Consider the following 277,993-nt stretch of genomic DNA (forward strand, 5'->3'; position numbering starts at 1 on the left):
ACGAATTTGTTGCCAAAGAAATTGTTGATGGCTGAAACAATATACAACTTTTTGCGTTGTTGTTGTCGTTACTATTTTTTGTTGTTTTGTTTTTTATTGTTGTTATGTTACGAAATTTAATAAATTTAAGATAATATATATGCTTTCATAAATGTAAAATCACAATTGGTTAGCTTTTGAACCATTTCGTATATCTTTCAAAAATCGTTTCCTTTTTAAACACCAATACTTTAAGATGACGTTGGCTAACATCGAAATGGCAGTTTACTGCTTCGACGTCATCAACACCCAATTGAATCGGCAGAAGGAGCCAGCAGTTCCCAGAGAGATACCCAATGTGAAATTGTAGGTTCAAAACTATCTAATGAGGTTATTCACCTCCGGAAAAAAAATTTTTCCCTCGATTTCAGACCACTATTCGTCACTTGGAAGAAAGGAGTTCATCATGATTTGAGAGGATGCATTGGCACTTTCTCCGATTTAAAGTGAGTAAACATGTGTGTGGATAAAATATGAATAGCTGAATCATTTTCCGATTGGGCGATGGGTTAAATGAGTACGCGAAAACCAGCGCATTCCACGACTCGAGATTCAAGCCGATAGGTAAAGAAGAAGTTCCAAGTTTGCAATGTGGTGTAAGTTACTTTTTCCTAATTAATGTCATCTCATACAATTTACAGGTTTCTCTGCTTGTTAACTTCGAAAAAATCCACGACTTCCGAGATTGGACAATAGGTCGTCATGGGGTACGAATGAATTTTGACGATGGACATCGCACTCGAAGCGCAGTTTTCCTACCAGAAGTTGCATCAGAACAAGGGTGGAACCATGTGGAAACAATAGACAGTTTGATTCGAAAGAGTGGTTACGGAGATCGCATTGATGATTCTCTTCGTGCAAGTCTACGCATCGTTCGTTTTCAGAGCTCTAAAATTGTGTTAGACTACAAGGTAAGCGTTTCTTCGTACTAAAATATTCCAAATATACTTTCAGGACTATGTCAACTACAAGCAATCTCACGGACTGCCTATTCCTCATTGAACAAAACAAAATCATGTACAATCCCTACTCGTGAATTCCATTTGCTATTTGATCTGTATAATTTGTACTATATAATAATAACAATATAAATAAAATGTATACTAACTTATACATCATTTGCTTCTAGTTTCTTTCATCGAATCTAAGTGTTGCTAACCGCACTAACCCTACCTTCCGTGTTGCACTTGCACTTTTACAAAATCATTTTGCATTTTCATCACCTTTTCAGAATGGCCGACGCAGTTGCACCCGCAGCTGGACCGGAGGCGGTTCCGGAAGCACAAGCTGGTGGAGTTTGGCAGCTTATAAAGCAAGCAGTCACAATCTATTTCTTTGTTTCAATGGTTACGGTATGCAGACGCATACGTTTTTCACAGCGCAACTAACAACTTCAGAGCTACTTTCGTCCATCCACTCCAGGTGCGAATACCAATGTAACCTCATCAGCACCAGGAAACAAGGCAGCGAACTTGTTCCACAATAATCAATTATTCGATTTATATGTTTACTTGGATGAAAATGTATTGTTATTCGAGGATACAGTAAAAAATCTCAATTTTTAGGACCTCCCATTCAAACAGTTCGATTCAGCACCAGAAAAACTCATTTGGATGAGAAACGCAATGAAATACGATGACTGGACAAGCGGTGATAACGAAGATGGAAGTTTCACTATTCATAAGACATTCCCAACTCCAGAAGCATTGCTTCGAAACGAATCAATGTATCTGCATACATTCATCGTTAAAACCGGACAATCGCCGAACCCGAGAGATAGGAATTATTTCAAAAACCAAGTTGGAATTTCACCTGAATAATAATTTCAGAAATCCTTTTTTTTCAGGTGATTTACAAAATGCATCAACTGAATAAGTATAAGAAGAAATACTATAAAAAGACTGCAAACCTTCTAACTGGAGAAAGTGATCAGAGTGAAGAAGATTTGGCAAAGGCTCACATCATGAAATATGAGGTAGTCCGAGGTATTTTAAAACTATGAATTAGTTCATTTCTAGGTGCTCAATCACTGGCATCCGAATATTTCAATCTCCCTTATTGTCGATCAAACACCATGGGTTCGAGGATCGATTCCTCCACCTCTGAATGAAGATATCGAGTTTAATGAAGATGGAAGTGTCTACAAACCAATTCTATTCTACAATAATTGGTGGAATCTTGGAGCTGACTATCAGCCAATCAATGAGACAGTCAAAGAACTCAATTTAACAATCACTTATTACCCAATGTCAGTGTTCAAATATCAAATGTACGCAAGCCAGAAAATGCAATCAAAATGGCAATCTATGCTGTCCATGGAAGGCGTTGATTCGGACGGTGAAGAGCATGACTCTATGAAACAAGCTCTTCTGGAGACAAATCCTATCCTGCTGGCTGTTACAATGATTGTATCACTTCTTCACACTGTTTTTGAATTCCTTGCTTTCAAGAACGATATTCAGTTTTGGAATAATCGAAAAGATCTCGTCGGTTTGTCCGTTCGATCTGTTTTGTTCAACATCTTCCAATCGCTCATTGTCTTTTTGTACATTTGTGATAACGAGACGAACACAATGGTGAAATTCACTGTTGGAATTGGATTGCTCATCGAGTGTTGGAAAATTCCAAAAGTTATGAATGTATCCCTCGACAGACAATACAAATGGTTTGGAATCATTCCGCGTATCACAATCGCCGATAAAGGATCATATGTGGAAAGTGAAACTAAAGTGTATGATCAAATGGCATTCAAGTATCTCGGATGTGCTCTTTTCCCACTGCTCGTTGGATACGCTATCTATTCAGTCATCTATGTAGAACAGAAAGGATGGTACTCGTGGATTCTCAATATGCTTTATGGGTTCCTTCTTACATTTGGTTTCATTGCTATGACACCTCAATTGTTCATCAACTACAAATTGAAATCCGTTGCTCATTTGCCATGGCGTATGCTTACATACAAGTTCATCAATACTTTCATTGATGACTTATTTGCTTTTGTCATCCGAATGCCGTTGCTGTACCGTATCGGATGCTTCCGTGATGATATCATCTTCTTGGTTTGTTAAATTCATTTGTTTCAAACGACATGTTCCAAGAATTACAGATCTATCTCTACCAACGTTGGGCGTATCGTGTTGACCCCAGCCGTCTCAATGAATTCGGAACGAGTCTTGAAAAAGAAACCGGTGCTGCTCCAGTTGAAGGATCTCAACCAGATAGTATTCAAGGACAAGAACAGAACAGTGGAGGAGATAATGACGTTGAAGACAAGAAAACCAAGTAGACTTCATCCCACGACTTCTAACTTTCACGGTTCTAGATCTCTATCCCGTTTGTTCACTTGTTTCTGGACTACTTTTTTGCTGATATCTAGTTAATATCTACAGTTATTCAAATTTTCAAAATAAACTTAAAACACAATTTTTTTTTAAAGTCACATTAGTATTTATAATAATAATTAATAAGACAAACTTTCAGTTTAAGCAGCACCATAAACAAACGCGTTTCAATAAGAAATAGTTTGTTACATTATGAAAATCATTGAATATTATGGAAATTATTTCCTGCGAACTGTGCATCGTCAATGCAAAGTTGATTTCCGAAGTTACGAGCCAGCTGCTCATCATCTTGATTGAGTTCATTCAAACATCTCACATCCCTTTGATAGAGTTGTTGCTCCTGTAGATTATTTTGTGTGGAATGATAATGTTGTTGATATGATTCATTGGCATCCAATTGATAATTCTCTTTGAAATCTTCTTTCACTTCAGGTTCTTGATAATGCAACAAACTCTGAATCCACGCGTCCTTCTCTGCGATTTCTCTATGGAAACGTTCGTTTGATTCGACTTCCCTGTTGCGAACTTTATTCATTTTTTCATTTAAATTCTTGATTTCTTCTTTATCCTTCTCATGTTCAGTTCTCAACTCATTGATTATCTGTAGTTCTTGAAGAACTGGGTTATGCTTGCGCATTTCCTCAATCGTATTCTCCAATTCACAAATTTCAGCGTCCTTTTGTGCATTGAGTTCAAGAAGTGGAGCTCGTGCATCTTTATCCACATCTAGTAGTTTCTCTCTCAAACTATTAATAGTCCTATTATATTCAATAGCATTCACTCGATTACGATCCTTAATAGCAGCGATATTTCTGAACATCATCTGACGATCATATTGGAGTGTTCTATTTTCCTCTGTAGCAATTCTTGCAAATTCAGTGGCTGCGTTGAGCTCTACATCTTTGTCAACCAATTTGTTTTTGCTGAAAATTTAATTGGAAATTAAATGTTTAATTGGTTGATGACAACTAACGTTTCTTCGTGTTCCTGTTGCTCCTTTTCGACCAGCAAACATAGTTTCGTGTATTTGATCTCTATATCGACAGGATCAGCTGTTTTCGGGATGCATTGACCGAACATATTGATAGCTCTGAAATAAAATCTGGATGAGAGAAAGAGAAAGAGAAAAGAAAAGAAAACACGGAGAAATATTTAGGTAGAAGAATGAAAATATGTTTTTGGAACAATTGGCCCGTTCCATTTATTGCATTTGCGATACGCGTCTGTTTTTAAAATTTATTTCCCGGCAACTGTAAAGAAATAAACGGACGTTGGTCGCATGTTTTTCATTACCCAGTATTTAGAAAAAAAACAAAAAATTAATGGAAACAAATAGCGGGTCTATTGGAAAGGAAAGCGGGTCTAAAATAGTAAAAGGCGACAAATGGAAGTTTCGGTTATGAATTTGCAATTCCTGGGAAACGAACGCTTGTCAAAAATTGCCGCAATTACCATCCTTGGTTGTAGATAGCTCTGAAAGATCTATTATAAATTCACGACACTGCGCCGCATGGCTTTTGGCGCCTCTAATTTGTTCAAAATGGTCTCGAAGCGAAAAACATTATTTGCATTTATTTTTAGACCTGCAAAGCTCGAAAATAGGGTATTTGATCTTTTTCAACTACGAGACCATTCCGCGAAATTTCTAATAAATGGGGTGCACCTTTAAAGCCATGCGGCGCAGTGTTGTGAATTTATAATAGACAGCTCTGAAAATGAATAGTTTGGAAACTACAGTAGTACCGTGTAAGAGACTTCTTTAGAGACTTTTTATTTAAAGATTGAACAAAAAACTTTAAAGGAGGACTGAAGTCATATTTTTTTATTTCAGATTCTGATACTTCAGAAAATTCTGAGCAACTTTCATCATTGGAGCATGTGCTAAAAATCGCTCTAAATGCCCTAAATTCACGTTTTCCCGGCTCTAAAGGAGCCTAGGTGGAAGAGTTTTCCCACGCGAATTTTTGCCCTCGTGTAGTCCTCTCGGACAAAATTATTTCATTTTAATTTCTCGATGTTTCGTTTTCTTGCTTTTTTCAACAAATTTTCGTGTTTTTTTCAATTTATATCGTAAAAAAAGAAGAAAAACACGAAATTTTGTTGAAGAAAGCAAGAAAACGAAAAATCGAGAAATTAAAATAAATAATTTTGTCCGAGAGGACTACACGGGGGCACAAATTCGCGTGTGAAAACTCTTCCACCTAGGCTCCTTTTGAGCCGGGAAAACGTGAATTTAGGGCATTTAGAGCGATTTTTAGCACATGCGCCAATGATAAAAGTTGTTCAGAATTTTCTGAAGTATCATAATCTGAAATAAAAAAATATGACTTCAGTCCTCCTTTAACTTGATTTTGAAAATAGGAAGGGCATCTGAAAGAATACAAAAAGAACAGAGGCATATCAAAGCGAAAGCTTCATTTCAAAAAAGAAAAGAGAATGAATATTGTCTCCCCACCGTTTCTTCATTCGCATTGTAAGTTACTTAACCATCCAACTTGTATCCTGGCTTAGCCTTGCGACAAAGGACAATTGTATTGTCAGCACAGGCCTTGGCACTTGCAGAATGCTCCTTTCCTTGGTAACCATATCCGTATTTCTCATTGCGGACATCTACCTTGGCAAGGATTTGCTTTCCAGAGACATTGACGACTCCAACGGAAATATCTCCCTTATGATTGTTCACATGCACTGGATGCCACTCCTTATCTCCGAACTTGGCAGCTTCTGGGAATGGAATCCATCCGTAATCAAAACCACGAACAGAATCCGGAAGATGGACAAGAAGTTGAATGGAACCAACATTCTTGCAGTACTCGTTATTGAACCACGAGAAGTTGGCAGCAATCTGGAACAGGATCTCATATATCATCTTCATTCATCTTCATTCTTACCTTTCCTCCCTCATTCCAGACACGTCCCATAACTGGCTCTCCTTGCATATACCAAAGAGCAACGTATTGATCCGGATTGACTCCTGGCAAAGTATCCAATGTCTTGTCCAAAGCCTTGACAAGAGTACGAGTTGGCCACGGATCTCCCTCACGAATATCCATCCATTCATCTCTTTCGACACGTGGAACCGACTTCGGTGGTCCTTGTCCGCATTCAGCACATGGACAATGTGGTGGTCCGCCAACACAATTACGAGTGATAATGTACATGTCATTGAGTTGAGGTCCCACTTGTTTCAGAACTTTTCCATTGAATGAGAACCACGCTTCCTCGGTTTTGTTGTCAACATAACCGAGAAGATTTCCTTCGGCACGTTTCCAGAAAATCGGGAAAGAATCTCCACAGCGGACGAGCTGATGCTTGTCATCAAGTTTCTCAATACGATCCTTATACTTAATCCATTCGTACCAGAAACCTATAAATCTGGAGATCAGTTAAACAGAATCCTGGAATCTTCTATACCTTGATTGTTGTGGTCTCCAAGATATTGAAGAACCTGAATCTGTCCCTCTAGCTGTTGTTTGGTAGTCAATTCAGCCTCTTTATACGGAAAAGAGCACTCAACAACTCCTCCATTGTTCCACGAACGTCCATGAATCGGCTTTCCATGCTTATACCAAAGAGCCACATACATGTTCTGCTCCCCCATACATTTGACAGGACTCGGCGGGAATGGTGCTCCGATTGGCTGGAATGCCCACGTATCTTCTTTTGGCGGTGGATTCGGCATTTCTCGACGTTTTCTGTCGCTTTTTTGAGCAACTAAACTGATTGGATTAAGTGTTTCACCGTCTCTTTATACACACCTCTAATCTGTTGTCCCCATCTTTGACGTGGTTATTTTTTGCATGACACGTCAGATATTGGAGCATGACGTAACGGTAAAAAGGCATTATTTATTGAAATGAAGGACAAAACAACGAATTGATTCAAATATCTTCAATGAGTACCATGTAAAAACGGAGAGAAAAGGCGCAAACTGGGTGTTGAAAGTGGAAATGGGAGACTAGTTGACTGGGTATTTACTCTTTGAGAAAATTAAAATGTTTTACAGAGTGGATGGAGGTGGCAAAAATGGAGGCAATTTGAAATAGAAACAATCTTTGACGGATGAAAAAATGACGGGAATAAAAACATTTGTGAGTTGATCATTCAGAATGACTTGAAATTTTGAATTTTAAAAAGAAAGATGTTAGAAGTGTGCTCTGTTGAGAGACAATGAATCTTTGAATTTAACTAGACTTTCTCAATGCATTGAATGCAAAATTTGAAACAGTTACTGGGAAAACTCAAAGAAAGACCGAATCCCAAGTTTTCAGCTTCAAGAGTCGAGAAATTTTCTGCGCATTTGATGCAAACATGAAAATCAAACGACTCAAAAACTTGAGATCCAACTTTCTTTTAACAGATAGCACTTCTAAAAATCTAAAAAGAGCAAAAATAATTGTTTTCTAGGAAAAAGGGTGAGGGCCGTGGGCGTTGGTTTTGGAACCGAACATTGAATTTAGACTCCCATTTGATGAGAGTTTGGCAAAGTTTTTGGAAAACTGCCAGAAAAATGGGGGCGTTTTTTGAAAACTAGAAAAAGTGATAAAAAAAGGAATCAGCAAAAATTGTGCATAGAAAAAAGGGTAAGGGAGGAGGAGAGAGAGATAAATGGAGGAGAACATCGGGAAAATGAGAATCAAAATCACAGAACCGACCAGCGGAAAGAACGAAGATCACTTGGAATATAGGGAGAAGATGAATCCGAAAATAGGTTGAAGAATCCGAAGATGTTATCAGGATTCTGGGATTTCATCTTTCATCTTTTCGATGAGTGCTGCCCATGCTTCAGGAGGAATCGCCTGCAAATTTAGAACATAATGGAAGTGATTTCGAAAATGAACAATACCTTATCGTCTTCCTTGAAGACATTTGACGAACTAGATGGTTGTTCATCGAATTCCGAATCATTTGGAGGCGGTGAATTGCTCGGTGAACTGATTGGACTGTGTAAATCAGCTGGATCACATGGTCTTTTCCTACTTTTTGCATAATTATATCCAGCATCTTTCACAATTTGTCTTGCTAACGGGAACAATTCATCCCTTCTTGTCAGTAGAGATGGTACCAAAAGACATAATTGAGCAGCTGCTTCATTAACTGTTGTTTCGTGAAGAGTCAACACTTTATGAGGTTTTCTTTTTGTATCGAATCGCCCATAAATTGCAGAATACTTTCGAAATGAATTAATCAGAGATGGAGTTGCTGGAGTGCATTTAAGAAGTTCAATTACTTCTCTGAAAAAATGAAAACTTTAAGGTACTTATATTTCAAATAACCCACTTTGACACTCTCTTTTTATTCTGTACCAGCCGTGGTGGAAGTGGTGGAAGATTCTTCGAAGCAGCAAGAGCGCATTCAGCAAGACGAGCAATCTGAGCTGGTGACAAGACTGGGCTATCAGTTTGTGATGGATTATCTGAATTGTATTTTCTGTTTATCAGAAATCTTTTCTAGAAGAAAACTCACTTGGATCAAAGTCTCCTAACGACACGAAATCATTCCCATAAGGAGATGTAAATCCAGTTAAAAAAGGAGAGGACGACCCCTCTTTTTCTTTGGAGGAGATGGGCGGTCTTCCAAATGATGTAGATGGAAAGGTAGGTGTACTTGTGCCTGATGAGCTAGATGGGACGATGTGGCGAGCAATGCTTGATGAACTAAAATTGAGGCCAATGCTGTTTCCGGATGAAATGTTTGCGGTGGCTCTTGATGATGGTACTGTGGTGATTCCAGAAGTGAGCTCAGTGTTGGATGGGTTACTTGAACTGGAGGTGGCGATACTGGGACGTGATTGTTGTTGATCGGTGGCCAGAGATTCGAGCAAAATATTGGGGAACTTGAGCGCTGTAATATCGAGTAAGTTGTGAATACGAAGGCAACGATTAATTCCTATTAGTATTGAAGAATCGAAGAGCTCCAAATCACATTCCAATTGGATTGAAGATGAATAGATTGGCGGTATGTGAGTGCGAGTGTGGAAGTTTACATTTGGTTCAGAGAAGATCGTGACGTAGAAGTGAAACCATTTTGAGAACTGCCTTGAGAATATTATTATTTTTATTTCTAAAGACACATCTCATCTGAACCAATTTAAAACTCCAAATTTGATTTCGTCGAGATGTAGTAATCCGAACAAAATCAATCAATAGATAGACGGTATAAACTGGTTGAACCAGTGTGTTGATTAGATTTCAAAGGATTTCAGTAATCAAATCAACTTTCAAAATGAATAATTGATCGATTCTTCATCCAATGAAATCAGGATTGAATAGATATCGGCGGTATGTTTTCCGTTTGAAACGGTTTCAGAATGTGCTCCATCTGCTTTTTTGATCCGATCAGAGATCAATAAGTTTCTGAGTTTATTCAAATAAACTGGGAATCTCAGTTCCGATCGGAATCATGTATTCAAACAGAGCACAAAACATTTAATTTTAAATTTTAGTAGTTTTAGTACAAACTGAAAATTATAGCCAACTCCACGGGAACTTAAATTCAGCATTGTTAATATTTTAATCCAATTTGGAAACCAAAAGTGTATTTTACCAGACATGCGTGCTACCATATGCCCGGTGACAAAGACTAACCCAACGGTACCGAATTTGATGATGTGTTCAAGTTGAGAGACGGTGACGAAGATGACGTGTCAGCCGCTTCAGAAGACGTTGTTCCTTTCTCAGTAGCGGACGACGCAGCCGACGAAAGTTGACTCAAAAATCGTAAACTCGGAAAGTTAGGTGACGTGGCAGCGGCGATTCCAGGTAGAAGAAGAGCCATTGGATCAGTACCCGGAGGCGTGTAATTAAGAGGAGGCGGAGGACCGATTTGTTGAAGAGCAGCCAGATTGAAAGCAGTCCGATCTTGACTGTATTCAGTTAGTGCTCTCTGCATTCGACGGACATGAAGAGGTTTCGAAAGCATTCCAACAAGATTCATAATCTCGAGAAACTCTCGTTCCTCACATGCCATTATCTGATTGATGTCGTCGCCACCTGAAAATAATGTTTTTTCTTTTGGGTCACTGATTCGATTCTAAAAACTGTTTCATCTGTAATTTCTGTATTTTCTTACCTTGTGCTATAAAAACGTCATAATACTGAACCAAGTTTGCTTTGCTCAATACTGCCAAAAGTTGCCACTCAGATAACGTTGTTGGTGTTGGCATTGGTTTTGGAGACCTAAAAAATCGAGTGAAAACAGGTAAAAATAGGCATTCTTATCAACTGACTAATCGATAAACACATAAAAGTGATTGACTCGTTTTCTCGAACTACTTACACTGGTCGATCTGTATTCGAAGAAGACGAAGAAGGTTGTCGTTGAGATGATAATGGAGTTGTGGAAAGTGATGGAGTCGAGGATGCTGTGATTGATGATAAAAGTGATGGAGATGATGACGTGGAAGTGTTTAAGATGGACTCCAAGTGGTGAACTGAAATAGTTAATTCTCAAAGAAATCATAAGACATCCAAACTCACTTGCTGGTTTAGATGTTGCCAATGACGACGTCGTCGTTGACGCAGATGACGTGGACAACGACGACGACGACGGCATGTTGCCATCTGAAGGCACACAAGTTGAGGTACGCTCCCAATCCAGACTGATGGAAGGGTAGCGGCTATCGGATAGCCTCAGTATCCTGTAATAAATGAGTGTTTAGGTTAAGTAGTGAATTTCGAGAGAGTGAGAAATTATGAAAATGGGGGAAAGAGAATCTAAAGTGAGACTCAAATATTTAGGTTAATAGGAGGAACAAAAAAGAGTTGGTTACGAATAGGAGAAGCAGAAACTCGATGGTAGAATGAGTGACGCTTATGATGGTTACAGTATGAAATGACTAGAGAATAACCTAAATATGAGAGTTTATGAAACTTCTAAAGAGTGAATGAAATGAAACGAAAGAACAGATTGACATAGACTTGCTTGTTGTCTATTCTCTCGTTTTCTGGCCCCCGATCCTCATTCAAAAAACCCCAAAAAAACCCGCAGAGTGTTGTGCGCCTTCTTTCTCTCTTTTTCGTCCGCGCCTATCCATCCAGGAAATAGTATAGGAAACGAGGATAGTGCTTGACATCTAACTATAGGTCAAAAAAACTCAGCGGCGCCGACGAAACGACGACCGATTGACAGAAGGCAAAAAACCGGAGATGAAATAGTATAAGAAATCGGAGAGAGATAGAGTGGAATCCTACAAAAAAGTGTTCCCGTCAGTGAGGCTTCTTCTTCTTCTTTTTCGTCTTCTTCGGGTTCGTTTGACGGGAGACGAACCGGGAGGTGAGAATCGAAGAAAAAAGGAAAGAAAACGAGTGTTCAAGATGGAGAGATTCAGATAAGTAGACAAGAATCACAAAAAACCAAAAAGGCGTCATTCGATTATTATTTGAAATGTTGGGTTTACTATGCGAACGATTCGAGGATGGGACAAAAAGTGGAAAAGAGAGTGACTGTGTGTATACAGACAAAACGAAAAGAAGAGAGCGAACGAATCGAGGAAAAAAACGGAAATGCGGTATGGAAAACGAACAGTTGACCTTTGTTGACTTGCCGATTTTTTTAATTGTCTGGGGTCCTGGTCTCGATGAGAAAAGTACTCCTGCAAGGGGTTGCAATCATCGAAAGAGGGACGAGAGAACGGTTATTCAAGAATGAGGATCGAGTATGAAACATCAGAATTTGAGTAGGTTCAATGTTAGGTAAGCCATCCTTCCAGAATATTCCTAAGTCGGAAGCGTTCATATTTCGTTTCGTAGCCAACTATCAGATATTGATAATTGGCAGAAACTCAAAGCATTTCTAGAATGCTCAGAGTTCCGAACGGACAGTTTATTCAATCTTAGCCCTTTCGGGATCGAGTGGATTCTGATTCTTAATTGAGAAAATTAATTACAGTCTTCGAATGTTTTGAAATTGTTGGTGTATTGATAAGTTTAGTTTGTACCTCTGAATCCACGCGATTAAAGCCTTAAAACAAATTTTACAGTGAAATCTTACCTAATTGTCTTTTCGTTTTCGAGGACAAGTAACTGATTTAAGAATACTAGCTGCTACAATTTGAAGCTTGTTCGTTACAAATGGATGTCTATCATTCATCAGGATCCCACCCCCTCAACCCAGCTGTTCTTTCCTTCATTTCGTACCATCTGCTCACTCAGGGTTCCCCCTTTCTTGACCTTTTCCATCCTCTTCTTCACCTCGTTTTCCTACTTTTTCAGTGGTCATTTCATTCCTAAAAACCACCCGAAAATGTCCTTTTAAGCGATGGAGGAGTGCGCGCATGCTTTCTTCGAAAAAAAAACGTCTCATGAAATAGTCTGCACATGTTCCATATAGAGAAGGAATAGTATGGAAGATTCGAGAATCGCAGATGGTGAAATGAATGAAAAAAATGAAGCGATGAAAGGAATGTGGAAGGTCGACGAACAATCCGACAGACGGAAAACGAGAGAATGGGTTCAAGAAAAAGAAAGAAATGGAGATGAAAACGAAGAAGGATCGGACATAAAATTGGGAGGTTAGGGGGTCAGAAATGTGATGAAATATGGGGTTGAGGTTAGGATACTGTAGTCAGGGAGCAGTTTCGAGATTAAAAACAAAGGTTTTGATCTGTTCTGACGCTTTACTAGAAAATCTGTCGGATTCTAAACAAGAAGATATAGTAAAAACTGCTCTTTTGAATTCTTAGATGAAAGAAGCTTCTTCTGTCTTGACGTTGGTCAATCTGAGAAAAATTCATACAGAAATCGGTCATCTGATTTGAAACCCCCAGACTCGACATACTGCAGTAGCTCCTTCTCGAACACGCGCACCAGTGGATGCTCAGGGATACGGTAGATCAAACCAGAAAGAGTTGAAAAAAAGCTTACCGGGTACAATTCTAACTCCACAGACGACCGGTAGTGTGACGTGGCGAACCGAAACCATTCACGTCTACACATCCGTCTCTCCGAATATCATTCGCGTCTGATTTGAGACGAGGGAGGCGTCCGAAGGGAAGGCCAATCGGTCAGGGGGGTGGTTGAGATGAGTCCGTTTGAGAAGAGGCCGGGGTCTATAAGAAAAAAGTGGTTGGATAGAAGTGATAAGTGATAAAAATATATATGAAAGTAGGTAACGAAGAAAAAGAAGAAAAGAACTACGGTCAGTTAAGAACACACGTATAAAAAACGTTTCGGAGTAGGAAACATTGGAGGCACAGAGAAGGAAGAGGGAGCCAGAATAGTGCAGAAATACTCTCTGCGTCCAGTTTCTCTGGATACTCTCTCACCTCCACCATACTATTTCTTCCATTTGATATCAGCAGTGGCGCGGCGTCTGCGGCGGTACCGGGCGCGGACACCAGGGCAGGGGGCAGAAAAAAGTGACCCCCAGACGGAGAGAACGAGAAAAAACGGCTGGCACTGCCTGGGGACGCGCCGGCCATTTACTGCACAAAAAGTGCGTGTACCCTCTCTTCTTTGCTTGCTCTTTTTTTCCCTTCTTTTTTTTGTGCTGTGTTGCAGTCAAGGGTGGGAGGAAGAAAAGGAATGAATGTCCAGGGAGAGAGTGAGAAGGGCAGTACCAGGCATGGTGCCGACCAAGAGGAAGAAGCATTGGGCAGTGGACGAGCATCTGATGATGATATGATCAGAAGAGAAAGAATTGGATGACTGATAAGAGAATGAAACAACTATTTCGATGGAACAGAAGAAACAAAGTTAGTGGTAGAAAATCATACGGTTCTGTAGTTGACGGGTTGAATTGAATTACACTTAAACTCACAGAAAAAATTCAGAGGTTGGGAGAATCTTGCAGAACATCTCGAGAACTGGCAATCAAATTGACTTTCAAGGTTTAGAAATCTGAAACCAATGCTATCTCAAATTCTTCATAATCTTAAGTGAACCCTCGGTCTCAATTTACGGTCTCATTATGTTTCCCATTCATCCAAATATCAAAGACAGTTTTTATGTGATCAGAGACTTCCTATCATACCAAAGTTCCAATCTATTAACTTTTGAATTGGAAAACGACAGAACTTCCCTTTCGGACTCGAAGACAATCCACGTATGCACAACTATGCCAATTTTCGAGACTTTCGAGATTCTTATGAATGTGTCTACAATGCCGATTGACTATTAAATCGAGCCAATTTGATCTTAAAAGAGCATGTTGTTGATTCATATTGAAATCCATAAGAATGTTAAATTCAAAATTCAATATATATGGGGTTGATGATAAGAAAAAAAAGAACTTTTTATAGCCAATGTTTTTAATTATTCTGCATGGTACTGTCCATATGAACAAAGTGGAGAAAACAAACTGAACACTTCACAAAGAGAACATGCACAATATGACCCAACTGAACCATTATTTCCATAAAAATTAGAGTGTCGTCTTGCGAGAATCAGCTTCAGAACTTTGCGAGAATTCCAGGTGAATCCAGCATATTCTCGTTTCGTTCTGTCTCGTTATGTCCAGCATAAAATTCAGCATAGTTCAGTTACAGCATATTCCAGCACGTTTTGATTATATTTCATTCCGCATAATTTCTTGCTGGACATTGCAAGAATCTCGCGAGACAACACAAGTTTCTCTCGATTTATTGAGTTTCCATTTCAAAATAGAGCTCGGTTTTAAATGAGCAAGAAAGAATGATGAATTTATTAGGTTTTTATTAGTGTCTCCTCCTTCACCAAATCTACACTTTTGGGTGTTCAATATATTTGCTTCAAAAGTCTGTCCTCATGGGCTCCTCATCCGGTTTCTCTCCGGTTCTGGGCTCCTCATGGGCTCCTCATGGGCTCCTCCTCCGATTGTTGACTCCTGGTGGACTGCTCGATGACTCCTCCTCAAGTTCTGGGTTTAGGACTCCTCCTCAAATTCTGGGCTGCTGATGTTCACTACTGAATATCAATGAATGACCATTTATAATCATCCAGTCACTGAACGCTCATCGCTGAACATCCTGTCTTGTGTACTCCTACACAACTATATATGAATCGACAAGTTATATATACCCACCTCTAGCGATGTGTCCGACATCTCACGGACTCCGCCAGTCGCCATATATACTATGGGAAATGGGCGGGGCTTATAGGAATATAGGCATATGGGCATAGGCATAGTCTAAAGACTCCAATTTCTCAGTTTTTCGATTGCGAAAAAACAAAAAAGCCCTGTTCAATGTCAGATACATAGTTTATAATTCAGAACTTTCTTTTCTCTCGAAATGTGAAGGATTCAATATCTTTGATAGCTGTTTATTAATATATAAAAGGGGAATTGTCAAAGAAAAACTGCAAAATACGAGTGGACCTCCAGGTTGTTTACAGGCACTCCTCATTCCCGGCACAACACTCTTCGAATCCAGTCGACTGAATCGCTGAAGCTCTCAGCGGATTTGTCGATGTTCAGACCTGAAGTGGAAGATTTTCTTGACTTTTAAATTTCTTGAGAGAATTTCAAACAAAATGTTTGTTTTTTCAATACTCACCGAGCAGGTTACGATTTGGAAGCAATGCCGTCTGGTTTTTACAGTACGGATGACCACTTTGTTAGTTTCGAAAAGTTGGATTTTTGTAGTTCGGTTGGATCAACGTCGAGAAACTTCGGTATTCTGGAGCGAAGGCTCATACCAACTCCCAGATGATCACTGATAAGGTTTTCCTGGATCTACCGTTTGTGACTTGTGATGAAGGAATGACGTTGTTTCTGAAAAAAGTGACCTACGGGATGAAATAAAGTGACAGAACAACAAAAAAGCGACAGGAAGATTGTTTGAGTTGTTAGTCGATTCCAATATTCAATTTATCCATTTTTCGGTGCTTTTTAGGAGTAGAAGGACCCAGCAATCGCACTGTAAGAGTACATCTTCTATTTTCAAAGAGTCACGAAATCTTACCAATTTGACTGTTTCTGTCCCCATTCTTATGCCGTGAACAAAGCTTTCGACATGGAGCTAAATTCAGCAACACCAGAATTTCTCTGTGAAGTAAATAATATCTGAAACGCTTCAAGATGGTCAATAGAACATCTTGTTTCTGTATAACCTATTTCATTGCGTTTCCATGTTCATCATTCATCCATTTTTGTCATTATTACCCAATAAAATGCTCGATACTCTCCTATAAACTGTCCGTTTTCTTTCTTTTTACATCTATTCTCTCTTTCTTTTTTTGTCTAGTTCAACTATATAATTATGGTGTGAATGTTCTCCACTACCACTCCTTTTCCGGCTCCATTACGTTTTTTTCATTTCAAAGATTTTTCGGATTCCGTACAAATAATGTTTCCTGATCACTTCAAAACGACTAATCAACCAGATGTTCCAAATGAAGTCGTTATAAAAACAGAAGAGACCGCACCCATTTTTCCATTTCCTTCTCTTTTTCTCTCGCTCATTTTTTCCATTTAAGTGATTAGAGAGAAATAGACACAATACAGAAGAGAAATACACAAATTGTCATCCGACCGGTCTTCTGAAAATAGTGTGTAAGATGAAGAGATTCAGAGAAGTATGGCCTTCGAAACGTCTGCTAAGTCGAAAAGATAGGGAAAGAATGATGTTAGAATTTGAATGAAAACTGTCTCTCTGTTTATTTTATTTTTTTGGATTTGAATGCTTCTGGAAACTTCCCCAATCTTTATTACTAGGAACCTATCAAGTCCGGGTCAAAACCAATTGAGAGTAACCTTCAAATCAATGTATGCATATCTGAAATTTTGAAGTTTTTCGCCAATAGTCAAAATTTATAGAATTTCAAAACTAAAAACGTGGATAAAAATAATTATAGCGAGATAAGGGTCATTCAATGATTCAGTTTCGACAGCATATCGTTTCAGTATGCAGTATCTTTATTTGGGCATTGTTTTTTGGGTCGACGCTAAACGTTTTGGTATTTTTCATGTTTGAAGGATCAACTTCTACTTTCAAAAAATTTTTGGATTTGGGAATTCACTTCAAAAACATGTTGCTTACTAGCTAGTTAGCTCTCAACAACTTTTTGTAAATAAATTTTTGTAAAAACGATATTTAACATGTCATAGAACGCAATGAATGCTTAAAAATAATGTTGAAAAAGGATTCTCTTCCGTTCGTCAACCGTCTGAAATATGAATGAAAATGTATTTCTGAATGACATGAACAATAACTATACAATAATTTCAATCAGAAAAACTTTTGGTTTTTTCTATAAAGGTGCTTGATTCCATCCGCTTCTCCAAAACACCAACTCTCCGAAATATCCCAATTTTTTATTGTCTAAAAAAGTTAACATCGAGAGTAACATGACACCTCTTCTACTTGTCTTTTTTCCAAAATGGCACCCTTTGAATGTTTGTCTTCTCTCTCTTTTTCTACCGCAATGTGCTTTTTCTTTGCTTTTTGCTCAATTGCGCGGGCGGGTCATCTCTAAACTTACTCTAACTTTTACTACTCAAACCGTTTATTTATTCTTTTTGTCTCAATGATCGTTTTTTGAAAAATATATTTTGAGGAGCATGTGAAAATGACAGACAAACCTGCAATTGATCAGTTATTCGATGAAGTTTCACAAATATTTTGGATCGTTCTGTTTTTCTACATTATTGTTTCGTTGATTTGGATTATGTACTGTTGTTATATCAATAAAATGTAAGTCAAATAGTCTCAAGTAGTCGGAAATGAATCAAGACTTTTCAGGGAGCTGAATCTCGTCGAAAAGAAAATAGAAGAGAATGGAGTAGCAAGATCACGAGAACTACAGTAAGCCTTTGTCTTCTTCTTCCTTTTTTGTTTTTATTTTTGTTTCCTTCTTCTTTTTCTTCTGTCCCTTTCCAACCCAATGTGACCCATCAACAACATAAACAAAATTTGTGATGAAAATTTGGGAAAAAGATGACCTATGACCACATTTGGTCAGAAAACTAAAAGGAACCGCCCATCTTCTCGATTTTTTCCAATTTTCATATAACTCGTCTTCCCATCAAAATACCGGTTTAAAAGACGTTACTTCCTTTGATTTTTGGTTTAAAAATTGAAGTTGAATTTGTCTAAATTATCTATTTTATTTTATCAAAACCTTTGATGCTCTTTAAAAAAATTAATATTTTCCATTCTTGGAACCTAAAAGAAATTTGAACGAATTAAACTTACTTTTAATTGTTTCCATCGGAAACTAAAAAAACTGATTTCAGTTGCTAAATATAAAAAAACGGAGATGTCGAGCGATCTGTCGAACGCAGTGGAGCCGTTCTAGTTAGAGCCTTATTGATAGAAATTCAGTTCCTCAAAATCCTTTTCTGATTGTAGTTTCTTACTTTTTTAAACCATTCGAACCGTGTAGCCTAGCCTAACCTTGATGAATCCTTGATGCTCTGATCGGTGCAATCAACAGTTTAATTCAATATATTTCTAGGAGACTTCTTGACGCCTACAAGAAAATAACTGGAGAGAATTGTGATCATCAACCTGCATCAATCCAAGAACAAGTCTGACCGACATATTCCCTTTTTTGCTTCTTTATCCTCTTCTTCTTCCTCTTTCAATCGTGTTTTCACTTGACCATCTGACCTCATTCACCGCCCTTTCGATTTTCTTTTCCATTTCTTTTCATTCATTTTCCATTCCCATTTCCAACCGGAACATCCCAAAAGCAATGCGTTCTCTCATTCTTCTCTTGGCTCTTTTCGTTTTTTGTGCCGCTTTCGACAAGTTTTCGATCAGCAAAGATAAGGGAGTTCGAGCCAATCTCAAGGTAATTCAAACTGTTTTTATTTTAAGAATACTGTGTTAACATTTCAATTTCCAGCACCCAATCTCCCGTCGAGTTCTCCGATACGAACGTTCTGTAGCCTATGAAGACTTCCCAACTCCAGGAGAAATGGCTCCAAAATACGTGCCCATCATGGATTTTGCCAAAGTTAGACCGTGAGTTTTTGTATCCAAAAAGCTCAAGTAGTATGGGGACAGGACTCGGGTAGAGCCAGACACTTTAATCCGTGTGCCAACAGGGAAATTTCAATTCGATCAGTATTTTCGTTTGATTTCAAGAGGAACAAAGAAACTCACTCATATAAACTTCATTATTTTCAGAGAAATTCCATCAAAAACGAAGCATAATTCTGAATTCGCCGACGCCGAATACCAACCAGACCTCGATTTTTAATCGTTGACTCCTTCCCCTTCTTCCACTTTTTCTCTACTGATTTCTCTGTTATGTTTCATTATGTTGTTTTTCCGGGTTTTCCTCCTTTTTCCAGTATAGTTTTCTCCATTTTCATTTCCGTGTTTACCCTTTCTGCCCCATGTGAGATTTGTACATATTCGTCGGGTATCATAATAAAATGTTTAAATTTCCATATGTTTTGTCTACATGAATTCAAAAGAGTTGAGTATATAAAGTAGTTATTTCTCCTGAAATTCAGAAAATTCAGTTGACCGCAAGCTGAAAATTCTTGTGACTATAACCGAGTTCAATGGCTATGATGTTTCCAGTTGTGAGTTTGAAATCAAAAGAAGATAGAATTCAAAGAATAGTTCAAAACTACGCATTTGTTTTGTTTTACGCGGGTAAAATTTGAATAGTGTGGTCGGTTGGTGACCGAATTGTATGGAGAAAGACCATTCAGAAATCACCCAGAGAAAAAGATGACGTGGCTGAAATTACGTAGTTAATTATATGAGAAGTTAGTTTCAGAAAGATCTGGAATTAATGGATCGCAATCTTAATGTCTTTCTGTGTTAGGGGGGACTGTGAATCACGAAGATGTTGAAATGTTCATTGTAGAAGATGTTGAAACAGACAAGATAATATGACATTTACATTCAAAACTGAACATTTAATAATTTTCTGAAAATTTCTCCCTTTCTTGAATCAGAGCCACATTATTTGAACTATTTATATTCTCTGAAAATTGAATCATACGTAGAATTTTACTTTAAACTCAAAAAATTTAAAAATAAACTTTAAAACTACTAAACTCAATAAAAGTGAGTTTTAAGTGTAATTCGGATTTGGTTTCGAAAACAAAAACCAGTCGAGAACACTCAAAAAACAAACGTTTTTCAAATCCTCAAAAGTACAAAACGTGCAAAATTGAATGAAATCTGCGGATCATTCAAAACAGAAACAGTCTGAAAATTTCTTTTTAAAGGAGATTCGAAACTATCAGATTGTTCCGGAACCCCAGATTTTCGATTTCTAACCAAGTTTGTGAGTCTTTATAAATCCCGTTTTATCATTTTGTACCTATCAATGTCTCTGATCGTTCTTTCCACAAAAAGAGACTATAAATCCAAAGTACGTCCATCACCCTCCTTGATAATTACTTACAAGTTCATAGAACTAAACGATCAAAGTTTGTATGATATCATCTGAATCTTCACGTCTTCTTCAATTTTCCATGTTCTTCTTCTTCTTCTACAGTTCCTTCCATATTTCATAACATTGAAACAGATCTTCTTTTCTGTCGTTTAGTCATTAAAAGTTGCTGAACTATTTCCTATTCATGTCACATTTTCTGATTTATATCTTTTCAGAGACTTTTCGTTATGTTTTCTTGTTGTTTTTTCAATGAATAATAACAAAAGTATTCAAATTGTAATTTCAAGTTTCAAACATCACCGGTCATTCATTTTTTCATTTTTCCTTCTGTCCTCAAGGATTAAGTTTATCCGATTTATTCATTTTTTGGAAAAGTGTAGGTCGCCACTGATTCCTATTATATTTCTAAACTTGATACACTTTTTTTGGTTTGACCGACTCAATAATATTCGAAGTAGACATAATACTATTTCTGTAACTGATCAATCTCCAACTTGTTTGACAACGTCACTCACGTGATTTTCCCCAATCTTGAAGATGATCTTTTTCACATATAAACAAGACAACTTTCTGATTTTTAAAAAAGAAAACGAATCTTAAAATCATGATGATAACCATGGCGAATTACCATCTGATGGTTCCGAATCCTTCAAGAAATGCTCAAATTCCGAATGATAATCAACGACCGGTATGATCTTTTTATAATCTTTTTCTCCTCTAGATCTAACTATACATTCTTAAAAATTCACATTTCTTTTATGATGCAAATCGGACGATGTTGCCTCCTCTTTGGCAGGATTATTGCCAAATGAATTCGCTCATCTTTTTCAAATCCTACTTGATTCTTGAAGAATTGCCAAGTGCAAATAGTCTTTTTCGATAGGTTTTCATTGGGAATTTCGAAAATTTCCAATTTAATAGTTACTCTGAATTACCAATTTGTGGTCTTCAAGAAAACTTCCAAAATAATTCGTCATTTTAAGATATAATCTAGATAAGTTGTCTGAAATTTGTGGAGGAGGGGTTTATAAAGAGTCTTCCCATGGTTAGATCCTTCAAAATCCCTACAAAAAAAGCCATGAAAAATAATTCAAGTTTATTGCAGTATTTACGAGTCCTTTATGAAAAGTTAGTTTTAAATACTAACTAAAAATAACTCAAATTTGATTCTTGATTGATCCGATTGGGCTGAATAAACTGTATTTGGCTCTCTTTTTAGACTTCTATATTCTACATTTCCGTCAAAAACTAGTTATTGTTAGTTCGAAGTGTTTCAACAAACCGCCTGGAACTTCCTGATCACACAAGAAAATTAATAGTTCATTCCTTCCGAATATCTATTTACAAAACGTTTTCTCCTTCCACAAACGGTTTCTTTTTCTTCTATTTCTGTCCATTTTCTTCAACTCTTCTTCTTCTTCTTTTTCTCTTTTTCATATTTGACACGTTCCGGTCACACGTACATTTCGATAATCGGATCTATCTGGTTATGTAAACCATTTCAGGAGAAAACAGGGAGAGTGTCCAAACTCTAATATATTCAAAAAACGGTGTTTCCCATGTTTTTGCGCGTATTTTTGTCATATCAAGTCACGTGTCGTCGTCATAATTCTGGAGAGAAGTATAAAAAGAGAAGGCAAAAGAAGGGGAATCCCAACAACTATCAATTTTAGAGTTTGACCTTTTCGAATTAGAAAAAGAAAAGTACAGAAATAAGTTTCCGATTGAAAATTAATCAAAGGTTAGAGAGACCGCCCACTTTCTTTTTCCTTCATAAATCCATAAATCTTGAAATCGGAACAGATTCAATATTCATAGATTTAGGGTTTTTTCTTGGTTTTCATGTCAGAATAGAATCATTTTCCATTTCTTTTTGACCCCGGAAGAAAGTTCTTATTTCTCTCGTTGTCTCCAAGAACCCTTATTTCTTAAAAATACTGATGAGTGCAGTGAAATATTCCTCCTTTTTTCTAGTCCCATATCATTTTAAAATTGAATTATTTTTTATTTCAGATGTACGGAGAGCCGCACCCAAGCCTCTTTGCCAATATGAACAACAAGAAAGTAGGTTTTTCATTTTTCACATTTAAAAAATATTATGTGAGATGGTTAAATGAAATCCAAAAAAAAAGCAGTGAGAATTCAGGCAGTTTCAGTTTTGTTTTTCATGCAGAATTTTAATTCCAAAATTGAAATATTGATATTGTGATGTTTTATAACTTTTTTGATTTACATCTCTGCCATTGAACTTGTTCAAAACGTCATAGTTTTGAAATTGCTAGTTGCGAAGTGTCCCAAAAGTTTTTCGTTTTTAGATTGTTTCTAGTTTTTATATCAAAGTTTTTGGATAGTTTCAACAGGGAAGAATCAGTGTTCACAATAATAAAAAAAAGACCAAAGAATAAATGGAAAATGTTTTGATGTACTCTCCGCCCAATTATAAAATATTCTGAAAATCCTTGCATCTAGAGAACCAAGAGACGCGCCCTGCTTCTTCTAGAGGAGTGGTCTTTTTTGAAAAATTCTCAAAAAAATGAAAAGATCTGATCATTCGATAGAAAAAGTGACCACCACCCGGGGACGGGAATATGGAGAAAAGAAACGGAAGAGAATTGGGGGCGAAGGAAAAACAAAAGCAACACAACACAATAGTAAAAATCACGTTTTAAGTGTCTTTGGTGTCTATTTTCTTCTTTTTTTCTTGCCTTCTCATTCCATCTATTCCTCATTTTTCTTTATCTCTTCTTCTCTTTTTCTCTAAACTTGTGATCGGGAAGAAGAAGAAGGAGAAAGAAATAGAGACAATCACCTGAAATCATTTGGAGAAGAAGAAGAAAGAAAACTTATTACTTTCTTCTCATTTTTGTGTTCATTCTCTCTTTTCTTTTTGATTGGTCATCATGATATTCTTGACCTATACCCCTGTTATTCAACAATACGATTCGGTAAGAATCTTCTTCGAATACTGGAGATGAGCCAAAGAATCAGTTCATATCAGAAATTTAGTGGTTTGATTTTTGGAAAATATCTGAGAAAAATTGATAAAAGAAGATATCAAATGATGCAAAATTGTGTAGTGAAGAGAAGTTAGATAACCTAGATCATAAATCTTCCGTCACTTGATTATTTTCGAAAACAAATCATAATGTACCGAAGGTCAATGTTTAGTACCAAGATAGATTCATTCCTGTACTTGAGTCCAAATTCTGCACCAAATTGGAAGGTCAAAAAAGTAGTGAGTGGCCGAAAACAACTGATGGGAATACATCGAGTGAGGAGACAAAGTACAGATTTGCAGAACTGGGGAGTGCTAGATAGAAGACAAAACATGATTTTGCAGAACTCCACACTCAAATTAAAAAATAACTTCTCTTCATTATTATTCCCTAATTTTCAGGTTGTCGTTGCAGCAGCATGCACACTTCCAGCAGATTCTCTATTCGCAGTGATGCTGTATCTGATATATCCGGATTCATTTCTGCCCTCCACACTATTCATTGTCAACTTTTCGCTGGTTCTACTGGCTCTTCTAGGCATAAATTCAAAAGTGTCTTCAATGATTTTACCGGCATTAGTGTGGAAATGTGTACTATTGTTGTTCCTTTTGTTTTTGGGATGCATTTCAGTCGACGCTTATCAAGTTCCATCAGCTGAGTTAGAAGAAGCTCACGTTCCAACAGCACAGGTATTTTTGAATATTTTGAACAGAAAACAAGAGAATTGTCCATTTCAGGAGTCAACATCACCACATCGCTCAATGATGGTCTGGAAAGATCTCGCAGCGAAATATCCAATGCTTCCGTTTATTGCAGTTGCATGTACAATTGTTCTTGCAGTTGAAGCAAGGTTTGTTTCAGAAGAATTCAAGATGTGAAAATGTATTTTTTGTTGTTTTCAGAGTATTTTTCTCCGCGTGGCAGAAGATTTGTTGTCCGGCAGTGGTTAATGATGATGCGAATTTGGAAAAAGTAAGTTTTCCAGTAGACATTTCAAAAAGCTGATTCATTGAAAATTTGTTCGAGGCCTCCATCCTTCTCAATTTTGATTTGAATTGGGTACTCACCTATGGATCTGGAATTAGGATAAGACGTTTCACTTCATTTAATGAATTAAAAATCGAGAAAAAGCTTAGCAATAGAAATAGTTTCGTCATTTGCTCTTGCTCACAGTCACGTTATTCCTCAGAATGTTTTTTTTCTATTTTGTCCCGAGGAAACTTATTTGCTCTGAAAACATCTCAACCCCTTTGTTTAATAACTCACATTAATCATTCCCATAATTTCAGTCTCCACCATCATACAATGCTTGCGTCCGTGCGACAGCCAGCGAAAAAGATCTTCCGAGTTACGAAGATGCGCTGAAAACATGTTCAAATTCTTCTTCATCACAAAATCCGTCGTCATCTGCAACATCTTCTTCATCTTCTTCACAACGACCACCTCATTCTGTATACACAATACCAGATGTCAAAGTGCACAAGTCACCTAGCACTCAGAATTGCCGTAGCTCTCCATCTTCTTCCAAAATGACAGTAATCAGTCTTTGATTCGTTCATTTGATGACGTGGCAATTCTTGCCAAGAATCCCTTTCTCTCTGTACATTTCCCTTTTTCTTTCATTTTTCGGTGTTTTTTCGGTGATTTTTTGATGGTGACGAGTTCTGCATCTTGCGGGGAAATTGTGATCCGGACTCGGTGTTTTCTTTGAATTGATCTCTTTTCTCTTGTCTGTTTCTGTTACTGCAATACTTGTATTCCATTATATATTATTATTATTTTGACGACGAATACTAACGAAATGAATTATTTCGTTTCTTACCTTCTTGGATTGACTTTAATTTTTTCGAAAACTTGCGAAAAAAACTTGATTGTTTCGTGACATCAATAATCTCTTAAATTTGAGGTTCGAATTTTTGAGGTTCAGAAGTTTCGAAATTGAGTGAGCAGCCCCCGCCTGGACGACACCATTATTGTTTGGCAAAAAAGAGATCACTAAGGTTTAGAACTCTGCCGAAAGACACATCTTGTAATTTAGATAACTAAGATCTTTTAAGTGTTCATGATTATTCTACAGACAGGTTTCTACGCACGCAAGTACTTGACAACATATCAAAAGGACAAGTCAACTGTTTGATAATCAGTGCATTTCATTTCCAGTTTTCTGTCTCCAACTCATTTTCGATCTGGAGACAAACATTCATTTTTACTACAGTAAACCCTCAAAAACCAAAACGATTGCACCTGTTTTTTAAACAAATCGAATGGATAAATACACGATTCACCCATTTAAAAGAGGAGGTCATTTCTGTTTGTTTTTGGTCAATTTCAATTCAAACACTTTGGTTTTTCCGAACAAATTTTTATAGAAATTTATTAATATATCGTGTCATCATCAACATCATCATTATGAATAAACATGAATGAAATGAGAAAAAAACAGCGATGGTTTGAGCAAATATTTACAGAAAAGGGTTGGACGCGGAGAAGAAATTAAATCTACAAAACATTGGGAAGTTAACAAGAATTATCAAGCAAGATTGTTTTTTGGTTTCTTAAGAAATGAAATGAGCTGAAAGTACGAAGAAGAAAAAGAAAGAAGAAATTAATATCGGTAGTTATCACGGTCTCTTGCCGGATCGTATGAATATTGTTCGGCTGGGAAGTGAGTCGGTGTCGGCTGTGGAGTTGGAAGCTGAAAATGTATCATGTTAAAATATAGTGTATATGTCTGCATTATTGTTTGTTTCCACCTTTTCCTACTTCTTTCTTTATTTCATTCATTCGAAAAGAAGATTCACGTTTTGACAGAAAGTGTAAAAGTAAGCAAACTAGCAAATATGACCTCTTTTTCTCCGAAAGAAACTGGATTTCTCTCCAAGAAAAGTTTGTCAATGAATCAACAAATAGACCGAAATGAGATACTTTTGAATGTTGGTAAATCGGGAAAAGAGTAAATCTATATTAGGCTCTAAACTTCCAGACAACGAGTTTTTTAATTAACGATACCTTGTGAAATTCTAGTTCAATGCAATCATCAAGTTGTGTTACTTCAAACTATGTACTCTGTTCTGACAGTCACTTTTTTCCTCATTTTTGTTATTTTGTCAACTAAAAACAAAAAGATACACTTTACTTTAATCTGTTCGTCAAGGAGGAAGTGACTCAATACTGCTTTTCCTTCCCGTTTTTCCGTTATGTTTGTTCTTAGAAAAAGTTGGCGCGCGGAGGAAAGAAATTGAGTTGAAAAAGGGCGGAGAAGGAAATAGATCTCGATTCAAGTTGTTGATATCAAATCAGTAAATACTTACTCCAGAATAGTTGTTTTCCTCGTAATGCTCATAGAGTTCACGTTTTTGTTGCTTGTCTTTGGAACGGTTGAAGAGCCAGACGACGAGCCAAATGACGAAAGCAACGATGACAAGAATACAGAAAATGACAATCAGAGCAACAGCCCATCCGTAACGATTATGCCTGAAAAACATTGAAGTTTAAGGTTGAAGATTTTTAAGTTTCGAAGAATTGTTTTCGACAAGTTTTCGACAAAATTTTACTACAACTTCGATTATTATACAAGATTACGAGCCCAAGAGTTCCAAAACGGTCAGGAGTTAAGAAAATGTCTTGGATTACAAGACGATTGAAATAGTTTAACCGAGTCAATGAGGCATGAATAGAAACCCCCATAATTTGAATATTTACATTTCAAAAAAAAAACTCTTACCAAGTTCCATTCTTGCAACATCCATCGGAGCAGCATCCGATGTCTTTGTAGCATCTTTCGATGACCGTGTTCGCACTGTTGGCAACTCCATAAATGCAGTCATAGAACGACGGATCGATTGCTGAAAATATGATTCTTAGAATTTTTTACTCAATTTGTAAACGAACTATTGATTTGTTGTCCAACGAGTCCGCTTCGGACGAAGCTGTCGGCTGCGAGGAAGTTTGATTGGGTGTCAAACTGACGATTGAGAGCAGGAGCCTGAGTGGCTTGTTCTGAAAATCGAAAGAATTACAGTAGTAAGGGAATGATGTCTTTCCTTCACTAGATGGCTGAACCATTGCCATAATGCTTAAAATAAGAATAAAACAGTTTCAGAAGTCTGGGAATACTTCAAGATTTAAGATTGGCCTAAATGTTAACATATTCAGATGATAACTCCATAAAGATAACTCCATAAGTCAGACAAAAAAAGGAAACTTTGAAAAAAGAAACGTACGATATCCATCCCATCTGGAGTTCGACATGTTGATAAATTGATAAGAACGGAACGTGTGAACACAATTGAATGGTATTTGTGGGGACGACTCAGAAAAGAATGAAATGTGAAAGTGACGGAAACAAGTGGGAATAGGGAGGCGCCCGATGACTCCTTCTCTTTTCCGAAAAACCTCCGCCTCTTCTGTACTACAGTACTCTCTGCGTCTCTCTCATCTCCATTATCTTTCGAACGGAGCACTGACAAAACTAGCTCATTGTTGACATTTACACGTCTCTTCTCCTCTTCCGCACCCTTGTGCCGCGCGGCATTTTCTCTCTACCAAAGATTTGAGAGAATTGAGAAAAAGAGGGCTCGTACACGTTTTACAGAGGATTACGAGAGTGCTTCAGGCGGCTGACTTGCCTGGAAGAGAGAGCAAATTCATTACGAAATTTTTTACGAGCATAGAGTTGTGAAACAAAGAAACGAGGTAGAAACTGGATGGGAACATGTTCCAAGAGGGCATGGAATTGTGGGAATTTACGAAAAGAAGGGATTGAAGGGAGGGAACCGTTATAGATTTAGAGTATGGAGAGGGTAATAGGTTTAAAGTTAAAATGAGAACTGGTTTGTGGATATTTGAAAACAAAAAATGATTTCAAGATTTAGAAGTGATGATCCAAAAGTTCTAGGAAGACGATTTTCTAACAAAAAAATCAGAATTCTACTCCATCTTGAAACATAGAGACGAATAGTGAAGTAAAGATGAAGAAGTCAAAAATATCTTTTTGTGTCGAATACTGTTTGCATTCTGTAATATTCCTCCAGAATCTAATAACTTTTTCATCAGTTTAGTTCTACTCTAAAAAGTTGTTTTTCCAAGTTCCCAAATTTGAAAAATCTTCGTCTATAGTACCCAATGTATTTTGAATACTTCTTCTTTCCATTTTCCTATTTTCTTCACCTTCTGCTCCTAATTTCGACGACATCCCAATTGCTGTTTCTCCTCTGTCTCCATGGTGACAAACCCGTTTTTCTTCTTCTTCTTCTTCTTCTTCCCCCAATTCATTTCCTTTCTCTCTATTTCTTCTCTCTTTTTCCAAATGCGTCCCTCATCTGCTTCCACTCCGTTATCATCTTCCGCGTTAGTGAGTTTGATTGTTTTGGTGTGTAAAAGTAATCATCCAATCACAGAACTATCTCGAATCCCTCGAGAGAAATGCAAAAGCGTTGCGTGGCAACAACAATCGAAAAGATGATAACTCCTCCATCACTTCAACTTCAAAGCCAACGTATGAGTCCCTATTTCAATGAATCCTTTCAGCTGAAAAGTAGTTGAAGCTGAAAGTGCAATAAGTCGAGTGAGATAATTGAAATGGACTTTCAAGGCTACAACCTTTCAAAGTCGAATTCTGAGAATGACATTATCCAATTTCTCACGACTCTAACCTATTTTCTCCGTCATTTCTTTCACTTTTCAGTTCCTCAATTGCACCTGTTAAAAGAAGAGAATCATTCTCTGAAATTATCAATCAAGCACGTCGACAAGCATCATTATCTCGAACAGATTCTGAAGATTTCGATTTTTTGAAGTAAGGTTTCTATTCTTATAATAAAGACGAAAACTAGTTTTTGACATTTTCAGTGAATCCCTAAAATCATCAGTATTTAGTGATTCAAGTGACTCTGAAAGTGAAGAAAGTCACGAAGAGAGCCACGAAGGGAAGAGGATCCTGCCATTAGGAACACCGGGTTAGTTGAGATTTTTTGTTGTTGTGGGAGATAGGAATTTTCACATTAATTTTTTGAATTCAATCGAAATCACCTTTTCAGGTCAACAAGTTGGTCGAAAAAGTCTGAAAGACATTCGAGAACTCAGAAATTCAATCGATCAATCGCTTATTAAAACTCCAGAATTGAAAATGCTTCGAAATAAAGTGACAGAAGATTCGAAAAAACATGCCGTAAGTTTTCAGATTCAAATTTCTAACATTTTCTTTAAACTTTCAGCATTTCGAAAGTATTCGCGAGGAAGAGGTGCCTGAAGTTATTCCAAAAACTCAACTTCCATCAAAAAGTCCATTCAAAAAAGCAATTCAAAGTGGAAGTGAAAGTTCTGATTCCGATTCAATAATTTTCGATGAAGTTTTCGAAGAAGTTCTACCTTCTCCGCCAAGAAAACCAACTCCAGTGAGAGCTCAAACTGCTCCAGCTGCAGTAGTCCAACCGGTGACAGCCCAGAAACCAATGGTAGAGAAAAAGGAAACGAAAAAGAAGAAAGAGAAAACACCAACGCCATCATCGTCTTCTTCCGAATCTTCTTCAGAATCAAAATCCGAATCATCCTCCAATTCTGAATCATCTGAATCTTCATCATCAGAATCCAGCAGTTCTAGTTCTTCTTCTTCTAAATCATCAGCTTCGAAAGCAAGTACGAAACAAGACTATCCATCAGACTTCGGCTCGGAAAAGTCATCGTCTTCCACAATTCCAAAAGTCTCCATAGAGAAGCCACCACTTAAAAATTCAAATAAACCAAAAGAAAACCCAAAGAAACCATCTCCCGTTCCATACGAAGATTTCATTCCTAAAATAGGTTCATCTTCTGATTCTGGAAAGTCAACAGTCAGGGAGACGCATCGAACATTTGAGGAGTCAATTGATAAACTGAAATTGGAGAATAAAAAGGGAAAAGAAGAGAAGAATCCTGCGAAAGAAGAAAGAAATAAATCTTTCGAGAAAAAGTTACAAATCAAGGAGAGAACAGCTCGTCGTTCTTCATCTTCTGCGTCTTCGTCGACGGTTGGAGAAACTGAAAAAGAAATGGAAATCTCAAAAAGAAGACAGAAAAAATTCAGAAGTCGTCGAATGAGATCTGAAGGTATTTTCACATTTTAAAAATATTTTCAATTTATTCCAATTTCAGAACCCCAAACGTGCCAAACCAATATTCATAACATGATTGAGTCAGTTATAGATACGCATGTTCAGATGTTAGATGAATTCAATCAGATGGAATATGCAGCTGTTTGTGAATGGACTCAAGTACTCCGTCGATTTGATCGACATGATGGACCAACTTCTCAACGTCTTCGGGAAATTGTTCAACAACGTTTGAATCGTAAATATTGAAGAATTCTATTTAATTTTGTAAATAAATCTTTATGGATTTTATAGACAACGGGTACCACCAGCCAAATACAGAGGTACACTATGAAACATAAATATATTGGAAGTGTTGTCTTGGCTATAGTTTTTTCGCCCATCTCCCCGAAACTTTATCTTTGTTATCCCTGATTGTTATATGGTTAGCAAAACGGAAGGAATAAGTTTCTGCAACAATTTTTTGCATAGTTTTGATTCTTCTCGGTGACCTGCGTCTCATGATTATTGTGTGGTGAGTGCGACTATCTCGCAAAAGCTCAATGGAGCGCCGCTGCAAAAGTTTATTTTGATTTTTTAATTTACCCCAAATATTCGTTTTTTCCTTTAAAAAAAGAGTCGATATGGAGAAAAGTGGAAACTGCGCCATGTCTTGGCTTTAGTTTTCTCTCCCACCGTATCAAAAACATGTTTTTTTAGGTTTTAAATAATTTTTTCAGATCTGTGGTAGACAAAATGGCTCTCGGCACTCCATGCACGCCTAAGTTTCCTCACAAAACAGTCGGACCCACCACACCGCAACGCACCAACCGGCTCATTACTCATTTTCCGGTAATTTTTACACTTCTTTTTTTTGTATTTAGTAACGTTTGTTGCAGAAAGCTACTAATGATATCTGTCAGACGCCGCCAAAGTATCATGTAGAGTCGACCTTCGATGCACCTCTCCGCCAGAATGGATCACAGCGCGCTTCTGTAAGTTCGACTGACTGAGTTGGATGAGTTTAGAGAATGAAGATATATCTTTAGTGTCGCCAACTGTATTCTCAAACAAACGCGAATGATTCTCCAACCGCAAAAAGATCTCACACCCAAGTTATCAACACAGGGAGTCAGCCGGTCACTAATCGATTCAACAACAATGTCTTCGCCTTCCTCGATAATTTCAAATCAACTGTGGGCTTGGTGTGTCGAGATTCGAACAAGGAAAATAACTTCAAATTTCATTCACCCAAATTGCCGAAAACAAATATGTCGTCAGCTGTAAATGGCAAAGGAACCAGTGTCTTTGCAGTTTTTCACGAGTCGGAGCCGATGGATATTGAATTCAACGAAAACTATCGGAACTATATGAACGGTAAGTGTTTGTGATACAACCTTTTGGTGTGCAGCAACTTGAACGAATTTAATTGTTTCAGATTCAATGGAAATCGACAACGATGACGACATTTCCACAATGGAAGTTGATTCGATTGTCGACATGGAGAGTTTTATGGAATATATTCCTATGCATTGATACTATTCAAACATTTCTAAATGATCATGTATTTAACATGGGGTTTTAGCCCGTTTTAGTATACTTTCAAAGTTAGCAAATTCTGTAATTAAATTAGTTTCCCTTCATGTGTATGTCAATTCTCCCCTTCTAACAAGTTGTGATCTTTACCAAAATTCCTGTGAAGTGCATTTCTATTTCACTCATAACATTCTGTCATTTCAAACTTCTCACTTCATACCACAAATGATCTCACTTGCCTTTGTAATATGCAGTAAATTGTTATGTCCTTGTGTTCAGTATTAATCAATGCCGTCGCCTTTTCAGGTGTCATTTCTTTATAGATCTTCAAAGCTTATGGCTTTTTGCTTCTCGTTTGTCGTTCGACCTCGAAAGAACGTGTTCTTTTCGTCGATTTGCAACAGCTTTCCAACATGAAAGATAACAGATTACGGTGGCAGGTGTACTTTTTCGTTAAAAACTACCTTTACTCTCTAAGAGATTTGTGTATTTCCAAGAAACTAATCTCCGTGGACACCTGGTGTAATTTTTAGTTTTGGTGGATTGATTCAGAAAACAAAACCTGGTCGTTGTGTGCGAGAAAGTAATCGCTATGGATATTTAGGTCATGAAAGGTTTTCTTCGATTTTATCAAAACATGGAATCTTCAAACAGAAAGTGTTCTTTTCAAGGTTTCCGACGCTCTCTTCCGATCCTCATTTTCTTTTCTCAAGATTCATGTGAAGATAATGGTAAAAAGTGGTGATTTTCATGGACAGCTAATGGGAGGCATTGAAACGAATTGATGACAAGATATCGGAGTTTGGAAAGAATTCACACGGGCGTCACATTTTCAGATTCTACAAAAAAGGAACTTCCTCATTCGCTTATAAGTAATTGAAAATATGGATAAGTTTTTCAGGAAATAAAACCCCGTCAGCTGAAAAAATTGAAGCACTTTTCCTATGACCCCCTTAATTGATCCAACCTGTTCCTATAACTCAGTGAGCCTATTTATTTCCTACCCTACCATAATTGCCCTATTCTCCAGTGTGTCCCTATATTAATAGGTCATCCATATGGATTATTGAATCGAATTTCCTGATAGATCTCTCCACATCCATTTTCTTCTTCCACTAATCGCCATTGCCACCCATACGAGTTGACCTCGACCGAGAATCCGAATTGAGATAGAAAAATAGGCGAACGAAAAAACGAAAAGTGAGGAGAAAAAAGAGAGAGACAGTAGGAAATTTCGAGCGAAGAGGCGCCCGGGCGACCCCTCCGACTCTCAAGGTTACTACCATTCCACCTTCTTCTCTTTCTATCCCGACGATCATCGTCACCGACTTTTTTCGTCCCGGCCCTTTACGTATGTCATGTCCCTTCCAAAATCCCTCTTACTTGTCTCTTCTATTCTCTGTGTTCAAATCGAACAATGAATCCAAATTTTGTTGTAGTTCTCAGCTTATCTACAGTAATCTTCTCTTTTATTTTCGAAAGACTATTTCTAGATTTCAGGATGAAATAATACATGAAATCACTTTAGACGAATTGAAAATGTGGGATAAGAAGACTAATGTTTGGATTGTAAAGTCAGATGTGTTCGTTCGGTTTAAAAGTGACGAGGAGATCAAATTTATGAATTCTCAATATTCTGATAAACACAAATCCTTTTTTAGCAACTGTTTACTAGTCACGAGACATTCAGTTCAATGTGGAAATTTAAATGATGAAAATGGTAAATTATAAATTTTGAAGCGGTGGGTAGACGGCAATAGTGTGGAATTTTATGAGATAACCCCTTGCTCAACCCTGAAATTTGTTCTGAAAAATCACCATTCTATCTGCGTTCGGGATGATTCAACTTCAAGATATGGTTTTGAATCGTCCAGAGTCTCAAAGATGACTTCTATAAACCATCTAGGTCAATATGAAATTTTGCGAAATTACGAAATGGTTTGACGTTTTTGACATGTACCATTACATCCAGGTCATCATTATTCATCAATTCATTTCTCCCTCGTACCAAAATCTATTTTCTCCACAAAATCACTCTCACCATCTCATTTTGAAATCAATCTTCCAGTGTCCTCGTCTCTTCCAAAAACCATCGTCTCCTTGCCAACTGCCCTCAATTTTTCATGAACCCAAGTGTGTCTTCACTCTGATGTTTCAATTCCTTTGTCCACTTGCCCTCCTAGAGTCAATTCAAATTCAAATTCTTCCGTTCTCTCACATCTTTTTGTCTCTTTTCCGGAGCATCTCTTTTGATTGTTCCGCCTCCAAAAAACAAATGATCTCCTAGTTTCTTCCTCTTCCCTCTCGAGGGAACGCTTTTCACTCTCTCCATTCGTTTTGACTCATAAAGAAATAGTATATTAAGAATAAGACGAAATAGACAACCATCTGGCTCTCGCTCGCTTTTCTTCCATTTATTGTATATATATATATATATATATATATATATATATATATATATATATATATATATATATATATATACCGTAAATACTGTATTATAACGGCATGCCGTTATATTTTTCAACCGGCTCCCAGAGAAATTTTGTGGTTTCAGAAACTTATTAAAATTTACCGGAAAAACTTTTTTTGGGAGTTCTATCGGCTGATCAAGAAGTTACTAATCACGCTGCTTCTAATCAAAACCAAAAAAAGACACCGGGATGATCACATTCATGAATTCTGAGTATAAATGGGGTGCCGTTATAATACAGGTGCCGTTCTATTACAGGTGCCGTTATAATACAGTATTTACGGTATATAAGAACGACATTCTTTTTCTTCTTCTTCCTATTGATTGTGTACGGAAAGAAGAGTGTGTCCTCGGGGTACTCTACAGTTGAAGAAATCGAAGAAGAGTAGAGAAAATGAGAGGATTGTAGGTCAAGGGAGGTCATTGTTGGTTTACGAGTAGGCACTGAACTGCCGCGTTTTTTCGATCTCTTTTTCCGATCTATTTTGGAGTTGAAATGACTCATGATAACATTTCATCAAATCCCTATCATTATCAGTGAATGATATCAACTAATTATTAAGTGATTATCATCTATAATTGCTCTTTTTTGAAGGTTAATTCAGTCGTACTAGGTACCAAATTGTAAATATTGCGAAAGTCTTGATTAAGGTTCGAAAATCTAGCATTTTCAAGAAAAAACAAATATTAATGAATCTTTATTATCAGATCATCGTATGTCCTTGGCTCTGTATTATTTTGATTAGTTCTAGAACGTGATAGTATCTAATTGGGAACACTCAAATCTAGATGTTTCTTCATAATAACTCCAACGATTGATTTGAATTTTGAAAGAAAAATTGACCTGTCAATGCATTTTCCCTTCTACTTCTTATCAGTGAGGTGTCAGCAGGTGCTGGTCACTTTTCAATTTTGTCCTCTGATAGGAAACGTCTCTGCTGTTCGCGCCGTTCGTCCCGCCCGATTATTTTCCGACTCCACTCCTTTCGTCAACACTTTTTGAGAGTGATTCGTCCATCTCGCTCTCTTCTGTAAATTGTGTCAACTGGTACACATACACCCAGCTGTCAATTATATATATTTTTGGATAAATTCAACATTTTCGAAAAGAAGGACAGCTGAGTCTGAACACATTTCGGATGGAAAGAACACGCCCACAAGAGTTTGCAGTTGTTTGTTCACTTTATTTCAAAAATAGAGAATGGAGATCGAAATTCGATATTGGTCCCTCCTACGAGAACAATCTTTGAATCCGAAACTTCCAAGGAGTATTCTTCAGTTTCGGGTCTACGTTCATTCTGAACTCTTCCGAACTCTTTCCAGTTTCTGAACTCAAATGCATTTTGTTTAAATCGGATTCTCCCTATTACTAAACTCTGTAAACTTCTGTTGAGAGTTCCACAGACATATCCTACTGTTAAAGGCATACTGTAGTTCTCGAATTCATTCGTTCTTCTCCACAAAAACTTCCAAGTCTCTTTACATTTTTATTCTTTGTTCCCAATAAAAAAGGCTTCCTCTTCTCCGTTCGGTCAGATCTGATACCATGTTTGCTCATACGAAAGGTGGCATTCGTTTCCTCTTTTCCCACTTTTTCTTCTTCCATCCTACCCATTTTCCTTTTTTTCTTCTTCTCCGCTGCCGCGCGCTCAACGCAAGCATCAGAAGGAGGAAACATAAAAAATAGAGAGAGAGAAGTGAGCGCTCTCCTCTCCGTTTTTCAATTCGCGTCCCACTCGGAGACGCAGACACGTTGGCGTGGCTAGCGGTGCCAGGCTGGACCCCGGTCGGGTGCCGACCCCCCACCTAACACCCTCTCTAACGTCTCTTCTCTCATCACACTATTTCTCAGTGTTCTCTCGTTTCTCGGGTCTTTCTGACGAGACGAGACAAGCGTGGAGCGAGGCCGATACAGACACAGACTGAGCGTTTTTTTTTCTGCTGACGCTGCAGCAGCCCGTGGAGGCCATCTTGCTCCGCGTGTGTGTCTACTACCCTCCTAACCTACTTTTTACTTTTTGGCCTAAATTTCACTTCTAAATCTGAAAATCTCAAAGTTTCAACTTCTCTTAATCTCGCAATTCTTCCAGTACATCCCAAAATACCAAAGAGTGGAAGCTGTTGGAATCGAGTCGAACGAGCTTCCCACTTCAATCATGTCAAACTCGGACCTTCTGAAGGGTGAGTCCAATTATTTTATCATCCGGATCACATTATGTTTCATCGTCCTTTGATATTCAAATGTCTACAAGTCTAACATTAAGCTTGGATCAGCTGGTTGATTTGCAATGATTAAGAATGTCTAGATTTTGTTTCTTTTTAATTCCTTTTTTGCTCAATTTGAAATTCACAGCATTGTTACGAAACCCAAAGTTTACGAAACATAACTATTTCTATTCGTCATTTTTTCTTCTTTTGAACTCTAGGGACAGAAGATCTTTCCGTGTTTTGGCAACCTAGATTATTTCTTCATCCTTTGTTCTTCCATACCATCTAAACTGTTCATTGATAACTAGAAATCTAGAATCAACCGTATACCTCTCCATCTCATCTTTCGAACTGAACTATCTTTAGCTGTGTAAAGTTATTTATGGGTTACTGTATCTCCTTCTTTTTCTTCCCACCAGTTCGTGTACTCATGGCCACCCACCTTGATCTATAAAATCACCTTGTCTAGGTCATTCTTTTTCTCTCTCTCTCTAATAAAAACTTGCCATTTAATGTCCACCTTCACAAAATGACCACTCTCTTGAATCCTCTGGGTGCTTGCTGCTGATTCCTATCTTCTTGCCTCAATCATGTACTCTATGTCTCTTCGTCTCATATACTCTCTCCATCCCCTATCTACTTACACTCTCTTAAAAAGTGCATATTTTCTTTCTTCACGCCTCTTCTTTCTTCCTTCCATTTTCCTCAATTTTCGGACACTCTCTTCTTGTTCCTCTCCTCCTTCTTTCCAACTTAGATTCTCAAATTTGCGTATGAGGTAAAATAGGGTGTGATGAGGCTCGAAGAAGACCAAAAGTTCTCGTCGAAACCGGTCATTTTTCCAGGCGAGTTCGACCTTTCGAACACTGACAATTTCAATATAATGCAATACTTGGGCGCCACTGAAGCTGGTTACGATACGAACGAGGAGGATGGTTCAATGGTCTCTCCGACGTCTTCTGCTGGAAGTATTCATCAGAATCAAGGAGTTCAACAACAAATGCTTCTGAGACAACAGAATCAAAATTTCCCCGTAAGTTATACTGATGTTGTAAGAGATGAGAAAAAGAACAAACGTTCTCATTTTTTATTTTAATTGACTAATTAATCATGAGAAGAGAAAAGAAGGAATACAGAAGACAGAATAAAAAAGCCTTGAGAATTGAATGAGGATGAGATAGAAAGAAGAAGAAAAAGGGATAACCTTGAAGACAAAGATTTCACTTTTATAATGTCTAGTAAGGTATTTCTTTGCATACAAGAAGACATCGTCGGTGTGTCTATGAGATGAGAGATAACTAGTACACATCACCAAAGGGATATTTTCAGAACCGACGTCTTCCGGACTCTCCTCCAATGACGGATCTCTGCGGCAACGCATCGTCAACATCCTCATCATCTCATCACTCGGATCCAATGTTCTCTCCAAATGAATTCAACGGCTACAATGGTGCAAACAATAATAACAATCAATCAATGATTCTCGGTGTACACGATCTCCCACACCAGCAACGTGGAAACCAAATGATGGCTTCCCAACAAGCCCTTCAACAACAACAATCTCGACAACAGCAATCACAACAGCAATCACAAGCCTTCTGGAATCAAACAAGTGCACAACAAACACCGTTACCGCAGTTGGCTCTCTTCAATATTCTTCAAGACAGTGGAATGTCTAGCCCTGTTTTGGATATGCCACGGAAAAGAAGTCGGTTGGATACTCCGTGTGAAACACCAAGAATTGTGACAAGCTACTCTGGACAAGATGGATTCACTGATGAGAACTACAGTCAACAACAAGCCATCAGGTTCTCAAAGTTCCAAGAAGACCAATGGAATCCACTATTCGATGTGAATGCCCACGTATTGCAACAACTGCAAGTCCATGTTGTTGCTGATAAGGGATTCAATTACAGTCATTCTGACAACTGCTTCGTCAACCAGAAAAAGAATCACTTCCAGGTAAATCATAAATTTCAGTTCTTTCCTCAAATCTATTCTTTCAGGTGTCTGTCAACGTGGAAGCCTCTGATGTCATGCCACCAAAATACGTGTCATTCAACGGACGCCTCGTGCCAATTCGTGATTTCAAGCTTGCCTTCAGTGGAGTGAAAGCTGAGATGCCTACTTCTGAAATCACTATTCGTCAATCTCGTGCTGACCGTAAACCACATCCACACACTCCAGTTCTCTTCGAGATTCAAGAACGACGAATGACGAAAGTGTGTGTTCCACGTCTTCATTTCTCAGAGACAACACTCAACAACCAGAGAAAGAACTATCGACCGAACCCAGAGCAAAAGTACTTCTTATTGGTTGTGCGACTCTTTGCCAGCATTGACGACGAAACGAGTGTTCTCATTCAATCGTATGCTTCTGAGAAAGTCATCGTCCGAGCGACGAATCCAGGAAGTTTTGATCCTCCAGATTCTGATGTTGCCTGGCAAAGAAGTGGAGGAACTCTCTATACTCCAGGACAAGTTGCAATTGGAACTGAACGTCCAGCAGATAATGCTCGTTTGACAGTCACTGGTGATATTTATTGCAGTGGAAGAGTTATCAATCCATCGGATATCCGACTCAAAGAAGGAATTTCCGAGAAAGAAACTGCCGAAGCCATTGAGAACTTGTTGAAACTTCGTGTTGTTGATTACCGTTACAAGTCAGAAGTAGCTGATGTATGGGGACTCGATGAGCAACAACGTCAACGAACAGGTCTCATTGCTCAAGAACTTCAAGCTGTTCTTCCGGATGCCGTTCGTGATATTGGAGACTACTTGACAATTGATGAAGGACGAGTATTCTACGAAACTGTTATGGCAACTCAACAATTGTGCAGAATGACTGGAGATTTGGATAACAAGATTGATGAGAAAGTTGCTGAAATCAGCAAGAGACTATCAGAGTATGCAATCCGCAAGAAGCTCGCAAGTTCAATGGGATCCAATCTAAATGGAGACAACAAAAGTCTCTCGTTTTCAAGATGTTCTCTCACATCAACAGCCACCAATGCCACGTCACAAGTGAACAAAAGAAGAAGTCGAAAGAATAAGATCATCAAGCAAGCACGATCATGTGGAAGTCGAATCAGTCAAGGAACTGTTGTCACCTTGGTTTCCATAATGGCTATGTGTCTTCTAGCAATGTCTGCACTTTATATTCTTGATTGGCATAACAGAAACTACGGATATCATCAACATCGTGAACACGGTCCAAAACCAGATATGGCTAATCTCGTTATTCCTTGTGAGTATTCTCGTTTTGTTTATCTAAATGTTACCTGTTCATTTACAGCTATTGATATGCAGCCCAGCGCATTGGTAATACTTGAAAAATGCTTCACTCCCACTTGTAAAACGTATTGTTGTACGGACGATCCGCCTGAAGTAGTAGACACTGGAGCCATCGAAACACATGTGAGTTCATCAATTCATCAAGAAACCTCTATATTCTGAGCAATTCAGGGCCTACAGAATGATGTGAAAGTCCCCGCAGAACAATCAGCAGTCAACAAAACGAATGCCCTTGCAAGGAGTCAACTGTTGAATCCAATCTCATTTGGAACTGGAGTTGAAATCAAGATTCCCATGCTCAATATTACAATTGATCAACGCTATTGCTATATGAGAAGTTGCAACAAGAAACGAGGAGTATACAATCTCTACATTCCAGTCTCAAAATATATGCCTGATGGTGGAATTGAAATCGAGATCAAGTAAGTGTACCATGTCTGTTGCCTAATGAAAACATTTCTCTCTCAGCACTCCAATGTCCAAAGTAATTGGTAACTGTGGAGCTCTTCCAAGCGCAGAGTTCGTTCCTAAAGAGTGCACAATTAACAAACGACAACAAAGCAAATCTCCAACTTCAATAAGAGTAAGAATCATCACACTGAAACAGTTGGAAAAATTAAACAACTTCAGCTATTCGATAATCTTTTCGAAATCAATATGGGTTCCTTCATTCAATCCGCCTACCGTTTCCGAGTTGGTTACTCCACTGAGTCTTGTTTCACTGATGAAACAAATGGAATGTATGAGGAATATAATTTGATATTCTATCGCACCTGTAAGTACAATCATCTCTTTTTGGAATTCTAGTTGTATCTCAGATTCGAATCGAAAGAGCTCCCAATTCATAATTTCTATTATTTCAGGCATTATATCACCTCCATAAACCTCTACCACGTTTTCTTTTTTCTTCCGCCAGTGGCAGTTGCAATTCCCTTTTTCCTTCAAAGATGTCCTTTCCCACCAACCCAAAAATGTCTTTTCTCTTCTTTTCATTGTCTTTTTTACTCAATTTCTATTCTAATACTATTTCGAAAAATCTCATTCACACCTTCAGCATTTTATATGAATTCTCTTCTGTGTCCACTCCTTTACCCGGTTATTTCGTGTATACTATTTCCCCGTCGCCAACAAATTTTCATCCTGTTTTTCTTCTCAAAAGTTTTACAAACTCTGTATTTATTTTCACCCTATCCTGTACCTCATCACCGTTCTCTTCTCTCATGGATTCCAAGCCCCGCCCCCTGCTTTTCACCCGCCAATATGTAAAAAAAATGTTGAGTAATCAGGATCAATAATGCATACAAAATCTATGTCGACCCCTCTTCTTTCTGCTGGAAACTCTGAAAACTATGTACTTGTTTCTTGTGAATTCTCTCGAATCGCAATTTCCCACACACCCAAAGACCTCTTTTTCTAACTGAACACTCCTGAATAATATCGATAGGTACACCATTTCTCTCTGTTCATAGTACTCTCATTCATTCAAAGGAATCGTAGAGACACCTACATCTCTATAGTTACTTTGATTTCTATTCTTTTCATTTCCGGTTTGTCGAACAACATTACGGAAACACTTCTTCTATCTGCATGAACCCACTCAAACACTCTGAAAATGTCATTTCTTGTCTTCCTCTTTAATTAATAAATATATTTAATCTACTTGGATATCACATTTGAAATACGGAATAATAGTGGAAATAGAGAAATCTGAAACAGAAAATCAATTCACATACAGACTGAGGGCTACAGATGATCTATGCTACACAATTATGAATCCGAACCTGCTATTACGGTCTCAAAAGCATTCATTTAGAAAAAAAGTACTATACTTCGTTGTTTTTGTTTTCTGTAGGGACGGCAAAACTCATGAGGATAAGTACATCTACAATCTCCTCCCAGTCGTCAGATTCCTTATATTTCACAGTCAAAATGTTAGAATTATGAGATCTGTTTCGAGGTTTTCACTCGAAGTGAATCACCCTGGAATCAGTTACAATTTCGGTACTTTTCAGAAATAGAAAAATCACAATTTTCCAATCGGATACTCGATTTCAACCTCTGCTCTTTACTATAGTTTTCAGCCAATCATCAGTGACTTCCTATCATTTTGTGTAATGTACTTGACAATTAATCAAATTAAAATGAGACGATGACCCCTTCCATTATTTCAATTATTCTCCATGTCTCTCATCTGAAAACAAGTCATTTGTCATGTATAGACGGTCAACGCCCCGTGCTTGATTTTCATTTTTTCGTAAACGTTCTCGTTCGTTTTATCTCCGTTTTTGTGAATATTTTTTCGAAATGTGTTGTGGTTCATTAGCATAAAAAACGTTACTCGAAACCAGAGAATGTTACTATCAGATTAGACTCCAATAATGCGGAAGTATCGAATAATTGTCTACTTTTTCCATTTTCTCAATTCGTTTTTCTCTTCACAAATCAGATGTTTTATATTTTGATTGTTCTGCCCAACATATGACCAATTATCCGACCTAATTTCTTCTTTCAGATGGGCACTTTTCTACTTCCTTTTGTCTGAAAATAACAATTTCTTCTTTTTCAAATCTCTCCATATAAAAATTTCTCGTGACTGACGATCCGATCTATTTCCCGTTTATTTTCAATAGTATATTTATTCGTCTTTTCAAGTGGTATCTTATGATATTTCTTATTTCAGACTTCCTCATATTCTCTCAATCAGATTGTCAAAATGAAGAAGATGTCAATATCCCCAATTCAAGGAGATACTCGTCCAGACGTCGAGGAGCTAATGGAGATAAAAGAAGAGGAAGAAGAAGATAAAATAACAGAGGAACAATCAAGTCGGACACCGAAACTCGTGCTTGTCATCACAATTCCATACGTGATAATTCTTCCATTATTCTCCAGAAATCTCCATGATTGGTATACAACTTCTCTTCTTTGTCTTTTCGTCTGTTTCACTCTTGATCTAGTTGCAATCGGACTCAGATTCTACCCAATTCTTCGTCCATTATCCTCACTTGAAGCAGCTTCTCTCACCGCAATGCTTCTTTTCTATGCGAAATATATTTGTCTGAAATATCAATCTCCTCTCTCGTATTCATTGTTTTCTCTATTCTTTTTGATTATTTTACCAGCTTATTATAGATGTTTTCTGTTATTAAAACTGAAAACTACACATAAGAAAATGTTCAAAGCGATGGTTGAGGACGACTTTTGAGAGATATTCGCAATAAATTATTTTATTTTAACTACAATTTCACACAAATTTTCATTCAAATTTTAAGCCAGCATTAGACAATGTATCAAACTTTCTAAAAACTGAATTGTTTTTTCAATCAATGTTTAAAGATTTCAGTGAATACAAACTTGTCTGTAGATTCGAGATTCCATTTACAGACTTCCTCTTTTTAACTGCATGTTTTTCAAAATTTTCCCGCGGAGTCCATCGAAGTTTTAAATTTTTGAGGGAAAATTGTGGAATGTTTCGAAGAGAGCATTTTAATCGTCGGGGCGTCAGCACTTCCCCTCATTTGATGTGTACATTTTTTCACTTAAAACTGATAACAAAAGTCAAAATATTTCTATAAAAGAGGTCGAGTGGGGCATATGAACCCTGATTTGCTATCAGTGAATTCGCATTTCTTCAACATGACATGTAACTCTTTTTTGCTTTGTTTTCTAGTGGCGGTTGCATGTAAGTATAGTTGGGAAACTAGAAAAAGAAATGCAATGTTTCTACAGTATGCCTCGGAGGTCCAGTAAGCAGAGCATCGAATTGCAAAGATTCATATGTGGATAGAGTATGTGGAGAGGATCAAACAAATCTCTGGCTTGATATTGTGTTCGTTGTGGATAATTCAGAAGGAATGACCAATGCAGGCATCACATCTGTAAGTGATGGGAGAATCTATGGGCTGAAGGAAACTGAAAACGTATGTATCGAGTCTCAACTTCCCTTCACAAAATAATTTTGTTTTGATCCATCGAACTCAGAAACAATCGTTCAAAACTAAAGAAAATGGATGATTCTCTCACAACTCGGTTGAACTCCAAAGTCATAATACTTCTTTTTGTGTATTAAAACTCTCTTATCAACGAAATACTTGTTAAAACGACGTAGTTTGCCTTTTTTTTGAAACAAACAACTAAATCACGAATTTGCAGGTGGCTGCTCAAATTTCTTCTCTGTTCGTTGCTGGTCAACAACTTGGAATTCAGTCGAACAATCCGAGAACAACTCGTGTCGGAATCATCACTTATAACCAAGGAGCTACTGTAGCTGCTGATTTGAACAAGTTCACGTCAGTTGACGATCTCACTGAAGGGGTTTTCAATGTGTTGAACAAAGTTTCAAATGTTCAAGACTCTTACTTACACGCCGGACTGCAAGCTGCTAATGATTTACTCGAACAACAAAGTTTCAACACTGATAGAGGTCATTATCAGAAGTTGGTTATTGTATATGCATCGGAATACAAGTAAGTTGATATGGATGGGGGTGACACGTTCGATTGAAATTCTTCAGACAATCCGGAACTCAAGATCCTCTTCCATTGGCCATTCGTATGCAACAAACAATTTCAATCTCCACAGTTGCTTACGGTCAAGATGATAATCTTGGGTTCCTTGCAGAACTTTCTAGAATCGCCACTCCCGGATACAATTTCACCAATCAACAAGGAGAAAACACAGTTTCGGAATTGAGATCAACAATGCTGCAAGTCAATTGTTATTGTCCAAATGGATGGTTCCAGATGCGTCAGAGTTATGCAAATGAGAACTCATTCAAGTACGGGGTTTGCCTTCTTCCAGTCACGCTGCAAGCCACGTGGACTGCTTCAAAGTTTTCGTGTAGAAACCATTGGAATAAAGCATATTTGGTTAATGAATACACTCAAACTAAACATGACTATGTCCTCCGTGAGTTTGATTTTCATATTTTTTATCAACAAATCTATTATGAAAATTTCAGAGATCGTTAGAAACACCTCAGCATTCACACAACCATACACTTATTTCAACGGGCTCTCTTACGTAAGTGGCAACTGGCAATGGGAACAACCAGATGGACAAGATCCAATAATCGTAAGTTTCTTTCACTACGTTTTTTTGTATCAATATTGTTATTCAGCTCCAAAACTGGAGTGACTGGAACCCCGGATATCCAACGGCTTCTTCAACAGCAACCGTCGGAGTGAATGTTCAAACGTCCTCTTCGTCGCTTACAACTGGATGGCAGAATACAAGAAAAGATTTAACAAATATGTATATTTGTGAAGTTTCCACATGTGATTCAACTAATTATTGCAAAGCTGAAGACATCTAAAGATAATATGAATAAAATTAATATGTACCTAAATCCAAACATTTGTACGGTTATTTATTTAATTGTTATTATCGAAATAAAAAAGTTCCGACATTTTTTCCTCGTCGGTGTTTGCGGACTCAAGCCAAAATTATCCAATTTTAGCTTGAGTCCGCAAACACCGAGGGAGAAAAAATGTCGGAACTTTTTTGTTGCGACAATATAATAGAAAAAAAAAAACATCCGTTTCAGTTGTGTATTGAATGGAATTTTCAATGTAAACATAAAGATAAGACAGAATTTTGAACACGAAAAAATCGTTGTTTTTAAATTTATTTTTCAAAGTTGAAAACCAAGTTGCTAACAGTCGTTTTCAATTTTGATTCTTTGTTTGATGTTCTTTTTGGATTTTTTTAGATTCTCGCTTTTTAACCATAATGATAAATAATGTTTCTAGGAAAGTGATAAAACATTCTTAAATTCTTATAAATTCTCTAGTGGTGTCAATCTAAACTTCTATTCAGAAACCGTTTTCTGTTCTCAAATTAATAGTGGACATGAGTGAATCTTATCAGAAAAAGAAGCTCACATGGTTGTCAGATGAAATCATTTAGAAAGGATTAAAGGCAATTCAACTACCCCAGAAAATAATCAGTTTCTTTCCGTCCTGTCCTAATGATATTCTGATCTTATATTTCTTCGAGAAAATCAAGCTCCAATTAAAACGTCGCAAGTAATTTTGGCCCAAGTTGCCCTTAAATTGGGCCATGTGGCCCTCACAATCGGCATGGTGGCCCAAATTTTGATTTAAACTGGAAAATATCAAAAACTACCGGTTTCGGTGCACAAATTCGTTATCACTACTGCAATTGATTTATCGTTTCCGGAAGGAAACGACTTTGTTTGATCTTGTCAACTGCTATACAAAATGATAAGAAAGTTTTAACGTTATGAAATAATCATGAAACCCAAATGCGAAATAAAAACCAAATAACGAATGTGTTTTAAGGATGTCTGACATTACTTCAAAATAGAAATACAGTACTGGTCATAAAGAATGCGGCATTTGCAGTTTTTAGTTGAAAATGGTCAACTTTGTGACTGTGACACGGACTCCCTGATAGTCTCACAATATTAATTGTTTAGGGATTGTATAGATCACAAGTGGAGTTTTATTTTTATAGTTGACAACTTTTTTGTAGGGACACATACTAAGAAGTTATCAATCGTCAAAGAAATCTCTCGCAATTTTTGCCGTTTGTCAGTGCTAAAAGAGCGATTTTTGAGCTTTTTACAAAGACTGCCTGTAACTTCTTACATGGAATGTATTTTGACTGCCCCCCCCTAAAGTACCGATTTTTTTAGCTCATTCGATGAGTTTTCCCGAGAGAAAATGACTTATAATGGGTTTTCCTGTGACGTGACCTCGTTTTTGAGAAATTGAGATTTTTCAAAAAACGCAATTTTTTCGAAAAATTTTTTTCATTAATTTTTTTCATTATTTTACCGGATTGTTCAGAAAATAAGCTTTGCACATAATTGTAGCAAATTTTATGTAGTTTTTGACAAAAATATGACACTCAAGAAAAAATAATTTTTTGAACCTGAAAAAGGTAAAAATGTGACACCCTCCAAAAAAAAATTTTTTTTTTCGAGGTCCGCAGAGGTGACATACATATGGTAAGAAAGCACAACTTATGTGGATCATTTTTTCATATAGCACTATAGTCGCTTCCAGTTGAAAATTGAGGAAAAAATTGCTCTGAAAATTTTCATTTTTCGAAAAAATGTGACATGTCGGAAATAAGTTCGAATTTCTAATATTGTCCAGGCTCCTAATCAAATTCAATAAAAATAACAATTTTCAGATTATGTTCCACCATTTTCAAACAATGATTCACATCCCTGTTAACTTCTCTTGTCATAACACTCGTTCAAAGATTGCAAGTATTCTCATGTGGTGGAAATTCAATTGCTCATAACTCCTCTAAAACTGAAGCAAACTTGTTCAAAAGCTCAGAACAACCCAAAAATGACTATTGCTTCTCAAAAATCATATTTGGGATGTTTTTAGAAAATATTTTTTTTCGATTTTTGATAAGGGGGGACCACATGAAACTTTTCCAGAAACTTGAAAAAATTTTTTTTTCGAAAACAACTCAAAACAAGTTTATAAACAAGAATAGATGCTAAGAACCGTTAATTGTAGTTGTTTTCGAAAAAAAAAATTTTCGTTTTCTGGAAAAATTTCATGTGGTCCCCCCTTATCAAAAATCGAAAAAAATAATTTTTGGAAAAACAGCCCAATTACGATTTTTGAAAAGCAATAGTCATTTTTGGGTTGTTCTGAGCTTTTGAACAAGTTTGCTTCAGTTTTAGAGGAGTTATGAGCAATTGAATTTCCACCACATGAGAATACTTGCAATCTTTGAACGAGTGTTATGACAAGAGAAGTTAACAGGGATGTGAATCATTGTTTGAAAATGGTGGAACATAATCTGAAAATTGTTATTTTTATTGAATTTGATTAGGAGCTTGGACAATATTAGAAATTCGAACTTATTTCCGACATGTCACATTTTTTCGAAAAATGAAAATTTTCAGAGCAATTTTTTCCTCAATTTTCAACTGGAAGCGACTATAGTGCTATATGAAAAAATGATCCACATAAGTTGTGCTTTCTTACCATATGTATGTCACCTCTGCGGACCTCGAAAAAAAAAATTTTTTTTTGGAGGGTGTCACATTTTTACCTTTTTCAGGTTCAAAAAATTATTTTTTCTTGAGTGTCATATTTTTGTCAAAAACTACATAAAATTTGCTACAATTATGTGCAAAGCTTATTTTCTGAACAATCCGGTAAAATAATGAAAAAAATTAATGAAAAAAATTTTTCGAAAAAATTGCGTTTTTTGAAAAATCTCAATTTCTCAAAAACGAGGTCACGTCACAGGAAAACCCATTATAAGTCATTTTCTCTCGGGAAAACTCATCGAATGAGCTAAAAAAATTGGTACTTTAGGGGGGGCAGTCAAAATACATTCCATGTTAGGATGTGCGCGTACAAAAAAGTTGTCAACTACAAAAATAAAGCTCTAATTGTGATCTATTCACTCCATAGACAATCAATATTGTGTAGCTATCAGGAAGTCCGTGTCACTGTCACAAAGTTAACCATTTTCAACTGAAAACTGCAAGTGTCGCATTCTTTATGGCCAGAAGCCTGATGGTTCTAATTAGGAACTATTTTATATTTTCCAAAGCATTTATTCTCAAAAAAGATAGATGTTTTCACTCGGTTCATATACATAATTTATAAATCTTCTTTGAAATAATACTAAAAACCCAATAGTCATCACTTCTATGTTACAGGTAGAATGTTCTCTCAAACGATGATGGATTCCGATTCGATTCCGGAGCTCTATCATATTCTTTTGAAAAATCGTCATCTTTTTGTTCCTGCATTCGTGTTATTTGCAATAGAAATCGGATTGTCAAGTTATCAAAATCAGTATCAGCAACTTTTAACAATTGGTGAGTGTTTTTTTTCAATGCAAAAACAAATTTGGTATTATTTATGCATCAAATTCAGAAGAACCTTCCAGAATACTCCACACTTCTTCTAATTCTCATGATATTCTCTATCCCTTTATCAGTTATCAATCCACCAATATGGTTCACATTATACATGACAACATTCATTCATATGCTTCATTTCAAAGGTAAGTTCAGTAGAGTAGTTCAACACTTTTATGTTTATTTTTCAGAACACTATCTATTCTCAATAATTGCAACAGTTATAATGTTTGTTTCGATTTTCTACCACGAAATGAGATCAATTTCGAAAAAGAAAACAGGTTCGAAATCTGAAAATCTAAGAATCACAATCAAATTGAAAACATCTTAGATCTTCTTCTCAATTCAACTACTGGCGTTTAAATTTATTACATTCTGGGGCGATGCAATCTGCTTTACCATAGGTTCGGTGTATTCTCCTTTTTTGCTCTGAAATAATAACTTTATTTTATAAAACTGTTTACTTTTGAATTACTTTACATACTCTTATCACCGTTTCATTGAAAGAAAAAGAATTAATCCATGTGATGTTGTTTAAAATTCATAGTACTCTAAGAAGTTGAACCGAAACCACAGACAAAAGAACTGTCGGATTGAGTCGAATCGAGAAGCAGAAGAAGGATGAACCGTTTAGGGGAGAAAATAGTTCAAGCAGATGTCTTTCGTTTCTTCTTGACATTAAATCACTTCAATACAAGCCAAGAAATATACTCTGTTGAAAATAAGAACATCTGGCTCTTTTTCAGAATTAATTGATGGAATGTCTTGCCGATCCAAAAAACTTAATTCCCAGAAAGTTCGAACCTCTGGAATCATCCACCCTATAACCAATTGTACTCGTTTCGACAGCAAGCACAGTTCTCTTCGTTTAAATGATTCCATACTTGCAACGGGCCGGGACGATTTGAGAATTTTCACCGGCCCGGCCCGGATCACAGTACAAAAATTAGAATTTTTGAATTTTTTTTGAAAATTTTTGAAAATTTTTTGCAAAAAGTCGAGTTTTTGACTATTTTTTCATATTTCCATAAAATACAAGTTTACATAGGACTTTTGACTATTTTTGATGAAAATTTTTTTTTTAATCGTGCCCAATTTTTGGCTCCGGGCCGACCGGGCCGGGTCGGGCCGGCAACTTTTTCTACCGGCCCGGCCCGGCCTATGCTTTGCAAGTCTGAATGATTCAACGATGTCCAATAGAAAGAGCTTTTGAGGGATAGTTATTTGAGGAGCCTTCTTGTACTCAATTTCGAAATCTGTTTCGAAATAGAATCTATCAAGTAAAAACCGTAAATGTCGAGAACCTGTAATCAGTAATGTTTACATCTCTCATGAGTTCAAATTGACCCTGGGGCCAGAAACGTGCGGAAGAGAAGATAAGAGAACATAATTGGAAAAGTTTTGAGTGGAATTCGAAGTAATTCTAAGCAGGAAAGGCAATTATTGGGTGTGGCAGGAACTGAATTCGGCTGGAAGATAACAAAATCTGAGAGAGATGAGAGGAATTTTAAGAACTTCGCTGCGGTAAACATCCGTAGTAATTAGAGAATCAAAGTAAACACAGACTAGAGTTTCATCTTCTTTCCCGATTATCAGTGAATATTTTTATGGCAAAGTGACAGATCGCGTATAAAAGGGATGGTGATAACTGATGGAGCATCTTCTTTTCTTTCATCGGAATTGTAGTTGATCATGAAGTTGTTCAGTCTATTAGTTTTACTTGGAGTATATGGTAAGTCATGTTGAGAGAATACTTTCTTCATTTGAATTTATTCTTCAGGATGTTTCTCTCAGTACACAGACAGTCCTGCATATTATGACCGAAGATGTGGAGAGGATCTTGGAAACCTGTGGCTTGAAGTGGTCGCAGTTGTTGATAATTCGAAAGGAATGACTAACGGAGGACTAATTAGTGTAGGTTTTTAACTCTTGGAACGATTCTCTCCGTTACGACACTCAATATTCACACAAATCCATTTCAGATTGCTGCAAATATTGCCAGTGTCTTCAGTAACAACACTCGAATCGGAACTAATCCAAATGAACCGAGGACCACAAGACTCGGATTGGTCACTTACAATGCCGTAGCAAATACTGTAAGTTTATGCCCAGAACACAGTTTCGTCAGATGTTAGAACTCTTGAATTTCGTTTCTTTTCGTTATCAGCTGCGGAAGAAACCAAGAAAGAAAATGTGTGCAACTCTCTTCCATTCGATTGTTTATTACTTTTGCAGGTCGCCGATCTTGACCAATTCCAATCACTCGATGACGTCTATGATGGAATTTTCGGTGGATTGGCTCAAGTGAGCTCTTCCGATGAATCATATCTTGCTCATGGACTTGCTCAAGCTGAAATTATTCTGGAAGCCGGACAAACAGCCGTCAATCGTTCTCATTACGAAAGAGTTGTCATTGTTTACGCATCCACTTACAAGTATGTCTATCTCTCACTTTCTACGATCATTCGAATCATTTTCTTTCAGAGGATCCGGATCTCTGGACCCAATTCCAGTTGCTGATCGTCTTAAGACTGCTGGTGTAACCATTATCACAGTTGCTTACGATCAAGATGGAGATGGTGCTCTTCTTCATGATCTCCAAAAGATTTCAACCCCTCCATACAATTTCGCAAATACTGACCAAGCTGGAAATACAATTGGAGAAATTCAAGGAGCTCTCTTGCAAGGTATTAGTGTCTCTCATTCATTACTTTATAATAAACATTTCAGTGAATTGCTTTTGCCCGAATGGCTGGACCCAATATCGTGCTTCATTCACTGATGTTTATTCGTATCGTTACGGAGTCTGCATCCAACCAACCAACTTGAATGCCGTCTGGCGTGCAGCTCAGTCTGCGTGCCGTTTCAAGTGGAAGAATGGATATTTGGCCACTGAATTCGATGCAAACAAACATGACTTCATACTGGAAGCAATCAGAAATGAAACTGGATTCATTCAACCATTCAGTTATCACATTGGACTCAACTATGTCAAAGGAGTTTGGGTATGGGATCAACCAGTCGGATGGCCACAGCCACAGCTTCAAACTTATTATGCATGGAATCCAGGATACCCAATAACTTCATCTACTCTCACTGGTGTTTTGAATCAACAAAGAAGTTCCGACGTTGCAACTGGATGGCAAAACATAAGTCCATTGTCTACTGGAGCTAATTACATTTGTGAAACTGCCTCTTGCGACACTGAGAATTATTGCTCTTCTGTTAAATCTGATTAAGTTTTAAAAAATGAATTTCTCGAAGATGTATTCTTTTATTGTCTTGTATTATAATAAGCAATAACAACTGTTTGGTGTCACTCTGAAATTTTGAAGCACATGACAATTTGAATATAAATATGTAAAATTCTTTCAAAAACTGTTCTGAATGATCCGTCGGTTCAGCTGAAGCTGTCGAAAATTCACAGCTTGACGTTCTGAATTCGAGAATTGCGAAATTCGCATTTTCTTTGAACTTCTCTCTTAAAACGCGATGATGTCACAGCGACCAGAGGAAAGAAACATCTCTAAACTTCGCTTGTTTTTTTTAAACTTTGGTCTCATTTTAAAGCAGAAGAATTCGACTGTTTTATACGGTAATATGGAAAACGTACAACGAATTACTACTTTTCTGCGTGGAAACTCCAACATCAGTTCAGGACTTCTAACTCTAGGGTAGAAATTTGGTTTTGTCAGTCAAAAACACTTCGATTGCGAAAGATCTTGAATTTTAATTCTTTAAACAAAACTGTATACAACAGAGACCGAAATGATTTAACCTACTTTTTGGATGGATTTTCAGTGTACTTGAAGTTGATCAACAAAATCAAGTACATTGAAAAAATATTTCATTTTGCGAAAAACATACGTGAAAAAGTCACCTAAATTAAATGTGGAACCTATAGCGAATCTTACTCTTCTTGAACTCCTAAAAGAATTTCCCAAACGACGAACTGGAGTAATTCCAATTTTAGAAGAATATAGTATTGAAAAGTGCAACTATGCATATTTATCATCCAATTATGCTGAAAACACAACTGCATACGAACAAACATTCATTTTTCAAACTGGCTTGTCCCTTTAAAAAAAACTGATTTGCATTTGAAAAAAAGATTCCAGAAAAATAGGAACCATTCCACTGGTTCGACTTCAAAAGCCTTACCTATGAAGCCTGGTCTCTCAACCGTCACCTCCATCCCAACCGTCACCTCCATCCACCAAGAACTAGATTATCCATAACAATAAACTCGTTCCCAAAATAGTAGAATGATTCGAAAAAACGGATTTTTAGCGATGAATTGAAAAAAAAACTAGAGCTGCTTGAACTTTTTCGTTTTTTGTTTTGTTTTTTAGTTTGTCACCGTCCCGAATATCGGGAGGTGGACTTACCAAAGTTTAAGTTATTGAAATCCAGAGTTTGAAAAAAACTGCACTTTCAAATAACAGTTGCCTAATATTTTTAATCAGAATCTCAACTAGCAACTTACTGGGAAAATACTTGCAAAACTACAGTTCTCCCTGTAAATAAATTTTCGTCATACGGTTCTGGTTACAGTCGTGGTCATATTAGTATCTCAAGTTGAACGAAAAAAATATTGTTTTGATCAGACTTGTCAAAAATCGGGCCGGCCCAAATTCAAAAATGGGTACTCATTTTTTAACAAAATGTTCTGAAATTTTTCAGTAATTCAGAGTAAAAGTGTTTAAATTATTATACATATTCACCTTTTGATTGAATTTTAAATTTTTACTTGAAAACTATACTTTTTCAAACAAAAACATTCCAAAAAAGTTCAAAATTTAAATATTTTTTCAAAACATGTTTTAAAACGAGCCGAGCGGGCCGGGCCGGTCCGGGCCGGGCTACGAGCCGAGAATATTTTTGATTTCGGCCCGGCCCGGCCAGTGACAAATCTGGTTTTAATAACATGTCCAAAAGACTCACCTGAGAAAAGGGTATGCACTTGTCAGTACAGAAAGCGGCTTTAAGCAATCCGCTGTGATCACACTCCAAGAGATCATCTGTGTACGATAACTGCTCAACGAGAAATAAAGCTAGTTTGTAACTCAATTAGTGCAGCAAACAATCATATGTCACTATTCCTGAACATCCTCTCTTATCAATTAAAACAAAATGAACCAACTGATTCGCTGGCTCTTCCCCTTATGGGAAGTAGATGCTTTCTCTTTCTCTGAAAACTCAACTATCTACACAATACATCTTCAATTTAATACGATTGATGAGTTGGAATCGTTAATGAATACGGTATATAATGATTGCTGATTAGAAATACCGACAGTATTCATTTCATTTGAGAAGTGATGAAGAGCCTTGCTATTTCTCTTCTTCTCCTCGTCGGAGTTTCGGGTTTGATTTGTTATTTCAATGAATCCTATATAAATGAATGTCTTCAGATGCTCTTTTCCTTCCAATCCACAAACTGGATGACGTGGAAACAACTACAACTACAGTCCCCACAGGCTACGCGGATCGTCAATGTGATAGCGATTTAGAGAATTTGTGGTTGGATGTTGTTGTCGTTGTTGACAATTCTCATGGAATGACCAGCCAGGGACTCACTCAAGTAGCTCCTTATTGTTTTGTTCATTATCTCATTATTTTATTTCAAGGTCGATGGAAATATTGCAACCGTTTTCGGTTATGACACTCGAATCGGAGTTCGGGATTATGAACCGAAAACTACCAGAGTTGGGCTTGTTAGTTACAATGCCGATGCGAAAATTGTATGATTTAAAATGTTAGATTTCAATCAAAAAACCAATTGCAGCTTGCTGGTCTTGATACTTACCAATCTTATGATGATCTTGTGAACGGTGTATTCGATTCATTGAATTCCGTCAGTGCTACAGATGAATCATATCTTGCAAAGGGATTGAGTGCCGCTGAAAAAGTTTTTGAAGAAGGAAAATCCACTGCAAATCGTACTCAATATAAAAAAGTAGTGATTGTCTATGCATCAAGTTACAAGGGAACCGGAGAGTTGAATCCGGTTCCAGTTGCTGATCGCATGAAAACTGCTGGCGTTAAGATTATCACTGTTGCCTTCAGTCAGAACAATGACGATGGTCTTCTTAAGGATCTTAGTGAAATTGCATCTCTTGACTTCGATTTTGCAAACACCGATAAAGGAGTTGTTGAAGAAATTCAAGGAGCTATGTTGCGAAGTAAGTTACAATTAACAAATCATTTTTTAATAACTTATTAAGTATCTGGAAAAGACACTGGTTCTACATTATGTCAATAATGTTTAATCTGCATTTCAGGCAACTGTTTCTGTCCAAACGGCTGGACACAATACCGCGAGTCTTATCCTGTCGTCGACTCGTATCCTTATGGAGTTTGCATCTCAGCTACAGTAATCGCCGCCAGTTGGAAAACAGCACAACTCAGTTGCAGAAATCAGTGGAATCACGCCTACTTGGTCAATGAATATAACATCAATAAACACAATTATATCATTGGTGAGTTGGCTGATTGTAAAAGAGTGTAGGGACAATTGTTTTCAGAGTTTCTCCAAAACAACACTGCATTCAGCCAACCTTACACATACCACATCGGATTATCCTATTCAAGTGGAACTTGGAAATGGGATCAACCATTTGGAATATCACAGCTACCAATTCAAGAATGGAGTTATTGGAGCCCTGGATTCCCGAAAACTGATTCAACACTGACTGGTGTCACGAATGTCGAAGGCCAGCAAAATGGGTGGGAGAACGTAAATCAACAAAGATCCCCTCAGATGTATATTTGTGAAGTGGCTTCGTGTGACACCAAAAACTTCTGTGCTCAAATTGATTCAGTCTTTTAGAAAAATGAAAGCAATAAAATCATTATCATTCATATCAAAATTCCTTATTCGAAAAGACATCCAAAGATATTTGAAGAATAATAACGCGCTTTCAGAAACCTTCATTCGGGAGTCAGAAATCTACTTTTTCAAGTCTTTAACAGTTCGATCTACACTTTTACTTTTGCCTTGACTTTTACTTTTAGTGCTCCTGTTCTTCTCTTGCTGTCCTTTTTTAAATTCCTCTTTGATCACATCACATCTCATTAGAATCGTATCTTGAATCAATGATAGTCCATGTTGGAAGTGACTACAATGAAATGAACCACTATTTTTCACAAAACGTTGAAGATTCGACAATTGGAGAAGCTGAAATCGTCAAAGAAAATAAATGAATTGTGTCGTTGTATCCAACCTTCATGTCTAACTTTACGACAGTATCTGACAATTTTCCACACTGTGCTCTGAGATCTCTCAAAATCATCGCTCTTTCTACTTTTTTTCTTCTTCGATTACAAATTCTTAATAGTTTTTCGACAGAATAGTTCACTTTTTTAATGTCTTCCAAATGGTTTCGTGATGTTACGAAGACACTTGAATCGTGTTCCACGTAGAAGAAGTCATCTGAATATGTCTTATTCTCTTCTTTTCAATCCGTGAATTCTCTTACAGAAGTGCTCTTCTTCGATGCAACCCAGCTTTTCGTGTATACTACCCAACATTGTAGCTTCTGTCTGATTACTTTTAAGAAATTTAGTTTCTCTCAAATACGCTGCCATATATCTCCAGCCACTATTCTGAATTTCAGTTTTCGGATCCTTATGATAACTCATTCCTGACTGTGATTTTCAACTCTTTTTTATGAAGTTTATAACTTATTGAACTTACAAGAAAAAATTTCTCGAAACCGTCAGTAACTACACCCATCAAACACATATAGTTGATGGCTGAATTAACCTCATCTCGAAAAGAATCAAGTAGTTTAAATTGATCTTTAGTGAGTGTTATTCCAGCGAAATTTGTATCTTCCAGTTCCGAACTGTCTCTGAAAAATTGTTATTTGTGATTGAAGTTCAATTGACTCTGAACATACTTTTCGACTGAAGTTTGAGTCGTTTCTTCTTTTGTTTTCGACGTCATTTTATAAACTGATTTCTCTTTTGATTTTTCTTCTTGATAGAAACTGAAATGATCTTGGGAAAGTTCACGTGAACACACTCCAGTAGCTGATTTTTACGAGCTTTCTCTATGAAGCCATAATTTCAAAAACAAGAATTTCAACCTGATTCCTGAAGATTTTCTTTTTTTTAAAGTTATTTGCAATGTTTTTATGTCAAGTGTGACAGTATATGTAGTGAAGTTGGAGCTTTGAACTTCGGTCGCTACTACCCTTTTGATATTTTTCTCATGTAAAAGTTAACTATTCTGAAAACATTTTTGCAAACATTAAAGCAAAAAATTCAAAAAATGTATAAAGTTTGCACCTATTCAGTCTCTTATGAACATTACGCTTTGTCATCCAATCGAGTGACGAAAAAACAGTTTCTCTATCGGTCATTTGGCATTTCCTATCAGTTTTTGGTCAGATGATGATAAAAGAGAGAGCATCATTCAATGATGACTTTAGAAACAATCTACAGACGAATCGGAAAGTGAGTTGGGTATATAAAATAGTGGAAAATTTTGGAGACTTTGTTTGCAATGCGTACAGTTTTCATAGGAATAGTTACCTTGATTCTGGGTGAGTTTCTAGATTTGGTCTTGCTGATTTCGAGTTTCAAAAGCCAGCTTTCACAGAAACTATTGCTGTCTCAGTGGCATTAGTTCTCATCGCAATTTATGTTTATGTCTCATTTTTCATATATTCAGGAGTCTTCGGCTCTCCAATCCCTCAAAATTCCGACGTTTATGCTGATCCACTATGCCCTGGAAATATAAAGAACTTATGGTTAGATGTCGTTGTAGTTGTAGATAAATCTCAATTGATGACAAATTCTCAATTATGGCAGGTTTGTTTTAATTGCAATGGTTTATAACAAATTCTAAGTTTTCAGGTTCGAAACACTATCTCTCAAGTATTCGGTGCTGTTTCAAACATCGGCCCAACCAAATGGCCCGCTGATCCACGTAGTACTTGTGTTGGAGTGGTGACTTATGATAACAGTTCGACGGTGAATGCAGAAGTAGACGCATCGAAATCGTTCTCTGATTTATATAACGTCATTCAAAGTTCATTAGTGGCTGTAGACACTACGAATACATCTTATTTGAGCAGGTATTTATATTTAGAAGAAATCATTTATTAGTAAATTTAATTTCAGTGGTTTATTGGCCGCTGAGAAAGCATTCAAGGACTCCAGACAACGGACTTATCGCTACAAATTCCAGCAGGTCGTCATTGCATTTGCTGCTGATTACCAGTATGTCTCAATTATCATTATTTGCTAGATATTTATCACTTTCAGAGGATCTGGAACAATTAAAGATGCGAAACCAGTTGCAAACCGTCTGAAGAACAATGGAGTATCTATTATAACTGTCTCATGTACAAATGATCCAAATGCATCGAATGAAATTCAATCACTTGCCAGCCCAGGATTCAACTTTATTGATGAAATGAACACGGCCAAGTTGGTGAAACAGTTGACAAATGCACTTCTGAGCGGTGAGTTTCCGGTTTCAGATAAGAATTTTGATGAGTTCCTTCTCTTTATCTCAATTAATTTCAGTCAATTGCTTCTGTCCATCTGATTACACTCAATATAGAGCTGACTACCATGACCCTACATCAACTCAATACGGTATCTGCATAAAAGGGTACATTGAAACCGGAAGTATCCTTGATCCATATCAACATGCAATTGATTGGTGTGAGTATGAAGCGACAAACGGAATTCTGGTCAATGAATTCTCTAAACAAAAGCATGATTTCATCACGTGTAAGTTCCTTCAATTCAATTTCATCAATACTCATTTAAATTTTAATTTCAGATTATATGAATGACGCTTTTGGAGTGAACAAGCCTCAAGAATATTACATTGGATTAAGATATCTGAAAAATCAGTGGGTGTGGGAACAACCAACTGGACAAGAGAGAATTCCGGTAGATTTGACTATAATTGAGTTTTCTGTATTTATTAATTCATTTTCAGTTGGATCCAAATGGTTGGACAAACTGGGCTCCAGGATATCCACAAGCGAATTCAACGGGTCAAGTCATTGCCGATCAACCATGGACAAAAGGATCCAGTGAAGTGAGTCAATATTTTTAAAACTTTAAAACTTCCCTATTTTTCAGTTCGTCTGGGCTCCTCCACAAACAGATGATTTTTATTTCGTGTGCCAAGCTGTAGCGAGTAGCACAGAAAATTTCACAGGCCAACTCTAACCTTTTTGAATTTTATTTTATTTTAATGTATATTTTCAACTTCACAAACGAATGTAAAATCAAAAGTGTAACAAGGCGAAAAGGCAAAGGTTCTCAGTACATTTTTTGGATTTTTTCAAAACTTTCATGAATAAGAGTATTACAAAATATATTTTTTACAAAAATTGGGAATCGGAAGGCCAGAAAAAAAGAGAAATCAAGGGTATCCATAACCAGAAGTTCAGTCAAAAAGAGGTCAAGAAGGGGGAATTATTCTCCAGACATCATCTCCATGAACTCGTCGAAATCAACAGTTCCGGAACCGTCAGCATCAATTTCGGCGATCATTTCGTCGAGTTCTTCCTCCGAAACATTGTCATCAAGAGCACGGAGAATGTCACGAAGATCAGAGACGTTGATGTATCCGTTTCCCTAAAAATAAGATGGTGAGGTTATTTGGATTCTTATTGAAATATACATGACTCTCTCAATTCTTATAAAAACTGAAAATAGCTACACAGTGCAACTTACTGTTGCAAAGTTCTAAAAATATTTCTCAGGATGTAAATTGTGACAGCGAATCACAAGTCAATGTACGAACGTACATTATGTCGATTTGAGAAAGATTTCGAGTTGTCACACTCAAAGACCAGAAATTCCAAAAAAAAATTTCTGACTTTTGAATACTATATAAATCAAAAAATCTCATATTTCCCAAATAAATCTTTACAGTAATCACGTGGGATCAGAATCAATAAACACTCTCTTTTTCTATTGACCTAATACTTTTTTCTTCTTTCTAATTCTAAGAAATGACATAGTAAACACAAAATGACACAAACGATGGTATCTGACCTCTTTATCGTAAAGACGGAAAGCCTCACGGAGCTCTTCTTCGAGCCCTTCGTCGTTCTCATTGTTGACAACGAAGTTGGCAACCATTGCAGCGAATTCTTCGAACTCAATCTCTCCGGAACCTTTAAATCATATCAATGAGCAAGTGATTGAATCAAAGAATCATACCGTCAGCATCGAACTCTTTGATGAGTTGCTTCAAATCACGCTCCTCGAAAGCTTGTCCCATGGTACGAAGGATTTGACCGACCTTGAAAAGAATCACTTAATTTAAAATCTCTAATTTGAATTGGTACCTGGGTAGCACGAATGTATCCTTTTCCTTCTTTGTCGAACATATTGAAATACTTTCTGAATTGCTCGATTTGGTCAGCGGAGAGCTGCTCCAAAGCGTCTGCGACAACATCTCCCTAGAATTCAAAAATAATGAATTTCCAGGAAAGAAACGGACTGAAAAACTAACCATGATTGCTGATCGACGAAGAAAAGTTTCGAGAACAGAAAGGGAGAAATGTGAAAAGAGAAAATCCACAAACTACTCAAGTGCTATCTCGGGAGGAGCTAAAGGAAAGCACACAATGCGTCGGCGGAGTTGGGAGAAGAAGACAAAATTGTTTGGATATTCATGAAATACAGTGTAAATTCGAAGAGACTCAGATATCCAATGGGTACTGTGTAGAAAGAGAAAGAGAGAGGAATACACCGGATAGTTGAGGAGAGAGAGGTAAACTGATAGAAATTGGGAGGAAAGATTTTGAAGTATTGAAGGTAAAGAGTTGAGCGGTAATAAGTTTTTTGAGTTTTTGAAGAAAAACGAGGGAAAGTGTTGCAGAGTACTACGAAACAGAGTTCAAATAGACTCAGAGTGTTTCCGTCTAGTTGATAAACGTGTTCCCAATTTCAGACAAGTCTAATGTTTAGTTTTTCATGCTCAGTCTTCAGTTATTATTAGCTTCTTTTTTCATTTTCGAGAAAAACGAAATTTTAGATACTCCTGCCTGTTGCATATGATCTTTAAAAAACCAATTTATTGCAGTCTCATCATATCAAATTGTTGAGAGATACTCCGTGGAAAGAATTGAGAAGCACTATTCGTCATGCTGTTGATTTGTGGCTCTTGGACACCTGCCCCACTTTGTTCATCACCATTTTCAGATTCTTCTTCTATTCTGAAATTCGAAAAAGTTTCAATTAAGTTGGTGAAAACCTCGATTCCCTACCGATGAAGTTGAAATTTCGAAGCAACATCTGATTCACCACAAAGACTCGCTTCGAAAATCTGAGAATCTGAAATTGAAATTGTAGTCTCAGATGTCATTTTATAACCAGAAAACGTACTTGCAGCAGATGAAATCACATCGAAATTGTTGAAATAAAGGCTATCACTGATTGAATTTGATGATGAATGAGGGGAATTCGGGTCAGAAACTCTTGAAAATCTGAAATAATAATTCAATTCTAGTAACGTGAAAAGTACTTACTCATAAACAGAAACAGGATCTTGATCTAGATCCTCTTCATTCTCTAAAACTTCTGGAATATCAATTTTGGTTGGCTTAGTTGCAGGCGATTCCGAAGGAAGAGACGGAGGGGAATACGTTGGAGCCGGAAGCTGAAACAAGGTGTTACATTCTCTTTCAACTAAAATATCATTCAGCAAAAGAACAAAATCAGATGCCACGTGAGGACAAAATCAGGTTGACAAAAGAACAAAATGAGTTATTTAAAGCTTGAATTGAAGTTTGAGAGGCAAAGCTTTTTTTAATCTTACCATCGGCGAGAAGCCTGAAGATGATGACTGAAAAGGAGGGATTAGATGAAATTCCAGTTATACTATTCAATAATAATTTGTTTGATTGGAGAATGCCAACAAACCTGAAATTCTGGAGTTGGCTGAGGAAGTGTCAGATTGTATGCAGAATATCCGAATCTTCCGGAAGGTTGCTCATAAACTGATAGGGAAGTTCTATCGATTGATAATAATTCATTCATTTCATCTTCATCGTCCTCCGGAATTGTTGCACAACTTTTTGTTGTTCCACATTCAAATGACGTTAGACGACTATCTGGAGTACCAGCTATATTCATTGTCATGGGAGAGCGGTCTGAAAGAAAACACACTTGAATAACAAAATATAAATTCTTAAATCTCTAACTGTCTTTTTTTTCTGCTGGGCCCCAATTTTTTCTCTCATTGTTTAATCAAAAATATAAAAACTCACATCTTGAAGCATTCAATGGTACTATCAACGTCTTTCCATGATTGGGTCTTCTTGGAGGTGGAGGAGAATCTGATGACGACGAAGAAAGTATTGGAGGTATTAATTGTATTCTAGAATCTGATCCTGAAGACGTTGATGGACTGGAACTTCCGTAGTTCTGAAATTTCTTAATTTAAAAGCATAAAACCATAGAAACAACTCACTTTATAAGAAGTACCAGACGCAATACTCGCAGCAGGAGTCGTCTGGAGTGGAGTGAGTACATCGAACTCTTCTAATCTTGCAAACATGGGTCCCGAATCGTGTTTCCGTAATGACCCGGATATTTTTTCGGCGGCTTTTTTGCGTTGCGCTCGCGTGCAACAAAACATGACAATGACCCGAATGCACTGAAAAATGATGAGTGTTTCTTGTTGTTGAAGAAGGACAAGAAAAAAGGAAAGAAAAAGAAGAAAAAAGAGAGAATAGAGAGAGATAATGAGTGAGGTGCCACCCACTATGATGTCGTGCCCGTGGAAGAGCACATAATTGGAAACTGATGCTCGAAAGACAAGCAAAAAAAGAGGGGAAGACATTTGGAAGATGCACTTTGAAACTAGACCAAAAGTGTGAGAAACTACTTTTTCAAAGAATTAGTTTCTTCTCGTTGGAAGTTGTAAAATAATCTTTTGTCTTCTCTTTTTTAACTCAAAACTTTCTAAAATTATTCATTCTTTTTTCGGTTTGTTGCAAAAAATTGAAACAAAGTTTCTTTTTGAAAAAAAGAAAGCATTGCATGTCAAATTTGTCAAACTCCAAATTTTCCAGTTTCTGTCAGATGTTCAAAAAATTGAGAAGATCCTCAACATCTTTGAGCATAAAAATTAATCTTTTGAGTTTTGGATTTTGATCACCAATAAGAATATGAAAATAGTTATCTCTGAGTAACTTGTTTTTTTCTTGCCTTCAAATTTCAAATAAAGATTCTTCTCAGTTTTGGTGAAATTCAGTAGAAAGAAAGTTTCCGCTCTACTACCTTTTTCTTGAAAAGTGTAATGATAACCCCAAAATATGTCTAGCATTTCTCTGAAGAATTGACAAGATGCATGTACTATTTTCAAAACTAAAGAGTAGTTATAAACGTGTTCTGACCTTCTTTTCATTTCAGAAAACAAGCCATACATCTTCGAAGATATCTTCAACACTTCCTTTGAGATCTAATATTTCATTGAAAACACTTTCCAAAAATCCGAAACAAGAACTAATAAGGGGGCGTCAATATGATAACTCTATGATTGTTTTGTTTCCGAGAGAATCCGCGAAAACCAGAAAAGCAGCCGAGCATCGAAAACAGACGGAGAAACAGCAGGAATGCTCCTCTCTTTTTTTTCCGGCTCCTTACAATAAGTCCCTCGAGAACGGCGGGCGCAAAAAATTGGGCAAAAAGGAGGGGGCTTTTGTCTTTTTTCTAGCTGTCCCATTCCATCACTTGACTGAAATGGACACAAGAAAAATGGAAACGGAGAATCGTTTATTCGATTTAATGATGTACTTTGGAAAAGGATGAAACATGGTTTGAATTCTTAAGAGACTTTTAGAAATTCGCCGATTTTTTTTCTCTGTTTTAAACTTCCTTATTTCTCTAGTGGAATCGAAAAGTGAATGTTTCAAACTTTTACAAAAGATTAAATAGTTGAAGACTCGAGATTTTAAGCTGCTATTTGAGAAGTTTCTTGAAGTTTTTGAATTCAAAGAAAGAGTCAATTCTTACCAGGAATATCAGCATAAATGTGGTGATCATTGCCAATGGAATAATTATACATAACTCGAACCCGTCCATCAAACTTTGAATCCATTCTAGAGTTTCCTTGATATGATACCTGCAAATATGGAATGATTCAAAGGAAATTGTTTATTTTTCAACTGTTTCTATATCAAAATTTCCAACTTACATTTTGTTGATCGATAATCATCAGAAGATCTCTTCTTATCTTCTTCAAAATTCTAAAACTACAAAAGCAAAAAGTAGCTGCGTGTAGTTATAGAGACCGAGAGCAAAACTATGTCATTGAAGTCATCTTCTAGAAAAACGCAACAATTCGATGCATTTCTTATTGCTCTTTTTCTTCTTCTTTGTCTTCTTTTCTTCTTCTGTCTTTTCTGCAAAAAACGACGAAAAGTTAGTAGTGACCCATCTTTTAATTTCAATCTAAAACCAAAAGAAACAATAGTAAAGTGAAAGTAATAGAACAGGATATATTGTGAATTCAGGACAAATGAAAGAGGTCTACTGCCCCCAAATGAGGGTGATGAATGTAAAAGAAGAAGGAGAAGGAGACAATCAAATCGTCCCAAATTCCATCTATTCTGTTCATTCTCTTTACAACTTTTCCCTTTTCTTTAAGAGATAGACGAACACCAATGAGCAACACAATGAAATTTAAATAAAAGAGCATCATTTAAGGTTCGAAATCTTACGGAAGAGATTCAGATAGAGAGAGAAAAAAGAAGAAGTTGGAGTGAAACAAAAACAAGAATAAGATGACGATGAAGAGTCACGCGTTTCGTCAATTTTCTATCTGTTTGAGACAAAAACTCTGATGTAGGTCTCAAGTTGGAAGTACTTTTGAAACAAGTTTATGAGAAGGAGATGGGTGAAATTCCCAAGAAAGATTCTGGGAAGGTGGAAACTCTAGACTAATACTGAGTTAGAATGTTTAAAAAAACGGAGGATTGTAAAGTTAATATTGATCACATTATTAGCTGGAAACATCTCAATCCGCTCACTATGGAAAAAATAAAAGAACCAGGAATCGGTAGATTGAGCAGTTTTACTTGAGAATAAACTAGATAATTCAAGTATAATTATCGAAAGTTTATTGGTTTCTTGGCCATAAAGTTAGAATTCTGAGAGTACTAAAAATTCTATTCGAATCATAAAACATGTTAATAAATTTCGATTCAAAATGAAAGCTAAAATTGCTTTGAAAAGTTGTAAATCGGTTTGAAATCACATCATTATTAGAACAGGTTCCCAACTGACTGTGAGCCTCCTTTGCCGTCTTATTTTCTCTTTTTCTCCACTCAAAAACGTTCGAAACAATACAACGGAAAAGAAGAAACAAGTGTTCAAAAAGAAAGAAAAAGGGACGAAACTCTTGAGAACCATTCTTCAAATGCACAATTTCTGATATAAATCCGCGATAAAATGAACGAAACTTCGTGTCTTTTACTCTCTTTCTTTTGTCTTCTTCCTCGTTTTCTTGTTACTTCAAGTAGTACGTCCGTCAACTTTTCCCTGGAGGAAACAACACAAATCGTGTGAAAACGAGGAATTTTGTGACTTTTTGAAAATCACAAATTGATCATTCATCAGTTTTTCGGGATTTGGAATCAAGAGAAATATTTTTCCGGGGACAAATCGATTTCGAGTTACAGTATTTATTTCCACGGAAACAGCATTCAAAACGGAGAATTTCTGAGAAAGTCCAAAAATGTTCAAATTTATTGTTAAAATTTTATTTTGGATACTCTAATTCGGTAAACCTTTCTTATGATGTCAGAATCATCTTTCAACTCCATTTCTCCAGTAATCCATTGATATTGCCATCACAAGAATAAATAACAAAAACTGAATGTATTCAATATTGAAGTTGTACTCGAACCATTATATTCTCTTGCTAAAAACTGAAAAAAAAATCCCCTAAATTTGTAAGAAGAGGCTAACCGAATTATATAAAAACGAGAGAAGAGGATGGGCGGTTTACATACATAATATGTATTCTCTCACCCTCTCTTTGGTCGTGTCCTAATTATTTGAGTTCGCTTGAATACTGAAAAACGACTGAAAACAACAACAACAACCAGAATGAAGTCGGTTCTCTTGATGGGGTGTAAAATCGGCCACTCTTCAGAGAACTGAAAGCCACCAAAAAGCGGACGAAACTTGATACGAAAATGCAGAAATCTCTTTGTTTTCACATTCTTTCTTGTCCTTTGTAAGGCTGGTAGTTCTGTTTGTTTTTGGTTATAAAAATTAATGAAGATATAATTTTTATTCAAAGTTAAACTTGAAAAAGATAGTTGAGATCTGATGAAACCGTATAGATAAATTGTAAGATGATGGTGGTGAGTTCGATTGTGGTTGGCTGCTGAAAAATGTTTTATTCTTTCAAAAGTTCAAAAACCACTCACAAGGAATGTCAGGTAGAACTTTCAGGGAGTAAAAACTCGGGTTTCATTTCTTCTCGAACTTCCGAAACTTTTCCAATAAATTTTTTCGCCGCAAATCGATATGTTACCAGTCTCCCAGTGTTCTTGGTGAGCATGGCTGCTGCAGGTGCCAGACCGGCAGGCGCTTTTACCACTTTCTTTCCATTTTTCAATGTATACACTGCGACGTTCAATGGAATCAGTGAAGGCGTTGGTACTGAGGACGATGGCTCCGAAGAACTGACGTCTTCATTGAAGTCGGGCTCTTCTAATTTTACTTTTTTCAATCCGGGAACATCTTCTTCATCAGGCACACTTAGTGAACCAGGAACAGTGTTGGGAGCTGTTTTTTGTAGAGATTCGTAGAAATCCTGAAGCAAAATAAAATATGTGGATGAATTGTCTTACTACTTACAGCAACACTTTGTTTCAAGCTGGTTGATGGTTTGGAAGGAGCCGGGCTTCTAGAATGAGCATTATACATTACATCCGTTTGCAGTGGAACTTTCGACAAATCCTGAGACATCCAACACCGCAGTAAATCTCGATAGCGAACTTCCGAAATTTTTCTCACTGGTTCTTCATCAAATATCTGTCGAATTGTCTGTAAATTGCGATTTTTGCTGTTTTCTTTTAACTTTTGTTGCACTACCATCAGTTTAATGAAGACAGCAAGTCCACCGAGAAACGCGTAGTCTGGAATGTCATCGAAATCTGCACACGAGTCACCTCCTATACATTCGTACATAGCTTTTTTCTGAAATGAACTGATTTAACGCCTGGAACTCGTCCAAAACATATACCAATGGGGAAACATGAACTTCGCAAAGGTTCAGCTTGCTGCACAACATAGCATGTTTCGCCTGTTTTATTGATATTTTGTCACTGATTACAGCCGTTGTCAAGAATATAGCAGCAACTTCATCATTGAGCGTGATAGTTTTGTGCTTAGTGGACTCAATCCCACATAAAATACACGGCCGAAAGCGATTATGAAGTAATTGATCATGTCCCAATTCGATATGCATACTATCCTGAAAACGGAAATCGTAATGATAGTGATTGAGAATAACACGTTCTGAACTTACTACTAGCTCTGGGGTCGGGATTTGAACCAATGGGTTCAGATGTCGGCAAAGTGATTTGAAACTATGATCATCTACAGTTTCCGACGACAGTTTATGATATTGAAGGAATTGAGTGATCAACAAAGTCGTTGTTCTATGATAACGAACATGTTCTGCAGTTACCGGCATTGTGCCACGCTGACCGACTCGGGGCATTTTATTGGTCTTGCTTAATCTGAAATATGATTTTTCCGATTACTCGAAGGATATTTATGAGAAAGAAGTAGTGAATGAATGGGAATCAATGGCATTAGCAATCCGAATCCTCGAATAATACTACTTTATTTTTATATGAATGACAATATATTGTTATTCTGAAATATTCATCATAGGTTACTTCTGAATCAGACATTTCTAAAAAACTATCTTTCCAATGACAGTTTTTGAAGTTTATGAACAAAATAACTGAAACTCCGCCTCAAAAAATCTTGTACCAAAAAGAGTTAATCCTTCCTATATCGTCTCCTCTCTTGTTCACGCTCCACAAACCCCCTCTCTTGTTCCACGCTCTCTACTCTGTTCACAACGGAGCGTGCTTTCTTTTGGAAAAATTTTCGATGGAAAGTGGGCGGAGTTTAAACTGTAACTTCACCGCACAGTCCTTTCTAAAACTTAGAATCCGTTCATTTTTCGAAGTTTTTGCTTCGGTAAGATATTTTAATGTCATAGAAGCCAGCAATTTGAAACACCGCCCATTTTCAATCGAAAATTTCTTCCGCGGAATCGGTGGGGACTCTGCTTCTGTACTATTCTTAAGCACATTCTAAATTTTCTATACATCGAAAGATTAGTATGCAACTGTTTCATAGTTACTAGTTCATAAACTCCTCCCAGCAAAGTTTTGCTTTGAAACATCGTTTACGGTTGCATGCCGAGCAAGAACCAGAACTGGACTAACGGTATGAAATTCATATACACGCAGCAAATACCCATGAATCGGAGAAAACATACAAAACCGAAAAGAAAACAATTATGTGTCGTGGCGAGAACCAGAAAAAAACAGGGACTTTAAAAATCCAGTATCAGATAGGGAGTTCGGTATAAAATGTACTAGAAACCGAGATAAAGCGTTCAAAGAGAAAATGAAATATTTTGATTTTCTGAGCGTTGTGATGGCAAAGAAAAATGATTACGGAAGAGGGAGCAAAATAAGAGAAAACCCGTAAAGGATTCAGGGTCAGGGTCAGTTAAAGAGGTGAGAGATAGGGTGAAGTACATATAATTGTAATAAAATCATCATTTATATTTATGCGTATGCGGTTCTTGGTGCTGGAATAAGATCACGACGCATCACTTCGGCGACTGACTCAAACACAGCTTTCGATGACTCTCCCGACAACGTGATGCATTTGTTTTGCTTTCTGAAATTAAATTATTTGTAAAGTTCAAAAATCTCATGGAATGCCATTAAAAACATTTTTTTTAACTACTATTGTCGCGACAAAAAAGTTCCGACATTTTTTACCGACGCGTGTTTGCGGACTTAGTGCTAAATTATTAAATTTTACACTGAGTCCGCAAACACGCGTCGGTAAAAAAAGTCGAAACTTTTTTATTTCGATAATACTCACTTGTAATAATCGAGAACTTTGTTCTCTGTCTTATCGTACACTTCGAGTCTTCTTCTTGCTACCTCCAACTGATCCGTGCTACGTTTGAACAGTGGCTCTCCAGTGAAATCGTCTTTTCCCTAAAAACAACAAATGTTTGATACATATTTTTCTCGAAAAAAATTACTGACCTCCTCCTTCGGAGGATTTACTTCAAGATTGTATGCTCTTCCGGATGCTGGATGCACCAACTGTTTCGATAAACGATCGATGAGAACTTTGCGAGGAACCTGGAGTATTGGATATTCATTCTTTTCAACTGGCTTCAAAAACATACTTTCAGTTCCACAATCAAATTCAGAGGTGCTTGTTCTTCGACCATTTTGAGTTGACTCATGTTTCGTGGATATCCATCAAGAACTACTCTTGGTCCTGCTTTCAGCATTTCCGCCAATATAGCTCCATTAAGAATACTGTCGGGAACGTGCTCGCCTTTGTTCAAAAACGATTGTGCGCGTAGTCCAAATTCTTAAAAATGAACATTAACACTGAATTAATTCAAATCTTGTTTGATTTGATTTTTACCTGTTCCTCTGGCAATATGATCACGAATAAAATCTCCAGCCGCGAAATAATTGAATCCTAATGGTTCAAATTCTCGAACGAGCATTCGAGCGATTGTTCCTTTCCCGCTGCCAGCAGCACCACTCAAAAGTACTCGATACATCAGTGTTCGAACTGAAAATTATTATGACTTTAAATATATTTCAAGAAATTCAAGAAGATGTTAAAAAGAAACAAAATACATAAATTTCGTGTGCTAGTTCCAGGAGACGGATGTGTTTCAAACTTCTAGGTATCCTATTGCAAGTAGAAAACGTGCAAAACTGAGTGGTCCAACTGTCAACAAGTTTCGGGGAACCCTAAACTCTGGACGAACGAAAAAAAGAAAAGAGATTGATGCCACGAATATATCTCTTTCAAGCAATGGTCTCTCGATGTCATGAGAAGAGACGAATGACGAATAGAAACGAAAAGGGAAACAGGCAGAGAGAACGAGCAGACGTATGACTGTTCACGGAACATCACAATAGGCCAGACGGAAAGGGAAAACATCAAAACAGCGAATCATGAGTGTTAACTTTAGACCTTTGTACGTTTTTTGGGACATATGCGAAAAAGATTTTCGGTAAAACGGCTCTAAAAATTCATTCAACTTATATGTATGGTAATGTGAAGCCGACGTGTTTCACGTCACGTTTTTGCAATAAAGGAACTGATAAGAATTGAGTGCACACCACATGATTAGGCTTTATTGCCTCTTTGTTTTACACTGCTAACTTGAACAAATTGAAAAGAAAAAAAAACGAAAAGGAAGCCTATGAATAAAATCACGTTGGGGCAGATGACGATGTCACGTCAAGAGATACGGAAACAGGTTTTAATGAGTGCAAAGTACTTCGACACTGAATTAATTGGACTAGATAACGATTATCTTTATAGTAATAGTGAATGTGAGTTTCGAAAAGGATAACTTTTTATTTCCTATTTCCCAGACTGTGGTTCTTTGGATGGGTCATTTCAGATTTTGTTCCTGACACGGAAACAACTATTTAGAACTAAGAAAATGGTGAAGCAAAGAATCAAGAAAGCTCATGCTGACACAAAAAATGAGATGTTAGAATGATGCGTAGAAAATTACTTCCACCACCGGAACCCACGTGAGAGTTTGTGCGATGAAACCCTATGATCGGTTTGAACACTAACTACCACACAAACTCATTGTGCTGCCATTGAAACTGCAGCGGTAAACGGATATCCAACCTTCTGGCGCCAAACCATATGATAAGACGGCAAATAGCGACGTCCTCTTGGCACCCGAACAGTGTGCTCTTGTCTCTTTGCATAAAAAAGAAGTTGAGGCAAATATTTGCGATACGAAGCTCTAATTTTACCCCCTCCTACTGCTAAATTTCCGCGTGATTTTTTTCCATGGTTTCCCAGGAGGTTATTTAATCAAATGTTTTAAATAATGATGAAACCTGATAACAAAAAATTATAATCGTGACATCATGTTTTGACACAGTTTGTGAAACAACCATGCGATCGGAATGACGAGACCAAACAAAATAATAAAGCGAGTGGAGGTCAGATTAGAATTCAAAGTTTAAACTACCGATTTCTTATCTCTCCGATCAGTGTCTCAACGAAAGCTCAGCGTGATCATGAGGTTTCTAACCGATCACGATGGCATTGGAAGGGTTAATGAATGATCACAAGGAACGATCACCCACACAAGAAAAACAAAGTTTGCTTCAACTTCGGCATACGACATGCAAAAGGTGGTTCGGAAATATGATAATTTCAAAAAAGGACCTGAAATCAATCGGTCGATCATGACTCACTTAAATAAGTAGTAGTCATTCTTCATGTTCTGTCGAACTTTAACTATTACTATCTTGCACTACAATAGAAAAACAAAAAAATGAAATCATTGAGAAAACAACGATTAGAATAATGAATAGTTTCTAAATAACTTCACGAAAAGGGTTTAACCGCAAATTTGGAAGATTTTATTCCGATCAAGTTACCATAAAGTTAGAGGTCTAGAACAGTGATGAACTAGCATGAAACAAGTAATTTTAGGCCAAAGCGAAAAATATCCCTTCGTGGAATTTCGTAACTTCTGCAGCAACGAACACACTCACTGGCGCTCTGCAAAAAGAAGACGGGCGGCACGGGCTAGAGGTAGAGACGCAGACGAGTCGTCGAGTATTTTGGGGAAACACCCGTATGTTTTGCCGCCATCATGATGCAAAAATGTGTGTAGAAAACAGCGCTTTATAGGAGATGGATGCATTGATGATATTCGAGTTCATTTTGCTGGAAGACGCGATTGAACATCAGTACTTTTAATATCAATTAGGTCTGATTAATCATTTGTTGGAATAATGTCTAAAACAATAAAATAAATTGCAGTCTTTACAAAAACAAAAAAACTTAACTTGAAGCAAAACCCGTCACTAAATATCTCTAAAATCGCAATGTAAATGATCATTACTAATGATCGTTTGCAGTTATAAATCGGTTAGCTCGTGAACTTTAAAAATTAGAACTTCAAGATTAAAAAAAACAAGAAAAATGGATATTTAAATTTTCAGCGCTGAATTCAGCGTTTTTTTTGGTGCAACTTAAAGTGATAGTGTTTGCACAGTGTGCGCCACACCCTACGCCCAAACTTTTCTGTACTTCTTTCGAAACGGGCAGAACTCATCAAATATTTGGCTCACCGAGCAGATGGCTCGGAAAGCTTTGCCACCTGTTTTTTCATTTAGTTCTTCTTCGAAATCTTCTTTTGTCACGTGAGAAAAAAGTCGGGAGAGAAAGAAAGAAAAGATAAATGACTAGTGATGACTTCAATTTTATTGAGCAAGAAACAAGAAGAAACCGAGATGAAAAACGAAAGAAACGAGTAGCCAGAGAACCAAAATATTTACAGATTTCGAGGGGAAAACACTTCTGGGTCGGGCAGTTCCGGGTTTATCAACATGTCGTTGAGCAGAGGTTACATGTCTTCGCACAGTATTGCTTCTTTTGAGCGCAGTTGTAGAATGTCGATGAGCAGAATCCGTTTTTATCCCAGTTGGCACAACTTAAATAATTAAAATGAAAAGGAAACTTTGGAGTAAAACCGTGATAATCTTACTTGGTTGAGCTATCCACACATGAGACTGGTGCAGAAGTCGATCCACCACCACAGAATCCACAGGTCTTTGGACAGAACCTGAAAATATCCGCCGGATAAACTACTTCCAGGATTGGAATAACTTACTGCTGCAAAAGTGGAGTATATTTGGCGTTGGAGCACAAAGATTTATATTGGGAGCAATCGGTGTTCGGATCATCGGCACAAGATGATGCTGGAAATAAGTTTCAGAAATGCAATAAAACAATCATCAAAAAAGACAAAGAGCACGTGCCACTCTCTTAATTTTCGTGTTATCAGTTGGAAATGTAGTTTTGATTATGCTTTTGTCAGCAATCATTCAATTTTATGTCAGTTTTTCGTACCGTTTTGGCGGAAAATCAACAATCAACATATTATTTGAATAGAAAATGTGTTTCACTCCGAGCTCATTTGGGTTAATCAGATGAGTCTCAGTTAAAAGTTCTAGAACACTCTACTGTAAGAAAACAAGAAAAGTTTGAATCTTTAGCTGTGCTTTCGAGAGTTTCAGAATATGTTCAGCTTACCGGTTGTTGCTCCAGAAGCAGCTGTTGATGCGTCACTTGCTCCAGAAACTGTAGTTCCAGGACTCGCAGTAGATCCTCCAGTAGAAGTGATAACTGTTGTGCTGGTAATCTCAGCCACCGAAAGAGCCAAGCAGAAAGCCAGACACAAAGAGAATTTCAGACTCGGCATAATTTCAGAAAAGGCAAAAACAGAAATGAAGTTTTAAAATTTCAGCCGTCTTGGCGAGTTCCGTGAGGTTTAAATAGTCTCATGACATGATTCTCGATTTACAACGGGTTAAGCGGTTTTACTAAACATTTAAAATATTTCTATCGTCGTCGTCGGAAGTGAGATTTGATTACATTGCAGCGAGCATCTAATACTTTAGGCCGATTGACTCTGAACATTCGAGAGAGAGTTTCTAATTTCAGACGAAGTATTTGATTCATTTTGAGTTTTGAAAGCGACGAAATTGTACATGAAAGAATTGGAAAGAGAAGGCACTGTGACACAAAAAACACATAAATATACAATACAGAAGAAGAAACTAAACTATATAATCAGGGCGATAGGAAAAAAGAAGAGCATGATATGAATTGGCAATCAAAATGGAAAATAATCAAAAAGAATAATTGAAATGAAGAATGGCAACAATTATTATGTCTTGAAGAATGCAGTTTGTGCCAGAATTTGTCGTTGTTTTTGAACGATTACAATGAAAACAACGACAGTTGCAGCGAATAAAAGACAAAGAAGAATAAGAGAGAAGTACATTCGGGCTGAAAGTTTCAGATTTGAGGTGGATACAAGCTGTGTTTACGTCTGTTTCAAATGTTCTAGATCGTATACTGTAAGACTACAGTAATCCGGAAAACTTTCAGAATTACTTATTTTACCGTGAGTCAATATCCAGAATGCAATAGCCCGCCATACAACTTACACGTGGAAAAACAAGTCTTCTCTTGACTTCTTCTTGCTTCTCTCAATGCTCTTGTTGCTCCGTGATCTCCTCCATTTGTCGTCTCTCCATCCTCCATTTCTTCTAATCCAAACACCAAAATTCCACGTTCAGGTAGATCAATGTCTCCTACCGTAACCGGTCTCTTCTTTCCATCACTACTTATTTGTTCAGATGACTCGACGACATTTCTCTTGATAAGTCGACTATAAACCCCATCTTCGGTATAAGCGGCGGAAGTTGTGAATGGTTGTTCTGTATCATTGTACCCAACAACTGCATCATAAGAATTGTCTGGAATTCCTGGAAATTTAGTTGTCATATCTATATTTTCGAAATCTCAACTCACCTGAAATATAAATTGGTTGTGGTTCTGGATACGAGTTATCAATGTTAGCCCCCGGTGGTGGTGGAGCAGGAGAAGATGGATAACTTGCAGGAGCTTCAGTTGTTGGAATTGGGTATCTGCTGGAGGCAACTTGATAGTTGGCTGGACGAGTTGGATATCCTGATTCATGACTGTCATATGGATAGGGTTCAGCAGTTTCCGTTGTTTTTTGAGCTGGTTCAACAACGTATTGGGAGGATGGGCATTGTGGTTGCTGGAAAGGTAACAAATGGTTAGTGATTCGTAATTCTGTTATCCTTTACCGTGTTTGCACATCCATAATTGACATCCTTAATAGTCAACTGAATCTGACAATTGAAATAAAGTCCAGCTTTATCTGCAAACTTGAAAACTGGAGCCGTTTTTCCAGCTGTCAAATCAGAAGTGTATTCAAGATTCTGGAGAATAACTCCATCAACGGAGCATCCATTTGCATCGATAACAGTGACTGGTGGACCACCTTGTCCATCATAAACAGTACATGAGTGCACTTTCATGCAATACACATTCTCAAGTTCAGCAACACAAGTCCATTTATGATACACTTGATCTCCGATACGAGCGTATTTGATTGGGGATCCACCAGCTTCGTTCATGATTTCATATCTGAAATTGATTTGGAATAAACTTGAAACTGAGAATAGTTCCTACCTGCAAACAGGAAGTTGGGTCTGACTTTCAAGAAGTTGGGTGGTAAGTGCACTGATATCGACGTGGTTGTGAACTTTCTTAGTTCCTTCAACGTAGAAACAACTGACACGATAGGCACGATCAATTTTTGTGATGAAAATCTGAAATTTTGAGTATTAAAAATCTAGAGAAAGCTGGGAGAACTTGCCGAATGGAAGGAAATAATAACAGTCGCAGAGATGACGACTCCATTGATTTCTCGCTGTCTTCTGACTCCACATGAATCGTGTCGAACTTCGAAACGATGAGCACTCTTCCCATCTCCAACAGTCATACACGATGGTTCAGATACATATCCTTTCACAAAAACTTTTCCGTTGAATGAGTTTCTTGTTTTGAATAGTAAAGAGATTGATGCTGTTTCACAGACGACTTCCGGTTCCCCTGAAAATAATCAACTGGTAGAAATAATGAGATGTCAGATATAAGGATCCATTGCTTATCTCTATTGATAAAAAGAAAATCCCTAGTTCTCTCTTTCCAGAATCCCGTCATGACTCCAGATGACGTTGTCTACATTCATTTTAATTCCGATTCTTCTTTGTCCATTGCCATTGAGAAGCCTTTTCTTCAAACTCTAATTATATCGGGTTCAAAAAGTCAAACGAAGGTCACTTTCTTTTTTGTCTCGTCCATTGAAACATGCGCGTAATTTCAATCGTCCGTTACCATTCCAATATTGTGTTTTTTCTTTGATGGCGGCAACGGAAAAGAAGTGAAATAAAATACAAACTTGTTTCAATTTTTCTTTTTTTCCGTTTGAAAGTAATACAAGAGTAGTACAAAGACTATTTCCCTCTAGCTTTTTCCTGTAGATTCTTTCGATTTGTTGTATTTCATTTCTAACGATCAAAAGTCTATTGGTGCGAAATAATAATGCTGGACGGATCGAAGAAAAGCTTGCGGCAACGTCTTCCCCGTCGGATAACCAAGTGGAGACGAAGTTACGCAAGACCGGGAAAAAAGATATAAATAAAATGGAAAGTTTCTCGGTGAAAAGTGAGACAAAATGGTAATTGGGAATGAGAGAAAAGAGGGTTGGAGAAGGCGGAAAGGGTAGGTGATCGGATGAAGTGATCCAGAAAAATAATATTTGACATGTCTAGAGAAGTAATAAAACTCATCAAGCTAGAAAAGTATAGGATATCGAAAATTTTGGGACTTTGATCAGTGTGGTGCAATTGTTTACAGGCCGTTTTGTTATTATTCTAAGTAATACAAGTATTTTCTAGTTGGCGATTATAACTGAAAATTCTATAAACCAAAAAATAATTTCAGGTCAAGCAGAAAATGTTTAGTACTGCAGATGAAAAGTTCAGGGTCCCTCAAATGCTTACAAACTCATTTCGTTTCTTGTTTCCTTATCAAGTTCTTCGTTTCCGCAAGGTCATTTTTCATCCAATTTGCATATGAAATCACAAAGACTTTGCCTGCCAAAATAGTAAATTTCTAATTAAACTATTCCGTTTCTTTTTCTTCGTTTTCCCTCGAAGTTATATGGCATACAGATATATCATGTTCATTCCTCAAAAAAGGAATACAATGTCCAATTCGGACATGACGAGTCTTATTGGTTTTCATTGTTTCTTTTCCTCGTGTCTAATGATGTCTAGATTCTCTATGAATGAGGTGGTCCGATATTTAGGATGTCTAGTTTCCCCCCTTACCTATCAAAGAATTATCAATGCTGACTGTAGAAGAAGGAGCAGTTGAATATCCACAGAAACATACTGTTGGTAGAAGGAAAGCGGTGAGGAGTCCGATGAAGTGTCGCATTACCTGGAACACATTCATTGGAAAAATAGAAGGAAGAAAATAGAAAAAGAAATGATATCAAACTGTAAATTGACAATTTCAGAATAAAACATCAGAACTAAGTTCTAGAAACCGACAAACTTTTTGAGGGGCGGGGTCTATGCCATAGAAGGGAAAATGCAAATGCGGAAAGTTTTCAAAAAAACGCGATGGGCGGTGGTTGGCAAGTGAAGGAAAAGCTTGTCTACCTTCATTCAGATAGTTTTATTTATGTAAATTGAAAACTGATTATCGGAATGAAGGTGGGCAAATGCACAGTGGGAAGTCTGCAATGGTCTCCCAGAGAAAAAACGGAAAGGATTGGAGAAAAGAGAGAGGAAGAGAGGGAGAAATGAATTAAAAAGAGAAATACCTGAAGGAGAATGGCAAATGCATATTGTAAAAGAGATGGAAGTCATGAAACATTGACAGGAATGATTCAAAATAAATAACGAACGGATGGGAAACGGCTTAAAATTGTAAATGATCTGAGAGATTCTTAGCAGAAGGCTTTGCCTTTACGAACCGTGAACAAAAAAGTTTGATCAAATTTAACGAAGTTTCAAATGCTTTTTGTGGCATTCAGAGCTTTAAACACAATATTTTTCTATAATGAAATCATCAGTTTTTGCATTGAATTTTATCTTCGAACAATAGAACCACATCTAGATGAGAGGGAGCCAAGTTCTAAAGGAATATTCAGCTATTGATGATTGGAAGAATATCTGTTTTAAAACCAATTCACTAGAAAAGCAAAAAGAAAAATAAGAAATCATGATTTAATCCTGGATCTTACAGTATAATAGTCTAGAAATGAGATCTGTCAGTGAGAAACATTTTCTCTCAAAAGATACTTTAACTAATACCAGAACCACAAGAAAGTGAGTATCTATCTCTTCTTTCTCCTTCTTTTTCTAAATGGGCGGAGTCATTTTTTCCTTCGTTCGTTTCCTTTTTCTCAGTGCCATGCCAACACTAATAATTGGCACCGTCTCTCTTCTTCTGTGTCCAACACCGACGACTTCTTCTGCTACTAATAGACCGTCACGGACCGAATAGACCTGGCCAGGACAGTCGTTTTTTTAAAGAAAGAAGAAGAAGATGGAAAAGAAAAGTAACAATTCGTTCCGGAAGACATGAAACCAACTATTTTGGGTGATGGAAATGAATGGAAAAGCGAAAGAAAAGTGACAATTTAGAAGAGGAAAGTAAGAAAAGAGTTTCAGTTTCAGATTGAAAGTGAAATGTTGCATTAATGGAGTGGACACTAAATGATAGGTTAGGTAATGCTGAATACGACTGGAAGGAATGGTTACGTAAGTGAAAATTTAGACATTGAACATCAACAACTTCTGGAGAAGCTTGGATACTGATTTGTGTCAATTTCATTCGACTCATTGAGTTCGATAAATCTATCTAAAGGTTAGAGTTGGAATATACAATTCCGAAAATGTATGTATTTGTAGTTTAATTTACCACCAGCAAACTTCAAGGATACAAGAAAATTTTAATAAAAACTGCAAATAAAATAGTTCAAAACTATTCTAAAAGATTCATGAAGTCAAACTTGTTACTTTCTCTACTTTTCCATTTCTTATGCCCCAAGATTTAAAAAAAAGAGAAAATCGAATTAGAAAGTCTCAAAAAGAGAATATGCGAAAATGGGAATAAAATGAGGATAAGGTATAAGCATATAATTCGAAAACAGTTGAACGCATGAGTGTCTAATCCAATAAATCAGTTACGTAAAGGACGATGCCGCCCAGCCAAAGAATAGATGCAAAATGGCGATCAAAACTGAAAATCGGTTAAAAAGTGTTGCGTTTCCATTCCTGCAAAACGATTGGAAGGTGTGAATTGAAACTGCTTCTGTTCCGTTTTTTGCCCTTCTCTATTTATATCTGATCCTGTGGCCGTTTCTGTTGTTTTGGCACTTTCTCTTAGTCTATTTCCATGTCAAACAGTTTAGAAAGAAAGCAAAAGTGACAGGTTTTCACCTGAACAATAATGTGCACAACAAGGTACTGTACTTGTTTTTCGTCTTTCGGGACCAGTTTTCCAGTTAGTTTTCTTCTCTGTTTTCAGACAATCCCTATTGTATTGGCACGGGAACGAGAAGTAATTGAGGTGGTGTTCTTTCAAGAATCTCTAAAAGCATCGACTCTCACGCTGACATCGAATACTCGAAGCGTGCTCAGCTTTCAAAAAACACAACAATCCTGGGAGGAAATATTGCAAAAACATACTACTTTCAACTCAAAACTTCTTATAGAAACTTCCCTTTTCAATTTTTGAAATGTTTTTATGTTCCAATAGATTTTTGGTGAAATGGATCTATAAATGAGCATATTCTGAAACTGATGAAAATAAATCATGTGCTTCCCACAAAACTTGAACTCAGTCAGTTCCTGAAGTTCTGGAAAGAAATCGAAGCATATGCTCCCAAAAAAAGAACTTGGATAATTATTGTTTCATTCGTAGAAGTAGTCCCTAGATTAATTTGTTTGAACTCTACTCTCCGAGAATCCCACATGAACTATTTACGCTCCAAATTATTCTTAAAAGAAGAAATTCGTTTCCTCATAGTCGCCTACTTTCAGATATAGAGTAATTAATTGCTTCCTGACACGAATCGGTTTGCAAAAGCGGTTATCATCACTTTGTTGATGCCGTTTTAATCTTGTTCTCTTTTCCGAACTTTTTATTTTCCTTTTCATACTCTAACCCACCAATATTATGTACCAACCACTTTTATCACCCAATTCTCAACCTCAAATTGCTCAACGTGCCCTCTTTCTCTCTCCCCTTTCCCCACCAAAACTGCTCGAAAATGTCATATTCACCTCACTTCTGGTCCACATAAAACCACTTTCTTCTTGACTTTTCCTGTGTTTTCCAATCTTTAGACATTCCTATCAGACTCTTTTTTTCATTCCTATCGTTTTCTTTTCCTCAATTCAATTCGTGTCGTGTCGCCTATCTCTCGTTTTTCCGATTCTTAAACGTATTCTCGAAAACGATGAACACCTTTGGCCACTTGGCACGCGCGGCTCTTTTTGACGACGACATAAAAAGATGAGTGGATATGGAAAATTGAAGAATACGAGCCGAAGAAGAAGAAAAAGAAATAAGAAGACGGAGTCGTCATCATTTTCGAATCGTTTGGAAATAGAATTCTGAATCTGACCAGCCAAGAAATGTAGTTGTTGATTGATTGGTTACCAGTCAGAAGCAAAGCAAAATTCCTCCAATTCTCCAGATTTTTTTCTTGTTTTTTTGCTAATCGGAACATTTTTGTGGCTTCCGGAAAATGAAGCATGTTTTTAACTCAATAATCAGTTCTTTGCATCTGAAAAGTTAGGAGATTCAAGGAAATGATTGAAGTTGACGAGTGATTAATCACTGATATTTATCTTTATCAAATTCAGAAATAGAATAGCTCAAAGCAAAAGTTTTCATTCTTTGTCAAACTGATGGTGCGATTAGAAACCCGTCCCGAAGTTTGAGAATTCAGCTTTTGATGAAACATTCCTTCACAGTTCAAACCGATTACCTTATTGTTTCTGGACGGAGAATGACGTTTCGAAGATGTTTGGAACAGAAACCAAGAATTCAGTTCATAAAGGACCAACAAACATCTCTTTCCGTCATATCCTCCTTTCATTTCGACCCGAATTCATTTTTTGTTCTCTTCCGTTCAATTGTTATGACTTGCTTCTTCTCATTTTTGAACTTTTCACGGGAGAAAAAACCCGAGAAGTCGTAGACTTTACCTATTGTTCAAAACTGAAAAGAAGCAAGAAAAGAAGAGAACAGAGCACGTATTCCGATCGTGGCTCACTTTCATCTTTTTTTAGTTTCCACGAATATTTTGAAAATATTCATTTTCGTGCATTTCTGAACACTCATCCTGCGAATCTCTGCCTATTTCAATCAAGTTCATCAAAACAATGCACTCTTTTTTCTCTATCCAATCTCGACCATTTTCTCTTTTTTTCTACCGTATTGTTCATTTTTTCCCAACCTAACCGATTTGTCTGAATCTCTTCTGAAATCGTACTCTTTTCTGTTTCACTTCCCGCTTTCCAATTTGTTTCCTGGGACACAAATTGGGTGGAATATGTTAATTGGTTCGGGTCGGAGGCGGTGTGTGTAACAATTCAATAGTTAGCCAAGAAAAAATGAAATGAGAAAAAAATCAAAAAAGAAGGTAGAATTGAACAATGAGAGATTTAGAGAATGAGATTGAAATGAGGCGGCAAATGAGTTTTGACTGCTGAATGGCAGCAAGGTTGTGTCACACCTGGGTCAAGAGTATCAATTTAAGAGGAAAATGGGGAGTTCCGTGGGGGTCAAAATGAACAAATTATGGTATTCGGTCAGGTGGAAAGTGCAAAATAAACTGTGTTCTCGAACTTGTTAAAGTGATTTTTTCCTCTAATGGAAACTGGAAAACGTATTAGTTTGAACAAATGCTTCGGAAAATTCTGTTTCACAGAACGCGAAAAGAAATCAAAGTCTTAAAAGTTAGATTCCAGGCTCTTACTTCGGCGATCTCAAAAAATATTAAGTATAGTTTACTGTATGTAGCTAGTTCCCCTGGTGAAAACAGATTTAATTCGTCATTATTAGTTCTAAAATCGAGATCTGAAACTCCGTGAATTGAACTTTTTCTTGTGAGAGATATCTCATTATTCTCCTCTCGATTACCATCCTCCCCTCTTGTTCTTCAACGGTTTCACCACTTTCAGTACTCTCGTTCTCTTCTTTTTTCAATAATTGTCTTGTTTTGTCCCTAAACAACGGTCTAGTTTTTCTTCGTTTCATACCTTCTCATCACCTCAATTTTCAAAGGAAACGGATAGAGGGCGGATGGAAAGGGATCTGAAAATAGACATTGAAACGTAGTAATAATAATGTGTTTATGTAACTAAAGTAAACAGTTATGCGCTTTGCTAAAGGTTTATTAGTCTATTAAACAAGATTACAGATAAAGAGGGCGCGGGGATAAAGGATACAAGAGTGAGTAAAGGGAAAGGAAAAGGAAACAAGGTGGGATCAAGAAGATCGGCCTCGAATGAGCTTTCGCCCGGCCTTATATACTGGTGCGGGGGCGGGAGACATTGGCGCCCGCGGGCGTAGGGCAAACGGGAGAGGTCAAAATGGTGTGACAATAACAAAGGGTGAGAGATAGAAGTGCGCGTGGAGACGCAGACATTAAAAGTTAGAATTATCAGTCCGTTGATTCCAGATCACACTTTACACCTCCCATCTTTTATTCGAGATCGTCCTCGATCGTCCAAGGAACGGACTGATGGATGAATCCGGTGAAGCTCCCTCTTCGACTGCTTGGCTTGGACCACGGTGTTGCCTGGTTGACACGAAGTGTGTTGCCGAAGTGGCCAGAGCTCACGTGACTAGAATGTCCAGTGTAGAACCAATGGTTGCAGTGAATGAATTTCTCTGGAAACCGAACAAAAGTATTGAAAATTTTAGGGTCCGAAAGGGATTGAAAATTGGTTTTGGAAACCGCTTTTCCTAGGTCTGCACCAAGAAATTCATCCAGGATGACATTTCCCGGCTCCCTTTTTTATACGAGACCGTCCCTGGTCTACTAAACCAAGTTGAACTTAGACCTAGGAAACTTATTCTTTTGGCCAAATATTGCCCAAAGGGCCATGGCGCTTGGTGGGTCTGCTTGACTTGTCTGGTCCCTGCTCGTGGAGCTGCTGTTGTCTCTTCGGAGTCTATCATTCCACTCCCTGAGCTCGTGGATTCGGAGGTCCTGCCACAGAATCATCTCGCGAAGGCATTTTGCTTCTTCTTCCGCATCCACCTGGAAAGCCTGGTGGTTGCTCCCAGGGTCCTTTGACTTTTGCTGATTGGCCACTGACCGCTGCTTCAGCTTGTGGCTCCTTGCCATGTGTCCTACTTTACCACAATAGTGACACTTTCCTGTAAAAGTAAGCAAGATTTCTCTTCGACTTCCCTGGGGATCGTTCTCAAGACTGCGACCTCTGTAGTCGTCGTCCCGACCTTGTCGATCTGACCGATGGTCCCGACTGTCATCTTGATCTTTGTGATTGGTTGTCGTGTTTGACAACGAAGCTGCCGGTGGCGCAAGCAATTGGATGGGCTCCGGCGGTTGCTGGTTGGGAACGAGACATGCTTCTCCTTCACGGGCCGTGTTCCGGGTCTGATCTATCGTCGATTGTGCCTCCCGTATGACCAGGCTTTTGATTGCCTGGTTCAATCCTTCCAGGAACTTCTCAAGTGTGAGGTCTTCCTTCTGGTACTCGAGGTTCTTCTGATACTCGTGGTACGACTGCTTAGCCAGTTTGATGGTCCTGTGGAAGAGGGAATCGGAAGATGATTCACCAGGCGACTGCTTGCTTGATCGCGGATGTGTCTTGTTCCGCTGTGCATGGCTAGTGCACTCGAACATCTCTTTCAAACCTTGAACCAGCTCGTTGAGTGTCGACTCTGGCTTTTCTAACAGCATGTTTTCAGCTCTGCGTCGTGCTCGATACTTGAGGACGATGAGGAATGCTCCCCTGGAGTCTTCTTGTGAAGCATCTGAATTGATCGTGACCAATTGATCTTTGAATGCCCGCACGGAATTGTTGATGTCTTCATGGGCTGGTAACGAAGCTGCCGACTTGAACGATGGTGCCATGACGTGAGGTAGGGTGCCTACTTCTTCGTTGTTCTCCGCTCGTCCTTGATTGACCTGATTGGCTTCATCCTCATCTTCATCGTTGGCTTCAGATGCAACCGCTTCCTGGATGTTTGAGATGTTTCCGTTGCTGAGCCTCAATGAAGGTGTGCTTCCGGGAGATGTGGTTCCTCCGCTTGCTGTCACTGCTGTTTGCACGTCTTCTGGATTTGGCGATCCCTCGTTTCGCTGGTTAGGTGTGCTGACATACACTTCATAACGTACCGTGTTGTCAAGATGTAGAATACTCTCGTCTTTCTCCTCTTCAGATTGAGGGTTTCCGTTCCTTTTCGGAGTCAAGATGTTAGCCATGGGTGGATGACTATTCTCCATGATGCCTTCACTAGCATCGATCAATCTCTGCGACAAATCCATGTCGGCAGCCGACGCATCACGAGAAACGCCCTGCTGTCTCACGACAACAGGGGTGTGTAAGATCTGTGGGCGTAAGCCTCGGTTCGAAGACAATGAACGAGCTCTTGGAGAAGTGGGGGTAGTTGGAGAAATGACACGGTGGTCATCCCATTTTCCAACCATGTCCACAACTCCGGAACAGAGACACGTTTCAATCACCTTTCGTTCTAAGCATTTGGTCTTTGTCGACGGGGAATCCACCAATTGGCTTGCTCTACCCGCTTCGAGGATTGCTCGGTTCATCTGACCGGTGCGCGATACCAAGTTGTTCGGTTGTTCGGCTTGAATTGTCTCGACTGCATCCCATGTAGTTGCCAGATTCTTCCGTGTAGTGGGAAATGCTCTTTTCTCGTCGTATTCTGACGTTTTCTCATCGATTGTTGCTATTCGATCTTTGTTTGCCGAAGCGGAGACGTTGTAGTCTTCTCTGGCTGTTTCTGTCAATACTCGAGGGACAGAATCTTTTCCATTGTCCTCTTCAGTTTCCTTGACTGGTTTCTCGGTGTATCCAAGCAATTGATGCTTCCATGTGCCATCGGTATCTGAAAGGCTTTTCAGATCTCGGATATCTCCAATCTCTTTCAATTGGGTAACAATTAGGTTGGCATCCGAGCCAACGCCCGATATACCACCTGCTTCGGTTGGGTTTTGAATGATGCTCGGGTTTACACCCGACGCATCCTTCGGTTGGGTGTGAATCACTGTGGAGGCCTCGCCGGCGCCGCAAGCGTTCGTCGGAGGGATGACACGGTGGTCATCCCATGTTCCGACTTCGCTCGTGGCCACGCCTGCGGCTACGCCTCCTTCTTTCTCGCTGTTCGATGTTCGCTCCAGCCTGGAAATGTGTTTAATGAGCGACTGATTTAAGACGAAAACGAACGGAAATAGGCTGAGATCGACGAAAGTTAACAACAAAAAACGAGCAAAATTTTAGGCCGAATTCGAACAATTGTCAAACCAAGCTATTTTACTAAATTTGAGCAGAAATTAGCTTCTAACTTGGCTGAAAACGCGCTAGAAAAATTTTTAAAACTCAAAAGAAGTGAAAAATGTGACGAAAACGCTGAAAAACGGCTGAAAATTGAAGCCGTCGACGTTTCGAAAATAGGAGTGACGAAATTGTTGTTGTTTACCTCGACTGTGGGCGTCGCGGCTCGCGTCGCGTGTTCTTCGTGGTGGGACCCGTCGACCGCCGTTCCTCGTGCGCCTTTGGTACAGTAACCCGAAAAGAAGTTTTTACTGTACTCCATCGATTTTCGGTGAATTTCCTCTGCCGATAACTGGAAATCTGGGGTTTTGAGAGAACGCCGCAGACTTTTCAGATGTTTTCCGTGATTGGACAGTGATGTTGCGTCTGGTGAACAACTTCGACGACGAAATGCTTCCTTGAGCGGAAACTGACGACCATTTCGCGTCTACTTCGTTGATAACCCACTCCTGGCGTGGTTTTCCCTGTTGAAAAGGGCTAAATTTACAGGTTTCTTCCTTCTACCTGTCTCCAAACTTCTTGCTGCTCACTAACGGAGGCTTCTTGTACCATCCCTAGCCTGTGTAGGGGCTTTTCTCACTAATTTTTACTTACTGACCATCCCTTGACTACGAAGGGGGTGTATGTACTCTACTCTTTGCACATACCACTTCCATGCTCGCGTCCGAGCGCTGTCTCTGCCTTGCACCTACGGCAAGTCATCCCTAGTGACTATAGGGGGAGCGGACACAGTCACGATGCTGTTCTCACCTCGCTATATCCGTGTCGACCTTGCGGACCATCCCTGCTTGAGGGGTTTGTGTATACAGGCTTGCTGTTCTCACCTTACTTCATGCTCTGAAGCGGAGCAAATATCTTCACTTTCCATCCGATCAGCTGTACTTCGACGACCATCGCGAATGGAAAAATTTGTCTCATCACATTCTGCTATCTCGCGCACGGCCTCCAGCGAAGGCCCTCTCGATTCAAACAAAAAAGCGGGAAAACGCCATTTTTCAGTGGAGCGCGTTTGCGTTTTCAGCTTTTTTCAGCCGCAATTTTTAATTTTCTCGTCGTTTTAACAAGGAATTATTTGTTTTCATGCAAATTTTTAAACTTTTTTTGTTAAAATAATGTTTATATGGGATGACTATTTCTATTTTTCTTCTTTCCGTTTATGAATTTTGTAAATTCTTCGATATACGGGCCACAACATCAAAGTTTTACAGAAAGGAGTACATTTCACTCAAACAACGAGCAATAGCGACTACTACGATGACTCATGAGGCCATAAAAGGTAAGAAACGAAGACAAACATTCGATTTTTCGCTAAATAAATTGTTTTTTTTGTTGTTTTTACTTTTTATATAGTGAAAAAAAAAGCATCTTTCTAGAGAACTCTACGGTCAACTGGCTTCTTCGATCTTGTCAACGACACCAGATGGCCAAATGATGGTGGATTCTTCATGTTTTTTATGACAGGTCCATTTTTCCTTTATGTGTCTTTCCGTTTATTCTAATTTCGTAGTTGAGGATGAACATTTTACAGAAACAATTCGCTCACCGGAACGAGTCAGAAAGGTCCACTTCTCTCTTGAACCAGCACTTCTCGGCGCCGCAACATCTTCATTTCGTTCTTTTTTTTTTATAATAAAATTTGATTTCTTTATTTTTCTCTTACATTTTCTCAGTTAATATACATTTGGATGACACCGACTTTGGAATCAGGCGCAATACTGCGAAACTAAACGAAATTTACGAACGAATATCACTTTTCGCTACACAAATAAACGACTTGCGTCTTTTTATCCCAAATTATATCGAATATCAAATTTTTTTGCAATTTTAAATTCGAAACGTTTTTCTTATAATTATACTGCTAGAATTATGATAAAAATCTTTCTTTCCTATCGTAAAACGATATTTTTCAAGTAAAAAACTTGGTCTGAAAAATAATTAAATTAAAATTTTTGTGCTTCGCGCCAAAATGCCGTTGAGCGCGATTGCATCACTTTTTATCGAGAGGGCCTTCGCTGGAGGCCGTGCTCGCGACAACAGAAATGCAATGTTTTTAGTTGTGGAGAATGCTTTCACACTCAGTTACAGATTGAAACTGCGAGACCTGAGAGTTGTGTGGGTTCGTTTGAGAGATGACGCGGTGGTCATCCCATAATCAAACTTCCCGCACCGCTCTGTACCAGGATCTCGAATAAATTTACCTTTTGTGTGATTGCGTGCCGTTGTGCGGATGTTCCTTGTCGTTGAACTATTCCTTGACTGTTGACGATGACAGATTGTCGTTTGTTTGCGCGTCGAAGTACCAAATGTGCTTCGTACCAGCTGAAACGGGATAACCGAGGGGGGGGGGGCTCTGCCGGCGGGAATAACCGGACAGAGAAACGATAACGAGTTTAAACGGGCCGAAAAATTGTAATGCATTAACAATTTTGTTAAGAGGGGAAGTAGGGAATGCGACGAATGTGAGCTCACGAAATTAGGCAACCCCGGCGGTTTCTACTATAACCGGTGAAGACGGTTCTTACAGTCGCGCTTCCCATTAACCTAAATGAAACCCAAAATGTTAAATTTTACCTAAATTACTAATGAAATCCTACGATTACTAACCTAAAACTACGGGCGTGCACTCCCGTTGACTAGTTAAAGGAGTAAAAGTCCTAAGCGCACTAAAAATCAATGAAAGCGGGCGGGTGGGTGGGTGTTTAAACGTCTCAAATTTGAGACGCAACTCGCTGCTACCAGTAATAATAATGTGTTTATGTAACTAAAGTAAACAGTTATGCGCTTTGCTAAAGGTTTATTAGTCTATTAAACAAGATTACAGATAAAGAGGGCGCGGGGATAAAGGATACAAGAGTGAGTAAAGGGAAAGGAAAAGGAAACAAGGTGGGATCAAGAAGATCGGCCTCGAATGAGCTTTCGCCCGGCCTTATATACTGGTGCGGGGGCGGGAGACATTGGCGCCCGCGGGCGTAGGGCAAACGGGAGAGGTCAAAATGGTGTGACAATAACAAAGGGTGAGAGATAGAAGTGCGCGTGGAGACGCAGACATTAAAAGTTAGAATTATCAGTCCGTTGATTCCAGATCACACTTTACAACGTGATATCCACTATCCTTTCAATTCAAAATTAATCAAAAAGTTTCCGGTCAACACCCGTGACCTGCTGACTCATTTCGAAGATATTTCAGAGGGTCTAGACCAACAAATCGAGTGAGTTTAGGTTGAAATCCCCCACTCAAATCAAGAATTTTGCAGGATATAAGATCACTAATAAACCTCCCATAATAGTGTCAGATTCATCTTACAAACAAGATTTTTGACCGTTTGAAAGAGGAAACTCGACCCTCTGAAAGTGCATCCGATTTCATTCTAGAAAGATGTGTTTCCGTGTTTATCCTTTCTCTTTTCCCCCATTTTCTCTTGAATCTTCTTCCCAATTTAGGCTCTCGCAATATATTCAAATGTTTGACAACAAAATCTATGTCAAGACACGTCACAATTGACACAGAAGGAAAAAGTTATATGCGAAATCTGGATGATCTAAGAACAAAAATTCAGAAGTACGTTGATAATCAGCTTTGGAAACCTAGTGGATTTCATACATCGCTACGATAAATCGATATGGCTCTCTTTAAAGTGAGGGGAAATTGTTGTTCCGGAGATTCAGATTTGACAATAGACAGCTGACAATGAATCAGTTTACTTAAGAATTTCAGATCTTCGACTGATAGTTGACAGTACTTTATTGTCCTTTCTCAAAAACTGATCTTTTCCCTTTCTCCAGACATGTTTGCTCCATGGACTCTTCTTCGTTTTCTTTTTTTCCAATAGTTTACTTTTTCAGATTCCCTCTTCTAAACTTCTCATTTTCTAAATTTTCAATCTAAACTCAATGGGGATAATCCTCTAAACTCTCAAAGACAATTTAGATCTTTTTCTTCTTTTTCCGATTCAATTCCGAAATTCTGTTTATTTTCATTTATCGTCAGGCGGAGGAGGCGAAGGAGGACTTACTTCAAAGTGGATAGACCAAATCGGTTTTATTCGAATTTCTAAATTCTTTTCTTGGTTTTTCAAAAGATTGGAATAGAAGGTTTCCATTGTATTTTCATAGAGAGCCTCCGACTTTCAATTTGTATTATAACACCCCCGGAGTACTAGAATACACATTTCTTCTGTTTCGAAACTTCCGCGTCAGTTCGTCACATATTTTATTCACAAGTCTCTCAGAACTTTCAATATATTCCACCTAAACCCACAAAGCACACTTGGTGGTGGGACACTACTTTGTTTAATTCATTTGTACGACATTTTTTGTTGAAAATCACGTTTTTGGGACCTTCGAACTACAGAAACTGGGAACTTTTTCACTAAGTTTTTTGAACGTTTTGAAATATTTTTGAATCGTTATTTAATTAGCTCCGACAAATGTTGATACTAGACGTAGACAATGTTTTCAATTTGTCACAGTTTTGAAGTGGAATACGTTGGATGTCTACAAGTAAGCTGAAACGATTCGTCACAAATCATTTTCTTTTTCTAATTTCTAATCTCCTGTTTCGAATGTTCTTCCTCAAAAAACCATTAGCGAACAAATTCAATTCTGCATTCTCATGTTTCTTGAATTTCAAAATGCCTACTACCGTATCCTCATCTATGTTTTCTTCTGGAATTGTCTGTCACGTTTCAGCTCATTCTCCGGTCTCACTCACCATCTTCGTCCTCTTTTTGTTCCTTCTTTCTTCTCCTTTTTCTTCACCGCACTCCGCCATTTTCATCAACCTCTTGGGACATATTTGTGTACATTTATGGGGTGTTCTGTCTATCTTTTTCCTATCTATACTCTATATTTTAGTGTCTACCAATGCCCGTTCTGATATCGCAACTACATATCTTTGCCGACTTTTTCATTTTGTTTTCTTTTTTATTTTTATGAGAGAAAACACGAGAAATACGTGAGAATTTACTGCTTCAGAGAGCTGGGGGAGGTGCTGTAGCAGATAGATCTAAATATTGATATCAGGCTTTGTTCGTTTTCTGAATCGCATAGTGAGAACGTGAAATATTCGGTGTCTGATTGAGTTTTCATTTGTATTTCCATTCTTTTCTATAATAAAATATCTTAGTAATTCTCTGATAAGTCACTTTCTGAAAAAGCTATTGTTTTTAAAAAGAAAATCACCTGTCGCCGTGAGTACAGTGCTAGAAAATTTCGAATATTTTCCCAAGACAATTTCCAATGAAAACAATGATTTTGGCTGTATTTTGAGAGGTTTAAGTCTAGATAAATTCCCCAAGAAGCTTGTTTTCACAACCTCTAATATCTATGAGTAACGATAAGAAGTTAGGTATAGTTTTGATCTGAAACAGTCCCTCCTGTGTTTGTTGTCAAAAAGGCTTCTAAAAAGATTCCATAAACACCTGAAACACCTACCAACTGAAGTATTTTTGATCTATTTAGCCAGGAAATAATAATAAAACAAAGAACGAGAAAAAGTCTGGAGTCGACAAAAAAGAAGAAGTGATGAATGTTCATTTGGTTCTTCTTCTCATCCGCAAACTCTCTCCGGAGCCCTCATCTTTAGCGTTTCTTTCCGCGTTTTCTTGTCTTGTTTTGTCTCTGAATGTATGTGACAAGCTCATCGAGCACCTTTTCCTTCTTCTTCTCATAATCGGATTCTTGTTCATTTTTGTGAGTGTGTGTCCGTGTCCTCCCTCTACAAATTTCTTCTTTTTTCTTTCTTAATTAAAACTCTTCGACTTTCCACCTACTCCTTTGCCTTCAGCCCACCTACGTGTGCTTTGTTCTCCGGAAAATAAGGAAAAGAAGTCACATTCACAGCCAATTACTTTGGAGGAAGAAAAAAAACGGAATAGACTAATTGTTGCGTTCTGAATGACATGAAGGCGAGTGTCGTCCCTGTGGGAGACAAGGGCATTTCAGTCTGAAAATATCTGAAAGTTTTTGTACTGAGAATGTCATCACGTCATTTCTAGGCTGAAGGGGGGTACAAATCCGAAGTTACTGTTGAAAGTTATCCCTTCAAGTGTTTCAAGATATGAAAACATTAAAGCACCACGTTTTTTCAGGAAGTTGGAGAATTGCGATATATTTTTGGCTTACTCTAGACGGAAAATACTTGAAATACGTGCTGAAAATGTAGAAATACATCGGAAGGAAATGAAAAAACCCCGTTGTTCAATCTTGAAAAACTTAATACGTTTTGTAAAATTTGGACTTCCTCGTTACTAGACTGTTGTTGAACACTTCTACTTATGTTTTGATTTTTATTTTCAGCATTCGATATTGTACTTGTCTCCCGCAGGAAATTTGTAGAGAAGTTTAATTTCATTTGACATTTAAAAATATTTTCAAAAGATTTTAATCAAGTTTTCAAATGATTTCATCTCGCTGAATCTCATCAGAATCCTGAACTTTCTGCACTGAAAATAATAAGATTTCCAGTGACCTTTTCTTATTTTGGATGATATTCTCACTTCCTTTTCCTTGTTGTTTTTCCTTAGATTTTGCTACTGTAACTCTATAAGTTTTACTCTTTTTGCAATAATCATTCTTAAACCCACAAAATTCTCGCACCCCAATTTCCGCAGTAGATCTTTTGTCCAAGAAAAATAGAAGTTTTTCTAGTTTTGTCCTCTCATTCCTTGTCTTCATTTGGGATTTTCAGGAGGAAAAACTTGCACAAATGAGGAAAAAATCCCGTCATTTTTGTTTGCACGAAGAGTATTTTCTAATCAACCTTTCTATTAGATTTTGTTGTGACAAAGGGAAACGAACTTTCAAGTTGACATGACTTCCTCTCTTCCGGTTAACTTTTCGGTTCTCAGTTTTTTAAATCTTCATAGAGAATTAAATCAAACTTCAAAGGTAACTTTTATTTTATCTAAATGTTCATTTATTATGACGACTTAGCTTCAAATTTCATTTTCTTAGTTATCTTACCAATCTATCTTTATCTCAGTAAAACAACCGATTCCTCATTTTTTTCATGGAGAAAAGGGAACAAAAAGTGGGCGGAGTCTCTGGTTTGAGGTGCTCCATAGAGGAGAGGAAAAGAGAATTCAAGTCAATTACACCCCGTGTTTCAATCACTTTTTTGTCTCTCTTCTACTTTTTTCTAAGTACTTTCGATGACCATCTTTCCATCTTTTCTCATCTCTTGCACTTTTTACTTTACCAATTTCTTGTTTCTGATTATTCAGTCACTCTCGGACTCCTACAGTAATCCTTTTCGGTTTGATGGTTTTTGAAAATAAAATTGAAAAAGTTTATTTGAAATCTCATAGTTTATAATCGAAAAGATGCCAATAAAAGCATCATTCGAATCAATTTGCCAGATGTGTTTGATCATTTTCCACCTACTCCGTCCATTCGTCAAGTAGTGTGAAAAGTTGTCGATTTTCATTGATTTTCAGAGAAAACCACATCCAATGTTCATTTTTTGTAAGTTTGAAAACCAGTATAAATACGACGTTCCAAATTGCCTGAAAGACTTTCGAATTGCTCTGAGTCACGCCTGTGAGCATTATGAAATCTATCTCACCTGTGAAGTTAATGGTCCACATGTCATTTCGATGCTCTTTGAAAACTTTAGAATGAAATATTTTGAGGGCATCAAGTTAAATAGATTAAAAGAAAGAAGATCCTGAGTGATATCTAACTGTTCAATTTTCCACATGTCTTGATCTCTCGATTTTCCAAATGACGCTAGAAAAAGTTCATGATTTCTTCTCATTTGACTAAACCTCTTCTCCTTTTCTTCTTTTTTCTTCCACCTTCAACTCTCCGGAGACCTCTTTGATTTGCGTAAATGACATGACTTCACCACTTGCTAATTACCATGTCCGTCACCACTCTTCTTCTTTTTCTCTCTTTCCATTTTTTTTGTCTCTTGTTTTTTTGTGTCAAGAAAGAGAGAAAAAATTGCGAACTTCTCTTTATATTCCAGCTATTTTCGCCACCTGCAATTCGGTTTCTAGAAAATGAAAGGTTCTGGATTTCACCAAATATCCAGATAAATCTGTTTTATGTTATAGTTATAGTTTCCAAGTCAATTCATGTGTTTTCGGTATTTAGAGTACACTGGTTACCTGACTTCAGAAGGTATAAAAATTTGAATCAAGACTTGGAAAAAAGAACTGTGTCTACATTAGACACACTAATTGTCAATGAGCATTTTATTTCGGATACAATAACCTTTTTGTGGAATTTTGGAATGTGTAGAAGAAGAGTCACATAAAGTTTTTCATTTTTAGTTTGACATAATTTGAATAACCAATCTTTATCTGAAACCAGAAATCTATGACATTTCAGGTATTTTTCTTACTTCCCCCAATTGTTCTCTAAAAACTATCTTTCATTTCTCTGTTGCTCCCTAATTCCTAGAGATAGACCCCTTCTAGTTGAGAAATTTATTTTTGTGTTTTTTGCTCTTCCTTCGTTTTTTTCATGATAATTCGATTCGATTCTTCCCTTTTTCCAGACATTCCATTTCAATTGAGAATATGTTCCCGAGTCTTCCTGAAATTGTCTCATTCTTTTCCTCTTTTTTCTCCGTTTTATTCATTTTTCATAAATTCCTAATACTGTCTGTTCGTCATCATTTCACGCTCTAACAGATCAATTTCACTTCTTCTTAGAAGTATTTCGAACAATATTCCCGTCTTCTATTCTTTCAATTTTCCGCTAAAAGGGAAAACTGTTTTCTTTTCCAGAGAATGGACACAACGACAGAACTGATGAGTGCAGAGGAAGAAGAAGTGATTTGTGGACTGTATGAAGGATATTCGACGCAGAGATTCATTATTATTACTATATGTACAACTGTCGCATTGTTTGGAGTTTTTGCTAATTTGGTAATGAAATCAATCTAAATCTGATCCTGATAAGAAGATGTTTTCAGCTTCTGATGGCAGTATTCCGTCGATCTCTTCCTTCTTCCATATTTCTTGCTACCCTTGCCACATGTGACTGTTTGATTTGTTTAACGTATACATTGTTATTCGGTGTTGACGCTGGAATTTGGTATAGGAAGAATACGGTAATTCAGTACTTCATTGAACTCTAGTCTAGATTCTGTCAAATAACTGTTTTCATCTAATAATCTCTCACTAACTGACCTGATGTTCTCTTGACTAACTTTTAATTTTATTCCCCAAACCTCTCATTCAGATTAGTATTTCAGGCGCTCTTCTTCCTTTATCATCGATACATTGTCCCTGTTTTCTTCATCGCCAAAGTCGTTCAATTCGCGATACCGTTCATTCTCATTCTCATTACTTTTGAGAGATATTTATGGACTTGCAGTGAACCGAGAAGGTTTGATTCTGCTCTATTTCAGAACTATAACCCACTTATTTCAGACAAATGTTCTCAGCGATATTCAACGAAAGAGGACGAATTGTCACTGTAATCTTCGTTTGGTTTTTCTCCGTAGCTCTCCGATTTCCAGTTCTTTATGCAATGAAAGTAAGTGGATTCAGAAGTTTGATGCATAGCAATTATACTCGTGTTCAGGTCAAAACATTCCCGGGTTGTGATGATTACTTTAGAAGTGAATCGGTGGCTGGAACTTCTTTTGCAGCTACAGAAGCATATGAGATATACGATTTTCACGTTATCACAGCAATTCAGATGATATTTCCATTCGTGGTACTTCTTCTTCTCAACTTCACAATTATCAAAAGATTGGTTGCGGAGAAAAGAGAAAATGTAAATATTCTTTTTTCGTCTTCTATATCCAAATAACCAATTTCCGTTGATTTTCAGATGTATCCAATTCTACGGAGCGCCGGAACAACAACAGAAGTTAAAAAAGCATCATTCGTTCAAGGAAATCTTCCAGAGAATTATGTTCTTCTTCAAGTAGCCGCCGACGTCATCAAAGAATCTCTTATTCACAGGTAAGAAGTGTGCTCAATGTGTGTCTGTGCTCCACAAAAAGGAGTTGCTCTTTCCTATCCTTGAACCATGAAAACAAAAAACGTGCAGTTCGGTTGCGGTATCATCTGAAATTGTGCAAAATGAGGATGCAGAAGACGACGATATTGATTGTTCGGTTGATGTGGATATGCCACGTCATCGACCATCAATATTCCATACTTTTGTATTGGCACTCAGGGAGTGAGTAAACGGAATGAATATCTCGCGAAATGCCGAGAATATAGTAGTACACATATTGTAATCCTCTTCTAACTTCTTCTTCTTCTTCTTTCAACTTCTCGGAATCATTGACCCAATTTCTCTGAAAATTGAACTCGGAGTGAACTTCTAAACGTGGCAACCGATATCTTCTTGCCTTGTTATAATCTCCTTCTATCTCTACCTCCTGTTTTGATTTCTACTCAACTATTTGTTTTCCAGATCATCTCGAAGCAAACGCTCCCAACTCCGTAATGCCATTTACACGATGTTGGCAATCGTCACTTCATACTTGGTTTGCAATGGAGTTCATTTGTTCTTGACAATTCTCGAAAGATTTGATCCTTCTTACTTGTATGATTCAGTTGACAGTTCACAATCCAGTACATTTTATATCGGTGAGTTCGATATGATCAAACCTGAATGTTTCGTTTTCTTTTCAGTATTATCCGACACCGTATCAATCTGCTACATGATATCTTCTGCTATTCGCATTCTCATCTATGCAAAGTGCAATCCGAAACTTCGCCAGGAAATCTCTGACTACGTCAAACGAGAGAAGAGCATCGAAACGAACAGCTCCTAATTATTTTGCTTTTAAGAACATTATCTTTGTTACTCTTATTACGGGAGCTCATATTATGACGATGATAAATAAAGAAATAAACAATCATAATAAGAGAAGAAAACACATAGAGAAAAGGAATAAATAGATAAACAACTGGGGAAAATTTCAAATTTCACTCGAATAGTTAAAGTCTGAAACTCATCGGAAATGAAACAAGATGTAAGTCAAAGTCAAGTCGAAAGAGAAAAAAGGGAAGAAATTATGTAGAAGGAAAAATAGGCTGCCTCAAATTGACAACTTGGCGATATCAGCGATATACTCTTCTTCGCGCTTAATCTTGTCCAATTGATTTGGTTGAAGGTGATCACCGTTTGCCACTTTTTGCTGAAATTACATTAATGTATTTGTGCAGGGCAGTTTTTTTGAAAACATACTTTGAGAACTTTAATCTCCTCAACCTTCTTTTTAAGCTGGAAGAGTTTTCGGTCCTGTTCTGATTGTTGTGGTCGGAATGGTTGAGGAGCATTTCCATTCCCGTTTCCGTTTGCGTTGAAACGTTGTGGTGGTCGCTGATTTTGGTTACCATTTGTTGGAGCTACTGGGACAGCTGTTGGAGGTCCTGCTGATCCACCACCTCCTAGCGGTTTTCTGAGATGAGGTGGAATGTAAGCACCAGCTTGACGTACAGCTCCAGCTGGTACGTTGTTCAATGGATGAGACGCATCCTTCTTCTTGATGGGGAGTCCAGCAGCCATCTTGTCGGTCTTGGTGAGCTCCTTGATAGCGAACTTGTTGTATCCCATCATTGGACGCCACCTCACTTCCCAAAGTTCTTCCTTTGGAGAGTCGAAATGTGTCTCAGCAAGCATCCGACCCGTATAATGCCAGAAGCGGTAGCAGTTATCGATACGGAGACGTGGTGCGGTGGTACACGTGACGAAATGCTGACCGTCAGGAGCCCAATCGAAGAGTGTTGTATTCGGGACTTCAATAGAGATGATCTCTTTTTTGTTTTCCACATCCCAGAACTCCATTTTTCCCTTCGAGATGTTGCCAAAACCACAAATCAAAACGATATTTCCAAAGGCATTGTAGAAAACATCGTTTCGGGGTCCTTCGAGAAGATCGAAGATTGGAACTCCTTTTTGGTTATAGAATGTCACTTTCGCCGGCATGTAACCGTAACAAACAGCAAATTCGCGTCCGTTTGGATTCCATTTCGCTGCGTAAATTGGTCCTTGCTTTTCCAGTGGAACAATCACGGAGTCTCCGGATTGGATATTGATCAGAAACAGCTGAAAATTTTTGATTAAAAATACTAAATTTCAACCTTTTACTAACACTTTGTTCTCCGTAGTAGGATTGATTCGTCTTATCGACATCAACAGATGCCAAAATCAGGAGTGCATTTCCACGTTGATTCCAGGTAACAACAGCCTTGTCGGATTTGTAGAAAGTGCGATTGGCGACGACTGGGAAGCTGGCGGAGACTTTATGAACACGCACACGAGCCGGATTCGATGAAACTGCTGGCACGTAAACAGCGACATGATTTGGAGCTGATCCAGGACTCAACGCGAAGCTTGTGGCACCTTTCTCCACGAGTTTGTGATCATAACGTTCTATAAAAATCCAATTTTGAAATCAATAGTTACAGTATGAATAAAGTACCAAAAGACATGTTAGTGTAGAAGAAAATTTCGCTTCCGACCATTCTTGCTGCCAGCGTTTCATCATCAGAAAACTGAGGCTCCCACGACGACTGAAAGTTCATATTTCGAATCCGTTGCAGTACAAATCACTACTGGACTAACCTCTTTAGGAGCCGAGAAAGTGGAGACGTGCTTACCGTCTGCAAGACTGTAAACTCGAACATTCGGTTCTGGTTTTTGGTTTTCTGAGGTCTAAAAAAAGAGCGATGATTTGAAATTCGAAAGAATCGGCACACCTTTGCGCCATAAATTGCCCATGGCTCAAACGTCAGCAGAAAGTTGTCCTTGGGCGAGAACAGAATCTTCCTAGTTCTTTTCAGTTCAAGGCATAAGACTTCTTTGTTTGTGGCGATCTCGAATACCCGTGTTCTGAAAATAATTATATTTATCTGTGTTTAATCAAACGAGATGTGTTACACTTGATTATCGCAGTAGGCGAACAGCTGTCCGTTGTTACTGTAGGCGAATACATTGCAAGCAACTTCTTTTGAACTACTGAAACAATTCATGACGTTTTTATACTATGAACGATATCGTAGGTAACTCACTTGTTCTGCTCAAAAACTGTTACTGCGTCTGTGCCCAACCCACGCTTCAGGTAGAAGCCTTGACTTGATCGAACTGAAACATTTTATCATTTTAGGCCTATTTCAGCCGTCAATCTGCAACTCACCGGCGTACACCAGGTTATCACCCATTTTATTGATTGAATCAATGTTTGAGAAAGTCTGAAATGAGAAAAAAATGAACAGTTTTCTTTTAAGCCGGAGAAAAGAAGAAAAAAAAATTATTCGAATTGCACTTAGAATCACGAGACGGCGTCATTTTCAGTGTCGGCAGACATTTCAGCTGCAGACTTTCGTACACCGTATACAGCAGAAAAACAAACAAAGAGCGAACGAAGAAAGAAAAATCAAAGATAAAGCCAGGATTGATCAAAATTGCAAAAACTTCGAAACAATTTTCACCAAAAAAAATCATCTAATTTCTCTGCATTTGCGCGTCAGTGTGTTTGCAGACGTTGGGGGACCGGCGCCCGGGCGCGGCAATTTCAAGAAAAACTTTTCGAGCAATAAAATTGAGTACATTTGGAAAAGCATGTCTGTCATTTGGGAAATCATATCTGTTCAGAGAAAAAAAAATCAATTGTATTTTTACAATGTTCAACAACCGAGTTACCTCAGACGCAATTGTTCGCACAACGGTTCTGCGATGCTTAATAAGCTCATTCACGGTGTTCATCCACACTCTGGTAAGATATTCATTTGAAGTAGAATTTCTGATCAAGATATCACTAAAACTCCCTTTTTGCGAACACGTTCTACAACATTTCCCCATTTCTATTCCAATTCAAGAATAGAGGAAGTGAGATCATTGTCAGGATGTCTGGATATTCTGCTTTTCATTGTCGAGTAGTCTGAAAATAAAAACGTGCGTAGGCACGAGACCAACAGGAATTAATTGGTCGCCTTGTTTTTTTTAGTCAGGAACGAACGAACGGAATAATTTGGCTTGAAGTATTCAGGAAACCACTTTCCAAAAGTTCAAAACGACTCGATGATTCATATTCTCTTCTCGGCTCCCTATTCTAACGGATAGTTTTTTGGGTCTTCTGAGTACAGCAGATAATCGGTTACAATCTGAAAATCGTAATATCCTGATTAAAATCTGCAAATATGATTACCGGGATATTCTGTTCTGCACAAAAATGCACACAATTCACGTTTTCCGAAGCTAAGATTGAGATTTGAGGTCATAATCTTTCTGATTTAAAAACTGGCTTCAATCAAACATCGTTCATACACATCCTTCTATTTATAATTCTCTACTTTCATGCCCTTTCTAACCCCCTAATCCTTTCATTTCTATTCACCCTCCTATCACATCCACCAGATAACATATATCTCCTTCTTCCGCTGAAAGATTGACCATTCTTAAGACTTAAAAATCTGCAATCCGGGTGATGACAGGGAATGATAAGGCTGACACTGTACTTATGGCTGATAATCCACGTGTTTTCAGTGAAAACATGTCTGGATTATTCATTCAGTGAGCAACAACTGACGGCTAAAGTTCGGAAATTTGTTAAAGTGGTACGGAAAAGAGATGTTTGGAATTAAGCTACCGTAGTGAGCCCATTTCCAACTAACAACTCATTGCATCTTTATTTTTGTTCCGTTTTCACAGGTTTCACCAATCATGACTTTCAGTCATTCATTCATTGGAAAATATACACCATTTATAAATATAACTACGAAGAATGATGAAATGAGGAAATAGAATTTAGCATCACGTAGTAATTTGAAGAGTGAAGATCAAGACATAAACCGAATCCGAAAGAAGGTGTCCTTAAAACTTCCGATCTATGGGAAAAAAATAGATTTTCTTGGTTTGAACTCGGAGAAGACATAAAATAAGTTTCCGAGGGAATTACTGTAAATCAAAAATCAAGTTCTGAATGTTTTTGATTCCGTATAATATTTTCTATGTCAACTTTAAAAGATCTGTTAAAAGTATTACCAAAATTCTCTTTTTCAGTCAAAACTCACTACGATTCTCATTTAATCAGCTCTGAGTTTGAGTTTCTGATCTGAATCTTCTGCATACTGTAAACAGATTTCTAAAAATATGGAATTAAGGCGTTAAACTGAATTAATCCAGAAAACATTTGAGCATGTTAACTGAAAGAAAAGAAGTGAGTACTGCTGACGAGGGACGTTTTACTTGGAAATGGCCATTCAGATGGATAAAAAAACATAAACAACTCATGAGTTCAGAAAACTATTTAATATCGAATGTAGTCTTTAATAGTTGTTTCAACATTTCAATTCATATTATAATTAGTTTTTAAAATCAATTCTTCTAGAAGCAGTCTGTTGAAAATGAGTTTTTCTCAGCCTTAAAAACGAACATAGCTACAGATGTAGGGTTCTAGAATCATGACATTCTGGATTGATGGCCTCTAAGTCTCAAAGTTGACTAGTATCTTAGATTCCTATTCAAGAACTTCTAGGTGAAAACTATTTCGATATCCTGAAATCTTTTGCACTCGCTTGGAGCTCCCCTGGTTAATTTGGTCGTACCAAGTACGTGAACTGAACTTTCGTTTTCACGAAACTTTCGGCATTTTGTATGTGATTCGGATGGATTTGAAACCGAAAGTAAGAACATTGGAGCAAAAGAGAAACATAACGAAGCCTTAAACCTTTCTCCATATCTCTCTGAACTTCATCAGCTCCTGAATGAACTTAAAAGACCCAATTTCAATCAAGATTACGGTAGTGATGTCATGAGTCTGTTGACCCAGTTGAACCCAATTTTGCCGTCACCACATGACTCCATCACCAGAGTACTTGTGTATTCAGAATTCGGACGTTTCGACACGAGTTTAATTTGTCATTTGTCTATTTCTTTCTCAGCTTTTTCTTCATTTTGCAGACACAACAATAGTGCGAGGGAGTGAATTATCGCCTTCTCATCTGCCCCTTCTCAATTTCAAAAATGTCGAGAAGCCGAGCCATCCGCGTCGTTTTCTCCGGAATGATCAATTGGCGTGACCGATTTCTCCGGATGAGATGACGTGATGATGGGAAGGGAAGAAGAGGTTTCAAAAGTAGTAAAGTAAATCTTGATAGCTATGTACTATGAAACTCAATCGGAAATTCGTGCTCAAGTGATTCGGATACGTCGTCGAACAATTTCCGGTTTGAAAGACTTGGATACAAGATTTGAAAAATATTAAGACGTTTTATTAAACACAAATCGAAGAGAAGCAACTATTATATAGTTGAAATGAAATAACAATTTGGGGGGGGGGCGGTTGAACATCCGAATGTTCTCGAGTATCTTACAGTTAAAGGGGACATTCCAAGTAAAAATTCAATCATAAGGCAGAGATGGTGGGTGTGGTTTGTAATGAGTCTGGGAGCACAAAAATACGACTTAACAAGAAGAAAAATTGAGAAGTGAATGTGGGCTTGAAGAATTGATAAATAAATATATTTTCAAAATAAAAACAATCTGGACGTAGTACTGTAATCTTAATATCTTCTTGATTTGAGAATCGCTTTGATCATTTTGTCGTGATTTCCACTTGGGAAGAATACGGCCGTTCGTTTCAGAAGGTTCATCAAGTATGGGGCTTCGGCTTCCTCAAGTTCATTGTAACCGTATAGGTTGTTGTCTGAAACAAAATGAAATTTTATTATATGGGTACACAGTGAAGATAGATTTGACGGTTAGATAGTAATTTAGCTATTAATGTATACGGAGTGTTTATCTGATAGTTTCAACAAAGATATTAAGCCCTAGGACAGTACTCATAACTCATAGAACTATGTTTTGCTTCCCTGCTTTTTAACTAACTAAAATTCATAATTCTAGCGCTACTTCAAAGCCAAAAACCCCAACCGATACTCACCTTGGCTAATTGGTTGGCATTGCATGAGTCCAACGATTGAAAGGATAAGAAGAGCAAGTACAAATGTAGAACGGAGCATGTTTTGTATCAGATTATACCAGCAGAATAGTTGAGAAGACGTCTGAATCAAGAGTTTTATATGGGTTGGTTGAAGTGGAGAAGACGCCTCGAAAAGAAGGCGGAGCTTTGTTTTGGAGCAAGACTCCGCCCATTTTCTCTCGACGGCTCTAATTGTAGGGATAAGAGGAGAAGAACAGAGAAAAAAGGGGAAAAGTATGAGAAATACGAATGGAAATTCGGAAAGGGGAGAATGGTAAAGGAATAGAATTATACAGTGATTTTGGAATTTCGAATCCGGAAATACACAAGAAAGTGTGACAAGAACTATGGTAAAGAGCTTTTCAGAAAGGATTTTTGAGGGTTTGATGAGATTTAAATCTGAAATTTGAATGTAAGGATTGATGGATTTAATGTACTTATTAGGCTCGGTTTGGTAGACAAACTGATCAAACTAACGGATAAGTAAAGAGATGTTTCTGAAGGGAGATAATCCAATACGACGTCGCAATTTTAAGATCTTGTGTATTGGAAGAGGCATGTTTTAAAGATTTTTTGATCGAATAGACTGAAAAACCTCGTGTTTGGTTTCAAGGATTATTTTGGATTTGGTGGAACACGGAAACAGTTTTCGAACTAGAGACTGTTCTATCAACTGCTTGAGATTAACATTTTTAAACGGGCGAGATTGAGAAACACATCAGACGTTACACGAATATCAGGATACTATTTCTGCAAAGTTAATGGCATTTGAACATAATAAGTTGAAAGTATTCGGAGGCATTTACTCACAGAAAGAAAATGTGATCATAAATAAAGAAATTGGTTGAATGCCCGCCATTAGACGCAGAGCTATTTGTATCGAAACAGTCTCAGACTCATTAAATCTATACCCGAAACTCCATGAAACACTTCTGAATCATTCGTTGATTTTGAAGTCTTTGTGATGTTAGAAACAGACAATTTCCGTATTCATTCCAAGTCAAAAGTACCAAGTAAACAATCGAAAATTTGAGCAAGTCGTGCAATTCTGACCTAGTCTCAAACTCTTTGATTGCATACAATTTCCGAGTCATTTGTCATAAATACAATCTCTTCAGATCAACATAAACAACGTCATAAGATCGAGTGAGTAAACATTTCCACCTTTGATCCTGGTCAACCAAAAGGTGCTAGAAGTATAAAAGACAACAACTTTTGCGATGTTGGGACACCTGAATTCTGTTGTGTGATGGTCAGCGACAGCTGATTTCTCATAACTTTACAGTTGTATGAAAAAAATTGTAACAAGTTTTGCAGATGTATAAAATAGTAAAAAGTCTGAGGAGCATTCCGAACAAAATTAGAACTTGCATTTTTTGTTCTTACTTGATCAGACTTCTGTAGAAGGTGCCAATTATGTTCTGACTGGGACAAAGTACAATTTGTTTCACGACCAAAAGTACACGTTTTCCTAATTACGGGTCAACTTGTGACGTGGAAAGAAAGTGTTTGATTGAATGAGAAAATATTGAGAATCGAATAATTGATGTTTTAATTGGAAATTGATAGAGGAAAAAACCAATTTGGGTGATATCATATCATGCGTGAAATTAGATATTCAAATATGATGGGAATATATTAAAATCTTTAATTTGTAGGGGGCGTTCGTGCTTTTCCATAAGGAAGGAACAGGTGAAAAGGCAGGAACTAGTTCTGGATATAGGGAAGTTAAAGTGGTGATACAGTAGCTTGTATAATTGGTCTGTTGCATTTATCGAAGGTTGAATAATTTGAAGTTACTTGTGATGGCACAGTAGTACAATCTCGGACGGCCTGTACAAGCTCTTGGTCTGCCCAACCGTGAAGAGTAATTGCCTATGGTTGATTGAAGGGACCCAAATTCGTTGAACCCGAGTTCACCTTGAAAAGTGGCATCTTCGGAATTCTTCCAGTATGTTATCAAATCAGATATACCATTCTCGAAGATCGAATGAGCTCAGAATATCTCATTCCTCCCTCCATCCACAACTGTTTCTCCAATGCAAAGACATCCGTTCCAGATAGTCGATGACCAAAAATAACTGGTTTCCACCTCTAGAAGCCTCATTTCCACCAAATCGTAAATCCACACCTTTCCCAGAAACCCATAAAAACTCCCCCACGTTTCTATTCTAAATCTGGGCCAACATCTCCATCAACCCCGACGTCTTATTGCTCTTTCGTGTGGTTTTCTTAACGACTTCTCGTGAAATCGTTGCTCTCACCCACACCCTATTATTAGATGTATACATCCACAGGTCACCTGAGCATCTAAATCATATTCCACGTCATGAGAAGATGTCTGACCACTTGAGACAACTAAAAAGCAATAAATCAAAGTTGTATACTACCATTATTCATACCTCCCACATCAGACACACTTAAGGTGACATCGACATTTTAGGCACTGGAAGTTTGGTGCCAGGCAATATTTTCCCCCGAATAAAAGTTTTTGTTTGGTGGAAAACTTTCACGCGTAGTATTTACGAAATTTCAACATTTACAAAAATAAATGTAGTTGATCAAGTTCTCAATGGGCAATTGGAATACTTGGAGACGAAAAGAAAATTAGAAATATTTAGTGTCTGAATTCCACAAAAGCTCTTTTTGACCACCCGGACAAAAAAGATTTGTGGCTTATTCAGAGAGAGAGAGAGAATTGGATGGGTGTCTGAGATTGATCATTTTGGGATATGATTAGAATGATGATACCATCAAGACACTATGTGAAAATATGCGAATAGAGTGATTTTGGAACTATGATCATGAAAATTGCTGTATTTTGGGGAAATAGGAAGTAATCTATTCAGATACATAAGCTGATGATGCAGTGTGATCAGAAAACTGGGCGATTTGAAAGAGAGTTTCAGGCTATTTCTACACCATATGACTCATGTGAGTTCGAACATTATAGAATCATTTTGAGATCTCATATTTAACTCATTGAGATACATCAATTTGTATCCTCTCATTTGCTTAAGTTGATGCTCTTTACCCTAATATCAACATGAAGAGATTTTTGATTCGTCTGGAATGTGAAAACTTCAAAGCTAAAGGGTGATGTCTAAAGGTAAAGGATAAGCTGGATTTTCAACTGAAGCTGTTTTAAGGAATTCAATGCCTTTCAACGTTTGGAACAGTTTCCTAAAAGTACTTAGAGCCGAATTTTTCCTCCACCGTATTCAGAATGTTTTCTCCACTTTAACTTTAAAAGTTCGTAGACTAAAGATTCCTAAACTTTTGAGCTTTTCCGACTCAACTTTTTAAGATTTGCAGGAATCTAATATTAGATAAAAAGAGAGCAAAAGAGTTTCTTGTCTCTCACGTTCATGATCTCGTTGATTCATTTTGAATAAATAAATCGTCTGAATGCCACGTCATGATAGATAGACGACTAGACAAGATACTTGTTGGATCTGAAATGTAAAAAAGTTATAAGAAGTGACAAGTCGGATTAGCTTTTCAAATTTGTAGGATTTTGTTTGTTGACTTGGTTGTTGCACTCCGATTTGTCCTATTTTTGAATGGAAACTACATTTACTCATAGAAATAATCAGGAAGTAACTGACCAATTCAGAAATAAAATTATCCGAAAAGAAGATGATGTGAGATGATTCCAGTTAAAAATAAATGTGCACATCTCATTCAGAATACCAAATCCGTACGCGACTAGTACGATTTTCTCATTCTCTTCTGGAAGACACCACCCCATTTAAAAATACATTAGTGGAAATAAGAGTGTCAATGACTTCATTTCCATTTGAGCAGACAGTGACGAAGACGTTCCGCTTTTCTCTTCTTTTGAAAGAAAGAAGAAGAGGACGTGGGAGACAAAACATATTTGAATTTTTCTCCGTGGGTGTCCATTTGAGAACCCATTTACTGCACACAAAAGAAATGTTGATAATGGGAACAGAAATAGGATTGGAAAAGGAAGAGAATAAATGATGACAAAAGGATTTGGGGTTTGATATCTGGTCAGTTGGATTAAGAGAGTTCTGATGTAGGTCGCTGTTTCCAGAAACGAAAAATAAATGTTTTCGGTTTGAGTAGAGCTTGAAATAACTCAAGTTTTAACGAGTAGGGGGCCACCGAAATGCTGAAACTGATTCTCATTTGAAAGCGTCTTATAGTCTCAATGAAATACGAAATGATAAATATCGAAACGGTATGCTAGTTGAAACAAACGTGTGTTTTGTGTCAATGAGCACAACCGGAAACCGTGTGACCGTATTTTGTAGTTTTTGAATCAGAAACGAAGTTTTAGTCTCGAAACATAACTTCGTTTGAAGAAAAAATGTTCCCACCAGAGTTGCGCGGAAGTGATTTTTTCTAGAACGGAAGTCGGAAGTCGGAAGTCGGAAGTAAAATTTGTAATCCGGAAGTCGGAAGTCGGAAGTCGGAAGTAAAATTTCTAATCCGGAAGTCGGAAGTCGGAAGCCGGAAGTAAAATTTTGAAAACGGAAGTCGGAAGTCGGAAGTCGGAAGTGAAAAAACGCCCGGAAGTCGGAAGTTGGAAGTCGGAAGTCGGAAGTCGGAAGTAGATTTTTTCGCAAAGATTCAAAAAATCCTAGAAAAAGTTCATAAAATTCGCGAAAATCAGTGAAAAAATAGTTTTTGGCTGAAGAAAAGCTCATTTTCTTTCTTTTTAGACCATTTTTTCTTCTATTTCTGCGAGATGTACTTTTCCGAAATCCCACAATTATGGAATGACGGAAGTCGGAAGTAAACATCCGAAAACGGAAGTCGGAAGTCGGAAGTCGGAAGTAAAATTTTCAAAACGGAAGTCGGAAGCCGGAAGTCGGAAGTGAAAAACAGCCCGGAAGTCGGAAGTCGGAAGTCGGAATTCCGCGCAACTCTGGTTCCCACGAATAGGTTCAAGCTTCTGAAGAACGGAGTCAATGAGTTCCAACTCCTCAATTATGTGTTCCAAAAGAAAGGAGCTTGTATTATTGAGAACCACTTCAAATTTATAATATTTACTCGAGCTAAAACTAAACGAATTCTTGTTTTTGTTTTGAACCTAATTTTTTGGTTAGTTCTATTTTCAAATAGTCGTTTTCTCTTTTCTTCAAATCACTAATCTACCTAGACAGCGTTTTCCCGGCGGGATCGTCTCAACCATGTTTTTATAAAAATATTCCCATTCACCGTATACTTTTGTCAGAAGAAAAAGAAAAAAGCCATAAACGGCATTATTGACTCTGATCAAACGGTTAAATGTTCAAAATCATGAGAACGTAAAATGTTTTTTTTTCATCCTGTGTGATCAGAAGTTGCAAGTTCTTACCTCATCGTATGCATACTCTTTCGAGCATAATCAAATGTGTTTATGATTTGATTTTTGGATTCTGGAAAAATAGAGTTACAAACAAGACATACGTCAAAGGGTGGGTTCAATATTGTTTCAACAAGCAGGTGCAGATGGACATTTCAACAAAATATTCAGATGCAGGCATAGATTTGAAACAAAAACTTCTGCTTGGAATATGGTGGCTTCTGCTTGGAATATGGTGGCTGGATCCTGAGAGTGCAGAGAGCGAACAATTGAATCAGAGAGAGAAATTGCAAGATCTGCGTCGCTAAACGAGTAAAGAACCACGAGGAAGTAATCGTAGTTTATGTAGATTGATCTCGATCATGCTGAGAAAAACTTCGAGTAACCAACTCAATTATGACTTGTTTTTTTGGCCACTCCAGACTCATTTTGATCTCAATAACCATGATATGACGCAGTTATAAAAACATAATGATAGGGCACAAATCAATCATGAATTGAGTAATCAGAGGGAGGACAATTAGAAGAAATCGAAGAGTTTCTATTTTTGAGAAAAAGTCAGAGGGATTATTTGAAGTGTGAAGAGAATATTAACTCATCATGAAGTAATTTTTTTGCAAAAACTACAGTGCCTCCTCCGAACTAAAATGTCGTATATAGTTTGGAATTGTTTCCCGAAAGTTGTATCTAAATGACGACTTTGTTTTCCCCACATGATTGTCTCACCGTTTTGCAAAAAGTGAAAATAGGATTCTTTGATCAGTGACAACTACAGTATGATTCCAAAGTTTCTCTTAATCTTATTCTGATTTTTATCGTTTACGAAAGCAATCACAAGCTTAGAAGATATTCGGTGTCCGAATTGGAAGATGGAAATTGGAATTACAGATTTATTTCTCTGCAGATGTGTGGTTTTTGGAGTCAAAATATTTTTCTGGAACTGTTCTATTTCCTTATTGGGGGTAGAGAGTTGTTCATATGTTATGAGACTGTTTTCTGGATGAGAACGTGCATTTTATAGTGGGATGATATTTTTGGTTTTGGACAAGAGACTTACAGGGACTACTAAGATTCAAAATATTCCTTTATTGAAATTATTGGAAAGATGCTGTTAAGAGTTTTCTCGAATACTTTAATGATACTCAGTATTCATTTTTACCGTCTAACGAACATGATTTTTGAAGTATAATAGAATTTCAACTCCGTGTTACAGAGATCCAGTGGTTTGATCTATTTTTAGTTGAAAGATGTTTGAAATTTCAGAAAATCTGATTTCAGATGACAAAATATCAGAGTTCATACCTCACTGTAATGCATATCCATTCATACTTTGGTGATCATAACGTAGGTGGAAATATGATATGGAACTATAACGAAAAAGCTGGTTTGCGAACAATAAATCAAGATTTGGGGAGGAATTGGTGATGAAATCATAAGGAAAAGATTTGATATAACTTATAGCATCTAAGCTGACTGTTTTCAGTAACCAAGTTTTTCTTCGTTTCCGTATTCTAGCTATGATTTCATTTTTGATAATTCCAGATTTGATGAGATATGTACAAAACGAGAAAAGTAATATTAGAAAGTGTGAGAATGAATAATACAGTAATCAACAATCTAATCCGGATATTAGAAAACAGAGAATAACGTAGCATGAATCGAAGGGTTACGTATCAGCACAAGGAAAGCACATCCTGGCACATGTTTACATTGGATTCTTTTCTCAAAACGTCACAATTTCAGAGATAAGAAATCACGGAGGTGAATGGATTGACATCAGTCAAAATTCAAACAATCAAAAAATCTGGAACGAGACGGTTTTTTTCAATTTGAAACTTATGAAAGATCACGTTTCGAATCAATCAAACTATATTTCTTCTATATGTCTTTTCTCAATTCTTTTCATCATCATTTCTCAAAAATAGTGCAAATTTCAGAAATAAGAGGAGAAGAGAAGAAGATAATTGAATATCGCAAAATACAAAACACGAGTACTCAGTTGTAAAAAATCGTCATTCGGGGGTGAAATGTTGCTTCTTTTTTGGGAGAAGAACTGAGTTGGAAATGGAAAAGTGACGGGAGGAAAGGGAGAGAAAAATGAAATAGGTGGAGGTCAAGAACTGGGAAAAAAGGAGAGATGAAATTTCCATTGGGAAGTGTTCAAAAAGGGACCTTGGAGTTGGATTACTGTAGTTTTGTATAAAACTGTGAAACTGTGAAACTGTGAAACTGTGAAACTGCCACAATGGTGAATACCTAGAATTTTTTATCAGATCCACTTAAAAACTAGGAATCCACACCTTTGAATTGAATTTCTTCAATTAAATGATCGGAATTAACTGATTCTTTTTTATGGTGTCAAATCCGCAAAAATGTTGTTTTTCTATGTCCGGATGAATCGTTTTATATCTGCATGTCGAATAGCCACTTGACCATGCTTTTTTGTTCCATAAAAAGATACTTCACCTGCTATAAATATCGCTTTTTAATATTCCCGGGGTCGTTGCCACACCAGATACTTTTTCATATTCGCCGTAATGGGTTCCTTGCATTTTATCACCTGTAAATACATTTTCTATATTTACACATGATATTTTCCACAATATTCTATCTCCATATTTAGATTCTAATTAGAAACTGCCTATTAATGTGAAACTGCTCGGAATGAATGAAGGATTGAAGATTCAGAGTTCCTTGTACTGTTTGTTTCCTAACAACAAATCAATCGAACTTGAAAGATGTATGAATTAGAAGTTTTAACATTTCGACGAGTTCCAGCAAACTACAAATGTCTACAGTAATCTCTCCAAAGTTTCTTTCTAATTCGGGGTTGCTCAACTTGAAATATTTTAAATATAAACGAGATGTTTGATTTCAGAATCTTAATCCAATAGTTGCGTCAAACATCTCTTTTCATATTCTCATCGAGACGAATTCTGTAAAGTGTAGGTGTGTCCTATGGAAGATTGAATTGGGGGGAGCAAGTATGGGAATTGAGTCATAAAGAGATTTGCAGAGTAAATTTAATAAAGGGATTGACTGGAATAGGAAAAAAGTCTGAGGAAGGAATAGAATAATCGTATAGTCTCTGGAACTCTAGAAAGGAACTTGAGAAAAAATAAGCGTTTACAACTGGAAATACTCCGGAAAACAAGTTAGTGAGCGAACACTTCAAGTGGAAACATTTGGAGAAATGAACAGATTTCGATGCGTTTTTCTTGATTATACTGAATCCTTGAATATAATCCGAATGGAACAGATTTCAATAATTTTTTAAAATTTTAACTTTTTTCCTTTTTCTAACTGTTCTCAGACTGGTTGAATCAGAAAATACACTGTTTTGTTGGTTTCTGCGTACATGAGTGGGTGCAAAATGCTATGGATATTTTTATTTAAATCCAAATCTTCAGATTATGACTTCTTAAGGTTTTCGCATAAAACCTTTTGCGTGATTCAAAGTGATAATCTGGTACTGAAATGTTGACAACAAAACAGAAAAGGAGACTGGATAATGTTCCATACGGTAGGTTGGCTGAAACTGTTTCTGACTTTGGACGGGAAATACAATTTAAGGGGCTGAGACATTCTCATTCAAATGATCTTGTTCTGATCTTTGCATCATTTCATTGAATTATCTCATTGAATTCCTTATGAATGTCAGACATCCGAGAACCGAAATCTTCTTTTCTGACATTCAAATTAACCTTTTCCATTAGTGTCACTTCAAAACATTAATCATTTTACATCTTGAACTTCTTCTAGAGGGAAATTTAATGTGGTTCAATGAGTCTCTTCCGTCTACTATTTTTAACTTGTGATGCTCTGCAGGAAGCATTTTTTGCAAGAAAAAGAGATAAATTTAGTCTGGGGAAAAGAGCCGAAAGTGGCTTTCTTTTTGGAATTTCTATGTATAGAAACAGCGGACAAGAATATATTCAGACGAGGGGATGAATGAATGCAATAAGTTTTTCAGAATGTGGTGTTCCGAATTTTCGGAAAGAGCTCTCCTCTTGTAGTTTTCGAGAATCTGTTAAAAAAACAATATTTCCTGATAATCATATAACTACAATGATATTTTTTGTTTTTCAGTTACTGTGTAGTTCTAAAAATTCGAGAACATTCCGAAAACCAAAGTATATATTTTTTTTCAAAAATCAAAAATATTTTTCAAAGATTGAAATGTATTCGGTGGAAAACTAGAGAAAATATATGCTTTATGACTATACTCTACTAACAGAAATACCTCAATTCGTACCTTGTTCATTGGCAAAACGACGAATTTGTATTCTAATACATTTCAGTGAATACGCTCGTGCCAAATGGGAAAATTACATTCATTAATCTGCTTATGTCCTTATTACTGAATGTGGTTAAACTTACGAGAACTGATAAAAATACGGAAATCTGAAAAAGAGTGACGAGGTCTGTTGCGAAAGTGCTCTAACTCTGAGAAACTCTGTAACACAATGAAATATTTGAATAATTTATTCAGAAACAGATCTTTTTGACATCTCACTCAAAAATCCAATGAAATAGTCTGCAAAACCACCTATGACGAATTTTAATTTTCATTGTGACTTTCTGGAGAAAAAGAAGAATTATTCGAACTGGGTAAGAATAAGAAATGAGGAGAGCAAAAATAATAAACAATGAATAATGAATTCTGACAATGCGAGTTGTGAGTTCAGAGTACGCATTTTGTTTCTTTGAACATGAGGGGTTAACACATGGTTCAGGAGAGAAATAGGTGAAAAAGATCTGGCAATGTAGACGTATCTGGTTCTACTGAAATCACGGAAGTTCGTTATTAAAATCATCAGAAGTTGCCTATGTTGTTCTTCTGATTCTTCACGGATCATCGTTTCTTCTAGTTTCTGAAAGATGAAAACAATTCCACCTACTCATACACGTGTCAACACGACATTCAACTCTGAACATCGAATTCCAACAAAGTCATAAACAAGCCAAACACCGTCAAGCAGCCTAAAATCAACAACAAGTTCAAACTCGAGAATTCAGTCAACCATGTATAGTAATCTCTGAAATAGGAAAGACAATAAAAGAAGGGAACGAAGTAATAAATTAGTATAATGACATGGACGCCTTCTATGACATTTCACCGCTTCATTCTGTTTCCGGATGGATGACGTCATCTGTCAAAAGTAAAACGACAGGAAGGAAAATTGGAAACTTGTGTTCTCGTTACGCGTGTTTTCCTTTTTTTGGCCTGCAGAAATGACAAAACGAGGGGGTGTCGTTTCAGCTCAAAGGTCATAAAGACGTCAACGTGAATGGGTGAACCCTAGAAGGATAACATGAGAACAATGGGGATCATCTACAGTACCGGACAAAAAGATATCAAGTTTTGGTTTTTCGACCATAACTTTTTTCAAATTGGTCGGATTGACTTGAAACTTTGGGAAAACATTTATTGTAGAGTTATTGTTATATTTAGTTAACATTCTGGGTGAAAAATCATTTTTTACAAGTTTTTTGTAAAATTTTCGAAAATCGTGAAAAATCAAAAATTGGATATTTTTATTTCCATGACCGGTGTATCAAAAATAGAGCGTATATTTAGTGTTTATAATTGTTTTCTGATAGAAAAAGTCCTGATGTTTATTTTTTGACCACTGGACCCCTACTTTTGACTTGTTACCCATAACTCCCGGGCTGTCAAAGATTGGTAGTACTAATATATGGAGTTGTACACTTCAAACATCTGTAAAACTTGTATTTTTGCAGAAAACAATGTAGAAGTGTGCCATACTATTAAGAAAAATGTGAAAAACCTGAGTGTGACATTTTTATCTTGATAGAACCCCTCAACCAATTTTTAGAGACCTCCGATTATCAAATACTGCATATCTGATAACGATGTATGACCAGTTCCGGAGCGAAAATATACATTTATTCGGCATCTTTGGTTATTTGAACGTATGAAACCTGTTATTTGAACAATTGTGAATATTCTGAGCCTAGTTTCGGTACACAATTTTGTATTAATAATGTTGAATCACTCGCTGGAGTGTTACTCTCACTGGGTTGAAAGTATCAAAACTATGTGTTTTTGTTTTTACTGAAAATTCATAGTGTATTGATGGCATATTTGATCATTCACGTCAGAAAAGAACCTAGATGAGTTTTAAAATGCTAGAAGTGTCCTCTCGCACATTTTCTCAACTTTTCATGAGAGAGCCAAAAGATGCTGTCAAAATATGATCCCGACGAAGTTTCTTTTCAATGTAACAATACCTCAACAACTAATCATTCATCAAATTTTGGTTCAGAATATCCAAAATTGTTCAAATAACAAGTTCCATACGTTCAAATAACCAAAGATGCCGAATAAATGTATATTTTCGCTCCGGAACTGGTCATACATCGTTATCAGATATGCAGTATTTGATAATCGGAGGTCTCTAAAAATTGGTTGAGGGGTTCTATCAAGATAAAAATGTCACACTCAGGTTTTTCACATTTTTCTTAATAGTATGGCACACTTCTACATTGTTTTCTGCAAAAATACAAGTTTTACAGATGTTTGAAGTGTACAACTCCATATATTAGTACTACCAATCTTTGACAGCCCGGGAGTTATGGGTAACAAGTCAAAAGTAGGGGTCCAGTGGTCAAAAAATAAACATCAGGACTTTTTCTATCAGAAAACAATTATAAACACTAAATATACGCTCTATTTTTGATACACCGGTCATGGAAATAAAAATATCCAATTTTTGATTTTTCACGATTTTCGAAAATTTTACAAAAAACTTGTAAAAAATGATTTTTCACCCAGAATGTTAACTAAAATTAACAATAACTCTATAATAAATGTTTTCCCAAAGTTTCAAGTCAATCCGACCAATTTGAAAAAAGTTATGGTCGAAAAACCAAAACTTGATATCTTTTTGTCCGGTACTGTATTTGGGCGTAAATTCCCAGGTTCAGCTCGTACTCCTGCTGCTCTATGGATCCAGCAATTCAACTACAATAGATATCGTTTAAATTTTTTATTTTGAAGACAACTCTGAACAAAACACGGTCTCCCACACTACGAAACAGAACTGCAAGAAACGTGAAGCCGATTTTTTCACGTTTTAATTCATTTATTTTATTTTTTGCACTGAAAATCCAGTATTTTTAGGTTTTTAGACGGCAGAATGGATGAAAAAAGGTCCCATCCTACAGAATTGTAAAAAATAAAATTATCTATCTTATGAGCCAAAAAACGTGAATTTTGGTCAGAAATTGACTTTTTTGATACAGGAAAACTGATTTTCAGAAAAATGAGATTTTCAGCCATTTCATCCAATATTTCTTTTTTCTAAAAATTGTTACAGGTTCGGAGAATCCTCAAGTACATAATGTGCAATTTTTGTTCGAAACTGTTTTCTGCCAAAAAAGTTATACTCAATATTCTGAAAATCAGTTTTCCTGTATCAAAAAAGTCAATTTCTCACCAAAATTCACGTTTTTTAGCTCATAAGATAGAGAATGTTATTTTTTACAATTCTGTAGGATGGGACCTTTTTTCATCCATTCTGTCGTCTAAAAACCTAAAAATACTGGATTTTCAGTGCAAAAAATAAAATAAATGAATTAAAACGTGAAAAAATCGGCTTCACGTTTCTTGCAGTTCTGTTTCGTAGTGTGGGAGACAGTGCAAAAGGCAAAATAACAAAAAATTCTAATTCTAAAAAACAATATTACAAAACACTTCGTTTTTCATAAACAGGAATTTTGTCGTTCTGTTGTCGGTCATTATCATCTATGGTATCCATAATTTCCCAGGTGACGTGAACTTTCTGTTTCAGTTTCCACGCTTTCTCCCATTCGGCTGACTTTCCGATTCGTTTATGTTGAGAATTTCTCCATCCGTTCCGTCGCCAAACCTGAAATTTATTCATGTTTCGAAAATAAAGAATTTTACCGTGAATACCTCCAAATGAGCTTCAAAACTTTTTATGAGCTTCTCCGAATCTGCGCGAATGATGATCGCGTCTTCATTTCGATCGATTGCTTCCTCGAGAATTCGTATGAGAACTGCTGGAGTACCACAGCAACTGACACCATCTTTCTTTTCGTCATCCTCCCACACATACCCAGCATTCAAATCGGTTCCAGTTTTGAAGAGGCGAACAACGGGAATACTGTAAAATGAAACATATTTTTAACTAACTAGTAAACCCTAGTTCCGACTCACCCGTCTTGTCTATACTCTTTCTCTCTAACCAAGTCATCAATCTGCAATTCATATTCTGAAGTATCCTTCCCAATCAATGCGTATGATAACCCTTGATTACATTTTTTCTCTAATTCTTTTCCAAGTTCTGATTCAGAATCTTCTTCTTCGTATCGGAAATGAACTTGTTTCAGTCTTGAACATAAATCACAAATTCTCTCATAGAAAACTCGTCCGGTAAATGGGACGTGGTCTTCAGAAGTTCGAACCCATCGTCGTCGCCATCCAGACATAAAATGTGCGGATGAAGTGATAACTGTCACATTTTCAAGTTCAGCGTCTACTGCCTGTAACATATCAATAGCTCATTGAAAAATTATTCAGAAAGTCACTTCTTTCAGAGCTTCCTCAATGGCTGCAAGTTCTGCTCTGAACGGAGTTACTGGGAACGGCGCATATCGAAACGATTTTCCTCGAGCAGTACTTCCATCCGGCCAATGCGTACAGAAGCCGGCAGAGACGAATCCTAAATTTTACGAAGCATGACGCATTGAAGTAGATGAAAAAATACCTTCGTTATTTCTACACCTCTTAGCAACATACACTTTTTGCCAATTTTGAGATTCTTCTTTTGCCAAATTTCCAGTTTTATCTAACGTCGTTCCCACTTTGACTTCTATAAACGAAATGTATAGATATTTTAGTATACTGTTTTATGTATTGAGGTGGTATTGTAGTAATTACTAACCAATTTTGGCAACGGAATCCATTGGATTGTCAGTTCTACAGTACTTGTTTTTACCTTCTTTTTCCTTATCTACTTGTATCTCTGTTTTTTCTTTTATCTTCTTGTTAGCAGTTTCCAAAATAGCAGAAGTCACTCGGTTAATCGGTTCCTCCGGTGTATTTGTCGCTCTGTGCTTGATTTTTAAATGTAATCCTTGAACAGCTACAAAGAGTTCATGAAGAATTTCAGCGTTTTTCAGCTTCATAGCATGATTCCTAGAGTAAAAGTCTCGTTTAGCCCATACTGAAAGATCTCGAAGCAATGTTTCACATGAAGTTAAATCCGAATAAATCAACAAGGATGGCGTTGGATCCTCTTCTCGGGCAACGTTGATTGCTTCCAAAATAGCTGTTAGCATGGCTGCAATATTGGACGAGCCGTCAGGAAGTGTTCGAATACCATTACGCGGATCGTCTTTTCCCCAATAAATTCCATATTTGGCGACACGTTTTCCGTTCGGATCGGTGAATGAGTATCCTGTTGTTTCAACGCGAACAAACTTCCTGCAATCGGATATAGTTAAAAATTTCGTCCAGTTAGTCTTGATAGAGACGGGATTGAAAAGTAACATTTTAGAAAGACTGCCAGTTCTTAAATGCTGTTCATAAACCCACCCTAAATTTTCTTCTGTCTGATCTGAACTTGTTGTGAATCGTCGTATACTTTCATTCGAATATGTGAAAGCAGCCGACACTTGGAAAAACGTTCTTGTCGACGTTGAAGGTACTTGTGGAAGTAGAATTCGTCGCAAATAGAACATCTACTTTTGTGAAAAGTTATGAGAAGTTTAAAAACGAAATGGAAATAGCAACCAGTCGGAAAATGTACTGTTTCGTCGTAGTAAAGTAGAAAAATGATAAAATCAACATTTATTTTTCAGTTATAACTTTTTAATTTGTTAATACTATCCCGATACTCATTGAAGAAATCATTTTCAGTCATCACCTTTTGAGCCATACGCCTGATCGGCTTGTCGGGTTCCGTAATACTATCGAGTTTCGCCTAAAAACGAAGAATTATAGCATGATATTTTCCGTAATGAATGAAGATTACTTTCAGCTGGTTTTCCCGAGACTTCGTGTCAGTTGCGTTCACCACTCGAGTGATGAGATGAAAGCTGGCCGATTCTGCAATAAATTATTGAAAATCAAACGCCCACTATGAAGTAAAAGATCATCAGTACCTTTGCTTGCAGTGTATTTTTTGTTCGCAACTTTCACAACAACCTCGTTGCAGCTTTTCATCCGAATCTTTGTTTCATTCCACCGAATTGCTTGAATTATCCCATACAACACAGCTTTGACTTCCACGGTGTATAGCGTTTCGCCGGGAGAAAGAAGAATATCAACATCTCTGCAATATGAACTTCTTAAATTGATTGTTTTTCCCTAGTTTAGAAATAAATATCGGAAAAGCGAGCTACGAGTGCAATTTAAAATTGAGAAAAGAAAGGATTACGCAAGCACGCTCTATTGCACAAATAAGAAGATAATTCTTCTAATTATATTAATTGTAGAATTAGAAAATATAGTTTCAAAGAGAGTTGAGTCTAAGCTAAACCTTTCAGAAAAATTTGCCCATCTCAGTTTCACAATAGATTGTTCCACTTCTTCTTCGTCGTTGAACCGCTGTCCTTTTTTACCTACTTTATTCCAATTGACCGGTGGCTTCTTTCCGCTTACTTCTAGCACAGGCGATCTGTTAAAGGAAGTTTTATAATTAATTTCATAGCACAGCATATATATCTAGTTAGAAAGTATGCTTACTTTGCCCAGCTTCTTGTTCTCATTACATTTTCGGCTGTTTTGCTCAGAGGTTGTTCGGTCCTTCTCCTCAACTCCAGAATGGCGTGCAATCTGAATAAGTTATTCTTTTACAACAATTGAAAAAGGAACGCTACTCTTCTTCTGTGAATAAATTGGATGCTGCAGATGAGCGGAATCGAAAACTTTGCATCATAAAGCGAAGACTCATTTCTGAAAAATTTGACGATAGAGGAAACATGAGGTATAAAAACGCTCTCACCTCGAACCCCAACGAATCGTCTGTGCGAGGTATTGATTTCGCAATAGTGAAGGTAACAACAATTTTCAAAATAAAATTTTTGGGTAACAAGATAATTTATTAAAAAAGAAAAGTAAAACTAAACGTGCAATTCAAAGAAAAATAGAAAAATCTTTGACAGAAAATAATAATATATGTCAATCTCGTGTTGACAAGAGAATAGAATAGTACAGATCATTCATATTACAAAACTTGCAATGGGGAAGGAGCATTTTCTACTGATTAAAAAAATGGCTCGGGAAAGATATAAGAATGACTGCACTCACATGTGATAACGAAAAAAACTAATTTCTGTCGGGAAACGATGGAGTGAAACATCTATGATAGGTCCTTATGCTGACGATAGAAGTTCGATGCGTCGTGAACTTGATATTCGATGTACTGTAAAAATACGAATTTAACTAAAATCTGCATGTATCGAATATAAGTACCTCGAATCTTGTTGAGAGGTATTGAATCTCTGCAGCTATTTCATTCTCGATTTCCTCATGCTTTTCGAGATCAGTCTTCACAATGAGTCTTGTGATGTGATGCTTCAGAGCCTTAAAAAAGTGTTAACAGTCTTGCTTTCCATCTCCTAAAGCTGCTCACCGTCTCTAAAGCTACTCGTACAGCTGTTAATTTCGTTCTTTTCAGACAATGCTCTACTGGGATAATTTCTACGAAATTCTTCTCATCTCTATGTTCCCAATAAATTCCGTATTTCGCGGTTGGCTCATTGTTTCCTGGAATCAGCATTCCAAAGGTTTGAACTTGTGTGCAACCTTCTACTAATTCGGCCTGTTCTCTTGCCCCCTTTATGAACGCTTCGTGTCCGCTTCGTGCTTCTACAGTCTGAAAAAGAACAATTTATGAAACATTTTCAGAATTAACAATTACAATCATTTTTAGAAGCCCATCGAGAATCTTAGAGTTTTTAACACATGTCTCATGATTGATAGTCAGTGGCGGCCAATTATCAGCTTTGAATATTTGTCTCCATGTTGTCAAGTACGGCAGAAGTGTATCAGAATCGGTGTAAACAGTCAGATGCATACAACCTTTTTCTATGGCCTAGAAAAAATGGAAAAATGCAGTCTCGTGTTAGATACGTACCTGTCGGACAGCTATGACTAGAGCTGCAATTTCCAAACACAATTGACTGTGATATCCGCCAAACCACCCGAAAGAGTTCTTCTCGTCTCCCTCACCCCAAAATATTCCATAACGACCAATTCGATCTGACGAAGTTTCGATTCCACAAATGCTGACATGTGCTGTCTGGTATCTTGCAATAATCGACAGCTGCTCTGCTTCTGCCAGTCCTCTCACTCCTCGAACATTTCTTTCAACGTACACACATTCTAGTTTCTGTAAACCAGATTCATTGATAGAAAATTGTTCGAACAGCTAACAAGTTCAATAGAATATAATGCATTTTTAAATGGCTTTAACTTATTTTCTTGATAACATACGAACTGCAAAGGTACACTTTATTTTTGAACTCTCAGCCGAAAACCTTGTCGATATAAACGAACTGAAACGTGGGTGTTTGCGGACTAGAAACATTGATTAAAATTTTTCGCCCGCTCACAAAATAGTGAAGGGAACATACCATTACTTAACAATAGCTGGTTGAGCTCTAGTTTCGGGTTAAAGTTTCAAGTCCGCCAACACCAGGCATCACGTTTTTATCTCGACAATAATAGTTTAGAAATTCGGCTGAAAATAGTAGTAAAAAGTTTTCTTTCAAACTAACCTTGAATCGACTTCTCAGTTGATTAAGTTCTTGGTAAAGTCGAGAGCATTGAGTTTTTAATTTATTGGCTTGTCTTTCTTTGAGATAGCAGCGAATTGTATCAGAGCGAGTGCGAATTATTATTTCGTCGTGATTAGAAGTGTGTGCCTGAAGACAATATTCGAGTCTTTTTTGTTAATTTAGAATAAATAATTATACCGTTAGAAGTGCAAAGTAGAGTGCTGTGAAGTACGCCTGATTAGTGTTAGCTCGACCTCCACAAATTCCGCTACGGTTCCTCGGGTCATCTAAATCAAACCATTTTTCTGAACAACGACACAGATAAACAAACTATAGTCCCAGAAAACTCCGTATCCAGCAATAGGATTTTTATGACGATCGTTGCATTTTCCATGAACATCGACAATTCTGACTCCGTTTTCATAGTGTTTGTCGTTTAGTGGTTCGGCAGCGGTTGAATGCAATCCTGCCACACGTTTTGCAGAAATATCTGCTGTTTTGAAGAGAGAGAAGAAGTCAGAATGTTTTCTCTCTATATTCACCTTCTGAAATGAAAACCTTTTTGAAAATAACTTATATGGGATTACGAGTTGTGGCATTAATGCTCTGATATCCTCTAGAATGTCAACGTTGAGTGAGCCGTTTAGCTGAACATTGTTACACAAATTCCGAGTATGGTCCAACATTCTCATCTCCTTTTGTAATTTTTCGGACTGATGTCGGATACAGATTGCAGAAATGTCATTCGCGAGAGCCTAAATAAAAACAAGTTTTTGAATCGATACGAGTTAGAAGAACCGTTTCAAGGACAGTCAAAACTGCGGTGAGATATGCTCTTATTGTGGTCTTCGCTCCGAGAGATGGTCCTCCTTTGCAGAAAGAGTAATTTGGACCCCAGTCAATACCGAAACCGGCTCGAGCATCATGGAAGTCTTCGTGTGAACATACTCCAGAAATGTAAACGATCGGAGCATTATCTTCATTTTTGTATTCTTGAGGAACGTTCACCATTTTTCTGAAAAATTGGAGAAGTTGAAACTCAACAAATTATGAAAAATACAGCATCGATCATTTAACAGATATGATTATGAAACGCAAAAACAATTGATGCAACACATTATTATTTAGACGAAGTGCATTAATTGGAATGCACAAATACATGAAAGAGATGGAATAAAGTTATATAAAACAAAGCAATGTCTTCAAGTGCGTAAATAAAACAATTTCTATGTTACATGGTTTCTAGTAAGCGAGTGAATTCATCTGATGCATGTGTTTTGTAGTGCACCTTCTGAAAAAAAAACACATCCTTAAGTAATGGAATTCTGGAAAGTGTACCTCTAACTGGGACTCCAAAACCTTTAATTTCTTTTTGAATTTCTGATCCACTCCTTCAGCCTCAATCAAGTCCGTTTCGATCATTAGTTTCGATATATTGTGAAGAATTGCCTAAAATTAATTTTTTCCGTGAAATTGTTTTCTTTTACTCACGAGCTCTAACGCTCTTATGATTCCAGTCTGTTTTGCTTTGATCGGGCAGAGTGTTCCATCAACAAAACCGTATTCATCTTTTGAAGGATCAGCAGTCCAAATGACTGCATATCTTGCAACTGATTCGTTGTTTCCTGTTTGAATCGAGCCGAACGTACGAACAGTAATGAACCCAGGAATAGATAAGGCAAGCTTTCTTGCTTCTTCCACACAACTTCTAGGTCCTTCTCCAACATGTATGGTCTAAAATAGTTATTGATTAACTTATGAACTTAGAAGCAAACTAACAATTTTATCCAGGGCAAGGTTGAGGTTATTGCAAGTCTTCTTACACTCTATAGATCGCCCTGTGGCTGGGAACCAATCGTTTTCTTTCCAGTTTCGCCAGTTTTTAAGAAATTCTTTAAAATGTTCAGAGTGAGTGTATATTGTTAAATGATGGTAGTTCTCTTTCAATCCCTGAAAAATATTACTACGCGATGCCGATGAAATAGACATTTTAAATATTGTTTGAACAACGAATTTTTGTCAACTTACAAACTTAATACCAATCTCCAGAGCAGTCAATTCTGCACATAATTGTCCGTGTTTTCCATCTATCCAGCCTCTTCCATTTCGTTGATCGCCATGTTTCCAAAAAATGCCATATCGTGCGATTCCATCGTTTGATGTTTCGGCTCCAAAAATACTTATGTGTGCACTACGATTTCCAGACCGACAGTTCGCTAATGCTTCAGCTTCTTGATGGCCTTTTATTGAATTGTTTCTTGGGAGACGCACGTGAAAGACGTTCTGTAAATCCGGATTCAATCGATCAAAGAATTCAAATCTTACTTTAAAACATGTCAAAGCCGTTTTAACTTCGCTTATGATGTCTTTATTTTTCGTCATAGGAACACGACAATCTTTAATACAGCGGTCAACGTCTGTCGAACAACTTCGGATGATTATTTCATCGTAACTTGCAGAAAGAGCCTGAAATTATTTCATCTTCAGCAACATCAAAAAGTTGTATTCAGACCGTTTTCAGCGCTCGATACAAAGCAGTGAAAATTGCTCGATATGAAGATTGAAGACCAACAACGCCTCCACACTCGTTTCTAACATCTCCTAAAACTATAGTAACACAAGGAAATCATATACACCGAAATTCACCATCTCCCCAGTAAACACCATATCCCGCTAACGCATTCGATTGACCATCATTGCAGGATCCATAGATGTCAACGATTCGATAACCGTCATTGTGGTGTTCATCAAATAGAGGTTCGACAGAAGTAGAATGCATTCCGGCAACTCGTCTCGAGCAAATAGCCGCGTTTTTGAATATCGGTATTTGGCTTTCATCTGCTTTTTCTATAATGATTGGCTGAAAAAAAAACATACAGTTTTGCAAATAAATTTGTAAATACAATGAGTGCGAGAAGTTGTTTGATTTTCCGGAGCAGGTCTTCATTCCTTTGTTCACATGTTACCGAAGAACTACCCAAACTGTTTAGTGCATCTTCTAATTGTGCTGATCGATGTCTGATGATTGTTGCCGACAACTGATGGTCTAAGGCCTTGTAAATTTTCTCTAGTTTCAAAGAAAAATATCATGTCTTTTTACTAACCGTTTCGAGTACTGTCAACACTGCTGTTAGTTCTGCTCTCAATTCTGTTTTGTCTCCAATTGCAGTTCCACCTTTACTGAATGCCATTTTTGGTCCCCAATCTATTCCAAATCCCGCTCGAGCATGCTGTTGTCCTTCGTGGGCAGAAGTTCCAAAAATGTAAACGATTGGAGTGCCTTCATCATTTTCCCAACGTGGATCTAACATCCTATTAACGAAAACATTCCAAAAAATTACATTGAAATGAAGAAATATAGCATTAGTTGAAAAACTAATTCAACCATTAAACAAATGAATGCAAATAAACCTTTTATTACTACAACACAAATACATCTATCTATTTTTGTTATATAATAGAACGAACAGAAAACAAATATTATTTCAAAAACAAAATACAGGAGCTAAAGCAACTGAGTGATATGGTTAAATTACGAAACTATTTATGATTGCTTCAGCTAATTTATCAGTGAGAATGTTGCATTTTATATCATCCCCAGTCGACATTTCAAATGTTACATTCTGCAAACGATTACACATAACTTTGAACTGCCAATTATTCTCACCTTCATTTTTGTGGTGAGACTTTCAATATCTTCTATGAGATCCTTGTTTCCTATTGGGGAGTTCAAATGATGCAAAGTGTCGAAAACCATGTGATCATTCGTTCTGACGATCAGAGAGAAAAATTCAGACTTTAGGGCCTGAAAGGAAATTATGGTAAACAAAGCACTATAAACACAACGACCTGATCTATAGCAACTTTAACGGCCATTAATTTTGCCCGTATGTTGTTAACATTGCCAGTCACGGGTCCCTGTATACTCCCCGATGCACCTAAACATATTCTGATTGCAAATTAAGTGTAATTAATGTTACTACCTAGCGACCAGAAAACCGAATAAATGCCGATTGCGTTTTGATGTCCTCTTCCACGGCAGGATCCTCCAATATAAACGGTTGGAATTTTTGAACGACATTCGGGGTCGGCTGGTCCTTGTTGACCGATAGAAGTGTTCATATCAGATAATTTTTCCTCAACATATTCATTGCTATCGGAATGTTGTAACAATCGATGTTCTTCTACTCGCTTATGAGCTAACGATATCTTCTCTTCTACCGGCGGTAATACATTTGAAACGAATTTTCCCATGAGTTCATCATTGATTGGTGGTTGTAATGGCACAAGTGTAGAAGTATTCAGTTCTGTTTCAGACTCGATGCGAAGTTTTGCGAGTTCAGCATAAGACATGGCACTCTTCCGTTCAGGAAGCTCTGGATTTAAAAATCCAATTGTCACTTTACGCAACTTTTTCACTGCTGCTTGACATTCAGCCATCACAGCTCTGCATTCTTGAACAGCTCCTTCTCCGTCGCTTTTATCTTTATTCTGCTCGAACCACCATTGGAACTTTTTGAATCTCGTTTTGAGGTGAACTCGGGATATACCTTGGGCTTGTGCCTGAACGATAAATGTTGATCATTCTGTTTTGAAAAAAAACTTGCCGTTTTTAAGACATCCCTCACTGCGTGCAGCTCGGCACCTATTTCCGAAGACTTTCCGTCTATGAGTTCAAACTTGTTGCGGCTGTCTTCATGACCCCAGTATACAGCATAACTCGATTTTGTGTTTCCATCATCAGCACACATTCCAATCACAGCAACAGTGTAAACTTTTTTAGTGGATATAGGTGCATTCACTAATTCAGCACGGTTATCTGGTTCTGCAACTTCATTTGAATCCACTACGAGAGGAACTGTGCCATCAGCGGTCTCATTCAATTCTTGTGATTTCTCTAGCATTTTTACTCCTTCGTTCAGAATCTCTGCTGCTTTATCCAATACAAAAGATTCCTCCTTTGCCGTATAATGTTTCACCGTCATCTTTTCTATGTTTAGGCAAAGTTGTCTGCACTTGACAACAATATCTGAATTCGATTTTCCACAAAAATCCGGTTGATCTGTACTTCTTATTGTGGCTAATAATTTTGCAACATCTTGTGAACGAGTTATAATCATGACTCCGAAAAGACCTTTATCGATAGCTGTCGTTAATGCAACACGCAAAGCAAGCAGGGTGGCTCGTAGTTCTGTTTGTTTGCCTTCCACTAAGCCGAACGTATTTCCTCCGTTGTCTTCTTTCCAATAAACCGCAAATGATGCAACTGTATTACCCTGTTCTTCTTGTTTGCATGCTCCCAAGATGGCAACTGTAGGAATATCGAAACCCATCGGTATTGGAGATCCGAGTGTCTCGCCACGAGTAGCCAATTGAAGAGCTAAACGATACCCGTTTGCTCGAATATCTGGGAAAGCCGGTACACTGATCAAGTAGTATTTCTGAAATTTAGTATTGAAACTGATAACAATGAAAGACACTCAAAGCTCACCAAATCAAAAGCCATCGACAACAACCTCTGAAGTTCTGATAGAAGATCAGAGTTCAGGGAGGACGTATAGTCTGAATCTTTTGCTTCCAAAACTTCGAGTTCCGTGTAAATTCTTGTTGATGTTGATGCGATTAACACTTTCGACGCGTCGAGTCTGATTGCCTAAACTTTTCCAGAATTGCAATCCTATATTTTCATTCAATAAATCCTACCGTTTCGAGTGCCATTTTGAGTGATGTTAATTCAGCACGAAGCTCAGTTTGAGGTCCTTTCACTCTTCCGAAAGTGTTTCTCGAGTCGTCTGAAATTGTTTAGTTTCATCGATGTCGAGATAAATTTATTGTTTTTACTTTCTCCCCAACAGACTCCGTATGTTGCTTTAGCCTTTGTTGTTCGAGGACGCTCGCAAACACCAGCAATGTAGACGACCGGACAATTCTCTGGTTCACTCCAAAAAATGTTCCGGACCATTTTAAGCTGGAAATGAACATTTTATTAGCTAAGCGAACATTTTATTAATTAAATAAATTTATTAATCACTGTTTATTAATTAAAATCAATCTTCAAACGCTTTGCACAAAATCAATGTTCACGCAAAAGCAAAAGAGTGCCATTTGTTTCGAAACCTCTTGTCCCTTCAAAGTTTAGGGGGCGTCTCGCCACGACATGGGTTACGGTCGTTTCATACAGAAACTTTACCACATTCTTCGTCGTCGCAGAAGCATAATAATGCACCTATTCACGAAGAAAAAGTGCGAATTAAAATGCCACATTTTGCATTTTAATTCAATTCACGAATGTCGATTAATGTGCATGAAAAACACTTTAATTCGAATTAATCTGCATTAATCTGCTAATTAAAACGCACATCGTGGCGAGATATCTTCCCGAAAAAGGCGTGCGCCTTTAATGATTGTGTGGATTTACGGGCCACCAAATATTTTTTATGCTTGTTTTTTTTCCGTTTTAAATGCATTTATGTTAAATTTAGTGAGAAATATGTGTTTCTAAATTAAGTTTTCCAGGAAAAATGAGTTTTAGCGACGAAGAAGACGATTTGTATTGGACCGACAAGTATCGAACACTGGTTGGTCAGGATGAGCCAGCAAATAGAAAGGGAACGATGGAGGAGTCACCGGAAAGAAAGAAAGTGATGGAGAAGTCACTGAAAAGAAAGGACGTGATGGAAAAGTCACTGAAAAGACAGAAAGTGATGGAGGAATCACCGGAAAGACAGGAATCGGAAGAGTGGTCGCCGAAAAGAAAGGAACGGACAGGAGGGTCGCAGGATAAAAAGGAACCGACAGAACGAAGAAGAGGGCGCAAAGAGAAAGCAAAACGAGAGGATTCTTATGAAAAAGTAAGGTTTATTTTTTTTTTCTGCAAATTTATAATGATTTCAGTACGAATACGACGATGTCGTCAAGTTCATTTCGCTGATTGAGGAAAGCGAGTTTCTTTGGAATCCATTAAAAACTGATTTCCATCGTAGAAGTGTAAAATCGGAAAAGTTTGCCGAAATCGAGGAAAAATGTAAAAGTTTTATGCCACACACCAAACGGACGATAGGTGAAGATTATCGAATAGAGTAAATCAACGTAATGGATAATTTTTTTAGGCAGATGCGCAGAAGAGCGCTGGCAGGAGATCTCCACAGACTACGCTCAGCACCAAAAACGGATCCAAAAAGCGTTGTCCGGAAGTGGCACCTCCGACGTCAGAAGTGATTTCCGTTACGCTGAACACCTATCTTTTTTGTGTATCGCAGCTGCTGCCAGGGAACCGAAAAAGTGAGGTGTTAGAAGTAGATGTAACAAACGGTTCAAGTTTCAGTGCGTTTTGTGTTGGTGCGGGTGATGACGATGAGGAATCAATGTTGATGGCCACTCCCAAAAGAGCGAGAGAAGTGATAAGCGGACCGAGAACTCCAAAAGTTCCAAAGCTTTCAAGGAAGCCCGGTAAGTGCTTACACTTAAATGTGTTATTATAAGTTGCTGTTTTCAGACTCGTTCGAAGAAGTAATGAGGGAGGAAATGGATAAAACACGCCAAACCATGTTAAAAATGTTCGAAAGTCCCACGACTGGTGCTTCTATGTGTTCGAATGATCGTGTCTGTGAAGTCTACGCAAACGTGGCATCCGGAAAGTCGCGGTGGGAAATGTTAGAGATGGAAGGAAAAGTCATCGCCTATATCAGCAGCTTCCGAAACAGAGGCGGCTCCGAGCCACCTCTTTCAGTCGATCAACGTGATCAGGAGAACACGTACTTTGCATTGGGAGAGCCGTCGTATCGACCATTCTAATTTTTTATATTTTTGTCTTCATTTTTGATAAGTTTACTTTTGTCTAGAGCTGTTTTGCTTTTATTGTTGTGTTTCTTTTTGCCTCAACTGTTAACAATAGGTTTTATTACTTCTCATAGTTCTCAATTTTTCAAAAGGTAACGTTTCAGAGCTTCACGCATTTCTTCTGCTGTTTTGTATGGATCTGAGAGCACTGGAACCATGTCATCGACGTCCTGATAAGTTGGAACTTCCCCAATCTGAATGTTATGTACAACACACAATGCGGCAATGAGAGTGCGTCCATTAGCTGGGGATAACTTGATTTTCCTGTCGACGACTTGAAATTTCGAAGTCATTGAGCCAAATACATTCTCCACTCGAACCCGAACAGCGCTAATCCTCCTGTTGAAAGCCATGTTCTCAACTGTCAAGCGCGCTTGTCTATAAGGTTGCATACAAGTCTTTCTTAGTTTGAAGCCGTTATCAGCAAGCAAAAATGGCGGCATCACTGTTTCCTCGTCATCGAGAAGTCGATATCCAGCGTTTCCGACGGCTTTCTCCAGTAGCATGGGCAGCTTTCCGTGCAAATACAGTTGTGCATCGTTCGACACACCCAATTCAGACACTTGCAAATACCTAATTCTCAAATCTGCATCGCACACAATAAGGGAATTGTACGAGAAAAACCCCTTATAATTTGCATTTACAGATCCGGAATTGGGGGGGTGCTCTGTAGCCCAATGCTTCCCGTCGACACATCCGAAACAGGGAACATTTCTCGAGCGACCATACTTGTCCGTCTTAGAAAGAAAACCTTGTTCAGCGTCCCGAATGTCACGGTAACTAGTCGGAAAACGGATAAATTCGGATGCTTTCCCAGCTATATCATAGATTGTCTCAAGTACGATTCTGGAAACTGTCGGCTGCGAAATTCCGATATCTTTCGCAAGATATGACTCCGAACGTCCTAAAACATTTTCTACTGGGAAATCCCTGGTCACAGTCAAGTACCTTCACGGATGTATTTCATGAAAACCATCAGACGAGCATCTGGAGGAATGCGCATCGCGCGATCTCGTGAGCGGCACATTGACAAAATTTGGGTAAAATTTTCCTCATTTAACCCAAAGTATTTCTGAAATTTTATGGGAATAACACTATAGCCTCTCGATTAATTCTCACTTCGGTTTCGTGCGATCTCTGTGCTGCTTTTACGATGTTTAGAAAGTGCTCGAATTTTTCTTTAGCAATAACATCAACACCGTCTGATGGTAAATCATATTGTCTTCTGATGTGAAGCAATGTCGCGCATGTTCGTGTGACAGTTTCAAGAGCCTGCATTATTAATATTTAACTTTATGTTACATTCACCTCAATTTTTCTTCTCTCACCACCGCGGCCGCCAACTTTCTTTTTCTCTCATTGCTTTTTTCCATTTTAATACCCAGCAATTCCAACACCGTTATTTTAAACATATTTTATGTACAATTATATAAAACAATTCACTTTTTCCTGCTCACTCATTTGGAAAACAAGCATAAAAAATATTTGGTGGCCCGTAAATCCACACAATCATTAAAGGCGCACGCCTTTTTCGGGAAGATATCTCGCCACGATGTGCGTTTTAATTAGCAGATTAATGCAGATTAATTCGAATTAAAGTGTTTTTTATGCACATTAATCGACATTCGTGAATTGAATTAAAATGCAAAATGTGGCATTTTAATTCGCACTTTTTCTTCGTGAATAGGTGCATAATGGGGCTATTCACATCCGGAAGAAATATTTTGTGGTGTCAGAAACTCATCAAAGTTTAACGGAAAACAAAAATTATTTGGGTTCTATTTGCTGATCTAGAAGTTACTAAGCACGCTGCTTGTAATCAGAAACAAGAAAAAACACCGGGATAATTATATGCATGAATTCTGAGTATAAATGGGTTGCCGTTCTATTACCGGTGTCCAATAATACAACTTTTACGGTATTCGTAAACAAAAATGTGAAACGTGAAAAATAGAATTAAAAAAACGAATATTAAACGCTCATAATATTATTTCGCATTTATTGTACAAAGATTATTCAAACAATCATCGTGTGTTCATCAACCGAATGAGTTCTCAACATCAAACGTCTTCTCGTCAACTTTCCCACAAACCTGTTGAAAACATTTTTCAACGATCTGTGATTGCTCCTGACAAACCGCCAAGAGTTCGATGGCATTCTGTGTGTTATGTGAGGATTTTCAGGTTTTCATCCATCAGTTAGTGAAGAAATATCTCCACTTTTTAGAAACTTAGGACAACTTCTTCTATTTCTTCTTTTTTTGGCGTTCTGTTTCGTGTTGGGGCCCTCATTCATTTCTTTCATGTATCCCAATGTCATCGTTCCATTCAACGGAAAATTAGGTAATGAAAGAGTGAGATTCTTCAAGTAAAATAAATCTGTTGTGAAGATTGGAAATGTAAACGTCTCGATAGCTACTCACAACTTCAGTCTTCGAATTTGGCTTGGGAGACAAATTTGAAGACAGGAGCATCGGCAGTTAACATACAGTACGAGATCATCAGAGTATTAATATTAAGAGATCAATTGCAGAGTGTATATCAAAAACAAAGCAATGACTCTGGATAATCTTGACAAAGTTCTATTAGTGATTGATGACTGTGGATTTGATGATTTTGGAGAAAATGTAGTTTTATGCAGACCCATTTGTAAGATTGATTCCATTGATGTTCTGATAGTGATATTTAATTTCAGCTAATGGGGGATCTCGTGCTACATTCAAGGAATCTGTAAGAGTTGCTGAAACATGCTATCACTACATCAGACAGATGACCAAAAGAGCTGAAATAGCTGGTTACGGTAAAGGAATTGCAGCAAAGTTTGTGAATTTCAGACGAACATATCAATATTGAAATGGTGTTTTTAGTATTCTTCTTGCCACGGCTGTCAAACTTCATGACGAATATTGCTACTCGTTTTCAGTTATTTTTGTTGAAGAATCTATCATCGATATCAAAAAAGAATTTGAAGAAAGTCACTGGATTGGAACTGTTAATACTAACTCATGTCGTTGTATCTATTGCATTTTGATTTTCAGGAATTCATGATTTCTTGGTTCCGTAAGAAGATGATGGCAGAGACTTACCAACAATACGGTCTTCATAAAGCAGAATTCGGGGAAAACATCAAAAAACTGTAATCCAAAAAATAGGTTCTTGCTGAGCCATAAGATGAATATTCCAGAGAGAAAACACAGATTATTGTCTTCACAGACGACGATTATGATTCAATTTATGGAAAATATGGTAATTTGGTAGAGAAAGGGAAAAAGAAAAAGTTGTTGTGAGTTGAATACAAGTTTTACATCTTTTAGTTGCTTGATTTCCAGCACTCACATGAAACCGGCCAACTCATCGAGCCCGAATTCAGGAAGATCTCATTACACTTTCAGACATTCAAATGAAGGGGAATGTGCGGAAAATGCAAAGATTCCACTCACTTCAGTCATGATAATTTAGAAATTATGGTTTTTATGAAAACTTAATAAATATGTTCACCTGAAACCTCGAACCATGATTTTATTGTATTCAATGATGAGGATCTCACTAATTTCTTAACTCTATTCAACATACTAAAGACGAGCAAACAGAAAAGGGCAAGGATGAGAGCAAAAGAGGATATTCGGTTTAATATTCAGAAGAGTGCGTGCAAGTTGCAGCATTTTTTCGAATCTTCTTGGGACTGGAAGTTAGATTTTTCTGTAACAAAGTTGATATACATGTACTTGAATCCGTTAGTTTCTTCATTATTCACGTAGAAAAAGATATTCCATGAACATCCATTCAATCATGTTGTAGCGTTACAAAACAAGTAGAGGTTAAGTGATTTTGTTGTGCCCGTTGGAGAGTTACTTCTGAAATCAATCATCTGTTGACTGTTTTCACTAATTTCCTGTAGGGGCTTCACTGAATGCCTTCCCTCAATAATTTTGTTTTTTTCGGATCTGAGAATTGAGATGAATCATTTTCAGCTGTTCCTTTTCTGCGTCTTAGTGAGTTATCCAAAAACGAGAATTTTAGTTGGTTGTCGATTCCAACCCTCATTCCATTTCTCTCCACATCTTCCACCCAAATATCTGAAAGAGCCGAAAACTTGTCTCATGTTTATCCTGCTTCTCACTAATCTCATCTTCTAAACTCCGCCCACCTGCAAGGAGTTTAATAGAAAGATTATCAATCAACTTGTTGGGGGTTCTCCTCTCTCTTTTCTTCAAATCAGAGAGATAATTCTCACATCATTCGACGTTCAATTAGATTCAATTCTTCATTGTAAAATGTTCATTTCTCTCACTGGAACACCTGCGTCTATCTCTCTCTTTTTCCTAATTCTATTATCATTATCCTATTGTAATCTAAGCTTCTCATGACTCTTACTGGGATTATCTTTTCAAAACTCATCCCCACCTTCTTCGTTTTTCTTCTTCTTCTTCATCTCATCTTCCCAGTTTTCTAAGTATAAATTTCACTAAATATAGCTGTTTTCGATGGTCATTTTTAAAAGTTTACAGGGATTATTTTTCAAAATGAATACTTTTTTATCAATGGAAATTCCCATTTTCATCTCCTCTTATCAATTTTGTGCGTTAAAAATAACTACCTGATAGTCAATGAGAACGAGACAAATACTTATTTTGAACATTTGAATTTTCTTATTTTTTGATTTCTTCTGTTACACACGGACCCTGATATTATAAATGATCGGAAGTGAGGGTGAGAAAGGATTTCATATTCTCGTTGATGTGTCATTTCCTTTTCGATGACTCTGTGAGGATAACTGATAGAATTTGTTAGTGATCAAGTTGGAGATATCAATTTCAGATTTGTTTCAGATTTACATGTAATCCGATCGGATTGAAGTGAACAAACACGATTAGAGAAGAAAACTCTGATTCAATTATTAGAAATTACATGATTCCGCTCGAGAAGACTTGAGGAAATGTTCAATTTTTTTTCGAAAAAAAACCAACTTCACAATTCTCTAACACACTAACTATTTGAACATCTTGATTTTATTAAAAACCTCTTCAAACCCTTTGAGCACTTAACACAATTATCCAAAAAGTTAAACAACCGTTTTTTCAAGACTCACATTGTAAAACTATTACACAAACTTTGTTTCAATTCCATATGTTCTCATTCAAATTTGTTTGCTTTCTTCCTTCTTCTTCTTACTCATTTTCTCTTTTCTCTTCTTCTTCCACTTTTTGTTCTAAAGGACATTCGGTCAAGACATTACTTCATTTCTTCGAAAAAATCTCATCAAAAATGAATTCAAGAGACCCCCATCTCGAGATATTTTCATGGAAAACCGTTGAAATCTGAAGCGATTTCCGCTAGCCTTCCGTTCGATTTGGCGAGCAAAGTCCTCCTCTTTTTTATATTTTTTGGAAGTCATTTTTGTCTGAATGCCAACCCGAAAACGACTTCCGGAGCAAAAGAATTAAAAGGCATAATCGTTGTCTCAAATGCAAAATCATTATTTTTATGTCAGAAAGTTATTTTGGTCATTTTCGATCATAAAACATTTCATCGCCTTTCCATTTCCTTTCACATTTCCGGAAAACCAAAACAATAAAACTTCAATTTCCTCAAAATATTATAGAATAAGTATACTTTTTAAGAGGAGAATCTTATCAGGTTTACACATTTTCTCTTCTCTTTCTTGTCTTATTTGCGTAGTTATTGTTGTTGAAAAATGAATTGAAAATACAATTTAATTCTGATTTTGAGTCTCGATATGACAGACTTACTGACTCCATTTCAATATGAGTCACAGCTTTTATCTGTTTTCAAACATCAGTTAATCTGAAAAAGGAAGTAAAATTCATAGAATTTTTTATTATCTGTCCTTTTCGATTGACTTTTTAGAAGTAGAAAACTTGTCGTTTCTAACACATTGGCTGTATTTATTTAAGAAAACGAAAAACTATATGAACAGTTCTTTTAAAATACATTTTGCCTGTAGAATCCTTAATTTTAACAAAGTTAAAAATACTGATATTTTCTTGAGATACTTGATCAGAAATTATCCATTTCATTTCAGTTCTCTGTTATTCCAACTAAACTTTAGTTTGAAAATTGAGTAGTTCTGAAACATTATCCCATTTTAAATATTATCGAAGATTCAATATTGAATATTCATTCAGAGATTCTGAAATGTTTCTGAAAAAAAATATGTATTCAGGTTCATGTGATTCTCTCTCAGAGATTGCTGTCGATTACCGTAGCTTTTTGAATATGAATATGGCATCATCTCGAAAATTACAGAATTCAATTATATCTAGACTGACTTCCCAAAACTCTCATCATGAGACATGCTTCAGTTTTCTGCTACGTAGAAAAAATTTGGACAATCAAGGATCATGACACATTATTAGTTGTACTACTAATTCTCAAATCTCTTTCATTCTTCATTTCTTCGGAATTTCGTCTAAACAGTAGGTCAAAGTACTATATTCTATGGTTTCGATTAAGGAATTTTACGTCAGCTAAGGTTATCGATCATAACATAAGATGTCTCAATGGCTTCTTCTTTATCTCTTCCATTTTTTCAGATTTCTCTCTTTTTTCTCTCTTGATTTCGAATATTTCATCTGTCTAAAAGTGAATAATAGCATTTTGGCAGTGTCTCGTCACTATTCAGTTTTTTGGGAGAATCCCTATTTTGGCTAATCCAGCACAGAAAATAAAAAGCGAGAATTTCTCTGTTGAGAGCTGAAAATCGAGCAGGAAAATTGAGCGGTAAACATGTCTCTTCACTATTTTTCCTTCTTTTTTCTATTCTTTCCGATTTTTCAAGCATTCTTCATTCACAATCTCTTTTTGAAAATCTTGAAAAAACACGTCGGTGATTGGTTGGTGTCTTGTGTATTGAGAGGTTGAATTATGGTGGAAAACTGGAGAAGAAAAGAGAGAAAGTGCATATCCGCTTTGTTGAAAAATTGAAGGGAAACGAGATAGATATTCTGTCTGGAGACAGGAAATACTGGATTTGAGTTTGTCAATGAACTTTTAAAATCAGTTGATATAGAAGTAGTAATAGTAAAATGAGTTTGCTTTTCAGAGTTTTGATATGAAATTGATGTTCTGCGGGACATCTTCATTCCATTTCCTGGGTTCAGTGTTCATTTGAAACTTTCACAATTCCAAACTTTCAAACGTTACCCAGTTTTTAGTTTAATCTGCAACAGCATCGGTAAAAAAGATAACGATTTTAGCAGTTACGAACTTCGCAATCATTGAGATTCCAAAAATAATTTAATTTTTGATACTGCTTGTCTCCTTTCCCGACTATAACCTATAACTACAGTAATCACTGAAGACAGGAAACCCGGTTGAATCAATTGGAACAGAGCTAGAATTATTGTAAACAAATAAACAATTGTACTTTACTCCTCGAAATGATGTCTTCTTTTCTATCTATCTGGATTTCTCCCTTTTTTCCACGTCATAATTATTTTGACTGTTCTGTCAATTCCGTGTTTTTTGCTCTATCTTGTTTAGAAATAATCTGCTGTGCGTGGGTTGTCTCTGTCTCTATGTCTCAGGAGCTCTTATTGATAACAGGAAAAAGAGAATTTGACAATCAGACAATACACAATACAAAATCTTTGAAGCCTCTCTTGGTTCTTTTCTGACTCTCTTGCGTTTTCCCAATTTCTTTTTCTCATTTTACTTCCGAAAATTACTGAATTTCAGATTCAAAGTGGATTTGTTCAGAAGAATGCGTCGGAAATCGCCGCGAGCAACTATTCTGTTCGCGGTGAATCCGGATAAAGGAGCATTTCCTCTGCTGATGACATTGCCATATGAGAACTACAACAATCAAGCGACGTCTTCATCTGGAGAAGGAATTACAGAAGTTACTGAATTGACAGCTGGACGTTTGGAAAGTATTGCAGAAGATGGAAGTACTTTAAAGTGAGTTTTCAGTTATCGAGAGAAAAAGATTCCAAACGTGTTCTAGAAGATTATTGATCACATCTCTTTTCAACTTATTCTATTCTATTTCTGTTCCTCACCTCAAAGAATTATGCATCTATTTGCATACAATGGTTTTCTAAGTTTCTCAATAATTTTTCTTGATCGAGATCGCATAACTTTGTGGATTTGAAAAAGAAAGTTATACACGATGAAAAGAACTTCTGACTTTTATAGGATTCAAATGTCTTCGGAATCATAAAAATTTTGAAACATAAATAGGATTTGAGTTATAATGAAGGTTACCTTCAAGAAGAACAGTGTCGCGCCCAGCGGACGCGATTTATAATTGTTCCATAATTATTCTATAATTGTTGCATCATTTTTTCCATCTTCAACCACTTTCACTTTCCTCCGAATCGTGCCCTCCCTTCCATCTATTGAAGTAATTATCCTCCCACCTACTCAAGCGAAACCTTCTCGTTTCGCCTCAATTGCTTTCCCGCATCGGCACGTCAATTACCTTCTTATGGTTTTTTGAGGACGAAGGATGGCCTTGGCAACGCAACAATTTGGCAACAATTAGGCACCGGTCTTCTTGACTATAAATACTCTTGTATTCTGTACTTTGGTATGATTTAGCGCTTCCCTGAAGCAAAGAGTTCCCCCGTCCAAAACTCCCTCTTCTACCTTTCCCCATCGCATTCTTCCCCCTTTTTCACCCCATTTTATTCTACTACATTTTATTCTTCCTAATAAACAACAAATACCACTGAACCCTTATACACCGATTTACCGGAGACTCTAGAGAATCTAGGGGTCCCGACATTGGTGCATCGACCGGGAATCGAACCCCGGCCGCCCGCGTGGCAGGCGAGCATTCTACCACTGAACCACCGATGTCTCATGTTCAGTAGTAGAAGTTGGAGTTGAAGATGACTCAGTCGTTGTCTCAACTTTACAATCCTCCGCGATAGACGGAAAAAACTCAATCCTGATGTAACACGGAATCTCCGTTGGAGTAAGAACACAGAAATAAGGTTCAGGATACCTGAAAAAATATCGAATCATTAAAAAAGATTACACCACAAAACAACCAACCCATCAAGACCAACACAGTAACGGCACGGCCCACAATTTTCCTGTAAGAGCCATTTCGGTACTACAACCGAACCTTCAATAGAAATAGAAAACAGAATAAACAGCGGAAAGAAATATGAAAAAATCATTTCCAATGATGATAAAATAAAATACAGTAGCTCTTTTATACCCGCCGTCTCGATCGCGTAGGCGCCGGAAGATGACGGAAATCCGCCATTTTTCTTTTATGTATTTTTATTGTATCACATTATCTTCCCCAGTTCCTTGAAACTTTTTATGTAATTTTCTTAAAAGCATTCCCCAAGTTTCCCCATTTTTTCAATTCCCTTTCTTCCCCAGTCAGCTGTTTTTCCCTTCCACTCTTTCTTGCTCTATCTCTTATCACACAATCATTGCCGCCCGGGAGTGTCGCGCCCAGCGGACGCGATTTATAATTGTTCCATAATTATTCTATAATTGTTGCATCATTTTTTCCATCTTCAACCACTTTCACTTTCCTCCGAATCGTGCCCTCCCTTCCATCTATTGAAGTAATTATCCTCCCACCTACTCAAGCGAAACCTTCTCGTTTCGCCTCAATTGCTTTCCCGCATCGGCACGTCAATTACCTTCTTATGGTTTTTTGAGGACGAAGGATGGCCTTGGCAACGCAACAATTTGGCAACAATTAGGCACCGGTCTTCTTGACTATAAATACTCTTGTATTCTGTACTTTGGTATGATTTAGCGCTTCCCTGAAGCAAAGAGTTCCCCCGTCCAAAACTCCCTCTTCTACCTTTCCCCATCGCATTCTTCCCCCTTTTTCACCCCATTTTATTCTACTACATTTTATTCTTCCTAATAAACAACAAATACCACTGAACCCTTATACACCGATTTACCGGAGACTCTAGAGAATCTAGGGGTCCCGACAAACAGTACGAAATGTAGCAAGCGTCTAACTCATCAAATAAAGCAGGAAGCTGAAAAGTATTAAAAGATAACACCCAAACAAAAAATAAACAAATGATAAGCTGTTTCTGTTTCTTTTATTATTTGTCCATATTTTTTGTCCATTTTGTTGTCTCGAAGCTACTCTTTTCGTCTACAAGTTGTTACCTGCGCATGCCAAAAATGTCTGTGAAACATCTAACAGTAAACTCCGCCCAGTTTCTTGTCACCGTCAATCGAAACACCTGTATGATTGTGGAGAAATAGAGAAGAAGAGGAAATGGGCTGATGAAGGAGAAGAAGAAAAAGAAGAAGAATGAAGATGAAAACGGAGAATATTTTGAATTATTGATATTGTGTGTGTCGCATCTCACTTGTCTTCTCTACCCAGCAATCAGTTACCCACCACCTAACAGTTCGTCCTTTTTTCTTTTTTCATATCCTCCCATTCCTTTCGTATTTCCGTTTCTGTTCCTTCTCTTGATTCAGTCACTTTTTCCATAGAATGGGAGACGTTGGCGTCGTCGATGAGGAGCTCCACCACCGTCGACGCGGTGATGACACGTCATCAGATCAATCGAGTCTTCCATCGGATATTGTGCAGTTTAAAGCGAGACCACATATGTTAATGGATGAGTAAGGCTCTTATTGTATATGTCTGTATATTGTGATGTGCTTCGTTGTTTCAGTGTCGAGTGCCTTCCGATTGAGCCGACCGAAAAAGATTGGAATGACTATCGTGATAGGTTCGTGTTGAGTAGAAAAAGAAAAAGAATCTGGACATTAGTCTTCATAGTTAAAACTAATATTTTGACGGTGGATTCGTTAATATCCAGAAGGTTCGAAATTCGGAAATGTTCGGCTGGAGTCAAAACTATCGCTTGTAATCGAAATCAGTCGATATTCCATTCCAGAAGAAATAATAAAAATTGAAAACCATTATTCATCTTAAATTTTATCTCTGAAAATACGGGGCTCAGAAATGAGTTAAAATACTGTGCTACAATTCTTTTTCGCGTTTCGTTCTTCTAGGGATACTGTAGAATGAGATATCACACCTGATATCACGAGATCTTCTGTACTTTCGACGAATCTCTCTTATTTCGTCAGAATTCGCAGTAATTTGCATATTTTCTCGAAAACAGGATATCCACATATCCAATGGAATAGTCTATCTAGAAAAGTCTATCTGTTTCAGAATTCAGCTGACCCATTCCTTTCATATTTCCTTATTTTCGTCCTTCTGATTGAATACAAAAAGTACAAATATCTCCTAAAATAGAAGCAAGGTCCAAAGTGTCAACATTTCTCTTTCCTCCCTAATTACTTCTTTCAATAAGTTCAATTAGTCAGTCGATTCATCAATCGTATCATCACTTCTCTCACCCATATCCAACATCTTTTTTCGCACCGTATCAAAGTGTGACACCTTGGTTTTTGCAGAATGCATACCATATTTATCACCATTATCATCATCGTTCCCATCGTTAGAATTACAAAAAGTAACGGAAATAGAAACATGTGAAGTTTGGACTATTCTTAGCTTTTCCATGTGAATGTATGTCCATTTCATTCAATGATGACACATTTTTGTCTCACTGTTTGAATGTGAACTTTGATTCTCTTCATTCAAAGTCAAAAGACCAAATAAGGAATATTATTCAAATTGAAGAGAATCCAGAGAAACAGTTCAAAGATAAACTAATTGACGCGTATCTTGTGGGATGAGAAACTGAATTGGGGACGACCGAAAATAGACTTGTTTCCTTAAATGAAGTCGCTTCCGGCCATCATTTAGACAGAATCAAATAAGACATTTAATGGGAGAAAAAAGGACAGAAATGGAATGAGAAGGGGGACACTTATTGATTACATATGACCAGGTGATTAGGAAGAACTTACAAGGAAGAAGTGTTATGATATGTGGATAGGAGGGAGGGGTCGTTAGATTTCAAGATTATTCGAAAATGGAATAATTAGGAATGGAGTATAAAAGATGATTATAGAGTGGCAAAGTGAATCTCGTAGACCTAATCACAAAGATTTCGAATCAGAAGTCTTCAGGAGTTTTGGGCTGAAATTCCGAGCAGCAGGAAAACAGTCCAAGTTTGATTTCTTACAAGTTATAAACATTCAAAAGCATTGTTAAACCTATTACTACCTTTCATTTAAGTAAGTATACAGTTCATTATTGAGTTTCAAGTTTAAAGAATTCCGTTTCAAAATCCGCTGAACAATAGTTTTCAAAGTTGAAGTGAAACCCCTTTTGTCCCACCTTCTACTACTGAAATTCAACTGAAAAATCTAGAAAACTATCGGAATAAAAATGAAAAATCATGTTTGTCTCGCCACCTATAAATGAAATGTTCTTATTGACTCACCCACTAAAATTTCCCGGAAAGCCCTCTCTTTTTCAACCAGACCAGGACAAATACAGTGGCTTAGATAGGCAATGTTCACTTTTAATGAAAACAAGACTTCTGAAAGTTCAAATGAGACTATAAAAGCAATTGTTTATGGAAAACTAGCTCATATTTTCCCCGATTAACGCGAGAATGAATCATCAAAATGTAAATTTCTGCCAATTGTAAACCCAATCTTCGCGTAGTAATATTAAACAGTTCTTCTTCTTTTACTTCTTCTTCTACTTCTCGAAATCTTCTTTTTTCTTATTCTCTTTCACATATCTGATCGATCTTTCAACTTCCAAAGAACATTCATTTTCTTCGTTTTCTTCTTCTTTTTTCACCGACAATCGTCAATCAATAGAATTCAGAATAGCGCCCGTAATTTCTCTGCGCCATACTATTTCTTTGACTTGGGTGAACTGGTTGTTGGACTGTGAACTCTCTCCTCTCTTCTCCTCTCGTCTTTTCACGTCATCTGATGAAACTCACAGTTTCGCTGGAATTCCAGAATTCGGATTTCCAAACTGAAAGCTATAAGCAGACGCTTCACCTCAGAAACTAATCTTATGATTGTCTCTGATCTGGTGACGTCTTCGAATTATCTTCTAAAGATCGATTCACTTCGTTCATCTTGTTTCCCTCGTTCATTTTTCCATTTCTTTTCATTTTCAACTGATTGTGTTTAGAGAGACTGCGTTGCTTGATTCCCAGGTCGCTCGACCTTTATCCACCTATCAGATTCCGTCTCGATATGACACAACTTATCAGACAGTTTCGATGGTAATGTTTATTCTTGATACTCATGAAAAACACTGATAATCAAGGTTCCTAAAAATCAGAAGGAATTTGATGTTTGAGTTTTTTTACGTTCAAGATTAATTTTCAGTGTTCATAATTACTTTTGCCAAATATTTTTTTTAATTAAGAGTTAGAGACTGTAAACTAGCTAAAAACTTATATTTTCCATGAATGAGGTCACAAAAGTGCAAAAAGCCTTTGTCTTCCTATGATCTGATAATTTTGCAGGGTACAAGAAAACGCTGACCATATGGAGCTGTTGGGGGATGACGAGTCGAGTGATACAGAGGATCAAAATGAAATTGACGAGGAATATGATACATATTATGCTGATATGAAGTCTTCGAGAAGAGAAACAACAAAAGAATTTTTAACTCGTAACTCTTTCTTTTTTCAAACTCTCCAACTTTTTTCTTTTCCCAGGTCAATTCCAAAATATTGTCCATTTCTTCGTGGAAGACTGGTTCATCTCTGCAGCACTTGGATTCATCACTGCAATCTTTTCCATTTTCATCGATATGGGTATCGAATATCTTATTCATTGTGAGTTCTCATTTTGAATCGAATAATTCTGAAAAATGATTCAATTCAGTCCGTAACTTCCTCCTCGAAACTCTTGAACAATATAACAACTACGCTGCTTTCTTGGGATGGGTGCTTTATATCACTGGACTTGTCTATATTGCTGCACTCGTTTGTTACGGATTCGGAAAACAGGCAGTGGGTGAGTGAGATTTGAACTTGTTTCTTGAGAACTTTTAAATTCTAAAAAAAAGTGTGCTTAACATGTGTAAATTTCAGGATCTGGTATCCCGGAAGTCAAAGTAATCATTCATGGTTTCCAACTGAAAAACTATTTGTCTGGAAAAACTTTGATTGCGAAAATGATTGGACTGACGTTAACGATTGGATCTGGATTACCAGTTGGTAAAGAAGTGAGTTTTTCTGACTGGAATAGAAAGAAATTCATCAAAACCCGAGCTAAAGAGTTACAAACTTTTAAAACCGGCTTTAAAAATGTATTTTTGTACCTCATTCTTCCTGGTTTCAGGGACCATTCGTGCATATCGGAGCTATCGTCGCTTCTCTTCTGAATAAAGTGACTGCTGCTTGTCAATACAATGCATTCTTCTCAAATGAAGGTCGTGCTATGGAAATGTTGAGTATCGGATGCGCTGTCGGAATCGCTTGTACTTTCTCGGCACCAATGGGAGGTGAGATTTCGGAAAACTAGAACATTTTCAGAAGTTATGAGAGAGATAATTATATTTTTGGATATTCTACAATGTATTTCAGCTGTACTCTACGGTATCGAATCCACATCGAAATATTTTGCCGTCAAGAACTACTGGAGATCCTTTTTCGCCACAACTTGTTCTGCAATGCTCTTCCGTTTTGCTATTGCTTTCTTCGTTCCTCAACATATTGCCGGAACAATTACTGCTTACTATCAAACTTATTTCCCCAACGAAGTATTTGTCGTCGAGGAACTTCCATTCTTCATTGGTCTCGGGTTAGTTTTTTCGTTTCGAATTTTTCTGATTTTCTATTTTAATTCAGAATTATGACTGGTCTTCTCGGAGCTCTCTTCGTTTATTACCATCGTAGAATCGCATTCTTCAAACGACGAAACCGTATTTTCCAGGCTCTTTTCGGAAAAAGGTGAGTAATTTCATGAGATCAAAACACATTTTGATTTGACCTCACAAACAGAAAAATATGAAACGGAAGTTTGACGATGAGAGAGGGAAAATGGCTTCTGATAAGACAGACAACACTGTGTATCTCTTCTCTTCTTAAAACTGATCAGTGTTGTTGTATCATATTAGAAAAAAGTGTTATGTCAACTTCATTTATCGATCAAACAAAAAGATAGACAATAGACAATCAAGGGGTTTCTCTCTTTTTCTGCAAAAAGATTCCTTCCGTTTCAACGATAAAAATGGAATTTGAAGAGATGATAAAGAGAAAATAGAAGGATAGTGGTTTGATCATTGAGCAGTAAATGATGAAAATAGTTTTGGTTTTTCACGGGAAGGGATCAAAAAGATATCATTAATAAAGCGGCAAGGTTGAACATTGATTTAATGAATTTGTGTGTTGGTGTTTGAATTCGAAACACAAAAATTAGAAAACGGAGGGAGAGGGACCTCGTGAAATGAAAACAGGAGAAGCGGATTTAATTTTTTTTAAATAATCGCTTGCAGCCCAATCTTGTTCACCGTCTGCTGTACTGCTATCTTCGCCGTTCTCGTCTATCCAAATGGTCTTGGAAGTTACGTGGCTGGAAAGTATACATTCCGTGAAACTCTTGTCGATTTCCTCTCAAATTGTACCCTCTCGAAAACAACGAATGGATCAGACGGATGTCCTCCACACGTATTGGAACATTGGTCCGGTCCAGAAGGAGATATGAATCCAATCAATTCTCTTCTCATTTATTTCCTTTTCTATTTTATCATCGTACCAATTTGTATCACTTTGTACATACCATCCGGAATCTTCGTTCCATGTTTCGTCATCGGAGCTTGTGGTGGAAGAATATTCGGAGAAATCATTTCAATGGCATGGCCTCACGGACTTCGTGGACTTGGACAACCACAGATTTATCCGGGATTGTATGCAGTGGTTGGTGCTGCTTCGTTCACTGGATCCGTTACTCACTCGCTTTCAATCGCTCTCATTGTCTGTGAAACTACTGGACAATTGTGTGCTCTCCTCCCAGTGCTCATCGCTCTTATGATCTCAAATGCTATCTGTGCTTTCCTTCAACCTTCTATTTATGATTCGATCATCAAAATTAACGGATATCCATACCTTGCCGATTTGCCACCTTCTCGTATGAGGTTAGTTCTTCAGAAACTTGTACAAAGTCATCAACTGATTTCAGTGTGCATCAAATGAAAGTGGAAAGAATTATGGTAAAAGACATGTACTACATCACGCGTGAAACCACTTACCGTGAGCTTCGCGAAATGCTTCTGGAGACTCCAACTCTTCGATCGTATCCATTTGTAACGGACTCTCGATCGATGACTCTTCTTGGATCCGTTGCTCGCAAATATCTTTTGTATCTGATTCAACGAAAACTTGGACCAGAGCCAGAACTTTTCGGACATCGTCGTAGGTAAGTTATTTGAATTAAAAGGAGGGAAATATTATTTAAAAAAAACCGAAAAGAATTTTGTTTTCTACAGCTTTAGAACACCTGCAATCAAATCGAAGATTGTGTAAGTGAAATGAAAATTAACTATTGTGAAAATAGGATAGAAGGAATTGTAGACGTAGTCTTTTCGGTTGCATCTGATAAAGCCATCGTTGTGTACTTCTATTTGAACCAATTATTATTTCTAACCCAAGTTTGAATACAACTTTTTCGAGTACCAGTTCCCAAAATTTCGAAAAATTATGAAGCGCTTATAGTCTTTATTCTCTTCTCTTTCTTCTGATGAATCTGCAATTTTTCGTTGCTTATCTAAAAACCACAAATTTTCAAAAACTGCAGAATAGATAAGTTTTCATTCATAATTAAAAATTTTTTAACTCCTTATTCGAAATATTTCACCACTTTTCCTCTCACCACTACCTTCCACATATTTCACTTTCCTCACACAACTTCTCAATCTTTCTATCTCATTTTCAGAAGTCGCACCGCATCGGAAATCTTCAGCACGATCCACAACTTAAGGTGTGTTCCTGTGGTTTGTCATTGCACGAGTTGATTCTCATTCTAGTGCATGCACCCATACTTGCTTCTCTAGCTGCATGTTTTTAATTCCCATTTCCATTCAGAAAGTATTCTAGACGTGGTTCTCTCGCTGCAAACGGAGGTCATATGTCTTCTGGAAACGCCCTCATGACTGATAGAAACATTTCTGGAAACACTCTTCTTCCACAATCTCCACTTCATGAAGATCAGGTATCACATCTCAATTCAAGATTCATTGACATTCATGAAGTTTTCAGGGAGATCGCAGTCCACTGGCCCCTCTTCTCTACGCCCAAACCAACCAACACGAGCCAATTGTGGTGAGTTCAGTTCTTTTTTTTAGTATGTATAAAAATAGTAAAAATTTTATAGCTTGTTGTTTTGTTGTGATTTCATTCATTTCCGCCTTTTATTGTTCACGTGAATCAATCACATGAATCACTCTTTTTTCAGCATTCGTTGGCAAAGAGAGCTGAAATTCTTTCGAAGAAATTGGATATGGAGGAAGTGGCAATCGATCCAGCACCATTCCAATTAGTTAGAGGAACTTCTCTTTACAAGGTTTGTTGGGGTGTTCATCTGCTAACTGTCTTCCATCTGACATTAAAAAAACCATGTTCAGGTGCACACACTCTTCTCTCTTCTTGCTCTCAATCACGCATATGTTACTGAAAAAGGACGTCTTGTTGGAGTAGTTGCCGTTAAAGAACTTCGTGAAGCCCTCAGCAACATCTACAGTCGAGGAGCCGTCGTGCCACGTCCAAGAATCCGAACATCGACTTTCCGTCTCAATCCTGATCAAGATTGTAAGCAAAGAATCTTCTTAATTAGTCCTAGTTTTCCAAATATTTCAGTGGAACAACAATTAATGAATGGCCAAATGAATGGTGAAAACACTGTCGACGCAACGACTGTCCGTACTCAACGTGTCACAATCGAAACCCCAGATGCTGCTGACGACGAGGAAAAAAGAAACAACTGAAGATGATTTATTTTTGTGAACTTTCTAGTCAACCATTCCATTCTTTTATTATATAAAAGTGCCCGGTTAAACTTATTTTCTTGTTTTTTTTTTGTCTGTGTGTGTATTTAGTTTCTCTCTCCCCCCAAACAACGAGTTGATTCCAGATTTCCGAAAGAATTCCAAATGAAATGAAAAGAGATTTGAATGCTCTGCTTCTAAATTGTATATAGGTAGTTTTATCTCTTATATTTAACCACTCAACCCATCCACCCTGTGCATCTTAAACCACCGTTTTTCGACAATAAAATAGTTTTAATGACTTTTGAACTGAACTGGAAGTTTATATTGAGACTAGAATGTTCTTGACTTCAACTACAAACTAGAGTGAAAGACAAGACATCTATGATTTTTCAAATTGTAGGTTTTGATCTGGCCAAACCGATTTCAAATCTGTTGTTTTAATTGCAAAAAAAGAAAATTAATCATTTTATTACAATTCTTCATCTTATGCACCGAATACACGGAAAAAAGAACAAAGCAGTTTTCCGGATTAAAGAAAAACAGAAATTTGAACAAATCAAAACGAACAACTCTTTGATATGAGATCAACAATTTGAGAGGATTTTGGAGGAATGAAAAAGAAGATAAATGACTGAAATTGACTTTTCAGCTAAAAGTTACTATACGTTTGCCCTATATAACAGAGCAATTAGTTAATTTTTTTTTGTTTTAAGAAAATGAGTATTTACAAATGTCTCTAAGATGATCCAAGAGTTTACAGCTTCTCTGGAACGTCTTCCACGTTGCGGGATACTGTAGATATTGTTGGATTTCTGACACTATTTCTTTCCAAATCGGCGACTGAACTGGCACGATGGAAACTGTCGGAAGTCCACTCGCATGCCTCTCCTTTCACGAAAATGAAGAAGAAGATATTGCAGATAAACTGAAAAGAAGGAGATTATTCATACAACTCTCACCAATTTGAGAATTTCCAACTCACCATAACGGATGCTGTGATCAAGAAGACCCATTTCCATTCCTCTTGAGTGTTATTATGTGTCAATGCATTCACGAAGAATGGGACAATCAACATGGTAATTGTGATTCCAAGTGAAATATTTCCGGTTACAAAATGACTGTATTGCTTGGAAAGAACAGGCCCTGCTTTGAAGAATCCACCGGTTGTTGCTCCCAACATTGCAGCAGCACAACCCAAAACAATCATATTATAATCCTTGTGTTCATCTCCCATGAATGCGAGAACAGTAAGGAAAGCACCGGATCCGATGAAAGCGATTGAGTTGAAAATACGGAATTTGATGATTTCTGGAAGGCAGGTGAGACGATCAGATACGGCTCCACAGAACAATTTGGACATGAATTGGAGGAATGGAGGGATGGCAGCAGTGATTCCGGTACTGTGAACTGGGAATCCGAGTACTTTTGAAAGATATACAGGAGAGAAAAGGAACATCATGTTGACGCAGGTGAAGTTTCCGATGGCGGCAACCCAGACAGCCCAGATTGCTGGAGTACGGAGAATTGGTCCATATGGCACTTTTTTGAGGGCACGCTTGCTGAAAATGATAGATTGTTGACAATTCTATGAGTGTGTAATGGTCGGGACTTACTCGACAGTGGCGATCTTTCCGATAGATATCTTCTTCAATTCAACATTTCCGACGAATGGATGTTTTTGTGGAGAGTTACGGTAGAAGAGGGCGTATGTGACGAAGAGAAGAAGAGATACTGCTCCGTGAGCATAGAAGATTGATGGCCATCTGTAAAAAGAAGGGGGTTGTAAATTGTGTTGTCTAATCCTTGTTGTTTTGGTGTGACTGTAAATCATTTGAGTGTATTCGAGATGAACGTTTGGTTTTATGATGCTACCCTATACCGAGAGACTCACTCAGAAGAGGATTATAGTTCTTTGTGATAAAATGCGAGTGATGATAGATCAAAAACAACTGAATTACAGTTAAATAGAATGTGATCGTTCAACTATTTTGTGTTCGTCATACTCGTCTTCGCCTGACTTGAAATGATAACAGGTGCTGTAATTGTCCTAAACGAAGACAACGACGAATAAAAACAGGTACTTACTTGAAAGCAGAGCAAAGGGCACCGGAGGCAGGCATTGTGATTGCTGGGGACAGTTGGACGTAGGCAACCAATGAGGAAACAAAAAGTCCATTCTGTTTGAAATATGACCATTTTGCACAGAAAGATCCGATGACTGGGAAGTTGGCTGCAAATGCAATTCCTTGGAGGAAACGGACTGCCAAGAAGTAGTAGAATCCCATCTGAAATTAGAAATTGTTTGGTCTCTATTGAGTGCCCTCTTCTAGAAATTCTCGGTCTAACATTCCCATCAAAGAACAGTTATTTCCAGCCACTTTCCGTCCTATTTTTAGATTTCCATTTTCTTTTTTTTCTGTTCACTTTTCCAACATTTTCCACCTATTCATATTCCAAGTTATCTATTGTATTCTTCAACTGAATTTTCCTGTCTCTACGTTATATTTTCTCCTTTTTTCTTCCTCTTTTCATCCATACAGACAAGGAAACAACCGTACCCGAATTGACAATGGAATCAAGAGAGTCGACACAGCCGATAGAATTCCAAGCCCGGCGAACACTGTTCGAATCCCGACCATTCCGACGAGTTGTACAATCGGAAAGTTGCCCAGCAACGCGGCAATCGCCACAATTGACATGGCCAACGAATTTTGCGCTGAAAGATGATTTAGGTGATTGATGAATGTTTATCATGAAGAGAGGGTTGGATAGTGATGATGATAAGAGAAAGGTAGTGGAGTCATATGGTTGAATGATATAATAAAGTTCCTTAGATTGATTGAAAGATAAGATGAAAAAGTGTACTTACTACTTGTGAAGTGAGTTTTCCTTGTCCCGTTGAGAGATGTTTCCACTTCTGAATCATCATCATCCATACAAATTACAGCAAAGTTGAAGGCAAGAATGTTAGACCTGAAAGAGAGAAAATTTCAGAATTGAAACCTAAATGAAGGAAACTAACCAAATACTTGTCAGACATAACAAGATCAGAACCATAATCACAAATCGAGTTCTGGTACCGAACAAGCTGATGTAGCGAGTTTGGGCAGTAGCCTGTGTAGGGAACACGGCGTCGGCCATGATTCTGAAAATGTTAGAAGATGAAGAAGATGTTAAAATACAAGAATACATGTGAATAAGGCGAATAAGAAGAAGAAGAGAACAATGGAAACTGTAAGACTGAACTGAACTAGTTGTCCGGTTTAAGCAGAAGAAGGCGGAGGGCCAAAAATAGAGAAAAGGGAGAGAGAAACTGAATAAATTTCCAGAGAACACAAGGTTTTATGTTTATATAGACTGTTGGGACGTCCACCCAAAAAAAGGAGGCGGGCTGAAAGGGGCAATCATGGAGAGAGAGTTATGGAGACGCAGATAAGAGAGGAAGAAAAACGAAGAAGAAGAAGGTGGGTAATAGAGATTATAACTCTCGAGAAAAAGAGTCTCAAGGCTTGTGGGCGGAGCTTAGAAAAATAAAATATTGTGTTTTGATCTATTAGGCTACATTTTGATCGCTGGCTTCGAGGCAACGATATTGAAGAGGAAGGTTTAGAAAATGGAATAGTTTTAATTTCGAATTCGAAGGAACTTCCCTCTGAGTTTTCATGCTTCCGCTTGATCTTCTCCAGCGTAGAGTTGGATACATATGGGTACTGTTTGTCTAGTTATACTCAGGAGAGCATGATGTATGCTTTTCTCGGGGGTGCATATAGTTCGCGAGACACCATAACATATGTGCTCGGTTCAACAAACCAAAACAAGCATGTATATCCAGGAACATAGCTTCTTTGTATTCTAGACAACTTTGATCTAATTCGAAGCGACAAGTAGTCTATCAGAGCGCACTTTCTAGCCATGCAATTAGTCTAATAGAGATCAAGCGGATAGTTATCAAGAGGGATTACGTTTGAAACGATGACCAGATGCGAGGGAGAGAAAGAGGAAACCCCTTATGATATGTGACAGTGTCATACGGAGATAATGGATCAGTGTATTGAATGGAAAGAGATTTTTAAAAACTATTCATAATTATATCAAAACAGGACTCCCCCTCTCAGCCGCAGACAAACATATCAATTTTGACGCATTTACGTCTTGGGAATGACTGAAAATGACGTCATTTCCACTTGAAATCTCTTTCAGAATCACGCATTGTTGATCTCTATTTTATCACGTTCAGAAAACAGGTCAGAGTATTTCAAAATTAAAATATGTCATAGCTTTTAGCATTGGGTTTCCAACCAGCACTGGGGGATCATGGACTAAAACATGGAGGGAATCTTTCTGGTAATGACTATGAATATCTATTACTTTTGCACTTGGATATTGATCATTGCATTCCCACAGGTCATATTTCAGATGCATGCACATCTTACTTTTTGTTGTATCAAATCAATACTCTACGTTCAAATCACTTTAATAAGACTCTTTCATGGATCATATCCAGCACCATTCGATATGATCTCTGTTGTATTTTCGGGATCACAATATCGGCGTGATAATACAGTAATCTCATTGTACTTTTTCTATCTTTCCTCCCGTCTCCACGCAAAGATTATATTCTTCAAAGAAGAATTCATACTGGAAAAGGTAGTCGAAAAGTATAATTTGAAATTCAAATATTTCATCGGATTTTTTGACCAAAAGGTCAAAAATCTTGAACGGGAAAAGAGGGACAAAAAGAGAGAATTGAATGGCCGCATGTCCATTGATTCATGGATCAGTGGAAGAGAGCGGGGAAAAAACTAGATTATTTTGGGAATCTGTGACAGAAAACCATCCTTTTTTGATGTGATGCACTGGTAAATTAGGATATTATTGGTTTTTTTATATTATTTTATTTATATTTTTGATGTCAATGTGATCGGAAAAAAAACGAACTTTATTCTATATACAGATAAAAAATCAATAATCAACTTCTTTGGAATCGAAGAATTCTGAGTTTTTGAAGTATTTTCTGCATCAATCTCTGACAAATTCCTCGTGGCAAATGAGTTATGTCATGGTTCCTCTGAAAGTCAGACAGTTCTTGGATTAGAGAGTTCTTACGAAAAGAGAAAATATTCAAGTGAATTTCACATGCAAAAAAAGAAAGAAGAAGACAATGATGGTGATCATTGAAGGTTACAAAAGAAGACATAGAATTGATTTATTATCAATATACTTTTTAAACGTATCGGGATGCTGAACTATTTTTGTGTATCGAGAAGAAATTATGTGTGTAATAGAGAGAAGAAAAAAGAAATGACGGAAGTGTTGTGATATCAGAGAGTGGTTCTCGAAGTTTCGGAAGGAAATATTCAGGATTGATAAATAAAAATAAAAAGATTGTTGAATCAATATATTGATGATAATTATGTTTCTCGTGCTACACTTTGTTCATTTTCTTATCCGTAAACGCTGAAAACTGCCTCGTTCCCTGTCAGCGGAAATTACAAAAGACAAGAAGAGCAGAAAGGAAATCATCTTCATGTTCATAAATATGGCATTTTCCAGATTAAACGCCTAGGTAACCAATCTCTCTAACGAGAATACACTCATATCCTGTGCATCATAAATACGACCGAACGCTGTGATCTGATCAGGAGAAGGCCGAATCTCAACACTCGGAAAATTAACTTTTGAAATTTCATATTATGCAAACGCGCTCTGTTGCAAATTCAACCCTTCTCGTTCTTCATGATCTTTCCTTAGTAAGATTGTTAAAAACGAGCAGTTCCAATTCCCACACTTTTTCGATGACTACCGTACAACCGTTCTACCATAAAAATTTCTTATTTCTCCACGTGAGAAACTACAAAAAATGCGACCTTCTGGACTGATGATCAGTGAATTTCGTAGTTTCCGATCGTAATGACGGTAAGAAAAAAGAGATTCTAAAATAAGCAAGCGAAGGCCAAATCTATAAATCTAGACACACGAAGAATCCCATTCTGCAAACGTCTTGTGATCATCTTGTTATGTTTTTTCATTTCTGTTTTGGAATGTTTTCACACAATTTCGAGGAATACGGTAAAGAGAAAAAAGACATTGAGCAAATATTGAGGGAGTAGATTGAGACAAAAGAGCACAAATGTTTTTAGTTTTCGGTTAGTTTCCGACTGTTACTTTCAATGTTTTCATTTATTTCTTCTCATCAAAAGATTAAATGTGTTCCAAAAGACTTTAGTCTTTTCTCTTCTTCTTCTTATTTCTGTTTTCTTTTTGTCACATTTTTTCTTCGTGATTCTCATCAAACTTAAGGGAAAAATGATAAACGGAAAGGGGGGATAGACAAGTGATGACGACGTCGAAAGTTCGACTTCCGACCATTTTATTTGACTTTGGGCTTCTATCAATCACTTTTTTTCTCGAGGTGATCGGAGAGAATTCGGCTTCTGTTTCTGAGAGATTGACGATCGAAGTTAACATTTCTTGCAAGAAGAAAACGAAGAGATTGCAGATACAAATGGAATGTGATGAAGGTGTCACGAGTTGACGTAAAATGTGTCGGAAGTTTACTTTGATCCTTTTCTGGGTGCCGAAGATAAACTGTATTGTTGAGGGGTTGGAAGTGTGATAAGGGGTACTGTAGGGAAGTACATGTGAACAGAGACCAAATGGTTGGATAGTATTTTACAGAGTTGCTGAACTGATGAATGAGAGATACTGTAGGTTTGTTCTAGTGAACTACCGTGTCCCTTCATCGTCCGAAAAACCTTCCGATTGGAAATTTCGACATGCAATTACTCTGAAAATACTTCTGAAACCAAAAAAGGCTCATCTGAAAGTCAACGAAACCATTCTGAAAACATTATAACACATTGAAAACAGATGTCGATTTGAAACAATTTTATTCAATTCTCAACTCACTTTTACTCTGCCAATTCGTTCATTTCCTCCTGACGTCACATCAATTCGTTCCCATTCACCAGAAGATCGGAGCTCCATTACCTGAATCAAAAACTATTTCTCTCATTCCCATGTCGTCAGTTTGTGATCAGGTCATTCCATAAATAGATCATTTTCTTCACCGATAAAAATAATTGTTGTATTCAAATATGCTGTCAAAAATAGAATCATTTACACCTCGCTCTCTCCGAGAATTCATATGTTCAATTGATAAGAAAATGGGCTTCATGAACCTGGGTTGCTGACCAAAAATAGACTTTTCAACACCTATTTTTAACCTGTCGCCTTTCGATTCACACGAAAAAAAATAGGAAATTGTGATAAGAAAAGAAGGCTTTTATCGGTTGTGCTGCTTGGTGTTGTATTCTGACCTAAAAATAGACACACACATATCTTTTTCTCCTCCACTTTTTTGTCTCGTTTTGACCAGTTTGATGATATGATAATGTGAGAAAAGAGAAAGAAAACGGGGATCATTGACTTGGGATACGATACGTAAAAAGGTTCGATCGGACAACAAATGAACTTCAGTCGTCATCAGATCGGAGATTATCGATACGAGATCGTCGGGCGACGGTTGTTTCAAAATAGAAGAAAAAAGAGGAGAAGAAGAAGAAGATACGATATTGAAGAGATGAAAACGGAAATGACACTGATGAGATTTCCATGACAAATACATCAAAAAATAAATGGTTTGTTAAGGAAAATGAAATATTGATAAAGAAATAATGTAGGGGGATCGGAGAATAATTTATTGCTTTTTCTCAGTAATCGGAAACAAAAAGGCGAAGGGACGGTTCTTCCTATGAGAGGATTTTCGGTATATCCACAAAACGCTTCATCACATTAATTCAGAATATTTTAGATAGTTATCTAGAAAATTTCTTATTAATCTTGAGCTTCGAACCTATCTATTTTTTCCACATAAGAACTATTGGCTGTACAAATCAAAAGTACTGTATTCGAATCTACAGTATCCCTATCGTGTTGAGAAACCAAGAAGTAACATTGCTTTCAGAGAACAAAACAGAATTGACCAGTTCTCGAAGAATTCAGAAGCTAAACGCTTCGCCCGAAGCGTAATCACGTGGTCAAAATGCAAAGTGGTTGGCTGAAGACGAGCTTCTGACCACAAACGCTGAATTTGAAGAACGCTTGAAAGACCTCACTACCGGAACTTGATACCGGAATCATTTGGCATTCACGATATTCCGAACCCACTTTTTAATAGCTTAATTCTGTTAATTATGTTCAGATATTAAACAGATTCTTCCTGAATTTTCAAAGAAGAAGTGTTATCCAAAAAACAGTTTTAAGAAAAAAAAACTGGCTCTCTTCTGAATTTTATATATAAATCAATGGATTCAGAAATTCAAGGATTCCCATCTTTTCCATAACCCAACATCATCACAGTATCTACAGTACTACTTTCCCAACTATCCTTGTTTTTCAGTCTAATTCCTCAATTATATGATAAATATTCATGTCATCATAATGTTTGTGGTGTCTTGAATCTCTGAGAATCAAATTTCTTGTGATTCTCAGTAACCAATAGCCAATGCCATCTTACAGTATGCCTTATCAATTCAATATCATATCAGTGATCAATTTCAAATATATCTACAGTAATCCCTCTTCTTAATATGATAATCTTCTTTTGGACTCACCACCATATCAGTATGGTCATCTTTTTCGAGGGGTTTTGTTGTCATGTGTGTCTTCATTTCTGGAAAAAAAGACAAATTCAAGAATAGAAAAGCTAATAATAGATTAAAAGATAAGGAAGAGAATCATAATAGAAATTAGTAAGAGAAAGAGAAGAGCCGGAGCAAACAGAACCCTTTTTATGGCTCACAGAGGGACAGAAATAGTAAAAAAGAAGGGGGAGTGAGTACGATATATAGATAGAGATAGTCAAATTGGATGGGGCGGAGACAGTCTCATTTTACAACAATGGAAACAAGAACCCGATGAATTGCTATGTGCGGTGATCGTCGAAAGTTCGTCGATGACTTCGTGACGTTTGAAGGCAGTTGAAAGACCGAAGTTGATGGGAGACAGATCAAAAGAAATAGTGTGGAAAAGGGAGAGAGTACAGAGACAACGGATAGGAAAAGAAGATTGTGAAGTGATTAAGACAGGTATACTGTAGAAGACAAGGTTTTATGAACGTTTTGTTTTGAACTGTCGACGGCAGTGAGTTTGTTTGGAAAAATACTGACTGAAAGGAATGGAACATTAAAAGTGTTAAAATGGGAATACCTAAAAATAAAAACAATACGTGACTGGGCCGGCCTGTATAATGTTCTGAAATTCTCGTCATGTGCATGTATTTGACTTCTTTGAAGAGAATTGTATTATGTAGTTTCTTTTATAGAGACATTTCAATAATATTCAATTCAAAGAAACACCGACAGTGTCTGACTGACCGAGTTTGATTGCAGGAAAAACCTGGAAATCTTTTTCAGACTTTTAGGAAAAATAATGATATAAAAATTCGATTAGTCAATCAAGAATTGAACTATTTATAGGCAGTCGAGCTATTTCTGGATTCAATTCACGAAATGATGAAAATGATTTTAGAATAGAATGAGAACGCCAAAGAACATTCACTTCTTTAACTGTCATTATGAAAAATGTCAGTTTCAATCAATCATAACGTTTGGAAACTTTAAAAATGATTTCAGATCAAAGTCACGGGGATAAAACTTTTGAGTTTCAAGTTAGAATCCAGTATCGAATAAGTGGCTGAAACACTTGCCGTTCAAAAACGTATCCAAACTCAAGCAAATCATAAAATAACTGCTTCTCGGAAACCATCTCTGATTGTGAGGCAAAAATTATTTTCCTGGGGTAGAACGAATTCGAGAACTCTTCAATATCAATTGTCATTAACCGATACACGTTTTATTATTGTTTATTCCAAACATGCTAGTTTTTGATTTAAATTTTTTATATAAACTGGTCTTCAAATACGATTTTCTCACTTGGGGAAAAGACTGTTTCGGAATCTTCCCAATGGTGTAGACTATCTATTCTATAACTAATAATAGCTCGAAATTTATTCAAGAAAATTGAAATTCAACAGATTTGAAATATATCTTCAGAATTGTTATCGAACTTTCTAGGTCAATTTCAGATAATGCACAGTTTTCGTTTTCCTGGAGTTGCACGTCTTATGTAATTGGGTTCATTGTACTGATTTAGATATTACCACCTGAAAGTTATTCCAACCGAATTATAAGTAAAGAATATTCATTTCAATCTGTAAAGACCTCCTTGTGACCACAAAAATCTGGGCCAAAAATGAGTACACCTGTACTATTTTGACGTCTTCATTCTCTTCTTCAAACCCTTGTCTGATTGGTTTTTCATCTTCGAAAGATCATATCCTAGACAATTAATCAAACCGAATCAACCGGAAGCACCCTAAATATATCTATGAATAGAAAAAAGAAAGACGATTCAGCTCCACCTCCAATCAACTTTCCTAAAATAGGTGAAGAAGAAAACTGATAAAACGAGGGCTGGCTCCCGTCATAATTCTGTATTTTCTGACCATTCAGTTCTCCGATCGCCGAAAATAGAATTGAACAGAGATAGGAGTGAAGAGTTGTCAAAGTCTCTTCATGTTCAACGCTCTCTCGTCGTCCGTCGTTGAACTGTTGACGTCACACGTCGTCTGAACTTCGGATCTTCTCATTCAATGCAGATCAATCTTTCAACTTGCACGCCTTCTATTCCATCGACTATTCTTTTTTTATTTCCTAACTTTTGTCTCATTATTACTATTCTCTGATTCTCTTTCCAATCTATCAAGTTGATATTTATGTCATTTGTCGAATGGTTTGTTTTAGCCTGAGCTATGTGTTATTGCACATACATAGCTTCTTGTTAAAACATACCAATCGGTTAAATGAACCTTTTTGACCTAGGTAAGGCTTGTTTTCAACATTAGGAATGATATCTATAATCCAAAGTTTTAGAGTTTTCATGCTTTTTCAGATATTCGAATGGATTCAGAATGTGAGTAGTTTCATCATAAAAACCAAGAATCTTGTGGAAGAAAAGCATTTCAACAAAGATCAATCGTCCGAAAGCTGCCCAATTGCAATTGTGGAACCCTAAAACCTGGATTCGTATGCACGATAGATATTATTAATTGAAAGAATCCTCTGCTTCGCTCTATTCTTCGAAAAGAGTTGGAATAAATGTGGGAGAATTGAATACAATTATCTGGATGTGATTCAGAGCAAACGTTTCATGAAATCATGAATTAAAATGGAAAAATACCTCAATTGGCTTGTTTCCCAATGATGACAACTTGAAAACTTTTCAGACTCTTCTGTGAGCAAGCATGTTGAGAGTTCGGTGGAAATATTTTCTCTGAACGAGGTTAGTCACAGAAAACATGAGAATTGGAATTAATATTTCAGTGACTTCTAATTAAAATAAAATCTTCATCTTGTCAATTGTTAATTTTAAAAAAAGATATTGGAAGACATTGTTGATTTACTTCATCAGAGATTGGTATATTTTCGAAAATGAAACAAGATTCACAACTCTCTTCACTTTCCGTTTCATTTTTGAAAATTTCAAGCCAAATACGATGTTTCTACTTTACTCTTTTCTCTTCTAGCCTCTCGAGCTTTTTTCATTATCGAATCGATGAAAGAGCAGTGTTTCATCCAGATTCTAAATGTAAGGCAACATCGAAGAGACTTTAATTTCCACACACACATACCTTCTTCTTTGTCGTCATCCTCGTTGTCTTCTTTATTTCTTCATCTTATTTTCCATCGTTGCCGTCTCAAAAACTGCCTTCTCTCATTTCTCTACCCTGCTTCGTATCCTCAATCTAAGTTTCTCCGTTTCTATCGCTTTCTCTTCTTCCTCTCGTTGTATGCACCTCTCTTCTCCACCATCTATTACGAACACTTTCACAGCCCACATGATGCATCTTTGTGTTTATTGATATTCTACTTTTCATTTGTTTCTCATTTCTTTGTTAAAAAGATTTCAAGAGCATCTAATCTTTTCCATAGTTCAGACGTCTCTTGAACAACTATGGATAGTGAACGTCGCTCGCGGGAATATACACCAACTTCAGGAACATCAAGTGGATCGAGTGAAGATGGACGGGATAGTCGAAATAGTTCGGTGTTAACTTATGAGGAAGGTGAAGTAGAATCACAGCCAGGAAGTCCGATTCGATTTCCTATGAACTTCTTTGGCGAAGGATTCGTGGTGGATCAACCAGTGGTACCAAGAGAAATGTTTCTTCCGCCTCCGCCGAGAATGAATAGGAATGATGATAGAGAAAGAAGTCCAATGAGCCCAGAAAGAGAATATAGTCCGGCAAGATCGGATAGTACGGATGGAACAAATTGGGAACAAGAATTGATTATTGAAGATCAAAGAGACGAAATTCACGATTTGAAAAGAAAATTAGGAGAGTCGAGAAGGGAATGTGATAGAATTATGTATGAGTATCGACAGGAAAACAGTGCAAGAAAAGATTACGAGGACAAATACAGAGACGCTACACAGGAAGTTCATAAGAAAGATATGTATGTTTGATGTTCAATTCGAATCAACAAATTTACTCTGGTTTTACAGGAAAATTACGAAATTGAATTATGACTTGATAATAACAAAGGAAGATAATAATGTGCTCGTAGACGAAACCGTCAATTTGACAGATATAGTCGAACAGTATTTCGAATCAAAGGAAATTGAGATTAGGTTGGTCGTCGGAAGTGCATTTTTTAATTCATTTGTTAATTACAGAGAGCGGAAAAGGGTTGAACGTAAATTAACAAGGAAGAGACAAGAAAACAAACGATTGCGTTCAAAAATAAAGGAAATTAAAAATGGAGAAGAATATATGAAAACGATTGAAAAAGAACGGAGAAGGGCAGATAACTACAGAAAAATGATGCTGAATATGTCTAGCCAGTTGAGAGAAGACGGAGCAGATCAGAAAGGAGAAGTGCCAGCATGGAAAACATGTGAGATTTGTCTTCGAGAATATTCAGAACAAAGGGATTTGATTCCACGTGTATTGTGTAAGTATTCAGAAGATTATCTATTCAAGTAAAACAATTTCTAATTTCAGCATGTGGTCACACAGTTTGCCATTCATGTCTTGTCAATTTGTATACCGATCCGGAAGGAATCAAATGTCCATTTGATAGAACTCTGACGGAAATAGAAAATAACGACGTGTCAACCCTTCCGAAAAATTATTCAATTCTTCAGATGTGATTCAGATCTCAAGGGCCCAAGGTCTTTCACGAATACAATTAAATGTCATAGTCCCGCATTGATTCAAAATTGTGATCGCGTGACCGATTTTCACCATTAACTCTTCCTACTTGCTTTGTAACTGGACTTTTTATTGAACTTTTATTATTTTGTCTAGTATGGTTTTGATTGAATTCAACATATTCAAAATGTGTCTGGTATGTCATTGTCAAGTAATTTTTGCGCAGATAGTTACTTTCGTGAATATTCAGTGGAATTGAGATGAACGCGTCTCTCTCAATCTTTTTTCCAATTACCTGAAACTGATAACCACTGGAACATTCAAACGAGGGGGATCTCTATAGAAAGGAATGATGTTCCTCGACTAATTGAAAACATTCTTCCTTCTTCATCTATGAGAAATATTTTCCTCGCAATTATCTCTCAGCCGACTTGTGCAACCGCACAACTTTTTCTTGTCCGGTCAATTTTATTATGAAGTATACACAAACAGAACGATATGATTCAGCTCTGGAAATACTATAATCATATCGTTCGAGAGAAAAAAACGAATTTATTGATAAATCATAACAAATCAATGCAAAGAAAAATAGGGTAAATTAGAACACATAAGGTTGTTTTTTGAGAAAAAAATCTAAACAGAAAACCAAAAAAATCAGCCATAACATATGAAACTACTAACGATTGAAGAATTCAGGACGGGTAACCCAATGACACTTTCCGAGAATCATGCTACGTAAATAGAGCTTCGTACTAATTATAAAAAATCTTCAGTAAATTAGAAAGCTTGATTGAAGAGCATATCATAGTCATGATCTACGTTCCTAGGAACCATGATTCAAGCTATGAGCTACCCCCTCAACCGATTGGAATTACGCCTAGAGTATCACTTTTTCAGACAACTGGGAATATTTGATTGAAGAGCATACCATAGGCATGATCTACGTACCAGAGTACCATGATTCAAGCTATGATCTTGTCCCTTACCTATTACATATATCCCGCTTGCTGACCTCATCTTCTTGGCGGAAACCCATTGCCAATCACCGAGGAATCTTCATTGGTCTGTGAGCAACAACTGGTGTCTGTTTCTTAGTTAGATTCATCTACTACTTATTTACCATTTCTAGGGAAACTTCTTTTGAGAGAAATATGAAAATCCGACCGACCACTCGTTAGAGAAAAATGAGAACTGATTCAAACTGATTTGAAACGCTTCGTGGAGGGAAATTTACATTTGACACGTGTTATGGTTCATTTTAAATCGAGAACATGTCACAGAGGTCACGAAATGCAAAAAGCTCGCGTGAAATATTAATTTTGATAGATAAAGACTAATTAGCTTTCAAAATGCTGTGCTCGTTTTAAAACATTGAAAAAAGTAAAAGGTTTATGACCAGCTACCAATTTGACTTGTTTAATCAGTTCTGAACCTAATTTCAAGACACCTTCATTATATAATTACAATCTTGAAACAATTATTACTGTCTACAGTAGTTCACGAGTAAATCTTCAATCGACCCAAACTTTTTTGTTATCTTCGATGATCCAGTATCCACATAATACTCAATGTTTTCGTGTGTATTGATATATTCGACAATTGGAAAATGACTGAAATTTTGGATTCTGCTTTTCCTTTTCAGATAAACTCACGTAAATTTGCCTCTGTTTGATCTGAAGACGCATGCCAAAGTGATTTCAGTTTTCATATTTTCTAGAAGAGGAGAACTTGGAAGTTGATGATAAACTGCGAACTTCAAAATTCCCAGTTTTCTCTCAGCAATTTCCCGTTGTACGACTCCAAGATACCCGCGTAGTCTTCAAAAACGTAAATTTATATTTAAATCTGTTCAGTGATCTTACAGTTTCAGGTTTCTACTCAGCTTTTTCTTCGAAACAACTCTCCATCTAGATCGAGTAGAGTCCATACTGCTTGAAGAAGAATCAAATTCTATAAACTTTTCAGAACCCAATGTTCTCGATCTGCTTCGAATACGGTGACTGTGACCATCGTCAGAACTTGACATATTCTAAACTGAGAGTTTTCATTTCAACTAATTATTCAACTTTTCACATTCAACTCACTTGATTTACTTTGTTAGAAGGGTTTAATTTTTTAATACAAACCACATGTTTTTGTGCATAATTTACTTGGAAAATAGAAAGTTTAGGTTGTCACGCGAGAAACGAAATTCAAACTTCCGCTTTTTTATATCGAGGGACGCGGCCGCGGCGCCAAACGGAAGAGAAATCTCTGAAAATTTGCGGGAGGTGAAGTGTTTTTGAACTATTTAGTTTACATTATAGATTTTCTTTTCAGCTGAAATTTACTATTTAAACTGCGTTATTTTTTACAGACGATGGAGTCTAGAAAACGACAGCTAACGTCTCTTGATTCACAAATTCCTGAGACGAAACGCCTCAAAGAGGAAATAAAAGGTAATATTCTATTTTTTTTAAATAAAATCTTGAATGAATTTAGAAAACGTTGACGATGAAGACAGCAATGATTCATTCGAAAATTTCTGCACAACAGCGGCAAAAAACCCTTCGGAAAAAAGTAAAAAAGTAATCTGATTTCAAACTTATCAAGCTATAAAAATTCAGAAGCCAGCCCGAGAGCCAGAAGTCAGCGGATAACATTAGCAGAAGTCGATGACGATGACTCATTTGATGCTCCGATTTGTTCAAAACCGTTACCAGTTTCCACAAAATCGACAAAACTAGGTTTGATTGAATGTTTATTTAGTGAAATTTCCACGCTCTTTTCCAGAAAGCGGCGTCGACGGCTTTCCATGTCTTTTTGAGGAAGATAATGTGATCTATCTAACAGCAAAATTAGTCGACAAACGAGAAGAAGGATGCATCGACCTCGAATGTGTTGACAAAAATGGGAAAACAAGACTTGTATATCTTCAGGATCGATGGGCCGAGCTAGATATAGAAGTAGGCAACGCGATCAATTTGATTGGTCCGGAAAAATGGGGTGATGATGACTACATCGCTAATGACACCAAAGGAATTGTGATTCTAAACCCGAATGCGCTTGTGCCATGTACTGCAGTCGCATCTTCTCTGTTTTGTTCAAGAAAAGTAATTCTCAATGACAAATTCAAGTTTGGTAACGCCTCAAATAAAGCTATGCTTCTCGGAACTATTATACACGAAATTTTCCAGGTGTGTGGATCGTAGTCTTTCCAATTTATCAATTTAAAATTATTAGACTGCAATAACAAGTAAGAAACGTCCACTCGTTGAAGATAATCTGCTTCAAATCTGGAATACACAAGCACCGAAATATGCAGAAGAGCTTGTAGCACTTTCTTTCACTCCAAGTTGTTTGAATGTTGAATTGAAGCCCTATTTCTCGGTAATTTTATCTAAAATTTTCAGCTACTGTTTATAAAAACTGATTTTAGGTGATTTGTGATTGGATTAACAAACACTATGCGCTTTCAAATAGTTTTTTTGCAAAACGAGAACAGCTTCCATCGAAATCTGAGCTTCTTGAAGTGTACGACATTGAAGAGAATATTTGGGACTCTAAACTCGGATTAAAAGGAAAAGTAGATGTGACAATGCGAACAAAATCGAAGAAAGGAATGGAATCTCTTGAATTGAAAACAGGAAAAAGTAATTCATCGAGTGAGCATTCAGGACAAGTTTTGTTGTACTGTATGATGCAATCCTCTCGATACGAGCAACCAATTGGATTTGGAAACATTCTTTATTTGAAAGTAAGCAAGTTTTCATATAATTTCGGTAAAGTATAGTTTTCAGGATGGTATATCTCGATGTGTCACCCCTCGTGCTGCTGAATTGTCTGGAATTTTGCAACAGAGAAACATGCTATCCGTATTCTTCGAGGATCCCACAATGAGCCGGCTTCCTCGTACTGTTGCTTGTCTCCTTCCCACCCAATTCATTTTTTTTCAGCACCTCGCCAGGAAAGTAGATTTTGCGATAAATGCGATCATAAAGTCATGTGTTCCTTCTATCAAAGAGCCGAAGAAAACTATGGAAAATCTTCTAAAGCTTTAAAAGAATTCGCTGAAAACGAGATGGCTCATTTAGATCAGACGCATATCGGTATGAACCGAGTTTTTATTTAAACACTTATATTTATCTGCTTCAGATTACGTCTCAAAGTGGATTCGTTGGATATCTGCTGAGTGGAAGTGCGAAAGAGAGCGAATGCAAACACACAACAAGGACTTATGGCTGAAAACAATACCAGAACGAGTGGAAGAAGGGACTTGCATGCAAGAATTGACCCCCATTTCAGAAGAAATGTCAAATTCACAAAGAATTATTATTTCTTTCTCTCGGAAATCTTCATCAGACCCTTCACCATTTCGCCCAGGAGATGTGTGTCTCTTATCGAATAAGAAAAACGTGGCGATTGCGTTTACAGTCATTGATTATGTTTCCGACGACGTTATCAAAGTTTCCTCGGATAAAATAGTGAAATCCCGTTATGAAGCTCCGTTTCATCTTGACAAGTATACAAGCATGAGCACACATTCAACAACTCTCGGAAATCTTATTTATTTTTTACAAAACGACGAAATAGGGCAAGTCTCACAATATGAAATGCTTTTCATTCTACTGCATTTTTCAGAAACCGTTTACGTAATGTTCTTGTTGATTTATTGCCTCCAAGCATTGTTGATACAAGTGTATTTAATATCACACCTGCCGTTAAAAAAATAATCGTGAAGGCGAAATTGAACAATGAGCAGCGTCGGGCAATAATTCACGCGTTATCCACAGAAGACTACATGATTGTAGAAGGTCTTCCTGGATCTGGTGAGACGATTCAAATTTTAACTGGTCAAAACGATTTTATTTCAGGAAAAACCACATTGATTTCTGTACTCATTCAATGCTTACTGGCAACTAACAAAAAAGTACTTTTAACAGCGTTTACTCACTCTGCAGTTGATAATATTTTGGGAAAACTGACGAAGGTAAGATTTTTCCTCTGAAATAAATTCTCGATTTTCTTTTCAATTATTTTCAGGAAGTATCACCCGAAATTATTCTTCGGCTTGGAAGTAGTTCGACGATCAACGAAGAAATCAGAAAGATGACATTGAAGGCGAAGTTGGAAAGTGAATCTTCAGACAACTATTACGCATCAGTGAGGCGTGTAATGAAAACTTCGGTACTTAAAAACGTGCGTGCTTGGTAACCTATTCATTAATTTCAGCCAGTCGTAGCATGTACATGTCATCATGTTCCTCGTGAGCTTCTTTTTTCTTATCGGCATTTTGATGTCGTGATTGTGGATGAAGCATCTATGGTACTTGAGCCTCTTCTACTTCCAGTCCTTGCTACCAGCAAGAAATTCGTTCTTGTTGGAGACTGTAAACAGTTGACTCCTCTAGTTGTTTCTAGAAAAGCCAAGTGAGTTTTCATTCGCTTCTTAAATTGTATCTCAATATTTTCAGGCAAGAAGGAGCCGAAGTTTCAACGATGGAAAAACTTCAAAAAGCTCATTCAAACGTCGTCGTTTCGTTAACTTCCCAATATCGTATGAATCGGGAGATATCGATGCTTTCCAGTAAATTATTCTATGAAAATCGTCTTTTATGTGGAAACGAGGCAGTATCGAGAAGTTCTCTTGATAGAACTGGTGATTACTCTGTCCCAGAAGGTCTCGATGGTAAGCTAATGAGTGTTTTTTTTCACTATTTCCTCTCATTTTGAAAGCTCAGAACACATTCGAAAAACTCTCTCTGGAGATATATCAGATTCATGTGTTTTCTTGGATACACAAAGCTCCCTGAACCACTCGATGCAATGTAATGATGAAGATGGTGGCGGAATGAGTAATGATGGAGAAGCGAAGATAATTTCCGAACTGTGTAAGCGGTTCATTCAGGTAGTTTTTCTATTTACTACAGAAATTTGTATTCTACCTTTCAGAGTGGAGTGAAACCTTCTGAAATCGGAGTAATGTCTGCATATCGGAAACAAGTTGATCACATTAAAACTGTTGTTCAGAACGATTCTCTAGAAGTGAGTAAAAAGAAATTGTGTTTTTTCAAACAGAAGAAATATCCAGGTGAACACGATTGACTCATATCAAGGACGCGAAAAGCGTGTCATTATCTGGTCGTTGACATGGACAGATAATTCATCGAAAAAGAGTGAACTTCTCCGTGACGAGCGACGAATCAACGTGGCACTCACTCGTGCTCGGCAGAAAATTGTTGTCGTTGGATGTAAGAAGAGTGCTGAGTCGATTCCAGTTCTCTACAGATTATCACAAATGCTCACCAATAATCTCACGATTCCTCATTAATTGTACCATAATTTATACTAGAACTTTATTTGTTTTTGTCTGTTTCATAGAAAGATCGAATTGAGTTGAAAAAAACAGTTTTATACCGATTAAAATGAGTTGATTCAATTTACTCTTCCTGGAGGAGCTTGTGGATAAAACGTCAATTTCGGCATGACAGGAATCGTGTTCAATAGATTGTTAAAAGACGCGAATCTTTGATTTCGGGCTGAAACGAGGCGGATATCATTTCGATTAGGACCAAATTTAAACTTACGTCGTAATTTATACGTAGCATAGCAGAATACCTCATCTACGATAAGGATGATAATGATAATCAGAAATACGAGTGATGAATGAAAAGCCATCGGAAGAATGAACACACTCGACAATGAAGAAGCCTTTCGCGGCCTATCACTTCTCGATATTTGCACAACCTAAGACGGTCACCGACCGACTATTTACTGTCAGAAACCGAGACGAACAAAAGGATGAAGAAACAGATTGGTGGGAGGGAAGAAGGAGAAAACACTGCTCAAAATTGGAAACTGACAGCAATTTGTCGTGTTTTGTTGAGCTGGGAAAGGAAAATCACTGAAAAACCAAGAAAGGTGCCTTCTGTGCTCGATGTATATACGAGGTATTATTATCATGTTTTTGCTGCTTCCGACTGGAACATGAATTGAGGTTCGTCGGAATATGTGATGAAAGAGCATCCGACTTCTCCCGGGTTCCGCCTTCCGCCCTACTCAGCATATACCGTAACCCCGCCCACTCTTTCAGTTCACCTAGTTACACCAGAGAAAATGGAAAATGAGTTATTGAAAAAAGGCTATTTAGGATTTTTTTCACAGTATGGTGACAGTCTTGAAACATAATGTTGCAGCTGGAAAACCTTTTTGTATAGGCAATGATAATTGAGCTACAAAGCCATATAAAGGTTGGAAACTTATTTATTATCAACTAATTTCCAATATTATTATCACTCATAGAACCGAAGAAGTATTCATCTATAGACTCTCCTCTTTTGCACATGGAAGAAAATGTTGTTTTTTTTCGAAGATGATTCCGTATCGAATCAGCCAGTCAAACCTTTCCAAGTTGTTAATTCACGCGCAGTCTCATCTTTCACATTTTCTTTTTTTTTGCAATTGAATGGGGCTGTACTAAAGTCTTCAACACTTATAATTAGCCGGTTACTGTAAACGTTCTTCTTCTTCTTTTGTATTGTCAATTCCTGATTGTTCCCTCTTCTTCAGAACCAAATCACCGGGTTGTACTTCTTCAACAAAGTCGGTCCTCACAATTTGTTTGTGTATGAGGAGGATTTGACAGAAAGAACAAGAGAAAGAATAAGAAGAAAGCCAAGAAACAAGACAACTTTTTCGCGCGACAACGTCAAAAAAAGAAGGTAATGGGTGAGAAGACGAGCGTGCACACAAAACGATGCCGCCGTCTGAAGTGTATGGTTTGGCGCAATGTGTTGTGTGAAAACGGGACAATTCAATTTAATTTCTGCGGTCCGTTCGTTTTGACGAACGGGCGCCTTGATGATTGACAACACTTGAATGGGAGGTCTCTCTTCTGGTACGGTAGCTGATGGGAAGTTGTGAAAAGAACCTGTCATCACAAAGAGAGAAAACGATTTGGGTCGAGATGAAGACCAGAGAAGAGGGGCGGGATACAGAGAAGTGGCAGACACTTGAAAATATGCTTCTAACTCTCGAAAATAATACAAATACTTCAATTGAGGACCCAGCTACATGTCAGTGGTACGGTACCATATGCTATCAGATGGTGCAAATTCTCTTCAAATTCTCAAAGTACAGTTTTTTAGACTTTTGGGTGCGTTCCACTAGAAAATAACCATTATTGACCTCAACAGATTACGAAAAAGTTAGGAATGGAGACAGAACGAGCGCCACCTCATTATTAAGATTTCTTTCACTGCACATGGGAAATTTCATCTTTCAGAAACATTCATTTTGTAGTTTTCGATCCGTTATCTACAAAGTAGATTTTAACTCTCTACCAGTGGCACACTGCTTCAATCACCATCATAAAAGTGACTTGTTTCCCATGAGAAATCATGTGATTTATTTCATCAAAAACAATGACAAACTGTTTCTCAATACACTCCCTCTCCACCCACTAAACATCACTTATAGTTCCCTCTTCCCTTTACAGTACCCTCTCTCAATCTGCCCAATTTTCACTTACAGTGTGAAAAAATTATTTCGAAACAGTGTAGCACGAGAGCCTTTTCCACTCGACAACATACTTCCGGCGTCTTTTTTCTTTTCTCTCAACTCCATCTCTTCTTATTTTTTGTCTTCATGACTCATACAGTAGTCTTGTCTTTTTCTTCTTCTTCTTCTTCTGATTTCTACTTCTTCCCTTCCACGTATTGTCTTTCCGATGCGACCCATCGCTTTGTTCTTCTTGTGCAACTCCGGGTGTCTCTATCAACAAAATGACACATTCATTTGCTCCCATCGACTTATTTTCACCTTTTTCCATTTTTAGCTCTGTATTTTTTCTTTCTTTTTTGATTCGAAACTTTCAGTTCTCTTTTTGTTTCTTCTTTTCTGAAGGCTCTATTCAAGTGTTTTGAATTGAAAAAAGCACACTGAACACGACAAAATAAAATGAATCGATGATGAATAACTGTGTTGTTCTCTTCTTTTCCCTTCTTCGTAAAAGCATTTTTGATGGAAGAAGGAGCGCGGACCGGGGAATGAGAAGTGGTGGTTAACAGTTATCAAGGTTAATTATGTTATTGCGTAAGTAGCGTAAGCGTGCTTGTTGCAACATTCGGAACTTTCTCAACCGATATCTCATAGCTTCATCGAGTAGAATGTGAGTTGAGGCGGTCAGACTCTAAGCTTCATCTTTCTTCGTCAGTTTAATGAAATTGTTTGAAGATATACATGCGAAAAGAGTAGATGAGATCACTTATATTTTGTCTGAAATACCAGAAATACGGTTTCAGATGAGACATGCTTCATGTTACAGTATTTGTCTTTAAGTCTCCACGCTTTCTGGAAAATAAAAATAAATCAGTCATTTGGTTAGTGTTGCTCCAAAATATGTCTTTTCGAATCTTAAAACTTGAAAATATCTAGACTAGAAAACGAAAATTTTTATAAGATAAGTGATTACTTAGTCAAGAGAATTACTCAATTACGATGGCAGTTATAATATTTAATTTTTTCTTTTTGAGAGAAACAGTCATCTTCGAGATTGCACCATGTTCTTTTTCACAACTTCCCATCATTTCTACTCTTAATCTTTTTTGAAAACCTTCTAAAAATAAATTAATTTTCGGGATCTCGAAGACTGAAAACCGAAACCGAAAGAAACTTTCCATTGGCTTCAATATACTCTTCTTTCTCACTAGTATTTCCTCCATTCTCCTCGGAGTTTATCTTCTCAATACAGTATTCATTTTTCCCCATGATTTGATTAAATGTCAATTCATCTCCCTCCATTCCTTCAAACACTATATTTTATGGGTGCATTCACTTTGCATCTCATTCTCAAACACTCCTACTTTTTCGCTTTCTTCAAGAGTCAATTTCCATTTTTATTATCCATCCAATGGGATTGCCGCCCGCTTCATTATTACAGTTATACCGCACCTTTTCTTGTCGATAAAATAAGAGAGAGGGATGGTAAAAAGGCTCTTCGTAAACTCTTTTCCCGTTGTCTCTCTTCATTTCTCCTTTTTCAAGTTCCAGTTTCAGCAGCCATTCTATACATTCCTCGTTGTTCCCTTTTGGTTTCACTAGTCAGTTGTGTCTAACCAATCCATTCAAAAAGTCAATTATCAGTTGGGGACACAACACGGCAAACATGTCTTTCATGTGACTCATTTCTTCTGAACTTTACGCATCTCTTCTCACTACAAGAGCCCCCTTAATAACCATCCTTTGTTGTCAATTAGCAGCATGACGTGGCAATAAAAAAGTTAACTTTTGGTGTTTGCATGGGCAGGCAATCGACGGGAGTAAAGGGTGTAAGCTCTCGATCCTCTGACACCTAAGACAGAAGACCGAAGACTCCGCCCACTTCTGTCTCTCTCTAGATACTTCAAACAACTACTCTTGGTTGTGGTGTCTCTCCCTCTTCCCTCTTCTTTTCTTTCTTCTGATGTTCTTCTCGCCCGCCAGTCTTCTTTCCCTCTACTACTGTAGGCAATAGACTCCGCCCATTTCTTATGTCTCGGTGCCATTCCTACCCAATGAGATCATCATTCTAATAATGTTCTCGTCCCACTTTTTTCTCATTTTCTGTGTCAATGTGTTCTTAACAAAACACACAAAAGCTTCTTTCTTCGTTCTTCTTCTCTTCTCCTTTTTCTCTTCTTTCCATAGTTCTTTCATTTCCAGAAACAGTTCCACCATCCACAGAGATATGTCATTACCCCAGCGACCGCTACTTCCGGCTAATTCAGGTGACTAATCACTACTCATTTATTTCCTTCTCCTTATTCGAACGGCACTCTTTTGGCACTTTTCATCATATAATTCTAGACAAATGTTTTCTTTCTCCGGATATATTGTTACTTGCGCTCCAAGGTTTTAGTACGGAAAAGAAAGTGTTTATATCAGTGAGAGCAGTCAGGCGCCAACACATACATCAAACAGGCCTCTCGTTGCGAGTCACTAAAAAACATAACTGTAGAAGCTTCTTCTCTTACAGTCCTCTTTTTCTTTTTTCTTCTTCTTCTTGGGCCTCCCACTCCTTTTTGTCAGTTGATCACAATCAGAGAAGAAGAAGACGAGTGCTCTTCTTTCAATGTCTCTTCTTCTTTTTTCTTTTTGAATACACTCAATACAATTGCAGGAATGGACGAGAAGACTCCGAGACTTGGTGCTCCATTTCCATTCATGTGTCCGACTTCATCACCGTCTTCCGCTGTATTCCCAACTCTACAAATATTTCCAAATATGCAAAATATGCAACAGCAATTTCATTTCTATCAATTGATGCAAATGGTTCAACAACAACAGCATCAACATCAGAGACTCAGTGCAGGAGCATCTCCAGTCAATTCGGATCAAGCGTCGTCTAGAAGTGAATCCCCTCAAAGTAAGAGTAAGTGATTGTTGTAGAGTTGACACGTGTCACCAGTCAATGACTTTAAAGTCGTAGGCCAACCTCCTAATCTAGTCCTCGAAGTTGTTCTCCAATTGATGACCTGTCATTTAAAACATCTGCACTCAGGTGTCTTAACCGGAGATGTATTCCTTTTCTATGGGTTCTTCTTCTATTCAAATCACGAAGGTGGTCATTACAATGTGTTAATCCCGCAATAGTCTGGGAACTAGTGAAGCTCAATATGTTCTTGTTCCCATCGTCGTAAAGCCAAACGAACAATAGGGGACAGCGAGGGCCAGTCTAAACACCGTCTGCTCCATATTGATACCGTAAACCCATCAGATGGTGACACCAATTAGAACACCTACTTTCAATCGGTATCTACTCATCGAAAAAAAGTTTGTCTCCGAAGCGTCTAACTTCCGGTCACGACCCATCGCACACGACCTCGTGTCACTTCTTCTTGGAAACCTCTTCGTCTTCTTTTCGATTCCTTCCGATTTCATGATATATTTAGGGTATTAGAGTACACTCTCCTGCGTCCAATGACACCATTTACGAGGTGGGAGACGCATGCCAATAATGGAACAATACCCGGACAGATATGTCGGATTTATATGGCTAACAACATGAGAAAAGACAAGAGAATGTGTTGTAGTACGATAAGCACGACTAGTTTCTTCTTCTCCTGAATTCCTTCTCCTTCAGATCCATCCGGAGGTGCGAAATGAGACGGGACGGCGCTTCGGATGTCTTCTGACTCCCACCATTTCACTCATTTTCCATTGATTGTGAGATGGTTAAAGGTATAGAAATAAGAAGAAGAAAACGACGAAGTGTACATAATTTCGTGCAAGTTTCTCATGTCACTCCGTCTTCTCTCAGTGACTATTGTTATTTAAATCAACATTCGCATAAGACCGGCCAGTCGTCCTTCTTCTTCCACCACTTCGTTTTCCGTCTCCATGACTTACAGTACCTCGTAAATGAAAATGTTGCAGTGTGTATCAAGTCGTAAAATTGAACACACGCCAACACAGAGAGAGTCGAGTTGCGAGTCGTAATTCAAAGTCATCTCGCAGCAGCACCAACTGAACATGATGACAGCATTATGATGGAGACGAAGTGTGGTAGAACAGAGGTGTGTGTGTATGTGTAATGTAACGGTACTCAACCCCGAATTGTACAGGTGCAAAGTTCGAGGACATATATTGGTCATCGAGGTGGATGAAGGGAGAGAGAAGCTTTTACCGAAAAGAAATACTGTGAAGTTTTTGAAGTGGATTACGCAACGAGTTGCGGTGACCAAAATTGAAAGAGACACCGAAAAGTACAAGTAGATGGCGCAGTCGATATTATGAGAAATTGAGTGAATCGGGGAGAGATTAGTTGGGGTAAAGTGATTGGAGAAGTAAGGGGGACAGCTGCGAAGTCGAGATTCCATAGTCAAATGGATCAATAAGGTGAAGGCTTTTAAGTAAAATTGGCAGTTTTTCATCTCAAGAAACGATCATGTATCTTCATGACTCGTACCGGAAAGCTAATGAAACTGTAAGTCTACAAGGCTTAATGTTAGGAACTTATAGGGTTTTTGTTTGATTAGATGAGTCAAATCGACAGAGTTTCTTTTTCTGCAACTAGTTTCGGATCTGTTTCATGCTCTAACAATAAGTTTTAAGTTTCCAACTCCCGCTCTCCAACTAAAAAGCTGATTAGAAGATCTTCCTAATTTTGTAAATGTTCAATCCAATATTGCAGTGTTTGTTTTAACTGATTTTGATATTTAAAGATCTTGGGGTTATTATCAATGCCTTCATAGATATACACTCGCATTACTTTTAAAATTTCCCACTTTCTAGGTTTTTCTGAACTAGCGAAGTTAATCCTATGATACAGTACACACTACATCCAACTCTCTTTTCCTCTATTTAAGCTCTGAATCAATCTCTTTCTAGACCTATCGTAGAAAATTCGTTTGTCTTTTTCTTCCTTTTCTCGACAAAGTGTATGTATGTTTTTTTGAAGAGGGGAGGGCTCCAACAGTTGATATATTATGCGCGAACGAGTCCCAGTCGGTCTTCTTCTCCACATTCACTTTCTCCAATCATCCTCCCATGGGGTTCTTCAGGCGGCGACTTCAAAACGAGCCACATTTCAATTAAGAAGGAGAAACCGCGAAGAAAAGAGTTTTGGCGCGTGTCAGAAGTCAGTGGTGGTAACAAAAAAGAAGTGTTTTATTAGTGGACTGGGAGGAGAATTGTTTGAGCCAAATGCTGTTGAAATATGAGTGACTTGAGAGATCTTTCCATCTTCTTCCGTTTCCTTCTTTATTCAATTTGTATCAGAAGGGACATTCTTGGAAAAGAAGAAAGAAGAAGATTACCAAGGTGTCACCTGCCAGCCGTCTTGATATTTTGTATAAACGGAGCCATAAAACGTTGAGAGAGCCGCGCGATGAGACAGGGGAGAGCACATCTGGCTTTTGTTGTCTTTCGATTCATTCATTGTGTTTGGTGGAGCTCAGTGAGAAAATAGAAGAAGAAGACGATATCTCATTTGACACATACATAAACATGCTTCTTTGGGGTTGTGTGAAGAAAAGCAATTTAGTGGCGATAAACTTTGCAATAAAACCATCTCCTCTCTTAGCCGGAGGGCCCTCGGCAGTGTGTGTTTGCTGCCTTTCTGATGATTGACAATGAAAAGAAGAAGAAGGCAAACAGGACGAAGACGTCGAGTCTTCTGGAAAATGAGAAACCAATATAACCTTCGTTTTCTTCCTCTTCCTTCCACAAAATTATCTAGTAGAGCTCTCAAAGAGTCATGAGGCCAAAGGAAAAGGGACACCTCACGCTGGGTTTATGACTTTGCGGTGCATGTGGTAAAATGAGAGAATTGGTGGTATAGGGGGCACGTGAGGGATGATAATCTGACACTACTCCAGATGCAAAAGAAGAGTTATGACACGCTAATAGAGGTTGTTCAAATGAATACTTGTTATCAGAAAGTATTCCAGGGATCTGTTTGGAAAACCTGTGTGTGTTAAGATCTTCATCACCATCAACCTTTCTTACAACCTTTCGTGCGAAAACATCTTCTCTATGGCCAACCCAAGGACCATTCTCCAAATTTCCATATCTTCATTACCATTTTACAATTGAATTATGCTCTCGAAGTCAAATTCGTGTCATCTGATTATCAAGCTGGCTCGGCTTCTAGATTTTCTTCGTAAAAAGAACTTAACAACGTCATCAGTTGTTAACAAATTTTAAACTCTAGATCTTCCCGACAGTTCTACTAGAAACTCTTCACATCTCATCTAATATATTTGGAATCATTATTCAGTTACCTCCAAACCGTCTTCATTAATTAGTTCCCAACTTCTACTTGTTCCCATAAACCGTTTCCTTGATGTAATTTTCACAAGGCAGGGTAATTAATTACAATCTCGCCGTCCCTCCACAAATCGGATACATTTTGGTTACTTCATCCAAGTAGATAACTATTGAAAAAGAAAGATTTTCTAGTGTAACTTCATTCCAACTGCCTTGATCTACTTGGATCATTCATCCGGTGTCTCTTCTTTAGACGGCATCCTAATTGAGTGATCCTATCTCTAGACCACATCGTTCGTTTGTTTCTTTTTGATAAGCATCTGCAGAGTCAACACTCTCTTCTTATTCTCAGTTTATGAGTGTATTGAGTGATAAATGTGAGTGAGTAGTCGCCACCAGATGGATGAAAGGCGGCACCGCCACACAGTTAGGCGTCATGATTAATTGGCGGATGGCGGCCCTGGAGACACCTCCTGTCGACTCATTAATTGGCTCATACTCTCTCTTTCTCGCTTTGATTCGAATTCAATTCCGGGGATGAAAATTGAAGAAGAACAAGAAAGAAGAAGAAGAAGAGGTAATCGTAAATTAGCATAAGTACACATACCTTGGGAACATTATACTTGTGAAGTTGCCGACGGGGAATATGATTAACTAGCGGTAATCGGTTGGATTTGAGAAGAGCGCAATAAAATTGTGCGACACATTATTTACCCAACAACAGATTAGTATAACAAGGTCGTTGTCTCTTTACAGAACTAATACTCGATGAGGATGGATGTGCGACATGTTCAGTGTGTACAGAAAAAGTGGCAGAAGCTGAATGGAATAGTCATATTGAGTTGGAGAAAGAGAAATTGATCACTTATATAACATCGTGAGTTTCAGATTTTCAGTGATTGGAAAATTAAAAACGTTGTTACAGAACAAAAGAAAAACGAGAACGAGAGAACACACCAGATCACTTCGATCAGAAGAGAAAGCGAGAATTAGAATTGCAGAGGATCAGAAATAATCAGCACAAGAGACAGTCATGTGAGTATTTGAAAATAGAAAAGTAGTAGAATTTAGAAGCTTTGAGCAGTTTTCTGAAAAATGAACCCAAGTGTCCAAAGGCTTAGAAATTTGATGATTACAGTAGTACTGAGACTGTAGAGTCCCCTTTTTTTTATCAATCATTCTCGAAAAAGTCAGTTTTTGGCGGAAAAAAGTCAAAATGATTTTGTGAAAAGATATCCGATTGTGTCGTTTTTCCTATCCCATTTTTCAATCTCCAGATTAGTACTAAACTGTAGATTACTATCCTAGTTTTTCACTCTCGATGCCAACTGTTGTTTTTTTTTCAAAATCGTTTCGAATTCCAAAACTCTTCATTCCGTACTAATCTGATTTTTGACTCAATGTATTTAACTATTTTTCCATTCCTCAATTTTCTACATTAGTTCTGTTTTTTTTTCTAACCGAAGTTTTCAAACAGCTCTAAAAACCAGCTACCGTATCCATCAGTTAACATCGAATATCCAAAAAGAAGACCTCTTTTTAAAACTGATTTTGTCTCTATTATTTTCAGTAAAACGAGGACTTGTCCGTGACTGTTTGACTCCATTCAGTCGACAATCAAATGATGAAACTGGTTCAAGTGAGTCTCCAGATATGAAGAAAGATGATGAGTTCTTCATGAAGTGCTCAGCATGTCATGTAAGTTTATCCCCTCCGTTTCAACCAACCATATGTATGCCTTATTTCCAGCAACCTTGCCCATATGCCATCGTCATTTCTGCATTTGATCGTCCTAAGTGTCAACTTTGTTTTGATCTTGTTCGAGCAGCAGTCCTCACCTCTTCGGTACGTTTCCCTTCTCCTTTTTTGTAGTCGACAGGTGGCCAGAAGAGTGTCGGCACGTCATCAAAGCGATATTCGTGCTAATGAGGTTGTGTAATATAAAGAGGATGGGTTACAGTAAGAGGAATGATGAAGAGGGTGGACACTTGTGATGACACCGTCTAGACCAAGGGGACGCTTTTTTTGAATTCGAACGGAAAAGACATGAGCTTAGAAAAATGAAGAAAGAGTTTCTGTGATTCCAATCACTGTTTGTTTTCAGGGAAGCCCAGTATCCGCAGCAATCAAAGAAGACCACGAGCAGGACAGTATGCCGGTTTGCAAGAAAATGAAAATTGAGAATATGATTGACGCCAGTGCCTAATCAGTTGCCATCACTTGACTCTAACATTTCAATCAGGGTACTTCTACACAGCTTTTCTCTTTTTTTATCTTCTCTCAAATTTCTATTTCTTTGGGAGTCTTGTATACAAATTTAATAGAATACTAGTCCTCCATTTTCCTCTTGTTTCTTCTGAAAGTTATCTGTAGCTGTGCACAAAAATTGGCTTCTTTTCTAATTATTGTAGATTTTTCTCCCCATTCTCCCATTTTGTTCCTCATGTATTTCGTCTCCGTGTGAACTCTTGTTCGTATTATTTGATTCATTTGATTAATAGAAATAAAAAAGTAAGATAAGAGAACATTATGACACAATTCTAATCACATGCTAACACACTTTCTTATTGTAAACAAATCATTCTTCACCGAGTTTGGCATGAATTTATTTATTAATGTAACAGTTACTAGTAATCCAGATGCTCAATTTGATTCTTTCAGAATTCTGAGTATTTATTTTACAGTACCTTTTTACAAGTATCTCTCAAGTCGGATTGCTGTAGAAGTACAGTAGTCTCGGTAATCAGCTCTTCCAGTTTGAGACCAGTTATAAAGATTTATGTAGATCCAGTAAAGATATTAACAAGTTGGCTGGTCCCTTGATGAATTGAATGGCCATTTTCTCAAAACATGATCCATTCCCTAAAAACAATTTATTTAGTGATATTTTGCTCTATAACTTAACAATACTTCAAGTGGGAAGTCGACTATCGGTGGGGTTTTCAAAGTTTACTTTGTTGTTGAGGAAATGGTGTTTGTAGGTTAGTTTGAGTGCAAAAAGTAACCCATAAGCTGCTCACTCAGAGATTGGCAGTTCGCGTAGGCTCAGTACTCAGTGAGTAGTGTTTACAATCAATTTTCGCAGCATGATTTCAAAAGAATGCTAAAATCTTCATTGTTAAAAATAGATAAAGAACATATAGACCACTTTCCACACACCAAGAGCTCTGATTTATCAGCTTCTCAACCTCAAAGTTAACTTTGAAAACCTCTTCGACCTTAGAGTTCATTCTCAAAGTATTGATGAAACCGTCCAATAAAGTGAGAAACACGAAGAAATAGCAAAAATTATCTTTCGTAAGTGGACCATTCTTTGATAACAGGACCATTCTTTGTCGATACAGCCAACAAGTTTAGTAAAAATAAAGTACATCTATTATATCTAAATTTTTGATCTCCCTTCATCCTTTTAATCTTTCATTTTCCCCATTGTGAACGTCATATGCCTCCATTTTCGTTCAAATCAAAATTCAAATTTTCCAGATTAGTGACTTATGTAAAATAATCTGTTATTTACACGTACACATAAAAATGTTGCGGTTTTCAGTTCACTACAACTATCTTCTTCTTCCTCACAAGTAGACTCTTCCTATTTCCAAAAAAAACTGTTTGTTTTTATTCAAAAAGATAAGATAAGATAAGATAAGAATCCAATGAGGAAGATAGCCTACCCGAAAAAAGTGTAGTATAAAATCATTTCTTGACAAGTTTTAGTTTTCAATTCAAAAAATTCTGTTTACTGCGATGACATATCAGTAGTTTTTCATCTATTTTGAGTGATGTTTGGCCAATTACGATGGAGGCCACTATTCCTTGTCCGAATCACTTCATTTTCAAATTTGGTAATGTTTGTTGGTAGACTACTAATTCTTCGTTTTCTGATTCTATTCTCAATTATCTTTTCTTTTCGATCCAAATGTTACTTTTCTAAAATTACAGAGAGTTATGTCGTCTAAACCATTCGGATATGTTTATGATGAACGGATGCTTGGACACGAATGCAAGTATGATAATACCATGGCAGAATGTCCGAAAAGAATGAAGTTGATTTATGAACGTCTTCAGAAAGATCAACTTCTGAGTGGAGCATTGAAAGTGAGTTTATGAAACCTTCCCTCTGACTACGCTTCTTCGATGAACACCTAATGAAGATGTGGAAATAAAATCTTTCAGATAGAAGCCCGTGAAGCCGATGATTCCGAGATCCGTCTGAATCATCCACAACAGCTAATCGATGAAATTGTCAGTCTGAATTCGACTGAAAAATGTGAAGAATACTGTAAAGATAAAGAGATTCTATGGACATGTGAGAACACGAATGAAGCTGCTCGTGTTGCCATCGGAGGATCGATTGAACTTGTGAAAGCAGCTCTCGAGAACAAGATTCATAATGGATTTGCAATTGTTCGTCCACCTGGACATCATTCTTATGGGAAAACTCCTCAAGGATACTGTATTTTCAACAATGTTGTCATAGCTGCAAAGTATGCGATCGAGAAGTTGGGAGTGAAGAAAGTGGCAATTGTTGATTTTGATTATCATGCTGGAAATGGAACATTCAAGTCTGTCAAAGATGAGTCGCGCATTCACTTCACATCTTTCCATGGTCATCATTATGGATCATTTTGGCCATTCAGCAAAGAATACGATTATGCAACAAATAACCGTAAGATGTTGTTTCCAGAACTATGCCCTCAATATTAGTTTTCAGCTAACACTCTTTTTGTACCACTCAACGGCACATTGAATTCTGAAGGAGACTATGTGTCCGTATTCCATCATGTTCTATTGCCAATGCTGAAACAATTTGAACCAGAACTAATTCTTATTTCCGCCGGTTTTGATGCAGGATACTATGATATTATGATGGAGTTTGGACAAGGAGTAAAAGCGCATGGGTGAGAAATTGAAGGATATTTTCATCTGAACCATTTAATTTTCAGCTACGGTCATATGGCTCGATTGCTTGATCAAATATGTCCAGGAAAGACTATTGCTATATTGGAAGGAGGTTATCATCCATATAACTACACAGAAAGTGCATCTATGATGGTTCGAGGTCTTCTGAATCATCCACTTCCGAAACTAACAATTCCTACACGCATGTCAGGATCCCTTCTTGAAACGTTGTGGAATATTTTGAATCATCATTCGGAATGGTATCCAGCGCTGGAACAACGATTGAAGCAACTTGAAAATCAACAGAAAGCGCTTGGCTTAGACCCATTCGTTTTCAATCAGACGCTATTTTTGGGAGCGAGTGAGATTCTGGATTAACTAGATCAGTTCATAATTATCCCTTTGTTTCAGAAATGCGAGTAATGTATGACGACGTGAAAAATAATCGAATTGTCAGAACGAGAGAATGGTTTCCGGAAATGTCTCCTGAACAAATTTCGATTTGCAAGCAGAAAATTGACGAGTACATAAAGGAATACGATTTCGCTTCGGATCACATTGATCCCACTACAGAACAGTTAGTTGCACAATGTGTTTGGGACGAAGCTTCGAGATCAGATGCTTTCATGCAAGCAGCTCCATTCGCCACGTTTTTAATTCAAGAATTCAATGACTTCATTGCTGGAAAACGAGAGAACATGATGATATGTGATCGAGAAATGTACTCAGAAGCCGTCAAGGCGGGTGTATTGGACCCTCACACGCCAATTACAACTACTTTCGAGCATTAAAACTTTATTTTACTGAACACTGATTTTTTTTCATTCTCAAAGTAAATATCAATCCATGTGAATAAAAAATTACTGAAACTTTATTTAAAACCTTTCTTTCTTGAACCCTTCTCATTGTCGAAACAAAGAAAAATTCAGGGAGAATAATAATTCCACCGTATGAAATAAATGTTTTTCGTTGTGAAACCTGTGCGCCTTTGAACCATTTTTGATCGCCCGCGTCGGCGCCAGTTTTCGAGTTTGGAAGCTGCGCCTTGTTTTTTATGATAATTTGCTCTATTTTCTTTTGTTTCGATATTCGAACGTTTACTAACCCATTCGTGTTTCGTATTTTTGCATTTTATCACTTTCACTTCAATTCTCTCACTTTTTCTTGTTTACAAAAAATAATCTGCATTTTCTTCTTTGTATTACAGGGCAATTCCACACTAACCATGAGTCAGCAGAACGAGATCAACAGCTACATTGCCCCGAACAAGCCAATCAATGGACGTATCTATGAAAGTCCAGCTCCTAATCAAGCTCACAATGAATCGGCTAGCGCAACATTCGGAGGTTGTTTCAACAGTTACAGCTCCTCGTGGACTCCGGCAAGAAACAACGGACAACCTTTCACTCCAATGTTTCAGTCGACTCCAAAACAAACTGGAGCTCCAACAAAAGTAAGTTTCATGTAACTTTATGGGCCTATTCTTGGCAAGCAAAAAAACGTTTTTCGCTGTTTTTTTTCGATTCACGGAACCAGAAAATCAGCGAAAACTCTTAGTTTTTCGCTGGTGTTTTTACCGTTCGCTTCGAGACCTGCGGTGTCGAAAAAGGCATGTGCCATAGTAAAATAGTTTTTCGCTGCTTCTTTCCAATTCACGAGAGAAGGAAATCAGCGAAAAACTATTTTTGCTGGCACATGCCTTTTTCGACACCGCAGGTCTCGAAGCGAACGGTAAAAATCAGCGAAGAACTAAGAGTTTTTCGCTGATTTTCTGGTTCCGTGAATCGAAAAAAAGCTGCGAAAAACGTTTTTTGCATGCCAATAATAGGCCCATTAACTATTTAACTAACTAAAGTTTTTTTTAGTATCCAGCATGGCGAAACAATACTCCTTCCGCTACTCCGCGTCGTCAAAATAACGAATTAGGAGCAGTTCGACTCCGTCTCATTGATCTTGAGCTAAGCGATGCGACCAACTCATCGAACACATCTCACAATCGCTCTTTGAGAAGTACTCTTCCGGTCTGGGCTATAGACGAGCATGGTGGAGTGTCGGCCAACGTTACTCTTAAAGAAGTTCTCGCAAACGAGGCACTGATTGAGTTTGCCACTGATAAGAACGGTTGCCGTTTTCTTCAGGAACAATATCCTGCTGTTTCGGATGGAGGAATTCATGACGAAATCTTTCGCAGAATGGTAGAGGACCGTAGCATGTTTCTCTCGATGTGCCGTAATATGTTCGGCAACTTTTTCGTTCAACGAATGGTCGAATGCTCAAACACGGAAGAGCAGGAAATAGTTATGGAGCATCTTGTGACCGATATGTTCGCTCTCTGCCTGGACAAAAGTGCTTGTCGGGTGATTCAACTTGCCATCCAAAAGCTTGAAACTCATCTGGCGTCCCGTCTTGCTGCAGAACTTCGTGAAGCGGACCTTGTTCGCCTCAGCATTGATCAAAACGGAAACCATGTCATTCAAAAGATCATTAAAACACTTCCAGTGTCTGCGTGGGACTTTGTCGTCAATTTCTTCTGCAATGACGATAATCTGATTGCTGTTTGCCAGGACAAGTATGGTTGCCGCGTTGTCCAGTCAACAATCGAGAAACTTTCGGAAGATCCTCACACGGAATGCTACAACCAGCGTCTTCATCTTCTCCAACAACTTATGGTTGGCATTACTCGGAACTGTGGCCAACTCGCTTCAAATGAGTTTGCCAACTACGTTGTTCAACATGTCGTGAAGTGTGGCGGAGCTATGGAGACATTCCGTGATATCATCATTGAGCAGTGTCTTCTGTAAGTGTAGTAATATAGTATTTTTCAATAAAAATTCTTTAGGAGGAATCTTCTCTCGATGTCTCAGGAAAAGTATGCTTCTCATGTTGTTGAAATTGCATTCCTTCGTGCACCTCATCGTTTGGCGTTCGAGATGATGGAAGAAATCTTTGAAGGATACATTCCACATCCAGAGACAAATCGAGATGCTCTTGATATTCTGCTCTTCCATCAATACGGAAACTATGTCATCCAGCAAATGATCAATATCTGCTGCACTGCCATCCTTGGGCAAAGGTAGATTTTCCTCAACACTCAATAAAACATTAATATTGTTACAGCGAACGTCATCTTGAGCAGAAAGAGATCGAACAATACACCAAATGGCTTGAGCGCATCAAGGAGCGTGTGACTCGTAATTCTCATCGCCTTGAACGTTTCTCTTCCGGGAAGAAGATCATCGAAGCACTTCATGCGTCAGCCACTGGTACACAATTGGCACCACCAAACAGTCAGTACCACTAGACTGCACTATTCGGCCAAACGAGTTCCATACAATCTCGTTCTACAGATTCACCCTATTCTAATCAACATAATTTATTTGCACCCCACTCACCATATTATTATATTGGCTGCTCTCACTCCAAAGCTTATTGCACCATACTATATTTTGCTAATCCAGATTGTCAAGTAGTTTCGTTTACATAAATAAATTGTAGATGAATTTTTGAAACAATGTGTTATTTCACAAGTTTTTAAAATATCTTGAAGTCCTATTTTATAAAATGTAATTTTATCACAATCATGATTGATATTAACCATCAAAATATCGTTTGTGATAACAGTTTGTACTGAATTCCCGTATCTAAAATTTCATTTTTGAATTGCCGATTGTTTAACGTCCGTCGTCTCTGCAGTGTTCGTGCTCTCTGTTTAAAGGCGCAAACACATGCGGCCTCGGCTGGTCTTAACACGACAAGTACTTCTTTGCTGCGAAATACGAGGCAGCGGACGGGCGGACAGCCGTTTTCATGAATATGTTTTTGCTCAGGTTGTGATAAAGAAATCAATACCTTAAAAATCTTTATTGTACTATTTAAGAAACATTTTCATCGATCAACGCTCTAAACATATGTTCCATTTCCGCATCGATGTCTCAAAACTTAGATTTCTGTTTTTTTCTTCTTGAAAATATTATTGTTCCAGGTTCTGGCTGCCTTAAGTCATTAACTCGAACGATAGGGTATGGAAGAAGTTAAAAAATATGGTAAAACACTCGAGGAAATCGAAGGAGGTTTGATGTTCGGTAAGAAATTAATTATTTCGCGTAAATATATCCAGTCATATTCCAGATGACTTTCCGGAATCTTTGGCAGACAGCGATGAGGAACACAATATTTTTGACGATGAATTCGATGCAGCTAACGACGAAACATTCGGAGGGGGACTCGATAACATTGGCGAGAATACTGAACTAGAGAACTATGCAACACAGGTGCGTAACTTTATTTGTGAAATAAATAATATAAAAATTCAGACTGCTCGATTGCGATTAGATGATCCAGTCTGGCAAAATCCATCTTCATCGGATCATGTTGCCCCGGATGCTTCCGCTATTCCATTTCCGACTTTTGGAAGCGGGGAACCTAATGACGCTTTCTCATCAAGTTTCGAAGCGGAGTCTCCATTCCTGGTTCGTTTTAGTAGTTTTGCTCATCAGAAAAAATATTTACAGAAAAAGTCGATTTGGGGAAATGGAACAGACAGCTCTTACAACATTTGGGGATCAGATTTCGGTCTTCCTACTGTTCCAGCTTCATCGAATATTGAATTTGAGTTCAGCTCAATGTTGCCAAGCGAATCACGGGCAGTTCAAGCGCCAAAAGATACGAAAGCATCAGCTCAAATACCATCCATGCCAAGCACCGCTTTGACAGTGCGTTTATCATTTTCTTTCTCCTTTTAAAGTTCAAATTTTCAGTTGCAAGATTTCGAAAGAATGCAATTGGGAGATAAAACTGACTCATTATCAGATGCTTTCAAAGATTTGCAACTGGGAAGCACTCCTGTACAACCAAGTTCAGACACACAAACGGTTCTGTCAGCCCCTGGAACGTCAGCTAAGAATCCATTGCCATCTTTCCCGGTATCAGCACTGTCTTTGGAGGAACTTGAGCAAAAAATGATGAAAGAGTCCCAAACTATAAAAGACAAGTCTCGACAACAACCTCTTCCGATATCCCCAGGCAATAACAGATTTTCACATCCTCCACCTGGGTTCAATCAAAACGTCCAACATAGGATGGATCCAATGGTGTCTCCAGCAGCAATGCCTGGGATGCAGATGCCTCCACCAATGGGATTTCAGCAGATGGGCCCGATGATGCCGCCGCCAAATATGTCTCTGCCACGGCTTCCACCGTTACATCCACAGTTTCTTCATATGGTCCCAATGTGGCTCAACGCGATTATTGGCAATGTGACGCTTCCGATGGGAGCACCTCCAGTACCGCCATTTCTTTTCCAGTTGATGAATCACTATCGCGTAAAGTATTCATTTAGAATTGTCTCGATTCTCAACGTTATGCTTTCAGAATCCCCAATTGGTGCATGCTATGATTCTTCAATCCTCAATTCCACCAAACGTCAGACCAAATGGTCCACCATATGACCAATCTGGACCACATAGCCCAGGAAATCGAGTTCAGCGCAAGCATTCGGGTATGCCATCTTCTCGAACTATATACGACTTGGCTCTTGATTCATTTGCTGGTTTTATGTCTTTTAAAGAGCGGGAGTGGCTCATAAAAGTTCAGTTCGTGCAATGCAAGGGTTCTGGAGACCCAAATGTGGACGATTACTATTACGTGGTGAGATCAATATTCTCGAACAAGAAACATAATTATTTTACAGAAATGGCGAGAGAATAAAATCGCAAATGGCTGGACTCCAGGTCCAAAATCTGATGTTCCGAAAAAAGAAGCAACGTCTGAATCGCAGAAAGAGTACCTCGAACGAATCAGGCGTTCAAATTACCGCGAAATGCAAAAGGAGAGAGCTCGTGAGAGGGACAGGGAGCGTCAAAAAGAGAGACAAGAACGAATTGATCGCGGGGAAGAAAGAAAGCCTCGACAAACTCTTTCAGACAAGTTTGCTAGCAGTTTGGGTCTCCCATCTAAATCATCCACACACAATCCACGGCATGTACTCGACATGAAAGCTCAAATTGAGAGTATTGATAATCAAGCAAAGAAGATGTCAGATGAGGAACGAAAGAATGCTGTTCAAAAGAAGCTTAGGACGATGTTGTTGCGTTTGGAAGGGGCTTTAGCACTACTGATGGAAATCGACGAACTTCGCAAAACAAATCCATCTGAAAAATCGCAACATAAAGACTTGACCAGGTAATTAACTTTTTTTCGCAAAAAAACACATTCAGTTCCTACAGCGATGAAAAAGAACAAGAAGTCGAAAAGCGCACCTCATTGATCATCAACGAGCTGATGGGAGATGACTTATCTAAACTTATGCAAATGTCTAAGGGAAGAATGGTTATCACTAGAACGCTCAAAGTTGTTGGTCCTCGAGATCAAGCAAGAATTGTTCTCGCACTTATGTCAGCTGGAGGTCTTGTAAGCAAAAAGATGTATGGAGAGGTCAGTTAGTTTTCTTTTTTCAAAATTCATTTTGAGTTTTCAGATAGTTCTCGACATTCTCCCCATTGTGCACCAGAAGATTTCAAATCTTCACCCGGATCAGTTCAAATACCTTGTTGGTGCTCTCAATTTAGACAATTTGAAGAGGCAACTACTAGACAGTAACATGGTAATGAGTTCAAGACGGATTTTATTTCTATAATTATCATTTGCAGTTTGTCAGAGATATGATGCTCACTCTCTTCTTCATCAGCGAGAAAAATAATCAACAATTACTGGAATGGTCTAAGGCTACCAAATTTTCAAGCCTAAAAATGCCATCAAGCACGCCTTTGGTTATCTGGAGAAAAGCGTTGAGTGCCATTAGCGACAGCGACATTAAAGAATTCGCTGAAGACATAAAATATTCTGGAATCGTTGATTGTCACGATGTTGCCCAGCTCATTGAACAATCATTATAATTTATTGAAATAATTTTAAAAGAGAGATGACTTTATTGTGACATATTTCCTCTCGAGTCTTAGCAATTGGGTTTTAAGCATTTTCCAATTTTGAACTCACTTCTTTGATTCCATACGGTCTTTTCCAAATCATTCCGTCCGTTGGGTATCACACTATCATTCTTGTCTGTTAAGCTTGAAGTAGGTTCTTGTCACATAATAGTAAACTTATCCCAAGCTTGATATTTAATATCATCATATTTTGCGTAATATACGTGTCTAATATTCACACCTAATGTCACATTAATTACTCAATGGTAAACACTTATATTGTACTCCCACCTCTAACGTTTTTACTTTGCCAAAGAAGATTTCATAAAGTTTTCCACTTCTTAATTATTTATGTATTGAATTCTGTTCTCCGGTTTGTTGCCGTCTTAATTATTTTACTATTTCATTATTGTGTGCATCATGCCTACTAATATTGTTCAGATGGCTGATACTGTCCGTGGAATCTGGCAATCCATTGTCCAAACCAAGAGAGTCTATTTGAACCCTCATGAGCAATTCGGAAGAGCCAACATCTGCCGTGCCGCTCTTGCTAGCTACGTTGGAATGTACTTCCTTTTCAAGTGGAACCAGAACAGAAAGGTATAGTAGAAACGATAAGTTTTAAAATAAAATTTATTAATTGATTAATTTTCAGGCTGAAATCGCTCGTGCTGAGAGAAAAGCTGCCAAGGCCATCGCTGCTCCAGTTCACCACTAATTCAGTCGGACTCCTAGATTTGGTTTAATTTTTTCGGGCAATAGTTTTTGTCCAGAACTGTCGGTTTATGTAATGCTAATTCCTTTTGAATAAACGATCCAGTAAATTTGAATGTTTTGATGTTAAATAATCAGTATCACAAAGTAATGGTAAATACGTGATCGCATAGTAAACTGAAACGTGAATCATGCCTTTGGGAGACGTCAACAACAACTTATAAAATTATTATGAATCACAACTTTTCGAGATGTCCAATATGATACCAGTAAGGGTAAAATTTAGCAACTTGAGAAACCGGAGTGTATCCCTGATTTAGAAAGATAAAGTCTCCGAAAAAACTGAAAGTTCAAAAGATGAAGGCATTCCAACAAATTCAGTTATGATCAGTTTTCGAGATGACGACTATCTTCAAAAATTAGAAAAGACGAAAAGTGTTGAAAGGTAAGAGTAAATAGATGAGGATAATATGGAGACGAAATTTGATTTAAGAATTACAAACGATATGATCGATATTAATTTGCTACGTTATCCGTTTTTTCACGGATTTGTTCTACAAGAATTACAAATGATTCTCCTGAAAACAAACGGAGATTACATTTTGAGATTATCACATCAGCCAGAAAAAAAGCCCAAGTCAATTGGTACAAAGAAAACATCAGCAGAGAATACTGGAGTAGTAGTTGATCAGCATTCATTGACACGTGTCATTCTCGTTCTTTCCGTCAACATCAGTTGAGTTTTTTTCTAGATAACAATGTGTATTAATAAACAATTTCAGCTCAGAAGATGGATAATACACGAAGCTTTTATGGTGATCTGGATGAGGTGAAACAGAAAGAAAATATGGATATGCATGTGTGCATTGAGGAGATAGGCGGAAAATGGGTTTCGTTTTTTGTGGAAAGACGGGTCAAATTCACAAGCATAGACGAGCTTATCACATATTACAAAACAAATCCAATATGCTATCAACAAGTATTTCAATTTTACTGTTTCAGATCATAGTTTTATTCTCTTTCAGATTCGAGTTTTTCTGAAACGACCGATTTTATTGCAAGACTGGGAATTGAGAAAAGATGGACTCGAACTAATAAAATCGAAAAAGTTAGGAGAAGGAGCATATGGAGAAGTGTATTTCGGAAAATGGGCACAACCGTTTAGTGTCGACCAAAAAGAGTTTCATAAATGGTGTGACGTGGCAGTGAAAATGGTAAGTGAAGGCTCGTTGGAAAGAGAAGAAATTAGTAATTTCAGTTGAAAAAAGATGACTCGAGAGCTGCTCTGTTTGAGATAATGCACGAAGCGAGGCTGCAACTTCAGTTGAGGCATAAGGTAGAGTTTCATTTTCAAATAATTCAGGTCATAAATCGGTAGCTTTCGGATGCAAAGATCACTGAAAAGCCAGTTTCAGAATGTCCTTGCGTTCCGTGGAGTGTTTCTTCTTAAAAAACCAATAATGCTGGTGTCTGAATTCTGTGAATGTAGGCTACATTTCTTTTCTCATCTTCTCATTTTCCCCTTTTTTTTCAGATGGCTCACTGAAAGATTATCTCCAGAAGAATAAGGTAAATGTTGATGAAAAACTCAAATTCTGTCTTGGATCTTCGTGTGGACTGGAATATATTCATTTCAAAGGACTCATTCATCGAGATTTGGCCACTCGGAATATTTTAGTCTCCCAAGATAAAACAGTTGGGTTTTCGATATCAAAACTTGAAAAAAATATAATTAATTTCAGCCAAAAATAGCAGATTTCGGGTTGGCAAAACACGCAAGTTCCTACAAAATGAGAAGAAATACAAAGATTCCAGTGAGATATCTGGCGCCAGAGACATTGACGTCTTTTATATATTCTACAAAGACTGATGTCTATACATTTGGACTCGTCATATGGGAGATTTTTTCAAACGGACAAGAACCTTATATGAAAGCTCAACCTCATCAAGAATCTGTCGTTCCAAAGAATACTGTATTGAAAGCAAAAGATATACGAGAACTGGTGTGTCCAGTTGAATCAGTTCTTGCTAGAAAGTTAATATTTGTAGATAAAAAAAGAGCTATTCGTAAAATTCAACGCAGAAGCTCCATTGGCTCTTCAACAGTTTGTAACGAATAAACTTTTTGTGACAGACGAAAACAAACGGCCGAATATCTCAGAAGTATGTTCTGACTTGGAATTTCTTAAATAATTATATGTTTTTATAGGTCACTACATTCTTGGCAAGTATGCTGAAAGTGGATTTGACAAAAATGAGATTCTCTTATAAAATCCAATAGATAAAAAGTGTAAATAAATTGTTTCTCTTAATTGTTTTGGGATATGTAATATACCAACATTTTCCAATTTTGAGCCCACACCATAGAATTATCTTGCAAACCCACCGCACAATTATACCTGATTGTTAAGGAGATATTTATCGAAATGACCGAAAACAAGCCATGTTTGAATTACTTCGATATGATGATCCCTACTGATGAACAGCCATTAGGGTTACGGTAAGCATTGATTGATAAAGTGTCAATTTCCGAATTTTGGAGATATTGCGAACCAAATTTTACAAACTTGTATTTTCCAGACACTATTCCTCGAAAATCTGCATACCTTCACATTTGTTTTCAACCAATCATACTGGAAAAAAAATCGTGAGAAAAAAAAGGAACTTTTCTCATCGAGAACCTGAAAAGAATGAGGTTTGACCAGTCATTTTTATATGACAATTCTTTGATTGCATTCCACAAAAATTCATATTTTTAGTTTGTATCTTGTATTCGAAAGGTCGAATCGATGTGGTGTGTGTTGTAGGTTTTGTTGAGTTCTCTATGGAAGATAGAGTATTTCAATTTTTGAATTTCTCTCAATTCTAGTACTCAATACCTCCGATATTGTTATCATCATGCTCTCTTTATCTTTCAGAGCTTAAAGGAAGTAGAGCCAAGTTTCATAACGTCAGTTATTTTCGTGAAACACCCACGAGAACCTAATGTCTCTTATTTTTTCGAATCTCATTGTTTTTCATGTATCCACTATTATTATACTCCCTCCGGAAGCTTGTTTTCCATTCTTAATTCGTGTCTGATAACCTATACCACACACCTGTCAATTATCACTTACCCCAGAAGAAGAAGACGTGCCTCTTCTTCTTCTTATTCCCCGCTTGTTTTCGCTTTCCTCTAGTTTTCATGAATTTCATGAGACGTCTATCTCGAAGAATCGAGCCGCAAGCAGTATGGGCTAGGTGAGTGTCTGATATGGAGTGTGTGAGTGAGTGAGTCTTGTCTCCATGGCTACACGAATCGACACACCCGACGGGACAATAGAAGTGGCGAGGTGACTCAGCCCATTTCGGGTTGGCTGATTAGACTCGGAGGGATTCTTTCCCTTTCATCTCTCTTTACTTCCACTCTCTTCTTTTCATCATCTATTTCTAGAAACGCATCAAAAAAGAATCTTCTGGAATCAGGTAAGTCGGACTCTCATTCTGAAATCAATCCATTTCTCATTGTCTACTTTTCGATTCCATAAAAAGACTTTGTAACGTAATCTGTGACAATTCTGACGCCATCAAAGTGCGTCTGCTTCGTCAGGATACCTCATCCTTTATTCTATTAGTACCCCGCTTCCAAACTCTTTGTTTGTTTTCTCAGGTACACGCTAGTCATCGTTTGGCACGAAGACAATGAGAATTGAATAGGAATAAGTGGGACACCACTGAACCTTTATGTGTTGTTCACAGCTGTTCGCTGGGATATCTTGACCGGGAATCTTCACTTTTTCTCTCTTTTTTACATTACAACTATCAGTGAGGTTTGGTTCTGATAGATGATTTTGCCTATGGTTTCTTGTTAGTTTTACCAGATTTCACATCGGTGTTCAACCTAAATTCCCCCTCCACGTGACATATCATTTTTTTTTCTCTTCATTTCTTCTCGTCGTTGTTTCACATCATCTAGCGTTGGTGTGTGATTGTGTAGGGCTCGGCGCCACCCACGCCCATTACTCTCCAGTGGTTTTGGATGTTTTTTGGAACAGAAGAGGTTCTGATTGACTACATTTTGTTGGAGAATCTAGTAATGTCATTTTCAAGTTGTTGTATATTAGAGTTCGGGAGCACCAAGAAACCTATTCATCGAATTTATTGGGAAAACGTTGGCAATTACTATCTACATCTCAATGAGATTCCGATGTTTCCTTCGTTTTACCTATCATTGTTTATCGAAAGATCGTCTTAACTTATCCATATCAATAACCAAAACTCGTTTCAATCCCTCGTTCTCTCCTGTTTCCTCTCGTTTTCAGTTTGTACTCCAACTGTTTCGTAATGACATTTGTGAGTGTGCATGTGCTTCTTGCTTCCACTTTTCTCCTTCTTCTCCTTCTACTCAATCCCTTCGTCTAATTAGATTTTCTCTTTCAATTTGTGATTGTTTTGATTAATCTATCACACCCTCCTTGTCTCACTTTCCTTCTTCTTTTTCTTCTTCACTAATTCCTTCTTCACCATCATCATTTCTACCGTTTCCCCCTCTATTTCCAGGATTAGTCGTCATTTGGAGACATTGAAAAAGAAGAAAAAGAAGACGTTAAATGTCCCTTCAATCCACCTGCTGACAGTTTCCCTTTTTAAATTCTTATTTCCAACTGACTTCGTTTTGAGTGTTCCTCCTTTAACCAAACCAAAAAAGATGTCGATCAGAGAGATTATGCTCCGTTCAGAGCCTTCCTGATTCCGCCCCTTTCCGTCGTCGCCTCAGTGCTCCATTGAACTTTTGACGAAGAAAAAGAAGAAGAAGAGAGAGTGAAAAGAGACGAACACGACTAATCCTTCATTCGTATATAATCCACAACAAACACGTCGACTACGGTAATCATCGTTTTTGTTCCCCTCAGATCTCCCTGGACCTCATCGGATATCTCAGATTTTATTAGTTATTTTCAAATCTATGTGCAATTGTTGTTTGAGATTTTCGTGACTTGTACACATTTTGAACCGCCGATTTCTTTACTTTTCATCATGAGAGGGAGTAAGAATTCTGAGTACTCACACCTTCTTGATTTCCCAGAATCGCCTACACATGGACGACCAATTTCAGGTGTATGAGTTTCCACTTCTAGAGTACGGCCAACTGTTACTCACTGAGACCACAAATATAACAGAACTTCAAGTTTTGGGAAGACACCTTCCGTCTATTTGAATGCTTGACGTTTTGAAATCTAAACATTTGATAACTGGAACATTTCGGACATTTTTCAAGAGCATGATCATCAAGATTCTGTTTCGAAATTACTTGTTTTTTTGAAAAATATTTCGTTTCAGAATCCCTCCAAATGTTCTGACTTCTTATTTCTTTTCTCGATTTCCAATCAGATTTCTTCCAGTTGCCTAGACAAATTTTCCTTATTCTGATCCCCCACCTATCCTCTGAAATCCTTCATTTCGACTTCCCATTTTAATCTTGAAACACATTTGAACGTTATTCTATTTTTGGAATTTCCTGGAAAATGAGTCCAAAAAACCAAAAAAAAGATACGTTTTCAAGTATATATTTTTTGACTCATCTCATCTTTCCTAGCTGAATTTCCATAAAAAGTGGCAGAGACGAGGTGCCATTTCTCCATTTGTGGCCAATGAATAATAAACGGAGCATAGTGCTCCAAGTCTTTATAATTGGCTCATTTAAAACTAAAGCTTCTCCCTCTTCCCCATTTTCTTTTTTAATCGATTCTATACATTGTATTAGTTAGTAATATACGCCCGCTAATCAAGAGAATCGTTTGTATTTTCTGTTCTAGACGAAGAGACTTAAAACCACAATAATATGTAGTTTCTACTACATTTCTTCTATTTCTTTCAAGTTCAGAAAACCGCATTGAAACTCTTTTTCTTCTTCTTCTTCTCGTTTATCATTCCTCTTTTCCTCTTCTTCTCCCCATTTTTTTCTATCTCATATATCCCATTTCCGCGTTCCGCATATTGGCCTCCGAGGAGTTGTTTCCAAAAATAGAAATAGAAGAAAACGGCTGCTCACACCTCAGTTACTGAGAGAAGATCTCCTAAGGGACAACTACGTAATCAGTCGTCTATATAATTATTACATCGATTCTTCTAATTTGGGTCTTGGTAAATGTCAAGTATCACATGAGATTCTGGTGATATTTCGAAAGTAAATTCACTGACTCCGCCTTTCGTTCAGCAGGTGATTTTTATTGGCTAGAAATATTTAGTCTTTTTACTTTTGAGGGTGGAATTTTTAATTTATTCTCTGATTAAATTGAGTCGTGAGTCAAATTGTGTTGACTAGCAACTAGTATGAATCTACCAATAACCCAAATTCTTCATTGAGTTCATAACTACAAACAATTCAAAATACATTTTAAAAAAAAGATGCAAACTACAAAAATCTCTAGAAACCTCTAGTGTGGACTGGGAATCAATTGTAGATTTTATTTTTTAATAGTCGAAATAGTGCACATTGTGGAATATTCTTGTTATCGTGGATAGAGTCTTCCTCAAACCTAAACTATCAATCAATTCGTTTATTCTAGTCAGTCGTCGACTAATAATCAATGGCTGGATTCAACTTCTAGAATGTCTCAGTTGAACCCTTGATCTTAACTCTGAGTTCGATCAGAAAAGGTGTAATTAGTCTCGAATGCTGTCGCAAAACCTCAATTAGTCAAGTTATATCTGCTGCCGAGTCAGCGATAGATAGCGCAATAAAAAGTACCCTGACGTTTTCTTTTTATCCACCGGAAGAAGTTTTTGTTATAAAACAAACGATTCGCCCTGGCCATCATCTTCATTCAACTGCAGGCGATTTTTGTTTTGTTTTTCCCCGTTTTTCATCTTTTTGTCTTTTCTTCCAATGTCGAAATCGAAATGTTTATCGACGTCATCATCGACACCCCTCCTTCTTTCTGTGCTTTTGATGAATTTACGGCTTTTCTTGAGGCAAATCTGAAAAAATAGAAATTTTGAAGGAGAAGAAGAAAGGGATCCGCGCCGTCCGTGGTCGCCAACGCCATCGACTCGACAAGAGCTCCGGTTGAGAAGAAACGTGAGACAAATTCGATTTGAGCGGAGCGGCGCGGGGCCCCACAACAACTAGAGCACAGAAAATAATGTAGTGAGACGGTTTATTATTCATGAGATCTGCCCCGGGTGTCCGGCAGCAGAAATGTTCAAGAAGAAAGCGAGATTGATGACGCGAATTTTATCGACAGCTTCGACTTTGTTCCGCAGATTTTCATTTTCTATTGCTCCCTTCTATTCCACTCCCGACGAGTTGTCCTTTTTTGTTCTTCTTCTTCTTCTTTTTCCTTCTTTTTCTCCTCCTCCTCCCCTTTCTTCTTTTTCTTGCCGTCCCTCTCTTCGTTGCTGGCTGCTGCTGCCACTCGAGTTACCCAATATGTTGTCGTCTCCCATGGACTCATCATTTCGCGTTGAAACGCCTTCTTCTTTTTCTTCCTCTCCGCTCCGTCGCTTACTCATTTCGTCGTCGAAAATGAGAGGAAGATCGAAAAAAGGACGCGGGCGGGGCAACCCATTTTCCGGAAAAGGGATCGCTTTTGACATTTCATTATTTTTTACTGGATTCCTTTTTTCAATTTCTTTTTGTTTGATTCTTAGTTATGGCTCTTAGATTTGTTTGATTTCTAATGAATGTATACAGAAAAGAATGATCTTCGTGGCAAACCAAATAAGCATTTTACGATTAGAATACATATAATCAGAGCCTGATGTTTCATTCATGCTGATATAATTAGAGTTCCAATTGCAAACTCGTTCTTTTATTTGTGAACTTTTAAAATTATTTCATATTTAACTGCTTCTTAAAGTCTTGCCAAGTCTAGTTGAGTTTCGAGACTCTCAAAACAGAAATGTTTCCAGCTGACTGTAAATAAACTGATATCTGTATGATCTGGTAGCTCTTTCAATAAGCTACCTCAACGAAGAATGTGGAATAATGTTACATCAGTTTTTTGTTGCCAGTTTCAGATTACCTTTTCAGTATTCCTTTTCTCATTTGTTATCAATTCAAAATCAATGTAACACCACCCTAACTTCATCTAAACCATAACAAATGTTGTCTGTTTCCACTGAAAATTGATAAAATTCAAATCTCCTTGAAGACTTTGACGATTGATTGTTTTTGGCATCTTCATCTTCTAACCGCCAGATCTAGTCGTCGTCGAATATAGAGCTCTAATCGAATTAGAGTGAAGAACTATAGATGAATGAATATAGGAATCTCAATGCTCTCTGATTTTATCTCTATTTGTCATCTGAATTTCGTAGTGTACTTCATTTTTTCTGTCTACGAAAAATAATAGTTTTGTATATCTGGTTATTTGTAATATCCAGTGATTTCCGAGATTCAAGATCAGAGAATCAGAATGAGCAGAAGCTCGAACTTTTTCTCTTCAAAACTTATTTTGACCTGTTATTGTCTGTTTATCTTCTTCATTTTCATCTTTTCCACTTGCTTCTTCCTTTACTCAAATATATACATCTTCTTCCTCTTCTTCTACTTCATCAGCATCATAGAATATGTGAGTTGAATTCAAGCTAATCATAATCCTCAAAAGACCTGAATATTCCGCTCATTGTCATCGTCCTCTTCTTTTTCTTCTTCTTATTCTTATTCGACGGCCTCCGACATCTTTATTCAACAGCCCCCGAGTGACACAGACACGCACAGAGGCAACGTTTCTCGCGCACTCTTTTAAAATTCTGGCACGACGGCACTGTCTTGACCAGCGAAACCAAATTTGGGTAATTTGCGTAACAAACTAGTTTTTCTTATTATGTTCTTTTTCTTTCGACTACTTATGTCAAAAAGCACACAAAAGATAATTATTGGGTCTAGGTCTCTGATGACATATTATCAATCTCGTCTAATTATTCTTAGAAGATTGGGGAAATTGTTGACTTTTTCAAAGACTATCATCAGGTTGTCAACCGGAAGGTGTCCCCCGGACCAGAAAGCATGGTAGTGTGAGTCTTGAGTTGGCTGGAGCCTTGTTGGCAACGGGAAAGAAGAGACTCAGACTGATGAGTAGTACTGCTCCCGCTACTGCTTCTGCGGCTCCTTCAAGCAAGAGAGTGGGATAGAGAGTGGCTATGCTTTTTCAGTGACAATTCTCTGTTTAGCTTCCTCTCTCTCTCTCTCTTTTTCATGCAGCATGTTTATGCCTGGGTGCGCCCTTTCTATCTCCTCTTTCTCTTCCTCTTAGCGTGTGCATCATCGGCGATGCGGTCGCGTTGCGGCCTCTCGCTTGCTTCATTTCGCCCGTTGGCAGCGTGTCTGTCTCTCTGCTTTTTCTCAATGGTGAGCGCCCGTTTTCATCGAGTGTGCGTATTGATCCGCTCCTCAAATTCTCCCTCCATCTTTTCCTCTTTCCCTCGTTCAACGGGGGCCCCTCGACCGCCCTGAAATAGTGCGCGAAAGAGGTTTCGGAAAAAAGGAGAGAAGCGGGAAGGGTATAGAGACGCAGTGAGACAGCTTGTCCTAGAGCCATGTCGCTCTCCTTCTTCCTCGCTCCACCCGTCTCCTCCGATTGCTCTCTACGTCTGCGAAAGCAGCATAAGAATAGTGTTATGAAAAGAGGGACGCAGGGTGCCTCTGGTTGGTGTATCTCGGGGCAGCTCACTGGCACACATGTACACACACGCTCACGCTCAATGTTCTTCTTCTTCTACGTCGACGTCGTCGTCGTCTTCTGCTTCTGCTTCTTCTCCTGCTTCTACTTCTTCTTCTGTGCTACGTCGGCATTATCTGCATATGCGTGTAGTGTGTCTGTTTCTCTGGACTGCTGCTTCGTCGAATCGACTGATTGCCTGACACAATCCGCTTATTTTTCCTTTTTTTCGTGCAGAACAAGAGAAGCAGAACGTTTCGAAACCCACTCGCCCCTTTCATTTCCTGTGCCCATCGTCTTGCCGCGAGCCATTAAGCTATCGTTTGTCTGCCACGTCACATAAAACCATTAATCTTCGATGGCCGTCTGCTCGTCCCATTTCGGGCTATTGGCTATGAGGCGATTTGAGCTTTAAATTGACCTATCTATTTTTAGGAGAATCATCGTTTTCTAAAAATATTTTTTTAGAAAGCTATTCATCCAGTTACTTTCACTCATATTGTCCTCCTTTGTATATTAGCGTCCTTAATTTTGAGACAATATATCAGTTAAATACGTAATCAAATCTTTCAAACCCCTAATACTTTTCTTCGTTTTCAGTGAAAATTTCTTCAATATTGATGAGTAAGCAAAGAAAAGAAAATATTGAACCCTAGCCTTGAGCTAACGAGGGCTTTGCCGCGCCTTCTTCGCAGATAAATATATTAGCTTTTGTCACGTTGCGCCGTACCTACTGGTCTGGGAGTCCACTCTTTCTCTCAAGGTGTTTGAACACGGGAAGCAATATTTTCACTGTGCCCCTTTAACTATTTTCCCTCTTCATTCCTACACTTCTTCTACATGTGGTATTCAGTTTCTTCTCCTTTTTCATTGTTTTGTCCTACCGCCCAACACAACAAGACTTTTACATTTCCCGCCGCGTCCTTTTTCATCCCGATTGGTTTACGCCTGCGTCTAATGATTTGTATCTCTCTCGTACCGTGTTCCGCTCCTCCATCACACTAGTCTTTTGGTCGCCCTATTGATTTTTATGAAAATAAGCTTTTTGAAAAGTGATTCCGGTTTCCAGACCGCCACCCTGAATTTCCTGAGCATCAAGCTGGTATCACCGTTTTTGCCAAGTTGACGTCGGTCGAGAAGTATAGTTCACGGGTCAGTCAAATGAAGAATTTGATCAAATTTCTCTAGTACTTTTTTGCAATTATAGAAAATACAATTAAACAATCTTTCTTTATATATAAGAATGATGATTAAATAGGCATATATGCCGGCATAAACAGTTTCCTTTTTCTTTACTATTTTAGAATTTGCATACAGTATTTTTGGTGCGAACACCAAGACGTCAAACCTCAGACGCAACAATTTGTTGTTTTTTACTAAAAAAAAAAAAGAACATTTTATCAGCCAACTTTTTTCTCTCTTACCTTTCCTTTTCTGAGTTCTAATAAACAAAATGTTGACCTCTTATGTTTATTATTTATCCTAATCAATATTTGTATCAAGTCGCTCGACGTGTCCGCTTCTATATCTAAATTTTACAGGAAAAAATGGGGTACGAGCTCTCTACGAATTTGAAACCACTCGCTGTCGGCGTTTATTCTTTGTGTTCTTACCAGCGCCCTTTTTTTCTGGTCCCCCGATCGTCTCGTTCCCTTCTTTTTTGTCATATCCTTGTTCCTCTCTCTTTAATATTCTATATGCTTCACCCATCAATCTTTGTTGGAAAATATTGATTTTTATTGGAATTTTGTCAATATTCAATTTTTCAGGGCAGTTGTCGAGTGCAAGAACACGCCACCAAGACGACGAAGAGAGCAGCGCCGCCGTCAAAACGCGAACACCGAGCAGGAGCAGCATTAGCCGCAGCCGCATCCGTCGATACTTCCATCAGTACCATCCGGAGCACACACCACCTTCAAGATGAGCGAACTTGACCAACTTCGACAGGAGGCTGAACAGCTGAAGTCGCAGATTCGAGTGAGTGTCTTCTTCAATTTTAAAAACCAAGTTATGATAGAATAAGATGTTGGTCGAAAATTGATCCCAAAAATCTCGTTCCATTTGTTAAGTGGCTTGGTATTCGTTGAAATATGAGAAATACACACATTTATATATTTATACACATACACATACATATACAAATTGTTGGTAATAAGTAAAGAAGCGGAGCGCTCCCCCGTTATGTGGTGTTGTTTTTGCCGTACTTGGCGGACGAGAAATGAGGGGACACGGACGACGTGCTACTGCACTGGATGTGTATAACACGGTCGTCCCTTACTTCTTCTTGCCGCTCGTCGTCCCAACGCAGACGCCGTCGCCTTCTTCTTCTTCTACCCTTGCTGCAAAATATCGACCCGTATAAGACTGGTGATGGCGTAGCAGAAGTTGTTGCTCCACGCAGTCGGCGGCAGCGAGCCATTGGCCGATGGGGTCGCCCCGGTTGGTGAGGGATTGACGATGGATGTGGAGACGGACGAGAAGCTGGAGCAGAAGCAGGCGAGGAGAATAGATTGGCTGCCTAATGTGAGATTGTCGGCGTCTCAAGCAGTAGGATGCTATTTGGCCGCTTCTCTTCACGGGCCCCGTCGAATGCTCTCAATTTCTGGCGAGCCGCCGACTGGCCAGAAAGAGAAAGAGGGACTGCCGCTCTTCTCTGCGCAAGCTCCACTCGTATAAGAGACGCAGATAACGTGGCCTAGTGCGCCATTTTCCCTTGAGGGCTCTGTGCGCCGTCGTTGTCATCGCGCTCACTAGAATTGGTGGTGGCTCTTCGATCGAGGTTAGGCAGAGAGCATTAAAGAAGCGACGAGATAGAAGTGCTTATGTAAGGGACGCAGAGACTCACTACACGCACATGGTTGCGCGCACGAAATGTTGCGCGAGCCACAAGCCTTCGAAGCCTCCAAAAGTGTGAGTTTGAGCGAATTGGGTGAAGCTCTCTCCCTCACCTCCTCATCTCTTGTTCTGAAAAGGGGTGAGCTGAACGAATGGGTGGTGAAAATGAAGGCTAAAATCAAAAAATGACCCAATCAAATATACGTGATAAAGTAATGAGACGATTGTTGGGAGAAGTTGAAAGACATTGAAAAATAACGTTTTGGATTACATCCAGAAAACATAACGAGAATGATATTACTGGTCAGATTGGGAGCTTAGGAAACCAATTCCGGAAAAGTCCTACTTTTTTGGGTTTTCGTAAAATCCTGATATAATCGGTATAAACATCTACCGCAACTAATATGCGCTCCGAAAGTTATATGAAGTAGAATCCAATAGAAAGAAGATTAGAGTGGGATACTACATGTTTCACATGATCATGCTTTATTTTTACATCCTAGTCTCACAAAAACTATCCATGAGAGTAAGTAGATAGCCTTGAATTAAATCCGGTGGTTTGATCTGCATATAGAAATTGTTGATTAGTTTTCGCTTTTCATATATCCATGTGTTGATTCAGGCTTGAAAATGCATTTTCAGTTCATTGTTTTCATTTCAGGAAGCCCGGAAATCAGCAAATGACACAACACTGGCCACTGTGGCTTCAAACCTGGAGCCGATTGGACGCATTCAGATGAGGACGAGACGTACACTTAGGGGACATTTAGCCAAGGTAAATTCAGTTCTTTTTGTGAAAAATACTCTAAGTTTATAAACTTTAGATTTATGCGATGCACTGGGCATCAGACAGCCGCAATTTGGTATCAGCTTCACAAGACGGAAAACTTATTGTGTGGGACTCGTACACAACCAACAAAGTGAGTTTTATCTTAATACTAGATTTATGATTTTTTATAATATAGACCTCATCACTTGGAATTTTGTTCAATTTTCGAGTTTATCAGTGTGAGAGAGAAATTCGATTTAATGAATCGCGTTTTCCTGCAATATTTAATTCCTGTCTCGCATCAATTTGTGATTGTTTTCAGGTTCATGCAATTCCCCTCAGATCATCCTGGGTGATGACTTGTGCATATGCTCCCTCAGGGTCGTTTGTTGCTTGTGGAGGTAAGATATTCTTTCTGACTACACGAATATCACCCGTCTCTGGTCGGATGTCTCATTCTACGAAAAGGATTACTCATTGTATCCATGATTGCTTTTTTCTCAATGACTGGAGGGGTATTTAATCAGAACTCTGAGAGATTAGAAAAAAAATTGATGCGTCAAAGGTTTTGTTGTAATTGAAAAATGTATTTATTCATTCAAAAAAAGAGCGGAAGAAATCTTCGTTCGGTTTTTGTATGAGTTGGAAAAATTTTGAATCTAATTGTATTGATTATGGAAATAACGCTTCTTTTTTCAGGTCTGGACAACATTTGCTCAATTTATTCGTTGAAAACACGTGAAGGAAACGTTCGGGTGTCTCGTGAACTTCCAGGACATACTGGATATTTGTCTTGCTGTCGGTTCCTTGATGATAACCAAATTGTGACTTCATCTGGAGATATGACTTGGTAGGTTTTTTGCGAAAAAATATTTCTGAAATCATTCTCATCACCTGTCTTAAAAAGGTTTCTGGGAGAAAACTTTTTTTTTTCTCCGATATTAGAAAGATGGTCCTGCGATACTGATTCATCTTATTTTTACGAAGGACAGTTTTCCAAGCTGACTTTTTCAGAATTCATGTGATTTCCATATAGCAAAAACGGAAGTTTCAAGTTTCGGTTGTCACTAAAAATATGTGCATTGATTATAGGTTAAATTTTGAACCCATTTTCTCATCAAGTCATAGTTGTCCATTCGACAGCAGGCATCGAACGTGCGTAATTTGAGCATCAGTGTAGAGAACAGCGAGGCCAGCCGGCCAGTAGAAGAAGCAATTGTAGAAAAGAAAATGAAAAGGTTTCGGCTTTGCATAAAAGGAGTGAGACGCAGACGATCGAGTGCTTCTTCGGCGTTGTAGTCGTCTTTCGATTCGTTGTGGCAGCAGCATACACATATTGGGAGAGAAGAATTCGGATGTCGAATGTTGATGAGTTTGTTTTCAAACTTGTCTGCTCCCTTAGTGCTTACTCGTTTTTTCCGCTAAATTCTGCTCAGAAATATAAATTGAAACTGGTGGAATTTGAGAATAGAGAACGTATGTAGGAAGAAATACGCGAAACTCGGTACTGCAAAAAATGTAAATCTGACTTCCGAGACAAAACTCACTTATTTGTTTGGGTTAAAATATGAAAAATTTAACAAAAATTTTAATTCACTTGAAAAAATATACTAAATCATATTCTTTACAGCGCCCTCTGGGATATTGAAACCGGACAACAATGCACAGCTTTCACTGGACACACTGGAGACGTCATGTCACTTTCCCTCTCACCAGACTTCCGCACATTCATTTCAGGAGCTTGTGATGCATCAGCGAAGGTTGGTGATTCAATCCAATTTATTAATACTATTTTTTGAATAATTTGAAAAAACCAAATCTTCGTTTTCCAGTTGTGGGATATCCGAGACGGTATGTGCAAGCAGACTTTCCCAGGACACGAATCAGACATCAACGCTGTCGCTGTAAGTTTATTTCGTTATATCGAAATTCTAAGTAAGAGGTATACTGATGATTAAATATTAAAATTCTAGTTCTTCCCATCTGGAAACGCATTCGCCACAGGATCGGATGATGCCACGTGTCGGTTGTTTGATATTCGTGCTGATCAAGAACTTGCTATGTATTCTCATGATAATATTATTTGTGGTATGATAACTTGAAAATATTTCAAACACACCTAATGAGCTCTTTGTTCTTTCAGGAATTACCAGTGTTGCATTCTCAAAATCGGGTCGCTTGTTGTTCGCTGGATATGACGACTTCAACTGCAATGTTTGGGATTCAATGCGACAGGAGAGAGCAGGTGAGTTTTTCAAACAGTGAACATTGGTAAAAGTAAAAGTAAATTATCCTCATGATATCAATCATTGCGAAAATTTCCTGTCCCAACACGAGAACAGTTTTGTGTAACAGAAGGATATCGTTCTAAATACGCGATTTTTGGTTCGGCTCACTACCTACAGTTTTACAATTTTTTAAAAATATTTCTAAAAAACGCTCATTAATGTTTTTTTATCCTTGCAGGAGTGTTGGCTGGTCATGACAACCGAGTTTCGTGTCTAGGAGTAACTGAAGATGGTATGGCTGTGTGCACAGGATCATGGGATTCATTCCTCAAGATCTGGAATTAAATATCAAAAGGAACATCTGACGCCCATATACTCATCACTAGGCTTCTCAATGTCTTCTTGTTTAATTATTCTTCAATTCTTGAATGATGATGACACTACGTGGCACTCCTTTTTATCCTGTATCTTCCATTTTCATCCCCAAACTGTTGTTCTCATCCTCGCTATCCGTCGGTTCCCGGCTCGTGTCCGGATCTCCTCTCCATCATCGCTTTTTATTCGGTCCTTTCTAGTCTTCCGCCTTGTGCGTAATCGCGTTCATTCGAAATCTTCTATTCGGAAGAAAACGCGAGTATTTCTTTCCCGTATTACTTTCCCCTCATTTTTAAGTGTGTTTGTCCTTTTTTTTTCATATTGCTATGTAACTTCTCATTTTCTCAATCTTTCTATGTGAAAATTATAGAGACTCCGCCCATCCTATTTCACATCTGTATCCATTCTTCCAAAGCTTAATCAATTAACCAAAAACCTTTTTCTCTCACTTTAGTCACACGCGCTCTCTCTCAAATCCAACTGTTCTACCCACACGACTAACATGATATTCATGCTACGAAAAACAATTGTGCTCGGCGAGCAAGATATATTGACGGAGCCGCAGAGCACAATCTCAAATCGACGGGAACGCGCGCTAAAGCGTTCCAAAATTTCAAAAACCATCAAGAAAAGCACAATATGAGATCTAATTTCATCTCAATTCAACAGGCTCGCCTCTCTCAAATTGTTTTATTCTAATTATTACGATAATTTAAGCTTCTTTTCTATTTCTGGTATCATCTTCTCATCTTTTTTCTTCTTCACATCTTCTCTCCTCTTCACTAATTTAATTGATTCTTTCTTTCTCCTTCACCTCTTTTTATGTATCCCATCGATCCCTTTCCAGTCTCTCTTTTCATCTTTTATCTCGGTACCCACTCCTTGATGTTTTTTCTACAGTGATTTTTGTAAGTTTCCGATTGCAAAATTAATGATAAACGTTCTCATTTACTCGGATAGCTGCCACTTCTTTTCCTCTCCCCAATCCTCCCCAACCCATCCTGTTTAATCAATCCATTTCTTTTTCTCCCTTCTTGAAACATGAACACTCCCCTCCCCCTTTTTCCAAAAATCTTATTTTCTTTATTTTTTTATTGTTTCAATTTCCAAATTCTTATAAATTGCTGGAACCTTTGTAATTGCATCAATCGCATCACTAGTTTTCAGAAAGTTTATTTATGACCAGGTATCTTCAAATAGATACAATCTAGAAAGCCTTATTGAATAGGAATGATTGAATGAGATGCTCAGCAACTGGTGGCTTATCAGTTGGAACCATGTGTCCAGCTCCACGAACAGTGGCGAATGTCACTTTTCCTCCTTTGTATTGAGTCACATATCCTCCGATTTGTCCATTTACAATGAAGTGAGTCTTCTTCTTGGACAACTGAAAATTGAGAACAGTAAAAAAATAAATGCTAAATTCAAACATACAGTAAGACCAAGTTTGTCAGTGAATCTTTGTCCCATCAAAGCATTACAAGCCAAGTCAACATCTCCATTGTACAACATCATTTTAAGATTATTGTTGTTGACAGCATTGAGAACACGAGATGTCATGTCACCGTATTGTCTCTTGTATCCGTAGGAAATAGCATTGCTGAAAAAGTTGAGATTAGAAGTGAACGAGTAGTTTTGGAATTGTTCACCTGCAAATTGACCATTGTGGAAGAGAAGATGGAATCCCGAGAGCCTTTCTGACATCTTGTCTGTTCAAATAGTTGGTAACTGGACTCTCATCAAGACATGGAACAGTTCCGAGTACTTCTGGAGTATACTTCTTATTGAATCTTCTTTCGTATTCCATCGCAAAACGCAAACTGGAACTATACGAAACGCAATCAGCATACATGTTGTATGGATTGAGTCCTCCATTCCAGGCGGTTTGTTGAGTGGATTCAACGAATTCTCCGCAAGAAGAGAACTCACTGAATGAGTGCCATGGACAGTCATCAGTGTCATTATGACAGCAATTCGTCTTCATTGTATTCCATTTAGCTTGATCAACAACCCCGTGAGCATACAAGAAGTTAACAAGAGAATCAACTCCTTCGTTCTCTGAAACACATCCATTTCCAATTGCGAGTCCCTTCAAATTCATATGGAATTGATCTTGGCGATCGAGAATTGTTTGAACGAGAGTTGGAACATAGATTCCACCATAAGATTCTCCAGTTACATAAAATTCATTGTTTTTGTATTGAGTGAATTCATTGAAGAATTGAACGAGAGCTTCCCAGTTTTCACTTGCAGTTTGATCATCTCCAGTTGAGATATTGTTGTCAGTTGCATATGAATATCCTACTCCAGCTGGTGCTTCCAAAGTTAGAATCGATGCATTTTTGTTCCATGAATATGGGTTTGGCGAGAGAGTTGCTCCGTCCTTGTTCACCTGAAAAACAACTGATAAAGAGGGAGCGAGACTAGGTGTGGGTATGGGAAAGGAAGTTCTATTTCCGGTAGTCGTTAAGAAAAACAATTGAGTCATTCGGTAATTTCGTTAATTGGAATATTATTAGGGTTTCGTGTTTTCGAATATTGTTTTTGTTAAATAGAAAACAAACATAAACAGTTTTTGCTATTTTTATTAAAGATTTTGGTTTTTTCTTAATACTAATCAACACCTAAGATCATTAGACATTCTGAGACTCCGGGACACAATTTCAAATCTTCAGAATCAATCCTAGTTGATTTTGTAAAAAAACCCTTTTTTAAGTTCAGTCTCGGAAAATTCTACAGAAAATCGAAGTCCTGATAGGATGTCATAACCATTTCAAAACGAAAAACCTACTCTATCGTAACCCACACTCTGTCTCCTGTTCCTTTTTTCCCAAACTCACATTCCATGGTCCCCACTCGGTAAGAAGAGCCGAAAGACCAGAGCATCCGGGTCCACCAGTAAGCCAAAGAAGAACTGGATCAGTTGCTGGATTGCTTTGAGATTCAACAAACCAATAGTGAAGCATATGATTCTTCTTTGTTCCAACATTGTAATATCCCGAATACTGCTTGAAGTTGCTGTTTGGAGCACCAGGAAGATTCGTGATGAGAGCGGACTGACTGAAGAAATCAGATCATTTCTAGTTTTGATCTACTGACTTACCAGACATGGGCGAGACCCAAAAGAGCCACGAGGGCAAGTGTCCTGCTCACCATTTTTGTGATAAGAGTGGTCAGAAGAAACGATATTCTTTCTTAGAAGGGACTATATAGTGACTGAAAAGGAGGAGTCTAGTTGAGGCTCTTCTTATCTCTCTTCTCTCACTTATCAACTGTATTTTTAAGCCGATTGTGACCATCTTCACGTCTGATTCTCCTTTTTGAAACACCGATAGTGTCTGATAGCATCATCATTTTTGTCTTGAATCCGGGACGAGAAAAAGAGCGAAAAATCGAGAGAAAAGAGGAGAGAGATTGGATCTGAAAGTGTTAAAAGAATGTGTTTTAGTAGAAAATGTAAAAAGAGTTAAGAGGATGCACTTCAATTTTCTGCGAGACTCTTCAAATATTAGTTGCCTGCAGCTGCTCGCTCCGATATCAGATGTTCATTTTTCTTTTTCTCTCGAAATTGCAATTGGTTTTATCATTGAGAAACTTCCTTAGAACAGTTGATTTCCATTTTAAAAGAATGGTTCAATTATCAGTTTATTTAAAAAAACCGAATTGATTTATCGTTTTCACTTCTGAACTTCCCCTCAAACATCAGTTTCAAACGCAGCTACAGTAATCTGAAACTCCTAACTTCGGATGTTTTCTATGACGACTTCAGTTGATATCGAGCTGAACGATAAATCAAAATTCATTTTATACGGTTGAATTCTTGAATCCAACAAAACAAGCTGTTGTCATTGACTCTAATTCGAAATTTTTCTTTTTGTTTATTCAGAATTTCAAGATTTTAAGAAACTCTGAAACTGATACAAACAGTTCGTATCATCCGTTCACCATTCAGTTCAACGCTTATCATCAATTCCCGATCAACGTTTATTCAAAAACTATTTCGTCTCTTTCCAATTTGCATCCAACACCATAATCACACAATCTTTCGGTCTCGTGTCCATCTTCTGACGTCACAACTCACTCGCTTGAATTACTAAATGTCAGCAAAAAACAGTCAAGTCCGGGGGCAAAGTTAATTCCGTTTGATGATTTCGTTTTGATGCAGTCTCTTTCTGGAAATATTCTTATCAGAACTGACTGATTTAATCGTAGTTTTGGTAAGATGTGTGCAACAACCTACAACATAGTCTCATTCAAGAATAAGGAAATTGGAAGAAGAGCAGAAAAAATGAAAATGTGATTTTGGGGAAAACATTGTATCGTGTTATCTGGAATCCTTTTTTTAGAATCTGAAATAAAATTTTTATAGATTTGATTTCAGCACCTGACATTTAGAATTAGTGTTTCCTATTCTTTCCTTAATTTTTAATGTGTTTCCTGTTTTTTTTCAGTTAACTCTTTTTTTTATAAAACTGATCAAACTTTTTATTATCACAAAATAACAATTCTGTGAACAAGTGGGCGAAAACAGACAAAATGAAAATAGCATTCAGAATTCCAATTCAAATCCCAAAATCCCAGTTGAACGACTTCAGAACAAACTTAGCGGAGGATTGAAACTGCTGCGAGAATTCTGTGTATTCAGAGGAGAATTCAACACATTTTTATGGCTTGCCCATAAAGAAATCGTCACATTCCGCCTCTTCTCAATCAACTAAATCCTTTTACTTATTCACAAATGTATCGTTTTACCTAAGTGTTGGATTAAAGTAAAACTAAAAGTGAGAGAGTGAGAGTGACTAAAGAGAATCAGAGATTACGGGAGTAAAACCGGTCTGAATTTGACGACGACGAAGAACAGAAAAAGAGAGAAAGAGATGGAGAGAGAGAGGGATTCTTCTCCGTTTGTCATACGTTTTGTAATAGTCGATATAAATGACGACACCCCGTTTTCCACCATATGATCCATGACATTTTCACGAATATCCCTTATCAATTAGCTTGTTTTCCAATCACTTATCCCCCATCTTATTTTCATTTTCATTCAGAAACCAATACACAAGAATCGTACATTTTTCTGTATATTATATTCCAAATACATTAGTTTTTTCGTTCTTTTGTGACTCAAAACCTTCAATTGTCCTCTTGTTGGTTTTTCATAAGTTTTCAAAGCATTGTTAGACACCCTCAAGAAAAAAGAAATCATTCAAAAACCACATGTATTGACGTCAAAAAGTGTTCACATATTTCTTCTGCAAAATTCGATTTAATTTGATCCGAGAAAAATCGAAAACTTTTTGTCCTTCTTCTTCTTTTCCTCTCAATTGAAGAATGAACAAGTGTAATTTGTTTTAACAGAAAGAAGAAAGAAACGTAGAATTGAAGAGTGTAATAGGTGTCAAAATTTGATAAAGTCTTTTGTTCTTTTCGTGATTTCGAGTGTCACAAATCGGATTAAGTTTTGTTTGTTGGAATGAGGTGAACTTTTAAATACGATTTGAGTGGGCGTAGGCTATAGGACATGGTTTTGATGTGTTTGTACTGCCATTGCTACAATAAATTCTTGAAATTCTGGAAAATAATTCAATCTAGTCAGTCCGCATTCGCGAAAGTTCAAAATACATCATTACTTTTAATAAATAATTAGCATTCTGTTATCCAGCCAACTTCCCTTTTCTCTACAAAAACATTTCATTAAAATTCTAAATCTTCTTCTATTTTTGGTTTTCAAACAGGAAAAATGAATGCATGAGCCACAAAAACAAGGAGAACGACGCAGCTTTTTCAGATTTAATCTCTTTTTTTGCAGCTTCAGAATCTAGACAAAAAGTACAAAAGTGTGTGAGAACCACCGGTTGCAACTTTTTCTGACTCATTTTCTTTCGTCAGAATGAGAAAAAACGGGAGAAGAACTCTAATGTTTACTTTGCCAATTCCATTGGTTACTCGCTTTTTTGCTACTTTTTCTCTCAATTTTCGGGGTTTCTTTGTGTCTTGATCATACAGATTACAAGGAAAGAAAGAAGGAAAATAGGTGTGTTTATGTGTTGAAGGATTTGCTTATTTCTGTAAGTAACTTGAGCTGTGCTTGGAATTTTTGAAAACTCTCAAAACTTTGTGTTTTGATTTTAAAGATAATTAGAAATAGAGAAGTTTCTGTCAGATCTAGATTCTGATTCTGAATCTTCTGGCCCAACAGGTAGCGAGTAGTGTCAATTTTCTCTTTGGATGTATATATCTGAACGGATAGTCAAAATAGAAACCTCTTTGAAATATGATTAACCTTCTATACCCTCTGGCTTTTCCTCCTTCTCCATATTCGTCATATTCCCCATCTTCTTCTTCTTTTTCTTCTTCAAAATTCATGTCCCCATCTTGAATATTTCACACACTCTGACCTCCTCATCTTCATTTTCTCGAATGACTTGTTCATCAGAAAAAACACTTGAGCATTTGCTCTCTTCTGAATCTCTCCATCACGTCTTCTGCCACTTTCTGAATCGAGTTACAAACAAAAGACGACGTTGGTGGTTGAGCAGGTCCTTCTATTTCTCGTCCTTCCCGATTAAATTGCACCCAATTCTTTTTTGGAAGAAAGAACCCTCCCTCCCCGTTTTCGTCTCAATTTTCAATTTTCTCCTTTCTCACTTCTCATTTTTCTTTCCGAAAAACCTTTCCTCTACAAAAATATTTTTCAAAAAGTATCTAAAAACAAAGATGTTCCTTATCTCCTTTATTTCAGAGAAAATAGCTTTCGTGCAATATGAAAAACGACTAGATTTTGACATGGATATCATAACTCAGAAAAAAAAAACTGATAAAAGCCAAATACATTGATAATAGTCAAAAAACTCGAATAATGTAGTCACGATTAACCCAAGAACGTAATATCCTGTGACACGTATCCACAATGATCTGAAAAATGAGACATGACTTAGACAACTTTGATTCAATAACGTTTTATTGATATCGAATTTCCAGAATTTTCCGGATTTCTCGTAAACACCGTAAGAGCAGGTTCTTTTTCATTAACTTTTAGAATCACCAAAAACGATTTTGGAAAAATTTGGAAGTAATTTACAAGCTGGCCCCGGATTCAATAAGAAAATGGCTCTTTTTGAAGAATCCATGCATCTCGAGTTTCTTTCAGATACATCTTTTTTGATTTATGCACACACAGTTTGTAGTTACTATCTTCATTCAGAATCAGAATCTGTTGCAAATTATAGAAGAAAAATTACAAAGTCTCGAATTTAGAAGAATTCAATCTCTGAAACGCACGAGTTTTCAACTTTTTATGAATTCACATGCAATTCTTCTTTGTATAATTATCCTATATCACATTTTCTTGCTTCTGAATAGTTTTAAAATAGTATTCTTGAACTAAGACAGTTCTGGGTCAATTCATTCCGTTTTTTCTGAATTTGATAGAAAAAATAAGGGAGAATAAGAAAGGACTCATACTCTTTGAAATATTGAATTCATCATTTTATGATATAAAAACTTCTGAATTATTTATCAAAATGAAACTGCCCTTCTTCTTCTTCTTCTTTCTCTTTCTGTGCACTCCCCAGTGCTTTTCTTGTCAAAAACAAGAAGTTGAGAGTTCTTTTCCATAATCCCTATGGATAACAATTACCATTCGCCGATTCCACTTTCTGAACAGAGACTCTCCGAACCTTCTTCTTCATCTTTTCGGCTCATTCATCATTAGACGAGAATGTTTCTCTCTCAAAAAAAAAGAAGAGAGAGCGAGGCGCCGTCGCGCCCCGCAAAATTAATGGACTCTTTCTTCTGTGCATGCTTCCGAGTAGAGTAGCCCCTCGTTCTGCTTCGACGAGTCCATATGTTTTGTATGCGGGGACTTCCGAATTGATTGAGCCAATATATATCTCATTTTGGTATGTAACCTCTTCTTTTTTTTCTATTCTTCTCATGTCGTCTCACCCTTTCTCTTCCTTCATTTCATTATTTTCTCTTTTGTTAATCTCTTTATGCAAATTGAATTCAAAAGAGCACATCCTCATCTTCCCTTTTTTCAGAATCATCTGCAACGTCTCATGATTGAATGCGTTGCGTGGTCCGTATCATTCTACTGACTTGTTTCATTTTTATCGCGTTCATTTATCTCGCAGTATCATATGCTAATTCCAAGATTGTAGTGGCTTTTGACGCTAACGGTGAGCCTTTTGTCTTCTGAAAACTCAAAAAGAATGCAAAATTACTAGCAGAAAGATGCACACAACCAAGTGAAAATAGTTTAGATATCTCTTAAAAGTTAGAATTGATCATAAATCGGTAACTTACCTTTGAAATCTTTATTCAAGATATTAAACCATTCTTTTTGATATGCTTTCAGCCATCTTATTAGGGTAACTATAGAAGCAGTACTATCGCGTAGTCTCCTCACTCACAGTAGACACTCAATAGTTGGGAATAACACTTCATGATGATAACAAACTTTAAACATTTCCGACTGCAATACGATTAAACTGTCAATTTCAGATGAAGAAGCACGTCGAATCCTCGATAGTGCAATTCCATCTCCAACAGTTGCGAGCCCGTTTAATAATACTGGACCACAATCAATGTCAGTATCGGTAGCATTAGTCCTGATTGTATCACTTATCAGTGTAGCACTTTTGATCACAGGTAATTAATGTTCATCTTCATTCCACTTTTTGATTTCTTCTAACTTCAGGTATTATCATAATTGCCGTTACGCTAGATCCAACTTCAAATAGTGAAGAGGATGAAGAATCGGATCTGGAAATAGATGAGCCATCGAATCCAACAAGAAAAAAGGATAAACAAATTGCAGATCCGAATAGTTATTATCCACGTTTTGATTATGACTTCAACAATTCGAATACGATTCTCTCTGAACTGTGATTGACGATTCTTCGTTTTTTTTCCATTATTTTTACGGGTTTTCTAAGTTTCAAATAGTCTCGTTTATTATGATAAATGTAATATGAACAAACAAAAAAAACCATGGCAAAAATCATTGAACAAGAATAAGAAACCAAGTGATGGATGGGTGTGGAAATGAAATGAATGCGTTAAACGTCTTCCTTCACATTTACTTGAGTTGTGGGAACGACATTTGTGGCTTGAGCTCGGTGAGGGACTCGTTCCAGTATTGAGTAACTGTCTTCCATTGAGTGTAGAATTGAATTCCAGCTTTTCCGTAGAAGTTGAGATCTCCGAGGAAGGAACCGCGAGAGCCAGTGAACGAGAACATCGGGAGTGGGACTGGGATTGGCACGTTGATTCCGATTTGTCCGACATCGACTTCATTGGTGAACTTTCTGGCGGTGGCACCGTTGCTGGTGAAGATGGCGGTTCCGTTTCCGTATGGGTTGTTGTTGATAATTTCGATAGCTTCGTTGAGGTTCTCAGCTTCCATGACAACAAGTACTGGGCCGAAGATTTCCTCCTGAAAAATGTGGCTATAAACTAGAACTTTTCAGTTTCTACATACTCTGTAGCAGGTCATGTTTGGCTTGACTCCAGCAAGAATGGTTGGTCCAACAAAGTTTCCATTTTCAAATCCTGGAACAGTGATATTGGAACCATCGAGTGGAATTTGTGCTCCCTCCTTTCTTGCGCTCTCGATAAGACGAAGAACGCGAGCCTTGGAATGCTTGGAGATAAGTGGTCCAATATCAGTATCTGGTTTCCATCCAGCATTAACCTTCAGGTTCTTAGCTTTCTCCACGAGCTCTGGGAGCCAGGCACGAGCCTCTCCGACGAGGACGGCGGTGGTGAGAGCCATGCAACGTTGTCCAGCGGCTCCGAAAGCGGCAGCGGTGAGCTGATTAAGAGTTTGCTCCTTGTTGGCATCAGCCATGATGACTCCATGGTTTTTGGCTCCCATGTTGGATTGAACGCGTTTTCCGTTCTTGGATCCACGCTCGTAGATGTGCTTTCCCTGAAATGGAATTATACTTCAATATACTTCTGCAAGAAACTTACAGCCGCATCTCCTCCAACGAAGGAAATAGCCTTGATATCTGGATTATCGCAGATAAAGTTGACAGCGGAGTGTTGTCCGTGAATAATGTTGACGCATCCATCTGGAACTCCAGCCTCCTTGGCGAGTTCAACAAGAAGTTGAGCTGCTCCTGGGTCTTGCTCAGATGGCTTGATGACCATGGTGTTTCCAGTGGCCAAAGCAATTGGGAACATCCAAAGTGGGATCATAGCTGGGAAGTTGAATGGGCAGATTCCAGCAGTGACTCCGAGTGGAATTCTGTAGGAGTGTGTATCCATATCGCGAGAAACATTTGGAAGAGTCTCTCCCATCATGAGAGATGGAACGGAGCAAGCGTGCTCGACAACTTGAAGACCTCTGCTAACATCTCCCTCAGCATCTGGAAGCGTTTTTCCTTGCTCAATGGTGATGCTCTCAGCAAGTTTCTTCATGTCTCTCTTGATAAGAGCTTGAAGTTTGAACATGCATTGTTGACGAGTAAGTGGAGATCTGGAAGGATTTTCAGATGAACCAGATGATTTATAATGAAGAGGTTTACTAACGTATTCTTCCAAGTGTTAAAGGCGTTCTTTGCCGAATCAACAGCAGCTTGCATCTCAGCTTGAGTAGCGTTTGGAACAAGTGCGATAACCTCGTTGGTAGCTGGGTTAGTCAGCTCGACGAAGTCAGTTGATTTCGATTCGACAGACTGTCCATCGATCCACAGCTTGACAGTCTAAAATGAGTCTGTTTTGTGAAAATGCCCACATAAATATTTTATCTTACTGGAGCAGCAGCTGCAGACTTGGAAGTGCTGAAGTAGGCGAATTGGTTGCATTTAGTCTGAAATTAGGAATTTCTTCGAAGAATTTGTATTTCTTATTTCTAGTTGATTCTTTGATTTCTATCTCGCTAGTTTCTGTTTCTTTTTGATTTCAACGAAAACCAACAACTGTCAAACTGATTGCAGCCAACACACGTGTCGCCTGTTTCTGTGATGTGTGAAGTGTCTCACGAGAAAATTCCTACCTGGACACGAGCAAGACGAGACAACATTTTTGACGCTTGTACCGCAAGTTTTAGAGCTGAAAAATAATGAAATCAAATGAATGAAGATGGTGAAAGCGTGAGACAGATAACAGAAGATGGGCGGTGAAATCGAAAAAAGAAACAATGCCGCGTGCGAATGACGGATAAAAAAAATGAACGATGCAAAACTAAACATTACTGATCACTTTCCGCTTTTAGAAATTGGTAAATTAACACAAAATATAGGAATGATAAGGTATGGGAGAGTTCAGTAGAAGAGCAAATGATTGTTTCTATTTCTTGTGAGTTTGAAGAAGAAGGAGGAGTGGCAAATAGGCCAACCCAGAACAGTTGCTTCACAGAGACAGCAAAAAAAAGAAAGAAAAGAGTGAGAGTGAGAAGGGATAGCACATGAGATGAAGAGACGACAGCACGTGGTAAAAAGACCTGCAACTGCCCACCATTTGACCCGTGTGCACTTGGAAACGTGATCGATCGTCTCAAAACTTAGACACACAGAAATACGAAATGAACAAGAACCAAGGGTAATGTGATAAGAATGTCAACATTATCAGTTATTAACAGCCGATCTGTGAAATTTTTTATGATAAAAATAAGAAACAACACTTGACACTAGTAATTACTGTAGGATTGAAAATATTATAACAAAAACAACAGAAGGAATACACTTTGCATTAAATATATAGGTTTGAATGGGAGGTGCAACAAAATGTATCAGTTTAGAGGGTTGTATTGCGATAAAAAATGGTAAGATATTGAAAGGATAACATTTTAGTTCCACTTATCAACAGAGATATCCAAGAGAGCAGGATCCTGATAGCTGGTAGGGAAACTGCGTTGCTTGGCAATAAACAAGGAGGCTTCTGTTTCATTCTGAAAATTTTAGACGTGGCCCATATTATTGTCAAACAGACAAACCTCATTCAGCATTGCTACATCGTCCGCTGTAACGAAAGAGGACCGAAGCCAATAGATGTAGACGCACTGAAGAACAATAGCTGAGACCAAAATAAGACAACAAATCATCAACCACATAACAGCGTTGAAAGGTTCAATTGGCGTTGGAGTCTGAAAATTTAACATAGCTCATGAGCCGATTATAATATCAAACTCACTCTGAGCTTCATGTAGTCCTCCTGCTCTTTTTCACACTGGATTCTGTTATACTTGGATCTGTCCCGCAGCATGCAATAATCGTTGTTCCTGGCATAGAGATTAAAGAATAATAATAAATAATTATATTAATACCGGATAATCAAAATTGTTCTCTTTTTTGGGAAGTTCTTGACCTTTGCGTCCATTTCACAGTTGATCGTTAATTCAGATTTTGGAGAAGTGATGAATGAGGATAGAATTCGAGAATCGCCATCATCATTTTCATTTTCATAGCCGAAAAGCACGCTTTTGGATGCACTGTAAAAAGGCTAATCCGTATTATAAGTGTGTGCCATCAACTAACCCCATAAGCGTTTCTTTTGGAGCCACCTGTTGCAATTGTGTTGCACCCCACGTTGCATAATGTTTTCCTGATTTGGCACCAGACAGTAGATGAAGGAGATCATGCAACGGTGCTTCGAAAAGCAGAACTTGATTATGGACCTTCTCTTTGTAGTAAACTTTATTCGAATATGGATCTTCGACCCAGCCGTATCGATTTTGAGTAATGTTCAACTTCCGATTGAATAACGTAAGCATGGCGAATTCGTCTGAAAATTCAGAAAAGATGTTTTGAATCGGAATAAGAACTGACTGGTGAAAACTTCTCGGATGTAATAACTTGTAACATCGAATCCTTCGGCAGAGGGATAGAAAAGGTAAAGCACGTGGCTCATTGTATCAAAAATACTTTGTGGCTGAAAGATGTGTTGAAATCTATTATCACAGAGATAAGAATCGAACTAACCTTCTCTTTTGGGTTTCTAATGAACATTTTCATTTTGTATTTGTTTAAGTCTGCACTTTCCTCATCAGAGTTTTCCAAAGTCGGTGAAAGCTTACTTTTGAATGATTTTAGATTCTAAATGCTTTATTAAAATTTAAAATTACTCTTAACTACTTACATTCAGAGACGAAACGTCAGCAGTGTAATAGTCCGCTCTCTCTTTAATAATCAACAATTTTGGAGGAAGAATACCACTTGGATCTCTCATTAGATGAATATGGACGTTTTTGGAATGAGTGGAGTCACTGAAACTATCGGATTGTATAGCTGAATTCTTCCCTAGTTCTACCTGCTCAGTTTTGCACTGTTCATAACTTGCGGGCAATTTCCATGAGAAATGTTAACTTCGGAGAATCTATTGTTGCCATCCTGTGCTAAAAAAATGTATTGCTCCGTTTGTAGAATGTCACTGATCGAATGGGAAGTCTCTCCAGCGCAGATTAGCGCAGTGAATGTGAGAAACAATACAGCAACGAAAAGTTGCTGTAAGTTCCGCATGTTTCTGAAGAAAATCTTTTTTAGACAAAATGCCAATATTATTGAGTTGAAAAATGTCTGAACATAAAAACATTCTCTAAATCGCACCGCTTCGAGGTAAACTGAAAAATATTTAAATTTATAAAAAATTAAAGGTACACTCGATTTTGAGCTAGCAATATTTCGCAGCGCCTACAGTACTACGACGCGGGTATTCAAATCTGTTCGATATAGCATAAAAACCAGCCGGGCTGTAGAAAATATTTTAAAATATCTTTTCCAGAAATTAAATAATAAGTAATGAAAAATGGGTGAGACTATTTATTTATTTGTGAGATTCTGTGACAAAATGGATAATACATAGCATTAATTGTATTCTTTGAAATATTATTTGTTTACATGACGATGCCGTTTTGAACTTCCAGAAGAGCTTTTGCGGACTTGTTCAATTTTTCGACCTCAACCTCAGTGAGATGTTGCTTAACGACATGGGTGAGACCAGCAGACCCAAGAACAACTGGGAGTGAAAGGTAGACGTCGTCGTTGATTCCATGGAATCCCTGAATCAGTTAGTTATAGTACCACAACTAGAAAGAAAGTGTTTACCTTAACATTTGTTGAAAGAGCGAAGACATTACGAGAGTTGCTGAAAATGCCTTGAGCGATCTTAGCAACAGAAAGCCCAATAGCCCAGGAAGTGTAACCCTTCAGCTTGATGATTTCGTAGGCGCTGTCTACGACCTTCTTGTGAATTTCAGCTTCCCAGTGTTCGTTGTCAGTTTTCTCTCCAATATCTGGTTTAACATCATGAAGAGTGACTCCAGCCACATTAACTCCTGACCAGACGGCAACACTCGAATCTCCATGTTCTCCAATGATCCATCCGTGGCAAGAAGATGGGGCAATATTCAACTTTTCTGACAGCAAGAAGCGGAAACGAGCCGAATCGAGATTGGTTCCAGATCCGAAGACACGCTCCCGTGGAAGTCCTGACAGTTTCCAGGTGACATAAGTGAGAACGTCGACTGGATTGGAGACGACGAGAATGCAAGTTTCCGGAGAGTACTTGACGAGTTGTGGGATGATTCCCTTGAAAATCTCAACGTTTCTTTGCACCAGCGAGAGACGAGTTTCTCCCTCACGTTGGCGAGCACCTGCTGTCACGACGCACAGTTTAGAGCCAGCAGTGATTGAGTAGTCTGAATAATAGACAATTATTTTTAGAATTTTAACCCAGTAATAATAGAAAAAATGTATTGAGAAACTGACCAGTATCAGCCTTGACGGTGCAATGACGAGTGAAAGCAAGACCGTGTTGAAGATCCATCATCTCTCCTTTCAACTTGTCGGCAACGACATCAACCAGGCACAGCTCGTTGGCAATGTTTTGTTGGAGAATTGAATAGGCACAAGCCATTCCTACTTGACCAACTCCAACGACAGTCACCTTTCCATGACTGTTCTCAACCGCTGGAGCGATTTCAGCGAATACTTCCTTGATAGTGCTCGCCATGCTGAAATAAACTAAATGTTGAAAAGGTTGGAGAAGTAAGAAAATGACTGTGATTTAGATTTTAGGAGACAGAGTCTAGAGCAAGTGACTAGTTCCAATTCTTCAAAAAAAAATCGAATGGCCCTTGTGGGCCGAGCGGCAGGCGCGCAAAGTACGTGCAAAACGCGAGAACTGAGAAAGAGCATTGAAGATGGAGAGATGCAGAATGGCAGAGGACTAGATTCAATTCAGCAGGCAAAAAAAAGAAGAAGGAAGGGCGGCAAGTCTGATGGAAGTCGAAAAAAAGAGAAGAAGACACGAAAATTTGTGTTGTTTCATAGTCAGTATCAATAAATCGGAAGATCATTGTTTGGCCTTTGGACTAGAAATTTCAAAAGTTGAAACCTTTAAAAATGAAGAATTTTTTGAAGCCACCAATCAGATTTTGGAGAATTCGGAAATCAAAAGGCTTATATATCTAACACACTTTGCATCTAGAATGAAAAATAAATTTTGCTGAATGGGTGAATAGAAAAACAAGTTAATGTCATAAACTCGGTGTTTGGTCGTTCAGTCAGTGAAGAGTAAACACAAACATGTACTATGAAACCTTCCTGTAGATCTGATCGAATCGGAGAAAACCTTCACTCACCTCTCCATTTTCAGCAGAATGTAGATGACGTTGTTTGCTTGATGCTGAAAAATGAATGCTTAATGAAACGAAATATTGAGGTTTCTGGAGCAAATACATGGGGATTACGAAGGAAATGAAGTAAGACATGAGGAGAAAAGAAGGAGAAACTAGAGAACATCTGGGACTGAAAGTGAATAAAAATGCGCCAAGAGCTGAAGAAGAGAATGCAGAGAAAACACACCCTAGATGATGCAAAAGGGATGACGACTTGTGAGCTTTCGAAATACGGAATGATGCAATTGAGACTCCATAACGGGAACGAATGACCTTTTAGGAGGACTATTAAGATCCAAGGGGTGTTTCAGGGAATATAATTGTTGGCTCGATCTATAAACTCGAATGTGTCAAATGAGCACGTAGTTGTATTCCATAAAAATCGTTCGGACAGTTTGTACCCAAGGTTTTGGTTCACTAAACGAAAAAGTTGTGAAAAATCTGTTAGATTATCTAAGTTATCAGACCAGCGAGCAGACTATATTTACTCAGAGCATATAAACTTTCACGGAAGTTTGTGAGTGATCTCTCTGGTTATACAGTACTCAGTTTTCTGCAGTGTACCGTAATATGAACTTGAAGAAATTGCAATTTCATTCAAGAACAATGCACTTTTGAAACAAGTCAAGTCTTTTAATTTTTTTTTCCACATGAATAAATTATCAAAACGTTTATTTTTCTCCAGGGACATCAGAAAATGGAAAGAGGAAAAATAGAAAAGACTTGTGATTTAGAAGCAAGTGCACTGCTCAGCGAGCAAGTTTCTATTAGGAAAAACGGGCTCGTTTTTCTTTTTTTCTTCTTCTTTTCCGGATTATGCTACTGCGCAAAGCGACTCTAATTGAAAAGGAAGGAAGAGAATAACAAGAAAATATTATGATGATTGAGTGTAAACTTGATTGATTTTCGTATAGCCTTCAGGTTTTTCTCATTTTTTTATCAAGAGCTCTGACGATGCATTTGAAGGAATGAAACTGGAAATGAAAGAATAAAAGTGAGAACATGAACAAGAGATTGGACTAATCTGGCTATAAAAGGCTTCTTCTACTTTTCGAATCTGCACGTTTCAGCTGATTTTTCTCGTCGTTCCCATAGAAACCGTCGTTGGTTTTTTAATATGTTTTTTGATTTATTGAACACGAATTTTATTCTGAGAATAGAATAGAAAAGAAAACGGAGCCTGAAGTATGGTTGTTTTGAACAAGAAATCGAATATGAGATAACCGTATTAAAATTTTGGAGTGTACAGAAAAAGGAAAAAGAAGAAAAACAAGTTAGACTGGAGGCATTGGAATATCTGGAACTGCGGCTTGAGGTGGAAGTGTTCCTGTTTCGACAATAGTGTCTACGTTGATTCCTGGTGGACCTCCACGAGCTTTTCGAACCTAAAAAATTTAAATTGTTTTCAATTTCGAGTATCTTTTTTTCATTTAATATATATTTTTAAACAATATCGTACCTCGTTTTCTTTCTCAGCTGCATCAACTCGAGTCATTTCTTCATCAGTCGGAGGAGGTGGAGGAACAATTCCTGGATTAAGTGAACCTGCTCCTGGTTCAACTCCACCGAAAAGTGGACCAGTAGGTGTTGGAGCAATTGGTCCCGGAGCTGGTTCAGGAACCGGTGGGACAGCGACAGAAGGTACCGGAGGAACGGGTACTGGAGCAGGAACAGGGACTGCAGGTGCAACTTCTGGAGGTGGAGGAGGAGCAATTGGTTGAGTTACAACTGGTGGGACAACTGGAGATGGTTGTGCTGGATAGAATTGGGAAGGACGTCCATATGAGGATGCTGGACGAGAATATGGAGAATACGTGGGCTCAGGACGACTGTATGAAGACTTTGGTGGTCCATAACTGGATTGAGGAGAACTATAACTTGAAGGTCTTCCGTAACTAGAACCATATCCTCTGTTTCCATATTGATTCTGATTCCAATCATTCTGATTTTGATTTTGATTCCAATTCTGATATGGATTGTAATTGTTCTGATTCTGATTCCATTGGTCGCCTCCGTAACTAGGTCGAGAATATGAACTAGACATGTAGGCACCTCGACGGCTCCTGAAATATGAACAAGTTTTCATGAAGTCACTATAAAGCTGAATTTTTATTAATTGAAGATATGTATGAAAAACTGTTTTCAAAATTAGAAAAGAATTGAAATTCATAGATATTCATTTTGGACTTACCTTACAATTATCGTAGAATTAGAAATAGAAATAGAAATAATAAAAATAAGAAAGGGAAGTGAAAACATCTTGAACGCAATATCAGCAGATCAATACGAAAAGAAGAGAAAACGATACGGATGGAGAACGACTGGTCAGGTAACCTGTCTTCTTCTCATTTCTCCTCCTTATACTCATTCGACAAGAAGTGGGCGGGCGAGAAAACGAATTGAAAAATGAGTCAAAATTTGACGAACTTTGGGAAAAAATGGAAAGACAAAAGCATACGATGACCTGTTACCAGTTGGAAAAATGACCCTGACGAGTGGACGATCGATGCGTCATCTTTTTAATTGAAAATTCGTTGCTAAAAGGAAAAGAAAAAGCAGAAAAAGTGTAATTTTAAAAATGTTCCGATGACTAGGAAATCAATCTGCAGAAAAACAATTTTCAATAAAAATAACAGTAGTTTGAGACATTTTGACCAATCGCATTGCTGTGTGAGCAAGTTTCCTGGTTACTGTAGGTTACTGTAGGTTACTGTAGGATTACTATAGTATTTTCGTACTACGATCGACGCACGTCGGAATAGTTTTCCATTTCGTAATTCATACGCTCCGAGTGCAATAGAGACCTATCGAATCCAACAACTTGTTTTCATATACTTCCCAAACATCTCAAATTACCAATCGTCTTGTCATATTATTTTCTCTCTAGGAGGCATCATTTCCGTTGATAATTCGTTATTCCATTCGCAGAATGACACGGAAACAAACCGAAACAATTTCTGATTTGATCGTCGACCATTTGTTCTATTAAGACTACTTTTATTCGTCCTCTAATGTGTTTTAATGTCGAAAACCCATGAAACCAGATAGACAATTTTTTTGATACCCGATAAAACAAGAAAAGTAAAAGATGATATCGAATGACGTGGAAACAGAAAATACAGAAAAAGACACGTGAATTCATCAGACATAACTGGGTTTCAGGACTGAATCTTTTCGTTGAATCGCCTCTGTAATACGGTAACGAGCCAGATTTTGGTTTCGAACGGTGACGAATCCTCTGTATAAAATATGAGATAATTTGATGGAAACCACGAGGACAATTGTGAGAATAACTCCAGTCAAAACGAAGAATTCAGCATTTGTTAATCCTTCTGAAAATGACGAAAACCGAGTTTTCTTGCAATGAGACTTATGAAAACATACGATCACTTGTTGTATGATAATATTGAACCAAATTGAATATCGACAATAAAGTAGCAATCCACCAAACAATGACGAATAATGCGAATGTTGTTAGAAAGATCAGCTGAAATATGATTTACAAAAACAGTATTCCATCACATAAATACCTGCAAAGTGAGCCATGGAACCATAAAACATTCAATCAGACGAAATGCTCCAATGATATAAAAGGTGGTGAAAACCGAGTGAACAGTGAAAATACCAGCGAAAACGGCAGATAGTGGATTCCCATCTAATCGACAATGAATGTATTCGAAAACTGCCAGAGAGATTTCACTGATAAGGATAATTGTAGCCACCACGATAGAAGCAAACTGCAATGTTTCAGATTCATTCACTCAACTTTCTGATTCTGATTTTGGAAAGTGTCATCATTTCAGATTACAGTACTCGATTCTTACCGATTTCTAATGACACAACTATTTTAGGGAATATCAATAAAAAGTCAAATCAGAACCGGAAAGATATCTAGTAGAATTCATTTCTTATTCCCATTCAACTATTAAACACAACATCACAAATGTATAGCTCAAGACGTCATGTTTTCACTGACGTCATCGATTACTTTTCTTCTTATTCTCAACTCTTTTGGTCGTGTAAATCATGATTGTGCCTTTTTTTGGTTATGTAAACCATGATTCTGCCTCAGATTTATGAAAAGTTGCTTTGCAAAATTATTTTTTTAAGTTCATGAACCCGCTAGATATCCTAAACCAAAGTCCGTCGGTCTCTTGTTTCTTGATACTTGTCGAAATCCATGTTCCCTTTTCCCTTGGGTATCACTAAACAATTTTTGTTGAGTTATGACTAAATTCTTTTTCATATTTTGGGAAAAAAAACACTGGGAAATAGTAGAAAGTTATAATGCAAAAGATATCTATGAACTTACCATTTCTTTTTGTTTTCAGAGAAGAATTCAAAAAATTCTAGAGGATTCACAAAATGCAAAGAGGTCTTCTAAACTTTCTGGGATCTCCAATGCACCGGAAACGTGACGAGATTGGAGTGGTCGTAGATACTAATTAGAGGAAAAAGCAAAGAAAGAATACAAGACTCACTCTCATTGTCGGTTTATATTTTGTGCATCTCCCTTCTTCTTCATCTTCTGGTCGAAACATCTCCTTTTCCGGAAAAAAAGAAATTTGGAATGTTTATGAAAAATGGAAGAGTCACACAGTTATCCACGAATAAACACACACAGAAAAGGAAAAGTCTTCGGAAATGTGGTGTGACCAGAGGAATCTGCTATTCTGCAGAAGACGTACTGGTGACGAACATAGAAAAGACGAAGAAGCAAGAAACGACAGGCGCCCGCACCGGGAAGACAGCTGTTTTTGTGCACTACATGCTTCTTAGAGACGCAGTTGAGACAACCATTTATCACACGATTCTTCGTTTGTCAGCTGGGGAAATGAAGAGGAGGAAGAGGGCTCATGAGTGAGTAAGAAGAAAAGAATGAAGTCATGAAGAAAGTGTTTTGAAAAAAGATGATTGAGTGATATGTCACGAAGATTTCTAACCCTTCATTTATACTTTGAAAATAGAATCTAATACATACACAAGAGAGCTTCAAAAAATAAAATACATCTCGAACTGATTGAAAATGGGCTGACTTATTGTACCAAAGCAACGGGTTTCACACCGAGTTTACTGGCCAGGTCGTTCTGAATATGGGATTTTTTAGAGACATTTAATTTCAGGAAAAGTGATACATACCACAAAAGCAATCTGATTCTTATGATATGGGATTCCTCCTAAATCATTTACAAGTAACTCGTGTCTTCTCTCCATGTCACCGGCAACTTCCACTTTGAACGAAGGAGACGACTGAAAGAGAAAAGTTTCAGAAAATAATTGAACTTTCACGCTACAGTTGATTGATGTTAACTATAGACACAATGTCCTCAAGAGGAAGAAATTCATTGACTTATGGTCTTTTTCAATTGGTGTCTCAAGTGGTTACCGTAGGCAAGGCTCTCATAGTTTGCATGAAATCTTGAAGACGTTCGGCGAACCCAGGAGCGAAGGCTTCTGGATCAATTGCAACGAAACATTGACCCTGAAAAACAGAATTTTTAATTTTTAACTACTGAAAAATGCCCTGTGGTTCTAAAAGAGGTAATGGTCTGCTTACCAAATCAGCTTCAGCACTCGTGCTCATCCATTTTCTAACGTGAGGTCCCCAATGAGCTCCAGCCAGAATTCCACAGAATATTTCAATCATCGAACTCAATCCGTATCCTTTGTAGCCTCCTATAAACAACTTTTGATTTCTATCCAGTTTTTCTTTCTTCTCTCTTTTCTCATCATACCGCTGACTTCTACTCCACCTAATGGAAGTAGTCCTCCTCCATTGAGAACATGCGATGGATCTGTAGTTTCTTTTCCACCGGCTCCAACTCCCCATGACAGTGGCACTGGATTCTCTTTTCTTGCAGCTAACTCGACCTAAAAAACAGTTTATTTGAATGCTACAACACCTAGATATTTTCAACAATAGAGACGATCACTACGCCTTTTTCCATCACCACTTCGCTTTTGGATGCAAAGTACGGATCGGCCGATTTGGGTCATTCTGTTTCCCCTCTCCTGTTCATGTTCTTTCCCACTTGCGGCGTCTTCTTCTACTTTTCCTTTTCGTCACTTTCTCTTTATCATCGATCCCTTTCCACTTCAAGAGCTTTTATCAGATATCTAGTGATTCTCCCTTCATTCTCTATTCATCTCTGTTCATTTCTTATCTGTTCTGTAGCAGATATCCCTCTCCCTTTCTCCGTCTCACGTGAATTCAGTTTTGACTGAAACTGTTTCTTCTTTTCTTAATGAAATCATTTAATGATACTTCAGAACAAACAGAAACTAGATCACTCTCACTTTCCCTACACATACCATATCCAACTGTTCACGTTACTATTCAAGAATATCTCATTTTTTATTCTTGACCTCCCGGTGACCTTTACTCTGACGTATCCACGTGTCATACTGCACATAAAGTTCCACGTGTTCTCATCCTCTAACCGCCCGTTCGTTGTCCACGTAATTCTCGTGTCTACCAACTGATCCAGCGAAGGAACGAAATATTTCGGTAAGCACTCAGAAGAAAGTGTCTGAAGGACACTAATTTCTGTTTTCATTCTTCTCCCTACCGTTTTTCTACGCGAATCACAGAAAAACAATTCCTTTTCCTCAATCTTAACCATTGCACTTCATCAAAACGTTAATCGAATTTTAACTGACTCACACGACAAAAATCCACCTTTAGTTTTAGTTCTCGCATAATGGAACCAGTTAAAACCAAAACTTTTTGCCCGCCTCTTTCTTGTGTGTCTTTCCATATTTGTAGCCTCCGAAACAAAGATCTTTTTATATAATTCGATCTCGTTATTCCAGTGATGGCTTCGGAGGTCAGTTCACGAAATATGAAAACGGCAAAATCGTCGTCAGCGCCACCACCAGCTGGAAACTTTTTCTACAACTTCATTGTCACTCAATTGTGTATTCCATCTATCCGCAGGTATCTTGATATTCCAGAAAATGTCGAAATTGTAACAAATCTGTTAAAATTCCAGATTCTTTGCTACCTTTCTCGCGAAATCCAGCGAACGGTTGATTCTGCAAATTCCTGCCGTGAGTTTTGATGCTGAATTTGGAAATGTTGCGGAGACAAACAACAACAATGCTCCATCAAAACCAGTTCTCTTCACTATCCACAATCCTATCCATTTCTGCTGGTTGATGCTTTTGGATCCAAAGATGGGACTTGGAGAAACTTATATGGCTGATGATTGGTCGTGCTCCCCAAATCCAACCGAGTTGCTTCGTCTTCTTATTCGCAGTAAGAAGCAGACACAGGCGGCATACAAGGCACAATATGGCACCAAACCAAGAACAAAGTCATTCGGCTCTCAAGTTTCCCAACTTGCGATTGATATCATTCGTAAAATTGCAAAAGTTGTCAACTACATCCAACATTGGCTTCAGGAGAATACACTTACTCAGAGCACAAAGAACATTCAGGCTCACTATGATCTTGGAAATGATATGTTTAAATTGTTCTTGGACAAGTCTATGACCTACTCTTGTGCTCTTTTTGATGGTGAGCTACAGGATCACAATAGTAATACTCTATAAACTCAAATTTTCAGCTGAGAAACCAGTCACCGATGTAGATTTCGTTGAATTAGAGAAGGCGCAATACAAAAAGATTGATCGTCTAATTGACCAACTTGAGCTGAAAGCTGAGGATCATGTTCTCGAAATTGGATGTGGATGGGGAGCTGCTGCTATCCGGGCTGTTCAAAGAACTGGATGCAAATGGACTGGAATAACCATTTCGAAGGAACAATTGGAGTGGGGACAGAAGAAAGTTGTTGAAGCAGGACTGGAAGGCAGAATTGAACTTCGTTTCCAAGATTATAGGTTTGTGAAAATCTCTTCCACCGGTTGCAATAGAAGTATTAATAATTAGATTGGTGAAGGAGAAGTTCACACGTGTTTTGTCGGTCGAGATGATTGAAGCCGTTGGAGAGAAATATCTTCCCCAATATTTCCAAATTATCAATGATGTTCTAGCTGATGGTGGAATTGCTGCTTTACAGGTTTGTTTACTCTCCAAATTACCAAAAGACCAATCCGTTAATTCGAATTTTCCAGGCCATCACTTGCCCAGATGCCTATTACGATCAGTACCGTTCGTCTTCTGATTTCATTAAGAAGTATATCTTCCCTGGAGGTCATTTGCCATCTCTTGGTGCCATTTCAGAGTCTCTTCCGAAGACCTTGAAACAGACTGATCTATTTAGCATGGGACATCACTATTCGATGACTTTGGAACATTGGTTCTTGTAAGTACCGTATCCAACTGGAACATATTTTTCAACACTTATATTTCAGCGCTTGGATGAAAGCCAAGGAGGAGATCGAGACCAAATTCCAGTTGCCAGATGACTTCCATCGCCGCTGGCAATTCTACTTTTGTCTGTGTGCTGCCCTCTTCTCCTATGATCATATTGATGTCGTTCAACTGACATTCAAGAAAGACAAGAACACCTAAGACTTCCTCCAACCAACCATCACTCTCTGTACTTGGGCCGATCTCTAGTCGTTCTAGGCTTTTATCACCAAATTATTTTCATGATGTGTTTACACATCAACCAACTCGTTTATGAAGATTCATCCAAATTCCCCCGAAATAAAATACCTTTCCTATAGCCACTGTTGTTGATGCCATATCAAGTACAAATGCATCGTCTCCTGTTCCTGGAGCTGCCAAACTAATTGGATTAGTTCCCAATGCAGGGACAGCACTTCTTGTTGGATAAGATATTGGAGACGTGTTTGTCATGGACATTCCCTGCAAAAAACGTTTTTTTCGTTGTTTAAAATTATTTGATTGATTACCAGCATTCCTTGTTTCATTGCTCTCAATGCATACCATCCTGCGATTCCATAATGATTTGATCCTTTGGCAACAACCCATCCTATTCCAGCATCTTTCGCTTTTTTGATAGCCAAATCCATACAGAAGTTGCCAACAACTGGACCAAGAAGATTATTACCATCAACCCAGGCTGTTCCAGCTTTTTCTTTCAAAATCACAGGTTCTCCATCTCCTTTGCAAACTTTCTGTTGTACGTCACGTACGTACATATCTGGAAAAACACATTGTCACACATGAATATTTACAGTTGAGTACCGAGCCGATTGAGTCCATGAGAATAATGACCACGAATGTCTCCTTCGAGAAGAACGAGGGCAAGTTGTGTGGCATGCGATTCAGAAGCTCCAGCTGTTGTCATACAATCCACCATGAATCTTCGCATCTAAAACATTATCATCTAATTCTGCCACGCATGAGTTACGTTACCTCATCCTTAGAAACAACACTTTCGTCGGGAGCAGCCATTTCAGTTGAGTATTGTCGGCGATTGAATGTTTTCTTGTCAACTGATTTTATCGCTATCACTGATTGATATCGACTGATATGTCCACAGGTAAACAACGAGAATCGTTGTAACAAATTCATACTTTTTTTCTCCTCCTCCTGTCGAAAAATAGAATTGATCTGATGGTCAAAAAAGGGAAAAGATACTAGAGAAGCATTTTGTGACACTCGCGGTTTTCTGTTGAGAATCACGTTCTACATAACAGTTCTCAAAGTAGTCAGTTATCATTGAAACCATTGAACAATTTTCCCCTCTCTTACTATTGTTGGGTTCAAACGTTATCTTGCTATTCATAATCGTAGGCAAGTGCAGACTCAATATAAACAATTTAGATGAAATGTAACTTGAGAACTAAATAAATGAAATGAGAATCACGATTATGAAATCAAAATAACGTAAACTGTGTCCCACAAACCACGGTAGTTGGAAAAGGTAAACTAACGGGTCAGAAGGAAACCTTGAAGAATGAGATCGGACGTTTCTTCCAATTCTAGAAATCAAAAATTATAGAAAACAAAATAAGTTATATCTTTTATGAGACAGAATGCAACACGAGTATCGAAAAGTAAAAAAGATATGTGATTGTCTTTTGTAAATTGATCGACCTGTTGTTTTTATTTTCTACCGAAATTGAATGTTGACACTTCTTTGATGAAATCAGCGGACGCTGTCGGAATGTATTCAGAAAGAAGAGAGGATGTAATTCCCGAAGAGAAAAGATCCGCTAGAGTTTTGATCTGAAATTTTCGAGTATCAAAATGCGTTTTGAAATTATTAACATACGGGAGCATTTGCTAACAAGTTATGGGCCTCTGAAACTTTCATGCCGAAACTTTGTGTTAACGTTCTGACGACAGTTGGGTTTGGTTTCCACTTTTTTCCTTTCTTTGACTTGGTACCAGCAGTGGTTTCAATATCATCTGTTTCCTGACTTGATGCTTCCATTTGATCTGCTTTCAGTGAAATGGCACGATCAACATCTGGCTCTGGTGCACTCAACTGAAAAACACAAATTCTAGGAACTGGTTTCAATCGCAAAAGTATGAACCTTCAGTTCAGAGAAGAACTCTGCTGAATTCGTTGGAGAGGTTGTCCAGACGCATCTCATTTTTGGATTAGTGCGAATCAAGGAGCAGAAAAGGGAACGGATTTCTCGACAATGACGACTGAGTTCACCTTGAAACGGACCTCCGTTCACAATTTTAGTTTCGAACTTTCTGTTTGATTCAATCAATAAAACTGTACAGTCATAATGTTCCAGCATCTGAAAATCAAGGTTTCGATTGTTCATTCTTTCAGTTCTCGCACCTGTTCAATTTGTTTGAACACTCTTCCAGATTGTAAAGATTGCGCCAAGTCGTCTAACGCTTTTCTTTCGATTGCAATGTTCGGTGAAAGAATGTAATCACCAATCTGAATTGCTTTAATTAATTTTTGTGTCTGGAAGGTGTGCGCGTCTAGAAACCTGACCTCAATAGTCGTTGCCACCACATCGTAGCCTTTTGTGTACAGTACGGTTGGTAGTTCACTGTTGAATTCTCGCATGTCTACAATAATCTGGAAATAAAAATGCAAATCGAGGAAGAAGCAAAAACGATTAATGAACGCAAGGAATTCTGATGAATATGAGCTGTAGTTACAGTCGTTACTAAATTCCTATATCTTTTTGCAATTTCTCTACAGATTCACAGTATTTTCAGCCAGAAGATGTAAACTTCTAGAACTCAAAGACTACGACTAGTGTTGAATATAAATCTGCCAAAAAAAAAAATATTTTTTAATCCCTACCTTAGGCCTCTCAGAATCTGCATCTGATTCAATCTGATCTCTGGGATCAACTTCACGGCGCACAAGTCCTCCTCCATCTCTCGTAGAAGTTTTCAGACGTGGGGCCTCTTCTCTGTCAACGTTAAATTCTCGAGAAATCATTAGTGTCTGAAAAATAAATGTTGTCCTGAAAAGCTTAATGAATTATCTATTACTCCTTGCTCTCTAATGAGCATTTCAAAGGACAACGTCTCTCGATTGATGGATTCCAAATATCTACTTTCTTCAGTTGATTCGGTATATTGCAGCCAGTATACATGTAGTTGTCTGTCAGGATGTGTAGAACGATATATCTTAAAAATGTGATTCTTTTTTGTTTCCATCCATGCATGAAACCCACTTCTATTTGTCTCAAAGTTTGCAAAGACATTGTATAAAGAACAATTGCGCTGGGTTTCTTTTGTTCTAGAAGTTTTAATAAAACATATCGTTCCCTTTCTCGAGCAGTACAAATAATCATCTCAGTCTGTAATTATTTTCTGCTTGAACCCATCACTTTCAGATTTACACACTTGTAATTCTCCAATTGTCTTCGCAAACTCTTCTTCCTCTTCCAACTCTTCCTTCACCTCCCATTCACCAGCTGCCGTAGACGTAGTCGGTACCTGGAAATTTGTTTATATTGTAACATCTCTAGTGTCTCTCCTCTCTAATTATCTATTTTCCCAGAGGCGGGCATCTCTAGAAAAATGGGCGGAGCTTAGTCAGTGTCTCCTGCTCAGTCATCTCGCGATTTGGCATTAGTGCATTTATTGCCGTGTGCGAGAGCACGACGACAGCCTCTTGCCCTTTCGCTCTTTTCGCTCTTCGTGCCCATAATTCTATTGATTCTCTCGTTTCTTTGAAACACGCAGTCTTTTTTCTCTTTTTTGTTCATTTGCACATTCATCTTTCAAGACTTTCAGGTAATAAAAAGGACTGCTCTACGCGTGACTGCATCGAAATGAGCTCTGCCCAAGTCAATGGAATCTCTAAGAGAGTGAGTTAACTCAAATTTGAAAATAGATTTTCCCTTATGGTGATTATGTAATAATCCACATTTTCAGCTCGTTGTTGAATCTCCAAATGTGAAATTGGAGGATGGTGTGCTGGAGTCCAAGTTCAACTATCGTAAGAATCACTTCGAGTACCGTGCTGATGGACTTCATGTGACACCAAAAGAACACGAGTACACTTTCAAGACAGTGCTGAAACCACGCAAGACTGGTCTATTGCTTGTTGGACTTGGAGGAAACAATGGATCTACTGCCGTCGGATCGATCTATGCTAATCAATACGCTATGACATGGAAAACCAAGGAGGGACATAATAAAGCTAACTACTTCGGATCTGTGACTCAAACTGCTACCGTTCATTTGGGATACGACTCTGCAACACAGAACCAGATTTTCGTTCCATTCAAGGACATCGTCCCAATTCTCTCACCCAACGATTTGGTCATTAGTGGATGGGATATCAGCAACTCAAACTTGTATGATGCTATGGCTCGTGCCAAGGTTTTCGAACCCGAGCTTCAGGAGAAACTTCGTCCATTCTTGGAACCAATCGTACCACTTCCATCAGTTTACTACCCGGATTTCATCGCTTCCAACCAAGGAGACAGGGCTAACAATGTGATTCCTGGAGACAACAAGTTGGAACACTTGGAGCATATTCGTGCCGATATTCGCAAGTTCAAGAGTGAGAATGACCTTGGTGAGTTGAGAGTTGAGTTTTCAGAAGCCTATTATTCCAATTACAGAGTGTGTTATTGTTCTCTGGACTGCCAATACGGAGAGATACACTGATGTTCGCGATGGTCTCAACTCAACTGCTGACGAAATCATGGAATCGATTCGTACTAATCAAGACGAAGTTTCACCATCGAACATCTTTGCTGTCGCTTCAATTCTCGAAGGAGCTCATTACATCAATGGTTCACCACAGAACACCCTTGTACCAGGAATCATCGAACTTGCTGATCGCCACAACGTCTTTGTTGGAGGAGACGATTTCAAGTCGGGGCAAACCAAGTTCAAGTCTGCCTTCGTTGATTTCCTCGTGAGCAGTGGATTGAAACCGGAGTCTATTGTTTCATACAATCATCTTGGAAACAATGACGGAAAGAATTTGAGTGAAGCGAGACAGTTCCGCTCGAAAGAGATCTCCAAATCCTCGGTTGTCGATGACATGGTGAAATCCAACAACATTCTCTTTCCCGATGCGAAGAACCCAGATCATTGTGTTGTAATTAAGTACGTGCCGTTTGTCGCGGATTCGAAGAGAGCTATGGATGAATACATTTGCAGGTAAATCTAATTGGAATCTCGGATTCTCTGTATGTGAATTTTCAGCATCTTCATGGGAGGAAAACAAACGTTTGTCGTGCACAACACCTGCGAAGATTCTCTTCTCGCCTCTCCTCTTATCTATGACTTGGCCATTCTTACTGAACTAGCTAGCCGTGTCACCTACAAAGTTGGAGACGAATTCCAACCATTCCACTCTGTGTTATCGATTCTTTCTCTTCTTCTGAAAGCCCCGGTCGTCCCACCAGGCACTCCAATCAGTAACGCCTTCATGAGACAATTCTCTACTCTCACCAAGTTGGTGACTGCTTTGGCTGGTTTCCCATCCGACACCGACATGCAAATCGAATTCTTCACCAAACTTCCAAAATCACAGTAATTTTGAGAAACCGTTCTTTCAAATTTTGATATTTTGTATGTTGAATGAATTCATAATGTTAAACTATCTTTGTTCTCTTACTTCGTTTCCAGATTTTCGACGTTTGTACTGAAGAATCCCAAACTGTATCAGACTTGTTTGAATACGAGAATCACTCGAGAATCCGCTCATCTCTTCGGCGTGCTTTCTTCGTTTCTGTGCAGCTCTGGCAGTCGTCTTTTGTGATTTTTGCACATTTGCAATGACTTCGCTTTTCGATTCAACATCCTAAAAATTGGAGGATAATCAGAGCATTTTTCTGCATCCTACCAAAGAGCTACGCATTAACTGAGAAATCGTATCTGGATCCCAAAGAGGATCATCATCAGGCATTTCTTGATTTGTTTTGTATCCTAACTGTCTCCATGTCATCCATTTCATTTTGTTCATTCCATACCGAACTACATCTGTAACCTGTCTAGAAAGATCTTCGGAGCTTGTGATAATGAGAACAGATGGATCTGAAAAGTGTTCCTTGGGTCATCTAACTTAAAGAGTTTACAACTCACTGTTGTTTCTATATTCTTTTTTCTCTAATTGAATATTTTTGATTTCTCGAAGCACTTCAGTCAAAACTGTCCATTTCGCCGGGACTGAAAACTTTTTTGGATCTCCTTTTCCGTTAGTTACTCCAGCAATTGTAAGTAAATCTTCCATAATTCGGTTAAACGACGGTGAGAGCAACCATCCACTATGCTCTTCTAGAACAGTTCTATCGTTTTTCAAGACTTGCAATCTCGACAAAACAGTTGCTACATCCATGTTTTCAGAAAGTTGCAAAATTTCTCGCAGTGAAGCCACATCGTTCAGTAGTCTTTGTTGTTTTTCAGATATGTTCCCACGTCTGTCACGAAGCCGTTTCTCAAGTTGCGTACTTGCCCAAGGTACATGAACCATTTCTTCCAATTGGTCATCGGCGTGTTTGCCAGCTAAAGAAGACGTTCTCAAGTCTCGAACACAGACTTTGATAAATTCTATGAGTGTGCGGTGAACGCGTCGCAATGGAGTCGGGACATCCACCGAGAAGATTGCCGTTTTCAGCTGGTATTTATTGAGCTCAGTTTCGATAATATTGGAAAAGCGAGGTAAAAGTTCCACATGACGGACATAGAGACGATCAACAAGTCGTTGTAATTGTCCAAGAGAAGAAAGAGTGTTCGGAACATCAGTGAATGCTTTGACCATACCATCAGGTTTCTTTTCACGGTACAAACGCAAAATGAAAGAATCTTGAAAAGCGTTTAGTGTTCTGAAAATATTATTTTATGCAAAATTCATTGAATTGAAATCTTACTGATGAGCTCTATATACAAAAATCGCTGCAACACGATCAGTGGGAATTCGATTTTGAAGAAGATCGACTAAAAGAACACGACTTGAACAAAATTGAACACCCCCTTCAAGATAAATGGATTGACGATCTTTAACGGAGACATCAGAATTGATAACTTTCGGATCACAATCTACGGAATGTTCTTTTAGCTTTGAAACAAAATAACTTTCATCGTGCTCGTTTGTGTTCAAGACAAGAGCAAGAAGGCGACGGTCAGAAAACAGGATGAGATGTTCTAGAAACAGTCGTTCGAGCCCTAGTCCACTTGCAACGACAAATAGAACGCTGGCCGGTAGAGTTTTAGCGAGAGTAGCTCGTTCGTATTCCAGAAGTTCGAGGCCATCCTTGTTACCGAAACTTTCGTTCAATTGGGAAGATTCACCAGCATCTTCATCTTCCATCTGAATAATAGACTATGAAATAAGAAAACCAAACAAATATCAGATATATATTGAATTGGTTGATCTGACAGTCATTTGAATGAATACAATAGGGGTTTACCTAAAGCTACGTTTATTTGTGAAAAACAATTCAAAAAGCAAATTACAAATTATCAAAATTCTTTCGGAATGAGTGCGATTCCCGCGTACGATCGTCCCTGCGACATTGGAGCCTAAAGAAGATTGTATTTTTCTTTATAATTCTGTCTTTAGTTTTCTCTTACATCAACGATTTTCCATTGCGACTCCGACCTCTCACTCAGCTGAATACATTCGATTGTTGACAAATTGCTGGATCCATCATCCCCTCCAACGGCATAGAGAAGACCTATATGTATAGACTTATATAATTTTGAAAATAACGTTTTAATTACCATTCAATGCAGCTGCTGCAGTATTCCTTCTAGGGATTGACATGTTCGCTATTTCAATCCACTCATCGCCGATGAGAATCTGAATATGAGTATTAGGTGTTAAAGTTATGTTGATTTAGTTGATAGTACCTCTGCCGATCGATGAATTTCTGCACCTTTATGCCCTCCAACAGCTATTATTTTCTTGTCGTAGACGGTGACTCCAGCTCCTGATCTTACATTGAGCATCGATGGTCCAGGTCGCCATTTGTGAGCTCTCCGATCGAATATTTCCACCTGAAACTACGATTTTTTTTTAACTATGTGAAATTTTTAATTGGAGTTTAACAATAAAAATTTTTTGGCAACAAAAAAGTTTTCGGAAAATTTCAATTTTTGCAAGAAACATGAATCGCGCCAATTCACAGGAAAGACGCATCGATGGCGTTTTTCTCGTGTGCGGCCAACTTTTCACATTTTAAATGCTTTTCATCCTACTTTTCGGATATCTAACATTATTTTCTTGGTAATATCACTTATTCCAACTTGAAACAGCATAACGTAATCTTGTTGTATGTCTTTCAGTCGTTGCTTATCCTTTCGTTACATTATTTAGAATCCCAGTCCCTCATCTCTATTCCTCTCTGGCTCTCCTCTTTTTACATCCATCTCCGCATTTGTTGTGCTGTCTTGCTCCGTAGTATTCATTGCCACGTTATTTTCCGCGAAGCAACCTCCAAAGCATTGCATCACGTTCCGTCATGCTTCAAAAGTATTTCGAAATAACTTAAATTCCTACTGTATTTAAGGTTTGCGCCGCATTTCTGTTCAATTGATCAGCTTCTTATGGAAATCGCTCGATGCGATTGAATAGTTTCCGGATACTTTTTCTCAGTCAGAAATCGAAACACATCTTCAAACCTTTTTCGTTCCAGTTTTATCGCTCGTTTTGTTCCGCGGCTCCTGACAAATATCATTTTTTGAACGGCCACGTACGTACGATTTTTCTCTTTCTCCAAATTTTACAAAAGAAGCATCTTTCTTATTTTCAGAAGATGTCGAAGGCGCCAACTGAGCTTGAACCATGGCCAGCTTTCATTGAGGAAAGAATTAAGCTTTGGGACAAGTTAAAACTCGAATATGACGCGGAAATCGCAGCTAAAGTGTCGGAGCCGATTGAGATTACACTGCCGGACGGAAAAGTTCATGACGGCAAATCCTGGCGTACTACTCCTTTCGAGATTGCTGAGAAAATCTCCAAGGGGCTTGCTGAGGCTGCCGTTATTTCTAAGGTCAATGGAGTTGTTTGGGATTTGGACCGTCCTTTCGAAGGAAACGCAACTTTGGAACTTTTGAAGTTTGAGGATGATGAGGCCAAGCAGGTAATAATTCAGAGAATATTATACTTGGTACGAAAGATGTATTTTTTACAGGTCTTCTGGCATTCTTCTGCCCATGTTCTCGGAGAAGCCATGGAGCGATATTGTGGAGGACATCTTTGTTATGGACCACCGATTGAGGAAGGTTTCTACTATGACATGTGGCACGAGAATCGTACAATCAGCCCGGAAGACTTTCCGAAAATTGACCAGATCGTGAAAGCTGCAGTGAAAGATAAGCAGAAGTTTGAACGTCTTGAAATGACAAAGGAAAATCTCTTGGAGATGTTCAAGTATAACGAGTTCAAGGTTCGTATTATCAAAGAAAAAATCAACACCCCCAAAACCACTGTCTACCGATGTGGACCACTCATCGATTTGTGCCGTGGCCCACATGTTCGTCACACCGGAAAAGTGAAGGCAATGGCTATCACGAAAAACTCATCGTCTTATTGGGAGGGTAAAGCTGATGCTGAATCATTGCAACGCCTTTATGGAATTTCTTTCCCGGATTCCAAACAACTGAAAGAATGGCAAAAATTGCAAGAAGAAGCAGCGAAAAGAGATCATCGTAAACTCGGAAAAGAACAAGACTTGTTCTTCTTCCACCCGCTTTCACCTGGATCCGCTTTCTGGTATCCAAAGGGAGCTCATATCTACAACAAATTGGTTGATTTCATCAGAAAACAATACAGAAGACGTGGATTCACTGAAGTCATCACCCCGAATATGTACAACAAGAAATTGTGGGAGACTTCGGGACATTGGCAGCATTATTCAGAAGATATGTTCAAAATTGAAGTAGAGAAAGAAGAGTTTGGATTAAAACCAATGAACTGTCCTGGACATTGTCTTATGTTCGGTCATATGCCACACACATACAACGAGCTTCCATTCCGTTTCGCCGATTTCGGTGTCTTGCATAGAAATGAGATGTCTGGTGCCCTCACCGGACTCACACGTGTTCGTCGTTTCCAACAAGACGACGCTCACATTTTCTGCCGTAAGGATCAAATTGCCGAAGAAATCAAGGTTCGTTTTAACTGATCGAAAAATGTTAATTATTTTGTTCCAGCAATGCCTCGACTTCCTCGAGTACGCGTATGAGAAAGTATTCGGTTTCACTTTCAAATTGAACTTGTCCACAAGACCAGAAGGTTTCCTTGGAGAAATTGAGACATGGAACCAAGCCGAAGCCGATCTCACTGAAGCGCTGAATGCTACTGGAAGAAAGTGGGCTCTCAATCCAGGAGATGGAGCTTTCTACGGACCAAAAATCGACATTACTATCCAAGATGCATTGAAGAGAAATTTCCAATGCGCTACCATTCAACTTGACTTCCAGCTTCCAAACCAATTTGACCTGTCGTATTTTGAGTGAGTTATAATTTGATTATTATTCAAACAAAAAAACTATAATTTACAGTGAGAAAGGAGAAAAGCAACGGCCAGTTATGATTCATCGGGCTGTTCTCGGATCCGTTGAAAGAATGACCGCAATTCTTACTGAAAGCTATGGAGGAAAATGGCCGTTCTGGCTTTCACCAAGACAGTGTAAAATCATCACTGTTCACGAGTCTGTCAGGGATTATGCTAGTGATGTCAAGAAGAAGATCTTCGAAGCTGGATTTGAAGTTGAATACGATGCCACCTGTGGGGATACCATGAACAAGCAGGTAAGTAAGGCATTTTCGATTCAGTTACTAAAATTAAACGTTTCAAGGTACGAAACTCGCAACTGGCTCAATTCAATTTCATTCTCGTAATCGGAGCTAAAGAAAAAGAGAACGGAACCGTAAATGTTCGTACAAGAGACAATGCTGTCCGTGGAGAAGTTCCACTAGAGAAATTGCTCTCAAAGTTCAGAAGATTCGCCGACGAACATGTGGCTGACACCGAGAAGGCTGAAGAGTGGGAGTAAATAACTCTTTTTTGTTGCTAATGTTATATTAATCATAGTATTTATTCGTTTCCCACGTCGCCTACTGCATTCTATTCCTTTTTCTTTGTTTTCTATTTTCTCCCGTTACCACCAAAATCCGCTTTATGATTATGTTTTTCCCTTTCATGAAAATAAAATATAGTTAAAATACAAACCGTGTTCAGGCACTGTTTAGAAACCCCATCAAATCCACCAATTGCGTAAATATCTTCTCCGATTGCAGCCACACCTACACTAGATCGTCGAGTGCTCATCGATGGAAGTGGAAACCAGTTTCCAGTGTGAGGATCGTAATACTCGGAACTTGCAAGTCCCGTGGTACCATCGAATCCTCCAACAGCATAAAGTAGTTTTTGGCACGTAGTTATCCCATGTGTCGATCTTCGCGCATTCATCTGATTTGCAGATCTCCAAGTATCAGTCCGTGGATCATAGAAATCAACCGATTTCACTCTTTGTGCTCCATTGAAACCACCAGTTGTGTAGACGTAGCCATTGCACATACTGACCCCACTTCGACATCTTCTTTGTGGGAGAGAAGCACACGAACTCCAAAGTTGACTGTCTGGATCGAAGAGGTCTACGTTTGTTATCGCTTTCGGGGCCTGTCCACCAACCACCATTATGTGCTACAAATCGATGTTCAGTTCATTTCAGCCGTCTAACTAGATGATACCTGTGACTCTGGCATTGGCTCTCGAGCAATAAACCATTTTCTATTCACTTCCTCTCGTGGATTCCTATCTTCCGAGCTGAAATTTCTCTCAGTTACAGAAAATGTACAGATTTAAATAAAACACCTCAAATAAGACATATCAGATTGTCTTTCCTTTGTCACTTTCAGTTGATGAATCCCTTCAATTATCACATTCAAACATGCTACATCTCGTTTTATCTGAAAGAAAGAGGCATCGATGGAAATTGATAATGTCTCACAGTGTCATCATTTCTGCACTTTTCAAGCAGATAATCATCCCCGAGAAGCGGCAATCGAACATTTGACATCAATCTGAAAAAAAAAACTTTTGAAAATGAAATGAAATTAAAACCTCAAAACTCACTCTCCCAAATGGACTTTTCGATTCTGTTCGTCGTGATTAACCCAGTTGAGAACTGCTTGCATTACCGGTTTCTCACTTGGTACAGTAATCCGATCGTCTTGTATCAAATCACAAAATGCTTCTTTGTCCAGATTCAACAACTCTTCATTATCAATTATCTCTCTAAAATAATTTTAATTACTTTTTGAACTTTTTTGTCGATTTCCTACACAAAATGCTGCCTCGTATACAATTGAGCAGCATGTGCCAACTGATGACAAGCATGAGCTCGAGCGAATTCAGCCATTCCAACACAATTTGTCATATCGAGTAGCTCCAACATGAATCTGGCACAAGCATCTCGAACACAAGTGAGCTGAAGAAGACTAGCTGTTGTCAGTATCGTCTGAACATTTTGTTCGTCTATTCTCATTCTTCCAGTGTACATGTAATCGATTAATTGAGATAGAACTTCCACGTCAACTTCTTTAATTGGGACAATACGTTGATGGGATTCTCGAAGACCTCCGGTGAACATTGCTCTGGAATTCAGAAGATTGAGAGATATTCTCGAGAGTTAAAAAAAAATTTTTCTTACCTGAAATAAGAGCTTGATGCTGAAAGAATAACTCTGTGTGCATGAATATGTTGTGGACCATTCGATTCATCAATTATTCCATCTTCCGAAGATGTTCCTTGAATCTGATATGCTTCAAGAATTACATCGCATAGCTCTTGTTGACTGAAACTTGATATGTTTCTCAAATGATTCTTCCCCCAAAACCAACCATCGCATTGCATTCAAATTTTGATAAAAGTCGCTGAGCATTGTTGGGTTTGTATAGATTGATGTTTTGTTAAAACTTGGAGATCGAGACGATCCATGGAGAAGACCAACTCCGAGGGTATCGGATTCGACATTATATATATTGGGGAGCATTGTTTTCTGCCAAAAAGAAATGGATGAACTTTGAGAGAAAAGAAGAATGAAGAAAAGAGCAGGAAGGTCCGTTAAAGTACGAGAGAGCAATGGAGCAGTAAGACGCAGACATTGAGAGACTCGACAGACGGAGTAGGGAGCAAACCATCTGTTCTCTTTTCTTTTGGTAAGCGCTTTCCACGGTGAAGCAATTAATGTGATTGTAGTTTCTACCGCCTTCTCAATATTACGTTTCTTCCAACTTTAGATTCGATACATTTCATCTATTCAAATGTTGTAGCTTCGGATACCGTAACCCCTTTTCAGACATACCGTAAATACTGTATTATAACGGCACCTGTAATATAACGGCACCTGTATTATAACGGCACCCCATCAATACTCAGAATTCATGAATATCAATATACCGGTGTTTTTTCTTGTTTCTGGTTAGAAGGAGCGTGATTGATAACGTCTTGATCAGCCGATAGAACTCCCAAAAAAAGTTTTTCTGGTAAATTTTAATAAGTTTTTAAAACCTCAAAATTTCTCTGGGAGGCAGTTGAAAAATATAACGGCATGCCGTTATAATACAGTATTTACGGTATTTCCTTAATGACTCTTTATACTCATAAATACAGCTTAATTTCCATATTTATCTCCCAAGTTACTTCTAATACCAATCTCAATGTTTTGGGAAGAATCGTATGAATAGAACGTTTACAGTATTGCGAGATACTGTAGCATGTGAATTATTTATGTTCAAACTTTTCTAATAAGAACACCGTTGATCATTTTTCTTTTTTTAAAGAAGAAACACAATTAAGTTAAGCATATCCATTCCTACTCCAACTTGTACTCAAATCAATTAATTCGTTCACTAGCTCCGACAACTTTGGTTATTTTCTTGGATACTACACTATTTTTTTAAACGAGACAGTTCATTGCATTCATAATTGATTTATATAGAAACTTTATAGTTTTGGTTAACATATAGTTGTCTAACTCTCTGTTTGCTCTCTTCCTGCTTTCTCTATTTGTTTCCGAATCGTACTTTTTCTCTCTCGGTTCAAATTCCTTTCTACGCGCATTAGATGCATTGTCTGCAAACACCGATGGATAAACTCTGCGTACATTTCGCAACGCATTTGATTTTGATTCCACATACCAATTTAATGACTCAAAAACAACTTTTTCAGAAACTTGGAAAAAATTAAAGAATTATCTTGCACCATCTTCTAGTTTTCACCTCTGTCATTCCAGATTATCAATAAGTTTTCAATTTATAGGTAATAAGATGGACTACGACGTAATCGCCAATCAGCCTGTGGTGATTGATAATGGATCCGGAGTCATCAAAGCCGGATTTGCTGGAGAACAACAGCCGAAGGTAATAATTGTTTTTATAGACTGAAGATTTTATTTCCTTGCTTTCTAGGTTCGATTTGCCAACTTTGTCGGACGACCAAAATACCACAGAGTGATGGCTGGGGGGCTTGAAGGCGACATCTTCATAGGTAAATTATTTAACCTAAAATAATGGAAAAGAAAAATGCTATTGTCTTCAAGGTCCAAAAGCTGAGTCCAACCGTGGATTGTTTTCCATCGAGTATCCGATGGAACACGGAATCGTGAACAACTGGAGCGACATGGAGAAGATTTGGGAATACATTTTTGGTCCAGAACAGTTGCAGGTATAGCCAGCGGAAACTGGATGGAAGTAAAATGAAGAGATTCTTGTTTTCCAGATTTTCCCTGAAGAACATCCAGTTCTGCTGACTGATGCCCCACTGAATCCACTGAAAAATCGTGAAAAGTCAGCCGAAATCTTCTTCGAAACATTCAATGTTCCTGCACTGTATATTCAAATGCAAGCAGTTCTTTCGCTTTATGCCACTGGAAGAACGACAGGAGTTGTTTTGGACTCTGGAGATGGAGTCACACATGCTGTCCCAATCGTTAAGGGTTTTGCGATGAAGCATGCGTAAGTTAAATATTTCCAAAAATTGTTATTATTTTCAGACTTGTCAAAAATCGGGCCGGGCCGGGCCGGGCCGAGATTTTTCCTGATTTCGGCCCGGTCGGGCCGGACCGGGCCGGGCCGGGCCGAGATTTTTCTTGACCGGGCCGGGCCGGGCCGAAATTTCTCTTGGCCCGGTCTGCCCGGATTCAAAAATGGGAACCCGTTTTTACCAAATTTTATTTGAAATTTTTAGAAAAAATAGAGTAAAAATGCTTAATGGTGCGTCCAAAGTTGCTGCAAAACAGCAAAAACGACAAATCTGCGGTGTCCAAAGTTGATTTGTAGATTTGCAGGTTTGCAGTTATGCGTTATTGCTCATCCTTAATTTTTCAACTGCGAAACCTGCAAAACCTACAAACCTACAAATCAACTTTGGACGCCGCAGATTTGTCGTTGTAGCAACTTTGGACACACCATAAATTATCATACATATTCACATTTTTCAGAAAATTTCAAAAAATTCCAAAAAAAATTCAAAAACTCAAAATGTTTCAAAACGAGCGGGCCGGGCCGGGCCGAGATTTTTCTTGACCGGGCCGGGCCGGGCCGAGATTTTTCCTGGTCTCGGCCCGGCCCGGCCCGTGACAAGTCTGATTATTTTGGATTGTTTCAGCATTCAACGAATGGACTTGGCTGGTCGTGATGTAACGGAATATCTCCGTGTTCTTCTTCGCCGTGAAGGCTACGAATTCCACCGTAGTAACGAATTTGAAATTGTCAGAGAAATCAAAGAAAATTCATGTTACTTGGCATCCGATCCGACTAAAGTTGAAAGTAATGCTGTGAAGCAAGTGTATTCTCTTCCAGACACAACTAAAATCGAGCTCTCAAACTCGCGTTTCCGTGCTCCAGAAGTGCTTTTCAAGCCTGATTTGATTGGAACTGAATGGCCTGGAATGGCGCACCTTGTCAATCAATCCATTATGGTAGGAGCTGAAATAACATGTTCATTTTTGAAAATATATTTTTACAGAAATGCGACATTGATCTCCGGCAAACGCTTTATAGTAACATAGTTTTGAGTGGAGGAACAACATTGTTCAAGGGATTCGGAGATCGCTTGTTAGGGGAAGTCCGTAAAATTGCTCCTTCCGATGGCAAGATCAGAATTTCGGCATCACAAGAACGCCTGTCTCTCACATGGATCGGGGGATCAATCGTTGCAAGTCTTGACACTTTCCGAAAAATGTGGCTCGGAAAGAAAGAATATGACGATGTTGGAGCATCAGCCATGCACAAGAGGTTCTTTTAATTCTCATCTCATCTTTGTCTGTGTGAATAGTACCCATGTCTTACATTTAATTGAGCTTCCTTTCCCTTTTTGCTCCAGTAATTTATTTTTTCTTTTACATCTGATAATTTGTTCTGTTTTGGCGCTGGCTCTTTACGTGTCTTTTTTCGAATAGGCGACCGTCCGTATGTTATATATCCCGATCTTCTGGACATAATTCTCGTTTCAAACCCTTCCCTGTTTTTAGCCCCCATTCGTCCCTATCTGCTTTATGGCTGTGTTTTAATATATCGACTTTATTTATAAATGTTTTCATTTTCAAAGCTGAAAGTAACACACTTCAAAGACTACACCATTCCTCTAGTTTGTGACTTCTGTGAACACAGATTGGCCCTGAAAAGATGAGGGTCGTTTCGGAGTATTGGGTCGACGTGCCGTGTGTGTAATCTAGCTGATTCAAAAATGAAGATAGCAATACGTCAAGATGCTATTTCCCATGATATGTTTTCTTCTCTTACTCCTTTTTTCAAACTGGTTCTTCTCCGTTTTTCACAATTTTGCAAAATTCTTCTTTCTACCGGTCATTACTCCACGACGAAGTGTTGAATCCCATTGAACTTCCGTTTGAATCTCATCATGAAGGTTCAAGTATCATTGATTTCCATTCTATTATTCTCTGTTATTTCTATTGAAGCTGTGTACAGAGTCAGAAAAGTTATCAGAAGGTAAGTGCTCATTTTTTATCTTCTCCGTAAGTTTCTGGCCTAAAAATGAAGAACTTTTGAACTTTTGTTGTATACTTTTAAAAGTCTATTTTGTCTTTTCGGAATGTCATCATATTGAAAAGTTTTTTGAAATTTCAGAGCAGAAACCCGCCGATCCGCAGCTGACGATGATCTGGATATGGCAGCTGCGGAGCTTATTTTCAGAGAGAAAAACGTCTTGAAAACAGGATCAGATCGTATAGAGGGACCACCCAGAAAGCTTCCATTCGGAACGGAACACGCATCAGAAATTGAGAAAACAAAAGAACATGTGAGTGGTCGAAGATCAAGAAAACGACAAAACAAAGTCAAGTCATAAACTAATAAATATTGACTTTTTATGAAGTCAGTGTGGCCAATGTACTTTTCTGAGAACAATTTGAATACTACCTTCAATATTTTATTACTTTCAGATCGGTGCTCCATCAGCTGAACCAACGTTTTCAGAACTTCAAAAAACACATTTAGAAGATATCGAAAAAGAAGAAGGAACATTGAAGAGTAGTATGGTTGGAGAAGGACCTGAGAAACTAGAAGAGAGCGAAGGATTCCTACAAAAAGAGGCTCCCAGAGCTCATTCTTTAGAGAAAAATGTGTTCTCAGGAGGAGTAAATGATGGAGAAACGTCATCAGTCTCCTCTGGTTTCGCAAGTTGGCAAAAGTAATACTCGGTTCGAATTTAAATTGAATAACTGAAATATTTCCAGACCCCTGCAATCACATGGCCGTTTAATTGCGTTCGACTTCAATGTGAATCCAGAATATCCTCAATTTGCTCCAAGAGCACGTGGATTGGTTGGAATTCCAGATGGATGGAATCTCGATAAACAAATAGACGAGGAGTTCAGATCAGGATTCCGAAAAGTTGATTTCAGACGTCGTTTCTTCAACTGATTCTTTCTTTATCTATGTTTTTCCTTCTTCAGGAGGATTCTTAAATTTGATACTCACAATTTCCATAGTACTTTCAATAAATCTTTATTCAGAATTTCTATTATACAAGTTCAGTTTTGATTTCCTCTGGGTGTTTCATGGTTTTCTTTGACAAAATAGAACTGAGAATCGACATTCTTCTCGGTTTCTCATCAGTCTGAATTTCGAATTCATCTGTTTTTTGTTGATTTGATGGAGGCGGTGGGAATAAAATTTCCAATGGAGATGATGCTGATGGTTGCTCTTTTGTTTTCTGCTCAGTCTTTCTTCCGATTCCCAGTTTTGCTTCAAACTTTTTTGCGAGATATGAAACTGCATGCGATCCTTGACGAATTGAACTGAAAATCACAGAAGATCTGAGAAGAATATACGAGAGAAATTACCAAAAACAACTTACATCATGTTTTTATTGGCGTTATTATCAACCGAAGCCGTTTTAGAAGTATTGGAACAAAGGGAAGGAGTTGAAATGTTGCTACGCATTGATAGTGGAAGACAAGTAGAAGAACGATTTGAATTAGTTTTCAGAGAAGAATTCTCAATTTGAGTGCTGTCGACAGTGAAGTCTGCTTCTGATGGAGTTAGATTCATGAATCCATGGGATGACTGAAAGGACTTGATAGATTTTCATAGTTTTAGATTGAAAAACGATACTTTCAAACTGATCACGGAAACTGAGTTAGTGTAATCCAAATGGGAGCGATTGGTGAGTAAAGCATCATCAATGTCTTCATCTGAAAATATGAATTGATATAGACACACTCAAAGAAGACGTTACCTCTGGCAGTATACAGCGATAGATTGTTGACAATGTTTTCATTGAACGACTCTTCTTCAAATATTGCAAAAAGAGTTTGCCTCCAAACTGGAATCTGATGTTTCTTCAGAACGAGATTCACATATCCAAACTTATATTTCAATGTAATAGTGCACGTCTTCTGAACATAAAAAAATTAGTTTCGAGATATGAGAATAATTGGAAACCTCGTCAAGCTGCTGTTTATCCTTTCGATAACACAACGAATCCATTCTCACCGCTTCTGAAACGGCGAACGAATATCCAGTACAATTCGTTTCATAAATCAGCAAAATATCGGTTGGAGTCAAAATGGAGACTCTTTTACGATCTGGTAAACGTTGTTTCACCCCAAAGAATGTGGCTTTTTTGGTGAAGAAAATCGAGAGGAAGTCTCTGAGAAGTGCATTTGAATCATTCCATGCGCTGATATTTGGAAGTGTTTGCACTTTGGTTACACTCTTTGATAGGGGTTCCGTTAGATTAGTGCATAATGAATCAGGAATCTGAAAATATTGAAATGTAATTCTCTTTTTTAATTCAATACTTCTAGTTTTTCTCATTCTCAATTTTCAAAACAATGGTTTTTCTGTTATAAAAATTTCAAGTTTTCCCTTTTTGGCTTCTCTTTAGACAATTCAGGTCTTCTCAATTTCCATATTCAGGTTGAAGATCCGAAATAGGTCACTTTTAATTAATCTAAATTGGAAACAACGCATTGAAGTTTTTACAACTCGGTAGGGTAAATGTTATTGTAGTATGATAGTTGGAAGAGTCATGATTCTTTTTCTGGCTAATTTGAAAGAGAAATGAAAAAGGAACCCATTAGAAAACGACAAAATCATGGAAACCAATGAAAGAACTATTTCAGAGAGAATGAATGACACCTTCTGAATGTTTAGAGAAAAAGCGAGACTCAATGAAAATAAACAATTTCATGCTCTTTTGCTCTCTACTTCTGTTCTCTTCAATCCACTAGTATTTATAAACTCACAATATCATTTGACATTCCTTGATTACTGAATAAATCGTCCGTTCTTTGGTAGACTGATCAATCAAAAAGGTCTATCACCACTGGTCCATTTACACAAAAAATCAATTCGTGGATCACGTCAAAATGATATACCACGTAAACAGTTTTTAAAGCCACGTAGAATAAAGTTGCTGGATAATAAGAATCCCCTTTTCGTTTCCTTTTTGCAAGATTTCGATTCCCGATCGTCGTGCTCCATCTTCATTCGTATTCCACCTGAAACCCAATTTCTGTCATTTTCATCAAAGTGTCTCATTTTTCACGGTGAGTGTTGTGCCCACCCGTTGGAAAAAGGAAAAACTGTGCATATAAATTGTCATGCATTTTTTATTATTGTTTAGTTTCTGTGTTGTGTGTGTATCTACGTGGTGTACGTATGTCCTCAAAAAGAATGATGTTTCTGAAAAAGAAGTAGGAGAACCAGTAGAGACAGGAAACATTCTTCCGATCAGATTATGCAAATTTCAAATACTCAAAGAATAGAAAAGAGGGCGAAGCACTTTATTATCATTCTTCGGTGCCACGTACTCTTGCAAGTAATCAATTTGTGTTTCTTCTGATAACGAACACACCCATTTCCTTCGTTTCGCATCTCATGCTCCGCATAACTCTCCCTCTCTTTTCCATATCGGTCTAGAATAAAATAATTGGAAACACATAACGTATAGGAATCCAAATGCAGCTGTGTGAACATGCACACACTGTTTGCCTTTTTCTCTTTTGTCCTTTTTGAATTTCACCTTTTGATATACTTTTTCCCCCTTTGCCTCTTTTTGTGATTTCTCACTCTGAAAAAGAGAAAAGTGGTGTGAGGCCGTATCGTCTTTTTCTCAATATCAACACCAAATTTTTGAATAGATTTAAAAAACGGCAAACGATGTGGCAGATCGATCCTCTTTTATGGCATCATGCGTTTTCCTTTTTCATGCTATTCAAATAGCTGGAAAACTTTTATTTTGGAAATATTAAATGCACATATGGAGCATTTTTGAAATTCCCCGGAATTGATATCTCAGGGAAATTCGGTTCCTGCCTCAGAACTTCTCGGAAGTTTTGAATTCATTTTTGAACGAACATCACATATTACGATCTAATCACCATTTCTTCTGAATTAACTAGACCCTTTCTCCAAATTAGTGTGTTTCTTTCATCCTTGTTTCTGCGCATGGGTTCCAATTAATTTGAAATTCAGTAAAATTTGTTCAATAGCGTGATCTGAAAAATAGGGTGTCAGCATGAGTTGTTTAATATATAATTTTCCAAATTCAATTGAATTCAGTAGAAATATGCCTAATTTTCGTACGCCTTCAATCATACTCTCTCATTCTCAAAACGATAATCTTCCATCACTTGTCTGAAGATCTTGCAAAAAGTCGTTACATTTTTTCTTTTTTTCTGACATGTACTTCCTTTCTTCTACATAAATAATTTCTAAAGATATTTTCTGTAGGAATGAGCAATACTCGCTATGAGGTTTCTCATCAACTGAATAATCATACTGTAACAAAAAAAAACACTTTTCAAACTATAACTCGCCCAAACAGAATAATTCATGACTATTCTTCCAAGTTATGTTTTTGGATTCGTTGTTGAATAGCTTGGTCTCGAACATCACATTTTATTGATCTGAAAATGGAAAACTTGGAGTTTATGACTTGTGAATAACACTGAAATCGTTGTTAGTCTTCCTTACAGTAACCATAATTTTTCCCCAAAGCTTTCTCAAATTTTAGTCTTCTTTTCTTTCTAACGTGGGGCTTCGTTTGCATTCTCTGATAAGTTAATCCAGATTTCGCGAAGACTCTCATCTATATTTAAAAGTAGCATCGTCAAGAATGTCATGAAGCCTTTTCCAGGGATGAAACCTTGCAATAATCTATAGAAATGTCGCTGATCAGACCAACGACCAAAAATTTTATTCGCATTTTCTCTCCGTGGTTTAAAAAAAAGAAACGGTGTTTCATGTTCAATCGTCATAACCACAAAACGAAAACTTTTTTGTTATGTCGTTGAATCACCTCTTCACACTAAAAGTGTCACAATCTTTTGGAATTAGTTATTCTAATTGGGGAAACGGGGGAAGTCTTCTATTTCTTCTTCTTTCTCTTATTCAAGAGGAAACAACTTTGTTAATGTCTCAAATGTGTGCTCTCTATCTCTCCAGAATAAGTCATTCCTCATTCTTTTTATATTACTTTTTCTTCTAATTTTGCCAATTTGATAATTGAGAGCTCTTCCCTTTTCTTCTTCTTCTTCTCCATTCTCAACTCATTCCATCCTAATTCAGATTGAAGTAACAGAACGTAGTTTGATGGCTTGTTTTACGAGCGACACACACAAATATACGTGCGCACCAACCAACCACACACCTATCAATTCGGATATACACTTTTCTGATTGGAGCTCCAACCACAAACATTCACGCCTTCACTTCCTTTTTCTCTCTTGCATTATGCAGTCTTCTGATTCCTCTAGAATATTTTTCCATTCGTTCTTTCACACATCTTCGCTCTTGAAACATAGTGACAACAGACTGGAACATGTTCTTTACACTTTCTTCATAAACTTCACTCTCCTTTCATTTTTTTAACCAACAGACAAGCTAGAGACTCTGAAAAAACAAAAGCAAGATGTCTCGTGTTTTTCGGTTACTATGCAACCAGTTGTCGTTTTGGGCGGCTCCGGCAGAGTGGAGATTCCTTTGAAATTCTCTCATATTTTTCTTTATATTCACATTTTTGCAGGTCTAATTATTCCGAATGACGGCGAGAAACATCAAACTCTTTTTTGCAAGGTGAGATTTTGAATTGTACAAACTCGAGAAGTTAGACAGTGAGAAAACCGAAACGTTCATTAGAGATGAACCAAGTTTTCAACTTTGGAAGTTGCTTCTTTTTTCCGAAATACAATTAACCAGACAGCGACCTGTCCATTTCATTCCCTAGTAATCAAAGAGATAACTACGAAAATCTTATAAAATTAAAATTTCAGATGGAAGTACTTAATGTTCGCTTGCTGTATCACATATCTATTGGTCATATATGTTCCACTCCCAAACTCGGTAATCTGCAATAATTGTATTCCTTAATAGGATTTCCTTTTTCAGAATGTAAAAAACTGGAAAGAAGGAGAAATCGAATTGAGCAACGATCATGAGAAAGAAGAAACAAAGATAGAGATAGTAGAAACTAATCAAAAGAAAGTTTTCAAATTTAATCCATTTGGAAAAGAGCCATTTGATGTGGAAGAAGTTCTCACTTCGAGTGATATTAAACTAGAGGAACGGATGACTGCAAATGTCAAGCCAGGTATTTCCAGTTTTAATCCTCTTTATTTTCATTTTTGAATTCTTTCAGGAGAAAAACGTGTAATCCTCTCATGGAATGCTGGTCATTCACCAGATAATCTACAAGGATGTCCTGATTGGAATTGTGAATTCACTCAGATCCGTTCGAGAGCACCCGATGCATCTGCAGTTTTAATTGCTCATAATGATCCAGAATTCAAGCCAACACCAGATCAATATGTAGTTTATTTTAGTCAGGTAAGTTAATTCAGCAATACTAACACAAGTTGAATAAAATTCTTTTAGGAATCACCTGCAAATTCTGGAATCCAGTTACCGACCCCTGATTTCATTAACATGACTTTGGGTTTTCGACATGATACTCCAGCTGGATCTCCCTATGGGTATACAGTCAAACTGGGACCAAATTCAAGGCAAAAAGGGCAGGTGAGTATAGAGGGTTTTGGAAACGTGTAAGATAACTTGGTTATTTTGAATGGAAAAGTGTTAACTAATGCAAGATTTTGGATACATCTCGTTTTGAATGTTTTTCAATTCCACTTCTTCTTTCAGGTAGTCGATGAAAACATAGTTAAAGGCAAATCAAAAGGAGGTGCTTGGTTTGTGAGTCATTGTCAGACAAACAGCAAAAGAGAGGACTTTGTTCGGAAACTACAGGTTACTTCCTCCACACATTATTTCTTCAGTTTCTCATATCAATATTTTCAGAAACATATTCAAATAGATGTTTATGGAGGATGTGGTCCGATGAAATGTCCAAGAGGAAACAAAAAGTGCGATACGATGTTGGATACTGAGTGAGTATCGGTTCGGAAACTATCAGTTTCATCGTCGTTCTATTTTCAGTTATCACTTCTATGTAACATTTGAAAACTCTATTTGTCAAGACTACGTTACTGAAAAATTGTGGAAATCGGGTTATCAAAATACTATTATTCCATTGGTTCTGAAGGTACCTTGTTTATTTTTTTTTGGAACTTCCTGATGGTAATTCTTATAACTTCAGAGAAAAATCGTTGAACCATTCGTCCCTCCATACAGTTTTATAGCTATTGATGATTTCAAAAGTGTCAAAGAAATGGGAGATTATTTGAATTATTTGATGAAGAATAATACAGCATATATGTAAGTTTTGCTCAATTATTTCGGTTCAGTTGAAATTTGTTTTCTTAATAGAACTAGTATATTTCTTCTACCTCTCAACCCATTAATCCTATAATTTGTAGGGAATATTTCGATTGGAGACGCGACTATAAAGTTGTATTTCTGGATGGATCTCATCATGATGTACTTGAAAGACCATGGGGCTTCTGCCAAGTTTGTCGAATGGCATGGACAGATCCACGTCAGAGAGTTATGATTCCCAATTGGGATGTCTATTGGAGACAGACTTGTGAAAAGGATGGAGAACTCGTAGATTCTATTCCTGAAGTGGATTGATGATCCCTTTATAGTTTTTAGTTTTAACAAAACCAATTTCTTATTTATTAGCTTTTAGAGTAGTACGGGTGTGAAGATTTTCATTTTATTTTTTATTTCTCATATTTATTGTTATTCATTTCTATTTATTTAGCTGGTTTTCTTGTCTTGGTTTCATCCATATGGGTACACTTTTCATTGTGATTTGAATGAAAGATTTGGTATATCTCCTTCTTTTTTCTATTCTTTTTCTCAATTTCCGTTCAGGATAATCCCACAGTCAAGTGACCTCCTTGTCCGTTCTGTTCCACTTCAAATTCAAATGTTTGACAATTCGTTTTCCCTCACTTTTGCACGCCTTCTCTTTCATTGTGCTCGAGTGAGTCTCGCAGTGCCTATGTTACCACAACAACACAACTCTCTTCGTCTCTTTCTCAACATCCGGAGACCTGAATTCCCTTATTTCCCTTCGGCGTATCCCTTCTTATACCTATACGTAAATGGACTAAATCCGCTTTGAGTGCTTACGTAAAACGTGTTGCAAGCATTCGAGAATCCTCTTTTTCGACTCGAAAACCTCTTATTTTTGAATTTCAAAAACACGAATCATATGGTAAACATCTTCTTTCCCATATTCTTCTTCTTTCTTCTTCTTTTTGTTGAGACATGTTTATGTACGACGAGAGCCAGAAGATGCAAATACATTTGTAATTGTCCACACATTGACCATCCCCCTATTTGATAGTCGTCGTTTCTCGTCACGGAATGAAAGGAAAGATCGCAAATAAAAAATCAGAGTTTTCGTATTTTTGCAGTTATCACTTTTACATGATGTGATTGATATCAAGATGGACAAGAAGCAGAAGAAAAATATAAAGAAATCAAATGTTCCACACAGCTTTTATTTCTATCTCGTTCTGAGATTCTTGGCAGCGGTGAGTTTCTTTTTGATGTTTCATTAATTCCAGATAGAATAGGATTCAAGGGAAATGACTGGAAACCTTTTTTGTTTTCAGATTTGCTGCATCATTGTAATCTTTGTGATAGGCCTCAGTCAGTACTGGACAAATAAAGTATCTGCAGTTTTTGGATTGGTCAGTTTCAATCTTTTCATCTACATCTATTTCAAGATTCCTGTTCAGCTTTTCGTCATAGTTTGTCTATTGTTCTCAGCATCAGCTGTTTCTATATTATTCATCTGGGATGTCAACACTACAACTGTTGTCAAGGTAGTTTCTGAAAGCCTAATTTCATTGAATTCAAAATATGATTATTGAGCACAGCATTCTAGTTCATAATTAATAATAGAAATTGATTAACTGCCCTCTCATCTCTATCTAAACTCTAAATTTCCAGAAGTGTCTCTTCTCGTTTGTCTACACTCTCTCCATCCTCGTAGCTGCCGTTATGTTTCTGATTGCCAACGATGGTTGTGATTCTCGAATAATCTCTCAATATGGTTGCTACCAATCCGTCTCCACAGGAACTTTCCAAGTTGCCTCCGCATTTTGCTTCCTAATTTTCATATTTGGCCTTCTGGATTTGGGTCTCAATGGATTCTACTACTATCGAAATTCAAAACGTACTCCAATTTATGACATTCCGCCGCCCTCAGTTGCCGTCGTTGAAACGGAAAAGTAGGTCGAAATTAACATAAAACACTGGATTTTGGAGGGAAAAGCGGGAAAAGTGTATTTTCCATTTCAGAACAATTCATGACATTTATATGGAGTATCAACGAAAAGGACAAACAACTTCTGTTTGAATTCTCAAGTCTTCTTCTCACTTTCTCTCTTCAATCGCTCATCATTATTAACGTGGCTAATACCGTGTCTTTCATTCTCATAAAACTGCCAAAATAAAGCTTAATTATTTATAATATTTATTTTATTTGTTTTTTGTTTCTTTATTTAATTAATTAATACACTCAATCAATACACCAAACAGTATTAAAACATCGGTTTTTATTAGAAAACAAATTGAAAAAAGAAGTTATTGCACAGAAATGATTTGGAGGAAAACGAGACAATCGAAAGACTTTGATGGGAATTAAAACATCTAGCGAAGAAAGACGATAAGGGGAAAAGTGTTCTATCCGTATTATTTTTGAATGAAAGATAAAGAGAGTGGGAGGAATGAGAATCACGGACGTAATGAAGTGACAACTGATGCTCTTTGAGCCAAAACTGATTTGAAATGAGCGATTTCTGCTTTCAGATTCTCGATTTGTGAACGCAATTCTTCGTTTTCACCTTCCAAAAGCTGAAATTTATGAATTAGAATTTGTGAAAATGTCGTTTTGAACAGTGTTAACCTACCTGAACACGTCTAGACCTATATTCAAAAACTGCTCTTCGATTAGCTCGACATCTCTTAGCGGCTTCATTATTTCTTCGGCGTCGATCCGCGTATTGGGGCTGAAATTCAAGCTTTTTATATTATGAGCAAAAAGTCCGAATCACAGATGAAACTCACAGATTTATTCGAGTAATTCGAGTGATCTTCGGATGAATGCGATGGAGAAAACGATGCAGACGAGGAAACACTTTCACAGTCTGACTTGTTTCCAGTATGTCTTGGAGGGGAGTTCAGACCAGAAATGTGTTCAGTACGGCTTTGGGGTACTGTAGGTGATGGTCTTCTTTGAGAGAGAAGAGCCGATAGGAGTGATGGTCCTTGTTGTTGAGCAGGTTGATTCACTTGTTGGATTACAGATGCAGAAGAAGCTGGTTGTCCAACTGAAAATTAATCAATTTAAAAACTGGAATCATGATTTGCCGGCTGGTACATACTTAGCTTCAATCAACTAATTTGGATGTTTATAACATAACTTCTTGATAGAAGGAGGAAATATAGTTTGAAAATAACATTTTTGGAAATTGGAATATTTTTTATTTTTCATATTTTTTCTATTTGAAAATTACAAAAAACCTACTCTGTTGAATAACATTAGTTCCTGGTTGCAGCTGAGGTTGAGGTAATTTAATATCAGTCGATGAATCGGGACTTCTCCTTTCCACTTTCATTATAACACTACTTGTTGGAAAACTTTGTTGAACACCTTCTGAAGGACGAAATGGATGAAAAGCAGATGAGGAAGACGATGAAAATAGAGAAGATGTTGAGGTCGAAGCGGGTTGAGTGCTCGAATAAACCTGCAAAATGGGATCGTTCGAACATCTGGCTTTCTAGGTCACGGATTTCATCTGTCAACGAATTCATTAGAATAGACTCACTGGTGACTGAATTGTTGTTGGTTGCAACTGGCACAATTGAATCATTGATGGGAAATGAGGAGCTGTTTGAAGAAGTGGAACAGATAGCATTGAACTTGCTTGTAGTGGAGCAACAGGTCCAGATGGAAACAAATTTTTTGCAACATTCGGAATGATTAATGCTGTTGGAGGTTCTATTGCAGTTGGTTGGGGAGTTGCAGCAGCTGTTGTTATTACAGAAGATGGTCTATTTTCTAATTGAGACTTTAATCTCTCATTTTCAGCCGACAGCTGCATTATCTTCTCTTCCATTGCTTGATCATTCAGTCTTCGTTTTTCTCGACTTCTTCGCGATGCATCATTATTCCTCCGTCGCCTTTCCCAATAATGTTCATCTTTTATTACACTTTCATTTACGGAATTTCTGGAAAATAAATTATGAAGAAATGAATTAGAAAAGATTTTAAATTATTCTTATATTTTAGGCTTCAACTTCTTTTTGACAAGGAAGAATCTAGAAACAATTGGTTATCGGATTACTGTACTTTCAAAACAATTCACACCTTCACAGCAATCCAATTGTTTTGACAAAAATGTTATAATACCAGTTTAAAAACTTCCTGTTCTCTATAACTTTCAAATGAACAATTATTCATAAAAATAACTGGTTCAAAACATTTTGACTCTAGACATTGCCTCTCAAGTCCTAATTCTGTAGACATCTTGAATTCGATAAAATGTTTACCTTCTAGATTCCGGAGGAGATCCTTCTGAAAAGTTCGACGAATCTGACGAGCTCGATGAGAACTCGGCAGAAGCCGAACAAACCACCGAAAGTCTGGAGGACGGTGACAGTGACACCGAGTCGACGTCCATCTGAAAATGAAGTGTTTGTTGTTTGTTTAAACTAGACTATGTAGGGTAATGATGCAAGAAATGAGGTCAGAAGAAATGATGATGAAGTGTAAAAAAGTGAGAGCTATATGCAGGTGTGTATTTGTGTTCATATAGGTGTAGTAGAGTGCAGTTAGCAACAATTAAGCGGTTCTGTCCCCCTCTGGGCGCCTCCTCAGTTGACCTATTTGCGCCCCCCTAACAAACCAGTTAGCCATAGCCATTCCGTCTACACACGCGGTCACTTTCGGACAATGCTGGTATCCTTTCTCTCTTTTTCACTCTCTACAAAATGAACGAGTCGAAGAGAGAACAGGATATCCCATCCGGAGAGAGACTTCTCTCCGTTCCCTTTCTTCCAACACTCTTCTAATCATTTTTCATCGTTCGCCCCCCGACGACTTCTTCCAATTCTCACCGTCGATGATGCCGGCTTTTCTAATCGTTTTCACTTTCCTTTCCCTTTCAATGCTTAGCTTTCGCTGCTTTCGGGTCACGGATGTATATGTCTCTGTGTGTATTCGTAAGTGAATGTGTGGCCATTGGGAATAAATTCATCAGGTCACTAGTACAAAAGGGTAGGCGAACTTTGCGAAATGAATCAAAAAGAAGAAGAAAGCTACAAGAAAAGAAAGTGAAAAATGGGAGTGGATAAGGAAGAAGAAAATTGGGGGAAAGATAACAACGGGAAAGTGAAATGAAAGTAACAGAAAACGATCAAGAATTATGATATTCTTGGGGGATGCGGGAGTCGTAATTCTTGAGTTGAAACCTGACCATTTTCAGATTTATCGAGGGGTGGACTCTATTCGTGATCATTGTTCCCAAAGTCAGAATTTCATCTAATTTGGAGATTCGTTACAATGTAATCTAGTGTCAGGAATTTTTAAGCCAGAATCTAGTTTCTAGACAGTATTTTTTTCACAGTTTCGAGTTTTCCGAAAGAAAACTGGTTGACCAAGATCAAGACAACATGATTCAAAGCACTTTGTTAGAGCCTTTAATTTCTGAACTTTAGAGAAAAATTTCAACAAAAAAGAGGACGTTCTATATCAGCCTTATCCCTTGTATCAAACCAAAAATTTAACGCAGTTTATTTCATGAAATCTAAGCAATACATTTTTGGTTACGGTAGTGACGATTCGCAATTGAACCATCGTTTTTGAGAAAAGTAGAATTCAAGCTTTGAGAAAAAAAATCAAAATTAGAACTGACCGCTACGAAAAGGTTCTGAAAAAGGTTTTCTCGAAAAAAAAAGAGTTAGACAAGATGGACAAATTCGCGAATTCGGGTGGTGGACACTTGTTTGTTTTTGATTGTGCACCGAAAAAAAGAAAGAAGAGAGAGAAAGACTGTTTTCGTGGAGAGCAAAAATAACCGTAGGCCGCCTGGGGACAATTGTCCACGAATCGAAAAGAGAGAGCTATTTTTGTTTGTTTGTAAGGCGACTCTGAGAGAGGAGTGAATCACAAATAGTCAGGAAAAAAACGGGAGAAGAAGAAGAGTAGGTAAGCAGTGTCCACTGCTTCCAAACTTTTTTCTGCAAACCAGACGAGAAGAGGACACATGAATTCTGATTTTCCCCCTCTCTCTATGCATCATTGAATGATGATTTTGACCAGTACTCTCTGTCACAACTAACTGTATTTTCGGAAGGATTAGGTCGGAAAGAGGGAAAAATGAGGTGCACTTTGATGGGAAATTGAGTTAGGTTGAGAGGGAGAATTGCGAAATGAGGGGTGTTGAAATGGTATTTCTTTTTGTTGAAACTCATTGAAAAAAGAAGAAAAAAGAAGAAGAAGATCGTAGTTCGATACGGGAGGAAAAGGGAATGAGAAAGAGAGAGTGGCTAGCACGATCGTATCGTTCGGGAATAACGAGTCAGCGAAAGCACGCGAGAGAAAGGGAATGTTGAATGAAAGTTCGAGATAGGTATCTTCAGGAAAATGTGTTAGAAGGAAGCAAATTTAAAAAAGTCCAAAGTTTAATAGTTTGGAAAAGATAGGGAATCAGTTTGATAGTTTTGTGAAGAGGACCTTAGGTTTTCAGCAGTTTAATAAGAGTATCAGAAGTTACTCGATATCCTACCACCGTCTTTTTCACGAGAATAAGTGGCACTTCCGAAAAATACTCTTCTTATGGAATCCAGAAAGAGCAAGGTGTCTTCATGAACTGTAATCTGTTGAGAAATGTTACAAATGAAACATGATCGGTTTGATGTGTTTTATGAGTGGATATGGAAAAAAGAAAAGAAAAGAGGCCACGATAGATGGTCATTTGGAGTGCGGGTCAGTACTGGATAAACGGTTTTTCGTTCTATCCAGGATTTTTAAGGAAATCATCAGAAGAAACACTTCTCCCTGTGAAAGAGATACCATTTTCACTTATTCAAAAGTAGGAAGGAGGCAGAAGCTGATGAGAAGCCAGGTGAAAAGTGAAGATGATGAAGCGGATCTCGGATACAAGGGAGAGAAGAAAAAGAAAGCGAAAAGAGGACGGACAACAGACAAAAGGCGAAACGAGCGAAAGCGACCGACGACTTCTTTTCGATCGGATTGGAGGCAGGAAAACGAGAGTTTCGGACAGTGTGGTGACCACCGCAAGAGTGAAAGTCAAGTTAGACAATAGGCTTGAAACTGACGACGATGATGCAGGTTCGGGATTCGACACGTCGTCAGAAGAACGGGAATACCCCCTTCTTCATGCGTAATTGCAATGATGCCTGCTTTCCTTTTCGTCTTCATCGAGATATGTTTGGGTGTGTGTGCTTCAAGATCCGGCTGTGATGATCCAATCAATCGACGACGAAAAGTTTGGCACCGAAATTATATGCTTTATCGAAAGAGAAAGCGATTCGAATTGTATGCAAAAAGTAGGTGAGACGATGAGATTCTCTCGAAGAAAAGAACAGGAAACTGAAGGAAAAGAAGGATTGAATGTGATGAACGAAGAGCATCGGAAGGATTGTTGTTGTTGTTGTCAAGGATAAGTCAGAATGAAAAGAGAGGAATGAATATTCGGAGAAGAGAATCGGAGCAGATGGTGTGCATCTCTTTGCATCCACAAGTGATTGTGCTCATCGGGGGGAAACAGAATAAAAGGAACAGTCGAGATTTGAGTTTCTAAGTTTGATGCTTTGAAGTTTTTATTGCAGAAAAAAGTAATCAAATTATACAATTTTGTTAATTCTGGATTACGTAATACTCATCGAAAAAACATTAAGAAACTCCAAAAAGATTTCAATTTCTGAAGGCTGTTTTCAACAAGACAAAATTGAAGAAAACATTTGATTCATTTTAGAATGAAAAAAATAGGAAGATGTTAATTTGAAGGCAATAGTGACTCTGGTTCTGATAATGTTAAAATGAAACTATCCACAGATTTCAATGTTGGAGAATGTATTCTCAAGACTCTGAATTTCCAGAATCAGAACTGACCAAATCGAGATAAAGCAGTTTTCGGAATAACATCTATATTCTGATCTTTCGACATGTAGAATGGATTCAAAGACTTTTTAAAGAAATTCTGAGAAAGACAGTCAGATTCTTTCGAAATTTCTTGAGAATTCAGTTGGGAACAAACACAAAAAAGGGACCGCCTTGTCAGTGAAATGAAGCTGAGTGAGTCCCAGCAGTCACTGTGGCACCGAAACAAAATATGGGGCAGAACGGGAGTGGATGTCCGCGCGGACGGCGTGTCTATTGGGACACTGGCACGGCACGTAAACATCAGTGACCCCGAGTGACCGAAAGACGAGAGCTGGCTGGCAACTAGGCGGTTTGATGATGGTCAGACCCAGTAAACAACAACCTCCGCGCAAGAAGAGCACTCTTTCGAGAGGGCATAATCTGGGTCTCGTATTGTACACACTATTTTGTAATATTCAACTGATTAGTTGAATGAAGAGAACGAACGAAGAAAAGAAGCGACACGGAGCACGTCAACGCAACAAATCATCGTCATACAGCTGTGATGAGATAAGAGAAATCGGGAAGGAAGAAGTGCAAAACAACTTGTTTATTATTCAATTCACAGCTATTCAATGAGTTGAAACACTTCAAAAGTTGTTGTTGATTACATTATTGAGATGTCTCCTGAGGGATAGTTGAGGAGAGATTGGAAATACAGTAACCTGCATTGTTCACAACTTTGCGAACTCCCAGCTTTTCAGCGCCTCCTTCTGAAATCTAACCAAAGAATTTTCATATTTTTCCACAATTTTCGTTTTAACTTTTCAAGATAATAAACTAATTACCTCTTGAAATTCTCTATTTGAGAACTGCAACTTTCTCTATGAAGATCAGAACCAAAAAGCCAATTCCATATTATTTTGCCCTTTCATGGTTGTCATCGAACTGTCGTAATCTAGTTTCCAAACATCTGCTCCTTAATTGATGTGCATGCATCCTACTCAACAGGTCCATAATATTTACCGGAGCCTTTCGGAGGGTCATTTGATGACAGCAGGCTGATGAACAAACACCTGCGCAAGAAGAATACGGCATCGTTGCTCTCCGCGAGTCGGGTGGCTGGTACTGGCAGGTGCGCGAATGGTGTAATAGGCAACGATGTGGCAATAATGATAGGGGAATTTATTCCGAAGGTACAAACATTCTATTCATAAAAAGTACTTTGTTATTCACAGGAAGAGCAATGTATATATGAAAAAGAGTATTAGTTTAGATATAGTTTTTTGGCAGGATTCAATAGTTTAGAGGTAGGTCACGGATTAGCAGTGGACACGTGGAATACTCAGATGAATAGCACGACGTCTGGCGAATAAGTTATTGCACGAAGAAGTAGGATTTTTGACATAGACTTGATCGTGACCCATACGCATGATTTCCATCGCACGACCAACTTCCTCTTGGATGCTGTGAAGACGTGGAGCCTTGACACCATCTCGTAGGAATCGAACACTTTTTGGAACTGTGAGGATTTCGCCAACCTAAAAGATTACATTTTGAATAATCATTAGCTGGTTTATCGCTTACAGTATCGGTGATTTCATTGATTTCTGGAATCTCTTCTTCTTCGGCAATGAACCCTTCGAATACTCCTCCTTCCATATCTGATTCTTCAGCACCAGGAATGGCAATTGCTGTAGTGACCTGTTTTCCGGGGATAATCGGTTCACCAGTTACCAATGGAGTAGCCATCAGCTCGTGGATAGTGAGACGATCACTTGGATTGGTACGGAGCAAGCATCGAATGTCATCCTTCGCTGAAAAACACGATCAGTTAATAAAAGGAAGCGTTATGAATTCGGTTAGTCACGACCAAAGATTTATTGCTGAAATCGTGAAATTCGGTTGATTTCTAGGCGCTTACTATCTTTCGACACACAGTCCCATTCTTCGTGTGGGAACGCATAGTATCCATTGGCAATGCGTGATCGCATGCCCGGAGACAGAGCGACACCTTTCATCGAGTAGAAGGGCGGATATCCGCATAATCTGTAATTGGATTCAAAATGCTTCAAAATCCCTTTTTCTAGGTTTTTCATTCTTTACTTCAAATCAAAACTTAGTTTGCACTATAAATATGTTTAAGGAAGTTTCCAGCTAATATTTTGAGCAAACAGGACTAACGTGCAGTGACAATTAAAAAGAAAGATAAGACTATCACAGCCAAAGTCAAATGATTTTGATTCGAAAATGATAACTTACAATATATACATAGCAACTCCAAGAGACCACATATCACACGATTTGTCATATCTTTCGCGTCCCAAAACTTCTGGTGGCCTGAAAAATAAAAATATGAGTTGGACTATATTACAACGTCTTAACTTACGCATAGAACGGAGTACAGCATGGTGACTCCATGAGAACATTTCTTTCAGGACGTTTGGCAAACCCGTAATCACCCAATTTGTAAATGCAGTTATCACCCGTACCGCTGCACAATATATTTTCAAGTTTGATGTCTCGATGCGCGATATTCATGTCATGGAGGTACATGACAGCATTTCCAATTTGACGGATTATTTCACCGACTTCTGAAAGCAAAAATTGTGAATTATTGAACACCTTCAGATATGAACTCACTTTTCTCTGTATATGGAATGCTGTCTTGGCTTTCGAACTGACTGAGCAAATCTCCACCTTCCAGAAACTCAACAACCATCAGAAGACACTTGACATTGTCAAATGTGTTCTCATAAATGTCAAGAATTGAAACAACATTTTCATGAGCATTTGTCAGCCAGTGCAACTCCACTTCACGCCGAGCTTTCACACTGTCTCTCAGCACTTTCAGTGCAAACTTTTCACCGCTGTCCTTCTTATAGCACGCCATCACCTTTCCCGATTCTCCGATTCCAATGATTTCGGCAGAAATGGTATAGTCCTCGGTGATTTGGTGCTGGTGATACGGGAACGAGACGGTAAGTGTCGACTTAGCTGGACGAAGACCTTGTTCTTGAGTCTCAATCGGGTTTTGACTGGCACAGAAGCAAATTTTCCGTTGTGTTGTTGGGCTGAGATCTTCATCAGATGACAAATCACAATCGATGTTCAATGAAGTAGTTGCATTCAGTACCAGTGAACGCTGAAAGAGCAATTTGTTTAGAGATGTTGATTACTGAATCACGAGGTTCGTAATTGTGTGTTCTAAAGATGTCTGATCAGTGCCGTTGTTCTTTGCATTGAGAATCACGCGAAATAGCTTTTTCTCTCACTTTTCTACCACCTGTTCTTTTTTTATTTTCATCTTTATCTCGTCAGATCAATGGAAAATGGAGCGAGTTTGCTTGGATCCTAATCAAACGGGTTCAACTTAGTTCATGGCGTGACATTCGGTTAAGCCGGCACAACGGAAAAGATACTAGTCTTTGCAATGATATGACGAAAGGATACGCGCAGCTGTCATGTCAGAGATCCCCACGAGACTACAATAGTCATAAACTCTATACTATGAAACTAACTATAAGAAACGTAATGAACACTAAGTATGAATACGTCACTTTTCCGATTCGACGAACATTTTGATCTATCATTTATTTATTAGAAAGAAGCAGACATCTCCTTTTCTATTCTTTGTTCCCTTCCCCATGTAGTAGTCTTTATTATCGTTGTACACCTCCCCACGTGGTGCTCTGTCAGTCAAAGTACACCTCTAACAGACGTAATAACAATTGGTCCCTCTCTTGGTCGAAAGCAGGACAAAGTACAAAAATGAAAACGATACCTGTACAGCGGTTGGCGAGTCGAGCAGATGTTTGGTGCCGTAGGCGATGAGGTCTTCAGACGACGGCGTCACGAACATCGATGCCGCTCGTTTCCCAGTATCATACGAGAAACGGAACGGATTCTCCTGAGGACTTCCTGAAAACAAACGCATTGTTGTTGGTTGATCAGCTGGCGGACGGGTTTTTGTCTATCGTGCGTTCCAAATTTTCAACAAAGATCAGTGTGGAAAAAACTGGATGTGTTATTGTATTGTAATATTACATCTTTTCGGCTTAATTTGTAGCCCTATTCGATGCTGTACTTTAACCCCTTTTTAAACAATGTTTGAATATGAAACATCAATTTCTCGTATAGAGATAAGACAATAAAAAGGGAAATGTTTGTTGACTCACCGGAGTGATCCGTTGAATGATGTGTTAGTTCTTCTTGTTTTTGAAGTTCCATAGGATCCTCATCTTCTTCATATTCGAACATCATCCTTCTCGTTTAGGTACAGCGTAACGCTGTGGGTGAACAAGTTGGCGAGAGCCTAGAAAATTCCAAAGGTTAAGAGAAATTGATATGTTTACATAGAGAATAGAAACGGTAAACGATGGAAAATGGAACAAAAATCGAAGAGTCTGTTGACAAAAAAGAAGAGAAGATCGAGTACTTCTAGTACTTGCTATTGCCCCGTTCTCGCACTGACATTAATCTGCTTAACAATGAAGTAGTTCGGAAAAAGAGAAGAAAAGAAATAAAAGAGTTAAAACAAACGTCTGATGCAGACAATGAAGTAGAAAGAAGAAGAATCAAGCTATCGATTGATTTCGACCTTCCCATTGCATGAATATATATTTACGAAGAGGAGGCAGCGAAGGGAGATGCAATGTCTGGTTGGGAGGGAGGCGCCCGGTGAGAAAAAGATAGAGACATGAGGAAAAAGTGTTGGTTTTACATGGGACGCCCCGTTGGGGCGGAGCAACTAGGAACTTCCACAATGGTCTGAGTCTGGTGGCGAGATGGGCGGTTTATATAGGGAATAGAAGTGGGAGTCATTTTTTCATTTCTGGCTACGCCTCCATTTCGTAGGAGGCGCCTGCGCCGAAGGGATGCGCCAGTCGCCAGGGGGCGTCTTATCATTTCTATCTGGAATAAAATACAAACTATCAAATACAGACCCACGTGACTACAAAGAACGTTTAGAGCCGTGACAGTGACAACAATAAACACTCTTTTTCTTTTTACATGAAATAAAATCGATGTGAATCGTGTATGACCGCTTGGTTCTTTCAGTCATGACAGTCAGAATAGGAAATAAAACTTGTTCTCTACTTTTATGGTAGGTTTACAGCTGCGAACGTCAAAGAATTGCGAGCCTAATCAATGTGTTACAATAAATGAAAATTGACAAGAGGAGATTCTTATAAAACGGGAAGTGAATCGATGAGCGGAAATGTAAAAGAAGGACCCATGAAGTCACGAGCTTGCGCGCCGGGGCACTAGTGAAGCGCAGAACAGAGCTCCTGACGCAATTGGCGTCTTTTCCGAAGTTTTGAAGAGACTAAAAAAGATAAATCAGGAGAAAAATATAGAGTTCGTAGTTCAGAGTATAGTGAAAAAAAACTAGCGAAAGCAGCATCGATCAATTCGTTTCACTAATGGACGAGCTTGGTTAGCAAAAATTAGCTCAAACAAACATTTGAACAGACGAGGCGGCTTCACGAACATTATTTCATTACAAAAAAAATGTTTAACGGAAACGTTGATTGGAAAATGTAAAAGGGTGTTTTCTGATGGAATTACCAAAAAGTGGAATTACATATGCGAAAGATTTAGTGATTTTCGATTATTAATACGAGATTATTGTTTAAAAATAAGCAAAGAAACTAAATTTGGGAATAAACTCTGATTTTCTGAAAAAGAAATTTGATGACTCAGGCAACTCGATGTTAGTCTAATTAGACAACCGAAGTCTAATTAGACAGAATAGCAATCTAAATACAATCTAGTTAGATTAGCTCGTTTTTAAAGTCTAATTAGACAGTTTTAAAGTCTAAATAGACAGTTTTAAAGTCTAATTAGACAGGCAAGTCTAATCTCTAAATTTACTTGAATTAGATTAATATTGAGTTGTCTGAGGAAAAGCTGAAAATTGAATTGGTGCAATTTCCCGTGACGGTGTATGAAACGTAATTATTGTAAACCGTAACCTGTTCCAGCTTTCCTCGGAAAAGAGACGGAAAGAGAAGATAATATAATTTCGAAAAAGAAAGAAGAAAATAATTCAAAAATCTTGGCACAAAGTGCGCACCTGTGTGCTTTGTTTTTTGCTTCCAGTGGCCGGTCCAAAGTTTGACGATCAGATTTTCGGTGACGTGTCAGAAATGACTGGAACAGAACGCAGAGTGTCGCATCATATGACCGGAAACAAAGAAATGTTAGTCGAAGAAAGGAAGGCTGATCATAATGGCGATTCAGTTACACACGATTTTCTCGATGACTTTCTTCCTTATTAAAAACATGATCTTTAAAATTGTGAATGCAATAATTTTTCAGGTTGTGTAGTGTTATCCAAGACAAAGACTGTACTTTGGCCTATTGTTATCTCCGCTATCTATCTTTCTTCCCAATAACCTCGTCTTCTCCTTTTCAGGCCGGCCTTTCCAGTCCATCTCTATTAATCGGCTGATCGACAGTTGTGTTCTCTGATGTTCATTCAGAATCATGTTGCATCAGTTTATTTTTGAAACCATTAACATCTTCTCTTCCTGTTGACAATATCTGTTTTCTTTTCAAAGAAGATCGGAAAACCGAAATCGACCAAGCCATAAAAAACTTTTGATGTCACGTGGGGATGTGTTTTTCGTAGCCTTGTAGGGTGTGCACGTACCTATTCAAAAAGTATGTCTCACAGACAGACTGTCGTTTCCTGAAAAACCACGTGATATCACCCCACGTGGAGATGACTGAATGGTTTTGTCGTCAGATAGGGGAAAGGGGGTTTCCTGTCCTCGAAAAGACGATCGACAGGGGGTGGACGAACAGACGAAGAAGATGATGGCGTGATAAGAAGAAGAGGATGGATATCAATGATCGTTGACCGATTCTTACTGGAAAAAAAAACTCTATCAGTGTTGTTGTTCGGTGAGATTTACAATCGCTCTTTTGATCATTTGTTTGCAATTTCTCGAAGAAAAAAGGCAGAAGCTTCTCCTATCTGTTTCATAAACATTTGTGTGCACCGGGCACACGGCGACCCCTAGCACACACGTGACGCCAGGAGTCTACACGAAAAAAGTGATGGAATTGAAATGAGTCGCTTTTTCTTTGAAGTCTGTCACTTTATGGCGTGGTTTTCTCTATGCTGGAGTGTGTGTTCTGAATGACAATTGAGACGAGAAAGGTGACTTCATGACATAGGTTCAGGTCGTTTCCAACCCCGCAATATTCATCGTTTGAGGGCATAATGAGGCAGACGTTTGGTTGGTTGAATCAGTGTTTGGTATAGAAGAAAAGTAACTGATAAACTGGGTGAAGAGAAACGACTGAACGCAATTTTTGATCATTTGAAAACTGGCATTCTATGGAAAAAAATGTGGAACCAACAAAAGAAAAGAGGGTATAAAGTTCAGGAATCACAATCATTGCAATGGGGGAAATTTCAAAAAGGAAGGTTTGGAGTTTGGACCCCAAAAAGGATCCTCCTAGGAGTTCACCAGATGAATAAAGTACTACTTTTCACAAGTGTACTGCATGCAAACTACAGAAAACATATATGAAATGTTAAGTGTCCAGAAACGTGTTCCTGTTCTTCTTTTCATCTTACATGTTTGGAAATTTCAGTCTAGTTTGATCGAACTGTAAAATATTTCTTCTGTCTCCTTGACCGTTTTCTATTCTTTGTAGCTGAATTTCACTTCCTGCTCCTCAAAGTTTGGACAGGAACATACCAGAACTTTCTCGCTTTCATCAGAATTCTTCTCTCATTGTTTTTTATTACATCACCCGCCGCCTCCGTCTCGTCAGAACCCTGATCTTTCTTTCCTAAACCTTTTTCTTTTCGAGGGGTGAACTCATCAGTGTTCATTTGATCTCAATCAAGATGAATTTCGTTGAAAAACGCTGCAGTCATCTCCGATTAACCGGGGGTTTCCCTCACGAGCCAATTTGATAAGAATTCGTTGATAACAAACTTTCTGCGAAAATTTAATCGAATGGTGACGGTGGAAAGGGGTTTCCCGGTTACGTGACTTTCAACATAAACTTTGATTATATCATCTGTCATGATTGATGTCATGGACATCGTTTTGTTTTTTGAAAAAGAAGAAAAGAAGAAATATACTAACCGGTACAGGGGATGCCTGCAAAGGAAAAGGAAAAGAAGAATGTTTTCTAGACTTTTCCATTTCAGATGTCGTTCCATTTGCTTTTCGATCAACAACATTATAACAACCTTTGCTCTTTTTTGATAAGAGATTCATAAAAACATTTTGAAAGGACAGTTTGTGTTGTCTCTTTTTCTTCTTCCCGAGGAAGAAATATATGTACGGCGAGAAGGGAAAAGGAATCAGTTTCAACAAAACGCATAACTGGTTTTGGTTTTCAAATGACATTGGTTAATAGATCGTAAACTCATTCTATCTGTTTCCTACTTCCCTTTAAAATATCTCTTACAAAAGGAACATTTAAAAAGCACAAAGAACAATTGACACATCTCTCGGACGTCAGCGGAAGCTGCCAAGTTTGCTCAGGACACTGTTTTTGTTGCAAAAAGGGAAAAAACAAAAAGGAGAAAAAATGAAACAGGAATGTGTTTGAAAAGAAACGAACGTTTTGGGTGGGGAAACGCGTGTGAACTGGGAAATGGATGTTCTGGAAATAATTTTGGTTTTGGAAGCTATATAGGAAGTCCTCAGGGTCTTCTAGGTCCATTGATACCGTACATCATAGATCCACCGGGTGCGCCTGAAAAGTATCATTTTTCAAAGATTTTAATGAAGGGATTATATTTTAGAATGCGCCATGGTTCTACGGATCACCTGTGGCTTCGAAGTACTATTGAATTACTAAAAGTCTATAGTCTCGCTTTTGTAGCCACAGCATTTTGCAAAGAAACCAAATCCTCTCGAACACTCTTCCTCACACTACAGTAACCAAAATCTGTCTTCCAATTCTTTTCTTTTCTTGAATTTTTTGTTTTTCCAGTCATACATTCCCATCAGATTCTCAATTGATAACACTTATTTTTTGTGTGAAACATGTACATCCTTGAACTTTTATAACTATTTTCATGAGATCACAACCGCGAAACTGTTGATCAAAAGTTGACATATCAACAACGTCTCTTCTAGAAGAACACTAGAATCTATCAACGGAAATGAAATAAAAAGGGAAAAAGAAGAAATGTTGCTGAACTCATGATCTTTTTCTTCTTCTTCTCATCTGTATTATCTTTTCTCAATATCACCAATCCAGTTTTCGTATTTGGTAATCAGTTCATCTGATTATTGAGTACAAATGACCGAATTGCAGAAAATAAAACAAAAAACATGTTTTGAATGTTGCAATGCAGGAAAGAAACTATTGTTAAAAGACAATACAAATCAGTATTTGAGAATATTTCCAACAATCGGAATGGGGTTATTTTGGAAACAATTGTACCCGTAATTGTGATGTAATTAATTGGTAATGGAGAACTGTGTGATGTCCGATTCTATCTTTCATTGATGACACACTTTAGGCAAAAGATGTCTATTACGGTACTTTCTCTTTACAGAGAAGGTTTTCGAAATTCCAGAATTCTTTGGAGAATTACCGGTCAGTGTCGATTTGACACTCTTCTCTTTCAATTTCCAATTTCTCAGAAATTATTCGTGGTCGCAGATTCTTCAAAATACAATACATGGACTGTGATATTATCCGATGCTATCACTGATGATACGAATGAACTTTCTTGAATTAAGAGATATGCTACTAACCTCGACTACATTCAAGAAGTTCAGAAACCAAGGGTTTGCATTCAGAAATGGTCTTACTGTTCATAGAACACAACTTTTATTTAGATATTTTGCATGCTTTTTCCAAACTAAAAGGGTAAACATTTAAAGAAAGTTGTAGTACAGTTTCTCCAACATTCTTTTATTTTATTTTACATCACAATCATTCCTGCAATACTATATAAAAACAAGACATCCTTATTTATGTTTACGTATGTTTTCATCTTTTTCTTATTCTATCGTAATACACCTCATCAATGATCAATGTCAGTTATCAAACCGACAGTAATTCCTTATGATAAGCGATGTTCGATGACCCAGCTCTATAATTTCTTCTCTTTTTGTTTACAAAACCGGCTACTGATCAAAAGACTTGATTATTCCGAAATGACCAAATGTCAACAAGATATGCAAACATCATTGTCTGAGAGCTTCTTATCAAGTCGACTTCTCTGAAGTTCACAGGTTTTCTTAGATTTCCCAAGTTATGTCTTCTTACAGTGTCTTGTGTTATTATATCCGTTTCTCTCACAAAGTGTGACCTCTCTTGAGTAGCCATCTGCAAAAAAGAAAAAGAAAAATACCGTAACTGTGAGCGTCGGCGGAAAGAAAGTAAAAATAGATGAGCACTTGACGGAAATAATCGAGTAAAGGTGCGAAGACACAAGTAGTTGGTGAATGAAAACACAGCTTTTTGCACAGAAACAAGAGTGATTTTGGAGTGATTTGATCATCTAACTATTTTGTGATTTCTCTTGTTGAGCAACACTCAAAAAATGAAGAAGGATCTATGAAAAGAATAGGGAAGTATGGGGTATGGTAGGAAAAGTTTCAGTGTTGCTACAGTAGTTACTTGCTGTTAAAGTTTCCTTTTGGAACTAACTAACTTCGAGATGCCATACATTCACTGATTGTCAGATTGTGATAATTTGAAAGCGTACTTATTTGGATGTGACGGGCCGGGCCGATTTTAAAATTTTCACCGGCCCGGCTCGGCCAGGCCCGGTCGGCCCGGGTGAAGCTACTTTTTTTTCCGAAAAACATGTTTTTTTCAGCAGTAATTTTTGAAAAAGTGGTTTTCGGGGCGTTTTGTGCAAAAATTTGATTAGTTTTACAGTGAATTTAGTGATAAAAAGCACTTGAAAATTTTTTTGGTGTACAACAGTTTTTTTAAAGTTTCCACCCGGGCCGGGCCGGGCCGGCCCGTCAAGTGACAGTATGATCAGGCATGTTGTCAATATCCTACAAAAATTGAGATCACCGATTAACCAGTTACTAATGATATACTGTCAAAACTAGTTATTATCTATAAATTAAAGGAAAATCCAGTTAGTAGACCTGTCCTCTACTATGTATTACTGTAGAAAGTGAGCACAGAAGTGATATCTTCATTATCTTCATTAAAAGACCTAAACTCTAATCGAAATCGAAACTCAGCGGATCAAACAACTTCTCGGAAAAGTTGGTGCAACATGAAACATGTTTGAATTGATCGAGACATTTTGACAGTTTACCGCACGGTGATTACGCAATATGTTGGATCAACTCACTTGGTTTCCGGAATGGCATTGGAAACCGTATAAAAGAGAATCGGCTAGTTGGGTTGGACATCAAATCTTACTCATTTCTTCATCTAATCCTCAATTATGACTACGTCTTCAACTATCGCGGTTCTTGTTGCCATCGCAACGATTGTTGCTGTTTCTCAAGTAAGAATTGTAAGATGTTTTAAACTTTCAAAATATTAATTTAAAGGTCCAATCTGCTGTTCTTCCTGTGTCTTCCACCGAATTGGCAACAGTTGGAACAGATGTGTCAACACCTACAACTGCAATTGATACTCTTCAGAATTCAATGTCAAGAGTTAAAAGACAAGGTGGAGGATGTGGATGTTGTGGATGTGGATGTGGATGCTGTTGTTGTAGACCAAGGTAACACACAGAGCCTAAAGTCGCAGAAAGTTCTAGCCTTTTCGTCTTCTGAAAATGTTTCTAATTCTCCGTTGTCAGATGTTGTTGCTGCTGCCGTCGTTGCTGTACCTGTTGTAGAACTTGCTGCTGTACCAGATGTTGTACTTGCTGTCGTCCATGTTGCTGTGGATGTGGATGTGGATGTGGATGCGGATGCTGTGGATGCGGAGGAGGAGGACGTAAGCGTCGTTCCCTTCAAAACCTCAGAATCGATGAAGCCAACCGTGCTCTCGGAATCAAGAGAAAGTCGTCGAAATCTGAAAGATGCTAAATACTCGTTTTGTTTATTTTTGGTATTCACTGCCAAACCGATACTAATATTATTTTTCGTAATAATAATAATAAACCATTTTCTCTCGAAAAACAAGAAAACGAGCAGGTGCAAATGATAATTGACACTTTGGCTTCATGCCTACTTGGCGCCAAAAACAAATATTCGAAGAAACAAACTGCTCGTAAAATTAATATTTATTGGAACACCATTTTCTTTGTTTTCTTCCTCAACCCACTTCGAATTTTGGGTTTCTTTTTTGGACTCCGCCCTCCAATTTGTCTTTTTTCGATCACATCTCGAGGGCATTCTAATTGGATCCTTTTACTTTTGGTAGGTCCTTCTAGCTCATTTTTTGTTTCTTTATTCACTCATTCATCAACAAACAAATACATACACATGGAGAGCAAATGGGCAGAGATGAAATTGCATTATTATTCGATTTTCCTCGGATCTCTGCGACTCTTTTTCCAGGAGTCACAAAAAATGAAAAATTGACTTTTCTCTATTTCTTTCTATTTCCTTTTTTCTTCCTTCTCAGTGTCAATTAGACTTGTTTCGGTTCTTTTTCTGTTCTTTTTCTCGAGAATCCAACTCACAAATCTTGACGAAAAAGAATAAAAGAAATCAGACACGGTCGAGTGAACTTGCCTTCTGATTTCTTCTTTTCTTCTCAATACACTTTTTACTCGTTTTGCACTTTATAGCTTTTATAGTCCCTTCTTTTCTTTTATTTTTCTTCCACTCTCGATTTCTCTCAATTTTATGAGAGCAGGTTTTGTGCTCCGAAACGGGGTTTCAGGAGGAGGAGGAGGTGGAGGTACCAAAGAAATTCGTATGCAAACGAGCAGAAACGGCGGAAAAGAAGAGCTCATGTACGTACGTGTTAGTGTTCCATCTTCTCTTCTTTTTTCTTCTTATTCATCTTCTTGTTCCCCCCTTTTCGATAACAACAACAAACACAACATTTCGCTTTCCGATTCCCGAGGGCAACACGACGACATAAGTTATTTTTGCTTCGAAAAACCAGATGTTTTCTTTTTTCTGGAACACCATAGTACGCAAAAAGATGTTCCAGTCTAGCTTTAGGAGGTGTTACTAGACACAATTCGACTGCTTTTTCCGGAGTTTATAGCATCTTTTTAAAGAGTTTTGATTCAAGACAAAAAATGGAATCCCACTTTTTGGAATTTTCAGTCTTTTTGTTTCTGAGATGTAGAGCTTTTACTGAAGAATGATATGCAGGTAGGTGAGAGCATTCACACTAATCGTGAATCTATGTAAACACTCTAGGCTTAGTTCCCTTAAAATAATGATCACAATAGAGTCCGAAACTTTCATTTCATGAAAACATAAATGCTTCTATTTGTTTTGCTGATAAGAACTAATGGATAGGTAAGAGATCCTTGTTTCCTTTCGAAACAACTCCTTACAAGTATTAAAATACCTTATTGCCATAAACATCCGCCTCTCAAGACTCATAAAAAACTCCAGTAAACTTGCAAGAAAACGTTCCACTACTTTTTTCTGAACGTCGTTGGAATTTCAATTTCCTGAAAACTCCAACAAACCCACATTCGGTCATTTCGACTCTTTTCAGAGACCAAAATACTTTCAGTTCTCAATTTGAATTCTAAATTCGAACAGTTTGTGTTCCGTAAGAAAATAAAAAGTTTTCCATTTTGTTCACCTTTTCTCTTTCCTTTTTCCATCATCTCACTTTTCAATTTCTCCATTATTTTCTCCGTTTTTTGTGGTCTAAATATATTCATGAAGTGTTTTTTCCCTCTCACCTTTTTCTCTTATACAAATAGGTTCCCCCTCTCAGAAAAATATAAATCTAGACCTAATGCAGATTGATAGTGTTCTCCGATTTTGCCCTTTTTCCTTTTCCTTTTTTCCTTTTTTACTACTTGTTCTTCTCCAATTCCTTATTAGATATTCTTTTCAGTCTCAAGACTTTTTGTCTGGTCCAGTTTTTAGTTTTTGGTTTAGTTTTCGAATTACACATATTTGTCAAAGCTTTCTGAAATCAGGTTATTCCCCTATAAAATCAAAAGAAAAAGTATGTGTGAAGTAAGATTTATTCGTATGAAACATGTCATGAATCTATGATTTACAATTGGAATTTGCGATGACGTCTGGCAGTTCTTCCGGCGTCTCCTTCTCTTCCTGGACACTTGCAGTATTCTGCGTCCTTTCCTGGAAGTCCTGGAGATCCTGGTGGTCCTTCTGGTCTGAAATATTTTAAGTTTTTTGTTAAATCCTTTCTTCGTTTTATAATCCTTACCCATCCTGTCCAGCAGCTCCTCCATATCCTTGAATTCCTGGCTCTCCTTGTGGTCCAGCTTGTCCTGGATAAGCATCTCTTCCAGTTGGTCCTTGTGGTCCTTCTGGTCCAGCCTCTCCTGGTGGTCCACGTGGTCCTTGTCTTCCAAGTGGTCTCTCTCCATCATCTCCCTTTCCTCCTGGAGATCCTGGCTTTCCATCGAGTCCTGGAGCTCCTGGTGGTCCACAATCTCCTGGCATTCCTGGGTTTCCATCTCTTCCTGGACGTCCTGGTTGTCCACGAGCTCCACGCATTCCTCTGAGTCCAGGTGCTCCTGAAGGTCCTTGTGGTCCAAGTGGTCCTTGTGGGCAAGTGAAACATCCAGTTGGTGGAGTATTCTGGATATCCTCAGCATCTTTTCCATCGAATCCTGGAACTCCGTCTTGTCCATCTTGTCCATCTGGTCCTTCTTCTCCTTCTGGTCCAGCTGGTCCTGGTGGGCAAGAGTTCTCAACGGTGCATTGACACTGATTTCCTCCACGTGGTCCTCCTCCATTTGGGAATGGTCCATCCGGGAATCCACCTCCTGGGAACTTTGGTTGGTTTCCTCCATTTGGAATACCATCTGGGAATTTCTCTGGTGGAGCTGGTTGACTGGCTCCGTATCCTCCGTATGGATTTGGAGTTGGGGCTGGTGGTTGGACTCCACTGGCTCCATATCCTCCATATTGTTGACGTCTCACTCTGTTAGAAGCGGTTCCAGCTCCAAGTTTAACCATATCAACCCACATGTCTTCAGTGAGACTCTGAATATGGAATGGATTAGGAAAAGCTTTGAATTGAAAAGTAACTAACTCTGAAGTTGGCGATTTCAGCATCCAGCTCATTCCAGATATTCGAAACTTGACTGTAAAGCGATGCAGCGGCAAAAAGGGAAACCAACAAAGTGGCTCCAGATAATACAATGGCGCCGGACGTCGCCGTAGTTAGGGTCATCTGAAAGAACTTGGATGAATGCCAAAAAAAGAGAGAACAGAAACAAAAAGAAGACATGGATATAGGATATCGTTGTGATTGCCGCTAATCGTATATCCCCACCTTCCACCAATATATAGGGTAGAAAAACCGAAAAGCTGTGTTAGGCAGTTTTTTGTCGTCCGCCGCCCACCCATTCATTCTCTTTCTGTCCATTCCCTCCGTGCGTACGTCTCCGTACGTCCGGATGGGCGTAGCTTATAGTTAAAACTATTTGAAACAACAACCATCCGATGGCAAACAGTATTCGAGTTTTTTTTCGTTCAGGAGGACACGAGAAGCGGGTTCGCTTCCTGGTGAAGGACACATTTTCTACCGATTAGGGCTAACGAGGTTATGACGAAAATGTTGCAATGATGCGTGGAATTTTTATTCGGAAGAAATTGAAAAAAGACCCATTTAAATGATTAGGAAGACGACCACATGACATGGAACGGGAAGAAGGCACGATGAGTTGAGGGAAAAAGTAGGTGTTTGAGACTTTAGACGATTTGATCTCTGAATTAATAGGTTAGAAATAGAGTGGGTTGACTCGAAACATCTTAAGAGATATTGACTTGGAATCGTTCATCCAATTTATCTCCTTAGTCTAGTTTCATTTCTTCAAGAAATACCTGATAGCTGATTATTATTTGTAGTATGTAATTCATTAAAACGAAACTTTCAAGATAGTTTGATAGTTTAACGACTTAGCGACAACTGAGAGGAAATGAACTCCAAGAACTGATTGAAGAACCGATGAATTGAACGTTCGTTACCCAGACGGATGCACAGTATGATGTCAATTTTCCTGATGTCAGCTCTGAGCTATCGTGTTCGTGACACATCTCCTTGACACAATATATTATTTTCAAACTGAAAACGGGCCTCTTCTGGACCTGTTCATACTTCCAGAACTAGACCTCCATCCCTCTATAATTCTTATTAATTAGTTTTTAAACTTTCCAAACAAGCAGTCTGAAAATGCTCTTCAGATCAGATCTCTTCCCAAAATATCAATTTCTCTTTTTTCTTTTCCGATTTCATCAGTCACTTGTTTGTCTATTATTTTCCATTCGGTTCACCTGTTCTTGAACCGCTTCTTATTCTTTTTCCGATCTGACGATAACAATCGGCATCACATGTTTTCTGGAAAGTGTCGAAGTGAATCGCGCCGAAATAAATCACATTGAACTAACACTGTTGCAAATATCCAACAAAAGAAGACCGATTTCATTTAATTCTTCATTAAAAAAGAGGGCTTTCTGATACAAAAGTACATCTAATTAAGGTCTTGTTTTCGATCAGCTGATTAATTAGATTCAGATGGAATGGACTGATCAGATGCATCCTGAATCCATTTTATCAGCTTGTAAAATTTCAATTTGATGACGTAACAGTCTTTTATCATATCATTAAAAAAGGCTTCAGCTTACGCAACAATCATAAACTGAGGAAATTCCAATTGTCCGGTTTTTCTTTGTCTCCAATTTCATTTTTAAGAGGACTACACTATAATTTCAAACCGAATTTGATAAGAAATGTACGTAGACAATTGACCAATCCCAAAAGAAGAAAACACTAAATCGGATACCATATATCCAGGTGAAAAAACGAAATCGACGGCAATATATCAAGGTGTCAGACAATACGGGCTGGCCTAAATCAACAAATCCAGAAGATAGACTCTCCTCTCATCACTTTTTCACACCGGACAACGACTCTCCAATTGCTGAATAACGCCGCCATAATGGCGCCGGACGTCTTGATTTATGACCGATTTGAGATATCCTTACGCTTATCATACACTTCCACTCAATACACTTGTTCTTTTGTCGAAACAATTGAGAAAGTGCGACGTCATTGTTTATGATTTCAAACATGATACAGGGAAGGATGGAGCTGAAAAGTATCGGTCTGGATATATTTAGCTCCATTTGAATATAGTTCAGAAATAAGGTTACATGCAGTTAAGTAAATGGAACGTTTCTGGAAAACTGGGAAACTATTGGGACTCTCAAGAATACAGTATTAGACACAAATGTTTTTTTTCAAATAGAGCCAAATTCCAAAGTTCGATGTTAAAAAGGATTCATTCAAGTGGCCTAAACAAATACCAAATCTATAACATGCTCTGGATTTTCAGTTGAAAACTAGACTTTTTCAAAAAAATCCAATTTTTATATATTTTTTTAGTGATGCTTTCTTATTTATTGTAAAAATCGTTCAATACCTTCCCAACACTCAGACCTTTTCGTTTCAAGTGTAAGTGAGTCAGTTTGTCTCGACAACTTAATGAATGAGTTTGAATAAAATAGAATTTCCTTCTGAACTCCTGTCTCAAATAATTACGGATCGAAGCTCACTCTAAAATCGGATTAGATTGAATCAAAGAGTGCATCGTGTGCAAGTCGTGAGCCACTTTTAATGTTGTCTCTCCTCCTCTTTCCCCATTTTTCTCTTCTTCCTCTTCTTGTTTTTTCTGAAACTAAAAGCCACAATAAGTGTCAATTTATCTTTGTTTTATCTCTTTTCTGCCCTCCTTTCCATCATTTTATCACCTCCATCCTGCACATTTTCAACTTTTGTTTTCTCTCAATTCTTCATTTTTTCTTTTCATTTATCACTTTCCTTTTCTTTCGGAAAACGCCGACGACTTTTGCAAAAAAGGAAACCTTATTCATCGTTATCCATCAAAAGAAACATGAACAAAAGAAGAATAAAAATGGAAAAAAGAAGAGGTGACAGTGAACGATTATGACGTTTTTTCGTACGTGCAGGGGCAATGGAAACGGATTATTTTAGAGAGAAAATGAAACTTTTCTTTGGTATTTTCGGTTTGACACTGTTATGGAAAGAAATCTCTTATCAAAACTGAATATGACGGTGATGCTTATTCAATTTATGAGATCAATCAAAGATAATCGCGTCAACCAGAAATTGACACTCTCGACGTTATCTACGAAATAAATGTTGGAAGACGGAGTTGTTGCAAGAGTATGGCTTTCGGACTTTGTGCAGATGTTTTTTGAAAATAAAATGAGAAGAGAATAAGGTTTCGGACGATTAGAAGAGGGCAGACTACTGAGAAACGTCACTTTATTTCAATGTTTTAAAATAATCGTTACTCATTGTTTCTTGACAAAACTAACAGCAGAGATCGAACTTCTAGAAGTGTATTTTACCATTTTTATATTTATGAAACAAACTGAGTTTCTCCATTTTTCATTCAGACGACTTCCTAACTTAGGTGCAATTAAGAAGCTTGTATTTCCAGGAGTATCTGGAAAATTGTATTCGTTTCAGCAGTTTCTCCAGAAACAGTTGAATACGTACTTGAATTTCATTCGGTTTCTCTGTAAACTGAACATCCTTTTTGGCCAGTGAACCTACAGAAAACTCTTTTTGGTTTTCTAAGAACAATATGCTCTGGACCAACTGATAAATTGGACTGAAAATGGTGTTGGATAACACTTTTCACTATATATTCTGACCTACAGCATACGCCACGTGCCTCATCACTCTAAATAAGAAGATATTCCATTTGTCTGTGTTCTAAATGATAGTGTTGTTCCTCTCTGCGGCATCGTTTGTTCCTCAATTCCCATGCGGTTCTTGTCCATCTTCTCCGAGTTTTTTTGTCTTTTCCTTCAAACCATCTTTTCTCTTTTTCTCTTTTCATTTCCATCTTGAAATCAAAACTACTAATCTTCCTGTGCACTTTGAAGCTTTCTTCATTTCTCCTTACCACCCTGCACCGGAAAAGAAATTCCGCTTCATTTGATAATTCGTACCGGAAACGAAACGGCCTCCTGAAGTCACATGCCATGTTTCACCTGTCCGATCCCGCCTTCTCTCCAATGGCACCAAGCAGTTTCCAGCACGGAATAAGCAGTCAATCTGACGGAAGGACTGCGGGATGACATCAAAAGTGTCGAGGAGTTTGGACGAGTTGACCTACTCTCAAGGGAGTTGTTAACTTATGAAACAACTTCAAGAAGAAGAAGAAGAAGAAGATGCTTTTGAGAGACAACTTCATCTGTTTGTACATCTCAGTCAGCAATTAAACACTCCTTTTGACCACTCTTTTTACATGTTAAAGCACTTGACAGTCCCTCAATCATAACGAAGCTAATCAATCGTTTTCAAGAATGTATCTCATTCTAATCACGCCAATTCCCTCGTTTTCTTCCTTCTTGACTCAACTTTATTTCTATTTTTCCATTTCTCACTTTTGTAATAGACACGTTTTCTCGTGTTTTTTCTCTTTTTTCTGGAAAAGGGCAGTCTCACATTGTTTCCAAAACTATCTGTTTAGACTAGTGATTCTCCG

General features: G+C 37.8%; 72 protein-coding genes and 1 pseudogene across 73 annotated transcripts in view; 41 read left to right on the forward strand and 32 right to left on the reverse strand.

Annotated features, from left to right (window-relative positions):
* GCK72_005512 (uncharacterized protein) overlaps nt 1-35 on the forward strand; it is a gene marked incomplete at both ends in the record, with an annotated part of 1,768 nt that extends 1,733 nt beyond the window's left edge. Inside the window, one exon of the mRNA XM_003117228.2 lies at nt 1-35. This exon is cut by the window's left edge and continues 592 nt beyond it. Coding sequence (XP_003117276.2) covers nt 1-35 — 35 coding nt within the window.
* Nucleotides 36-235: 200 nt separating this feature from the next.
* GCK72_005513 (uncharacterized protein) lies at nt 236-1,041 on the forward strand (the record flags this gene model as incomplete). The annotated part of the gene is made up of 5 exons (XM_053725218.1): nt 236-345; nt 411-485; nt 572-635; nt 681-950; nt 994-1,041. 5 exons carry the CDS (start codon nt 236-238, stop codon nt 1,039-1,041), a joined length of 567 nt encoding a protein of 188 aa, XP_053589412.1.
* A 230-nt stretch (nt 1,042-1,271) lies between these two features.
* Nucleotides 1,272-3,325, forward strand: GCK72_005514 (uncharacterized protein; the record flags this gene model as incomplete). The annotated part of the gene is made up of 6 exons (XM_003116979.2): nt 1,272-1,391; nt 1,437-1,562; nt 1,605-1,838; nt 1,886-2,014; nt 2,058-3,098; nt 3,146-3,325. 6 exons carry the CDS (start codon nt 1,272-1,274, stop codon nt 3,323-3,325), a joined length of 1,830 nt encoding a protein of 609 aa, XP_003117027.2.
* Nucleotides 3,326-3,579: 254 nt separating this feature from the next.
* Nucleotides 3,580-4,460, reverse strand: GCK72_005515 (uncharacterized protein; the record flags this gene model as incomplete). The annotated part of the gene is made up of 2 exons (XM_003117290.2): nt 3,580-4,303; nt 4,354-4,460. The coding sequence occupies 2 exons, from the start codon at nt 4,458-4,460 to the stop codon at nt 3,580-3,582; spliced, it is 831 nt and encodes a 276-aa protein (XP_003117338.2).
* Nucleotides 4,461-5,862: 1,402 nt separating this feature from the next.
* Nucleotides 5,863-7,062, reverse strand: GCK72_005516 (uncharacterized protein; the record flags this gene model as incomplete). Its single annotated transcript, XM_003116840.2, has 3 exons — nt 5,863-6,225; nt 6,272-6,747; nt 6,795-7,062. The coding sequence occupies 3 exons, from the start codon at nt 7,060-7,062 to the stop codon at nt 5,863-5,865; spliced, it is 1,107 nt and encodes a 368-aa protein (XP_003116888.1).
* GCK72_005517 (uncharacterized protein) lies at nt 5,944-6,303 on the forward strand (the record flags this gene model as incomplete). Its single annotated transcript, XM_053725219.1, has 1 exon — nt 5,944-6,303. The coding sequence occupies one exon, from the start codon at nt 5,944-5,946 to the stop codon at nt 6,301-6,303; it is 360 nt and encodes a 119-aa protein (XP_053589413.1).
* A 10,804-nt stretch (nt 7,063-17,866) lies between the features above and the next one.
* Nucleotides 17,867-18,833, forward strand: GCK72_005518 (uncharacterized protein; the record flags this gene model as incomplete). The annotated part of the gene is made up of 3 exons (XM_003117327.2): nt 17,867-17,991; nt 18,040-18,102; nt 18,755-18,833. 3 exons carry the CDS (start codon nt 17,867-17,869, stop codon nt 18,831-18,833), a joined length of 267 nt encoding a protein of 88 aa, XP_003117375.2.
* A 161-nt stretch (nt 18,834-18,994) lies between these two features.
* On the forward strand, nt 18,995-19,504 carry GCK72_005519 (uncharacterized protein; the record flags this gene model as incomplete). The annotated part of the gene is made up of 3 exons (XM_003117452.2): nt 18,995-19,093; nt 19,148-19,266; nt 19,432-19,504. The coding sequence occupies 3 exons, from the start codon at nt 18,995-18,997 to the stop codon at nt 19,502-19,504; spliced, it is 291 nt and encodes a 96-aa protein (XP_003117500.1).
* A 1,762-nt stretch (nt 19,505-21,266) lies between these two features.
* Nucleotides 21,267-25,208, forward strand: GCK72_005520 (uncharacterized protein; the record flags this gene model as incomplete). Its single annotated transcript, XM_053725220.1, has 6 exons — nt 21,267-21,350; nt 22,676-22,726; nt 24,060-24,347; nt 24,396-24,508; nt 24,561-24,630; nt 24,948-25,208. 6 exons carry the CDS (start codon nt 21,267-21,269, stop codon nt 25,206-25,208), a joined length of 867 nt encoding a protein of 288 aa, XP_053589414.1.
* A 1,055-nt stretch (nt 25,209-26,263) lies between these two features.
* On the reverse strand, nt 26,264-27,909 carry GCK72_005521 (uncharacterized protein; the record flags this gene model as incomplete). The annotated part of the gene is made up of 5 exons (XM_003116922.2): nt 26,264-26,353; nt 26,970-27,132; nt 27,383-27,503; nt 27,550-27,657; nt 27,882-27,909. 5 exons carry the CDS (start codon nt 27,907-27,909, stop codon nt 26,264-26,266), a joined length of 510 nt encoding a protein of 169 aa, XP_003116970.1.
* Nucleotides 27,910-28,966: 1,057 nt separating this feature from the next.
* GCK72_005522 (uncharacterized protein) lies at nt 28,967-30,995 on the forward strand (the record flags this gene model as incomplete). Its single annotated transcript, XM_053725221.1, has 7 exons — nt 28,967-29,011; nt 29,058-29,155; nt 29,345-29,455; nt 29,509-29,615; nt 29,697-29,827; nt 29,874-30,744; nt 30,790-30,995. 7 exons carry the CDS (start codon nt 28,967-28,969, stop codon nt 30,993-30,995), a joined length of 1,569 nt encoding a protein of 522 aa, XP_053589415.1.
* A 486-nt stretch (nt 30,996-31,481) lies between these two features.
* Nucleotides 31,482-32,261, forward strand: GCK72_005523 (uncharacterized protein; the record flags this gene model as incomplete). The annotated part of the gene is made up of 4 exons (XM_003117012.2): nt 31,482-31,577; nt 31,625-31,720; nt 31,775-32,102; nt 32,164-32,261. 4 exons carry the CDS (start codon nt 31,482-31,484, stop codon nt 32,259-32,261), a joined length of 618 nt encoding a protein of 205 aa, XP_003117060.2.
* Nucleotides 32,262-36,890: 4,629 nt separating this feature from the next.
* On the forward strand, nt 36,891-41,042 carry GCK72_005524 (uncharacterized protein; the record flags this gene model as incomplete). Its single annotated transcript, XM_053725222.1, has 8 exons — nt 36,891-36,915; nt 37,788-37,975; nt 38,272-38,904; nt 38,949-40,188; nt 40,237-40,358; nt 40,407-40,657; nt 40,704-40,818; nt 40,866-41,042. The coding sequence occupies 8 exons, from the start codon at nt 36,891-36,893 to the stop codon at nt 41,040-41,042; spliced, it is 2,751 nt and encodes a 916-aa protein (XP_053589416.1).
* A 1,906-nt stretch (nt 41,043-42,948) lies between these two features.
* On the forward strand, nt 42,949-43,440 carry GCK72_005525 (uncharacterized protein; the record flags this gene model as incomplete). Its single annotated transcript, XM_053725223.1, has 2 exons — nt 42,949-43,316; nt 43,368-43,440. The coding sequence occupies 2 exons, from the start codon at nt 42,949-42,951 to the stop codon at nt 43,438-43,440; spliced, it is 441 nt and encodes a 146-aa protein (XP_053589417.1).
* A 431-nt stretch (nt 43,441-43,871) lies between these two features.
* GCK72_005526 (uncharacterized protein) lies at nt 43,872-45,549 on the forward strand (the record flags this gene model as incomplete). The annotated part of the gene is made up of 6 exons (XM_053725224.1): nt 43,872-43,917; nt 43,965-44,113; nt 44,388-44,701; nt 44,749-45,143; nt 45,196-45,308; nt 45,355-45,549. 6 exons carry the CDS (start codon nt 43,872-43,874, stop codon nt 45,547-45,549), a joined length of 1,212 nt encoding a protein of 403 aa, XP_053589418.1.
* A 3,371-nt stretch (nt 45,550-48,920) lies between these two features.
* Nucleotides 48,921-49,467, forward strand: GCK72_005527 (uncharacterized protein; the record flags this gene model as incomplete). Its single annotated transcript, XM_003117044.2, has 4 exons — nt 48,921-49,062; nt 49,134-49,250; nt 49,296-49,385; nt 49,436-49,467. The coding sequence occupies 4 exons, from the start codon at nt 48,921-48,923 to the stop codon at nt 49,465-49,467; spliced, it is 381 nt and encodes a 126-aa protein (XP_003117092.2).
* A 1,329-nt stretch (nt 49,468-50,796) lies between these two features.
* Nucleotides 50,797-52,343, forward strand: GCK72_005528 (uncharacterized protein; the record flags this gene model as incomplete). Its single annotated transcript, XM_003116967.2, has 6 exons — nt 50,797-50,836; nt 50,885-51,018; nt 51,087-51,200; nt 51,340-51,539; nt 51,589-51,791; nt 51,835-52,343. The coding sequence occupies 6 exons, from the start codon at nt 50,797-50,799 to the stop codon at nt 52,341-52,343; spliced, it is 1,200 nt and encodes a 399-aa protein (XP_003117015.2).
* A 3,713-nt stretch (nt 52,344-56,056) lies between these two features.
* GCK72_005529 (uncharacterized protein) lies at nt 56,057-57,055 on the reverse strand (the record flags this gene model as incomplete). The annotated part of the gene is made up of 5 exons (XM_003117207.1): nt 56,057-56,284; nt 56,331-56,539; nt 56,586-56,754; nt 56,804-56,960; nt 57,009-57,055. 5 exons carry the CDS (start codon nt 57,053-57,055, stop codon nt 56,057-56,059), a joined length of 810 nt encoding a protein of 269 aa, XP_003117255.1.
* A 561-nt stretch (nt 57,056-57,616) lies between these two features.
* Nucleotides 57,617-59,304, forward strand: GCK72_005530 (uncharacterized protein; the record flags this gene model as incomplete). Its single annotated transcript, XM_053725225.1, has 9 exons — nt 57,617-57,656; nt 57,785-57,924; nt 57,970-58,190; nt 58,237-58,335; nt 58,381-58,580; nt 58,645-58,854; nt 58,907-59,019; nt 59,069-59,170; nt 59,215-59,304. 9 exons carry the CDS (start codon nt 57,617-57,619, stop codon nt 59,302-59,304), a joined length of 1,215 nt encoding a protein of 404 aa, XP_053589419.1.
* A 249-nt stretch (nt 59,305-59,553) lies between these two features.
* On the reverse strand, nt 59,554-61,145 carry GCK72_005531 (uncharacterized protein; the record flags this gene model as incomplete). Its single annotated transcript, XM_053725226.1, has 5 exons — nt 59,554-59,715; nt 60,139-60,260; nt 60,307-60,388; nt 60,435-60,548; nt 61,131-61,145. 5 exons carry the CDS (start codon nt 61,143-61,145, stop codon nt 59,554-59,556), a joined length of 495 nt encoding a protein of 164 aa, XP_053589420.1.
* A 20-nt stretch (nt 61,146-61,165) lies between these two features.
* GCK72_005532 (uncharacterized protein) lies at nt 61,166-62,650 on the reverse strand (the record flags this gene model as incomplete). The annotated part of the gene is made up of 7 exons (XM_053725227.1): nt 61,166-61,307; nt 61,359-61,425; nt 61,477-61,577; nt 61,620-61,750; nt 62,014-62,243; nt 62,361-62,517; nt 62,564-62,650. 7 exons carry the CDS (start codon nt 62,648-62,650, stop codon nt 61,166-61,168), a joined length of 915 nt encoding a protein of 304 aa, XP_053589421.1.
* A 3,753-nt stretch (nt 62,651-66,403) lies between these two features.
* GCK72_005533 (uncharacterized protein) lies at nt 66,404-67,834 on the reverse strand (the record flags this gene model as incomplete). Its single annotated transcript, XM_053725228.1, has 6 exons — nt 66,404-66,490; nt 66,593-66,922; nt 66,967-67,155; nt 67,204-67,308; nt 67,355-67,585; nt 67,640-67,834. The coding sequence occupies 6 exons, from the start codon at nt 67,832-67,834 to the stop codon at nt 66,404-66,406; spliced, it is 1,137 nt and encodes a 378-aa protein (XP_053589422.1).
* Nucleotides 67,835-68,924: 1,090 nt separating this feature from the next.
* GCK72_005534 (uncharacterized protein) lies at nt 68,925-69,955 on the reverse strand (the record flags this gene model as incomplete). The annotated part of the gene is made up of 5 exons (XM_003117273.2): nt 68,925-69,039; nt 69,250-69,368; nt 69,420-69,518; nt 69,566-69,756; nt 69,814-69,955. 5 exons carry the CDS (start codon nt 69,953-69,955, stop codon nt 68,925-68,927), a joined length of 666 nt encoding a protein of 221 aa, XP_003117321.2.
* Nucleotides 69,956-72,771: 2,816 nt separating this feature from the next.
* On the reverse strand, nt 72,772-73,651 carry GCK72_005535 (uncharacterized protein; the record flags this gene model as incomplete). The annotated part of the gene is made up of 4 exons (XM_003117322.2): nt 72,772-72,880; nt 72,935-73,012; nt 73,061-73,148; nt 73,483-73,651. 4 exons carry the CDS (start codon nt 73,649-73,651, stop codon nt 72,772-72,774), a joined length of 444 nt encoding a protein of 147 aa, XP_003117370.2.
* Nucleotides 73,470-73,688, forward strand: GCK72_005536 (uncharacterized protein; the record flags this gene model as incomplete). Its single annotated transcript, XM_053725229.1, has 1 exon — nt 73,470-73,688. One exon carries the CDS (start codon nt 73,470-73,472, stop codon nt 73,686-73,688), a length of 219 nt encoding a protein of 72 aa, XP_053589423.1.
* A 431-nt stretch (nt 73,689-74,119) lies between these two features.
* GCK72_005537 (uncharacterized protein) lies at nt 74,120-77,292 on the reverse strand (the record flags this gene model as incomplete). The annotated part of the gene is made up of 7 exons (XM_053725230.1): nt 74,120-74,241; nt 74,403-74,723; nt 74,770-75,022; nt 75,072-75,414; nt 75,460-75,599; nt 75,668-75,882; nt 77,166-77,292. The coding sequence occupies 7 exons, from the start codon at nt 77,290-77,292 to the stop codon at nt 74,120-74,122; spliced, it is 1,521 nt and encodes a 506-aa protein (XP_053589424.1).
* A 16,855-nt stretch (nt 77,293-94,147) lies between these two features.
* GCK72_005538 (uncharacterized protein) lies at nt 94,148-96,156 on the forward strand (the record flags this gene model as incomplete). The annotated part of the gene is made up of 9 exons (XM_053725231.1): nt 94,148-94,285; nt 94,333-94,470; nt 94,615-94,748; nt 94,793-94,898; nt 94,947-95,141; nt 95,199-95,332; nt 95,421-95,552; nt 95,793-95,968; nt 96,014-96,156. The coding sequence occupies 9 exons, from the start codon at nt 94,148-94,150 to the stop codon at nt 96,154-96,156; spliced, it is 1,296 nt and encodes a 431-aa protein (XP_053589425.1).
* A 267-nt stretch (nt 96,157-96,423) lies between these two features.
* On the reverse strand, nt 96,424-98,548 carry GCK72_005539 (uncharacterized protein; the record flags this gene model as incomplete). Its single annotated transcript, XM_003116997.2, has 9 exons — nt 96,424-96,522; nt 96,573-97,433; nt 97,480-97,760; nt 97,810-97,900; nt 97,953-98,042; nt 98,087-98,219; nt 98,268-98,345; nt 98,399-98,471; nt 98,524-98,548. 9 exons carry the CDS (start codon nt 98,546-98,548, stop codon nt 96,424-96,426), a joined length of 1,731 nt encoding a protein of 576 aa, XP_003117045.1.
* A 3,342-nt stretch (nt 98,549-101,890) lies between these two features.
* On the reverse strand, nt 101,891-102,349 carry GCK72_005540 (uncharacterized protein; the record flags this gene model as incomplete). The annotated part of the gene is made up of 2 exons (XM_003116899.1): nt 101,891-102,033; nt 102,271-102,349. 2 exons carry the CDS (start codon nt 102,347-102,349, stop codon nt 101,891-101,893), a joined length of 222 nt encoding a protein of 73 aa, XP_003116947.1.
* Nucleotides 102,350-115,335: 12,986 nt separating this feature from the next.
* Nucleotides 115,336-117,358, reverse strand: GCK72_005541 (uncharacterized protein; the record flags this gene model as incomplete). Its single annotated transcript, XM_053725232.1, has 7 exons — nt 115,336-115,521; nt 115,569-115,779; nt 115,833-116,158; nt 116,204-116,337; nt 116,383-116,487; nt 116,614-117,101; nt 117,213-117,358. The coding sequence occupies 7 exons, from the start codon at nt 117,356-117,358 to the stop codon at nt 115,336-115,338; spliced, it is 1,596 nt and encodes a 531-aa protein (XP_053589426.1).
* A 116-nt stretch (nt 117,359-117,474) lies between these two features.
* Nucleotides 117,475-118,572, reverse strand: GCK72_005542 (uncharacterized protein; the record flags this gene model as incomplete). Its single annotated transcript, XM_003117117.1, has 6 exons — nt 117,475-117,600; nt 117,652-117,725; nt 117,782-117,951; nt 118,159-118,296; nt 118,365-118,454; nt 118,499-118,572. The coding sequence occupies 6 exons, from the start codon at nt 118,570-118,572 to the stop codon at nt 117,475-117,477; spliced, it is 672 nt and encodes a 223-aa protein (XP_003117165.1).
* A 408-nt stretch (nt 118,573-118,980) lies between these two features.
* On the reverse strand, nt 118,981-121,411 carry GCK72_005543 (uncharacterized protein; the record flags this gene model as incomplete). Its single annotated transcript, XM_053725233.1, has 10 exons — nt 118,981-119,043; nt 119,094-119,204; nt 119,254-119,496; nt 119,542-119,715; nt 119,758-120,012; nt 120,401-120,547; nt 120,599-120,687; nt 120,732-120,945; nt 120,988-121,155; nt 121,199-121,411. 10 exons carry the CDS (start codon nt 121,409-121,411, stop codon nt 118,981-118,983), a joined length of 1,677 nt encoding a protein of 558 aa, XP_053589427.1.
* Nucleotides 121,412-121,631: 220 nt separating this feature from the next.
* Nucleotides 121,632-123,711, reverse strand: GCK72_005544 (uncharacterized protein; the record flags this gene model as incomplete). The annotated part of the gene is made up of 9 exons (XM_053725234.1): nt 121,632-121,691; nt 121,739-121,849; nt 121,892-122,134; nt 122,180-122,350; nt 122,429-122,683; nt 122,726-122,866; nt 122,913-123,001; nt 123,047-123,260; nt 123,505-123,711. 9 exons carry the CDS (start codon nt 123,709-123,711, stop codon nt 121,632-121,634), a joined length of 1,491 nt encoding a protein of 496 aa, XP_053589428.1.
* A 216-nt stretch (nt 123,712-123,927) lies between these two features.
* Nucleotides 123,928-126,362, reverse strand: GCK72_005545 (uncharacterized protein; the record flags this gene model as incomplete). The annotated part of the gene is made up of 8 exons (XM_053725235.1): nt 123,928-124,023; nt 124,068-124,205; nt 124,250-124,338; nt 124,384-124,963; nt 125,029-125,841; nt 125,892-126,053; nt 126,104-126,192; nt 126,242-126,362. 8 exons carry the CDS (start codon nt 126,360-126,362, stop codon nt 123,928-123,930), a joined length of 2,088 nt encoding a protein of 695 aa, XP_053589429.1.
* A 559-nt stretch (nt 126,363-126,921) lies between these two features.
* Nucleotides 126,922-128,194, forward strand: GCK72_005546 (uncharacterized protein; the record flags this gene model as incomplete). The annotated part of the gene is made up of 5 exons (XM_053725236.1): nt 126,922-127,251; nt 127,295-127,424; nt 127,510-127,681; nt 127,725-127,849; nt 127,896-128,194. 5 exons carry the CDS (start codon nt 126,922-126,924, stop codon nt 128,192-128,194), a joined length of 1,056 nt encoding a protein of 351 aa, XP_053589430.1.
* A 2,347-nt stretch (nt 128,195-130,541) lies between these two features.
* GCK72_005547 (uncharacterized protein) lies at nt 130,542-131,378 on the forward strand (the record flags this gene model as incomplete). Its single annotated transcript, XM_003117437.2, has 6 exons — nt 130,542-130,581; nt 130,629-130,728; nt 130,772-130,887; nt 130,934-131,057; nt 131,106-131,229; nt 131,277-131,378. 6 exons carry the CDS (start codon nt 130,542-130,544, stop codon nt 131,376-131,378), a joined length of 606 nt encoding a protein of 201 aa, XP_003117485.2.
* A 4,583-nt stretch (nt 131,379-135,961) lies between these two features.
* Nucleotides 135,962-136,301, forward strand: GCK72_005548 (uncharacterized protein; the record flags this gene model as incomplete). The annotated part of the gene is made up of 2 exons (XM_003116943.2): nt 135,962-136,158; nt 136,205-136,301. The coding sequence occupies 2 exons, from the start codon at nt 135,962-135,964 to the stop codon at nt 136,299-136,301; spliced, it is 294 nt and encodes a 97-aa protein (XP_003116991.2).
* Nucleotides 136,302-137,040: 739 nt separating this feature from the next.
* Nucleotides 137,041-138,779, reverse strand: GCK72_005549 (uncharacterized protein; the record flags this gene model as incomplete). Its single annotated transcript, XM_053725237.1, has 3 exons — nt 137,041-137,209; nt 137,260-137,332; nt 138,683-138,779. The coding sequence occupies 3 exons, from the start codon at nt 138,777-138,779 to the stop codon at nt 137,041-137,043; spliced, it is 339 nt and encodes a 112-aa protein (XP_053589431.1).
* GCK72_005550 (uncharacterized protein) lies at nt 138,695-146,086 on the forward strand (the record flags this gene model as incomplete). Its single annotated transcript, XM_053725238.1, has 17 exons — nt 138,695-138,825; nt 138,879-138,935; nt 141,624-141,772; nt 141,819-141,938; nt 141,988-142,119; nt 142,197-142,330; nt 142,447-142,609; nt 142,692-142,908; nt 142,956-143,057; nt 143,603-144,241; nt 144,286-144,522; nt 145,039-145,083; nt 145,188-145,314; nt 145,362-145,424; nt 145,558-145,665; nt 145,727-145,910; nt 145,959-146,086. The coding sequence occupies 17 exons, from the start codon at nt 138,695-138,697 to the stop codon at nt 146,084-146,086; spliced, it is 2,736 nt and encodes a 911-aa protein (XP_053589432.1).
* Nucleotides 146,087-146,843: 757 nt separating this feature from the next.
* Nucleotides 146,844-149,230, reverse strand: GCK72_005551 (uncharacterized protein; the record flags this gene model as incomplete). The annotated part of the gene is made up of 7 exons (XM_003117435.2): nt 146,844-147,014; nt 147,072-147,648; nt 147,703-147,852; nt 148,175-148,374; nt 148,648-148,805; nt 148,959-149,062; nt 149,112-149,230. 7 exons carry the CDS (start codon nt 149,228-149,230, stop codon nt 146,844-146,846), a joined length of 1,479 nt encoding a protein of 492 aa, XP_003117483.2.
* Nucleotides 149,231-158,104: 8,874 nt separating this feature from the next.
* GCK72_005552 (uncharacterized protein) lies at nt 158,105-159,304 on the forward strand (the record flags this gene model as incomplete). The annotated part of the gene is made up of 4 exons (XM_053725239.1): nt 158,105-158,607; nt 158,657-158,782; nt 158,828-159,105; nt 159,156-159,304. 4 exons carry the CDS (start codon nt 158,105-158,107, stop codon nt 159,302-159,304), a joined length of 1,056 nt encoding a protein of 351 aa, XP_053589433.1.
* A 1,481-nt stretch (nt 159,305-160,785) lies between these two features.
* On the reverse strand, nt 160,786-161,232 carry GCK72_005553 (uncharacterized protein; the record flags this gene model as incomplete). The annotated part of the gene is made up of 3 exons (XM_003117432.2): nt 160,786-160,915; nt 160,958-161,122; nt 161,168-161,232. 3 exons carry the CDS (start codon nt 161,230-161,232, stop codon nt 160,786-160,788), a joined length of 360 nt encoding a protein of 119 aa, XP_003117480.2.
* Nucleotides 161,233-161,664: 432 nt separating this feature from the next.
* On the forward strand, nt 161,665-165,614 carry GCK72_005554 (uncharacterized protein; the record flags this gene model as incomplete). The annotated part of the gene is made up of 17 exons (XM_053725240.1): nt 161,665-161,743; nt 161,787-161,864; nt 161,912-162,031; nt 162,078-162,481; nt 162,528-162,674; nt 162,724-163,041; nt 163,085-163,196; nt 163,241-163,393; nt 163,440-163,806; nt 163,926-164,113; nt 164,159-164,274; nt 164,328-164,471; nt 164,517-164,713; nt 164,758-164,972; nt 165,025-165,191; nt 165,236-165,328; nt 165,375-165,614. 17 exons carry the CDS (start codon nt 161,665-161,667, stop codon nt 165,612-165,614), a joined length of 3,138 nt encoding a protein of 1,045 aa, XP_053589434.1.
* A 4,829-nt stretch (nt 165,615-170,443) lies between these two features.
* GCK72_005555 (uncharacterized protein) lies at nt 170,444-170,701 on the forward strand (the record flags this gene model as incomplete). Its single annotated transcript, XM_053725241.1, has 1 exon — nt 170,444-170,701. One exon carries the CDS (start codon nt 170,444-170,446, stop codon nt 170,699-170,701), a length of 258 nt encoding a protein of 85 aa, XP_053589435.1.
* A 3,685-nt stretch (nt 170,702-174,386) lies between these two features.
* On the forward strand, nt 174,387-176,237 carry GCK72_005556 (annotated as a pseudogene). The gene is made up of 6 exons: nt 174,387-174,408; nt 174,788-174,908; nt 174,957-175,066; nt 175,602-175,729; nt 175,781-175,876; nt 176,136-176,237. Coding segments are annotated over exons 1-6 (579 nt in total).
* A 1,739-nt stretch (nt 176,238-177,976) lies between these two features.
* On the forward strand, nt 177,977-179,721 carry GCK72_005557 (uncharacterized protein; the record flags this gene model as incomplete). Its single annotated transcript, XM_003116711.2, has 5 exons — nt 177,977-178,126; nt 178,205-178,697; nt 178,743-178,929; nt 178,975-179,291; nt 179,342-179,721. The coding sequence occupies 5 exons, from the start codon at nt 177,977-177,979 to the stop codon at nt 179,719-179,721; spliced, it is 1,527 nt and encodes a 508-aa protein (XP_003116759.2).
* A 434-nt stretch (nt 179,722-180,155) lies between these two features.
* GCK72_005558 (uncharacterized protein) lies at nt 180,156-182,231 on the forward strand (the record flags this gene model as incomplete). Its single annotated transcript, XM_003116727.2, has 4 exons — nt 180,156-180,383; nt 180,796-181,727; nt 181,770-182,003; nt 182,048-182,231. The coding sequence occupies 4 exons, from the start codon at nt 180,156-180,158 to the stop codon at nt 182,229-182,231; spliced, it is 1,578 nt and encodes a 525-aa protein (XP_003116775.2).
* A 720-nt stretch (nt 182,232-182,951) lies between these two features.
* Nucleotides 182,952-185,823, forward strand: GCK72_005559 (uncharacterized protein; the record flags this gene model as incomplete). The annotated part of the gene is made up of 10 exons (XM_003116850.2): nt 182,952-183,012; nt 183,059-183,201; nt 183,244-183,399; nt 183,442-183,642; nt 183,688-184,251; nt 184,301-184,576; nt 184,620-185,110; nt 185,155-185,362; nt 185,406-185,531; nt 185,578-185,823. The coding sequence occupies 10 exons, from the start codon at nt 182,952-182,954 to the stop codon at nt 185,821-185,823; spliced, it is 2,472 nt and encodes an 823-aa protein (XP_003116898.2).
* Nucleotides 185,824-186,273: 450 nt separating this feature from the next.
* On the forward strand, nt 186,274-186,571 carry GCK72_005560 (uncharacterized protein; the record flags this gene model as incomplete). Its single annotated transcript, XM_003116949.2, has 2 exons — nt 186,274-186,453; nt 186,509-186,571. 2 exons carry the CDS (start codon nt 186,274-186,276, stop codon nt 186,569-186,571), a joined length of 243 nt encoding a protein of 80 aa, XP_003116997.2.
* Nucleotides 186,572-187,357: 786 nt separating this feature from the next.
* On the forward strand, nt 187,358-188,848 carry GCK72_005561 (uncharacterized protein; the record flags this gene model as incomplete). Its single annotated transcript, XM_003116819.2, has 8 exons — nt 187,358-187,546; nt 187,593-187,781; nt 187,826-187,903; nt 187,983-188,052; nt 188,102-188,262; nt 188,310-188,570; nt 188,617-188,730; nt 188,777-188,848. The coding sequence occupies 8 exons, from the start codon at nt 187,358-187,360 to the stop codon at nt 188,846-188,848; spliced, it is 1,134 nt and encodes a 377-aa protein (XP_003116867.2).
* Nucleotides 188,849-196,254: 7,406 nt separating this feature from the next.
* Nucleotides 196,255-198,145, forward strand: GCK72_005562 (uncharacterized protein; the record flags this gene model as incomplete). Its single annotated transcript, XM_053725242.1, has 3 exons — nt 196,255-196,363; nt 197,281-197,363; nt 197,981-198,145. 3 exons carry the CDS (start codon nt 196,255-196,257, stop codon nt 198,143-198,145), a joined length of 357 nt encoding a protein of 118 aa, XP_053589436.1.
* A 523-nt stretch (nt 198,146-198,668) lies between these two features.
* GCK72_005563 (uncharacterized protein) lies at nt 198,669-198,887 on the forward strand (the record flags this gene model as incomplete). Its single annotated transcript, XM_053725243.1, has 1 exon — nt 198,669-198,887. The coding sequence occupies one exon, from the start codon at nt 198,669-198,671 to the stop codon at nt 198,885-198,887; it is 219 nt and encodes a 72-aa protein (XP_053589437.1).
* An 895-nt stretch (nt 198,888-199,782) lies between these two features.
* GCK72_005564 (uncharacterized protein) lies at nt 199,783-202,388 on the forward strand (the record flags this gene model as incomplete). Its single annotated transcript, XM_003116715.2, has 9 exons — nt 199,783-199,821; nt 199,871-199,966; nt 200,138-200,216; nt 200,515-200,665; nt 201,446-201,575; nt 201,648-201,719; nt 201,789-201,903; nt 201,959-202,060; nt 202,282-202,388. 9 exons carry the CDS (start codon nt 199,783-199,785, stop codon nt 202,386-202,388), a joined length of 891 nt encoding a protein of 296 aa, XP_003116763.2.
* Nucleotides 202,389-203,625: 1,237 nt separating this feature from the next.
* Nucleotides 203,626-205,574, reverse strand: GCK72_005565 (uncharacterized protein; the record flags this gene model as incomplete). Its single annotated transcript, XM_003116969.2, has 5 exons — nt 203,626-203,805; nt 203,853-204,018; nt 204,068-204,810; nt 205,259-205,478; nt 205,522-205,574. The coding sequence occupies 5 exons, from the start codon at nt 205,572-205,574 to the stop codon at nt 203,626-203,628; spliced, it is 1,362 nt and encodes a 453-aa protein (XP_003117017.2).
* Nucleotides 205,575-210,486: 4,912 nt separating this feature from the next.
* GCK72_005566 (uncharacterized protein) lies at nt 210,487-216,875 on the forward strand (the record flags this gene model as incomplete). The annotated part of the gene is made up of 7 exons (XM_003117021.2): nt 210,487-210,598; nt 210,924-211,070; nt 211,120-211,306; nt 211,602-211,835; nt 211,935-212,453; nt 212,510-212,892; nt 216,688-216,875. The coding sequence occupies 7 exons, from the start codon at nt 210,487-210,489 to the stop codon at nt 216,873-216,875; spliced, it is 1,770 nt and encodes a 589-aa protein (XP_003117069.2).
* GCK72_005567 (uncharacterized protein) lies at nt 211,501-213,450 on the reverse strand (the record flags this gene model as incomplete). Its single annotated transcript, XM_003117256.2, has 6 exons — nt 211,501-211,857; nt 211,903-212,352; nt 212,397-212,904; nt 212,958-213,130; nt 213,181-213,237; nt 213,424-213,450. 6 exons carry the CDS (start codon nt 213,448-213,450, stop codon nt 211,501-211,503), a joined length of 1,572 nt encoding a protein of 523 aa, XP_003117304.2.
* GCK72_005568 (uncharacterized protein) lies at nt 214,216-215,884 on the reverse strand (the record flags this gene model as incomplete). The annotated part of the gene is made up of 9 exons (XM_003117065.2): nt 214,216-214,317; nt 214,363-214,512; nt 214,560-214,647; nt 214,693-214,857; nt 214,904-215,150; nt 215,195-215,297; nt 215,348-215,461; nt 215,505-215,631; nt 215,676-215,884. The coding sequence occupies 9 exons, from the start codon at nt 215,882-215,884 to the stop codon at nt 214,216-214,218; spliced, it is 1,305 nt and encodes a 434-aa protein (XP_003117113.2).
* GCK72_005569 (uncharacterized protein) lies at nt 216,259-217,376 on the reverse strand (the record flags this gene model as incomplete). Its single annotated transcript, XM_003117453.2, has 3 exons — nt 216,259-216,423; nt 216,470-217,062; nt 217,133-217,376. 3 exons carry the CDS (start codon nt 217,374-217,376, stop codon nt 216,259-216,261), a joined length of 1,002 nt encoding a protein of 333 aa, XP_003117501.1.
* A 3,808-nt stretch (nt 217,377-221,184) lies between these two features.
* Nucleotides 221,185-227,371, reverse strand: GCK72_005570 (uncharacterized protein; the record flags this gene model as incomplete). Its single annotated transcript, XM_003116992.2, has 12 exons — nt 221,185-221,375; nt 221,428-221,530; nt 221,574-221,780; nt 223,089-223,130; nt 223,183-223,293; nt 223,430-223,525; nt 223,601-223,719; nt 223,779-223,914; nt 226,667-226,819; nt 226,867-227,117; nt 227,162-227,288; nt 227,333-227,371. 12 exons carry the CDS (start codon nt 227,369-227,371, stop codon nt 221,185-221,187), a joined length of 1,575 nt encoding a protein of 524 aa, XP_003117040.2.
* GCK72_005571 (uncharacterized protein) lies at nt 224,859-226,519 on the forward strand (the record flags this gene model as incomplete). Its single annotated transcript, XM_003117446.2, has 6 exons — nt 224,859-224,980; nt 225,036-225,562; nt 225,612-225,885; nt 225,935-226,064; nt 226,120-226,310; nt 226,360-226,519. The coding sequence occupies 6 exons, from the start codon at nt 224,859-224,861 to the stop codon at nt 226,517-226,519; spliced, it is 1,404 nt and encodes a 467-aa protein (XP_003117494.2).
* A 654-nt stretch (nt 227,372-228,025) lies between the features above and the next one.
* Nucleotides 228,026-229,340, reverse strand: GCK72_005572 (uncharacterized protein; the record flags this gene model as incomplete). Its single annotated transcript, XM_003116729.2, has 6 exons — nt 228,026-228,148; nt 228,195-228,410; nt 228,460-228,675; nt 228,720-228,824; nt 228,882-228,968; nt 229,200-229,340. The coding sequence occupies 6 exons, from the start codon at nt 229,338-229,340 to the stop codon at nt 228,026-228,028; spliced, it is 888 nt and encodes a 295-aa protein (XP_003116777.2).
* An 841-nt stretch (nt 229,341-230,181) lies between these two features.
* On the forward strand, nt 230,182-231,905 carry GCK72_005573 (uncharacterized protein; the record flags this gene model as incomplete). Its single annotated transcript, XM_003117454.2, has 4 exons — nt 230,182-230,217; nt 230,285-230,933; nt 230,980-231,526; nt 231,572-231,905. 4 exons carry the CDS (start codon nt 230,182-230,184, stop codon nt 231,903-231,905), a joined length of 1,566 nt encoding a protein of 521 aa, XP_003117502.1.
* Nucleotides 231,906-231,968: 63 nt separating this feature from the next.
* On the reverse strand, nt 231,969-234,820 carry GCK72_005574 (uncharacterized protein; the record flags this gene model as incomplete). The annotated part of the gene is made up of 8 exons (XM_053725244.1): nt 231,969-232,172; nt 232,215-232,405; nt 232,454-233,193; nt 233,239-233,678; nt 233,942-234,045; nt 234,092-234,170; nt 234,221-234,367; nt 234,734-234,820. The coding sequence occupies 8 exons, from the start codon at nt 234,818-234,820 to the stop codon at nt 231,969-231,971; spliced, it is 1,992 nt and encodes a 663-aa protein (XP_053589438.1).
* Nucleotides 234,821-235,125: 305 nt separating this feature from the next.
* On the forward strand, nt 235,126-237,370 carry GCK72_005575 (uncharacterized protein; the record flags this gene model as incomplete). Its single annotated transcript, XM_003116832.2, has 5 exons — nt 235,126-235,452; nt 235,504-236,481; nt 236,525-236,826; nt 236,876-237,125; nt 237,173-237,370. The coding sequence occupies 5 exons, from the start codon at nt 235,126-235,128 to the stop codon at nt 237,368-237,370; spliced, it is 2,055 nt and encodes a 684-aa protein (XP_003116880.2).
* Nucleotides 237,371-237,462: 92 nt separating this feature from the next.
* On the reverse strand, nt 237,463-239,371 carry GCK72_005576 (uncharacterized protein; the record flags this gene model as incomplete). Its single annotated transcript, XM_053725245.1, has 6 exons — nt 237,463-238,020; nt 238,068-238,143; nt 238,453-238,614; nt 238,662-238,973; nt 239,030-239,173; nt 239,220-239,371. The coding sequence occupies 6 exons, from the start codon at nt 239,369-239,371 to the stop codon at nt 237,463-237,465; spliced, it is 1,404 nt and encodes a 467-aa protein (XP_053589439.1).
* Nucleotides 239,372-240,647: 1,276 nt separating this feature from the next.
* GCK72_005577 (uncharacterized protein) lies at nt 240,648-244,262 on the forward strand (the record flags this gene model as incomplete). Its single annotated transcript, XM_003117135.2, has 9 exons — nt 240,648-240,740; nt 240,789-240,867; nt 240,920-241,044; nt 241,099-241,334; nt 241,987-242,299; nt 242,347-242,615; nt 243,468-243,639; nt 243,782-244,029; nt 244,076-244,262. 9 exons carry the CDS (start codon nt 240,648-240,650, stop codon nt 244,260-244,262), a joined length of 1,722 nt encoding a protein of 573 aa, XP_003117183.2.
* A 100-nt stretch (nt 244,263-244,362) lies between these two features.
* Nucleotides 244,363-246,106, reverse strand: GCK72_005578 (uncharacterized protein; the record flags this gene model as incomplete). Its single annotated transcript, XM_003116814.2, has 6 exons — nt 244,363-244,639; nt 244,699-244,907; nt 244,956-245,035; nt 245,080-245,239; nt 245,286-245,603; nt 246,092-246,106. The coding sequence occupies 6 exons, from the start codon at nt 246,104-246,106 to the stop codon at nt 244,363-244,365; spliced, it is 1,059 nt and encodes a 352-aa protein (XP_003116862.2).
* A 2,783-nt stretch (nt 246,107-248,889) lies between these two features.
* On the forward strand, nt 248,890-250,877 carry GCK72_005579 (uncharacterized protein; the record flags this gene model as incomplete). The annotated part of the gene is made up of 10 exons (XM_003116812.2): nt 248,890-248,924; nt 249,122-249,191; nt 249,237-249,438; nt 249,487-249,674; nt 249,723-249,863; nt 249,990-250,094; nt 250,146-250,234; nt 250,284-250,389; nt 250,444-250,562; nt 250,664-250,877. 10 exons carry the CDS (start codon nt 248,890-248,892, stop codon nt 250,875-250,877), a joined length of 1,269 nt encoding a protein of 422 aa, XP_003116860.2.
* Nucleotides 250,878-251,704: 827 nt separating this feature from the next.
* On the forward strand, nt 251,705-252,497 carry GCK72_005580 (uncharacterized protein; the record flags this gene model as incomplete). Its single annotated transcript, XM_003116696.2, has 4 exons — nt 251,705-251,791; nt 251,873-251,950; nt 251,999-252,085; nt 252,213-252,497. The coding sequence occupies 4 exons, from the start codon at nt 251,705-251,707 to the stop codon at nt 252,495-252,497; spliced, it is 537 nt and encodes a 178-aa protein (XP_003116744.2).
* A 501-nt stretch (nt 252,498-252,998) lies between these two features.
* On the reverse strand, nt 252,999-254,947 carry GCK72_005581 (uncharacterized protein; the record flags this gene model as incomplete). The annotated part of the gene is made up of 6 exons (XM_003117083.2): nt 252,999-253,118; nt 253,175-253,273; nt 253,332-253,594; nt 253,792-254,011; nt 254,093-254,495; nt 254,817-254,947. The coding sequence occupies 6 exons, from the start codon at nt 254,945-254,947 to the stop codon at nt 252,999-253,001; spliced, it is 1,236 nt and encodes a 411-aa protein (XP_003117131.2).
* Nucleotides 254,244-254,951, forward strand: GCK72_005582 (uncharacterized protein; the record flags this gene model as incomplete). The annotated part of the gene is made up of 2 exons (XM_053725246.1): nt 254,244-254,316; nt 254,824-254,951. The coding sequence occupies 2 exons, from the start codon at nt 254,244-254,246 to the stop codon at nt 254,949-254,951; spliced, it is 201 nt and encodes a 66-aa protein (XP_053589440.1).
* Nucleotides 254,952-259,694: 4,743 nt separating this feature from the next.
* Nucleotides 259,695-262,635, reverse strand: GCK72_005583 (uncharacterized protein; the record flags this gene model as incomplete). The annotated part of the gene is made up of 8 exons (XM_003116839.2): nt 259,695-259,913; nt 259,960-260,189; nt 260,297-260,421; nt 260,635-260,712; nt 260,762-260,966; nt 261,016-261,517; nt 262,157-262,293; nt 262,551-262,635. The coding sequence occupies 8 exons, from the start codon at nt 262,633-262,635 to the stop codon at nt 259,695-259,697; spliced, it is 1,581 nt and encodes a 526-aa protein (XP_003116887.1).
* Nucleotides 262,636-272,493: 9,858 nt separating this feature from the next.
* Nucleotides 272,494-273,642, reverse strand: GCK72_005584 (uncharacterized protein; the record flags this gene model as incomplete). The annotated part of the gene is made up of 3 exons (XM_003116855.2): nt 272,494-272,614; nt 272,668-273,452; nt 273,502-273,642. 3 exons carry the CDS (start codon nt 273,640-273,642, stop codon nt 272,494-272,496), a joined length of 1,047 nt encoding a protein of 348 aa, XP_003116903.2.
* Between the last annotated feature and the right edge of the window lie 4,351 nt (nt 273,643-277,993).

Source organism: Caenorhabditis remanei, chromosome II, assembly GCF_010183535.1.
Source record: "Caenorhabditis remanei strain PX506 chromosome II, whole genome shotgun sequence".
NCBI lineage: Eukaryota > Metazoa > Nematoda > Chromadorea > Rhabditida > Rhabditidae > Caenorhabditis > Caenorhabditis remanei.